General features: G+C 29.8%; 17 protein-coding genes, 5 long non-coding RNA genes and 1 pseudogene across 63 annotated transcripts in view; 13 read left to right on the forward strand and 10 right to left on the reverse strand.

Moving 5' to 3' along the window:
* Positions 1-5,779, forward strand: part of LOC145186027 (MFS-type transporter SLC18B1-like) — an 18,641-nt gene extending 12,862 nt beyond the window's left edge. For 2 of the 4 annotated variants that reach the window (XR_016455822.1, XR_016455821.1), the window contains 12 exons: positions 940-1,008; positions 1,297-1,387; positions 1,499-1,585; positions 2,572-2,651; positions 2,743-2,841; positions 4,520-4,617; positions 4,732-4,827; positions 4,916-4,990; positions 5,097-5,173; positions 5,346-5,372; positions 5,489-5,532; positions 5,698-5,779. Coding sequence is in view for 2 of the 4 variants with exons in the window: in XM_090098352.1 (XP_089954478.1) it covers positions 940-1,008; positions 1,297-1,387; positions 1,499-1,585; positions 2,572-2,651; positions 2,743-2,841; positions 4,520-4,617; positions 4,732-4,827; positions 4,916-4,990; positions 5,107-5,173; positions 5,346-5,372; positions 5,489-5,532; positions 5,698-5,752 (888 nt within the window). In the remaining 2 variants the exon portion in view is untranslated. The remainder of the gene's footprint in view (positions 1-939; positions 1,009-1,296; positions 1,388-1,498; positions 1,586-2,571; positions 2,652-2,742; positions 2,842-4,519; positions 4,618-4,731; positions 4,828-4,915; positions 4,991-5,096; positions 5,174-5,345; positions 5,373-5,488; positions 5,533-5,697) is intronic. The other 2 variants (XM_090098352.1, XM_090098353.1) reach the window with 1 other exon arrangement.
* Positions 5,780-27,873: 22,094 nt separating this feature from the next.
* Positions 27,874-29,842, forward strand: LOC149883802 (uncharacterized). The gene is made up of 3 exons (XR_016455732.1): positions 27,874-27,955; positions 28,752-28,844; positions 28,936-29,842. It is a non-coding gene; the product is annotated as an uncharacterized LOC149883802 (long non-coding RNA).
* Positions 29,843-30,592: 750 nt separating this feature from the next.
* Positions 30,593-33,973, reverse strand: LOC149883803 (uncharacterized). The gene is made up of 2 exons (XM_090098094.1): positions 32,891-33,973; positions 30,593-32,820 (listed from the first exon to the last, which is right to left on the reverse strand). The coding sequence occupies exons 1-2, from the start codon at positions 33,971-33,973 to the stop codon at positions 32,794-32,796; spliced, it is 1,110 nt and encodes a 369-aa protein (XP_089954220.1). The 3' UTR covers positions 30,593-32,793.
* On the reverse strand, positions 30,800-32,782 carry LOC149883804 (uncharacterized). Its single transcript, XM_090098641.1, has one exon. The coding sequence runs from the start codon at positions 32,780-32,782 to the stop codon at positions 30,800-30,802; it is 1,983 nt and encodes a 660-aa protein (XP_089954767.1).
* Positions 33,974-38,842: 4,869 nt separating the features above from the next.
* Positions 38,843-42,027, reverse strand: LOC145181388 (uncharacterized). The gene is made up of 2 exons (XM_090099121.1): positions 40,998-42,027; positions 38,843-40,619 (listed from the first exon to the last, which is right to left on the reverse strand). The coding sequence occupies exons 1-2, from the start codon at positions 41,168-41,170 to the stop codon at positions 39,113-39,115; spliced, it is 1,680 nt and encodes a 559-aa protein (XP_089955247.1). The 5' UTR covers positions 41,171-42,027; the 3' UTR covers positions 38,843-39,112.
* A 7,043-nt stretch (positions 42,028-49,070) lies between these two features.
* On the forward strand, positions 49,071-61,604 carry LOC149883805 (MFS-type transporter SLC18B1-like). 10 transcript variants are annotated; one of them, XM_090098358.1, is made up of 16 exons: positions 49,071-49,199; positions 50,204-50,299; positions 50,432-50,527; positions 50,780-50,927; positions 56,307-56,375; positions 56,652-56,742; positions 56,852-56,938; positions 58,088-58,167; positions 58,261-58,359; positions 60,076-60,173; positions 60,287-60,382; positions 60,472-60,546; positions 60,663-60,729; positions 60,911-60,937; positions 61,043-61,086; positions 61,237-61,318. In XM_090098358.1, the coding sequence occupies exons 3-16, from the start codon at positions 50,454-50,456 to the stop codon at positions 61,289-61,291; spliced, it is 1,110 nt and encodes a 369-aa protein (XP_089954484.1). In that variant the 5' UTR covers positions 49,071-49,199; positions 50,204-50,299; positions 50,432-50,453; the 3' UTR covers positions 61,292-61,318. The 10 variants fall into 10 exon arrangements, 9 of the variants coding, with proteins under 9 accessions (XP_089954484.1, XP_089954481.1, XP_089954486.1 ...); XM_090098355.1 differs by having other exon boundaries at positions 50,454-50,527; XM_090098360.1 differs by lacking the exon at positions 49,071-49,199 and adding an exon at positions 49,689-49,981 and having other exon boundaries at positions 50,454-50,527.
* On the reverse strand, positions 50,028-50,864 carry LOC149883806 (uncharacterized). The gene is made up of 2 exons (XR_016455826.1): positions 50,750-50,864; positions 50,028-50,636 (listed from the first exon to the last, which is right to left on the reverse strand). It is a non-coding gene; the product is annotated as an uncharacterized LOC149883806 (long non-coding RNA).
* Positions 61,605-75,599: 13,995 nt separating the features above from the next.
* Positions 75,600-80,908, reverse strand: LOC149883807 (uncharacterized). Its single transcript, XM_090098374.1, has 2 exons — positions 77,898-80,908; positions 75,600-77,827 (listed from the first exon to the last, which is right to left on the reverse strand). Exons 1-2 carry the CDS (start codon positions 78,978-78,980, stop codon positions 77,801-77,803), a joined length of 1,110 nt encoding a protein of 369 aa, XP_089954500.1. The 5' UTR covers positions 78,981-80,908; the 3' UTR covers positions 75,600-77,800.
* LOC149883808 (uncharacterized) lies at positions 75,807-77,789 on the reverse strand. Its single transcript, XM_090098642.1, has one exon. It carries the CDS (start codon positions 77,787-77,789, stop codon positions 75,807-75,809), a length of 1,983 nt encoding a protein of 660 aa, XP_089954768.1.
* A 2,941-nt stretch (positions 80,909-83,849) lies between the features above and the next one.
* LOC145186338 (uncharacterized) lies at positions 83,850-87,034 on the reverse strand. Its single transcript, XM_090099122.1, has 2 exons — positions 86,005-87,034; positions 83,850-85,626 (listed from the first exon to the last, which is right to left on the reverse strand). Exons 1-2 carry the CDS (start codon positions 86,175-86,177, stop codon positions 84,120-84,122), a joined length of 1,680 nt encoding a protein of 559 aa, XP_089955248.1. The 5' UTR covers positions 86,178-87,034; the 3' UTR covers positions 83,850-84,119.
* Positions 87,035-94,077: 7,043 nt separating this feature from the next.
* Positions 94,078-106,619, forward strand: LOC149883809 (MFS-type transporter SLC18B1-like). Of its 10 annotated transcripts, none has more exons than XM_090098368.1 (16): positions 94,078-94,206; positions 95,211-95,306; positions 95,439-95,534; positions 95,787-95,934; positions 101,314-101,382; positions 101,659-101,749; positions 101,859-101,945; positions 103,103-103,182; positions 103,276-103,374; positions 105,091-105,188; positions 105,302-105,397; positions 105,487-105,561; positions 105,678-105,744; positions 105,926-105,952; positions 106,058-106,101; positions 106,252-106,333. In XM_090098368.1, the coding sequence occupies exons 3-16, from the start codon at positions 95,461-95,463 to the stop codon at positions 106,304-106,306; spliced, it is 1,110 nt and encodes a 369-aa protein (XP_089954494.1). In that variant the 5' UTR covers positions 94,078-94,206; positions 95,211-95,306; positions 95,439-95,460; the 3' UTR covers positions 106,307-106,333. The 10 variants fall into 10 exon arrangements, 9 of the variants coding, with proteins under 9 accessions (XP_089954494.1, XP_089954491.1, XP_089954496.1 ...); XM_090098365.1 differs by having other exon boundaries at positions 95,461-95,534; XM_090098370.1 differs by lacking the exon at positions 94,078-94,206 and adding an exon at positions 94,696-94,988 and having other exon boundaries at positions 95,461-95,534.
* LOC149883810 (uncharacterized) lies at positions 95,035-95,871 on the reverse strand. The gene is made up of 2 exons (XR_016455827.1): positions 95,757-95,871; positions 95,035-95,643 (listed from the first exon to the last, which is right to left on the reverse strand). It is a non-coding gene; the product is annotated as an uncharacterized LOC149883810 (long non-coding RNA).
* Positions 106,620-123,474: 16,855 nt separating the features above from the next.
* Positions 123,475-135,761, reverse strand: LOC149883811 (uncharacterized). 4 transcript variants are annotated; one of them, XR_016455690.1, is made up of 3 exons: positions 133,884-135,761; positions 129,751-130,600; positions 123,475-125,024 (listed from the first exon to the last, which is right to left on the reverse strand). It is a non-coding gene; the product is annotated as an uncharacterized LOC149883811 (long non-coding RNA). The 4 variants fall into 4 exon arrangements; XR_016455689.1 differs by having other exon boundaries at positions 131,951-135,761; XR_016455691.1 differs by having other exon boundaries at positions 129,751-129,987; positions 133,884-135,760.
* Positions 135,762-140,987: 5,226 nt separating this feature from the next.
* LOC145185935 (voltage-dependent calcium channel type A subunit alpha-1-like) lies at positions 140,988-166,707 on the forward strand (annotated as a pseudogene). The gene is made up of 38 exons (XR_016455587.1): positions 140,988-141,323; positions 141,429-141,568; positions 141,957-142,054; positions 142,141-142,296; positions 142,703-142,893; positions 143,159-143,268; positions 143,576-143,718; positions 143,995-144,040; positions 144,490-144,671; positions 144,910-145,022; positions 145,292-145,401; positions 145,485-145,616; positions 145,710-145,782; positions 146,669-146,792; positions 147,740-147,884; positions 148,057-148,078; positions 148,210-148,267; positions 149,465-149,591; positions 153,002-153,131; positions 153,350-153,409; positions 153,504-153,610; positions 153,854-153,953; positions 154,176-154,283; positions 154,987-155,057; positions 155,197-155,242; positions 155,312-155,412; positions 158,943-159,141; positions 159,380-159,544; positions 159,668-159,775; positions 164,375-164,442; positions 164,572-164,697; positions 164,786-164,851; positions 164,935-165,038; positions 165,137-165,296; positions 165,440-165,567; positions 165,910-166,006; positions 166,198-166,303; positions 166,420-166,707. The product of XR_016455587.1 is annotated as a voltage-dependent calcium channel type A subunit alpha-1-like (transcript).
* Positions 166,708-168,519: 1,812 nt separating this feature from the next.
* LOC149883812 (uncharacterized) lies at positions 168,520-170,916 on the forward strand. The gene is made up of 2 exons (XR_016455588.1): positions 168,520-170,413; positions 170,505-170,916. It is a non-coding gene; the product is annotated as an uncharacterized LOC149883812 (long non-coding RNA).
* Positions 170,917-179,342: 8,426 nt separating this feature from the next.
* On the forward strand, positions 179,343-182,203 carry LOC149883813 (uncharacterized). Its single transcript, XM_090098341.1, has 7 exons — positions 179,343-179,501; positions 179,595-179,783; positions 179,970-180,202; positions 180,377-180,692; positions 180,768-181,054; positions 181,174-181,354; positions 181,635-182,203. Exons 1-7 carry the CDS (start codon positions 179,444-179,446, stop codon positions 181,856-181,858), a joined length of 1,488 nt encoding a protein of 495 aa, XP_089954467.1. The 5' UTR covers positions 179,343-179,443; the 3' UTR covers positions 181,859-182,203.
* Positions 182,204-183,915: 1,712 nt separating this feature from the next.
* On the reverse strand, positions 183,916-187,017 carry LOC145185577 (uncharacterized). Its single transcript, XM_090097775.1, has 7 exons — positions 186,844-187,017; positions 186,533-186,760; positions 185,856-186,088; positions 185,430-185,745; positions 184,804-185,099; positions 184,531-184,717; positions 183,916-184,339 (listed from the first exon to the last, which is right to left on the reverse strand). The coding sequence occupies exons 1-7, from the start codon at positions 186,902-186,904 to the stop codon at positions 184,122-184,124; spliced, it is 1,539 nt and encodes a 512-aa protein (XP_089953901.1). The 5' UTR covers positions 186,905-187,017; the 3' UTR covers positions 183,916-184,121.
* A 2,381-nt stretch (positions 187,018-189,398) lies between these two features.
* On the forward strand, positions 189,399-196,014 carry LOC145186086 (spermatogenesis-associated protein 17-like). Of its 10 annotated transcripts, XM_090097776.1 has the most exons (14): positions 189,399-189,421; positions 189,567-189,745; positions 190,787-190,876; positions 191,528-191,609; positions 192,058-192,108; positions 192,508-192,526; positions 193,996-194,080; positions 194,188-194,257; positions 194,437-194,715; positions 194,940-195,040; positions 195,231-195,278; positions 195,383-195,451; positions 195,643-195,703; positions 195,888-196,014. In XM_090097776.1, the coding sequence occupies exons 2-14, from the start codon at positions 189,678-189,680 to the stop codon at positions 195,945-195,947; spliced, it is 1,083 nt and encodes a 360-aa protein (XP_089953902.1). In that variant the 5' UTR covers positions 189,399-189,421; positions 189,567-189,677; the 3' UTR covers positions 195,948-196,014. The 10 variants fall into 10 exon arrangements, 7 of the variants coding, with proteins under 7 accessions (XP_089953902.1, XP_089953908.1, XP_089953904.1 ...); XR_016455656.1 differs by lacking the exons at positions 189,399-189,421; positions 195,643-195,703; positions 195,888-196,014 and having other exon boundaries at positions 189,532-189,745; positions 194,940-195,125; positions 195,383-195,445; XM_090097778.1 differs by lacking the exons at positions 189,399-189,421; positions 189,567-189,745; positions 193,996-194,080.
* A 1,727-nt stretch (positions 196,015-197,741) lies between these two features.
* Positions 197,742-204,732, forward strand: LOC145185828 (uncharacterized). 5 transcript variants are annotated; one of them, XM_090097473.1, is made up of 6 exons: positions 197,742-197,780; positions 198,041-198,118; positions 203,058-203,250; positions 203,641-203,694; positions 204,012-204,078; positions 204,261-204,732. In XM_090097473.1, the coding sequence occupies exons 1-6, from the start codon at positions 197,757-197,759 to the stop codon at positions 204,373-204,375; spliced, it is 531 nt and encodes a 176-aa protein (XP_089953599.1). In that variant the 5' UTR covers positions 197,742-197,756; the 3' UTR covers positions 204,376-204,732. The 5 variants fall into 5 exon arrangements, with proteins under 5 accessions (XP_089953599.1, XP_089953600.1, XP_079917978.2 ...); XM_090097474.1 differs by lacking the exons at positions 197,742-197,780; positions 198,041-198,118 and adding an exon at positions 198,596-198,910; XM_080061852.2 differs by lacking the exons at positions 197,742-197,780; positions 198,041-198,118 and adding an exon at positions 201,075-201,573.
* A 1,742-nt stretch (positions 204,733-206,474) lies between these two features.
* LOC145185656 (IST1 homolog) lies at positions 206,475-213,719 on the forward strand. 2 transcript variants are annotated; one of them, XM_090097477.1, is made up of 10 exons: positions 206,475-206,618; positions 208,383-208,459; positions 208,542-208,645; positions 208,795-208,882; positions 209,439-209,522; positions 209,783-209,896; positions 211,539-211,721; positions 212,178-212,243; positions 212,415-212,463; positions 213,292-213,719. In XM_090097477.1, exons 1-10 carry the CDS (start codon positions 206,531-206,533, stop codon positions 213,444-213,446), a joined length of 1,008 nt encoding a protein of 335 aa, XP_089953603.1. In that variant the 5' UTR covers positions 206,475-206,530; the 3' UTR covers positions 213,447-213,719. The 2 variants fall into 2 exon arrangements, 1 of the variants encoding a protein (XP_089953603.1); XR_016455532.1 differs by lacking the exons at positions 211,539-211,721; positions 212,178-212,243; positions 212,415-212,463; positions 213,292-213,719 and adding an exon at positions 211,209-211,306 and having other exon boundaries at positions 209,783-211,130.
* Positions 213,720-214,900: 1,181 nt separating this feature from the next.
* Positions 214,901-217,601, forward strand: LOC145185483 (uncharacterized). The gene is made up of 2 exons (XM_080061401.2): positions 214,901-215,319; positions 215,873-217,601. Exons 1-2 carry the CDS (start codon positions 215,262-215,264, stop codon positions 216,364-216,366), a joined length of 552 nt encoding a protein of 183 aa, XP_079917527.2. The 5' UTR covers positions 214,901-215,261; the 3' UTR covers positions 216,367-217,601.
* A 4,954-nt stretch (positions 217,602-222,555) lies between these two features.
* On the forward strand, positions 222,556-232,067 carry LOC145185614 (schlafen-like protein 1). Of its 2 annotated transcripts, XM_090097829.1 has the most exons (8): positions 222,556-222,704; positions 222,859-222,929; positions 223,205-223,307; positions 223,557-223,629; positions 223,836-223,944; positions 226,843-226,975; positions 227,050-227,133; positions 231,717-232,067. In XM_090097829.1, the coding sequence occupies exons 1-8, from the start codon at positions 222,612-222,614 to the stop codon at positions 231,777-231,779; spliced, it is 729 nt and encodes a 242-aa protein (XP_089953955.1). In that variant the 5' UTR covers positions 222,556-222,611; the 3' UTR covers positions 231,780-232,067. The 2 variants fall into 2 exon arrangements, with proteins under 2 accessions (XP_089953955.1, XP_089953956.1); XM_090097830.1 differs by lacking the exon at positions 227,050-227,133.
* Positions 232,068-234,375: 2,308 nt separating this feature from the next.
* LOC145185934 (nuclear receptor subfamily 2 group E member 1-like) lies at positions 234,376-238,378 on the forward strand. Of its 2 annotated transcripts, none has more exons than XM_090097827.1 (5): positions 234,376-234,509; positions 234,909-235,335; positions 235,681-235,917; positions 236,120-236,689; positions 236,805-238,378. In XM_090097827.1, exons 2-5 carry the CDS (start codon positions 235,176-235,178, stop codon positions 237,566-237,568), a joined length of 1,731 nt encoding a protein of 576 aa, XP_089953953.1. In that variant the 5' UTR covers positions 234,376-234,509; positions 234,909-235,175; the 3' UTR covers positions 237,569-238,378. The 2 variants fall into 2 exon arrangements, with proteins under 2 accessions (XP_089953953.1, XP_089953954.1); XM_090097828.1 differs by lacking the exon at positions 234,376-234,509 and adding an exon at positions 234,587-234,772.
* Positions 238,379-243,820: the final 5,442 nt, after the last annotated feature.

Raw genomic sequence — 243,820 nt, forward strand, 5'->3', positions numbered from 1 at the left:
TAATTCTGTTCTCCAATGAAAATTTTTTTACAGTGGATTCTTTATTAACATCTAACATCCTGAAAATGTTTTAGTGTCCATTGGGACAGTATATACGCATATGTTAAGTCTAAGATCTCCCCATAATAGTATTGAAGCTCTAATGCCCTCTGTCATCAAGCAACTTTTCAAAGCAATTTACTCTACAGTTTGTGACTGGAAAAGTATAGATATCACTCTTGGAATTATGTTAGATTGTAATCTATCACATAAAATGTATGTTGTGTTAGCATTTAAAACTATGACAATTACCTTATGAAACATTTTCTGAGAGAGAAGCTTCAATTTATGTTGCATAGGAACTTTTTCTAAGTGTTATACTTAAAAAAGAAATTCTTTTCAAATCTTCTGGTATGCACATTTCTAAGAATGCAACAATATTCCCACTATTGGTCTTTCCAATATTGGCTGGTCTACATGATTAAAATTTATAAAGCATTTGTTTAGTCTAACATTCTCTGCTTCAGGAGATGATGAAAATAAACCTTATAAAAACTAAAAACTGTTTAATGAAACAGGTTTAAACATTTTTCTTTTTTTATACTAATTAAACATGTTATTCCATTACCAAGTTATGTCATTTTACTACCATTACCACATTTAAAGTTTCAACAAACAAAAAAAGGAATATTTTTTTTCCCATTCATTTTGAAGCCTACTAATAACTATTTAGAAGAAAATTAAATCTTCAAGCTTTATGGTCAACTTTGGCTCTATTTTGTTTTTTGCATTATGTCTGCTTTTAATTGTGTCAAGAAACATAATTTTCATGCTTTAGGTTTTAAACAGATAATTCTCCAGTTTCTAATTTGTCACTATGTGTTTTTAATAGAAACAGTTATGGATGTACGCAGTGAATTTTTAATAACGTGTATTTTTATACTCATTTTATCACAATAGGGAATAACTGAATTGTTTTATGGAATTGGCCAAATGATTGGACCAGTCATTGGTGGAGGATTATTTGAGGTTTGACTATGTCTATTTGTCATTGCCAACAACTCATAAATTACTCATAATTCACTATCCTGAGACCAGTGGTAATGGTTTTCTATTTAGGACATTTTGCACAGCATTTTGCACAGCATTTTGTACAAATATTGAATTTACATATTAGTTTTTACTAATGTAGTTTTTAATGTTCCATGACAACCCATAAACTACTACAAAAATTAATTTATATTTTAAAATTTGATAGATATGTTTGAACTTTATATTATACAGTTGTTTTTTTCATTATATTTTTGATTCTTTAAGGTTGGAAACTTTCGCTTACCATTTTTTGTAATTGGTTCTGCAACTTTAGCAACATTGCCTTGTATTTTTTTTTTTATACCAGAAAAAATTGGTAAGTTAGTTATACTTTTTATAATGGTGTTTATGATTTTGTAATAATTGGTGTTTTTAGTGCTTGCTAAAAGTATTATATTGCATAAAAGGTTCTTTTTTTTTTTTTTAGTCTACAAAAACGAAACTGTTCCAGTTTTAAATCAAAAGTCTGTTTCTCTTCTACAGCTAATGCTTGTACCTGGTGTATTAGTAATTGGTATTAAGAAAAAATTTTTACAATGATAGTTTAAGTTATTTGTGTATGTGTGTCTTGTGGTGTGATATATATTTATAAAATTTACATATGTAAGTTTATGTTATACCAAAAATTACCTTCTCATTTTTCCCTGTATTTTCAAAAATCTGATTTATTACATTGTAAAAAACACTGCTTGAAAAGAGATGTCTTGAGTAAAAATAATTGTTCCTAATCTTGATCAGTTCACTGCCTTTTTACTTGGTACAAATTGGCTAAAGAATAAGTTTTATATACTATATAAGACATAAATCAGTGTTTATAGTTATGCTTGAAATCTGGCAGTAAGACATCATTCTCCTTATGCAAACACTTATGGTATCTAACTAAGCAATAAAGATTTTATGGAGATTATAAAGAAGTTGTTGCTTTACATCAAATAGATGCCCCATCAACTTAAAATCTGGTACACCACAATTCCCCAAAACTGTTTTAAGAAATGATTTATGAACATTGTGTTTACTAACATATTAGAAACAATACACTGGCTATTCATCAGAAATGTCTGGTTTCCTCAAGATAATTTAATGGCTCATTTTTCACTTGAGTACTTGAAACCAATATCATGAATTTTGTCAGTTGAAATTTTTTGTACAAGCTACGGTATTTATTTATGCCCTAGAAGTAGGGATTAAACATGCTTAGCACTTTTTTGAGTTTTTTAAGTATTAAAATCAAGTAAATACTGTATGTATGTATGTATGTATGTATGTATGTATGTATGTATGTATGTATGTATGTATGTATGTATGTATGTATGTATGTATGTATGTATGTATGTATGTATGTATGTATGTATGTATGTATGTATGTATGTATGTATGTATGTATGTATGTATGTATGTATGTATGTATGTATGTGTTTATGCATGCATGCATGTGTAATTGCATCTTTATGTCATCTTCATCACTTATAGTTGAGTTTTTAGTTTAATTTATATTTTTAGCCCTTGTTGCAATTTGTACACAGATAGGATATGCATTTGTAGATCCAACTTTACCTAAACATCTTGAAGATGTAACTAATGTGTGTAGAGTTTTTTTTTTTTTAATTTATTAATCTCAGTATTAACTGATAGATCTATTGTGAATTCTGCTTTGTTTTTAAAATTTTTTAGAACACATTATCAAGCTCTCAAATTGGTTTATGTTTTTTACTGTGGTCAGTTTTGTACACTGGGCTTACTCCAATCTTAGGCCTTTATTCAGATAAAAAGGTACTTACTAGTTGATCAGGTTAAAAATATACCAAATATAGCCAGGTATACAGTCATTAAAGTTTGTTCAAAAACACTTTTCCAGGACTCCAGCTTCTGAAGGAAACAATTATCATTCGCTATACTAAGTTTAATGTAAAATGAAGTTTATGTGTTTGTTACATTGATTAGTTTAAAGACACAGGGCAGACCCCTGACTGTCATTGTTCAGGAAAACTACCAATTGCAAGTGCAGTTTTGTGCCAATTAAAAATAAAATAAGATGAAAAGAACCTTCAAACATCATTATGCTAGTCCTTAAAATATTTTTAAATTCCACTAACTCATGTGGCAGGCAGCACCCTAAAAAGCATTATTGAATGTTAGATGGAAATGCATATTATACATATACAAGTTGATCAGACCAAGTAAATATAATTTTTTAAAGTTGGTTATTTAACTTTTATAGAGTTTCTATCAATATTTTTGTGTTTAAATAAATCTTCATACGCGTTTAATATTTTTAAACTGTTTGCAGATCTAATTCATAAAAAACAATTCACCATGGAAAGATAAGTTTGACAGTTTCTGAGCTGTTTCAAACTGGAAAAATGTCTATTGAGATTTTTGAAGATTTTGAAGCCTTGTGTTAGCCAGTCTGGTGTCTATAAAATCTTAAAATGTCTCAGAGAAACTGGATCTGCTCTTCCAAAGGTAAAAACCACCTTAGATTGAAAAAATAGAACACCCAACCTTATCCAGAACACTAAAAGAAATCAGGAGAAATCCAAAGAGAAGCATAAGAAAGTTGGCTTCAACAGCAATTGTTATTTATGGCACAATACAAACCATATTACAAATTGGTCTAAACCATACCGCATTCAAAAAGAGCAATGCTCAACTGCTGTCACAAACTACCAAAGCAAAATGGTTGAGTAGAGTGAAGCTTCTTTGGATAAGCTTAAGTATGGCATGCAACATCAGTGCCAAGGACTGATAAGAAATTATTGCACTTACAGTGCAAGCAATACACAATAGTCGGAATGGCTGGATTTATGCACAGCAAAAAGATGACATCCCAGTGAATGAGTGAGTAGCTTATCAGAGCCTAAAACCTGTTGAGGTTACACCTGCCCAAACCATCTGTAATGCTTTGGGCAGGTGTAACCTCAACAGGTGAAAAAACACCTCTTATCTTAATTTAAGAGGGGGTAAAAAAAAAAACAGCATGCTTACTTGGAATTGTTAAAGGAGCAATTGATTCCTTGAATCAAAAGGACATTTAAAAAGACACCACTCTCATTATTGGCATCACTCTCCAAAAAGATGGAGCCTTATCTTATACCAAAAACATTGTAAAGATTGGTATTAGGACAATATGGTAGGATCCTGGGAAAAGGTTTTATGGCCTCCCTTTACATCCAATTTAAATCCAATAGATTTTATTTATTATAGTATTTTGGAAAGCAATCCATAATCATCATCTCACCTAAGTGTAATATTGCTGAAAGCTAAATTAAGACATTGCTGAACAAAATTTCACCAGAAACCATCCATGCTTCATGTAATCAGGTTTCTGAGAGATTTAGGCATTTACTTAACAATATTGTAAAATATGCGCAATTTTGGTTTGATATTACTGTGTTTTTACTTTAATTTTTGTTTTGAATATGTTAGTAATCTCTAAAAAATTTTTCAGTTTCGTGGTCGTTATGCAATAATAGCTGGAAATGTCTTAATGGTTATTGGGTACTTATTGATTGGTCCAGCTGAGTTTTTAACTGGTATAATACCAAGGTATGATACTTTTTATTTTCTTATTGCATGTGCCCACTTGTCATACAATCTTACAGGAACACAATAATATTACTTTTTTGTGATCTTTTTACACCAAAATGATTTAACTTTTAGAAAACTGTACGTTGTTTTAATTGGCTTATCAATAACAGGAGCAGCTGGTGCTCCGATGCTCATACCTTGTTTAGCTGATATGCACACCTCAGTCAAGTAAGAATTTTTTAATTTTTTTTTTATATATTCTTTCTTTGAGTTAATCATAATGAGTTTCTTTCTTTTCTTTTTTCTTTTTTATAAGAAATGCTGGAATATGTGAATCTGTATTAACAGCCAGTCTAATATCTGGAATTTTCAATTGCTGTCATAGTATTGGGTAAATTAAAACATAAATATTGCTACTTTTTTAATTGAACTTTGTTTTGATCTTAAGTTATTAATGAAGTAGACATTTTTAAAATGAACTTTGAAATTGTTTGAAGTCTTGTTTAGGAGTGTTATTGGACCAATACTTGGAGGGTTTCTTGCAAGTCGTTACTCTTTTTCAACTTCCTCTGTGGTTAGTTTTTGACAATCTTTCCATAAGCTGTATCTTTTAACCTCTGTTTCGCTATGTACTTTTTGCATGTCACTCTCCAACTTTATGTCTGCATTATCAATACTCTTATTAAAATATTAGAACAGATTTTTTTATATAAATTATTTTTTTCTCTTTTTTAAAAAAAAATCAGATCATGGCGTTAATGTTGGCTGTTTTGGTAAGTGTGAACATTTTTTGGATATTCATCTGTCTTACACCTGCCAATTTGTGTAATCTTAATTCTCATCCAGTTTAAGTAAGACCTGTTTTGAAAAATGTTTATTTCATTTTTAGTGCCTTATTGTTTCGCTTTTTACTTTTTGGGAAAATTCAAAGAGGTATATTGTTATTTAAACCTTTTTTGATGTTTGCTGCTGTGTTTTGTTTATTTACCTAATATTGATAACAGTTGACATTTGTTTAAATAATCAAGTTTTTTCCCCCATAATGTACCTCTTAAAATGTTCTCTTTTGAGTTGAATCTTTTTTTTTTTTTTATATAGGAAACCCAAGAAAGAACAATCTAATGTCGTGGCTGAAATAGAAACTCCTGTATAATATTTATATGTAAATAAAAGTTTTATGTAATTTAAAGCTTCCTTCGTTTTGTTATAAAGGTTTGACAGCGGCGTTAAAGAGTTAGCAATGGTGAAACTCTGATCGAAGATCCAATTAATTTACGAGGCCCTCTTAGAAATTCATTTAATATAAAATTAAGCCTGCTGCTTTAAAACATCATAAAAACAGAAAATTGTTTTACTTTTTTGGCAATATGCGGATGAGCCCCGTTCTGCTGAAACACAATCTTTGTATCTGGACTGAAGTCAGACCTCACCCAGGGCAAAACCTTCTTTTTCAATGCATCTATGTTGTTTGCTGAAATTTTTAAACTACTAGAAAAAAACACTGGAAGCATTTATTTTCCTATTAAGATAATTAAGTCAAAAACTTTAACTGCTGCAGAGTATTTTATTTGAAAAGTATGCCAGATTTTTTTGAGAATTCTTCAGTCTTTTCAGGATTTATATAACAAATAGAATCGAGGCTATATAACAAATAGAATCGAGGCTTCTCATCAGAAAATAAAATCTTTGTTAATGTTGAGTAGCCTTTTTGATCTTTGTAGTCTTGAAGATTTCATTAGGCCTGATCAGGTGAAGTCTTAATTTTAACCTTGAATTTGCTGGAATGTTATCTTTGACGATTACTCTTCCATTTTTTCTCAATGATCTTATCTTGCTTTTCATTTTTTGGCTTAACACTTATATTCAAAGCAAGGGTTTTAGCATTCGTGGGCGTCCTGGAGGCTGCTTCATTTGTCATCAAACTCGTTTTTCAGTCTGTAAATAGACGCTTAGCTGCAGCTTAAAACATTTGCAACATCTGCAGGCTTCTCAGCTTTTTGACAGCTTTTTTATTAATCATTTTTTACACATTAAGAGAAGTTATATGAAAAACTTTAAGAACGAAAAATAGAGACCGGTGATCAAAGCCACTGCTCTCCAATTTTCGTAAGCTTAGCTCTAAGATGTAGTATGACAGATTTTATGCGCCCTAAACAAATTATAAAAGATATTTTAACATTTTCAATATAACTCAAGTTTTAAAATATAATAAAAGCACTGCATATGAGGATGTTGTTGTTGGTCGAAAATTTTAAATTATAACATCTGTGAATTTACAAGTGATTTTTGAATCGGCTTGTAAATTCACAGATGTTATAAAGAAATGTTGAACGAAGTCTAAAGATATAAAGTTCTTCATCCTTTAGAAAATATGGAACTTTCAACTGACGTGTCACTATTTCTAACATACCAGTAACTGTTTGATGACTAACATCAGTTTTTTGCAATAATACAATAATTTTATTCGTACGGTACAATTGACAAACGCTAAACTCATTATAAAGTTAAAGCATTCAAGACTTTTTAAAAGATTTTAGTTAAGTTTAATTTCGTCTTTAGACTCGTTTTTGTGAAAGCTTTCAAATCGTTGAAATTGCTTGTTTACATGAATCGGTGGACGACACTAAAACGAAGACTTTTTGGAGTTGGCTTAGCATCGAGCAGTATTTCACAACACTTTCTAACGCTTTCAACTCAAGGCAAAAGAAACAGTTTATGGACTTTACAAACTGTAAAAAATGTTGAATTTGATTTGAAGGAAATCAAGTTATTCTTAAAACTAAGTTTAGAATATGAGCAATTCAATGTACATATTCTGCGAGAAGGTAATGATTTTTGTTTTTACGTCATTGTACACACCACTCGTTAATCCTGTCTGCGAATTTTTTTATTCAATCTACATTTTTTTAATACTTCCCAATATTCAATCTTCATATTCTGATGCTAAAGGATCATTTTAAAAAAAGAAGTTCAAGAAATTTTTTTTCTATTTTAAGTTTGATTGGTTTAATTTCTTTCTCTTTTGCATTATCATACAGTGGCGAGCAAAATAATAGGTGCGAACCAAAAAACTAACAAATACGAGAATATCTTTGAAACAAATAAAATAAAAATTTGAATTTTTATTAGAACTTTTATTTTATTACATAAATAAACAGAAATTAATAAATATTAAGTTATTAAATATATATAATATATTTTAATTTAAAAGAAATAAATTCCACACCGAGCAAAATAATAGGTGTAAAATAAAAAATGAAGATGGAGGTCAATAGGGTTGCAAATTATTAATATTTTGTTGCATACCCTTTATTTTTTAATACTTCCGTGCATCTTGACGGCATTGAATCCACTAGTTTTCTGCAAACTTCTACAGGAATGCTGTACCAAGCCTCCTGGAGCATCATCCACAGTTCATTTCTATTTTTTGGATTTTGTCCTGAAATTTTAAGTTTTAACTGGCTCCATAAATTTTCAATAGTATTTAGATCCGGTGACTGAGGTGGCCATTCTAAAACTTTTACATTATTGGTCGTAAACCACTCTTTCGCAACTTTGGATGTATGTTTTGGGTCGCAGTCCTGTTGGAAATGCCAAATTATCGGCATATTTTCTTCGGCAAATGGCAACATGACATTATTTAGTATGTCTACGTATGTATATTGGGCCATAATATCTTTGATCCAAAAAAGTGGCCCCACACCGTACCAGGAAAAGCAACCCCACACCATTATATTTCCTCCGCCGTGTTTCACTGTTTTCGCAGTGAAGCGAGGTGAAAGTTCTTGCTTTGATGGTCTTCTTACATACTGTTTTCCATCAGAATTAAATAAATTAATCTTAGTTTCATCACTCCACAAAATATTACGCCATTTTTTGGTCATATCTGGTCCCCGCCAAGCAATATGAATTTTTGCAAAAATTTTTCTTTTCATAATGTTCTTTCTACCAAGTAATGGTACTTTCCTCGGAGTTCGAGCTGGCAACTTACTTTCTAAAAGCCTTCTTCTAACTGTCCAAACACTAATATTTTCATTAATTTCATTTAAAATTTTTGTTGCTGGCTTGAATGGGTCTTTTTTTGAAATAATTGTAATGTGATCATCCGTACGCTGACACGTTTTGCGTGGTCTTCCTCTATTCTCACGTGATTTTTCTGGTTTTAAGGCATTTGTAACTTTATTTTGAGAACATCCCATCGTAACTGAAATTTCCTTGTAAGTTTTTCCTTGTTTTCTTAAATTTCTAATAAGTTTTCTTTCTATCGCTGTGCAATGTTTTCCTCGTCCCATTTTATATCTAATTCTAATTCAATACAAATATGAAATGTTATTATTTTATATAAGTTGCATAAATATTGACCTTACCTTTATATCAACAACAAATAAAAATAATAAAATGTTTTTAATCTTACAGCAAACAGGTTAAAATAAGCACACACCTATTATTTTGCTCCACCAAATTTGTAGGTTAAATATATAAATAGGGTATTCCCCTCATAAATTTGTAAGAAATTGGAAATATACTGCTCTCTGTTATAATAAAATAAGCATAGTTTGTGTAGCAATCAGTTCCTAGATGTCACTTTATAAAATATACTGTAAAATGTCAATTTAAGTGAAATTTATTATTCACACCTATTATTTTGCTCGCCACTGTATACTTAACCTTTTCTGCTCATTTAATCTTGCATTCTTATATCCATACATGAAAAGTTGAACTTTCTGATGTTACAAAAGTGGTATCTCACGTAAAAAAAAAATTTTATCATAAAAAGTAATTTTTTTTCAACTTGTTTTAATTTTCGCTTTAATTATATATGAACTCGCTCGGACATGATGAAGAAAATTTAAAAAAAAACAAAGTAGTATAAGATTGCAGCGAGTTCATGTTACTACTACAATATGCGGATTCTGGCTCATTGATACTTTTCCATACTTAAGGAATTCAAGATGGTGTTGTGTTTTTAAAATGTAAAAATGTTATTAGATTTCCATCTCATTGTTAATATCATGCCGGAACCTGCAAAGAAGTATAAAACTGTATCTTTTTCGTAATTTATTCTAGACCAAAGAGTTGATCATAGTCCATAAATGTAAAGCACGGTTTTAGTTTGTAGTGTCCAATGGCTAGGGTATGAATACCGTCTTGTAAGATGTGTCTTTTGTCGTCGTTAGCGCTGAGAGCGACTTTGTTAATTTCTTCGGTGTAAATGTTATGTTCATGTGATCGGAAGACGTTCATGGTTGCAAGCTTTTCCATCTTATTCATTAAGCAGTCACCACAAGGTATTGATAACTTCTTGAAAGTCATCCCCTTCCTGTAATTTTTTCAAGACGTAAAGACACAAGTGACCACAATAAGACGTATCACCAAACTGAACTCTCTCGCTGTTATAATAAACCGGACTTTTCAAATAATCGACAAGTTCGACAAGAGGAGGCTGAGCGTAAGAATCAAAGCTGTATTTTTTATCTCTGTCTTTATACCAGCACACCCAATGAAACCCAACAGTGCTTGAATCTCCTGTATTCACAATACCACATTCTTTTTTTCTTGGCTTTTTTGGTAACTCATCCCTGACAAACACGCCTTGAAAGTTTTTTAATTTTAACTGTTTAGCAGCCTTTATCAATTGAAAGTTAGTTAAAGCTTCATTAGGTAAAACAATTCCTTCTACGTCAATCCATTGAAAGTCGATCATTTTTTTAATTTTCTTAAAAAGTTTATCCGAATTTTTTAACAAGCGATTTTCATAGAATAGCACCTAAAAAGGGTATACTATTAAAGGGTGAGTTAGGTCCGAGTAATAAACCAGCTCCAACAGATTGATAACCTTTTCCAGTTTTAATGAAGAGTCCATCACCGTGAACATTTTTAGTCCATGGGGTGATAAACAATCCTTCTCCACCTAAAGTTTTTATCTTCATTCCATTTCCATTCTTTTTCAAGTAAACGATACCTCTTCCTGCAATTTTGTCAACCATAGCAGAGCCGGCAGAAGAACCTACACCTGCTAACAATCCGGTGGCTAGAGCAGGAACTACTCTTGTTGCAAGAGTGCTGCCTATCATACCTAATAATGGTAAAAGAGCTCCGATAAATCCTCCTTCAATGGTTGAGTTGTATGATAATTGTCTTTTACTCAATTTAAGAGTGACTCCTTTACCAGTTTCATACGCTTTTTTAATTTTGTTCAATTGCACATTAGTGATAGCGAGAACATGTTTACCGTTCAAGTCTTGATGAGAAAGCTTAATGCTAGTATCGGTTTTGTCTTGAATGGCTTTTTTAATTTTATCAGATTGGCTCTGCGAGATATTAATTTTGATATTTTGATAATTGCTCATTTTTTATGTATTAAAAATTATTTATTTCACTTCTCGAATATGATATCGTATTGTAATATCCTCTCCACGAAAATCAACCAAATCTCCATTCTGATCAATGATGCGAGTAACCATTGTTGAAATTTCAAACAGTTTAACAGGAAGATAAATCAAATGCATTGGTCTCTCGATGATTTTATAGCCTGGACTAACATTTGGATAAAACGAGTAAATGCAATTTAATTGGGTTCCATTAATATAGGATGATCCGATAACGTTGTTAACGATTCTGATGGTGTTAATGCTTGAAATTCTAACGATATGATCCGACTCGTATTCGGAATTGGAATTTAATTTTCTTTTAGTAAACCCTAAAACTGAAGAGATGCTATTCTCCACATTAAAGTCAATCAAATAATTCAAGCCAAGTTTAATGGTTGATTTTAAAGTATTAAGATTGATTCCAATTTGAAGGTTGCTTGGTGAGTAATTAATTTTATTTGCAATAATATAACTTCCACGTTGAGCTGATTTTATTGTGCTTAAAATAGACCTTTGCAAATACTCATTGATGTCTTTAATGTCATAGCTTCCTGATGGAATGATAATGTTCTCCCAATGAGCTCCATTGTTCATGCTGTATTTGAAAGAATTGTTTTTACTGTTTACATTTGGAATGCTGTTGTAAGTCTCAAGACCGAGAAAAGCCATTTCATAACTTTTTCCTTCGTCAAAAACGATTTTATCCAAAAAATCAGTGGTGATAACACTTGATTTTCCATCTACATCGATGATTATACCTGTCATTTTTAAAATAAGAATTATTTTTTAAATTGTTTTAGAAAAATAAAAAATCGTCAAATCCGCTTCTGTACTTTCCCTCGTTCTTTTTAGAAGAGAGATCGATGGCAGCAAATCCGTGAGGTTCATTCCAGCAATGATTGCAAAAAGCTTTAAAATCTTCTATTTTCATATCGCAGGAAACGTGGTCTTGATAAATGTGATTAACGCTTTTTTGGTCTTGTTTAAAGAGGCAAATAAAGTTGGCATTTTCTCTGATGGTATGTCTTGGAATCTCGAAATAGTTTTGAGCGAGATAAAAGCAGTCGACGTTAGAATGTCTTCCTCGGATATAATATTTTTCACATTTGTTTTGATTGGTCAATTGCAAATCATCATAGATCATTAAATTGTTTTTAGATGAATCAAGATCTTCTGGTTCTGGAACATCGTCTGCTGTTTCGAAAAATTGACATTCCATATCATAATTGTCAGAATATTTTTTTGAAAGATCGTTAATAACATCTTCATGGATTAAATTCAATTTTTCCATTTCATCTTGTACATCATCCGTTAACAAATCAACAATATCCTTTTTAGGAAGTTTCTTTTCGAAAGACCTTTTGAGTATTTTGTATTCGGGTTGGAAAAGAGATTTTCCAAACACTTGTAAATGATTGTAGTCTAGCCATCCAGGTCTTAAAAGTAAATTTAAGAGCAGCGTTGTTTTACCATATCCAGACTTTCCAACGATGATTCCTCGAATGCTTCTCGGTAAAAGCTTGCTGTTGTTTCTTTTGGTTCTCCCAATTTTACACGACAGTTTCATCACTTCCATATTTTTTATATTAAAAAAGTTTTTATATATGTTAAAATGTACTGCGTTAAGTGTAGAAGAGAGACTGAAACCATTCACTTGAAAAAGGAAATGACAAAAAACAATAGGTCTATGTTGAAAGGGAATTGCGACTCTTGTGGGATAACCAAATGCAAGTTTGTTTCGGCTGCAAAAGGAGGAGACTTGGTGGAATCGATCAACAATTTTTCGAAAAAAATAAAGCTTCCATGGGCAAAGTTTCCAGGAGAAATGCACGTTCCAGGTATGAACTTTGCAGGGCCTGGAACCAATTTAGATAAAAGGCTCACTTCCACGGATATGTATCAAGAGTGGAGCAAACCGGTGGATAGAGTGGACAATGCCGCATATCACCACGATTTAGCTTACAAGTATTTTAACGACAAGCAAAACAGAAATTTAGCAGATCGAATGATGCTTGAAGAAATGGATTCTATACAAAATCCTACTCAGAGAGAAATAAGCGAGCGAAAAATCATTGAACCCATCATCAAAGCTAAAGCTAAATTTGGATTGGGTGTGAGTGATTTGAAATGGACGGATCAGCTTGCAGAGGAGCTTCATAAACCGGTGATTCATCATTTTAAAAAAAGAAAAGTGATTGTAAACGACATTGATGAAATATGGGCTGCTGATTTGGTTGATATGAAATCGTTTTCAAAATTCAACAACGGAGTAAAATATTTACTCATGGTGATCGACGTGTTTTCAAAGTATGGATGGATCGTTCCGTTAAAAAGCAAAACAGGTCTTGATGTAGCTATCGCTCTAAGCAAAATATTTGAGGAGAGAAAGTGTGTCAAATTGTGGGTAGATAAAGGAAAAGAGTTTTACAACAAGCACGTGAGAGCGTTGGGTGTGCAATTATACTCCACTGAAAACGAGGAAAAAAGTTCTGTTGTCGAGCGATGGAACAGAACGATGAAAGAGAGAATGTTTAAATATTTTTCAGCCAACAATACCAATAAATATATTGACGTATTAGATGAGATGGTGAAAAATTACAACAACACAAAGTACTCTTCTATCAAAATGACACCAGTTGAAGCTAGCGATGAAAAGAATAAAGGTAGGGTATGGTGGAATCTGTATGGAAAGGATCAAACATTACCAGCAAAACCAAAATTCTTAATGGGTGATCAAGTGCGGATTGTAAAAAAGAAGTCTCATTTTGAAAAGGGGTATACACCGAGATGGACAGAGGAGGTTTTTACAGTGTCAAAAGTTCAGTATACGAATCCACCCACGTATAAAATCTCTGACGCTAACGGTGAAGAAATTCATGGCACCTTTTACGAGCAGGAGATGCAAAAGACACATCAAGACATATTCAGAATTGAAAAAATCATTCGCAAAACCAAAAGCAAGTCGTTAGTCAAATGGTTAGGATATCCAGACTCCTTTAATTCATGGGTAGATAATAATGAATTGTTAAGTTTGCAAAAATGATCTAAAAATTTAATTTTAATATGTAAAATGCATGCTCCTCACAAGTTTTTTAGAAATGTTGCCTCAGCAGAAGTTCACAGTTTGGATTTGCAATTAAAAATTTTGGAAGAGAGGGTTAGAGAGTTGGAGGAAAGAAGACCGAACAACATTATTGTGTCTACGAAAACGTTAGATCATCCACCTTATTTCAACGTTAATGAACAATATGAGATTTTTGCTCAGAAAGACATTAAATTTGCTGCTCTCTCACATACAATGATAGCTTTATCCATTGGGTTGAATTTGGAGAAAGGTGTTGCAGTGATAACATTAATGAATAAAATTACTGATCAATTGAATTATAGAAAAAACGAAGTTATTATTTCAGAGTCTGTAGATGATGTTATTATGGACGTGAATAGTAACAGCAAACAGGACGTGATTGTTAAAAAAGGAGAAAAACTTTGCAAGATTAACTATATTGATTTAAAATAGTTTTTTTATTGATAAAAAAATGGAAATATTGAATGAAAAACTTTATCCAGTTCTTCCAACAGCTCCTGCAGATGAAGGACATAGTTACCGGCTTCAAAAAATAAGCGAGATACAAAAAGAGGTAGAGAGTGAAAAAGCAAAAATTGTTCATCTAAGCAAAAAGTATCATCGCGTGTTTAGGATCATTTCTAATGTAGATAATACAATGCAAACCTTATGCATTGCTTTGGGTGTGACTGGAATTGGTCTTTTATCAACCATCGCTGCTGCCCCTGTTGCAATTGCGTGTGAAGGTGTGGCTATTGGAATGGGGTTTTTATCCATTGTGGGAGGACAAGTCAACAAAAAACTAGCATTAAAAGCGGAGAAGCATGAAAAGATCAAAGTGTTGGCAGAGTCGAAATTGAATACGATTAGCGAGCACATTTCCAAAGCGTTGATGGATGGAAAAATAAACGATTCAGAGTTTCAATTGATTCTTGATGAGCTTCAAAAATTTAAATCCTTGATGGAGGAAATACGAACCAAAACCAAAAAGGGAATAGATGAAGTTACTAAAGAAAACTTGATCCAAAAAGGACGAGAAGACGCGATTCAAACGTTTAACAATTTGTTTAAGAAAGGATCAACGTAGTCGTAAAAACCAATTTATGTATTTTTCCACGTATTTTAAGAAAGGATCAACGCAGTCGTAAAAACCAATTTATGTATTTTTTTCAACGTATTTTAAAAAGATGTTTTTCTTTAAAATACAAGACCTGAATAAAAGGGATGAAATTGTGAAAGAAATTAATGACAGACGAAAGAGGATTTATCAGAACAGCGTGAATGACAACATTTCAGATACGAATTTTCAAGCTGATGTGAGCAAGCTATTTAAACCCATCATCGAGAGCAATGAAAAGATGATCAAAAGCCTGTCAGTCGATCAAAAAAAGAAAAGACCTTTCGAAGTGAACAAAGTTGAAGATAAAATGTACATTGGAAAAATGGAGGTTGAAATAGATGGAAATGATATCATTGTCGGTGAAGAAAAGTATAATGGAACAAAAGGTCTTTGGGAACTGATGACTGAATTAACAATACCAAAGAGCTATACGGATGAAGATTTGCAAAATTATGAAAAAATTTTAATGGATAGTGATGCTATAAGATCTGATTCGCAACCGCATAAACCGAAATCATCAAGAAGACCAAAGTATCAGCAACTTATTGCTCCTATTTGGGAAAAAATGATGCGTATTGAAAAAGGTAAAAAAGGTCGTGGTGTTATTATTCTTCCAGGTGATCCTAATGCGTTGGTGGAAAAGCTTGAATTGAGTATTGCTGCTTGGCATGCTGGGAATAAAGAGTCGAGAAATGTGGCTGTTGCTATTTGCGATGAGCTGTTGAGACAAGGAGAGATTAATAAAGAGGAATATAAATCGTTAATGAAGACTATTGATAAAATTATTTAAAAAATTGTTTTATTTAAAAAAATGCTCATTGTGAACAAAAGAAGATATGTGAAAAAGAACGTTGTTGGTGGAGGTGGTATTGTAGACATGATTAAAAATTTCATAAAAAGAGCAGCTGCGTCAAGTGTGTCAAAAGCAACAGTGAATTTGCTTAAAAATGCTGCAACAAGCAAAATTGGACAAGAAGCGATTACAGCTGCAAAATCTGCTGGGACAGAGTTAGCCCTTTCAGCCATCTCTGCTGCTAAAGACGTGGCTATTGACAAAGGTAAAAAGACCATTGAGAAATTAAAGACTGGTTCATCTATTCAAAGTAATAAAATGTCTAAAAAGAACGCGATTCGAATTCAAGACCTGGTGAAAATGGGACAGGGCATGAAAATAGTATGAAGATTTCTGTTGCGATGGCTTGTTATAAAATTGCAATGTCTTGCGATGAGAGACATTTAAATGAATTAAATAATTTTTTTATTATATAAAAAATGATAAGTACTGAGCGATTAAGAGTTACTGAGAACCCAGAGTATGATATTGGTATTGAAAAAGTTGATTTTTTTGAGTATCTTCCAACCAATCTCGATTTAAATTCTTCAGGCACGATTACTTTTGAGATTGACTGTCAATCGATTCAAACAGTACCATCAGAGGCTTACATTCTTATTGAAGGAGTGTTGAAAAAGAGCGATGGAACCTTTTACGATGCTAAAGACAACATTGCACTGGTGAACAACGCTTTGATGTATTTGTTTAATGATGTGACTTATGACTTGTCGGGAGAGCAAGTGGAAAGAGTGATGTATCCAGGTCCAGCCACCACCATACTTGGATTGATGAAATATCCTTATGGATTTCAGTTTGCTGATGGATTAAAACAGATGTGGTATATGGATACGTCAAATCTTGTTGAAAATGAAGGATTTAAAGTTAGACGAGACCATTTGTTTGCAGACACTACATCCGTTGGCGCTTTTTCGTTTAAAATTCCGTTGAAGCACATTTTTGGATTTTGCGAAACCTATGACAAAGTTGTTTATGGGTTTAGGCATACCATCACCTTTACAAAGAAAGAATGTGATGATGCGATTTATAGATCGGAGAGCGTTAGTGCAGGAATGATCAACCTTAAAAAATTCAGACTTTATATGCCTCGCGTTGAATTGGATATTTCGAAAAAGACTGATTTCATGAATTTAATGGCTCAAAAAATTCCCATTCAAGTGGCTTATAAATCAAACAAATGTGAAAGGCAACTTATTCCAGCTGGTCAGACAGAATTTACCTGGTCGCTTGGAAGAGTCACTGACAAAAGCATTCCAAGATTTATCCTGTTCGGACTTCAGACAAACAGAAATTCCAGTCAAACAGTTAATCCATCACTATTCGACCATTGTGATGTTAGCAATTTTTACGTTACTGTTAATGGAATAAAGTATCCAAATTACAATTACGACTTGAATTTTGGAGAAAAGAGAGTGGTTATGGCTTATTTAGATGCGTTCTCTTTTGATGAAAAATATTATGGTACAAATGAACTTGTTTGTCAATCTGGGTTAAGCTTGCTTGAATATATAAAATTATATCCGTTGTTCTTTGTAGATATCAGCAAGCAAAAAGAAAGAATGACGTCGGAAACAGCTGAATTAGTGGTAAACCTTAAATTTCGAACTTCAACTATTGCAAATACCGTTATTTTTGCAGTGGTGATCTCTGACAAACTGCTTAAATTTGTTTCAGACGGAACCAACATGACTGCTGTTTATTAAGATATCTTTTCGGGAAAAAATTGAATTGACTTAAAAAAAAATCTTGGTATAATAAAATGAGATATACAACATCGTATTTGAAAAATTTGTTGAATGAAAACGGCGTTAGTAAAACAGCAGATGATTTAATAACGTTGATGATGCTTGCGGTTGAAAATAATTTGATCAGTAAAGATGAGATATTAGAAAGAGCAAAAGAAAAAAAAGTAAAGCTTCCTCCAAAAGAAAAAAAACCTGTTGATCCAAAATGGGAATGGCTTAGTTTAGTTAAGAAAAAGCCCATCACTGTGAGAATAACCGACATAGAAACGGGTGAGGTGACTGAATACAAGTCTCTTTACAAAGCGATGGCAGGAACTGGACGTGGATGGAGATATTTAGAGCGTCGAGATGGAAAGGTTGATAATGGAATCAAGATTGAATTTTTAAATTCTGAAAAGCTTGAAAAACGTAAAAAGCAGCAAAATTGATTTTTTAACTTTTAACATGTTAAAAAATTGACTTAAATAAAATTCTTGGCATAAATAAAAAGATGGAGAGGAAGTATGTGATTGAATTTGATACCATAGGTCGTGCGCATCTGTTTGATGAAGAAAAAGAAATTCATGCGACTGGATGCGAATTTACTGCACATGACGAGTGGGGAAGAAAGTATACGATTAGATTTGATGAAATGGGTCAAGCACATGTATACGACTCAATAAGCGAAATTTTTGCCAATTATCTTGTTTCATAAGTTTTTAATTCTCCCGCGAAAAGAATTAAAAAACGGTAAAAACTTTTCGAAGAAGAAAATATGCTGAAAGTGTGCCAAGATTTAAAAAAAATTGAATTGACTTAAAGAAAATCACGGCAGAGATAAAATGAGTCTCCATTCTTCAAAAAAATTAATTGCTAAAGAGCGAAAAATTGAATGCATCGAAAAAAATTTTATTTCCCTTAATAAAATGGGTGATAAAACTGATGCTAAAAAGCAAAAAGCAAAAACTACCGCCAAAGAGCGAAAAATTGAAAGTGACATAAAGAAAAATCTTTCCGTAATAAAAATGGAAAACAAAACGGTGAAAGAATTAAAAGAAATTGCTAAAGGGCAAAAAATAAAAGGGTACTCTAAAATGAGAAAGGGAGAACTTATAATGGCTTTACAGCCTCCTAGAGTTGTCTCTGCTCCTGCTGCTTTTCGTAGACGAACGACTGAGGCAAGACCGTTGTCTGTTAATGTAAGACCTGCCGTGGTGAGGTTTGTTCGACCAACTGTAAAAGTTTCTGTAAAGCCGGTAAAAGTTTCAATAAAACCGACAAAAGTAAGGCTTGCTGTTGGTTCTGAAAGGCCTGTGCCTGTCCCAAGACCAAGGTCTGACGACTTGATTTCATTCGAACCTTCTACTCTCTTGCAAAATCGGGTGACTGGAGATGAACCCTCTATTCTTAACACACCGGTTATAGATTCAACAAACGTTATTACACCTAGACCGGTTCCAGCACCAAGACCTTTATTTTCAAATCTGACGGCAGCTACAAAAAGTGTGGCATCCTATGTTAAAACTAAGTTTAATGATATTAAAGAATGGGTAGAACCCTACGTTCCTGAAGTAGTCAAGAATCAGGTAAGCAAATCAGTAGAACAAATCGATAAAAAAATAAAGTCTATCAAATCACTTGTATTAAGAACAGAGTATAAACAACCCGTGCCAATTATAGTACAGCCTGTGCCAAAGCCAATTATAGTAAAGTTTAAAATGACTGAACATTCAGCGGAGAGTTCTGTGAGACAATTTTCTTACACACCTTCTTCTCGATACCAAGACATTGCATCCTTTTTTAATTTGGTAAGAGAGTCTAGCATTCAAACCATGGAAGGGGAAAGAAACACCAGAGTAAGAATTATTTTAACGTGTAAAATGAAATCTGTAAGCATCATGACTGGTGAAGAAGTGACTCGGGAAGCAAGCTTTTCATCAAGATCAGAGATTATTCTAGCAGCTACAAATGTAAGAGAGTTAATGAGCGAAATGGAAGAGAAAGTCTTGGAAAGTAGTGTTAAATACAATGCTTTAGGATCTAATTGCACTATATCTAAGATTTTAAGGATGGATATTAACTTTACTGATTATGAACCTCTTAGCGGTTCCTCCTATATTGAACTGTCTAAAGAGCTGAAAGACAAAAAGGCGATCATCAACATGGAAAACGAGGACGATCAATGCTTTAAATGGTCAGTCGCTCGAGCGTTGAATCTGAAAAATAAAAACAACGAAAGAATCGATGAAGACTTGATTAAAAAATCAGAAGAGCTGAATTGGGATGGAATAAAATTTCCCGTCAAGCTTAATAAAATCAACAAGTTTGAAAAGAATAATCCAACTATTAGCATTAACGTCTTTGGGTATGAAAATAAAAAACCTTACCCTTTGCGAGTATCTGAATTTGCTGATCGAAATAACTGTGTTGATTTGTTGTTTATTTCAAACGAAGACACTGACCATTATTGTGTGATTAAAAGTTTGAGTCGGTTATTATCTACACAAACATCAAAAGGTAAAAGAAAACAACATTATTGCAGAAATTGCTTGCAAGGCTATGACCAGGAAGAAAAGCTTCAACATCATCAACCTTATTGTTATGATAACACCTCAGTAAGAATTGAACTTCCTAAAGAAGGGACGACCGTTCAGTTTAAAAACTATCAAAAGGGTATGAAAGTTCCATACGTTGTATATGCAGACTTTGAAAGTTTTATCCAACCCTTCGATGACATTAAGCAACATGGTGAGTCTCATACTAAAAAATACCAAAAGCACATTCCAAGCTCCTTCTGCTATTACATCAAATGCTTCGACGATAGCCTTTACAAAGGAAAACCAGTCATGTACACAGCTGAAAGCGATGACGATGACGTAGCTCAAAAGTTTATAACCATGCTTGAATCAGATCTTATAAAGATTTTCGACAAGATTGATTTAATAAAAAAGAAAGTCATGACTGATGAGGATGAAAAGAATTTTAAGGTTGCAACTCTATGTCATATTTGCGAAAAAGACCTTAACGGTGATAAAGTCTTAGACCACTGTCATTTGACTGGAAAGTATCGAGGAGCTGCTCATAACAAATGCAACTTGGATTATAAACTTCCAAAATTCATACCTATCATTTTACATAATTTGTCTGGCTATGACAGCCATTTGTTCATCAAGAAATTAGGTGGAAAGCTCAATTGCATACCCAACAATGAAGAAAAATATATCAGCTTCTCTAAACAAATCAAAGTGAGAGAATTTATTAATAAGAAGGGTAAACTTCAGGAAATATGGAAAGAGCTAAGGTTTATTGACAGCTACAGGTTCATGGGTTTCAAGTTAGAAGATCTAGCTAAAAATCTAAACAACGACCAATGCAAAAACGTTGCTCAATATTACTCTGGAGAAAAGTTTGATTTATTAAGAAAAAAAGGCGTTTACCCTTACGAATGGGTGGACTCGATTGAAAAGTTCTCCGAAACGCAATTACCTCCTATTGAAGCATTCTATTCCAAACTGAATGATGAGGAAATAAGCTGTGAAGACTATGCGCATGCAAAAAACGTTTGGAATGTATTTGAATGTGAAACGTTTAAAAACTATCACGAGCTGTACAACATGTCTGACGTCTTGATACTTGCCGATATCTTTGAAAATTTCAGAGACGTGTGTCGTAACTATTACAAGCTTGACCCTGCTTGGTATTACACCTCTCCTGGTTTGGCTTGGGATGCCATGTTGAAACTAACTGGAATTCAGTTAGAGCTTCTGTCTGATATTGATATGCTTCTCATGGTTCAAAGAGGGATACGCGGTGGAATTTGCATGATCTCAAACCGATATGGAACTGCCAATAACAAATACATGAGTGATTATGATCCTTCACAACCTTCGAAATTCATTCAGTACTTAGACGCTAATAATTTATATGGATGGGCTATGTGTAAGCCTCTTCCTGTTAGAGGATTCAGATGGATGGCTGAGGATGAACTTTTAAATTGGAAATCCATGCCTTGTATTCTCGAAGTCGATTTAACCTATCCTGAAGAGCTTCACGATTTACACAACGACTATCCTTTGGCTCCTGAAAGAATGACTATTGGAAAAGTAGACAAGCTCGTTCCTAATTTAAACAACAAGGAAAAATATACTATTCACAATGAAAGCCTAAAACTATATGAACGACTTGGATTGATTGTTACCAAAATTCATCGTGGTATCACCTTTGAAGAAGAACCTTTTATGAAACAATACATCGATCTCAACACCGCATTAAGAGCAAAAGCTAAAAACGAGTTTGAAAAAGAATTCTTCAAGCTTATGAACAACTCTGTCTTTGGAAAAACCATGGAGAATATTCTAAAACATGTTGATATTAAACTTGTCACCACAAGAAAAGAAGTTCTAAAATTGTCAAGAAAACCTAATTATGATAGAAGTACCATTTTTGATGAAAACCTTGCTGCGGTTCACATGAAAAGAACAAAACTCTTTTACAACAAGCCTGTTTACTTAGGATTGTGTGTTCTAGACATAAGCAAAATTCTCATGTTTGAACATCATTACAACTATATCAAACCTAAATACGGAGATCGCGCGAAATTACTCATGACCGATACTGACTCACTCTTTTACGAAATCGAAACGGATGATTTTTATCAAGACATTGCCAACGATATTGAAGCTAAATTTGACACGAGCGAATTCGCGAAAGATCATCCTGCCGTTCAAAACTTTGGATTTGATATTGGGTTTAAAAATAAAAAGGTTATAGGCAAGTTCAAGGATGAAGCTGCTGGTAAACAAATTAAAGAGTTTGTTGGACTTCGTCCTAAGCTATACTCCTATAAGCTCTTTAATGAAAAAGAAGAGAAAAGATGCAAAGGGGTTAAAAAGAAAGTTGTTGATAAACACATCACTCATCAAGATTATAAAGACTGCTTAATGAATAAGATGGAAAAGCTTGCAACCATGAACGTCTTCCGATCACATGAACATAACATTTACACCGAAGAAATTAACAAAGTCGCTCTCAGCGCTAACGACGACAAAAGACACATCTTACAAGACGGTATTCATACCCTAGCCATTGGACACTACAAACTAAAACCGTGCTTTACATTTATGGACTATGATCAACTCTTTGGTCTAGAATAAATTACGAAAAAGATACAGTTTTATACTTCTTTGCAGGTTCCGGCATGATATTAACAATGAGATGGAAATCTAATAACATTTTTACATTTTAAAAACACAACACCATCTTGAATTCCTTAAGTATGGAAAAGTATCAATGAGCCAGAATCCGCATATTGTAGTAGTCATGTTCCTTTCTCTTTGTTTATCAAACGAAAAGCTTTCCTTTTAAATACTGATCTTTCAAATCTGTTACTCTCTAAGTTTCCATCGCAATTCCGTGAAATGTGCAGAAGAAACTCTAAAATGTTATCAATGCACGTTGTGGTTGCCATAGTAAAATGGCTGCTAAATTTTTACATGAATATTTGTATCAAGCAAGTTCCTGTTTTACCATTACGACAGTAAAAAAAAGTATAATGCGTTATAATGAGCGTTATAATGCAGTAAAAATACGTAAAACTCATTTTTACCTTTCGCCAATTCACACAAACAGTAGTAAATAATTTTTATTTTCGCTTTTTAATAGCAGAATGCGTGGAGTCGTTTCTACACCAACCGTGAATTGACACTTATCTTAGGATTTCAACATTTAATAGAAATTTTCCAAAAAGCTGTTATTTGTTATTTGTTTTTTTACATTTACATTCTATGTATGAACAAAATGGCCATGCACTTCCATTTGAAAACAATAAAACCGCAATACAATCTTACTTTAATGAGCGCAGCAGTTTTACTACGTCCGCACTTAAAAATACTTTTTTTTTTAAGTAGTAGCAATTAGAGAGTTCTCAAGCAAGCTTAGCAAATGTGAAAGAACGGCATAAAAGTTTATTTATAAATTGAAACTATTTAGGTAAAAAAAAACATGAGTAATTTTTAGTATTAATAAAGCTGCTCATTATTATAGTATTAATTGTGAGATGGGAGAATTAAGAAAAAAACAACGATCATGAAAGATATACACAAGATGACTCGTCAACCCTTCATATAAATAAATGGTAAAGCAAAAAGAATTAAGTAAAAACAACAACTATGAAAAGACGTAGACACGGAGACATGTTCAACCTGCCATGTAAATAAATGACAAAGCGAAAAAAAGGAAAGTTAAAAACAACGACTAGAGAAGACGTACACACGATGATTCATCAACCTGTCACGTAAGTAAATAATAAAATGGAAAAAAGAAATGAAACTTGAATTTGTCATGAATTTCCAACGTTTATTTATTTCTAAAAACGAGTAAATGCAATTTTGAATCAGGAAGGTGTGTTTTATAATCCCTCCAGAGGGTTTCTTCGAAAGTTGATATATTTTTTTCATTTCGACCAAATGTGAAAAAGACGGAGTTTTAAAGAGAAGTAAAAGAGAGTTTTAAGAAAGTTTTTAAGAAGAATTTTAAAGAGAGAATTTTTGTGATTGAAAAATATTTGAATAAACAAGAAGTCTTATGAATGAATAAAAGAAAAAAAAATGTAAGGAATTAAACAGATGTCAAAAGAAATATTAACCAAAGAAGAATAACCAGGAGATTTTGGTCTTTCAAATAAAGAAGAGATATTTGTATAAAAAAACAAAAACAGAAAGAGGAATAATTAATAAAAAGAGTATCGAACACTGCAAGTAGAGTCAGAGAGCATTATTTGTATTTCTTTAAACGTAATGAACAAAAGTGAGCTAACCATTACGCTCTTATAGATCGTTTATTGAGCTATATTGTATAATACAATATACTGAGGACGGCAAACACAACCCTTTACACATAACACTAGACCCATACCTCCCTAAATCATAAACCTTACTAGAGCTACATACTACAAACAGATTAACAGTTAAACCAACCAACCAAACATTAAACCATCTAAATGATAAAAACGCTACCCTCACAAAATGTTTTATTTTTAAATGTACGTTAAGTATGAACTAAAAATATGGGATTCCATCCTCATCATATGTCCAAATGAATGATCCATTTTATGGCTTTTTACCGAAAAAATTAAAATGAGTATTGTATCTACAATGGCACGACAAAAAAATAAGAAGAAAACTGTTAGCTGAATTGTGTACGCAACAAGTAGGATATTTGGAAAATTTTTCTAATGAACTAAGAGAGTTTTGCTCTAAAAATGGAATAACCTTTGTTGCTTTGTTCCCAATTCAACACATATTTTGCAGCCACTCGATGTAGCTCTTTTTGGGCTAATAAAAGCAAAATGGAAATCTTTTTACTTTTATTAGCCCAAATATCGATATTTGGCTAATAAAAGGAAAAGGATTTCCATTTTGCTTTTATTAGCCCAAAAAGAGCTACATCGAAGGGTAGGAAACAAACAAGGAAAATGAACGAGTAGCTTTAAATTCATTCATAACTGATCCTTCTATAGTAAATTACATCAAAAATGGTTTTCAAAAGAAGGGAATTTTTCCATTCGATATTAATAGCGTTTACTACACAAAAATTGTTCAAAGATTCGCTGTGCCAACTGCAATTAACGCTCCAACTACTTATTTAGAACAAAACCTTTCAAATAAGACTTTATTAGCTGTTTCTCACATAACCTTCATTGAATCTTGCATTGACCCAAGTATTTTAGAGCAGTTCAAAAAAGCTGAATATCATTTATTTAGGAAAGATGATCTTGAATACCTGCAGCTTTTTCATTTTTTGAAAAAGAGCCTTATCTAAGACATAAAATCTATAGCTTTTAATGAAAATTAATCAACAAGCTGGAATTTAAAAATTGTACCATTTATAGCCGATTTGGAAATATTTATTATAATATTAAAGTGCTAACAGGACCAAAAGCAACTTGTTTCAGTTTAAAAACAGCAACAGCAATTGTGAATCCAGTTTAAAACTTTTTAAAACGGCCAAAACAACCATTCAAAAACTAAGGAAAAAATAAGAGTAAGGTTTGTTCTAACACATCTTTTCCATTTGTTTTTTAATGCGACAATAGACAAACTTTAAGCAAATAGAGAACCTATTTCTGAACTTTTCGTTAAGCTTTGGTTGTCATGCGTGATTTTTAGTGCAAAAGCGGCGAATATTGGCAGGGGGCGGTTACAAAATTATAGAAGGCATGTGATGTTGATATCACAAATATTTTTATGGAACGTTAAAAATTTTTTTAGCTCAGTATATAAATATTTAAATTTCGTTTTATTTCAAGAAACTAATATAGATGTTTTTAGTATATAACTTACTATTTGTCACAAAAAAACCGATGCTTACTGCATTTGAAGAAACACATTTTTCGCTAAAGTTTCTCCAAGGCTCACACTAACTTACCCTCGGATTAGTTCTTAATTGACAAAACATTCGACTGATATTTATTTAACTTTTTCAATTACTTTTTTTATTCGGAAATATATTGACCAAGAATGGCTTTGGATGCGCCTATCTTGTAATAAGTTTTTTATCTTTTTAGTGTTATTTAATCAAAACAGCCCCTCGGTTTTAGGTTAATTAACTTGAAGTAATGTTTTAGAGAAGGAGAGAAAACCACAAAAATGGCCCTAAAAATTCAGGGACTTATATCTAATTTAGTTATGACACCAATACATTAGTTCAAAGTCGCGCGATGTCTTGATTCATGACAAACCCTTCAAATTTAAGATATTTTAAAACGCAACTGAAAACCTAACAAAAACGTCAAAAATGGGCTTTGGTATATAACACTTTCCCCTATAAGCACTACCTTGCATAAAATTGCAACTGCGTCGCATAATATGCAACACAAATCTCATGATATATAACAGTCTTTATTCATACTGTAAGTTAGAATCCAGAAGAATTTCAAAAGATAGAAAATTGTTTGTGATAAGTTATAAGAATAAGAATTTATTTCATTAAATATTTTCTTGAATATTTTCTTAATTATTTTAGATAAAAAATAATTGTTGTCAAAATTCATTCAACTCACCGCAAAAAAAAACAAAAAAAGAAACATTAAGATATATATTTACATATTACAAATTTATACGCTAAGTTAATACATTAAATATATAATTTTTTGAAATATAAGGTTTCTTTAAAACGTATCTTAATTACTTAAATTATAAATGGTTTGTGTAAAAGACTTTTGTAAGTGCAGTGTAGAGTATAGCTATATATTTATTTTGTGTCAGTAACAAGCTGCAATAAAATTATTACAAAAAGGATAAAACAATAATTAAACGTACTCAGGTCAATTTATTAAAAGATTCTTCTCAGTCTTAAAAGAAGATACAAACAAATGAAAAGTCAAGCAAAGAAAGAAAAAAAAGCAAAAAATACCATCAACAACTAAAAAATAAAATTAAATAAGATTTACAAAAAAAAGAGAAAATTAAAGTTGAAACTTCCAATTTTCTCTGTAACTTTTCTTAGTTTATTGATGAACTCGAAACTTTGAGAGCCACACTGCTTATAGAAAAAGGTTCTTTTAAGATTCGTTCTAGCCGACAGAATCTTAGATCTAGCCAGCCCATTGGTCAAAAACAAATTAAAAAAGAAAATCTCACATTTTAAACTTCTTACAACTTTTCATTTTCTTAACTAACGTCAAAACGTAGACGTAAATACTCGACTAAGCGTGAAAAATTGAGTAGAAATGATTTGCTTATGTAAAAGTAACTCCTTTATGAGATTTTCTTAAAATGTTCTTCAATGTTGATTTTAATGACTAGTTGTTGATCCCTTTGTCATCAACAAGGTGCATTACGTAAATATGCTTAGTTAACTTTTTCGATCTTTAAGACAACTTTTATAAATTATCATTAATATAGTTATTAATAATAATTAATTATCAGTAATAAAAGTTGTTAAGACGACGGTTCTTTATCAATTTGTTTTAAATAGACCAAACACGAAACCAATTGAAGTTGGTAATTGAACAAAAAAGCCAATTGAAGTTGGTAGTTGAACTAAAAAATATTAAAACTATAAAGCTGTTTTCAAAAAAACGTGTTAAAGACTTTGTAAACATTTGCACAATTAGTGTTTATTTATCTATTAAACAAACTAAATCCGTTTTGGTTTAACACTGCTCAGCAACACTGCTCCAAATTTATTCAAAATGAAACTTGATAATAATTTGTTTATAAATCATGAGTGAGTCATATATATATATATATATATATATATATATATATATATATATATATATATATATATATATATATATATATATATATATATATATATAATTATTACTAAATGAATATAAGATGGATTAAATTTGAAAATATATGCAAGAAATAACAGCTTCAAGATTAAAAAAGAAAAACGAAAAGAGAGACGATGACAGGTGGAAAAGAGAGACAAAATTGATTAATTTCAAGCTTAAATAGTTGAGATTTAAAATCTTAACGAGTTCTTATTGACGTGTCCAACACGCTTCATTTACGAGCACAATTAGTTTAGAAAAATGTATCAAACTGATCTTCAATTCATTGTGATGATCTTTTATATTGAATTAAGGGATCTTCGCACTAAATTGAAGATCACTTTATCGCAACAATTTCCTTGTCGCATCATCAGAATATTTTAAAAAGTCTTCTTATCTTTACTGGATCGTAGACTTTTAAAATTTATTTTTGTAACCAGTTCCATTATTCTGACTAATATTTCTTTACTACTTCTAAATTATTCTTTTGTATAGTAAAAGAAAATCTTTTGTATAGTAAATACAACCTTTTATAAATCAAAATATATATTTTTCCATAGTAAATAACTTGTTTTTATTTTAAATATGTAAATTCCTGCTAATCTGTTCGTTGCTGAGACTCAAGTTTAAATAAATCCTCATCTGTTTAACATAATACTTTTTGCTGCTGTTTTTTATTTGTTATTGTTGTCTTTTTTTATTTAATAAAGTCTCTAACTTTATCCTGCTTTGTTTTTGTAGCGAGACTTGATTCCGCCTCCAAAAACCAAAGCACGAGAGGTTTTCTCAGTTCTATCCGGTTTTTTAAACTTTCGATAAACATTATTCGCCAAGGTGCAAGTTTTTATCCGAAACTTTGAATGTTTGTACACAAGTTTATTAAAGTTTAAGTAACAAAATTTCAAATTTTATGTTTCTTTTCCAGGTAATTTGTACTTGGAAAGTTTAGAATACTTGAATCAGAGCTACGTAAACGAGAAAGATGTGCGAAAAAGACATTCCAATATGTTTCCCTGATACTGAAAAGCACCAACAGAACTTTCCGCACTAAAAAAAGGAAGGGTTTGCGTAAAAAAGTTGCGGTTTGTTTCTATGTGACGGATGTTATTAAATGGTCATCATCCCATGTTCGTGCAAATAAAATCTGGGTTTATTGTGGTTAAGATAATTTTGAAAAAAAATTGTTATATGAGGTTTGGTTATGGAATAATGAAAGCTCACAAATTAATGAAGAGGAGAAGAAAGACAATTATTTAAAAGTTTTATTTCTGAAGAAAAAACAGTGTGACGCAAATAAAATGTAAAGATAGCTTCGTGGTTCATAAGGAATGTTAAATAAATTCTAAAAGAAATATGTCGAGTCCCAGTCTGAGGAAGAATTTAAGTTCAGTTTTGATAAACACCACATAAGAAAAACTTATTATGTATTTTTTCATTACGTTGCTTTTAACACTGCCGCTGACTTTGTTCCAATTGTTGGCGTCTGAAATGACAACGTCTGTCTGAATGACAACGTCTCAGTGGATTACTTTTTTTTTTTTTTCATATTTCAAGTCTTCAGAACTGAACGTTGTGAAGAAAAAATCTAATTTTTCAGGTCTTCACAACTAAATAAAGTGAAAGCTTAAAAACAGAACTTTTAGAGAATGCCAAATTTAGTTGTTAGCTGAAAGAATATTAGGATATCTTCCGACGTAGGGGGCTCTTAGGTTACCAACAAGTTAACAACGTCGTACAATGATCATATGCTTTCTGGAATCACAGTTTTTCTATTGTCTTTAGTTTTTTAAAAATTTAATAGTTTTACTTTTAAGGTTAATCCTGAGTTATCCAGCGCCAAATTTAAGACAGAGCCATAGCAATTATAGCCATAGCCATAGTAGCCATAGCAATATTAGCATCAAGGTCGCTTTGTTCATGAAAGCATTTTTTTGATTTTAAACTGGTCTCAATTTTTTAAAATTGACGTTATTGGAATTTGATAACTGGTTTCGGTTGTCGAATAATGACGTAATGAAACAAATGAACCTCTTTGCGCTTTAAGTGAATTAGCGTTTAATCAGTTTGTCGTTGTCTTCCTTTTGTAACTACTTTGATTATCGTTTTCAGCGTTTACTTGACAACAAACGCTGATAAATTTAGTATAATTTAGTAGTAATTTTAATTAAATTGCAGTTCTTATATTAATCTTCCTTGACTACTCACTTATGAAGATTTAGCTAACGATATTATCTCATTCATTCATTACAATGATGAAGTAAAGAGAAATTACACTTCGTAGATGGTCCCAGAAAAATGATGAAAATTAAACATTAAATGATTCTGTAAGAGGTTTTGAAAACGTTAGATTTCGAGGAAACAAAATCGAAAAGCCAATAGTAAGTGTGAAAACGTCATAAAGAATTTCTTCGTTTTTATGGACAAAATTGTTACTAGGTTTTGGTTAAGAGTAGTCCCAAATGAAAACTTTCGGAAAGATTTATTGGTATTGCTTTCAAATGTCTATTTTCCACTTTCTATTTACTGTACTGTTGTGAATATTTCTTTGTTTTTAACTGACTAAGGAAGATCGACTCAACGCCTTTTTTGTAACTTGTTTATATATATATTCTTATTAAGAAAACAGCGTTATTTATACTAAATCTGACATAGTTGACAATTATTCGTAACTAAAAATAAGATAATAATTACCAACTTCATACCATATATTAATTACTGTAAAAATACTTGACGTCATCGCGTGGTTTAATAAATGTTTATGACACACTCCCCCAATTTGTAGAGAATATCTACAAATTCTCATCAAAATGTTCATCAAGGGCTGTTATTTTAATAAGTTCCTTAGCCTTTGATTTCGCCATTCGTGAAGGTCTTTGTTTCAGAGTTTTTGTTTGCTCTGCTGATATGTTTTCGCAAGGTTTAGAATTGTTTAAGAATTCCTTGATCTCAGTAGGATCTTGGCAAATTTCCATCGGATAAAGCATCTGAATCGGTCTTTCCACTACTTGATTATTTCCCGTTCTTAATTTAGCACCGCTGATTATATTATCTTCTCCGCGTACAAGTTTCGTTACCATACCAATTTTCCACTCACCTCTATTCTTTTCTTCTCCTTTAAGCAAGAAAATCTCTCCCACTGCTATGTCCTTTTGATTATACCCTTTGCGCTGATAATTTTCTCGTAATGATCTTAAGTACTCGTTTGTCCACCTTTTCCACGCTAAGTTCTTGCATTTCGTGATACACCGCATTGCTCGTGTAGTCGATTTGTTGTTAAAATCTTCATCATCGTCATCTTCTTCATTTTCGGAAGGGATCGTAATACCTTTCCCATGTAAAATCATGTTTGGTGTTAATATCGGAAGTTGAATATCGTTCTCGATATATCCTAATGGTCGGTTATTCAAAGTATTTTCAATATCAATCAAAACTTCTTTAAGTCGTTCGAAAGTCAGACGAATCCTTCCAGTTGCTTTGTGTAATGATCTTTTTACCAAACCCACCATTCTTTCAAAGAAACCTCCCCACCATGGGCTTCTTGCTAAATTAAACTTCCATTTTATGTTCATTTCACCTAAGTAATCGTTTATCAGCGGGTCTTTCTGCAATCGTCGGATCCACCTTGCAGTACTTACAAATGTTTTGGCATTGTCGCTTATTATGAGTGCAGGTGTGCCCCTTCTTGCAATCATTTCTTTTATACTTCGACGGAATTCTTCATTTTCCATTGTTTTTAGAAGATCCAAATGGATTGCTCTTGAAGTTGCACAAGTATAAAGTACAATGTGTGACTTTTTGTAACACTCTTTGCTTACTTTATATTTGATTGGGCCAGCGAAATCCAAACCAATAGTTGCAAAGGGGTATTTGCTTTTAGTTCGATACTTTGGCAAATCAGCTGTTAATGGAGCTAGTAATGGTTTGCACCTGAATCTTTTACACCAATTGCAATCGTATATAACTGTTTTGACTTGGCTACGTAATGTATCTGTCCAATAATGTTCACGAAACTTGGACATTGTCAGACCAACCATCCCATGGTGAGTCTGTGCATGTGCTCTTTGAATAACCAAGTTTGTAAAGGGATGCTTGCGAGGTAAAAATATTGGGTGCTCACCTTGTATACGACCAATGCAAACTAAAAGCCCATCGTGATTTCTATGTAATCGTAATCTTTCTGAAGTTTCTTTAAATTGTTCGGATTTTTCAAATTCGTATTGAGCAATTTTGATCAGCTTTTGTATTGCGTTGTTCCTTTCAGTAGCTGATTGCACACCTCGACATTTTCTTTTACTTTTGAGATTGATAATGATTCTTAAGATCCATACCATTATTCTTATAACTTTTGGTAGTTGATACTTGTTCATAAGTTCATCAAAGTAGTTAAACGTCTCTGCTGTGGCAAGGTTATGTATTTTTGTTGGATTAACTTCTTTCATTACTTCATCCATTTGTGTATGAACTATATTAGTTGGCCACTCATTCCTTTTGGTAAGCCATGTTGGACCGTTGAACCATATTTGTGGAATTTTTCCATTTTTAATTCCTCTACTTCCAATATCAGCTGGGTTCTGATTGGTTGGACAGTGACGCCAGATAATCCAACTTCGTTTATTGATTTCTTTGACACGATTTGATAAAAACTGCTTCCATTTACGATTGTCATTAAGGATCCAATGCAGTGCTACTGAACTATCAAGCCAGCCGTATATTTCCATAACTGGATATCCTTCAAGTGCCAATTTAACGTTTGTAAGAGCATTAGCTACCATGTGTCCAGAAATCAAATCAAGTCTGGGAATAGAACAACCTCGTTTTGATATGCGTGATTTGGCTGTAAACAATCCTTGAGTTACTTTGTTTCCTTGATGTACTACTACGTATATTGCACTGCAGCAGCCATCTTTGCTTGCATCACCAAATCCATGGATTTCAATCTTTTTTATTATATGATTCAAAACAGTTATACTTCTTGGTATTGGTGTAAGGTCTGGTAACGTATATTTCCAAAGCATCCATTCCTTTGATAATTCAGGTGAAAGTTTTTTATCCCAAGCAAAGTTTAAATCACAAATTTGTCGATATATAAGTTTTGCTGTTAGTGCTATTGGGGAAATCACACCAAGTGGATCAAAAACTCTAGCCAAACTTTCTAAAATTCCTCTTTTGGTTGTGATATTTGTTTGGCGAGTTGGTCTGCAATCCATTAATAAAGTGTCATCATTTTTGTCCCACAACAAACCAAAAATTTTTGAATAACGTTTATTTTGTTCATTGATGGTAACTTCATGATTGTTCTCTTTTGAATCATTGGTTTCTAATGCAGGAAAATTCGAGTGCCATTTGTGAAGCTGGAATCCTCCCATTTCGAACAGATGAATTGCTGTTTGTTTCAATTTTTCGACACATTCCAGGTCAACTCCCCCAGTGATTATATCATCAACATATATGCCCCTGTTGATTATCTGAATTTCATTCTTTTTATGCGGATAATGTTTTTCATACGTCATTAAATGTTGCTTGATTACTCCCCCAAGAGTAAAGGGACTAGATGCACAGCCAAACGGGATTCGAGTAAATCTTAGAGTTATTACTTCTTTACTTTTCAAGTCCGATATCCAATAGAAACGGAAAACATCACGATCTTTAGTATCAACTCTTATTTGTAGGAACGCTTGTTTAATGTCTCCAGTAAGACAAACAGGTTGCAATCTGTTTTTTAAAATAACATTGAGTAGTAAGGGTTGTAATGGAGGACCAATATGTAAACAGTCGTTAAGTGAGGGTGATCCGTCAAAAACAATCCTTAGCTTGGTTGTTTCGGAGTCCTCTTTTATCACTGCTCGATGAGGCATGTAGAATATTCTCTTGCCAGTTGGTTTGTTTGGTGCATACTCAATTATCCCATCCTTGAGTTGTTCTTGAATAATAGCGTTATATTTTATGAGATCATTTGGTTTCATTTCCAGTTTTCTAAGTACACTATGCAACCTTGAGATACTACCATCTGAATAAGATGCTAATTTTGAATGTTCTACTTTCCATGGTAATCCAGTGTGATAAGAACCAGTGGAGTCTTGTTGTAGCTGTTCTTTAAATTCTTCATATACTTCATTTTGATTCCCTTCGCTTTGATCTTCTAGACCAAGAACATCCAAGCTATATAGTTCTTTATAACAGTCGTTGGTTGACTTTGTAAAATATAAACAGTCCGAGGTGCTTTGTCATGGTCCCATAACCGTCCATCCAAATATGGTTTCTTCTGCAATAGCTTCTCCATCATTTCCAGTCCTGAAAACTTTCAATCTTATTCTTGCAATCTCACCAGCACCAATTATAAGATGAATTTTATGATCATCGTAGTCATCTTCATTATGAAAATGCAATCCCTCTAAGTGTTTGAATTTCTTTTTTAGGACGGATATCCTCGGATTTTGTAGCACTGTAAGCACTTTCCTTTCTAGCTTGTTGAGTTTAATATCAAGGCTGTTGCGTCCGTTTATTGAATATAGAGTTGTGTAGAACAACGGAAGGTTTTGATGTACTGATCCAGTCAATGTTTCAATATTTTTCGATTCCAAATTATTTGGCTCTAACTTTAGGTACTTGGTTAGCGTAGATGAAGCATAAGAACTACCAGCTACCGTATCCAAGAGTGCTCTCACTTTATATTTGCCAATGTTCACAACGACTGTGGGATGAATAGTTTGCCCTTCGTATCCAGCCATAAGGATACCCTTTTTTGATTCGTCTTTATTAACCCCAGTGCATATAGAGGAATGATGCCTTCCTTGACAATGGTAGCAAGAACGTTTGCTACGACAGTTGGATACTGTGTGGTTTGTTGACGAGCAGTTGAAGCAGCGATGGTTTTCTTTAAGATATTGTTTCCTTTGCTGTGTTGAATGAAGTTTCGTACATTCGTGACTACGATGATTTTGCGAACTGCAGTAGACAGCCAATGTTTTTAGTTTCGTTATGTTGGAAGTGTTTTTCCATTTGATTTTTGTGCTCCCAATTATTGTGAGGTTTTGATTTTTCTTTTCTGATATTATTTCTTGTTCATCCAATAGATGATTCTGGGTTTCGTAAGGTATATTCACGTAGAGCTTCAATTAGCTGTTCAAAGCCCCATTCCTGCCATTTTGGATCTGTTCGAGTAATATCAGCTTTAACAGGACCCAGTTTGTCGAGAGTTTCACGTGCCAGTATTTCTGCTGTTTCCAATTTGTTTAAAGTTTTCAACGAGTTTATGCTTATATTTAATTTTCTGTAAAAATTATGTATTTGATCTACGTCGGTATTTTTTATGTAGGGAAGATCCATGATATTACAACCATGCTGGCGTATAATTTCAGAAGTGATTCCATATTTTTGATTTAGAATCATTTTCGCTTTTTCATAACCATTTGCATTAAAAGGGAGTCCAGCAATTTCCTCTTTTGGCGTGTTTGATAGTAGTTCACGTAAGTACGATAATTTAGTTACTAGAGGATAGCTTCTGTTGTCAATTTCTGTGCTGAATTGTTCCCAGAACCGCACCCAATCCAGAAAAGTCCCATCAAATTTTGAAATTTGTAGTCTGGGAAGTTTTGCTTTACAATCATTTGTGTGTGCACTGTGCATGCTTTGAGTTGTTTCTTGTTTTTGTTCATTTAGTTCTTCTTTTACACGAGCAATTTCTTCGTGAATTTTCTTCTTTTTCGTAATTTCTCTTTCTATGCGGTATTCTTCCAGCGAGGTTAGAAGTTCGCTTTGCTGTTTAATTAAGTTGTTCTGTTGTTCGTACCAGTTGTCGATTTCTTGATTGTCGGCGTTTTCTACGTCTCTTTTTAATTCTTCTATGTTTTGGATTAAGTTAAAAGTCTCCGACAGTTTTGCTTTGATGGTTGGTTCTAATCTATCTAGTGTGTGTATACCGTTATTGTTCAATGATATGCGTACTTCCAGACCAAGTCGCTCAACTTTTGTTAATGTTAGTTCCAATTTCCTTGATAGTGTAGCGATTGGATCTTCGCGCTGCTTCGGAGGCATTTTAAATTCTATTGTAATCTTTGATTTCTTACGTCAGTTGATAGCTTGAAGAGTGTTCCGTAGATTCCAGTGTCCTGGCAGGGTCGCCACTTTGTGTTGTGAATATTTCTTTGTTTTTAACTGACTAAGGAAGATCGACTCAACGCCTTTTTTGTAACTTGTTTATATATATATTCTTATTAAGAAAACAGCGTTATTTATACTAAATCTGACATAGTTGACAATTATTCGTAACTAAAAATAAGATAATAATTACCAACTTCATACCATATATTAATTACTGTAAAAATACTTGACGTCATCGCGTGGTTTAATAAATGTTTATGAGAGTACGAGTTAATGACTAACAAGCTGTATTTTATTTTAAATTTTATAAGAAAACTGTCGATCAACTTCACTTCATTAGGTTTCAAGTTCTGTTGTTGTTTTTTTTGATTATTTTAATTACAGGCATTGTTGATGAAAAAATTAAATTCAGCATATATTTATTTTTCAAAGCGAACTTGATTGGAGAATGATTGAACTGTTTCTCCAATCAAGCTGCTTTGTTTTATTGTCCATCTTTCCATCTGCAAACCGCACCTGGTTAGGTGGACATTGAAACAAAGCGGCAATTTAAAGTCGAACAACATCTTAAACACATTTAACAAGTTAAGATTAATGATGAAGATAATGTGCTAACGTTTGGAGCAGACACTATGCAAATAGTCATAAATGAAACATAATTTTCTGACCTAACTAAAAATTAACGTCATAATAGATGAGTGTAACTAGCACTCAAAAGCAAATTTAACTGTTGTCATTTAAAATAAACTATTCCTTTCCTAAGAAGTACTTCTTACTAATGCAGTGTCTTCATATGTCTGACATATGCACAGTGGGTCGGAATGCCCATTTTTGTGCCAAAATTATTTTTTTATTAAATATTTTTAAATTTGATATAAATAACATACTTAGAGCTTCTAAATATATTTGTGACTTAAAAAATGATTTTATTAATTTTTTTTTTCTTAATAACTATAAATACAGCAAAAAAAAATTAAAAAAATGCATTTTTTCACATCTTATCAACTCAATTCAAACATAATCCACAGAATAAACATTAAAAAATTACATTTTACTGTTTTTAATAGGTACACAATCTTATGAAAAATTACTTTCATGCCTTATCAACTCATTCAAACACAATTTACAACTTTAAGGCAACAATCTATGTCTGCATATATTTAAATGAAGTATTTACAAATTTACAATGTTATCTCCTGATAATAATAACTCCAAAACCTCAATAGGAAAGTCTTTCTTTTTTGAAGTGCAGGTTTGCCTCAAAGATGCTATGACAGGATCAGATGAGCATAGAAATCTTTTCAAAATGTCCTCATTTGCCATACATCTTGAAGCTTTTCGAGCATGACGTTCACGAAACCGTTTGAAAAATTTGTTTGTTGCCTCCTGTGCTTCTTCACTCATCATTCCAATTGGCAGTGAGATTCTATTAATGATGGCTGGGCCGTGGATTAGCAGTTTGTGGAGGCTTTGTGGCATGTAGTACCATGGGTACAGTTTCACAAACAACTTTTCAGTTTCTGTACACATCATGGTAAACTTTTCAGTATTTATTTCATAGACACTTGATATGCTTGACAAAATAATGTGCAATTTTAAAATTAGTTCCTTATTGACACCTGTTATATTTGCAAAAGAAATGGCATCAGTAAATGCTCGTCCTGAAGTGTTGCCATCATTAGATGTACCAGATCCTCCAGACTTTGGTTGATCAACAACAAGGCCCATCTGTTGAATTAAAAAGCTTGTTGGATGTGAGACTTTGTTTCAGCAACTTGTGCTTTGTCTTCTGCTGTTCTTGCTTGCCACTTTTTGATAGGCAACTTGTAACCAATATGCAGAAAACATTCAAAACATCGAACAACATTTTGGTGAGCATCCACAGATAGAGCAACACTGACTTGAGTTAGTGGGCTCAGATAAAGCTGTGTGTACTTTTCCATCAATCATTGTTATTTCAATCACATGCTTTACTTGAAGTACTTCTCCATTGTTTAACATAATTTTTGTACAATTTAAGTTCCTTATTTCTTCTTTTAGTTGAGCTTCTTCAGAGATTATAATATCTTTAGACTCTTTTTCAAACTGAAAACGCAAACGGCGACAATACAGAGTTGATGATGGTTTTAGGTTTCGCCACAAAGTTGTCTTTTTTCCACCAGCAAATGAGCTCAAGTCAAGTGGTACTATGCAAGTTAAAAACAATGACTCTTCTATTTGTACAATACGGATACCATCTTTAGACACTGTTTGCTTATAGACACTTTGTCCTGTTGAGCCATCAAATCCTGCCTTGTGTCTTAAAGTAGCAAATATGGTTGCATCACCAGCAACTGTTTTAATAACTTCATTCTGTACTTGACATAGTCTTTGTGCAGTGTGGTCGACCAAGCTCTGCATTGAGATTTTAGCAAAAAAATCATCTATCTCTATTTCATTTGGATAGCAAGATAATTTCGCTGTCTTTATTATGTGAATCGCTAACCGCAGAATAGCAACAAGTCCACAAATCCTAATTTTACAGGAAAGACAAAAAACTGTTTCGACCCTTTATTTTTAAACTTTGGGTTTTCAATTTTTACCTAGTTATTCAACAGTTAGTAGGGGTTTGAAAGATATATATATAATTTTTTTAATGTATTTTGTTATGAGTGTAGGACACATTTTCAAACATGGACATGATCCCTTTTTGCAGTAAACGAGGTTTAAAAATAAAAAATAAACTACTAAAATCTTAAAAAGTGATTTATTTAGGCTGCACTAATTAAATAATGCTATTTTATTGTTTTATTATCATAATAAAATGCACACTACAACTTAAGAACGTTATTTATTCAGTTGGTTGATCTTCTTGAATGGGCACAGTAGTTACAGGCCATAACGTTATTTCATTCCAAAATCGGAGCTTTTCAACCGGAATATAAACCAAAGTTTTCTTTATATCTACAATTTTTAAGTGTTTGATGGATAATACAGCTGAATAAGCTTTATTAGTTGGTAGTTCAGTCTCCTATAGTGTTTCGTAAGCGAAAAATGTCACTTATCAATCCAGCAATATGCATACTGCATTCAATCTCCGCAGGTTCATCAGAAGAAACTGATATCTCACGATATTTTGAGATTGAAAATGTTATTTTGTTAGATTTTAGTACCTTTTTTCCATAAGAGTCATTGCTTAAGCATGTTCTCTTGTAAAACTTGGGCCACCAGGCACCGTAGTCAATAAAATCTTCAAATGACATTTTTTTCACATTAAACTTTCCAGGAATGTTTGAAGAACTGTTAATCAGATTAATTACTTCATCAGTTTCATAATATCTCTCTACTTTTTTTAGTTTTCTCCTTATAATTCCAAAATCACGGTCATTAGGCATAAAAGAATGTCCCCTAACAGGAAACACCAAATTTATTTTATCAAATCTCTTAATTTCACAAAGAGCCATCATAAGTCTAACAAGGGTGTGGTTCTTGTTTTGACCAGCACAGTTGTCACCAAAAAGGTGTAAAGTTTTAACTTCATCTGAAATTTTGTTTTTTACATACCACATAAGCATAGAGCATACTTCGTTTGAACCTTTACCTCCTTCGCCTTCATGATAAATAAAAACAGACATTTTTTGGGAAGCAATGTCGTGAATTCCAAAAACGTTTACTATGAGTTTCCTGAAATAATAAGTATCTTGTACTGGTATGCACGGTAATGTAACATTAGACATGTAATCTATACATAATCCAACTTGTTTAGCGTCTTTTATGCATTTCTCTGTGGTATCTTTTATTTTGTTGTAAAACTTTTTAGCCCTCCTATTGTGGACCATAAGCTCTGCTATTGCATGTCTTTTTTCATTGTTATTAAGAAAAGGACTTTTTATTTTCAACTTAAGTTCCTCACAAGCAATACATGCGCCTTTTGCAGGTTGACCAAAACGTAATGAGTAATTTTCTTTGAAATAATGCCAGAAAAATTTATATGACAGCCTTTTCTCACCGCCAAGTGTAGCTAAAAGGAAATATTTATGTTTGTTTATAAACATCTCATACATAGTTTTTACGTTTAAATTAGCTGGTAAGTATTCTTTATCTCTTCCAGTATAGTGTTCAGTTTCTCTAGGATATTGTTCAATATGAGCTCTCAAACAAGTGATTACAGTGCCAGGAATGCCATTACCAGAAACATTTCTACCTCTTTTATCTATTGGAGTTTTGCTTAGCTGTAACAGATGTGAGAGTCTGTAACACTGTTTGGAAGTACATCCGTATGATTTCATAAATCCATTTTTACATATCTTAGTACGAACCCCATTGTGCATAATATGGTACTTCACTTCAACAGATTTAGGTTTTGTAGAAGAAGAACCTGGTCTAGATCTTGGACGGTTAACTGGGGAAACCTCCATTAGTGACTGCAAGTAGACGTCTTGTTGTGTTTTAGTTTCCATATCATGTAGCTTGGTAAATATTGCCACCATGTCATCCGCCATGTAACTCTTCAAACAGTTTTTCTTGCAACTGAAATAAAAATGAAAAGGTTAGGTCTATCTACGTTTTAATATCTATGTTTGAAAACACATAAGCTAGGTTTCTACCAAAAACCCTAGGCATTTCCTAATTAATCAGAAAATTAGACTACTACTAGTAGTACTAGTTGTTGCATGGCTTTATTTATGTAGTTTTAATGTAACCTAGCTTTGTTCAAATATCATAAATGCAAAATGTTATGACACATAATCAAACACAGCGGCCAGAAACCTACAAATGTTGTGCATTTCCTTCAGCCAATTTATCTTATGCAAAAGACACGAAAGATAACAGTATTTAAAAAACTTTCTAGATGAATATTACTGAAATATTATAATAATTAATACAAATAAATCGATAACAGTTTACCTGCAAACATTAGATGCTGGTTTCTTGGCAGGTATTGTTTTTCCAACCATGTTTATATGTTCTTTTCCTGCCACTTTAGCCTTCTTAATTACATTCCTTTTATATCTTTCGGAATTAACAACTCCTTTCTTTCTTCTCTTTAAAGAATTGTCATCTTCATCTGAATAACTCATTATTAACAAAGAAATTTGTAAGTCACAAGCAAAATGTTATTATTTTATGTTACTAATGTTTACCGCAGAAAAGGAACAAGTCCCGGACGTGTTTCCTTTCTGCGGTAAACGCAAAATTCAAACTGGTGCCATGCCTATAAAAATTATAGCAGGTTTATCCCTTTTAGCAGTAAATAGTGTGTCTACCTTTTCAAAACTGATTTATGTTAAAAAGTCATTTTTGAATTTTTTGGACTTGTTTCCTTTCTGCAGTTAGCAGTTCATGTGATATGAAGGATAAAGTTCACAGTTTTATTCTTAAAGCAGCATTTCGATGTTGTTGATATCCATCTTTGGTCATATTTGTATCTAAAAGTAAAGCTAGAGCCTCATTGCCAGAGAGTTGTTGAGATATTTTGTTACTATTGTCAAAAATTCTCTTTACTGCATGTACCTCATCAAGTTTATTTTCTTTTTTAAGAGAAACTTTTGCTGGAAAAAGTAGTTCATTCCATGAATGCCCATGTTGTAGAGAGTTGATGCGCCTGTACTTTGTTAGAAGTGAACAGTCATCAAAATTCTCAATTGAAGGCCTGCCACGTGTATCTTGTTTCACAGGATTATCAGTAAAAACATCAATCTCTGTCTGTAGCCACTCTTTATGCTTTTTTTTGAAACAAATGCGGCTACCTTTTAAGTCTTGCCATCTCTTTCTTATATGAATTAGCAATGTTTCCAGCTTAGGGTTAGGGTTTACCAGATTCATACCATTGATAACATCCTTTAAAACACCATGGTCAGAGATTTTTAATTTATTTTCTAGCATGTAGGTATATATCCCAATGTATTTCATTTTAACCTATAAATTCTAAAATACATTCATTAGAAATCATTTAAATGACAGTATATTTATGCCTAAAAGTTTACTGATGATGTGTTTTATTTTTAATTAAAAAACCAAGTGATTAATTAAAAATAAACTAATTAAAAAAACTCGTGATTTGTTTGTCGCGGGCAAAATTTTAGTTATAACCTGCTATCTAAAAGTTAATTTGTGGGCAATGTGGTACTTTGTTGAAGCTAAAACTAACTTTAAATTATAATATATATACTTAGTAAAGATTTTAATGCATTTTCAAACTGGAGGATATTGGAGGTTTTTTTAATTAAATAAAGTAAGCAAAAATTTACACAAAAAAAAACCTGTAAAAACACATCATCTTAAAAATTAAATAAAATTTCTTACTTACAAGCAAAAAATTTGCAAGGAAGTTATTTTGTTTCAAAGATTATCAATCTATCAATATATAAAAAAATTATAGCGCAAATAATTTTAGTTAAAAAATAGTTGACAGTTTCTGTGTAGCAACACATATATTTTATTAATTTTCATTTTAAAACTTACAAATCTGGCAAAAAAAATTAACTTCAACAGACCATATAAAATTTAATGTAAAAGCTAGTGACTAAAAACATCTTTTTTTTAAAGCTTGATAAGTATGGAAAACAACTATTACCATTAAACCTACGTTGAACAAAAATTTTTTTTTTTTATTTTGGCACACCTTGAACCACTGTGAGACATTTTGTTAAGATTTCTTACGAACGTCTTAAACTGGCTGTACCGATAGACGTCTTGTTAAGATAAGTTAAAGACGTCTTAAACTGGTTATTCTGAAAGATATCTTAAGCTAGTTATTCGGACAGACGTCTTTAACTGGTTGTTCCGACAACCGTCTCGTTAAGATGTCTTACGGACGTCTTAAACTGGTCATTCTAACAGATTTCTTGTTAAGATAATTTAAAGACGTCTTAAACTGGTTATTCCAAAAGACATCATAAACTGGTTGTTGCAACAGACGTCTTGTTCAGATTGTTAAAGACGTCTTAAAATGGTTATTCCGAAAGACGTCTTGTTAAAGTATCTTACGGAGGTCTTAAACTAGTTGTTCCGACAGACGTCTTGTTCAGATATCTTGCGGACGTCTTAAACTGGTTGTCGGAAGACGTCTTAATGAGGTGTGGATAAGCCGTCATAAGCCGTCTAAACGAGTTAAAGATAAGTTACATACGTCTTAAAGTCGTCTCATGTTGGGTGGGAATAGCCAGAGTGCTTCAAACGGAACTATTCTTTTAGAGAGGTGATAGTGTCTTATTCCTTCAGATATAAAGCAGTACAACTTATCAAAGTGTTTGAATTTCTTTATGTTTGAGGCAATAGAAAGTTTTATTATTTACACAGTAGTGCAAAAAAATTATTTTCTTTCTAGTGCGCCATGGTAATATAAGCCTAAATAATCATTTTTTTAAACTAAAGAACAGACGACAATGAACCAGGACTTACGCATTAACTTTAGTTCTTTCAATTCTATTTTGATCAATAATTTACTTGAATTTATCTCATCCTTTTTCTTCTCTGACTAGACATTAGATTGAAAAACTCATAGCCACTGCATTACTAGTTTCGATTTACCAGGTAAATTACAACAAAGTGTAAATTTTGGTGTCGAATGTTTTTAAAAATAAATAAATAAAAATGCTTGCCATTATTATATCTTTTACAACTATAACTAAATTAGATTTAGACAATGCTGTATGTTTTCTTTCAGTAAAAACAACCCCACTTTTCAGCATTTGGATATATGCTCTTAGTATAGCAAACCGTGATTGTAAAATCTTTACTAACAGTTTTTTTAATATGTGGTGATTTTTATAATTAAAAAACATGGTGTTTTAAGTTAAATAAGTATCAGCTAGGTTTGTTGTTTTTTTTTTTTTATTATTCAACCTTAGTTGTCCTATTTTTAAATACAGTTTAGATCATTGTAATAAAAATATAGCCAGATACGGTACAAAAAAGCTGATGCCAGATACGGTTTTAAGCACCAAAGTAATTTAAAATTTTTTCTACGTATTTTTTGATAGTAGAACTTATTAAAATTGTTGCATTCTTTATTAGCTTCCTGCAAATACAATAAAATATAACATGGTTTTTTCTATTCTAACAAAGTTTTTGCAAAACAAATTGATGTTTTTTTAAGGTGAGTTTTGCTTTGATTTTAGGGGACATCTTATTACCTTTACATAAGAGAATTAGTTTAAATTTAAGTATTTACGAGGTTTTTAAAAATATAATTATAATAAAAGATTCCAAAGTTCTAAATTATGTATTTCTAAAGTGTGTTTAAGAGTAGGGAGAAAAATAAAGAAAGAAAGAAAACGAACAACTATAAATGAAGGAGTTATGTATAGGTGATAGTCTTGAGAAAATATTCCTGATTTAAAGACAATTTCAAAGATAGGCGTTGTTTTTTTTTATCTATTTTTTATATATTACCTTTAAAAAATAAATTTGGCTCCTTTTAAAACATTTAAGCATATCTCCAATTTCCCTAAAAGTGTACAATTATATGATTTTAATTAGTAAAGTTCTAGAAAGTTCTGTAACCACTCTGATATAAAGACTTATAAAAAGAAAGCTAGTAAAACTTGTTTTAAAGAATACCATGACTCAGAAAAGAAAAGGTTGAGAAAATCTTTTAGATTTTTTTAGATTTTTTTTGAGATTTTTCTAGATTTTTTTTTGGGAGATTTTTGGAGCCCTCTCTTTGGAGAGATGTTTTCGGGAAGATTTTGATGAAGTGTTTTAAAGAGAGTTTTTGAAGATGTATTAAGAAAGAGTTATGAAAGATTTTTAAAGAGAATTTTAAGAGAAAGAAAAAAGTTTTAAGAGATTTTAAGAGATTATATGAGAAAAGAATTTAAAAGAATTTTAAGAGATTTTGGAAGAGGATTTTATGAGAAAAGAATTGTAAGAAATTTTAAAAGAAGATTTTATGAGAAAAGGATTTTTGAAGATTTAAAGAGAATTTAATGAAAAGAATTTATGAACAATTTAAAGAGGAACTTATGAGAAGGATTTGGTAAGGAAATGTATTTGAGTAACTTTCAATTTGCATTATTATAAGTATTAATGTATTGTTATTTGTATGAGCTAATATTAAGAGAATATATATATTGATGAGAAATAATTGAGAATATTTATTTAGAAAATAAGTAAGAGAAGAAAAATCAATCGTAAGTATTTTTATTTTTGTTTTCATTTTAAGTAAGGCCATATTATTATCATTAATATTTTTATTATTGTTTTTTTTGAGTTAACAATTGTTATTAAAAAGTCTGATGCTCCTATCGCGCTTTTACCACATCTGCGTTACACAATTACAGTCCTTCCTTACATTCTATCACTCTCTATATTTGCACTACCATTACACTAACATAGAACCAACCACCACAGTCACATTTAATCATCACATCTTTAAAAACAAAAATAAATAAAAATATAAAATTAAACAAAATCCCCGCCCTCACAATATGCAAAAAAGGCTCCTGAAACTACTTTTAGAACAAGAGCCATTCGATTTAATTGAAAACAATAATGAAGAGTCAAAGGCTTTCAATGAAATTTTAAATTTCTCTTTCTTTTTTTGAAAATATTTCCTTCGATTCCGCTAAATATTGAATTTTTTTAACTTTCCGTTCATTTATTTTATTTCCTTTGTAGAATTAAAGCCCTGCGTAGATATTAAACAGATTACTTGTATGACAATTAAAATTTTAAGTGTTATTTCCTCTACCAAAGTTATCCCCTGAGATAATTAGGCAATACCCTAGACCACCTACGAGAAATAGGAAAAACGGAAAAAAATAGATTTAAACATTAGAAAAAAAGAAAGAAATTGAAGCAGCAAGTTGCGAACGACAAAAAATAGTATTAGAAAATCTACAAAAAAGAAAACAAAACAAAACAAAGCAAAACAATTCAGCATGGAAAGAAATAAAAATTACTTTCATGAACATTAGTATAATTATACAATTTATGTAAATTCGAATAATTCAAGTATTCATAAATGTTTCATATTTGAATTTACACGAACGAGAAAAGAGATGTTATAATACTAAAATGACTAACATCAATAAACAAATAAACACAAATTCTTAAGGTGGCACATCATAAGAACGAAAATAATGCTCTTTAATATTTCCTTGTCTAATTTTGTAAGAAAGGAAAACGAAGGAAATTGACTCAAACATATTGCCCATTGAATAATGGAAAGTGCAAGACAGTCGAAACACAAAGTGGATAAACTTACAACTGCATGAAAGATAAAACAACATACAGTTGAAGAAAAAACCATATTGCAATGACATGGATCAAGAAAGTTGTTTTCACAATACAAAATTTTATATTTCCATGAAAAAAAGACAAAAGACCAGTCGGCCGTCATAAATGTCAAGACATTTATGATGGCCAACTGGGCTTTATATTTTTATTTATTTTAATTTCGATTAAGAAAGTGAAATTTTTCTTCAGTTTATCTTCCTATATTTTACATATACAATACGTGTTTAGTTATAAAAAACAATGTGAACTATTCTTTATATCGTATTTGTAAAGGCTCAGTCTTCTAATTGCTTTAAAAAATAAATTACAAATAAATAGTCATTGCTATATCTTTTTATCTCTTCGATTTACTTTTATCTCAGAAACTTGTGCGGTGCGCAGTTTTCGCGGATTTAGCGGTTAGTTCGATCCGCGAAAAATTCTTTTTAAAAAAATTTCTTACTTCAAAGTATTAAAAAGATGTAAAATAAGATTGATTAATTGCTGGCTTTAAGCTTTGGTATTAATAAAACAAATTAAACTTAAACGAGTGTTAAAAAATATTTACTTTCTCTATTTTTTTAAAAAAGCATTTTTTATAACAGCAACTTGAGTTTGTTATTTAAAAAAAAGATTTTGATGAATAAGTTTATTAAAATAAGTTGTATCTGTTCGGCTATGTACTTAAGTTAGTAATGAAAATAACTTTTTGTACTGTGGTTTTCATAAATTTAGACGCACTCATTTTTTTTTTTACATATATGTAAAAAAATACTTAAAGTAAAAATAAAATAAAAGTGCTACCGCTATGTTTGATATATAATTAAATAGAGGAAGTGAAACTTTATTATAAAGTACCTTAATTTTTTTTACAGGATGTTTATTACTTATTCTATACCAATTAACACAAAAAAGTTAATTGATAAGCTTGATTTTATTTTATTCATAAATTTAGACGCACAATCAAAAAAGTCTTATATCTTGTTAGTTGATAGTTAAATATTAGTTTTTTTTTCCATATTTCTCATTAATAGGCCTAAATTAATTAATTTTGTCATAAAACCTTATATAAATATAACTTACCATGAATTAGTTAATCATTATTTAATAAATAAACAAAAGTTAAGTTAGTTTTGCACTAAAAAGACGCGAAAAATAGGCAAATGACGTATCACTCAAGCTGAAAGATGGCAAATTATTGCTCACATCAAAGAAGGAACCAAAAGTAATAAAGAAATCGCCAGGTTAATTGGAGTCTCTGAGAAATGCGTTCGGACAACGAAGCAAAACTTTCTTCACACTGGTGGTGCCAGCGAGAAAGCGAGGCCAGGTAGACCCATGTCAACCACCAGTAAGGACGATAGTGCCCTTTTTAGAGCTGTCAGAGCTAATCCAAGAATTAGTTACAAAAATTGAACATAGAATTCAATACAACGCGAAATACATCTATTTCTAAAAGCACAGTCCGTCGAATACTTATCAAATACAAGATTGGAGTCTACTCTGCTTTGAAGAAACCGCTCTTGCGTCCATATGATAAACAAAGGAGACTAAAATGGTGTCGTGAAAGAAGGTATTGGACAATAGAACAATGGAAAAACATTACGTGGAGTAATGAGAGTAACTTTGAGCTGATCAATCGCAAATTTAACATAACAGTCAAAAGAATGGCTCACGAAAAGTATTACGCCAGGTACATTAGACCGACTATGCAAAGTGGAGGAGGCTCGATAGGAATCTGGTCATGCTTCAATTACAAAGGTGTTGGTATGTGCCCAACATACACCGGAAGAATCAACTCCAGAATATACGTAGAAGTACTGGAAAACAAACTAATTCCATCAGTTGACCTGCATATGCTCAATGATAAACCATGGAAACTTCAACAAGATGGCGCTACTGCACACACTGCATACTATACAAAGGAGTGGTTCAACGATAATAATATCAAGACAACACCGTGGCCTCCATACTCACCTGATTTGAACCCAATTGAAAACATTTGGGCTTGGATTGACGGTGAATTGGCAAAGGTTCAAACTTCCACACTTGGCCAGCTGAAGGACGTCCTTAAAGAGACCTGGTATAAGGTCCCAGAAGCGATGAGCAAAAATCTTGTTGAGTCTATGCCTAGAAGAGTTCTTAGTTGTATTAAAGCAAAAGGCGGATATACAAAATAGCGATTGGTTCATAAATTACGCCTCCTAATGTATCGTGCGTCTAAATTTATGAACAATTTTTTTTGTCTTATTTTTTTAATACCATGTAGTTTTACCTAATTATTACTTAGTGTTTGCATTTTTTTGTAAATTTTTTAAAAATTTTGTATTCTGTATGTATTTATCTAATAAATAGAAAAAAAACTAAACCGAAATCTTTTTTCGTTATTGTTTTATTGTTAAAAAACTAAAAATTTAAATTCTCAAATATGAGTGCGTCTAAATTTATGAAAACCACTGTACAATAACAATCACTTTTTCTCAAACTATACGTAAGTTGTAGCAGCTTTTTAAGAGTTGCTGTAACTATTTTATTCGCTTTACATATATTATAGTTTTGACAGATTTTTAAAAGCTGCTAAAACTGTTAATTTTTGAGAAAAAATTATATATTCTTAAAAGTCTTTATCATAAAAGAATAATAATTCTATTAGATCTTTTCAACTGTTAAATTGATTTTTAAAAACAATATTTAACTAGATTTCTGAAGTTAGATGTATTTACATTTATATAAGAGGAATATCTTTTTATCATAAACATTTTTTACTTTTTTATGTCGTAATAAATTCCTTCAATTCCCGCTATACGCTGATTTTTCTCATGGTGTTCGTTTATCTAATTTCCTTTGCAGAACTAAAGGCTCGCATAGGTGTTAAACAGATTACTTGTATGACAATTAATAAATTCAAACTACTTCTTATTACTTTATTTAACTTTTTCTTTATTTTTTCTTTTTTTTTTTTAATTTTAATAGAAGGAAACGGAATTAAGTTGTACACAAAAGACAAGTTAAGTTTTAAAACTACCTTGGAGTTTCTTCATTGATATATAGTTTTCATTACGCTGGGAGCTTTGAAATGTACATGCAAATTAATGCTTTTATTTAGAGACATTTTTTAAGATAGGAAATTATGCTGCTAATAACTTTTAAAAAAATTTAAACAATTTTTCTTTTACTTAATAAAAAAATATAAACATTTTTGATTTCAGATTTTTGAACAAAAAAATTTAAATTGCATTTTGTTTTACAAAATCTGCTTTAAGTAAAGCAAATACTTTGACTCAACAACTTTTCAGTATTCTTTCCTTAAATATGATTGAGAGAACGGTTTTCTGTTTTCCGATTCATAGATAAGTATTTATTTTATCGCTTTTAATTCCCATTTCGAACCGTTAAAGGTGAGCAAGCAAATAAAGATTAGTGTTTCAAAACACACATTGGTGGCAAAAAAACAAACTTGTTATTTTAGACACGAAATTTTCCTTTTGAAAATTTTTTTTTTGGGGGTTAACGAACCTTTACGGTTTTTTACATTTGAAATGAACGAAATTAAGAAAAAGAAATGGAAGCTAAATAAGATGGAATGGAAGGTCGCAATATCAATCTCGTTGTTTTACTTTGTTTCGTCCATAAGCTCTTCGCACATGTCATCATTTTTCCCTCTTGTGGTGCGTTTAACAGTTATTACCTAGAGTTTACATTATATAACTTTCATAAATCCATTTTAATGCTTTTTTTCAATACGATAATACCTTTTATATGAATATATTTACTTAATTACAAGGGATATAATTACCACTATTAAAATATCAAATAAATATATTCAGCTAAACAAAACACACCTTCAATAAATAAATTCAATAGATTTTAATGCACTTTTGTTTTTTTAGGCCATGAAAAAGAACATGGATGCAACTGTTACAGGTTTAGTTCTCGCTTCATATCCTCTTGTCACGATTCTTGCTAGCCCTTTAATCGGATTATGGGTAGGTGAAATAGATACTGAGACGTTTTTTTTTGTGATCATCCGAAGAATTAAAATCTCTTTCATTTCCATTTCCCTCATTTTGCAGAGTACAAACCAATAAAACTATTTCACATTAACATTTTTTTTGTAGATAATTTTTGCAATTTTAACAGATGCCAACAGTTGGAGTACGTTTCACTTTGATTGCTGGTTCATTCTTGGAAGGAGGAACACAGATATTGTTTGGGTATGTTCTATACAAGAAAGTGTAAAAAGTCGGTTTAATTTTAATACCACTTTGCTTATTCTTCTTCTTCATCTTTTTTTTTTTAATCATTTAATGACCAAATCGTTTCCTACAAATAACAGATATATGAATAAATTTTTTTTCAGTTTTTCATTGAACCTTTTAACACTTTATCATTGACAAGAAAATTATTTTTAAAAAGTGACTGAATAAACTACTAACTAATAAATAACAACTTTTTTTTTTCGACAGTTTTGTTGCGGAAATGCCAAACTACAACACCTTCGTGGTTTTTTGCTTTGTTATACGATGCATTGGCTCGTTAGGAAGCTCCATGTCACAAACAGCTGCCATAGCAATTATTAGCGTCACATTTAAAGACAATTTAACTAAAATCATTGTAAGTTAAATATACTGTTTCATTTATATTTTTAGCATTATTGCCAGATTTGTTGTAACTAATAAAATTTTTGGCGATCATTTACATCCGCATATGTCCTTCCATTTTGTTTTTACCTCATAATAAGTGAGTGCTGTTTAACATTAAAGGTCTGAATCCATTAAAAACACATTCTCTTCATTAATATTTATTTAGTATTAACTGCTTTTCATAAGTAGTTACTGTGGTGTGATGTCTGAAAGTTCTAGTTTTCGATATCTCAATAAGTAAAAAAGAGAGTTTTAATAACCAGTATTGTATATTTATTGAATATCAAAATGACTAATGTACTTAATACATTATTTTTCTGAAATTTGTTAATTCTACAGATAATATAAAGTTAAAAATTTCTGACCATTTATTCTGGGTATAATTTTACTTAGTTTTAGATTTTTTTAGCAGCTTTTTTCCTCTCTTGTTTTTTCTCTTTCTTTCTAATTCTTTTTTAGCTCTCTTTTTCTCCTTTAAACTTGCAATAAGTTCGTCGGATGTGATGACTGATGAAACTTTTGTTGTTTGTTTTGTTACTTTTTCACTCTGAAATTCTTCTGGACTAACGAATATTGGCTAGAAAATACTGTCATTCGTTCGCAATGGTCCTTGAACTTGTGTAAAATCTCATCAATTTCAATTATACATTCCGGTTGTTTAAAGCTCTAAATACTGTTCTCGAGTTGTGGGATCAAAGCCCTCTATTTTGTCCATTTTCTTCTGCCAGTAGTACAGTAAATCCTCTTGTTCTATTGGACCTATCCAATACATAAGATTATGAATAAAATTATTATAAACTCTAGAGATTGTAATTGCTCGTGTGTCATATCAGTTTCTACATCACTTTTGGCCTTGTTAATTGGACTTTAAAGCTCAGCCATCACCAGAATTTTGGCGGATTCTTTATAATTTGTTTGAGTGTAATATTCTTGTACGCTTAACGGGACTTTCGTTAGACTCAAAGTAGTAAAAAAGTACAAAAACCGCAGCATTTAAATCCATTTGCTGTTAAAGTTGGATTTTCCTGTATTCTAACAATTACAGGAGGGAGCAGAGGCGCAAATGTACTTTTTAGTAGGAAAGTTCCAAGGTTTTGCATTCTCCATTTTGTGACTACGTCGGTCAAAATGTCTTTTGTAACATAAAAGTAAACTCGGTCTAATGGTTGTGCAAAATGGTTGCAATCAGACGACAAACAAATGATGACCATATCATTTTCTCGACAAAATTCTCAAGGTTCTAAATTCCATTGGGATCCTCAAATACAGACGATAAATCTTTTTTATCCATATTTTCCGTTATTTTTGGAACCACTTTTTAATATCTTGTTTGGAAACAAGTGTTCTGTATTCTGTAAGAGTCTGAGCCTTCCGAATCGAAAGTGTCAAATGCCTCTTGAAAAAATTACGTGTCTAACGAGTGCTAATTACTTTTTGGTCAAGATTCATCTTATGTGCTAAAACAGATACCACCTTAAGAAGACGTTTCTTTGTGACCGGTATACCAACTTCGGCCATATCAAGTAGCCAATTTTTAATTTTAGCATCTACGGATATATCAAAAATTGTTGAACACCCAATTAGACTCTTAGGTCGACCTTGTGTTTGCTGAACAATGGTTTTCTTTAGTATTTTATAAAATTTAGATGCTGTATAAATGGTCATGGTCTCCTTTTTTATTTTACCTAATGCTTCGTCCATATCTTGTGAATATGATTTGTAAGATTTTTTTAGGCCTAAAACAAATTATTTTTTTTTGTTTACGGTAAAAAAGAAGAAAAAAGAATGTTACATCTGCTTTTCGTTAAAATATTCGTCTTTTCGTGTAAATCGACTTTATTATTCTTGACAATAAGATTTTCACAATAAAAAACCTAATTTTTCACCTAACAAGTTTTGACGATATATTCAATATGGCACCAGCATGTATTGATTAGTTACATCTCAATAGAACAAATACTCTGACTGACCGAATTCTCCGCAGAACTGGTCAATTTTTTTTTGGAAGTGTTACTACAAAAATGTCTTGTTAAAATAAAAAAAATTATTTTTTCAAATTTTGTTTTACAATGTACAAAATTTATCATTTGTTATATTAGGACTTTGTTTGGTCACACCGCGGTATTCGTTTTCAAATTGAACTTTAAACAAAAGTTAACGCTTCAACGATACAGATCCATAAAGCAAGGCCCGTACACATATTAACCAAAAAGATATTTTATAAGATAATTTTGAACAATTTAAAAAGTTTTTCTTCGAAGAAATTTGTTTTAACTAAGGCTCATTCTAAATTATGATTTTTTTTTATTGAGGGAAATTTTTAAATTGGGACCTATGCTTTGTAAATACAACTTTTTTTTTTATTGATAGCCATGAGTACAATGGTCAATAGAATACAAGTACAAAAATCTGTTCAAACTTCAGGCTCGCGAAAGTTAAAACCTCGTTTGAAACTTAGAATAGCGTTATATTTTTAATTCCAAAAATTTTTGTAATAAAAAACATGTTAATCGTAAACATCAAATTTTTAAAGCAGTTGAAGATAGAGGAAATGATAATAGCAAATGAGGAAATAAATGTTTCTAAATGACAAAGTTAACCCCAAGAGGTCAGACATCTGTGCTTGCTGAAAACAAGTTCTCAGCGCTTTTCAATAGTCAAAAAGAGTCACAAACGATCTAAAACATCTCTGCAATATAATATAGTAAATAACCATTGCGTGATGGAACGGTTCGACTTAGTAATCCAAATGGGATCATCTTTCGGTTTTTCCAGATAATAAATATTTTAAAACATTGCAACAAATTTTAAGGGCTTTCAAAACTTAACAACTAGTTAAATTAAAATTGCTCAGATTTCTTAAAAACAAAAGAGCTTGTAGTATAATATAGTAGGCAGTTTTTAAACATTAACAGAAGAGCTATTTTCTAAAGGTTTTGAGTTCGTTTTTATTTCTTTTTTTAATCAGAATTGCGCAGAGAATTTTTCCCCCCGTAATTTAAAACAAACGTGTTTAGAATGATCTCCCTAGACGATAATTTCGAGCTGCTTACCGAAATGCCTTCTTACTTTTATCTGTGGAAAAAAGCAAATTTAATTTAAAAAATAGCAACTTTTATAAGGGACTCAAACTTTGCCACAGCTTTCAATCTCAAAGATTTTATGAAGTTTTTGTAATAGAAAAAGTCATTAATTATGGGATTTATGAATAAAAAGAAGAATAAACAAAGAAAACCTCTTATTTCATCTCAGGATCAGTTTATAAGTTTACTGAAGAAACTTAAATGCTACCAATTGAACAAACTCTTTTACACATGAGTGGGTGGCTGGTTCAAAAGTTTAAACGATATGATAGATGTGAAGTTCAACTGACAATCCATTAGATTTTATGTCGCTAATTTAATAAATCGAAACCACTTTTATTAAATTTGTTAACAAGTATCTTGAAGGAAATGAACTGGCCATGATTCTCATCAATAAAGTTAAAGAATCCTGACACTTTAAGTTTTTGCTTGATTAAAATAACAGTAGGCACATAAAAAAACATTATTTGGGTTTTTGTTATTGCAAGAATTTTTTATGTCATAAGAAAATTTTATTTCGTTGAACCCAAATAGTAAGTGAAAAAATTGTACGTAATTAATAAACTGTAGTAATATTTTTTCAATATATTTTTTTGTAATTATGTATATGAAAAAAACTTTATTTGTTTTTGGAGTACATGTTACACCAAAGATAATTTAAATATGTTATTGTTTTTCCCCATTATTTCACTCTAATTGAAATACCTTAGTAAATAAAAAATTGAAATATCTAACGTTTATCTACAGCATGCGCCCTTAAAATCCGCACTAACTTTGTTGCCCTTTTTTCTTTCTTTTTTTTTTTTTTTTTTGCAGTAATAATTGTTTTAATTATGGTTTTGTAATCTTTATTTTGTCCGTAAACAAGTGATAAAATGAAAAGTTTGATTTTTTTACAAGACTGTTAAAAAAAAGATCGCCATTGACCTTCATCTCTTGGGTATTACACCCAAAGATATTATAGCTAGACTTGAGATGGCTAAACAAACTGAATGATATTTTAAGTCAATTTAAAATGGTTTGTTGCATAGAGAGGAAACCAAGTGGTAAGACAAAGACAAGGAGGACTGTATGGCTTATTAGAGCAGTCAAAGGCCGAGCTAAGTGTAATCCAGTCTGATCAATCAGAAAAGTGTCCCATGAACTCTCTGAGTGAGCACACTCAGAAATATTGTTAAATATGACCTAAAGGTCAAGTCTAGAGCAAGTACCAAAAGGAACCTTATTGTTGAAGAAGTCAAGAGAAAATGAGTTGAGAAAATTAGGAAAATTTTGAGCATCCTTAAGAAAAGTCAACCAATAATTCTGTTTTCTAATGAAAATATTTTTACAGTGGATTCTTTATCAAGTATCAGGACTGATCGCTGCACTAACATCTCACAGCCTGAAAATGTTTCAGTGTCCATTGGGACAGTATATACGCATATGCTGAGTCACAAGGCCTGTGGATCTCCCTATATTGGAGCTCTAATGCTCTCTGTTATCAACCAACTTTTCAAAGCATATTACTCTACAGTTTGTGTACTGGAAAAGTATAGATATCACTCTTGGAATTATGTTAGATTGTAATCTATCACATAAAATGTATGTTGTTTTAGCATTTAAAACTATGATAATTACCTTATGAAACATTTTCTGAAAGAGAAGCCTCAATTTATGTTGCATAGGAATTTTTTCTAAGTGTCATACTTAAAAAAGAAATGCTTTTCAAATCTTCTGGTATGCACATTTCTAAGAATGCAACAATATTCCCACTATTGGTCTTTCCAATATTGGCTGGTCTACATGATTAAAATTTATAAAGCATTTGTTTAGTCTAACATTCTCTGCTTCAGGAGATGATGAAAATAAACCTTATAAAAACTAAAAACTGTTTAATGAAACAGGTTTAAACATTTTTCTTTTTTTATACTAATTAAACATGTTATTCCATTACCAAGTTATGTCATTTTACTACCATTACCACATTTAAAGTTTCAACAAACAAAAAAAGGAATATTTTTTTTCCCATTCATTTTGAAGCCTACTAATAACTATTTAGAAGAAAATTAAATCTTCAAGCTTTATGGTCAACTTTGGCTCTATTTTTTTTTTTGCATTATGTTTGTTTTTAATTGTGTCAAGAAACATAATTTTCATGCTTTAGGTTTAAGACAGATAATTCTCCAGTTCATATTTGTCACTATGAATTTTTAATAGAAATAGTTATTCATGTATGCAGTGAATTTTTAATGACTCTTATTTTTATACTCATTTTATCACAATAGGGAATAACTGAATTGTTTTATGGAGTTGGCTTAATGATTGGACCAGTCATTGGTGGAGGATTATTTGAGGTTTGATTATGTTTATTTGTCAATGTTAACGACTCATAAATTACTCATAATTCACTATCCTGAGATCAGAGGTGATGGTTTTCTATTTAGGACATTTTGCATAGCATTTTGTACAAATATTGAATTTACATATTAGTTTTTACTAATGTAGATTTTATTGCTCCATGACAACCCATAAACTATTACAAAAATTAATTTATATTTTAAAATTTGATAGATATGTTTGAACTTTATAATATGCAATTGTATTTTTCATTATATTTTTGATTCTTTAAGGTTGGAAACTTTCGCCTACCATTTTTTGTAATTGGTTCTGCAACTTTAGCAACATTGCCTTGTTTTTTTTTTTTAATACCAGAAAAAATTGGTAAGTTAGTTATACTTTTTATAATGGTGTGTATGATTTTGTAATAATTTGTGTTTTTAGTGTTTGCTAAAATTAACATATTGTATAAAAGGTTCTTTTTTTTTTTTAGTCTACAAAAGTGAAATTGTTCTAGTTTTAAATCAAAAGTCTGTTTCTCTTCTACAGCTAATGCTTGTACCTGGTGTATTAGTAATTGGTATTAAAAAAAAATCTTTGCAATGATAGTTTAAGTTATTTGTGTCTTGTGTCTGTGTTTATATGGTGTGTGTATATATGTATTTATAAAATTTACATATGTAAGTTTATCTTATACCAAAAATTACCTTCTCAGGCAGATGTTTTGATTCTTCCCTGTTTTTTCAGAAATCTGATTTATTACATTGTGAAACCTGCTTGAAAAGAGATGCCTTGAATGAAAATGTTTGTTCATTATCTAGATCAGTTCATTGCGTTTTTAGATTTATATTCAAATTGGCTAAAGATTAAGTTTTAGGAATTGTATTTTGAGTCCGCTCGTGTATGCCTTATGGACTGCCCAAACCTCTCCAGGGAAGACCCAGAAGCTTTTCAACCCTGAGTTTACCTTCCCTTTGAGAAATGGGTGGAAAAAAAAGAAAAGTATCAGTTTAATACAAGCATGCGGGCCTAGCCAGCTCGCTACACTTGATCTTAGCCATTAGGCCGAGAAGCGATTAAGTTTTATAGACTATATAAGACATAAATCAGTTTACATAATTATGCTTGAAATCTTGGAGTGAGACATCACTCTCCTTATGCAAACACTTATGGTATCTAACTAAAAAATAAAGATTTTATGGAGATCATTAAGATATTGTTGCTTTACATCAAACAGATGCCCCATCAACTTAAAACCTGGTGCACCACAATTCCCAAAAACTGTTTTAGGAAATGATTTATAAGCATTATGTCTACTAACATTTTGGAAACAATAAATTGGCTATTCATCAGAAATGTCTGGTTTCCTTATGATAATTTAATGGCTCAGTTGTCACTTGAATATTTGGCACGAATATGAATTTTGTCAGTTGAAATTTTTTGTACAAGCTATAGTATTTATTAATGTCCTAGAAGTAGGGATCAAATATGCTTAGAACTTTTTTGAGTTTATTTAAGTATTAAAATCAAGTAAATACTCTCTGTATGTATGTATATATGTGTGTATGTATGTATGTATGTATGTATGTATGTATGTATGTATGTATGTATGTATGTATGTATGTATGTATGTATGTGTGTGCATGCATGCATGAATGCATGTTTAAATGCATCTTTATGTCATCTTCATCACTTATAGTTGAGTTTTTAGTTTAATTTATATTTTTAGCCCTTGTTGCAATTTGTACACAGATAGGATATGCATTTGTAGATCCAACTTTACCTAAACATCTTGAAGATGTAACTAATGTGTGTAGAGTTTTTTTTTTTTTTTAATTTATTAATCTCAGTATTAACTGATAGATCTATTGTGAATTCTGCTTTGTTTTTAAAATTTTTTAGAACACATTATCAAGCTCTCAAATTGGTTTATGTTTTTTACTGTGGTCAGTTTTGTACACTGGGCTTACTCCAATCTTAGGCCTTTATTCAGATAAAAAGGTACTTACTAGTTGATCATGTTAAAAATATACCAAATATCGTCATATACACAGTCATTTAAATTTATTCAAAAACACTTTTCCAGGGCTCCATCTTCTGAAGGAAACAGTTATCATTCACTACATTAAGTTTATTGTAAACTGAAGTTTATGCGTTTGTTACATTGATTAGTTTAAAGACACAGGGCAGGCCTCTGATTGTCATTGTTCAGGAAAACTACCAGTTGCAAGTGCAGTTTTGTGCCAATTAAAAATAAAATAAGATGAAAAGAACCTTCAAACATCATTATGCTAGTCCTTAATATATTTTTAAATTCCACCATTTCAAGTAAAAGGCAACACCCAAAAAGCCATTAATGAATGTTAGATGGAAATGTATGTTATACATATACAAGGCAATTAGACTTTTTTAAATATAGATATACAAGGCAATTAGAATTTTGTAAAGTTGTTTATTTAACTCTCATAGAGTTTCTATCTATGTTTTTGTGTTTAAACAAATCTTCATACGGGTTTAATATTTTTAAACTGTTTGCAGATCTAGTTCATAAAAAACAATTCAACATGGAAAGATAAGTTTGACAGTTTCTGAGCTGTTTCAAACTGGAAAAATGTCTATTGAGATTTTTGAAGATTTTGAAGCCTTGTGTTAGCCAGTCTGGTGTCTATAAAATCTTAAAATGTCTCAGAGAAACTGGATCTGCTCCTCTGAAGGTAAAAACCACCTTAGATTGAAAAAATAGAACACCCAACCTTATCCGGAACATTAAAAAAATCAGGAGAAATCCAAAGAGAAGCATAAGAAAATTGACTTCAGCAGCAATTGTTATTTATGGTACAATGCAAACCATATTACAAATTGATCTAAACCATACCGCATTCAAAAAGAGCAATGCTCAACTGCTGTCACAAACTACCAAAGCAAAATGGTTGAGTAGAGCGAAGCTTCTTTGGATAAGCTTAAGCATGGCATGCAACATCAGTGCCGAGGACAGATAAGAAATTATTACATTTACAGTGCAAGCAATACACAATAGTCAGAATAGCTGGATTTATGCACAGCAAAAAGATGACATCCCAGTGAATGAGTGAGTAGCTTATCAGAGCCTAAAATCTGTTGAGGTTACATCTGCCCAAACCATCTGTAATGCTTTGGGCAGGTGTAACCTCAACAGGTGAAAAAACACCTCTTATCTTAATTTAAGAGGGGGTAAAAAAAAAACAGCATGCTTACTTGGAATTGTTAAAGGATCAATTGATTCCTTGAATCAAAAGGACATTTAAAAAGACAACACTCATTCTGGCATCACTCTCAAAAAAGATGGAGCCATATCTTATACCAAAAACATTGTAAAGATTGGTATAAGGACAATATGGCAGGATTCTGGGAAAAGGTTTTATAGTTTCCCTCTACACCAGATTTAAATCTAACGGATTTTGTTATTTATAGTATTACCAAAAGCAATCCATAATTATCATCTCACCAAACTGTAATATTGCTGAAAGCTAAATTAAGATATTGCTGAAAGCTAAATTAAGGCATTGCTGAACAAAATTTTACCAGAAACCATCCATGCTTCATGTAATCAGGTTTCTGAGAGATTTAGGCATTTACTTAACAATATTGTAAAATATGCGCAATTTTGGTTTGATATTACTGTTTTTTAACTTTAATTTTTGTTTTGAATATGTTAGTAATCTCTAAAAATTTTTTAAGTTTCGTGGTCGTTATGCAATAATAGCTGGAAATGTCCTAATGATTATTGGGTACTTATTAATTGGTCCAGCTGAGTTTTTAACTGATATAATACCAAGGTATGATACTTTTTATTTTCTTATTGCATGTGCTCACTTGTCATACAATCTTACATGAACACAATAATATTATTTTTTGTGATCTTTTTACACCAGAATGATTTAACTTTTAGAAAACTGTACGTTGTTTTAATTGGCTTATCAATAACAGGAGCAGCTGGTGCTCCAATGTATGTACCTTGTTTAGCTGATATGCACACCTCAGTCAAGTAAGAATTTTTAAATTTTTTTTTTAATATATTCTTTCTTTGAGTTAATCGTAGCAAGTGTCTTTCTTTTTGTTTTTTTTCTTAATTAGGAATGCTGGAATATGTGAATCTCTATTAACAGCCAGTCTATTATCTGGAATTTTCAATTGCTGTTATAGTATTGGGTAAATAAAAACATAATTATTGCTACTTTTTTAATTGAACTTTGTTTTGATTTTAAGTTATTAATGAAGTAGACATTTTTAAAATGAACTTTGAAATTGTTTGAAGTCTTGTTTAGGAGTGTTATTGGACCAATACTTGGAGGGTTTCTTACAAGTCGTTACTCTTTTTCAACTTCCTCTGTGGTTAGTTTTTGACAATCTTTCCATAAGCTGTATCTTTTAACCTCTGTTTCGCTATGTACTTTTTGCATGTCACTCTCCAACTTTATCTGTCTGTGTTTTTAATACTCTTATTAAAATATTAGAACAGATTTTTTTTATATAAATTTTTTTTTTCCACTTTTCTCTTTTTTTAAAAAATCAGATCATGGCGTTAATGTTGGCTGTTTTGGTAAGTGTGAACATTTTTTTTATATACACCTGCTAATTTGTGTAATCTCAATTCTCATCCACTTTAAGTAAGACCTGTTTTGAAAAATGTTTATTTCATTTTTAGTGCCTTATTGTTTCGCTTTTTACTTTTTGGGAAAATTCAAAGAGGTATATTTTTATTTAAACCTTTTTTGATGTTTGCTGTTGTTTTTTGTTTATTTACCTAATATTGATAACAGTTGAGAAATTTGTTTTCCCATAGTATACCTCTGAAAATGTTCCCTTTTGAGTTAAACCTTTTTTTTTTTTTTTCTATAGCAAACCTAAGAAAGAACAATCTATTGTTGTGGCTGAAATAGAAACTCTTGTATAATATTTATATGTAAATAAAAGTTTTATGTAATTTAAAGCTTCCTTCGATTTTTTATAAAGATTTGACAGCGGCGTAAGAGTTAGCAAGTGGTGAAAATCTGATCTTAGGTCCAATTAATTTACGAGGCCCTCTTAGAAATTCGGTTTTCTTAGAAACTCAAAACAAAAAAAAGTTTGACTTAATATAAAATCAAGCCTACTGCTTTAAAACATCATAAAAACTGAAAATTGTATTTAAAAAAATATTTTATTTATCCTTTAGCAAGATCATTCAATATGTTCTGCTTCGGCAAAAATGATTGTCTTCAGGTGAGTTCTAAAATCTTAAGTAAACTTTCTTGGTGTAGGGCTCTTTCATTTAAGACCACTGCTTCTTTGTAGCAACATCTAGAGATTTCAAATTTGGATGAGAGGTGGCACAAACCTTGTACACAATTTCGCCACATATAGGGGGCGGAATTGGGTACAAGATTTGTGCCACCTCTCATCCAAATTTGAGGCAGTGTAAAGATTTCAATTTAGGGCTGCTTGTAGGCCACTTTTTCTTTGACCTGAACCTAGGCATATTAATTGTTAGTAATTTTTGAACTATTTTGGCAGTATGCGGATGAGCCCTGTCCTGCTGAAACACAATCTGTGTATCTGGAATGAAGTCAGACCTCACCCAGGGCAAAACTTTTTTTATCAATACATCTAGGTTGACAGCTGTAATTTTTAAACTACTAGAAAAAAACACTGGAAGCATTTATTTTCCTTTTGAGATAAAGTCAAAAACTATAACTGCTGCAGTGTATTTTATTTGAAAAGTATGGCAGATTTCTTTTGAGACATCTTCAGTCTTTTTAGGGTTTATATAACAAAGAGAATCGAGGCTTCTCATCAGAAAATAAAATCTTTGTGAATGTTGAGTAGCCTTTTTGATCTTTGTAGTCTTGAAGATTTCAATAATCCTGATCAGGTGACGTCTTATTTTTACTCTTGAATTTGCTTCAATGTTATCTTTGATGATTACTCTTCCCTGGCCATTTGTTCTCACTGATCTTATAAAATTGCTTTTTATTTTTGGCTTAACATTTTTATTCATAACAAGGGTTAAGAAATGGTGAACGAAGTCTGAAGATGTAAAGTTCTTCATCCTTTAGAAAGTATGGAACTTTCAACTGACGTGTCACTATTTCTAACATACCAGTAACTGTTTGATGACTAACATCAGTTTTTTGCAATATTACAATAATTTTATTAGAACGGCACAGCTGACAAACGCTAAACTCATTATAAAGTTAAAGCATTCAAGACTTTTTAAAAGATTTTAGTTAAGCTTAACTTCGTGTTTAGACTCATTTTTGTCAAAGCTTTCAAATCGTTGAAATCACTTGTTGACATAAAACGGTGGGCCGCACTAGAACGAAGATTTCTTGGTGTTGGCTCAGCATCTAGCAGTATTTCACAACACTTTCTAACGCTTTCAACACAAGGCAAAAGAAACAATTTATGGACTTTAAAACTGTAAAAAATGTTGAATTTGATTTGAAGGAAATCAAGGTATTCTTAAAAGTAAGTTTAGATTATAAGCAATTCAAATACATACTCTGCGAGAAGGTAATGATTTTTGTTTTTACGTCATTGTACACACCACTCGTTAATCCTGTCTGCGAATTTTTTTATTCAATCTACATTTTTTTAATACTTCCCAATATTCAATCTTCATATTCTGATGCTAAAGGATCATTTTAAAAAAAGAAGTTCAAGAAATTTTTTTCCGTATTAAGTTTGATTGGTTTAATCTCATTATTTTTTCCATTATCACATATTTAACATTTTCTGCTCATTTAATCTTGCATTCTTATATCCATACATGAAAAGTTGAACTTTCTGATGTTACAATTGGGTCTCACGTAAAAAAACAAAAAACATTTGTCATAGAAAATAATTTTTTACTCGTTTTAATTTTCCTTTAATTATATATGAACTCGCTCGGACATGATGAAGGAAATGACTGCAACAAGTTCAAATTGAGGTTTTAATTCTATGTTTCAAAGGCTTGTGATTTATTTTAATAGGTCTTTTAAAAAATATATAAGAATAATCATAATCGAACAAATGTTTTTTTTTGGTTTTCCATTTAAAGTTAAACTAATTTTTACTTAAATTAAGAATTTAATTTTAGCGCTTATTATTCTTTTTACTGTAATTAAAGATTTTAATTACACAGCAACATGTACTAATAAATGGATATAGCTTATTTTTCCATTTGATACGATTTCATTTCACAGTTAAATTCATAAAATTCATAAAATTCGAAATCCTATAATTCGAAAGATCATTTATTTCGAACAAAATCTACAGTCCTGTCAGGATTTATAGTAAACACCGAACCCCTATAATTCGAAAACTCATGTAATTCGAATCTATTTTGATACCACTAAAGGAATCGAATTACATGAGTTTAACTGTACCTTCTTTACAATCGAAGAGTCATGAAGTACAACCTGACGATGATGATGATGATGATGATGATAGTAGATGAAAAATGCGGGTCCTGGGACATTGATACCGTTATATATTGGGTGTGTTGATTATCGAAGATGGTATCTTTTTTAAAAAATTCTTATGATAAGAAGTATAAAAAATCATGTTATTTGTGTACCTTTTAAGATGCCTAAAAATTCGAAGAATTTGTTTCAAATTAAATTTTTAAGATGTGTGCTTTATTTTTCTAAGTTGACTTACCTTTTTATTCAATTTTCTTACCTTGTTTTGTAGTGCCCGATGGCTAAGGTGTGAATTCCGTCTTCTAAGATGAATCTTTTGTCGTCGTTAGCGCTGAGTGCGACTTTGTTAATTTCTTCGGTGTAAACATCATGGAGATGAGATCGTATGACGTTCATGGTTGCAAGTTTTTCTTTCTTATCCATTAAGCAGTCTTTATAATGTTGATGCTTGATGTGATTTTTAACAACGTTCTTTTGGACGCCTTTGCATTTTTTGTGTTCTTCATTTTCTTTGGGTATGTAGTAAGAGTAGAGCTTGGGTCGAAGTCCAACAAACTCTTTAATTTGTTTACCAGCAGCCTCATCTTTGAACATGCCGATAACCTTTTTATTTTCGCCCACTTTGAAGCCAACGTTTTGAATGGCAGGATGGTCTTTAGGAAAGTCGCTCGTGTCAAATTTTTCAAGCACATCATCGGCAATATCTTTGTAAAAATCTTCTGTTTCGATTTCGTAAAAGAGCGAGTCGGTGTCTGTCATGAGTAATTTTGCGCGATCACCGTATTTAGGTTTCATGTAGTCATAGTGGTGTTCAAACATTAAAATTTTGCTGATGTCTAGGATGCACATTCCCAAGTAGACAGGTTTGTTGTAAACCAGCTTTTTTCTCTTCATGTGAACCGCGATTAAATTTTCATCAAAAGTGGTGAAGCTTTCGAATTGAGGTTTTTTGGATAATTTTAAGGCTTCTTTTTTAGTGGTGACAAGTCTAACGTCAACATGATTTTCGATGTTTTCCATGGTTTTTCCAAAGACAGAGTTGTTCATGAGTTTGAAAAATTCCTTATCAGATTCGAAGGATGTTTCTGTTCTTTTTTCGGTATTGAAATCGATGTATGGTTTCATCCAAGGTTCTTCTTTAAAGGTGAAACCTCGATGAATTTTGGTGATGACTAATCCCATTCGTTCATAGAGTTTTAAGTTTTCATGGTGAACGACGTATTTTACTTTGTTGTTTAAATTGGGAACCAGCTTTTCTACTTTTCCAATGGTTAATCTTTCAGGAGCCAAAGGGTAGTCATTGTGTTAATCGTGAAGCTCTTCAGGATAGCTCAAATCGACTTCGAGAATGCACGGCATGCTGCGCCAATTTTCAAGATCAGTTATCCATTTGAATCCTCCAACGGGAAGAGGTTTGCTCATGGCCCATCCATAAAGATTGTTAGCGTCTAAATACTGGAGGAATTTCGATGGTTGTGAAGGATCATAGTCTTGCATGTATTTGTTATTGGCAGTTCCAAGACGGTTGGAGATCATGCTGATTCCACCGCGTATTCCTTTTTGTGTCATGCGAAGCATATCAGGATCGCTAAAAAGTTCTATTTTAGCTTCAGTCTTTTTATAACAAGCTTGCATACCGAGCCCAGGGCAGGTGTAATACCAGGCGGGATCTTGTTCGTAACTTTCCATGCACACGTTTCTAAAATTTTCAATAACGTCTGTTTGAATGAGCACGTCTGAGATGTTGTACAGCTCGTGGTAATCTTTAAAGGTTTTGCATCCAAATACGTTCCAAACGTTATGCGCATGCTCGTATTCTTCATCAGTGATGTGTTTATCGTTTAGTCTGGAATAAAAGACTTCTTTGGGTGACAATTGTGTTTCGGAAAACTTTTCAATGGAGTCTACCCAATCATAGGGGTAAATACCTTTTTTTCTAATCAAGTTGAACTGTTTTTCTTCAGGATAATATTCTCTAACGTTTTTGCATTGATCATTGGTTAGATTTTTAGTTAGTTTGTCCAAACCGAAGGGTAAGAACCTGTAGCTGTCAAGAAACCTCATTTCTTTCAATACTTTTTTTGGTTTACCTTTCTCATCAATATAGTCTCTCACTTTGATTTTTTTCGAGAAGCTGATGTAATTTTCTTCATTGTTGGGTATGCAAGTTAGCTTTCCGTCTTTTCCAGCTAATTTCTTGATAAACAAATGACTGTCGTAACCGGATAAATTGTGCAAAAAAATGGGTATGAAACTAGGGATTTGATAATCTATGTTGCATTGTTTGTGAGCAGCACCGCGGTACTTTCCAGTCAAATGACAGTGATCCCACACTTTGTCACCGTTAAGATCCTTTTTGCAAATGTGACATTCTGTTGCAGCTTCATACTTCTTCTTGTCCTCATCAGTTTCTATTCTATTTTCCTTCCATTGTTGTTGAAGTAAATCGCTGTCGTTCCAAATCTTTTTAAGGTCTTCTTCAATCCTGGTGACAAACTTTTGAGCCACGTCATCGTCATCGCTTTCAGCTGTGTACATGACTGGCTTTCCCTTGTAAATGGTTTCGTCGAAGCATTTGATGAAGTAGCTAAACGAGCTTGGAGCATGCTTTTGGTATTTTTTGGTGTATGACTCTTTATTATTATATTCAGTGTTGTTCTCGATGGGTTTGGTGAAACATTCAAAGTCGGCATTGACCACAAACGGAATTCTCATGGACATGTTGTAGTTTTTAAACTGAACAGTTGTTCCTTCTTTAGGAAGTTCAATTCGAACCGAGATGTGTTTATAGCAGTCTTCTTGATGTTTTTGAAGCTTTTCTTCTTGGTCATAAGCTTGCATGCAATTTCTGCAAATGTGTTGTTTTCTTTTTCCTTTTGTTACTGAAGAACCAACCAGTTTTCCTAAGCTTTTAATGAGACAGTAATGGTTAGTGTCTTTGTTTGAAATGAGCAGCAAATCGATATTATGCTTTCGATCTAAAATTTTAGATATTCGTAAAGGATGGATTATTTTTTCTTCGTACCCAAAGACGTTGATGCTAATATCTGGATTATTCGCTTCAAACTTGTTGATACCTTGAGTAAGGGAAACAGGAAATTCCATTCCATTCCAATTGAGCTCTTCAGATTTTAGAATCAAGTCTTCATCAATTCTTTCGTCATGCGTATTTTTCATGTTAATAGCTCTGGTGACACTCCACATAAAGCATTGATTGTCATCGTTTTTCATGTTGATGATGGTCTTTTTACTTTTCAGCTCTGGAGGAAGATCGATGTAGGACGAACCGCTGAAAGGTATCCAATCAATCATGTTAACTTCTACTCTTAAAATTTTGTTGACTCTCCAATTGGATCCTTCCTTGTTGTAGTTGGACATGTTTTCAAGAATTCTTTCTTTCCATGTTTTAAAGCTTTCTCCTTTGTCTGTTGATTCGAGAATAATTTCATATATAGACGGGAAGACCACAGTGCGAAGATTTTCTTCTCCAGTAGCAATATTAACACGCATCATTTCGCAGACTAAAACAAGGTTTGTTTTTGTGTTTTTTTTAATGACTTTGATGGCAGCCTCTTTGGTCATGTTTAAAAAGGCTTCAGGGTCTTCATATCGAACAGAGGGGGTGTAAGTAAATTGCTCAGTGACGTGTTTTAGCGCATGATTAGTCAATACAAACTTAACAGGAGCACCAAATACGACACCTTTGAGAGACTTGATCGTTTCTTCAACACCATTTTTTACGCTGTTTACTGCATTTTTCACCGCAGTTGGAACGTATGGATCAACGAGAGCATTTATTTTGTTGAAACCGTTGTAAACAGTCGTTGCAATTTTTGAAAGCCAACCAGGTCTAAGAGCAGGAACAGGTTTTGGAGTAATGACGTTTGTTGAATCGACAACAGGTGTGTCAAGGATGGATGGTTCAGTTCTTGTCACTCGATTTTGCAAGCGAGCAGGACCAAACGAAATCAAGTCATTGGAAACAGGTCTCGGTGCAGGCAACGGTCTCGCCTCAGTCGTGCGTCTACGAGCTACAAGTTGAGGAGCAGGACCATACCCAATGATGGGCTTTGTTGCTCTTATAGCTGCAATGAGCTCAGCTTTTCTCATTCTTGAGATGCCTTTGACACCTCGGTCATTAGCCATCTCTTTTAACGCTTTCATATTAAGTTTATCCATTTTATATAGGGAAAAAAATTCTTTAACCCATTTCAATTTTTTGTCGTGATCAAAAAATTTTAATTTTCAACAAATTAAAATTTCTTACAACCTAATGACTTGATAACCGTTTTTATTGTCAAAGTACTTCCAGTAGTGACCCGTTTTTTTTCTTAATTGGTAATGAGACTTGTATTCAGTCACCTCACCTGTCTCCACATGGGTGATTTTGTAAGCGAAAGGATTTTTTCTATTTTCAACAAGTTTTTCCCATTTAGGATCGACAGGCTTTTTCTCTTTTGGCTTACGCGTTCTTGGTCTACCCACAGGTTTTCTTTCTTTCACCTCTGTCATCAATTCGTCTTTATTGAGCAAATTGTTTTCGAGCGCGATCATGGTCAAAGCCAACAAATTGTTTTGTTGATTCTAATAGCGTTGACTGCACAAAAATTGTTCAAAGATTTCCTGTGCTAATTACAATTAACACTCCAACTACTTATTTAGAGCAAAACCTTTTAAATGTGACTTTATTAGCTGTTTCTCACATAACCTTTATTGAATCTTGCATTGATCCAAGTATTTTAGAGCAGTTCAAAAAAGCTGACTATCACTTAGGTAGGAAAGGTGATCTTAAATACCTGCAGCTATTTCATTTTTGAAAAAGAGCCTTATCTAAGACGAGTAAATCTATAGCTTTTAATGAAAATTAATCAACAAGCTGTAAATTAGAAAATGTACAACCATAGCCGATGTGGAAATGTTTATTACAATATTGAAGTACTAACTGGACCAAAGCAACTTGTGTCAGTTTAAAAACAGCAATAGCAATCGTCAATCTAGTTGAAAACGTTTGAAGATGGCCCAAAAAACTATTCAAGAATTAATGAAAAAATAAGAGTTTGATAAATAAGGTTTGTTCTAACACATCTTGCGCATGTGTTTTTAATGCGACAAAAGACAAACTTTTGGCAGATAGAGAACCTTTTTCTGCACTTTTCGTTCAGTTTTGGTCGTCATGCGTGTTTTTTAGTGCAAAAACAGCGAATATTGGCCGGGGGCGGTTACTGGGTGTTTTGTCCCATCTCCAGAAAACAAAAAATAACAAAACTAAAAAGTTTTAATCCGCCTTTTTTAAACCGAACTTTCTGAAGTCTTTTAAAAAATAAAGCTTAATAAATTTATACAAGGGATTTATAAATTTATACAAGGATATATAAACTTATACAAAGATATACGAATTTATTTATTATTAGAGCAATATTTTCAAGGGTTGAAACAAAATTATAGAAGGCATGTGATGTTGGTATTGTGAGGAGGGAGAACTGAAATAAAAACAACGATCAAAAAAATTGTACTCAAGATGATTCATCAATTCTTCTCATAAATAAGTAATAAAGCGTTAGATGAAAAGTTAAATACAACTGGGGAAAAACGTAAACAGAGACACATGAACGATAAAGCGTAAGAAGAAAAGTTAAATACGACTGGGAAAAGACGTAAACACGGAGATGCATAAACGATAAAGCGTAAGAAATTTTAAATACAATTGGGAAAAGACGTAAACGCGAAGACTCATCAACCTGTCACATAAATAAAAGATGAATAAATATCGCAACCGAAAATACAACTATAAAACTATAAAGACTCAAAAAAATAAAGTCAGAAGGATAGAGAGAGATTAGAGCGACTGATGAGTACGGTCGTCTCTTTAGAAGAAAAGTTTTAAGAAGAATTTTTTTATAAAAAAGAGAAAGAATTTTCTGATATGAAAAGTACTTTGATGAACAAGCAGTTTTATAATAAGCAGTTGAATAAATAAAGAAAAGAAGAAGATTTTAATATTGATTGTTGGAGAATTAAAACCAAAGGATTTAATTAAAGAAAGATATTTGTAATAAAAAAAGATGTAAAAGAAAGAGGAGTAATTGATAAAAACAGTATTGAACACTGCAAGAAGCGTAAGCGAATATTATTTGTATTATATAAAAGTTATAAATATAAGAGTGCTAACCATTACACATTAATAGAACATTTCTTGAGTTTTATAATATAACAGAATATATAGAGGACAGCAAGTAGAACTCTAGCCCTTTAACGATTAAACCTTGCCCATTCCTAACCAAACTATCCCCAAGCCTCGCCCATTTCTAACCAAGTACTCCCCAGACCATGAACCTCGATCCCAGCCTCCACATACCTTTCCTTACAACCTTAAACCCTCCCTTTCCCCTTCCCCTTACCCTTCATACACTAACAAGAAAAACATTAAACAAATAAATTATTAGTAGCAAAAAGAAACGCCACCCTCACAGTATCGCAAATATTTTTATGAAACGTTAAAACTTTTTTAACTTAGTATATAAATATTAAAATTTCGTTTTATTTCAAGAAGCTAATAAAGATGTTTTTAATATATTATTTGTTACGAAAGACCGATGCTTGATGCATTTAAAAAAACACATTTTTCGCTAAAGTTTCTCCAAGGTTCACATTAACTTACCCTCGGATTGGTTCTTACTTGACAAAACATACGACCGATATTTATTTTTTAACTTTTTCAATAACTTTTCATTATTCGAAAATATATTGACCGAGAATGGCTTTTTTAATGCCTATGTTGTAGTAAGTTTTTTTATCTTTTTAGTGTTATTTGATTAAAAAAAACCCCTCGGTTTTAAGTTGATTAACTTGAAGTTATGTTTTAGAAAAGGAGAGATAACACACCTTTAAATTCAGGGACTTATATCTAATTTAGTTATGGTACCAATACATTAGTTCAAAGTCGCGCGATGTTTTGATTCATGACAAACCCTTGATGTTTAAAATATTTTAAAACGTAACTGAAAACCTAACAAAAGGCGTCAAAAATAGGCTTTGGCATATAACACTTTCCCCTATAAGCACTACCTTGCATAAAATTGCAATGGCGTCACATAGTATGCAACACAAATCTCATGATATATAACAGTCTTTATTCATACTGTAAGTTAGAATCCAGAAGGATTTCAAAAGATAGAAAATAATTTGTGATAAGTTATATGTATAAGAATTTATTTCCTTAAATATTTTCTTGAATATTTTCTTAAACATTTTAGAGATAAAATAATTATTGTCAAAAATCATTCAATTAACCACAAAAAGAAATAAAACACTGAGATATATATTTATATATTATAAATTTAAAGGCTAAGTTAACACATTAGATATAATTTTTTCAAATATAAGGTTTTTTTAAAACTAATTTCAATTACTTAAATTATAAATGATTTGTGCAAAAGACTTTTGTAAGTGCAGTGTAGTGTATAGCTATATATTTATTTTGTGTCAATAAGAAGCTACAATAAAAATACTACAAAAAAAGGATAAAACAACGTGCTCAGGTTAATCAAGATACAAAATAGAAGATACAAACAAATGAAAAGTCAAGCAAAGAAAGAAAAAAAAGCAAAAAATAACATCAACAACTAAAAAATAAAATTAAATAAGATTTACAAAAAAAAGAGAAAATTAAAGTTGAATCTTCCAATTTTCTGTGTAACTTTTCTTAGTTTATTGATGAATTCAAAACTTTGAGAGCAACAGTGCTTATAGAAAAAGGTTCTTTTAGGATTCCTTCTAGTGGACAGAATCTTAGATCTAGCCAACCCATTGGTCATTTTCTTAACTAACGTCAAAACATAGACGTAAATACTCGACAAAGCTTGAAAAATCGAGTAGAAATGGTTTCTTTCTGTAAAAGTACCTCCTTTATGAGATTTTCTTAAAATGTTCTTCAAGGTTGATTTTAATGACTAGTTGTTGATCCCTTTGTCATCAACAAGGTGCATTACGTAAATGTGCTTAGTTAACTTTTTCGATCTTTAAGACAACTTTTATTTATTATCATTAATATAACTAATGATAATTATAATAATTATAAAAATTATAATAATAATAATAATGAATTATCATTAACAAAGGTTGTTGAAACGACGGTTTTTTATCAATTTGTTTTAAATATAACAAACATGAAACCAATTGAAGTTGGTAACTGAACAAAAAAAACAATTTAAGTTGGCAATTGAACTAAAAATATTAAAACTTTAAAATTGTTTTTTAAAAAAAAGTATTAAAGACTCAGTAAACATTTGCACAATTAGTTTTTGTTTATTTATGTATTAGACAAATTAACTCCGTTCTGGTTTAAATTTTTACGTTCACGACACAACACAAACTAAATGCAAATAAAAAAGTTAGTAAAAACTCGCCTCAGACCAACTATGACTTTTTTTTGAATTATTTATCCGTTTTATTATACTTTTTTATTGTCGTTTTACAAAATTGAAATTTTTTTCGGTTTTTATATTTCAATTTAAGATGCTCTTTATTTAATCTGTTAGTTATCGAAAAGTCTGAAGGATTGTTTTCTTAAACAGCATAAACTGAGATAAACACTTCTAAGGAAATGAGATAACTGTTTTAATACATAATAACGAAAAGAGATGCGAAGCAACCAGATTTATGTATGTGAACTACTATCGGTTACCGGATTAAACATTTAGTTAAGGCACACTTTTCTTTATAAAATGAAGAACACATCTTTTTTAAGAGGGAAAATTCAGGCAACATTTGCGTAATCCCGTCAATAAAACTTGATGATTTCGATTGCGAAGTATTTTCTGACAAATAAATCTTTAGGGTATGTGCCATAGATAAAATATCTTCACTAAATTTCATCGTCTCAAATTGATGAAATCAAAGTGATAAAAATTTTTTCTTTTAAATTTAAAACCTTGTTTTTTTTTTCTTCTACAACTTATCATTAAGTTGCAGAAAATAAAAAGATAAAAAAAAAAAAAATACTAATCGTCACGATTTGAAGAAAAAACATTAGTTCAGACACAAATCAACACTTTCGTTAGGACCATTGTTGGTGATAAAATCTTAAAAAAATTTAAATAAACGAAACTCTGCAACACTGCTCCAAAATTATACTAAATTTATTCAAAATGAAACTTGATAATAATTTATTTACCAATCATGAGTAAGCTTCAGATACACATATATATGTATGTTAAATTATTAAATGCTATCGAATATAAGATGGATTAAATTAGAAAATATATGCAAAAAAAGATTAAAAGATGCAAAGAGAAAAGTAAAGCAACAAATAAAGAAATAATCGAAATAAAATAGCCTAAAGATTAAAAAAGAAAAACGAAAAGAGAGACGATGACAGGTGGAAAAGAGAGACAAAATTGATTAATTTCAAGCTTAAATAGTTGAGATTTAAAATCTTAACGAGTTCTTATTGACGTGTCCAACACGCTTCATTTACGAGCACAATTAGTTTAGAAAAATGTATCAAACTGATCTTCAATTCATTGTGATGATCTTTTATATTGAATTAAGGGATCTTCGCACTAAATTGAAGATCACTTTATCGCAACAATTTCCTTGTCGCATCATCAGAATATTTTAAAAAGTCTTCTTATCTTTACTGGATCGTAGACTTTTAAAATTTATTTTTGTAACCAGTTCCATTATTCTGACTAATATTTCTTTACTACTTCTAAATTATTCTTTTGTATAGTAAAAGAAAATCTTTTGTATAGTAAATACAACCTTTTATAAATCAAAATATATATTTTTCCATAGTAAATAACTTGTTTTTATTTTAAATATGTAAATTCCTGCTAATCTGTTCGTTGCTGAGACTCAAGTTTAAATAAATCCTCATCTGTTTAACATAATACTTTTTGCTGCTGTTTTTTATTTGTTATTGTTGTCTTTTTTTATTTAATAAAGTCTCTAACTTTATCCTGCTTTGTTTTTGTAGCGAGACTTGATTCCGCCTCCAAAAACCAAAGCACGAGAGGTTTTCTCAGTTCTATCCGGTTTTTTAAACTTTCGATAAACATTATTCGCCAAGGTGCAAGTTTTTATCCGAAACTTTGAATGTTTGTACACAAGTTTATTAAAGTTTAAGTAACAAAATTTCAAATTTTATGTTTCTTTTCCAGGTAATTTGTACTTGGAAAGTTTAGAATACTTGAATCAGAGCTACGTAAACGAGAAAGATGTGCGAAAAAGACATTCCAATATGTTTCCCTGATACTGAAAAGCACCAACAGAACTTTCCGCACTAAAAAAAGGAAGGGTTTGCGTAAAAAAGTTGCGGTTTGTTTCTATGTGACGGATGTTATTAAATGGTCATCATCCCATGTTCGTGCAAATAAAATCTGGGTTTATTGTGGTTAAGATAATTTTGAAAAAAAATTGTTATATGAGGTTTGGTTATGGAATAATGAAAGCTCACAAATTAATGAAGAGGAGAAGAAAGACAATTATTTAAAAGTTTTATTTCTGAAGAAAAAACAGTGTGACGCAAATAAAATGTAAAGATAGCTTCGTGGTTCATAAGGAATGTTAAATAAATTCTAAAAGAAATATGTCGAGTCCCAGTCTGAGGAAGAATTTAAGTTCAGTTTTGATAAACACCACATAAGAAAAACTTATTATGTATTTTTTCATTACGTTGCTTTTAACACTGCCGCTGACTTTGTTCCAATTGTTGGCGTCTGAAATGACAACGTCTGTCTGAATGACAACGTCTCAGTGGATTACTTTTTTTTTTTTTTCATATTTCAAGTCTTCAGAACTGAACGTTGTGAAGAAAAAATCTAATTTTTCAGGTCTTCACAACTAAATAAAGTGAAAGCTTAAAAACAGAACTTTTAGAGAATGCCAAATTTAGTTGTTAGCTGAAAGAATATTAGGATATCTTCCGACGTAGGGGGCTCTTAGGTTACCAACAAGTTAACAACGTCGTACAATGATCATATGCTTTCTGGAATCACAGTTTTTCTATTGTCTTTAGTTTTTTAAAAATTTAATAGTTTTACTTTTAAGGTTAATCCTGAGTTATCCAGCGCCAAATTTAAGACAGAGCCATAGCAATTATAGCCATAGCCATAGTAGCCATAGCAATATTAGCATCAAGGTCGCTTTGTTCATGAAAGCATTTTTTTGATTTTAAACTGGTCTCAATTTTTTAAAATTGACGTTATTGGAATTTGATAACTGGTTTCGGTTGTCGAATAATGACGTAATGAAACAAATGAACCTCTTTGCGCTTTAAGTGAATTAGCGTTTAATCAGTTTGTCGTTGTCTTCCTTTTGTAACTACTTTGATTATCGTTTTCAGCGTTTACTTGACAACAAACGCTGATAAATTTAGTATAATTTAGTAGTAATTTTAATTAAATTGCAGTTCTTATATTAATCTTCCTTGACTACTCACTTATGAAGATTTAGCTAACGATATTATCTCATTCATTCATTACAATGATGAAGTAAAGAGAAATTACACTTCGTAGATGGTCCCAGAAAAATGATGAAAATTAAACATTAAATGATTCTGTAAGAGGTTTTGAAAACGTTAGATTTCGAGGAAACAAAATCGAAAAGCCAATAGTAAGTGTGAAAACGTCATAAAGAATTTCTTCGTTTTTATGGACAAAATTGTTACTAGGTTTTGGTTAAGAGTAGTCCCAAATGAAAACTTTCGGAAAGATTTATTGGTATTGCTTTCAAATGTCTATTTTCCACTTTCTATTTACTGTACTGTTGTGAATATTTCTTTGTTTTTAACTGACTAAGGAAGATCGACTCAACGCCTTTTTTGTAACTTGTTTATATATATATTCTTATTAAGAAAACAGCGTTATTTATACTAAATCTGACATAGTTGACAATTATTCGTAACTAAAAATAAGATAATAATTACCAACTTCATACCATATATTAATTACTGTAAAAATACTTGACGTCATCGCGTGGTTTAATAAATGTTTATGACACACTCCCCCAATTTGTAGAGAATATCTACAAATTCTCATCAAAATGTTCATCAAGGGCTGTTATTTTAATAAGTTCCTTAGCCTTTGATTTCGCCATTCGTGAAGGTCTTTGTTTCAGAGTTTTTGTTTGCTCTGCTGATATGTTTTCGCAAGGTTTAGAATTGTTTAAGAATTCCTTGATCTCAGTAGGATCTTGGCAAATTTCCATCGGATAAAGCATCTGAATCGGTCTTTCCACTACTTGATTATTTCCCGTTCTTAATTTAGCACCGCTGATTATATTATCTTCTCCGCGTACAAGTTTCGTTACCATACCAATTTTCCACTCACCTCTATTCTTTTCTTCTCCTTTAAGCAAGAAAATCTCTCCCACTGCTATGTCCTTTTGATTATACCCTTTGCGCTGATAATTTTCTCGTAATGATCTTAAGTACTCGTTTGTCCACCTTTTCCACGCTAAGTTCTTGCATTTCGTGATACACCGCATTGCTCGTGTAGTCGATTTGTTGTTAAAATCTTCATCATCGTCATCTTCTTCATTTTCGGAAGGGATCGTAATACCTTTCCCATGTAAAATCATGTTTGGTGTTAATATCGGAAGTTGAATATCGTTCTCGATATATCCTAATGGTCGGTTATTCAAAGTATTTTCAATATCAATCAAAACTTCTTTAAGTCGTTCGAAAGTCAGACGAATCCTTCCAGTTGCTTTGTGTAATGATCTTTTTACCAAACCCACCATTCTTTCAAAGAAACCTCCCCACCATGGGCTTCTTGCTAAATTAAACTTCCATTTTATGTTCATTTCACCTAAGTAATCGTTTATCAGCGGGTCTTTCTGCAATCGTCGGATCCACCTTGCAGTACTTACAAATGTTTTGGCATTGTCGCTTATTATGAGTGCAGGTGTGCCCCTTCTTGCAATCATTTCTTTTATACTTCGACGGAATTCTTCATTTTCCATTGTTTTTAGAAGATCCAAATGGATTGCTCTTGAAGTTGCACAAGTATAAAGTACAATGTGTGACTTTTTGTAACACTCTTTGCTTACTTTATATTTGATTGGGCCAGCGAAATCCAAACCAATAGTTGCAAAGGGGTATTTGCTTTTAGTTCGATACTTTGGCAAATCAGCTGTTAATGGAGCTAGTAATGGTTTGCACCTGAATCTTTTACACCAATTGCAATCGTATATAACTGTTTTGACTTGGCTACGTAATGTATCTGTCCAATAATGTTCACGAAACTTGGACATTGTCAGACCAACCATCCCATGGTGAGTCTGTGCATGTGCTCTTTGAATAACCAAGTTTGTAAAGGGATGCTTGCGAGGTAAAAATATTGGGTGCTCACCTTGTATACGACCAATGCAAACTAAAAGCCCATCGTGATTTCTATGTAATCGTAATCTTTCTGAAGTTTCTTTAAATTGTTCGGATTTTTCAAATTCGTATTGAGCAATTTTGATCAGCTTTTGTATTGCGTTGTTCCTTTCAGTAGCTGATTGCACACCTCGACATTTTCTTTTACTTTTGAGATTGATAATGATTCTTAAGATCCATACCATTATTCTTATAACTTTTGGTAGTTGATACTTGTTCATAAGTTCATCAAAGTAGTTAAACGTCTCTGCTGTGGCAAGGTTATGTATTTTTGTTGGATTAACTTCTTTCATTACTTCATCCATTTGTGTATGAACTATATTAGTTGGCCACTCATTCCTTTTGGTAAGCCATGTTGGACCGTTGAACCATATTTGTGGAATTTTTCCATTTTTAATTCCTCTACTTCCAATATCAGCTGGGTTCTGATTGGTTGGACAGTGACGCCAGATAATCCAACTTCGTTTATTGATTTCTTTGACACGATTTGATAAAAACTGCTTCCATTTACGATTGTCATTAAGGATCCAATGCAGTGCTACTGAACTATCAAGCCAGCCGTATATTTCCATAACTGGATATCCTTCAAGTGCCAATTTAACGTTTGTAAGAGCATTAGCTACCATGTGTCCAGAAATCAAATCAAGTCTGGGAATAGAACAACCTCGTTTTGATATGCGTGATTTGGCTGTAAACAATCCTTGAGTTACTTTGTTTCCTTGATGTACTACTACGTATATTGCACTGCAGCAGCCATCTTTGCTTGCATCACCAAATCCATGGATTTCAATCTTTTTTATTATATGATTCAAAACAGTTATACTTCTTGGTATTGGTGTAAGGTCTGGTAACGTATATTTCCAAAGCATCCATTCCTTTGATAATTCAGGTGAAAGTTTTTTATCCCAAGCAAAGTTTAAATCACAAATTTGTCGATATATAAGTTTTGCTGTTAGTGCTATTGGGGAAATCACACCAAGTGGATCAAAAACTCTAGCCAAACTTTCTAAAATTCCTCTTTTGGTTGTGATATTTGTTTGGCGAGTTGGTCTGCAATCCATTAATAAAGTGTCATCATTTTTGTCCCACAACAAACCAAAAATTTTTGAATAACGTTTATTTTGTTCATTGATGGTAACTTCATGATTGTTCTCTTTTGAATCATTGGTTTCTAATGCAGGAAAATTCGAGTGCCATTTGTGAAGCTGGAATCCTCCCATTTCGAACAGATGAATTGCTGTTTGTTTCAATTTTTCGACACATTCCAGGTCAACTCCCCCAGTGATTATATCATCAACATATATGCCCCTGTTGATTATCTGAATTTCATTCTTTTTATGCGGATAATGTTTTTCATACGTCATTAAATGTTGCTTGATTACTCCCCCAAGAGTAAAGGGACTAGATGCACAGCCAAACGGGATTCGAGTAAATCTTAGAGTTATTACTTCTTTACTTTTCAAGTCCGATATCCAATAGAAACGGAAAACATCACGATCTTTAGTATCAACTCTTATTTGTAGGAACGCTTGTTTAATGTCTCCAGTAAGACAAACAGGTTGCAATCTGTTTTTTAAAATAACATTGAGTAGTAAGGGTTGTAATGGAGGACCAATATGTAAACAGTCGTTAAGTGAGGGTGATCCGTCAAAAACAATCCTTAGCTTGGTTGTTTCGGAGTCCTCTTTTATCACTGCTCGATGAGGCATGTAGAATATTCTCTTGCCAGTTGGTTTGTTTGGTGCATACTCAATTATCCCATCCTTGAGTTGTTCTTGAATAATAGCGTTATATTTTATGAGATCATTTGGTTTCATTTCCAGTTTTCTAAGTACACTATGCAACCTTGAGATACTACCATCTGAATAAGATGCTAATTTTGAATGTTCTACTTTCCATGGTAATCCAGTGTGATAAGAACCAGTGGAGTCTTGTTGTAGCTGTTCTTTAAATTCTTCATATACTTCATTTTGATTCCCTTCGCTTTGATCTTCTAGACCAAGAACATCCAAGCTATATAGTTCTTTATAACAGTCGTTGGTTGACTTTGTAAAATATAAACAGTCCGAGGTGCTTTGTCATGGTCCCATAACCGTCCATCCAAATATGGTTTCTTCTGCAATAGCTTCTCCATCATTTCCAGTCCTGAAAACTTTCAATCTTATTCTTGCAATCTCACCAGCACCAATTATAAGATGAATTTTATGATCATCGTAGTCATCTTCATTATGAAAATGCAATCCCTCTAAGTGTTTGAATTTCTTTTTTAGGACGGATATCCTCGGATTTTGTAGCACTGTAAGCACTTTCCTTTCTAGCTTGTTGAGTTTAATATCAAGGCTGTTGCGTCCGTTTATTGAATATAGAGTTGTGTAGAACAACGGAAGGTTTTGATGTACTGATCCAGTCAATGTTTCAATATTTTTCGATTCCAAATTATTTGGCTCTAACTTTAGGTACTTGGTTAGCGTAGATGAAGCATAAGAACTACCAGCTACCGTATCCAAGAGTGCTCTCACTTTATATTTGCCAATGTTCACAACGACTGTGGGATGAATAGTTTGCCCTTCGTATCCAGCCATAAGGATACCCTTTTTTGATTCGTCTTTATTAACCCCAGTGCATATAGAGGAATGATGCCTTCCTTGACAATGGTAGCAAGAACGTTTGCTACGACAGTTGGATACTGTGTGGTTTGTTGACGAGCAGTTGAAGCAGCGATGGTTTTCTTTAAGATATTGTTTCCTTTGCTGTGTTGAATGAAGTTTCGTACATTCGTGACTACGATGATTTTGCGAACTGCAGTAGACAGCCAATGTTTTTAGTTTCGTTATGTTGGAAGTGTTTTTCCATTTGATTTTTGTGCTCCCAATTATTGTGAGGTTTTGATTTTTCTTTTCTGATATTATTTCTTGTTCATCCAATAGATGATTCTGGGTTTCGTAAGGTATATTCACGTAGAGCTTCAATTAGCTGTTCAAAGCCCCATTCCTGCCATTTTGGATCTGTTCGAGTAATATCAGCTTTAACAGGACCCAGTTTGTCGAGAGTTTCACGTGCCAGTATTTCTGCTGTTTCCAATTTGTTTAAAGTTTTCAACGAGTTTATGCTTATATTTAATTTTCTGTAAAAATTATGTATTTGATCTACGTCGGTATTTTTTATGTAGGGAAGATCCATGATATTACAACCATGCTGGCGTATAATTTCAGAAGTGATTCCATATTTTTGATTTAGAATCATTTTCGCTTTTTCATAACCATTTGCATTAAAAGGGAGTCCAGCAATTTCCTCTTTTGGCGTGTTTGATAGTAGTTCACGTAAGTACGATAATTTAGTTACTAGAGGATAGCTTCTGTTGTCAATTTCTGTGCTGAATTGTTCCCAGAACCGCACCCAATCCAGAAAAGTCCCATCAAATTTTGAAATTTGTAGTCTGGGAAGTTTTGCTTTACAATCATTTGTGTGTGCACTGTGCATGCTTTGAGTTGTTTCTTGTTTTTGTTCATTTAGTTCTTCTTTTACACGAGCAATTTCTTCGTGAATTTTCTTCTTTTTCGTAATTTCTCTTTCTATGCGGTATTCTTCCAGCGAGGTTAGAAGTTCGCTTTGCTGTTTAATTAAGTTGTTCTGTTGTTCGTACCAGTTGTCGATTTCTTGATTGTCGGCGTTTTCTACGTCTCTTTTTAATTCTTCTATGTTTTGGATTAAGTTAAAAGTCTCCGACAGTTTTGCTTTGATGGTTGGTTCTAATCTATCTAGTGTGTGTATACCGTTATTGTTCAATGATATGCGTACTTCCAGACCAAGTCGCTCAACTTTTGTTAATGTTAGTTCCAATTTCCTTGATAGTGTAGCGATTGGATCTTCGCGCTGCTTCGGAGGCATTTTAAATTCTATTGTAATCTTTGATTTCTTACGTCAGTTGATAGCTTGAAGAGTGTTCCGTAGATTCCAGTGTCCTGGCAGGGTCGCCACTTTGTGTTGTGAATATTTCTTTGTTTTTAACTGACTAAGGAAGATCGACTCAACGCCTTTTTTGTAACTTGTTTATATATATATTCTTATTAAGAAAACAGCGTTATTTATACTAAATCTGACATAGTTGACAATTATTCGTAACTAAAAATAAGATAATAATTACCAACTTCATACCATATATTAATTACTGTAAAAATACTTGACGTCATCGCGTGGTTTAATAAATGTTTATGAGAGTACGAGTTAATGACTAACAAGCTGTATTTTATTTTAAATTTTATAAGAAAACTGTCGATCAACTTCACTTCATTAGGTTTCAAGTTCTGTTGTTGTTTTTTTTGATTATTTTAATTACAGGCATTGTTGATGAAAAAATTAAATTCAGCATATATTTATTTTTCAAAGCGAACTTGATTGGAGAATGATTGAACTGTTTCTCCAATCAAGCTGCTTTGTTTTATTGTCCATCTTTCCATCTGCAAACCGCACCTGGTTAGGTGGACATTGAAACAAAGCGGCAATTTAAAGTCGAACAACATCTTAAACACATTTAACAAGTTAAGATTAATGATGAAGATAATGTGCTAACGTTTGGAGCAGACACTATGCAAATAGTCATAAATGAAACATAATTTTCTGACCTAACTAAAAATTAACGTCATAATAGATGAGTGTAACTAGCACTCAAAAGCAAATTTAACTGTTGTCATTTAAAATAAACTATTCCTTTCCTAAGAAGTACTTCTTACTAATGCAGTGTCTTCATATGTCTGACATATGCACAGTGGGTCGGAATGCCCATTTTTGTGCCAAAATTATTTTTTTATTAAATATTTTTAAATTTGATATAAATAACATACTTAGAGCTTCTAAATATATTTGTGACTTAAAAAATGATTTTATTAATTTTTTTTTTCTTAATAACTATAAATACAGCAAAAAAAAATTAAAAAAATGCATTTTTTCACATCTTATCAACTCAATTCAAACATAATCCACAGAATAAACATTAAAAAATTACATTTTACTGTTTTTAATAGGTACACAATCTTATGAAAAATTACTTTCATGCCTTATCAACTCATTCAAACACAATTTACAACTTTAAGGCAACAATCTATGTCTGCATATATTTAAATGAAGTATTTACAAATTTACAATGTTATCTCCTGATAATAATAACTCCAAAACCTCAATAGGAAAGTCTTTCTTTTTTGAAGTGCAGGTTTGCCTCAAAGATGCTATGACAGGATCAGATGAGCATAGAAATCTTTTCAAAATGTCCTCATTTGCCATACATCTTGAAGCTTTTCGAGCATGACGTTCACGAAACCGTTTGAAAAATTTGTTTGTTGCCTCCTGTGCTTCTTCACTCATCATTCCAATTGGCAGTGAGATTCTATTAATGATGGCTGGGCCGTGGATTAGCAGTTTGTGGAGGCTTTGTGGCATGTAGTACCATGGGTACAGTTTCACAAACAACTTTTCAGTTTCTGTACACATCATGGTAAACTTTTCAGTATTTATTTCATAGACACTTGATATGCTTGACAAAATAATGTGCAATTTTAAAATTAGTTCCTTATTGACACCTGTTATATTTGCAAAAGAAATGGCATCAGTAAATGCTCGTCCTGAAGTGTTGCCATCATTAGATGTACCAGATCCTCCAGACTTTGGTTGATCAACAACAAGGCCCATCTGTTGAATTAAAAAGCTTGTTGGATGTGAGACTTTGTTTCAGCAACTTGTGCTTTGTCTTCTGCTGTTCTTGCTTGCCACTTTTTGATAGGCAACTTGTAACCAATATGCAGAAAACATTCAAAACATCGAACAACATTTTGGTGAGCATCCACAGATAGAGCAACACTGACTTGAGTTAGTGGGCTCAGATAAAGCTGTGTGTACTTTTCCATCAATCATTGTTATTTCAATCACATGCTTTACTTGAAGTACTTCTCCATTGTTTAACATAATTTTTGTACAATTTAAGTTCCTTATTTCTTCTTTTAGTTGAGCTTCTTCAGAGATTATAATATCTTTAGACTCTTTTTCAAACTGAAAACGCAAACGGCGACAATACAGAGTTGATGATGGTTTTAGGTTTCGCCACAAAGTTGTCTTTTTTCCACCAGCAAATGAGCTCAAGTCAAGTGGTACTATGCAAGTTAAAAACAATGACTCTTCTATTTGTACAATACGGATACCATCTTTAGACACTGTTTGCTTATAGACACTTTGTCCTGTTGAGCCATCAAATCCTGCCTTGTGTCTTAAAGTAGCAAATATGGTTGCATCACCAGCAACTGTTTTAATAACTTCATTCTGTACTTGACATAGTCTTTGTGCAGTGTGGTCGACCAAGCTCTGCATTGAGATTTTAGCAAAAAAATCATCTATCTCTATTTCATTTGGATAGCAAGATAATTTCGCTGTCTTTATTATGTGAATCGCTAACCGCAGAATAGCAACAAGTCCACAAATCCTAATTTTACAGGAAAGACAAAAAACTGTTTCGACCCTTTATTTTTAAACTTTGGGTTTTCAATTTTTACCTAGTTATTCAACAGTTAGTAGGGGTTTGAAAGATATATATATAATTTTTTTAATGTATTTTGTTATGAGTGTAGGACACATTTTCAAACATGGACATGATCCCTTTTTGCAGTAAACGAGGTTTAAAAATAAAAAATAAACTACTAAAATCTTAAAAAGTGATTTATTTAGGCTGCACTAATTAAATAATGCTATTTTATTGTTTTATTATCATAATAAAATGCACACTACAACTTAAGAACGTTATTTATTCAGTTGGTTGATCTTCTTGAATGGGCACAGTAGTTACAGGCCATAACGTTATTTCATTCCAAAATCGGAGCTTTTCAACCGGAATATAAACCAAAGTTTTCTTTATATCTACAATTTTTAAGTGTTTGATGGATAATACAGCTGAATAAGCTTTATTAGTTGGTAGTTCAGTCTCCTATAGTGTTTCGTAAGCGAAAAATGTCACTTATCAATCCAGCAATATGCATACTGCATTCAATCTCCGCAGGTTCATCAGAAGAAACTGATATCTCACGATATTTTGAGATTGAAAATGTTATTTTGTTAGATTTTAGTACCTTTTTTCCATAAGAGTCATTGCTTAAGCATGTTCTCTTGTAAAACTTGGGCCACCAGGCACCGTAGTCAATAAAATCTTCAAATGACATTTTTTTCACATTAAACTTTCCAGGAATGTTTGAAGAACTGTTAATCAGATTAATTACTTCATCAGTTTCATAATATCTCTCTACTTTTTTTAGTTTTCTCCTTATAATTCCAAAATCACGGTCATTAGGCATAAAAGAATGTCCCCTAACAGGAAACACCAAATTTATTTTATCAAATCTCTTAATTTCACAAAGAGCCATCATAAGTCTAACAAGGGTGTGGTTCTTGTTTTGACCAGCACAGTTGTCACCAAAAAGGTGTAAAGTTTTAACTTCATCTGAAATTTTGTTTTTTACATACCACATAAGCATAGAGCATACTTCGTTTGAACCTTTACCTCCTTCGCCTTCATGATAAATAAAAACAGACATTTTTTGGGAAGCAATGTCGTGAATTCCAAAAACGTTTACTATGAGTTTCCTGAAATAATAAGTATCTTGTACTGGTATGCACGGTAATGTAACATTAGACATGTAATCTATACATAATCCAACTTGTTTAGCGTCTTTTATGCATTTCTCTGTGGTATCTTTTATTTTGTTGTAAAACTTTTTAGCCCTCCTATTGTGGACCATAAGCTCTGCTATTGCATGTCTTTTTTCATTGTTATTAAGAAAAGGACTTTTTATTTTCAACTTAAGTTCCTCACAAGCAATACATGCGCCTTTTGCAGGTTGACCAAAACGTAATGAGTAATTTTCTTTGAAATAATGCCAGAAAAATTTATATGACAGCCTTTTCTCACCGCCAAGTGTAGCTAAAAGGAAATATTTATGTTTGTTTATAAACATCTCATACATAGTTTTTACGTTTAAATTAGCTGGTAAGTATTCTTTATCTCTTCCAGTATAGTGTTCAGTTTCTCTAGGATATTGTTCAATATGAGCTCTCAAACAAGTGATTACAGTGCCAGGAATGCCATTACCAGAAACATTTCTACCTCTTTTATCTATTGGAGTTTTGCTTAGCTGTAACAGATGTGAGAGTCTGTAACACTGTTTGGAAGTACATCCGTATGATTTCATAAATCCATTTTTACATATCTTAGTACGAACCCCATTGTGCATAATATGGTACTTCACTTCAACAGATTTAGGTTTTGTAGAAGAAGAACCTGGTCTAGATCTTGGACGGTTAACTGGGGAAACCTCCATTAGTGACTGCAAGTAGACGTCTTGTTGTGTTTTAGTTTCCATATCATGTAGCTTGGTAAATATTGCCACCATGTCATCCGCCATGTAACTCTTCAAACAGTTTTTCTTGCAACTGAAATAAAAATGAAAAGGTTAGGTCTATCTACGTTTTAATATCTATGTTTGAAAACACATAAGCTAGGTTTCTACCAAAAACCCTAGGCATTTCCTAATTAATCAGAAAATTAGACTACTACTAGTAGTACTAGTTGTTGCATGGCTTTATTTATGTAGTTTTAATGTAACCTAGCTTTGTTCAAATATCATAAATGCAAAATGTTATGACACATAATCAAACACAGCGGCCAGAAACCTACAAATGTTGTGCATTTCCTTCAGCCAATTTATCTTATGCAAAAGACACGAAAGATAACAGTATTTAAAAAACTTTCTAGATGAATATTACTGAAATATTATAATAATTAATACAAATAAATCGATAACAGTTTACCTGCAAACATTAGATGCTGGTTTCTTGGCAGGTATTGTTTTTCCAACCATGTTTATATGTTCTTTTCCTGCCACTTTAGCCTTCTTAATTACATTCCTTTTATATCTTTCGGAATTAACAACTCCTTTCTTTCTTCTCTTTAAAGAATTGTCATCTTCATCTGAATAACTCATTATTAACAAAGAAATTTGTAAGTCACAAGCAAAATGTTATTATTTTATGTTACTAATGTTTACCGCAGAAAAGGAACAAGTCCCGGACGTGTTTCCTTTCTGCGGTAAACGCAAAATTCAAACTGGTGCCATGCCTATAAAAATTATAGCAGGTTTATCCCTTTTAGCAGTAAATAGTGTGTCTACCTTTTCAAAACTGATTTATGTTAAAAAGTCATTTTTGAATTTTTTGGACTTGTTTCCTTTCTGCAGTTAGCAGTTCATGTGATATGAAGGATAAAGTTCACAGTTTTATTCTTAAAGCAGCATTTCGATGTTGTTGATATCCATCTTTGGTCATATTTGTATCTAAAAGTAAAGCTAGAGCCTCATTGCCAGAGAGTTGTTGAGATATTTTGTTACTATTGTCAAAAATTCTCTTTACTGCATGTACCTCATCAAGTTTATTTTCTTTTTTAAGAGAAACTTTTGCTGGAAAAAGTAGTTCATTCCATGAATGCCCATGTTGTAGAGAGTTGATGCGCCTGTACTTTGTTAGAAGTGAACAGTCATCAAAATTCTCAATTGAAGGCCTGCCACGTGTATCTTGTTTCACAGGATTATCAGTAAAAACATCAATCTCTGTCTGTAGCCACTCTTTATGCTTTTTTTTGAAACAAATGCGGCTACCTTTTAAGTCTTGCCATCTCTTTCTTATATGAATTAGCAATGTTTCCAGCTTAGGGTTAGGGTTTACCAGATTCATACCATTGATAACATCCTTTAAAACACCATGGTCAGAGATTTTTAATTTATTTTCTAGCATGTAGGTATATATCCCAATGTATTTCATTTTAACCTATAAATTCTAAAATACATTCATTAGAAATCATTTAAATGACAGTATATTTATGCCTAAAAGTTTACTGATGATGTGTTTTATTTTTAATTAAAAAACCAAGTGATTAATTAAAAATAAACTAATTAAAAAAACTCGTGATTTGTTTGTCGCGGGCAAAATTTTAGTTATAACCTGCTATCTAAAAGTTAATTTGTGGGCAATGTGGTACTTTGTTGAAGCTAAAACTAACTTTAAATTATAATATATATACTTAGTAAAGATTTTAATGCATTTTCAAACTGGAGGATATTGGAGGTTTTTTTAATTAAATAAAGTAAGCAAAAATTTACACAAAAAAAAACCTGTAAAAACACATCATCTTAAAAATTAAATAAAATTTCTTACTTACAAGCAAAAAATTTGCAAGGAAGTTATTTTGTTTCAAAGATTATCAATCTATCAATATATAAAAAAATTATAGCGCAAATAATTTTAGTTAAAAAATAGTTGACAGTTTCTGTGTAGCAACACATATATTTTATTAATTTTCATTTTAAAACTTACAAATCTGGCAAAAAAAATTAACTTCAACAGACCATATAAAATTTAATGTAAAAGCTAGTGACTAAAAACATCTTTTTTTTAAAGCTTGATAAGTATGGAAAACAACTATTACCATTAAACCTACGTTGAACAAAAATTTTTTTTTTTTATTTTGGCACACCTTGAACCACTGTGAGACATTTTGTTAAGATTTCTTACGAACGTCTTAAACTGGCTGTACCGATAGACGTCTTGTTAAGATAAGTTAAAGACGTCTTAAACTGGTTATTCTGAAAGATATCTTAAGCTAGTTATTCGGACAGACGTCTTTAACTGGTTGTTCCGACAACCGTCTCGTTAAGATGTCTTACGGACGTCTTAAACTGGTCATTCTAACAGATTTCTTGTTAAGATAATTTAAAGACGTCTTAAACTGGTTATTCCAAAAGACATCATAAACTGGTTGTTGCAACAGACGTCTTGTTCAGATTGTTAAAGACGTCTTAAAATGGTTATTCCGAAAGACGTCTTGTTAAAGTATCTTACGGAGGTCTTAAACTAGTTGTTCCGACAGACGTCTTGTTCAGATATCTTGCGGACGTCTTAAACTGGTTGTCGGAAGACGTCTTAATGAGGTGTGGATAAGCCGTCATAAGCCGTCTAAACGAGTTAAAGATAAGTTACATACGTCTTAAAGTCGTCTCATGTTGGGTGGGAATAGCCAGAGTGCTTCAAACGGAACTATTCTTTTAGAGAGGTGATAGTGTCTTATTCCTTCAGATATAAAGCAGTACAACTTATCAAAGTGTTTGAATTTCTTTATGTTTGAGGCAATAGAAAGTTTTATTATTTACACAGTAGTGCAAAAAAATTATTTTCTTTCTAGTGCGCCATGGTAATATAAGCCTAAATAATCATTTTTTTAAACTAAAGAACAGACGACAATGAACCAGGACTTACGCATTAACTTTAGTTCTTTCAATTCTATTTTGATCAATAATTTACTTGAATTTATCTCATCCTTTTTCTTCTCTGACTAGACATTAGATTGAAAAACTCATAGCCACTGCATTACTAGTTTCGATTTACCAGGTAAATTACAACAAAGTGTAAATTTTGGTGTCGAATGTTTTTAAAAATAAATAAATAAAAATGCTTGCCATTATTATATCTTTTACAACTATAACTAAATTAGATTTAGACAATGCTGTATGTTTTCTTTCAGTAAAAACAACCCCACTTTTCAGCATTTGGATATATGCTCTTAGTATAGCAAACCGTGATTGTAAAATCTTTACTAACAGTTTTTTTAATATGTGGTGATTTTTATAATTAAAAAACATGGTGTTTTAAGTTAAATAAGTATCAGCTAGGTTTGTTGTTTTTTTTTTTTTATTATTCAACCTTAGTTGTCCTATTTTTAAATACAGTTTAGATCATTGTAATAAAAATATAGCCAGATACGGTACAAAAAAGCTGATGCCAGATACGGTTTTAAGCACCAAAGTAATTTAAAATTTTTTCTACGTATTTTTTGATAGTAGAACTTATTAAAATTGTTGCATTCTTTATTAGCTTCCTGCAAATACAATAAAATATAACATGGTTTTTTCTATTCTAACAAAGTTTTTGCAAAACAAATTGATGTTTTTTTAAGGTGAGTTTTGCTTTGATTTTAGGGGACATCTTATTACCTTTACATAAGAGAATTAGTTTAAATTTAAGTATTTACGAGGTTTTTAAAAATATAATTATAATAAAAGATTCCAAAGTTCTAAATTATGTATTTCTAAAGTGTGTTTAAGAGTAGGGAGAAAAATAAAGAAAGAAAGAAAACGAACAACTATAAATGAAGGAGTTATGTATAGGTGATAGTCTTGAGAAAATATTCCTGATTTAAAGACAATTTCAAAGATAGGCGTTGTTTTTTTTTATCTATTTTTTATATATTACCTTTAAAAAATAAATTTGGCTCCTTTTAAAACATTTAAGCATATCTCCAATTTCCCTAAAAGTGTACAATTATATGATTTTAATTAGTAAAGTTCTAGAAAGTTCTGTAACCACTCTGATATAAAGACTTATAAAAAGAAAGCTAGTAAAACTTGTTTTAAAGAATACCATGACTCAGAAAAGAAAAGGTTGAGAAAATCTTTTAGATTTTTTTAGATTTTTTTTGAGATTTTTCTAGATTTTTTTTTGGGAGATTTTTGGAGCCCTCTCTTTGGAGAGATGTTTTCGGGAAGATTTTGATGAAGTGTTTTAAAGAGAGTTTTTGAAGATGTATTAAGAAAGAGTTATGAAAGATTTTTAAAGAGAATTTTAAGAGAAAGAAAAAAGTTTTAAGAGATTTTAAGAGATTATATGAGAAAAGAATTTAAAAGAATTTTAAGAGATTTTGGAAGAGGATTTTATGAGAAAAGAATTGTAAGAAATTTTAAAAGAAGATTTTATGAGAAAAGGATTTTTGAAGATTTAAAGAGAATTTAATGAAAAGAATTTATGAACAATTTAAAGAGGAACTTATGAGAAGGATTTGGTAAGGAAATGTATTTGAGTAACTTTCAATTTGCATTATTATAAGTATTAATGTATTGTTATTTGTATGAGCTAATATTAAGAGAATATATATATTGATGAGAAATAATTGAGAATATTTATTTAGAAAATAAGTAAGAGAAGAAAAATCAATCGTAAGTATTTTTATTTTTGTTTTCATTTTAAGTAAGGCCATATTATTATCATTAATATTTTTATTATTGTTTTTTTTGAGTTAACAATTGTTATTAAAAAGTCTGATGCTCCTATCGCGCTTTTACCACATCTGCGTTACACAATTACAGTCCTTCCTTACATTCTATCACTCTCTATATTTGCACTACCATTACACTAACATAGAACCAACCACCACAGTCACATTTAATCATCACATCTTTAAAAACAAAAATAAATAAAAATATAAAATTAAACAAAATCCCCGCCCTCACAATATGCAAAAAAGGCTCCTGAAACTACTTTTAGAACAAGAGCCATTCGATTTAATTGAAAACAATAATGAAGAGTCAAAGGCTTTCAATGAAATTTTAAATTTCTCTTTCTTTTTTTGAAAATATTTCCTTCGATTCCGCTAAATATTGAATTTTTTTAACTTTCCGTTCATTTATTTTATTTCCTTTGTAGAATTAAAGCCCTGCGTAGATATTAAACAGATTACTTGTATGACAATTAAAATTTTAAGTGTTATTTCCTCTACCAAAGTTATCCCCTGAGATAATTAGGCAATACCCTAGACCACCTACGAGAAATAGGAAAAACGGAAAAAAATAGATTTAAACATTAGAAAAAAAGAAAGAAATTGAAGCAGCAAGTTGCGAACGACAAAAAATAGTATTAGAAAATCTACAAAAAAGAAAACAAAACAAAACAAAGCAAAACAATTCAGCATGGAAAGAAATAAAAATTACTTTCATGAACATTAGTATAATTATACAATTTATGTAAATTCGAATAATTCAAGTATTCATAAATGTTTCATATTTGAATTTACACGAACGAGAAAAGAGATGTTATAATACTAAAATGACTAACATCAATAAACAAATAAACACAAATTCTTAAGGTGGCACATCATAAGAACGAAAATAATGCTCTTTAATATTTCCTTGTCTAATTTTGTAAGAAAGGAAAACGAAGGAAATTGACTCAAACATATTGCCCATTGAATAATGGAAAGTGCAAGACAGTCGAAACACAAAGTGGATAAACTTACAACTGCATGAAAGATAAAACAACATACAGTTGAAGAAAAAACCATATTGCAATGACATGGATCAAGAAAGTTGTTTTCACAATACAAAATTTTATATTTCCATGAAAAAAAGACAAAAGACCAGTCGGCCGTCATAAATGTCAAGACATTTATGATGGCCAACTGGGCTTTATATTTTTATTTATTTTAATTTCGATTAAGAAAGTGAAATTTTTCTTCAGTTTATCTTCCTATATTTTACATATACAATACGTGTTTAGTTATAAAAAACAATGTGAACTATTCTTTATATCGTATTTGTAAAGGCTCAGTCTTCTAATTGCTTTAAAAAATAAATTACAAATAAATAGTCATTGCTATATCTTTTTATCTCTTCGATTTACTTTTATCTCAGAAACTTGTGCGGTGCGCAGTTTTCGCGGATTTAGCGGTTAGTTCGATCCGCGAAAAATTCTTTTTAAAAAAATTTCTTACTTCAAAGTATTAAAAAGATGTAAAATAAGATTGATTAATTGCTGGCTTTAAGCTTTGGTATTAATAAAACAAATTAAACTTAAACGAGTGTTAAAAAATATTTACTTTCTCTATTTTTTTAAAAAAGCATTTTTTATAACAGCAACTTGAGTTTGTTATTTAAAAAAAAGATTTTGATGAATAAGTTTATTAAAATAAGTTGTATCTGTTCGGCTATGTACTTAAGTTAGTAATGAAAATAACTTTTTGTACTGTGGTTTTCATAAATTTAGACGCACTCATTTTTTTTTTTACATATATGTAAAAAAATACTTAAAGTAAAAATAAAATAAAAGTGCTACCGCTATGTTTGATATATAATTAAATAGAGGAAGTGAAACTTTATTATAAAGTACCTTAATTTTTTTTACAGGATGTTTATTACTTATTCTATACCAATTAACACAAAAAAGTTAATTGATAAGCTTGATTTTATTTTATTCATAAATTTAGACGCACAATCAAAAAAGTCTTATATCTTGTTAGTTGATAGTTAAATATTAGTTTTTTTTTCCATATTTCTCATTAATAGGCCTAAATTAATTAATTTTGTCATAAAACCTTATATAAATATAACTTACCATGAATTAGTTAATCATTATTTAATAAATAAACAAAAGTTAAGTTAGTTTTGCACTAAAAAGACGCGAAAAATAGGCAAATGACGTATCACTCAAGCTGAAAGATGGCAAATTATTGCTCACATCAAAGAAGGAACCAAAAGTAATAAAGAAATCGCCAGGTTAATTGGAGTCTCTGAGAAATGCGTTCGGACAACGAAGCAAAACTTTCTTCACACTGGTGGTGCCAGCGAGAAAGCGAGGCCAGGTAGACCCATGTCAACCACCAGTAAGGACGATAGTGCCCTTTTTAGAGCTGTCAGAGCTAATCCAAGAATTAGTTACAAAAATTGAACATAGAATTCAATACAACGCGAAATACATCTATTTCTAAAAGCACAGTCCGTCGAATACTTATCAAATACAAGATTGGAGTCTACTCTGCTTTGAAGAAACCGCTCTTGCGTCCATATGATAAACAAAGGAGACTAAAATGGTGTCGTGAAAGAAGGTATTGGACAATAGAACAATGGAAAAACATTACGTGGAGTAATGAGAGTAACTTTGAGCTGATCAATCGCAAATTTAACATAACAGTCAAAAGAATGGCTCACGAAAAGTATTACGCCAGGTACATTAGACCGACTATGCAAAGTGGAGGAGGCTCGATAGGAATCTGGTCATGCTTCAATTACAAAGGTGTTGGTATGTGCCCAACATACACCGGAAGAATCAACTCCAGAATATACGTAGAAGTACTGGAAAACAAACTAATTCCATCAGTTGACCTGCATATGCTCAATGATAAACCATGGAAACTTCAACAAGATGGCGCTACTGCACACACTGCATACTATACAAAGGAGTGGTTCAACGATAATAATATCAAGACAACACCGTGGCCTCCATACTCACCTGATTTGAACCCAATTGAAAACATTTGGGCTTGGATTGACGGTGAATTGGCAAAGGTTCAAACTTCCACACTTGGCCAGCTGAAGGACGTCCTTAAAGAGACCTGGTATAAGGTCCCAGAAGCGATGAGCAAAAATCTTGTTGAGTCTATGCCTAGAAGAGTTCTTAGTTGTATTAAAGCAAAAGGCGGATATACAAAATAGCGATTGGTTCATAAATTACGCCTCCTAATGTATCGTGCGTCTAAATTTATGAACAATTTTTTTTGTCTTATTTTTTTAATACCATGTAGTTTTACCTAATTATTACTTAGTGTTTGCATTTTTTTGTAAATTTTTTAAAAATTTTGTATTCTGTATGTATTTATCTAATAAATAGAAAAAAAACTAAACCGAAATCTTTTTTCGTTATTGTTTTATTGTTAAAAAACTAAAAATTTAAATTCTCAAATATGAGTGCGTCTAAATTTATGAAAACCACTGTACAATAACAATCACTTTTTCTCAAACTATACGTAAGTTGTAGCAGCTTTTTAAGAGTTGCTGTAACTATTTTATTCGCTTTACATATATTATAGTTTTGACAGATTTTTAAAAGCTGCTAAAACTGTTAATTTTTGAGAAAAAATTATATATTCTTAAAAGTCTTTATCATAAAAGAATAATAATTCTATTAGATCTTTTCAACTGTTAAATTGATTTTTAAAAACAATATTTAACTAGATTTCTGAAGTTAGATGTATTTACATTTATATAAGAGGAATATCTTTTTATCATAAACATTTTTTACTTTTTTATGTCGTAATAAATTCCTTCAATTCCCGCTATACGCTGATTTTTCTCATGGTGTTCGTTTATCTAATTTCCTTTGCAGAACTAAAGGCTCGCATAGGTGTTAAACAGATTACTTGTATGACAATTAATAAATTCAAACTACTTCTTATTACTTTATTTAACTTTTTCTTTATTTTTTCTTTTTTTTTTTTAATTTTAATAGAAGGAAACGGAATTAAGTTGTACACAAAAGACAAGTTAAGTTTTAAAACTACCTTGGAGTTTCTTCATTGATATATAGTTTTCATTACGCTGGGAGCTTTGAAATGTACATGCAAATTAATGCTTTTATTTAGAGACATTTTTTAAGATAGGAAATTATGCTGCTAATAACTTTTAAAAAAATTTAAACAATTTTTCTTTTACTTAATAAAAAAATATAAACATTTTTGATTTCAGATTTTTGAACAAAAAAATTTAAATTGCATTTTGTTTTACAAAATCTGCTTTAAGTAAAGCAAATACTTTGACTCAACAACTTTTCAGTATTCTTTCCTTAAATATGATTGAGAGAACGGTTTTCTGTTTTCCGATTCATAGATAAGTATTTATTTTATCGCTTTTAATTCCCATTTCGAACCGTTAAAGGTGAGCAAGCAAATAAAGATTAGTGTTTCAAAACACACATTGGTGGCAAAAAAACAAACTTGTTATTTTAGACACGAAATTTTCCTTTTGAAAATTTTTTTTTTGGGGGTTAACGAACCTTTACGGTTTTTTACATTTGAAATGAACGAAATTAAGAAAAAGAAATGGAAGCTAAATAAGATGGAATGGAAGGTCGCAATATCAATCTCGTTGTTTTACTTTGTTTCGTCCATAAGCTCTTCGCACATGTCATCATTTTTCCCTCTTGTGGTGCGTTTAACAGTTATTACCTAGAGTTTACATTATATAACTTTCATAAATCCATTTTAATGCTTTTTTTCAATACGATAATACCTTTTATATGAATATATTTACTTAATTACAAGGGATATAATTACCACTATTAAAATATCAAATAAATATATTCAGCTAAACAAAACACACCTTCAATAAATAAATTCAATAGATTTTAATGCACTTTTGTTTTTTTAGGCCATGAAAAAGAACATGGATGCAACTGTTACAGGTTTAGTTCTCGCTTCATATCCTCTTGTCACGATTCTTGCTAGCCCTTTAATCGGATTATGGGTAGGTGAAATAGATACTGAGACGTTTTTTTTTGTGATCATCCGAAGAATTAAAATCTCTTTCATTTCCATTTCCCTCATTTTGCAGAGTACAAACCAATAAAACTATTTCACATTAACATTTTTTTTGTAGATAATTTTTGCAATTTTAACAGATGCCAACAGTTGGAGTACGTTTCACTTTGATTGCTGGTTCATTCTTGGAAGGAGGAACACAGATATTGTTTGGGTATGTTCTATACAAGAAAGTGTAAAAAGTCGGTTTAATTTTAATACCACTTTGCTTATTCTTCTTCTTCATCTTTTTTTTTTTAATCATTTAATGACCAAATCGTTTCCTACAAATAACAGATATATGAATAAATTTTTTTTCAGTTTTTCATTGAACCTTTTAACACTTTATCATTGACAAGAAAATTATTTTTAAAAAGTGACTGAATAAACTACTAACTAATAAATAACAACTTTTTTTTTTCGACAGTTTTGTTGCGGAAATGCCAAACTACAACACCTTCGTGGTTTTTTGCTTTGTTATACGATGCATTGGCTCGTTAGGAAGCTCCATGTCACAAACAGCTGCCATAGCAATTATTAGCGTCACATTTAAAGACAATTTAACTAAAATCATTGTAAGTTAAATATACTGTTTCATTTATATTTTTAGCATTATTGCCAGATTTGTTGTAACTAATAAAATTTTTGGCGATCATTTACATCCGCATATGTCCTTCCATTTTGTTTTTACCTCATAATAAGTGAGTGCTGTTTAACATTAAAGGTCTGAATCCATTAAAAACACATTCTCTTCATTAATATTTATTTAGTATTAACTGCTTTTCATAAGTAGTTACTGTGGTGTGATGTCTGAAAGTTCTAGTTTTCGATATCTCAATAAGTAAAAAAGAGAGTTTTAATAACCAGTATTGTATATTTATTGAATATCAAAATGACTAATGTACTTAATACATTATTTTTCTGAAATTTGTTAATTCTACAGATAATATAAAGTTAAAAATTTCTGACCATTTATTCTGGGTATAATTTTACTTAGTTTTAGATTTTTTTAGCAGCTTTTTTCCTCTCTTGTTTTTTCTCTTTCTTTCTAATTCTTTTTTAGCTCTCTTTTTCTCCTTTAAACTTGCAATAAGTTCGTCGGATGTGATGACTGATGAAACTTTTGTTGTTTGTTTTGTTACTTTTTCACTCTGAAATTCTTCTGGACTAACGAATATTGGCTAGAAAATACTGTCATTCGTTCGCAATGGTCCTTGAACTTGTGTAAAATCTCATCAATTTCAATTATACATTCCGGTTGTTTAAAGCTCTAAATACTGTTCTCGAGTTGTGGGATCAAAGCCCTCTATTTTGTCCATTTTCTTCTGCCAGTAGTACAGTAAATCCTCTTGTTCTATTGGACCTATCCAATACATAAGATTATGAATAAAATTATTATAAACTCTAGAGATTGTAATTGCTCGTGTGTCATATCAGTTTCTACATCACTTTTGGCCTTGTTAATTGGACTTTAAAGCTCAGCCATCACCAGAATTTTGGCGGATTCTTTATAATTTGTTTGAGTGTAATATTCTTGTACGCTTAACGGGACTTTCGTTAGACTCAAAGTAGTAAAAAAGTACAAAAACCGCAGCATTTAAATCCATTTGCTGTTAAAGTTGGATTTTCCTGTATTCTAACAATTACAGGAGGGAGCAGAGGCGCAAATGTACTTTTTAGTAGGAAAGTTCCAAGGTTTTGCATTCTCCATTTTGTGACTACGTCGGTCAAAATGTCTTTTGTAACATAAAAGTAAACTCGGTCTAATGGTTGTGCAAAATGGTTGCAATCAGACGACAAACAAATGATGACCATATCATTTTCTCGACAAAATTCTCAAGGTTCTAAATTCCATTGGGATCCTCAAATACAGACGATAAATCTTTTTTATCCATATTTTCCGTTATTTTTGGAACCACTTTTTAATATCTTGTTTGGAAACAAGTGTTCTGTATTCTGTAAGAGTCTGAGCCTTCCGAATCGAAAGTGTCAAATGCCTCTTGAAAAAATTACGTGTCTAACGAGTGCTAATTACTTTTTGGTCAAGATTCATCTTATGTGCTAAAACAGATACCACCTTAAGAAGACGTTTCTTTGTGACCGGTATACCAACTTCGGCCATATCAAGTAGCCAATTTTTAATTTTAGCATCTACGGATATATCAAAAATTGTTGAACACCCAATTAGACTCTTAGGTCGACCTTGTGTTTGCTGAACAATGGTTTTCTTTAGTATTTTATAAAATTTAGATGCTGTATAAATGGTCATGGTCTCCTTTTTTATTTTACCTAATGCTTCGTCCATATCTTGTGAATATGATTTGTAAGATTTTTTTAGGCCTAAAACAAATTATTTTTTTTTGTTTACGGTAAAAAAGAAGAAAAAAGAATGTTACATCTGCTTTTCGTTAAAATATTCGTCTTTTCGTGTAAATCGACTTTATTATTCTTGACAATAAGATTTTCACAATAAAAAACCTAATTTTTCACCTAACAAGTTTTGACGATATATTCAATATGGCACCAGCATGTATTGATTAGTTACATCTCAATAGAACAAATACTCTGACTGACCGAATTCTCCGCAGAACTGGTCAATTTTTTTTTGGAAGTGTTACTACAAAAATGTCTTGTTAAAATAAAAAAAATTATTTTTTCAAATTTTGTTTTACAATGTACAAAATTTATCATTTGTTATATTAGGACTTTGTTTGGTCACACCGCGGTATTCGTTTTCAAATTGAACTTTAAACAAAAGTTAACGCTTCAACGATACAGATCCATAAAGCAAGGCCCGTACACATATTAACCAAAAAGATATTTTATAAGATAATTTTGAACAATTTAAAAAGTTTTTCTTCGAAGAAATTTGTTTTAACTAAGGCTCATTCTAAATTATGATTTTTTTTTATTGAGGGAAATTTTTAAATTGGGACCTATGCTTTGTAAATACAACTTTTTTTTTTATTGATAGCCATGAGTACAATGGTCAATAGAATACAAGTACAAAAATCTGTTCAAACTTCAGGCTCGCGAAAGTTAAAACCTCGTTTGAAACTTAGAATAGCGTTATATTTTTAATTCCAAAAATTTTTGTAATAAAAAACATGTTAATCGTAAACATCAAATTTTTAAAGCAGTTGAAGATAGAGGAAATGATAATAGCAAATGAGGAAATAAATGTTTCTAAATGACAAAGTTAACCCCAAGAGGTCAGACATCTGTGCTTGCTGAAAACAAGTTCTCAGCGCTTTTCAATAGTCAAAAAGAGTCACAAACGATCTAAAACATCTCTGCAATATAATATAGTAAATAACCATTGCGTGATGGAACGGTTCGACTTAGTAATCCAAATGGGATCATCTTTCGGTTTTTCCAGATAATAAATATTTTAAAACATTGCAACAAATTTTAAGGGCTTTCAAAACTTAACAACTAGTTAAATTAAAATTGCTCAGATTTCTTAAAAACAAAAGAGCTTGTAGTATAATATAGTAGGCAGTTTTTAAACATTAACAGAAGAGCTATTTTCTAAAGGTTTTGAGTTCGTTTTTATTTCTTTTTTTAATCAGAATTGCGCAGAGAATTTTTCCCCCCGTAATTTAAAACAAACGTGTTTAGAATGATCTCCCTAGACGATAATTTCGAGCTGCTTACCGAAATGCCTTCTTACTTTTATCTGTGGAAAAAAGCAAATTTAATTTAAAAAATAGCAACTTTTATAAGGGACTCAAACTTTGCCACAGCTTTCAATCTCAAAGATTTTATGAAGTTTTTGTAATAGAAAAAGTCATTAATTATGGGATTTATGAATAAAAAGAAGAATAAACAAAGAAAACCTCTTATTTCATCTCAGGATCAGTTTATAAGTTTACTGAAGAAACTTAAATGCTACCAATTGAACAAACTCTTTTACACATGAGTGGGTGGCTGGTTCAAAAGTTTAAACGATATGATAGATGTGAAGTTCAACTGACAATCCATTAGATTTTATGTCGCTAATTTAATAAATCGAAACCACTTTTATTAAATTTGTTAACAAGTATCTTGAAGGAAATGAACTGGCCATGATTCTCATCAATAAAGTTAAAGAATCCTGACACTTTAAGTTTTTGCTTGATTAAAATAACAGTAGGCACATAAAAAAACATTATTTGGGTTTTTGTTATTGCAAGAATTTTTTATGTCATAAGAAAATTTTATTTCGTTGAACCCAAATAGTAAGTGAAAAAATTGTACGTAATTAATAAACTGTAGTAATATTTTTTCAATATATTTTTTTGTAATTATGTATATGAAAAAAACTTTATTTGTTTTTGGAGTACATGTTACACCAAAGATAATTTAAATATGTTATTGTTTTTCCCCATTATTTCACTCTAATTGAAATACCTTAGTAAATAAAAAATTGAAATATCTAACGTTTATCTACAGCATGCGCCCTTAAAATCCGCACTAACTTTGTTGCCCTTTTTTCTTTCTTTTTTTTTTTTTTTTTTGCAGTAATAATTGTTTTAATTATGGTTTTGTAATCTTTATTTTGTCCGTAAACAAGTGATAAAATGAAAAGTTTGATTTTTTTACAAGACTGTTAAAAAAAAGATCGCCATTGACCTTCATCTCTTGGGTATTACACCCAAAGATATTATAGCTAGACTTGAGATGGCTAAACAAACTGAATGATATTTTAAGTCAATTTAAAATGGTTTGTTGCATAGAGAGGAAACCAAGTGGTAAGACAAAGACAAGGAGGACTGTATGGCTTATTAGAGCAGTCAAAGGCCGAGCTAAGTGTAATCCAGTCTGATCAATCAGAAAAGTGTCCCATGAACTCTCTGAGTGAGCACACTCAGAAATATTGTTAAATATGACCTAAAGGTCAAGTCTAGAGCAAGTACCAAAAGGAACCTTATTGTTGAAGAAGTCAAGAGAAAATGAGTTGAGAAAATTAGGAAAATTTTGAGCATCCTTAAGAAAAGTCAACCAATAATTCTGTTTTCTAATGAAAATATTTTTACAGTGGATTCTTTATCAAGTATCAGGACTGATCGCTGCACTAACATCTCACAGCCTGAAAATGTTTCAGTGTCCATTGGGACAGTATATACGCATATGCTGAGTCACAAGGCCTGTGGATCTCCCTATATTGGAGCTCTAATGCTCTCTGTTATCAACCAACTTTTCAAAGCATATTACTCTACAGTTTGTGTACTGGAAAAGTATAGATATCACTCTTGGAATTATGTTAGATTGTAATCTATCACATAAAATGTATGTTGTTTTAGCATTTAAAACTATGATAATTACCTTATGAAACATTTTCTGAAAGAGAAGCCTCAATTTATGTTGCATAGGAATTTTTTCTAAGTGTCATACTTAAAAAAGAAATGCTTTTCAAATCTTCTGGTATGCACATTTCTAAGAATGCAACAATATTCCCACTATTGGTCTTTCCAATATTGGCTGGTCTACATGATTAAAATTTATAAAGCATTTGTTTAGTCTAACATTCTCTGCTTCAGGAGATGATGAAAATAAACCTTATAAAAACTAAAAACTGTTTAATGAAACAGGTTTAAACATTTTTCTTTTTTTATACTAATTAAACATGTTATTCCATTACCAAGTTATGTCATTTTACTACCATTACCACATTTAAAGTTTCAACAAACAAAAAAAGGAATATTTTTTTTCCCATTCATTTTGAAGCCTACTAATAACTATTTAGAAGAAAATTAAATCTTCAAGCTTTATGGTCAACTTTGGCTCTATTTTTTTTTTTGCATTATGTTTGTTTTTAATTGTGTCAAGAAACATAATTTTCATGCTTTAGGTTTAAGACAGATAATTCTCCAGTTCATATTTGTCACTATGAATTTTTAATAGAAATAGTTATTCATGTATGCAGTGAATTTTTAATGACTCTTATTTTTATACTCATTTTATCACAATAGGGAATAACTGAATTGTTTTATGGAGTTGGCTTAATGATTGGACCAGTCATTGGTGGAGGATTATTTGAGGTTTGATTATGTTTATTTGTCAATGTTAACGACTCATAAATTACTCATAATTCACTATCCTGAGATCAGAGGTGATGGTTTTCTATTTAGGACATTTTGCATAGCATTTTGTACAAATATTGAATTTACATATTAGTTTTTACTAATGTAGATTTTATTGCTCCATGACAACCCATAAACTATTACAAAAATTAATTTATATTTTAAAATTTGATAGATATGTTTGAACTTTATAATATGCAATTGTATTTTTCATTATATTTTTGATTCTTTAAGGTTGGAAACTTTCGCCTACCATTTTTTGTAATTGGTTCTGCAACTTTAGCAACATTGCCTTGTTTTTTTTTTTTAATACCAGAAAAAATTGGTAAGTTAGTTATACTTTTTATAATGGTGTGTATGATTTTGTAATAATTTGTGTTTTTAGTGTTTGCTAAAATTAACATATTGTATAAAAGGTTCTTTTTTTTTTTTAGTCTACAAAAGTGAAATTGTTCTAGTTTTAAATCAAAAGTCTGTTTCTCTTCTACAGCTAATGCTTGTACCTGGTGTATTAGTAATTGGTATTAAAAAAAAATCTTTGCAATGATAGTTTAAGTTATTTGTGTCTTGTGTCTGTGTTTATATGGTGTGTGTATATATGTATTTATAAAATTTACATATGTAAGTTTATCTTATACCAAAAATTACCTTCTCAGGCAGATGTTTTGATTCTTCCCTGTTTTTTCAGAAATCTGATTTATTACATTGTGAAACCTGCTTGAAAAGAGATGCCTTGAATGAAAATGTTTGTTCATTATCTAGATCAGTTCATTGCGTTTTTAGATTTATATTCAAATTGGCTAAAGATTAAGTTTTAGGAATTGTATTTTGAGTCCGCTCGTGTATGCCTTATGGACTGCCCAAACCTCTCCAGGGAAGACCCAGAAGCTTTTCAACCCTGAGTTTACCTTCCCTTTGAGAAATGGGTGGAAAAAAAAGAAAAGTATCAGTTTAATACAAGCATGCGGGCCTAGCCAGCTCGCTACACTTGATCTTAGCCATTAGGCCGAGAAGCGATTAAGTTTTATAGACTATATAAGACATAAATCAGTTTACATAATTATGCTTGAAATCTTGGAGTGAGACATCACTCTCCTTATGCAAACACTTATGGTATCTAACTAAAAAATAAAGATTTTATGGAGATCATTAAGATATTGTTGCTTTACATCAAACAGATGCCCCATCAACTTAAAACCTGGTGCACCACAATTCCCAAAAACTGTTTTAGGAAATGATTTATAAGCATTATGTCTACTAACATTTTGGAAACAATAAATTGGCTATTCATCAGAAATGTCTGGTTTCCTTATGATAATTTAATGGCTCAGTTGTCACTTGAATATTTGGCACGAATATGAATTTTGTCAGTTGAAATTTTTTGTACAAGCTATAGTATTTATTAATGTCCTAGAAGTAGGGATCAAATATGCTTAGAACTTTTTTGAGTTTATTTAAGTATTAAAATCAAGTAAATACTCTCTGTATGTATGTATATATGTGTGTATGTATGTATGTATGTATGTATGTATGTATGTATGTATGTATGTATGTATGTATGTATGTATGTATGTATGTATGTATGTGTGTGCATGCATGCATGAATGCATGTTTAAATGCATCTTTATGTCATCTTCATCACTTATAGTTGAGTTTTTAGTTTAATTTATATTTTTAGCCCTTGTTGCAATTTGTACACAGATAGGATATGCATTTGTAGATCCAACTTTACCTAAACATCTTGAAGATGTAACTAATGTGTGTAGAGTTTTTTTTTTTTTTTAATTTATTAATCTCAGTATTAACTGATAGATCTATTGTGAATTCTGCTTTGTTTTTAAAATTTTTTAGAACACATTATCAAGCTCTCAAATTGGTTTATGTTTTTTACTGTGGTCAGTTTTGTACACTGGGCTTACTCCAATCTTAGGCCTTTATTCAGATAAAAAGGTACTTACTAGTTGATCATGTTAAAAATATACCAAATATCGTCATATACACAGTCATTTAAATTTATTCAAAAACACTTTTCCAGGGCTCCATCTTCTGAAGGAAACAGTTATCATTCACTACATTAAGTTTATTGTAAACTGAAGTTTATGCGTTTGTTACATTGATTAGTTTAAAGACACAGGGCAGGCCTCTGATTGTCATTGTTCAGGAAAACTACCAGTTGCAAGTGCAGTTTTGTGCCAATTAAAAATAAAATAAGATGAAAAGAACCTTCAAACATCATTATGCTAGTCCTTAATATATTTTTAAATTCCACCATTTCAAGTAAAAGGCAACACCCAAAAAGCCATTAATGAATGTTAGATGGAAATGTATGTTATACATATACAAGGCAATTAGACTTTTTTAAATATAGATATACAAGGCAATTAGAATTTTGTAAAGTTGTTTATTTAACTCTCATAGAGTTTCTATCTATGTTTTTGTGTTTAAACAAATCTTCATACGGGTTTAATATTTTTAAACTGTTTGCAGATCTAGTTCATAAAAAACAATTCAACATGGAAAGATAAGTTTGACAGTTTCTGAGCTGTTTCAAACTGGAAAAATGTCTATTGAGATTTTTGAAGATTTTGAAGCCTTGTGTTAGCCAGTCTGGTGTCTATAAAATCTTAAAATGTCTCAGAGAAACTGGATCTGCTCCTCTGAAGGTAAAAACCACCTTAGATTGAAAAAATAGAACACCCAACCTTATCCGGAACATTAAAAAAATCAGGAGAAATCCAAAGAGAAGCATAAGAAAATTGACTTCAGCAGCAATTGTTATTTATGGTACAATGCAAACCATATTACAAATTGATCTAAACCATACCGCATTCAAAAAGAGCAATGCTCAACTGCTGTCACAAACTACCAAAGCAAAATGGTTGAGTAGAGCGAAGCTTCTTTGGATAAGCTTAAGCATGGCATGCAACATCAGTGCCGAGGACAGATAAGAAATTATTACATTTACAGTGCAAGCAATACACAATAGTCAGAATAGCTGGATTTATGCACAGCAAAAAGATGACATCCCAGTGAATGAGTGAGTAGCTTATCAGAGCCTAAAATCTGTTGAGGTTACATCTGCCCAAACCATCTGTAATGCTTTGGGCAGGTGTAACCTCAACAGGTGAAAAAACACCTCTTATCTTAATTTAAGAGGGGGTAAAAAAAAAACAGCATGCTTACTTGGAATTGTTAAAGGATCAATTGATTCCTTGAATCAAAAGGACATTTAAAAAGACAACACTCATTCTGGCATCACTCTCAAAAAAGATGGAGCCATATCTTATACCAAAAACATTGTAAAGATTGGTATAAGGACAATATGGCAGGATTCTGGGAAAAGGTTTTATAGTTTCCCTCTACACCAGATTTAAATCTAACGGATTTTGTTATTTATAGTATTACCAAAAGCAATCCATAATTATCATCTCACCAAACTGTAATATTGCTGAAAGCTAAATTAAGATATTGCTGAAAGCTAAATTAAGGCATTGCTGAACAAAATTTTACCAGAAACCATCCATGCTTCATGTAATCAGGTTTCTGAGAGATTTAGGCATTTACTTAACAATATTGTAAAATATGCGCAATTTTGGTTTGATATTACTGTTTTTTAACTTTAATTTTTGTTTTGAATATGTTAGTAATCTCTAAAAATTTTTTAAGTTTCGTGGTCGTTATGCAATAATAGCTGGAAATGTCCTAATGATTATTGGGTACTTATTAATTGGTCCAGCTGAGTTTTTAACTGATATAATACCAAGGTATGATACTTTTTATTTTCTTATTGCATGTGCTCACTTGTCATACAATCTTACATGAACACAATAATATTATTTTTTGTGATCTTTTTACACCAGAATGATTTAACTTTTAGAAAACTGTACGTTGTTTTAATTGGCTTATCAATAACAGGAGCAGCTGGTGCTCCAATGTATGTACCTTGTTTAGCTGATATGCACACCTCAGTCAAGTAAGAATTTTTAAATTTTTTTTTTAATATATTCTTTCTTTGAGTTAATCGTAGCAAGTGTCTTTCTTTTTGTTTTTTTTCTTAATTAGGAATGCTGGAATATGTGAATCTCTATTAACAGCCAGTCTATTATCTGGAATTTTCAATTGCTGTTATAGTATTGGGTAAATAAAAACATAATTATTGCTACTTTTTTAATTGAACTTTGTTTTGATTTTAAGTTATTAATGAAGTAGACATTTTTAAAATGAACTTTGAAATTGTTTGAAGTCTTGTTTAGGAGTGTTATTGGACCAATACTTGGAGGGTTTCTTACAAGTCGTTACTCTTTTTCAACTTCCTCTGTGGTTAGTTTTTGACAATCTTTCCATAAGCTGTATCTTTTAACCTCTGTTTCGCTATGTACTTTTTGCATGTCACTCTCCAACTTTATCTGTCTGTGTTTTTAATACTCTTATTAAAATATTAGAACAGATTTTTTTTATATAAATTTTTTTTTTCCACTTTTCTCTTTTTTTAAAAAATCAGATCATGGCGTTAATGTTGGCTGTTTTGGTAAGTGTGAACATTTTTTTTATATACACCTGCTAATTTGTGTAATCTCAATTCTCATCCACTTTAAGTAAGACCTGTTTTGAAAAATGTTTATTTCATTTTTAGTGCCTTATTGTTTCGCTTTTTACTTTTTGGGAAAATTCAAAGAGGTATATTTTTATTTAAACCTTTTTTGATGTTTGCTGTTGTTTTTTGTTTATTTACCTAATATTGATAACAGTTGAGAAATTTGTTTTCCCATAGTATACCTCTGAAAATGTTCCCTTTTGAGTTAAACCTTTTTTTTTTTTTTTCTATAGCAAACCTAAGAAAGAACAATCTATTGTTGTGGCTGAAATAGAAACTCTTGTATAATATTTATATGTAAATAAAAGTTTTATGTAATTTAAAGCTTCCTTCGATTTTTTATAAAGATTTGACAGCGGCGTAAGAGTTAGCAAGTGGTGAAAATCTGATCTTAGGTCCAATTAATTTACGAGGCCCTCTTAGAAATTCGGTTTTCTTAGAAACTCAAAACAAAAAAAAGTTTGACTTAATATAAAATCAAGCCTACTGCTTTAAAACATCATAAAAACTGAAAATTGTATTTAAAAAAATATTTTATTTATCCTTTAGCAAGATCATTCAATATGTTCTGCTTCGGCAAAAATGATTGTCTTCAGGTGAGTTCTAAAATCTTAAGTAAACTTTCTTGGTGTAGGGCTCTTTCATTTAAGACCACTGCTTCTTTGTAGCAACATCTAGAGATTTCAAATTTGGATGAGAGGTGGCACAAACCTTGTACACAATTTCGCCACATATAGGGGGCGGAATTGGGTACAAGATTTGTGCCACCTCTCATCCAAATTTGAGGCAGTGTAAAGATTTCAATTTAGGGCTGCTTGTAGGCCACTTTTTCTTTGACCTGAACCTAGGCATATTAATTGTTAGTAATTTTTGAACTATTTTGGCAGTATGCGGATGAGCCCTGTCCTGCTGAAACACAATCTGTGTATCTGGAATGAAGTCAGACCTCACCCAGGGCAAAACTTTTTTTATCAATACATCTAGGTTGACAGCTGTAATTTTTAAACTACTAGAAAAAAACACTGGAAGCATTTATTTTCCTTTTGAGATAAAGTCAAAAACTATAACTGCTGCAGTGTATTTTATTTGAAAAGTATGGCAGATTTCTTTTGAGACATCTTCAGTCTTTTTAGGGTTTATATAACAAAGAGAATCGAGGCTTCTCATCAGAAAATAAAATCTTTGTGAATGTTGAGTAGCCTTTTTGATCTTTGTAGTCTTGAAGATTTCAATAATCCTGATCAGGTGACGTCTTATTTTTACTCTTGAATTTGCTTCAATGTTATCTTTGATGATTACTCTTCCCTGGCCATTTGTTCTCACTGATCTTATAAAATTGCTTTTTATTTTTGGCTTAACATTTTTATTCATAACAAGGGTTAAGAAATGGTGAACGAAGTCTGAAGATGTAAAGTTCTTCATCCTTTAGAAAGTATGGAACTTTCAACTGACGTGTCACTATTTCTAACATACCAGTAACTGTTTGATGACTAACATCAGTTTTTTGCAATATTACAATAATTTTATTAGAACGGCACAGCTGACAAACGCTAAACTCATTATAAAGTTAAAGCATTCAAGACTTTTTAAAAGATTTTAGTTAAGCTTAACTTCGTGTTTAGACTCATTTTTGTCAAAGCTTTCAAATCGTTGAAATCACTTGTTGACATAAAACGGTGGGCCGCACTAGAACGAAGATTTCTTGGTGTTGGCTCAGCATCTAGCAGTATTTCACAACACTTTCTAACGCTTTCAACACAAGGCAAAAGAAACAATTTATGGACTTTAAAACTGTAAAAAATGTTGAATTTGATTTGAAGGAAATCAAGGTATTCTTAAAAGTAAGTTTAGATTATAAGCAATTCAAATACATACTCTGCGAGAAGGTAATGATTTTTGTTTTTACGTCATTGTACACACCACTCGTTAATCCTGTCTGCGAATTTTTTTATTCAATCTACATTTTTTTAATACTTCCCAATATTCAATCTTCATATTCTGATGCTAAAGGATCATTTTAAAAAAAGAAGTTCAAGAAATTTTTTTCCGTATTAAGTTTGATTGGTTTAATCTCATTATTTTTTCCATTATCACATATTTAACATTTTCTGCTCATTTAATCTTGCATTCTTATATCCATACATGAAAAGTTGAACTTTCTGATGTTACAATTGGGTCTCACGTAAAAAAACAAAAAACATTTGTCATAGAAAATAATTTTTTACTCGTTTTAATTTTCCTTTAATTATATATGAACTCGCTCGGACATGATGAAGGAAATGACTGCAACAAGTTCAAATTGAGGTTTTAATTCTATGTTTCAAAGGCTTGTGATTTATTTTAATAGGTCTTTTAAAAAATATATAAGAATAATCATAATCGAACAAATGTTTTTTTTTGGTTTTCCATTTAAAGTTAAACTAATTTTTACTTAAATTAAGAATTTAATTTTAGCGCTTATTATTCTTTTTACTGTAATTAAAGATTTTAATTACACAGCAACATGTACTAATAAATGGATATAGCTTATTTTTCCATTTGATACGATTTCATTTCACAGTTAAATTCATAAAATTCATAAAATTCGAAATCCTATAATTCGAAAGATCATTTATTTCGAACAAAATCTACAGTCCTGTCAGGATTTATAGTAAACACCGAACCCCTATAATTCGAAAACTCATGTAATTCGAATCTATTTTGATACCACTAAAGGAATCGAATTACATGAGTTTAACTGTACCTTCTTTACAATCGAAGAGTCATGAAGTACAACCTGACGATGATGATGATGATGATGATGATAGTAGATGAAAAATGCGGGTCCTGGGACATTGATACCGTTATATATTGGGTGTGTTGATTATCGAAGATGGTATCTTTTTTAAAAAATTCTTATGATAAGAAGTATAAAAAATCATGTTATTTGTGTACCTTTTAAGATGCCTAAAAATTCGAAGAATTTGTTTCAAATTAAATTTTTAAGATGTGTGCTTTATTTTTCTAAGTTGACTTACCTTTTTATTCAATTTTCTTACCTTGTTTTGTAGTGCCCGATGGCTAAGGTGTGAATTCCGTCTTCTAAGATGAATCTTTTGTCGTCGTTAGCGCTGAGTGCGACTTTGTTAATTTCTTCGGTGTAAACATCATGGAGATGAGATCGTATGACGTTCATGGTTGCAAGTTTTTCTTTCTTATCCATTAAGCAGTCTTTATAATGTTGATGCTTGATGTGATTTTTAACAACGTTCTTTTGGACGCCTTTGCATTTTTTGTGTTCTTCATTTTCTTTGGGTATGTAGTAAGAGTAGAGCTTGGGTCGAAGTCCAACAAACTCTTTAATTTGTTTACCAGCAGCCTCATCTTTGAACATGCCGATAACCTTTTTATTTTCGCCCACTTTGAAGCCAACGTTTTGAATGGCAGGATGGTCTTTAGGAAAGTCGCTCGTGTCAAATTTTTCAAGCACATCATCGGCAATATCTTTGTAAAAATCTTCTGTTTCGATTTCGTAAAAGAGCGAGTCGGTGTCTGTCATGAGTAATTTTGCGCGATCACCGTATTTAGGTTTCATGTAGTCATAGTGGTGTTCAAACATTAAAATTTTGCTGATGTCTAGGATGCACATTCCCAAGTAGACAGGTTTGTTGTAAACCAGCTTTTTTCTCTTCATGTGAACCGCGATTAAATTTTCATCAAAAGTGGTGAAGCTTTCGAATTGAGGTTTTTTGGATAATTTTAAGGCTTCTTTTTTAGTGGTGACAAGTCTAACGTCAACATGATTTTCGATGTTTTCCATGGTTTTTCCAAAGACAGAGTTGTTCATGAGTTTGAAAAATTCCTTATCAGATTCGAAGGATGTTTCTGTTCTTTTTTCGGTATTGAAATCGATGTATGGTTTCATCCAAGGTTCTTCTTTAAAGGTGAAACCTCGATGAATTTTGGTGATGACTAATCCCATTCGTTCATAGAGTTTTAAGTTTTCATGGTGAACGACGTATTTTACTTTGTTGTTTAAATTGGGAACCAGCTTTTCTACTTTTCCAATGGTTAATCTTTCAGGAGCCAAAGGGTAGTCATTGTGTTAATCGTGAAGCTCTTCAGGATAGCTCAAATCGACTTCGAGAATGCACGGCATGCTGCGCCAATTTTCAAGATCAGTTATCCATTTGAATCCTCCAACGGGAAGAGGTTTGCTCATGGCCCATCCATAAAGATTGTTAGCGTCTAAATACTGGAGGAATTTCGATGGTTGTGAAGGATCATAGTCTTGCATGTATTTGTTATTGGCAGTTCCAAGACGGTTGGAGATCATGCTGATTCCACCGCGTATTCCTTTTTGTGTCATGCGAAGCATATCAGGATCGCTAAAAAGTTCTATTTTAGCTTCAGTCTTTTTATAACAAGCTTGCATACCGAGCCCAGGGCAGGTGTAATACCAGGCGGGATCTTGTTCGTAACTTTCCATGCACACGTTTCTAAAATTTTCAATAACGTCTGTTTGAATGAGCACGTCTGAGATGTTGTACAGCTCGTGGTAATCTTTAAAGGTTTTGCATCCAAATACGTTCCAAACGTTATGCGCATGCTCGTATTCTTCATCAGTGATGTGTTTATCGTTTAGTCTGGAATAAAAGACTTCTTTGGGTGACAATTGTGTTTCGGAAAACTTTTCAATGGAGTCTACCCAATCATAGGGGTAAATACCTTTTTTTCTAATCAAGTTGAACTGTTTTTCTTCAGGATAATATTCTCTAACGTTTTTGCATTGATCATTGGTTAGATTTTTAGTTAGTTTGTCCAAACCGAAGGGTAAGAACCTGTAGCTGTCAAGAAACCTCATTTCTTTCAATACTTTTTTTGGTTTACCTTTCTCATCAATATAGTCTCTCACTTTGATTTTTTTCGAGAAGCTGATGTAATTTTCTTCATTGTTGGGTATGCAAGTTAGCTTTCCGTCTTTTCCAGCTAATTTCTTGATAAACAAATGACTGTCGTAACCGGATAAATTGTGCAAAAAAATGGGTATGAAACTAGGGATTTGATAATCTATGTTGCATTGTTTGTGAGCAGCACCGCGGTACTTTCCAGTCAAATGACAGTGATCCCACACTTTGTCACCGTTAAGATCCTTTTTGCAAATGTGACATTCTGTTGCAGCTTCATACTTCTTCTTGTCCTCATCAGTTTCTATTCTATTTTCCTTCCATTGTTGTTGAAGTAAATCGCTGTCGTTCCAAATCTTTTTAAGGTCTTCTTCAATCCTGGTGACAAACTTTTGAGCCACGTCATCGTCATCGCTTTCAGCTGTGTACATGACTGGCTTTCCCTTGTAAATGGTTTCGTCGAAGCATTTGATGAAGTAGCTAAACGAGCTTGGAGCATGCTTTTGGTATTTTTTGGTGTATGACTCTTTATTATTATATTCAGTGTTGTTCTCGATGGGTTTGGTGAAACATTCAAAGTCGGCATTGACCACAAACGGAATTCTCATGGACATGTTGTAGTTTTTAAACTGAACAGTTGTTCCTTCTTTAGGAAGTTCAATTCGAACCGAGATGTGTTTATAGCAGTCTTCTTGATGTTTTTGAAGCTTTTCTTCTTGGTCATAAGCTTGCATGCAATTTCTGCAAATGTGTTGTTTTCTTTTTCCTTTTGTTACTGAAGAACCAACCAGTTTTCCTAAGCTTTTAATGAGACAGTAATGGTTAGTGTCTTTGTTTGAAATGAGCAGCAAATCGATATTATGCTTTCGATCTAAAATTTTAGATATTCGTAAAGGATGGATTATTTTTTCTTCGTACCCAAAGACGTTGATGCTAATATCTGGATTATTCGCTTCAAACTTGTTGATACCTTGAGTAAGGGAAACAGGAAATTCCATTCCATTCCAATTGAGCTCTTCAGATTTTAGAATCAAGTCTTCATCAATTCTTTCGTCATGCGTATTTTTCATGTTAATAGCTCTGGTGACACTCCACATAAAGCATTGATTGTCATCGTTTTTCATGTTGATGATGGTCTTTTTACTTTTCAGCTCTGGAGGAAGATCGATGTAGGACGAACCGCTGAAAGGTATCCAATCAATCATGTTAACTTCTACTCTTAAAATTTTGTTGACTCTCCAATTGGATCCTTCCTTGTTGTAGTTGGACATGTTTTCAAGAATTCTTTCTTTCCATGTTTTAAAGCTTTCTCCTTTGTCTGTTGATTCGAGAATAATTTCATATATAGACGGGAAGACCACAGTGCGAAGATTTTCTTCTCCAGTAGCAATATTAACACGCATCATTTCGCAGACTAAAACAAGGTTTGTTTTTGTGTTTTTTTTAATGACTTTGATGGCAGCCTCTTTGGTCATGTTTAAAAAGGCTTCAGGGTCTTCATATCGAACAGAGGGGGTGTAAGTAAATTGCTCAGTGACGTGTTTTAGCGCATGATTAGTCAATACAAACTTAACAGGAGCACCAAATACGACACCTTTGAGAGACTTGATCGTTTCTTCAACACCATTTTTTACGCTGTTTACTGCATTTTTCACCGCAGTTGGAACGTATGGATCAACGAGAGCATTTATTTTGTTGAAACCGTTGTAAACAGTCGTTGCAATTTTTGAAAGCCAACCAGGTCTAAGAGCAGGAACAGGTTTTGGAGTAATGACGTTTGTTGAATCGACAACAGGTGTGTCAAGGATGGATGGTTCAGTTCTTGTCACTCGATTTTGCAAGCGAGCAGGACCAAACGAAATCAAGTCATTGGAAACAGGTCTCGGTGCAGGCAACGGTCTCGCCTCAGTCGTGCGTCTACGAGCTACAAGTTGAGGAGCAGGACCATACCCAATGATGGGCTTTGTTGCTCTTATAGCTGCAATGAGCTCAGCTTTTCTCATTCTTGAGATGCCTTTGACACCTCGGTCATTAGCCATCTCTTTTAACGCTTTCATATTAAGTTTATCCATTTTATATAGGGAAAAAAATTCTTTAACCCATTTCAATTTTTTGTCGTGATCAAAAAATTTTAATTTTCAACAAATTAAAATTTCTTACAACCTAATGACTTGATAACCGTTTTTATTGTCAAAGTACTTCCAGTAGTGACCCGTTTTTTTTCTTAATTGGTAATGAGACTTGTATTCAGTCACCTCACCTGTCTCCACATGGGTGATTTTGTAAGCGAAAGGATTTTTTCTATTTTCAACAAGTTTTTCCCATTTAGGATCGACAGGCTTTTTCTCTTTTGGCTTACGCGTTCTTGGTCTACCCACAGGTTTTCTTTCTTTCACCTCTGTCATCAATTCGTCTTTATTGAGCAAATTGTTTTCGAGCGCGATCATGGTCAAAGCCAACAAATTGTTTTGTTGATTCTAATAGCGTTGACTGCACAAAAATTGTTCAAAGATTTCCTGTGCTAATTACAATTAACACTCCAACTACTTATTTAGAGCAAAACCTTTTAAATGTGACTTTATTAGCTGTTTCTCACATAACCTTTATTGAATCTTGCATTGATCCAAGTATTTTAGAGCAGTTCAAAAAAGCTGACTATCACTTAGGTAGGAAAGGTGATCTTAAATACCTGCAGCTATTTCATTTTTGAAAAAGAGCCTTATCTAAGACGAGTAAATCTATAGCTTTTAATGAAAATTAATCAACAAGCTGTAAATTAGAAAATGTACAACCATAGCCGATGTGGAAATGTTTATTACAATATTGAAGTACTAACTGGACCAAAGCAACTTGTGTCAGTTTAAAAACAGCAATAGCAATCGTCAATCTAGTTGAAAACGTTTGAAGATGGCCCAAAAAACTATTCAAGAATTAATGAAAAAATAAGAGTTTGATAAATAAGGTTTGTTCTAACACATCTTGCGCATGTGTTTTTAATGCGACAAAAGACAAACTTTTGGCAGATAGAGAACCTTTTTCTGCACTTTTCGTTCAGTTTTGGTCGTCATGCGTGTTTTTTAGTGCAAAAACAGCGAATATTGGCCGGGGGCGGTTACTGGGTGTTTTGTCCCATCTCCAGAAAACAAAAAATAACAAAACTAAAAAGTTTTAATCCGCCTTTTTTAAACCGAACTTTCTGAAGTCTTTTAAAAAATAAAGCTTAATAAATTTATACAAGGGATTTATAAATTTATACAAGGATATATAAACTTATACAAAGATATACGAATTTATTTATTATTAGAGCAATATTTTCAAGGGTTGAAACAAAATTATAGAAGGCATGTGATGTTGGTATTGTGAGGAGGGAGAACTGAAATAAAAACAACGATCAAAAAAATTGTACTCAAGATGATTCATCAATTCTTCTCATAAATAAGTAATAAAGCGTTAGATGAAAAGTTAAATACAACTGGGGAAAAACGTAAACAGAGACACATGAACGATAAAGCGTAAGAAGAAAAGTTAAATACGACTGGGAAAAGACGTAAACACGGAGATGCATAAACGATAAAGCGTAAGAAATTTTAAATACAATTGGGAAAAGACGTAAACGCGAAGACTCATCAACCTGTCACATAAATAAAAGATGAATAAATATCGCAACCGAAAATACAACTATAAAACTATAAAGACTCAAAAAAATAAAGTCAGAAGGATAGAGAGAGATTAGAGCGACTGATGAGTACGGTCGTCTCTTTAGAAGAAAAGTTTTAAGAAGAATTTTTTTATAAAAAAGAGAAAGAATTTTCTGATATGAAAAGTACTTTGATGAACAAGCAGTTTTATAATAAGCAGTTGAATAAATAAAGAAAAGAAGAAGATTTTAATATTGATTGTTGGAGAATTAAAACCAAAGGATTTAATTAAAGAAAGATATTTGTAATAAAAAAAGATGTAAAAGAAAGAGGAGTAATTGATAAAAACAGTATTGAACACTGCAAGAAGCGTAAGCGAATATTATTTGTATTATATAAAAGTTATAAATATAAGAGTGCTAACCATTACACATTAATAGAACATTTCTTGAGTTTTATAATATAACAGAATATATAGAGGACAGCAAGTAGAACTCTAGCCCTTTAACGATTAAACCTTGCCCATTCCTAACCAAACTATCCCCAAGCCTCGCCCATTTCTAACCAAGTACTCCCCAGACCATGAACCTCGATCCCAGCCTCCACATACCTTTCCTTACAACCTTAAACCCTCCCTTTCCCCTTCCCCTTACCCTTCATACACTAACAAGAAAAACATTAAACAAATAAATTATTAGTAGCAAAAAGAAACGCCACCCTCACAGTATCGCAAATATTTTTATGAAACGTTAAAACTTTTTTAACTTAGTATATAAATATTAAAATTTCGTTTTATTTCAAGAAGCTAATAAAGATGTTTTTAATATATTATTTGTTACGAAAGACCGATGCTTGATGCATTTAAAAAAACACATTTTTCGCTAAAGTTTCTCCAAGGTTCACATTAACTTACCCTCGGATTGGTTCTTACTTGACAAAACATACGACCGATATTTATTTTTTAACTTTTTCAATAACTTTTCATTATTCGAAAATATATTGACCGAGAATGGCTTTTTTAATGCCTATGTTGTAGTAAGTTTTTTTATCTTTTTAGTGTTATTTGATTAAAAAAAACCCCTCGGTTTTAAGTTGATTAACTTGAAGTTATGTTTTAGAAAAGGAGAGATAACACACCTTTAAATTCAGGGACTTATATCTAATTTAGTTATGGTACCAATACATTAGTTCAAAGTCGCGCGATGTTTTGATTCATGACAAACCCTTGATGTTTAAAATATTTTAAAACGTAACTGAAAACCTAACAAAAGGCGTCAAAAATAGGCTTTGGCATATAACACTTTCCCCTATAAGCACTACCTTGCATAAAATTGCAATGGCGTCACATAGTATGCAACACAAATCTCATGATATATAACAGTCTTTATTCATACTGTAAGTTAGAATCCAGAAGGATTTCAAAAGATAGAAAATAATTTGTGATAAGTTATATGTATAAGAATTTATTTCCTTAAATATTTTCTTGAATATTTTCTTAAACATTTTAGAGATAAAATAATTATTGTCAAAAATCATTCAATTAACCACAAAAAGAAATAAAACACTGAGATATATATTTATATATTATAAATTTAAAGGCTAAGTTAACACATTAGATATAATTTTTTCAAATATAAGGTTTTTTTAAAACTAATTTCAATTACTTAAATTATAAATGATTTGTGCAAAAGACTTTTGTAAGTGCAGTGTAGTGTATAGCTATATATTTATTTTGTGTCAATAAGAAGCTACAATAAAAATACTACAAAAAAAGGATAAAACAACGTGCTCAGGTTAATCAAGATACAAAATAGAAGATACAAACAAATGAAAAGTCAAGCAAAGAAAGAAAAAAAAGCAAAAAATAACATCAACAACTAAAAAATAAAATTAAATAAGATTTACAAAAAAAAGAGAAAATTAAAGTTGAATCTTCCAATTTTCTGTGTAACTTTTCTTAGTTTATTGATGAATTCAAAACTTTGAGAGCAACAGTGCTTATAGAAAAAGGTTCTTTTAGGATTCCTTCTAGTGGACAGAATCTTAGATCTAGCCAACCCATTGGTCATTTTCTTAACTAACGTCAAAACATAGACGTAAATACTCGACAAAGCTTGAAAAATCGAGTAGAAATGGTTTCTTTCTGTAAAAGTACCTCCTTTATGAGATTTTCTTAAAATGTTCTTCAAGGTTGATTTTAATGACTAGTTGTTGATCCCTTTGTCATCAACAAGGTGCATTACGTAAATGTGCTTAGTTAACTTTTTCGATCTTTAAGACAACTTTTATTTATTATCATTAATATAACTAATGATAATTATAATAATTATAAAAATTATAATAATAATAATAATGAATTATCATTAACAAAGGTTGTTGAAACGACGGTTTTTTATCAATTTGTTTTAAATATAACAAACATGAAACCAATTGAAGTTGGTAACTGAACAAAAAAAACAATTTAAGTTGGCAATTGAACTAAAAATATTAAAACTTTAAAATTGTTTTTTAAAAAAAAGTATTAAAGACTCAGTAAACATTTGCACAATTAGTTTTTGTTTATTTATGTATTAGACAAATTAACTCCGTTCTGGTTTAAATTTTTACGTTCACGACACAACACAAACTAAATGCAAATAAAAAAGTTAGTAAAAACTCGCCTCAGACCAACTATGACTTTTTTTTGAATTATTTATCCGTTTTATTATACTTTTTTATTGTCGTTTTACAAAATTGAAATTTTTTTCGGTTTTTATATTTCAATTTAAGATGCTCTTTATTTAATCTGTTAGTTATCGAAAAGTCTGAAGGATTGTTTTCTTAAACAGCATAAACTGAGATAAACACTTCTAAGGAAATGAGATAACTGTTTTAATACATAATAACGAAAAGAGATGCGAAGCAACCAGATTTATGTATGTGAACTACTATCGGTTACCGGATTAAACATTTAGTTAAGGCACACTTTTCTTTATAAAATGAAGAACACATCTTTTTTAAGAGGGAAAATTCAGGCAACATTTGCGTAATCCCGTCAATAAAACTTGATGATTTCGATTGCGAAGTATTTTCTGACAAATAAATCTTTAGGGTATGTGCCATAGATAAAATATCTTCACTAAATTTCATCGTCTCAAATTGATGAAATCAAAGTGATAAAAATTTTTTCTTTTAAATTTAAAACCTTGTTTTTTTTTTCTTCTACAACTTATCATTAAGTTGCAGAAAATAAAAAGATAAAAAAAAAAAAAATACTAATCGTCACGATTTGAAGAAAAAACATTAGTTCAGACACAAATCAACACTTTCGTTAGGACCATTGTTGGTGATAAAATCTTAAAAAAATTTAAATAAACGAAACTCTGCAACACTGCTCCAAAATTATACTAAATTTATTCAAAATGAAACTTGATAATAATTTATTTACCAATCATGAGTAAGCTTCAGATACACATATATATGTATGTTAAATTATTAAATGCTATCGAATATAAGATGGATTAAATTAGAAAATATATGCAAAAAAAGATTAAAAGATGCAAAGAGAAAAGTAAAGCAACAAATAAAGAAATAATCGAAATAAAATAGCCTAAAGATTAAAAAAGAAAAACGAAAAGAGAGACGATGACAGGTGGAAAAGAGAGACAAAATTGATTAATTTCAAGCTTAAATAGTTGAGATTTAAAATCTTAACGAGTTCTTATTGACGTGTCCAACACGCTTCATTTACGAGCACAATTAGTTTAGAAAAATGTATCAAACTGATCTTCAATTCATTGTGATGATCTTTTATATTGAATTAAGGGATCTTCGCACTAAATTGAAGATCACTTTATCGCAACAATTTCCTTGTCGCATCATCAGAATATTTTAAAAAGTCTTCTTATCTTTACTGGATCGTAGACTTTTAAAATTTATTTTTGTAACCAGTTCCATTATTCTGACTAATATTTCTTTACTACTTCTAAATTATTCTTTTGTATAGTAAAAGAAAATCTTTTGTATAGTAAATACAACCTTTTATAAATCAAAATATATATTTTTCCATAGTAAATAACTTGTTTTTATTTTAAATATGTAAATTCCTGCTAATCTGTTCGTTGCTGAGACTCAAGTTTAAATAAATCCTCATCTGTTTAACATAATACTTTTTGCTGCTGTTTTTTATTTGTTATTGTTGTCTTTTTTTATTTAATAAAGTCTCTAACTTTATCCTGCTTTGTTTTTGTAGCGAGACTTGATTCCGCCTCCAAAAACCAAAGCACGAGAGGTTTTCTCAGTTCTATCCGGTTTTTTAAACTTTCGATAAACATTATTCGCCAAGGTGCAAGTTTTTATCCGAAACTTTGAATGTTTGTACACAAGTTTATTAAAGTTTAAGTAACAAAATTTCAAATTTTATGTTTCTTTTCCAGGTAATTTGTACTTGGAAAGTTTAGAATACTTGAATCAGAGCTACGTAAACGAGAAAGATGTGCGAAAAAGACATTCCAATATGTTTCCCTGATACTGAAAAGCACCAACAGAACTTTCCGCACTAAAAAAAGGAAGGGTTTGCGTAAAAAAGTTGCGGTTTGTTTCTATGTGACGGATGGTATTAAATGGTCATCATCCCATGTTCGTGCAAAAGAAATCTGGGTTTATTGTGGTTAAGATAATTTTGAAAAAAAATTGTTATATAAGGTTTGGTTATGGAATAATGAAAGCTCACAAATTAATGAAGAGGAGAAGAAAGACAATTATTTAAAAGTTTTATTTCTGAAGAAAAAACAGTGTGACGCAAATAAAATGTAAAGATAGCTTCGTGGTTCATAAGGAATGTTAAATAAATTCTAAAAGAAATATGTCGAGTCCCAGTCTGAGGAAGAATTTAAGTTCAGTTTTGATAAACACCACATAAGAAAAACTTATTATGTATTTTTTCATTACGTTGCTTTTAACACTGCCGCTGACTTTGTTCCAATTGTTGGCGTCTGAAATGACAACGTCTGTCTGAATGACAACGTCTCAGTGGATTACTTTTTTTTTTTTTTCATATTTCAAGTCTTCAGAACTGAACGTTGTGAAGAAAAAATCTAATTTTTCAGGTCTTCACAACTAAATAAAGTGAAAGCTTAAAAACAGAACTTTTAGAGAATGCCAAATTTAGTTGTTAGCTGAAAGAATATTAGGATATCTTCCGACGTAGGGGGCTCTTAGGTTACCAACAAGTTAACAACGTCGTACAATGATCATATGCTTTCTGGAATCACAGTTTTTCTATTGTCTTTAGTTTTTTAAAAATTTAATAGTTTTACTTTTAAGGTTAATCCTGAGTTATCCAGCGCCAAATTTAAGACAGAGCCATAGCAATTATAGCCATAGCCATAGTAGCCATAGCAATATTAGCATCAAGGTCGCTTTGTTCATGAAAGCATTTTTTTGATTTTAAACTGGTCTCAATTTTTTAAAATTGACGTTATTGGAATTTGATAACTGGTTTCGGTTGTCGAATAATGACGTAATGAAACAAATGAACCTCTTTGCGCTTTAAGTGAATTAGCGTTTAATCAGTTTGTCGTTGTCTTCCTTTTGTAACTACTTTGATTATCGTTTTCAGCGTTTACTTGACAACAAACGCTGATAAATTTAGTATAATTTAGTAATAATTTTAATTAAATTGCAGTTCTAATATTAATCTTCCTTGACTACTCACTTATGAAGATTCAGCTAACGATATTATTTCATTCATTCATTACAATGATGAAGTAAAGAGAAATTATACTTCGTAGGTGGTCCCAATAAAATGAAGAGAATTAAACATTAAATGATTCTGTAAGAGGTTTTGAAAACGTTAGATTTCGAGGAAACAAAATCGAAAAACGAATAGTAAGTGTGAAAACGTCATAAAGAATTTCTTCGTTTTTATGGACAAAATTGTTACTAGGTTTTGGTTAAGAGTAGTCCCAAATGAAAACTTTCGGAAAGATTTATTGGCATTGCTTTCAAATGTCTATTTTCCTCTCTCTATTCACTGTACGAGTTATTGACTAACAAGCAGTTTTTTTATTTTAAAGTTTATAAGAAATCTATCAATCAACTTCACTTCATTGGGTTTCAACTTGTTTTTTTTTTTTTGTTTTTTTTTGATTATTTTAGTTACAGGCATTGTTGATGAAAAAATTAAATTCAGTAACCCAATGACTTGGCACACGGAATAAAAATTACTGCAAACAATGAAGAAGTAAATACATTTGTTTTTCAAAGCGAACTTGATTGGAGAATTATTGAATTGTTTCTCCAATCAACCTGCTTTGTTTTATTGTCCATCTTTGCAACTGCAAACCGCACCTGGTTAGGTGGACACTGAAACAAAGCGGTAATTTAAAGTCGAACAACATCTTAAACACATTTAACACGTGAAGATCAGTGATGAAGATAAACTTTCTAAGCAAACGTTTGGAGCAGACACTATGCAAATAGTCATAAATGAAACATAGTTTTCTTACCTAAATAAAAATTAACGTCATAATAGATAAGTGTAATAAGCATTAAAAAACAAATTTAACTGTTGTCATTTAAAATAAACTACTTCTTTCCTAAGAATTACGTCTTACAAATACAGTGTCTTCATATGTCTTCTATGTACGAAAATAGTGTAATAAACATAAGCACTAAACAAGAAGTAGTTCTGGAGCAATAAATATGGGAACTCCATACGTATACGTAATTACTCATCTTTTGGTTTTATGTTCATAATACTTTTTTGATGCCTTTGTAAAGTTGTTTTTAAGTTGTTTTTCCATAATGGTATTGATGTTGCGCCTAACACTGTTACAGTGTTCAGTTGATTAAGAATATTACTGTTAAAGCTTATTGTTGTCTTCATGTCAGCAGCAATTGAATTTCAAGTGAAATCTTTGTGTGTGTGTGTGTGTTTTTTTTACTTCAGTTTATCTTTAAATTTTATTTTTGTCTTCGTTACTGTAAATAATTTAGTTTACTTTTTTTTCGTTACAGCAAGTAACTTAGTTTCGGTTTCAAATTTTCTGATTTTTTGTTCAGTTTTCTAGTTCAGCTTTACAATAGCCAGACCAAAAGTGGAATATTCAGTGACCTTACATTTAGTTTAACCAATGTACGGCCAGCATGGTAAGGCATCATCATCATCATCATCATCATCATCATCATCATCATCATCATCATCATCATCATCATCATCATCTTCATCTTCATCATCATCATCTTCATCATCATCATCATCATCATCATCATCATCATCATCATCATCATCATCATCATCTTCACCTTCATCATCATCATCTTCATCATCATCATCATCATCATCATCATCATCATCATCTTCATCTTCATCATCACCATCTTCATCATCCTCATCATCATCATCATCATCATCATCATCATCATCATCATCATCATCTTCACCTTCATCATCATCATCTTCATCATCATCATCATCATCATCATCATCATCATCATCATCATCATCATCATCATTATAATCAAAAATTTGTCAAAAATTGTTTTAGTTTCTATTTTGTACTAAAAATACTGCAGAACAGTATTTTTTACTTTTAAGATGCAAAAGACATATTGAACTTACAAAGTAATCGAGCTATAGAGCAGTAATACCAAAGTAACTAAGTCTATTACAAAAACCAAATTTAATGATATTCTTATAAGTGCTTTCAGTAACGGTTTGTTTTATGTAATCACTAATTGAATTATAACTTACTGAACGTGATGCTGGGGAAACGAAACCCGTAAATTTATAACATTTTGTTTCAATTTTAACATATCTTTATTTTCCATTACGTTAACTTAAAAATTCCGTTTCATTTTCTATTATTCGATTCGTTTTTTTTTTCGGCTAACTTAAACTTTCGTTTTTGTAGCTTATTAGCGGAAATTCCATTCGCAAGAAGCCATAAATTGTGTTTAAATATGGGATCAGTTTTATAAAAAAATTCGATCAATTACAAGTTAAAGATAATTCTTGGTCTTCTGAGTTAACTTTGTAAAAAAAAGATATTTCGTAGCATCAGAATATTGGCAAAATTTATTTTCCCATCAACATGTCATTAATTAATTAGGCTCAACGTTTCTGCAAATTTTTATCAAAGCGTTAGACAAAAATAGCGAACATTTTTCAACATTACAGCAAAATTGTTACCGACTTGCTTTTCTGTCATATGACGTGGCAACATTCCAACAACTATACTATTTTTAAACGTCATGAGAAAATTGTGTGATCGTTTGAAATGATTTTCTCATAGGGGTGATCAAATTTTTCTTCAAATATTTTTACTGACTTCAAATATTTTTACTGATGATATTAGAATGAGCTTTCCATTCATAATCACTAAATAGTTTTAAACACATTTTCATCTTGCATATACTCTAGTTTTGATGAAGCTTCGTGTAGGATGTTATAAAGTGATTCCATTAATTTCTTCTTCAACAAAGTTTTTTGCTCTACTATTTCTTGTGTCTGATTGTGCTATAGGATTGTTTTGAAATATCTTCGTCAGGACTTGATTGTAAATAAAGTTTTGTATTTGTTTAGAGTTATGAACAAACATGAGTTAAAGAGAAACAATGTACGAGTCATATAGATTGTGTTTTGGACACTCTACTGAAATTTTATAAACGCTTAAGTTCTTCCATTAAGAGGAACAAGGCACGAGAATGAAAATTAGTTTCTTTACCCTGTTCTCTCAAAAATTGTGATAATCTCTAGAATCCTTTTCTTCTTTTAAATTTTTTCTTTCAAATCAATATATTTTTTTCTTTATTTACAAAAATATTTTATAAAATCAATCTAATTTCAAGTAAGAATACTTCTTCAGCTACAGCTTCTTACGGATTTCTGACATTTTAACGGATTAAAATAGAGTTGAGTCAGTTTGATCTGGTAGAAAAAAAACAGTTAAGTTTTCCAAATTTGTTTCCAAATACAAGGTGACAAATACAAGAGAGAAAAAACTAGAAATAATTCAACTCAAGGAAATAAAAGTTTAATAAAAAAATACTCTATCTGTTTTACTTTAGCCTTTATCAATATAAAACAAAGACATCAGGTGTTTAAATTATAGCTTTTCCCAGTAAAAACCTTACACGAAAAATTAATAAAATATAAAATCTACTTTTCTGAGAATATTATTATGGTTCAAGTGCTGTTTGAAGCTGGAATTTTGTTTTTTCACAGATATTCTAGGATCAGAGTATGAAATTAAAGCAAAACTTTACCAACGAAGAATAAATTTTTTATGACCGATTCGAATTAATACACTTTAACAGTGTTTTTCTGGTACTTACTTTGGAAGATCACAAAGCAACTTTTAAGATCTTTCAAAGTAACTGGCGAATTATTCATAAACAGCTCTTACTTTTCATGTATTCTATTTGACGAAACAAATAACCTTTATGATGTAATGTAATGACTTTTGAGAGCCTGACGTCATTTTCGTTTTTGTTTATCTAAAAAAGCATAATGTAAACAGAAATTTTATCAAGAATTAGCTTTCTAAAATAGTTTGCCGTATAATTTGAATACGATATAATCTAGTTAATTTTTATGACTATAAAGTCACAAGATATGTATTTTTCTTTTTAGAAAGAATAAGGAAAAATAATTATCATGTTTTGCATAAATGTCATATAATAATAAGGAAGCGTAATGAGGCTTGAATGGGTGCATGCTTGCGCGCAACAATCCTCGACTAACATTTGTAACTAAGAGTTTAACTTCATCGTGATTGTAAAACTTCACGTGAACAACTTTTCCGTTCAGCGTTTTGGAGGTTCTAGTAAATACAATTGTTAATGGGTCGTTTGATAACAATCTCTTTTCCATTGTTAATGTATCTGATGTAATTGATGCTGCTCGAACTCGCTTGTCATACAGTTACCTTTTGGTCCGGTTTTCCTCAATCCGCGTTTAAATTTGGATTATGATGCAATACTACATTGTTCAATGGTTTCCATCATTTATTTTTACTTGCTTATGATGTTCTCTATGTTTGCATTCTTCTCGCTGCCACTTCCTATAATGGTTTAAACATTTTCGATGCACGCACTACGTGTATTTAAATTACACTCTATTATGTCTTCCTTAACTGGTTTAAAGTTGATTGTTCTACTATATAAGATATGGTTCGATGTTATTGAGTGTCTCCAGGCATTTCGTATGCAAATTTTATCAGGCAATAACTGTTAACGGCTTCGACTTTGGCTAACATAGTTAGAAGTTCTTCGTATGTAAGGCGAGCATTTGGTATTACCACGTTGAGTTGACGTTTGGTCGAAGCAATAAGTCTTTCATAGAACGTCCCGCGTTGAAACACCATGGTATACTGTGAGATGATAAAGAAAACTCTTGAGTTACATTGGAGATGAATTGTAAGCCGTTATCGAAAACTGTTTCAGTAGGCGCACTTTGTTTAGCTATAAACTGTCGTAAACTTCGAAAACAGGATTAAGCTGAAAAAATTAGGAAAAAGATTTAAAAACAATGAGTGAGTAGTGAAGCAAGTGTGTAAAAAATCCAAAATTTATATCAACTACTGCCCTGATATAATTGTGTAAGTTTAGATTGTATAGACTCTTAAACGTATAAACAAAATAATACCATCGAGATTGTGATCATGTTGAAGTTTGTTTAGATCACATTTAAGTTGTTTACAATATTTGTATTCGTCACGGTTTGTTATTGATACTAATTCTAAATTTTCAACGCAGCATCAATTTTTATCAAATCTAAAGTAAATAACTTCAAATTTTCTTTTTTCTTTATCGTCCTCAGGTTCTTAATAAATCTTCCTCTGGCTCTTAATAAATTGTATACTAAAGCTGTAGTACGTAGTAGACATTTAAAGTTATTAAGTTTTTATGTCAATTATACTTAAATTAGTAGATATGTCATTTTTAATTGCATTAGTTAAATTTTCGTCTAATGTAAGCATAGCTTTTGGATAAGTAACTTAAAAATTGTAATGCTTCAATTCATTCGCACACAAAAAAGTTTAAAGGAAAACTATCAGTCGTATCATTAAATTGTGGATTGAAGTTAGCAGTTTGGAAAGAACGTTGAGAAACTGAGAAAGAGATCAACCAAGATCAACAAGTGATTAAGGGGATCGATGCAGATCCAGAGTACTCCTTTTGGGGTATCGAAAAAAAAAATTGTGTTCCAAAGTCGACAATCCGAAATGCCAAAAATGAGATTTGGGCACAAGAAGGAAGCATAAATTCCATTGAAGATCCCAACAAAAATTCAGCGAAGGCCAAAAATGTGATCAAAAACTACTTCAAGAAAAGCTTCAAAGAAATCGAAGACGTATTATAAGGGATAAAAAACCTACTAAAAACTCGACTTTTTGACGCTCCCCAGGCCAAAAATTCCATGCAATGTTAAAATAAACGAAGCCTGACGCATTGCTAAATACAATTAAAACCTAAAAAAGACAAATTTCCGGTAGATTTCAATCAATTCCGCTTAAGTTGGGGTGTGGCATCACAAAATTCTACAAAAGCTGTTGTCCAAAAGCTTATGCGAGGTGTCCGCGCCAAAGTGAGAAAATTTTGTAATCAGCTCCAAAGATGATGTTTTCTCTTTTTTATGCATTTGGAGATAATTTTGCTTTAAAACAATTAAAATATTATTGAAATCAATTACGTGGTCCTTAAAATAATACAAAAAACTCATTATTATTCTAGACAATTTTTATAAAGGGTCGATAAATTTTTTGTGTTATTAAACCAATTAACAACAATAGTAGAATCAGTCCAGCAAATACCTTCTTTAAAATTAAAGGTTTGAGAAAGTTCTTTTAAAAAACAGATATAGTTTCCGATAATAATAATACAGCTTTCAACTCTAAGCGAGGAACAGAAGTTTTCTTAATTTATTCTAGATTTTGGTGCATTAAGTAAACAATAGTGTTGCTTATCAATAAGAGACAACAAACGTAAGCATTGAGACTGTCGTCACTAAATCCATGAAATATTCAGAACTGCACCATCAAAATGACCAATTAACCTACCTCGGAATTTTGAGAGGAATGGAAATCATCAACAGTGGCTTACCATATTATTAAAAAAAATTACCAACAATCTTAATTTCCGATCCGAATTTATTCAAATAGCTCTTGAAAGAAGATTTACGCTATGTTGCTACCAGACTTATTATATCGAGTGGGTCGAAGATGTTTGGTATGAATAAAAGATGCTAACTATGAGTCTCCCGCTTTGTTGGGTTGGCCTTGATGTCAGTTAATAAGTTAAATAAACCGAATGTTTTGACGTCAGTTTCTTTGTTCAAGTACAAAACTTATAGTATGGTTGGGCTGAAATTTTTTTTTTTTTTACTAAATTCTCTAATTTTTTACAACTTGATTCAAACTTTCGTAAATCGTTACCTATATCTTGATGATAACATTTGCATTTTTGATAAAATTCAAGTGTTGTGTTTACACAATCAGCTCCTGTATCAAGATTGTCTACGTGTAATGAGTTCATAAGTTTGTAAATAAAATTCGGGTGATTGACATTGCTCTGCATGAGTGATTAGGTGTGCTGAACGAAATAATTTTTCTTAAGAATTTTACTCAAATTAATGTTGTTGAGATATGTGATCCATATAAATTAGACGTAATCACGATGAAGAGGGGATAATGCTATTTGTAGAAAAGCTTTTTCAATGTCTGCTATGTTGGCAATCTTTTGTGCACGGAAACGAAATAAGACACCATAGAGGGATGTTGTCAAAGATGGACCATCGTCTAAACTCCTTTTATCAAAAACAATTCTCATCTTGCTTACAACTTCATTGTCTTTTAAAAAGGGTTGGAGGGGCAAGTAGTTTCATTAAAATTCTCTATAAATGTTATCTTGCTTTCTGGTTCTACTATAGAAAGTTCTTTTATTTTATTTATAGAATTGCTTGTTAAACTTTATTAATCAATCTTGAGATCGTGATCTTAAAATGTTTTTTAATAGTTAAAAGCTCGTTCTTATTTAAGAGAGTATGTTCCATGGATGATTCTGCATCCTGTTGTGGTTTGTATCGTTTTTGATTAGCAAGGAAATTCTTTCATCTAATTGAATAACTTTAATGAACTTTTTAGCTACAGCATTAATGATACCATTTGAACTTTGATATTGATTTTTTTAATTGTTGTAAGATGGAATTTCGAATGATTTTCCAAAAAGTACTTTTAATAATTTTTTTATTAACGATTCTACGTTTGGATTGCAGGTTTGACATTCTGACAAAAACTAACAAACTTTTATAATCTGATAATAATAAAAATCTAATAATTAAAACTTATCAGAACCTGATATAATTTTTTTAACAACAAATCACGAGTAAAATTGCAAATCGAAATGGCTGTTTAAAATATGACTATGTATTGACAAACTATGTAATGGCAAATTAAACGGCTTCCAACAAATAATACTAAAAAGTAATACTAAATTAAGAGAAAATGTCTAATGTTTTTATGGAAAGAATAATCAAATTTTTTTTTAGTCTAAGTAAAATTTTTTAAAAAAAAGTATAACATTAAAATACCTAGCTAACACAAAACGTTCAAGTACGTTCGAAGAACGTTGGAAACGTTCTTAGAACGTTCTTAGAACGTCCCCGACCGTTTATAACGTTCTACGAACGTTTCTTGAACGTTTTGTGTTAGCTGGTAACGCAACTTATCCTTGTCAATTTATCACATTAATCCTATTTTTTGCCATCCATTATTTTGTTCATATTTAATCCTTGGGCTCAATGTCGTATTTCTTGAATACGATATAACAGTAAGTTTATCCTTTTGACCATAAAGTCACTTGGTACAAACTGTTCTTTTTAATAAACATTAAAAAAAGAGGAAAAGTAATTATCACGTTCTACATAAACCTAAATAATATTTAAAAAGCCTAAGTGGCTTGAATAACTGTTCAACTGCTCGTAACAATATTAGATCAGACAATTTTGTTTTTGTTAAAAAATTCTTTACCCAATCGAGAACCACAGAGTGTCTCTTTATTGTTAAAAGTGAAGCAAATTACAGGGCGGTCCAATAATTTCTGATCCTCTTTGCTGAAGATAACAACACCTATTCATCACAGTAGCGACATTTTCTAAGCAACCGGTTCCTGTTTACAACGAGAAGTTCTGTGTAATTACTTATCAGACTCAACACCCAAGTCATAAAATATGTTGTATATAATAATTTGGGATTACAATGATAAAGCAAATTAGTTGGTGTATCAGTGTTCTTAGTGGCACCTGTCTATGATTGCAATAATTGGTATAGAAATGAAGGGGTGAAAATTTGTCAAAAGTTTCGACCGGTCAGGCACTTTCAGACCACCTGAAGATGATGTGTTTTCTTTTATTGTAGATTTTATATCTTTTACAAACTAAAAGCATTTGTGGTTTGTGATTTTCTTTTTAAAATGGTTTAAAGACTTTTTTAACACAAGTAATGACGGATCGATCAAAAGTGATAAAATCAAGTTTGTTGAATGTCCAACAACAAACTTAGCGATGATTTCTAAAGGCAACAGAAGTCACTTTCAGCATCTTCTATTAGACATTTTTTAAAAGCACTAAGTGGGAAAGACACCTTACAAAATTCTATTAAAACCCCCTGTTAAAAACATTACTGTTCGAGTTGTATTTTGAGGGCTAATGAAGCGTGAAGGATACTATAATTCCACTTTGCAAACCCGTTTTAAAAGTTACGACCTCAAATACGTTAGTTGATTAGTAATGTTTTGGAGAAATGGGACAGTATGACACAATAAAATATCACAACTCTTGTCAAAAGTTATGATGCAAAAATTGGAGATTTTCTCTTTACAAGTAGAGTACACACTAACTATTGGTATAACAACTGTTTTTTTGATATGCAAGTCTTCTCACTTATATTCATAAACAGTGATGCATCATGTGCATAATAATTGAGTAAATCAAAATAAATACGGAGTTAAAAACTTTGGATAACTGTGTACTTTTGTGTCAAATATGATAACAGTAAAAGTTTATTGCCTCAATTTCTTTTTTGATACATTTTAGACTTATAAAAGCATCCAGTTCTTTAAAATAATTTTCCATTTATTGGGTAGAGTTTTCAGAGAGGCTCTGTTAATTTAAAATAACAAATCCGGGGACGTTTTGTTAACATAAATCAAACTAAAAAAAACTTACCTTTAGTAGCATCTTTTTTGCTGTTTATATGTTGCTTTTCATTCTTGTTTATTGTTGGTTAAGCCTATGATATTCGTTTACTTTGTTAACACTCCAGGAAATTCCCCGTTTGTTTTAACTTGAAGTAGAGTATTGCATGATTAGCATATCCTTATCCATTTTGTAAAATTTTTAATATCACCAACTTAGTATTTTCTTTGCACCTGATTTCTCCAGTGTCTAAGCTTCATAATTACACTAAATGAAAGTCAAAAAAGCTGGTAGTTAACAAGACTATATTTATTCAAAAAGCTGAAAAGAAACCGTAAATGGCATTTAAAACTACCACTTAAAGGTTTACTTATTTTGATTGACAGCGGGCAGCAGTCAGTTTGTAATCTCGCGGACATTTAAGGTGAAAAAATTTTTAAGATTTCCTACAAATATATTTCTGCAAATAAATTTGTTTACAGCACAACATCATAATTGTTAAAAATAGGCTATTAACCAAGTCAATTAAAAAAAAAAAAAAAAACGTAACATTCAAGAAAAAAAGAACAGTTTTTGGTTTTTAATTATAGATTTTCTGTTAAAAAGTTCAAAAGATTGGTCTCCTAGATTAACTACTCTTTTACAAAGGAATAAAAACTTTGAAACAATTTCCAAGCAAACAGCTTTTTAATTAAAAATAAAGGTTTAAGTTATTAAACTTTTATGTTGAATATTATCTATTTATTTAATAGTAATAGATGAATGTAGATATCTCTCGACGAATCCTCTTTAACCACATATATTGGAGAGCAACTCGAACCAATAACGTTTTCGTAAATTGATTTTTTGAAATCTGTTTTTGTAAATTGATTGAATAAACCTGTTAATTGAAGAAAAGAAAAAACTAAAAACTTTTTTTCATTGATTTTTTCCATTACAGAACTTTTCCAATTTTAGCTAAAGATAAACAAATGAAAAAACATCCTTAATTACTCTCATTTTAATGTGAATGATGCGAATGTATTAATGTAAATTACACAGATAAACACTTATGCATCTGATAAAACCAAAACAAAGTTCTTCCACCAGCGTTGTTAATTTCATCCAGAAAATCATTAAAAGACAATACTTATAAACACGGCAGGATCATTATATGAACCGTAAAATTAAAACTTGAGAAATGCGATGAAATAATGTACGCTGTTTTTAAAAATTCCCCATCATGACATAAAAATTTTTGTCATTTAATGGTGTTAATTTTTTTTATTCAGGGAAGTTATTACAAAATAAAAGTTGTGACTTTACCAAGGGCTATGACACTTAAATTCAAGAACTTTCAAAAAGTGGAGTAAATTGAGGTGTGCTCTGAACGGCTCATATGAATCACTTTTATTGCTTACATGAATTGCACGAACTAAAATATTGATCATGTGAAAGGCAACGCATGTGTAAAAATCTCAGGTATGTTAAATCAATTTTTTAGGCTTCATTTTTGTTAAATATATAAGGATTTTAACATAAAACATCTGATATAATCAAATTAGATATTTAAGGTTAAATATTTTATATAATATATCCTGATATATTTAATAAGTATAAAACCCAAAATATAAAGTTGTAATATATTATACTTATATTTATGAAAAATATCAACTTCAATACTTATTAGATATATTAAGGGAGATTAGAACTATGACCTTTATTAGAAATACCATGTTCCTTATTTACTTTCATTTATCAAAATTTTCGACGTTTTTTTAAAGTAATTATATTCTTGACCTGGAGTTATTCCAAAATTTGGGTAATAGAGCAAAATATGGGTAATAGGGCAAATTAGGAATAAAAAAACTGAATTTTTAAATTCAATCACATACTCACTTTGAATAAATTTTTAAAAATTCCAAATCTTCTTTAAAGCTTCAATTTTCGAAACCAATTTTCTTAAAAATCTTTTTCTTCTAGGTTTCAAACTTATTACATAAATTTTAAAATTTTAAATCATTTTTAGATTTAATATTTAGCTACGTTGATTTTTCTATAAAATCAAATCGTCGTAGTTAAGTATTAAATTGAAAAAAAACTTTGATTTGAAACAAGTTTTTGGCATTTTATTAACAATTTTAATAACGGGAGAGATTTGAATAATCCATTTATGCTTTCCAACAGCTTTAGAAGTTGTAAAAATCACTTAAGAAAACACATGAAGAGTTTTATTCTCCAACCATCTTACCATGAAAATTTATATTCCCCATCGGACAAAATCAGCATATGACGTTTATTTTTGTTAAAAAGCATCTAGCATTTAAACAAATTTTGTAGTAGATTTTTAGATTGCAGCAGATAGATCGTTAATTATAAAAGTAATCATTATTCCATGCTTGTACACGCAAAAGCTAAAAAATTTGCAATATTTCGGAAACTTTTCGAACTAGCTTCTTGTAAGGTAAGTTGCATTCTGAATCTTGACCAATAATTACGAACGATGATGTTGTATTTCAAATTATAAATGGCAAATGTGGGAATGTAAACCAACAAAATATTTATCTTTAAGCAAATCATTTATATAGTGCAAGAGAAACAACACTCACATTGCGCATGTTCAAGAAAAAGTTATTTACGTAAATATTAGTCCTGATAAGTGCGTCATTGCAGTCTAAGTCACAATTTTTTAGGTAAGGAAATTTAAAAAATACGAAAGTGAATAAAACTTGCACGGTTATCAAATGCTAAGAGAATTTATCAAAGAAGAGTATTTTCCTAGGGTGCTTATAGATAATAAGAGCTTGAGTTTATTAAAAAGCGTTTGAAAACTGTTAAAAATACCTAAAATACAATCGCTTTCGCCCGAAATATAATTTTAGTAAAGAAGCTAGTAAAGTAAATAGATGTGCTAGTTAGAATATCAAATGAAATAAAAGGTATACGGTTAACCAACATACTGTATTCTTTTATACGTCCAGAAACAATAAAAATGATGACTAATGTAATTTAAAGTCAGACAAGAACAAAAGTTTTTTACCCTAAAAACGCGTATGGCCACGATCGTAGCTTAGAGTAAACAAAAATTATTTGGTGCATGACCACGATTGCGGCTTCGTGTTTTGGTTTACTAGTATATGATATACGCTTTAGCCTTTAAAAGCTAAATCAGTAAGATGGTATCAAATGTTTGTAAAGAAAAAAATTTAATTCTACTTTTTAATGCAATCAGTATAAAATAACTGAGTGCTTCAAGGGTTATGAACTTTGCTGTAGATTTAGAAAAGTAAACTGATCATTTAAGTTGCTGTAGAATAAGTTTTCTAACATTAGTAATGGTACGGAAAACAAAAGTCATGTGATACAACGGGAGCTGATCAGTTTTCTGAATAAAGATGCTAATGGTGTATCTTTTTCATGCCACAACGACTGATTTTTTTTCTTTCGTTTTCCATCAAGCTCATCTTGAATTATTTAAAAAAACCTAAATTTAAGCACTTATTAAATTTATGCGCTTATTAAATTTATGCACTTATTAAATTTATGCACTTTATTAAGGTAAAAACATATTTTTATTCGTCTGGCTGTTTTTTTTCTTTTTTTTTTTTTTTTACTTAATTTTTAGAAGTTTAATTTTCCATTTCGAAGGAAAATCGAAAAACTTCAGAAAAGTTGCCGCTAAAACACTTTCTACTTACCGGTTTTCCAAACAAAAGTTTTTTTTTGTTTTTTGCTTTTTTTTGTTGAAGTATCTCAACTTAAGCAATCAAAGGAATTAAGTATGAAATTTTGTAGTTTACTAAAAAAACAAGATTTAATCAAATTCAATCCAAAAAAAATCAAACAAAGTTGACAAATTCACTTTAAATTTCTTCCACACAAAATAAAAACAATCTTAAAAGATTGTCAACGTAATTCGAATATGCAAAATATATTAGCTAACTTTACTTACCATAAGTTGCCTCGTAAGAATTGTTCGGTGAAAATAATACTACTCTGTATGACGTATTTTATATATTAACCCAATAGTTAATATATAAAATACGTCATACAGAGTAGTATATATGTTTCATTTGGCAATTAGATATATGCTATTCTGAGCAGATTTAGCTCATGATGAACAAGAAAACAGTAATTAAAGAATTTCTGTCACGTTAAACAACAAAAAATTCACTTAATGTTACCGTGCTCTTAGGAAGAACGAGTGGACAGCTGGAGTATCTCCCTGAACATCACCGGATTAAACAAAAAGTAGGTTTTTGAACAAGGAACATATTCTCAGGGTTACCAGACCATTCTGGATGATTTTCTTATATGAGATTTCCTTTCCCGTTTTAAATCCAAGGTCTTTTGTGAATAATTATTTCTGCTTTAAATTTAAAAGGGTAATTTTTGTATAAAAGTAATTATCGAACTATTTAGAAAAATAAAGATTAAAGAGATTAAATTTTGCTATAAACGTTCTTTTTGAAGACTTCAAGAATCAACATGATATGTTTTTACAACCACACTCTAATTTGAATACTTTAAGGCTGTCTTGAAAAGAGACACCCTCTTTTGTACAATTCAGAATTACTTCGTGTTCAACCTCTTTGCTTTCAATGGCGAAACAAGCTCGACATATGTTTGGTTCAGCATCAGTTGAATCGTATCTAAATAAACTGAAACAAACTCCGTGACAAAAGGGGATCATGACTTGAACTTCGTCGCAATTTGGTCTTGCCAGAGAAACTAACCTGCGAGAAAATCTGCATGATTCCGTCTTGTTAAAATCGTTATAACTATATGGCATCCCTTCAATTCCGACAAGAACCAGCATTACCAAACAGAATGCTATCATGGTTACAGCTGAACAGAGACTTTCGTACCTTCATAGATTATATGAAATTGTTATGCGAAAAAACGTAAAGATACAAAATGACGTAATTCAAAAATATTATTGGTAGATAGTTAAAAGCAAAACAGTGTTTTTGGAAGTTAAAAAGTAATCATGCAGTGTATGACGTCAGTTAATATGTTTTCGTTTAATGTCTGAGGAAAACCCAGCAGAGTAAATATAACCACTTTTTTATTTAAAAAAAAATATTTGTTTTTTTTTTATTGTATTTATTGTCCGCTCTCACCAAAAAAATGAATGTTTCTTTTAGAAGGTTTGTCAAACAAACCTTGCGTCCGGCTTGGCATCTTATTGTTGCAACATATGATACTTTTTAATGTTTGCAACAACATATTTCAACATAAGTTACACAAAACATTGCAGCATTTTATCCGCATTTTTATAAAATAAAGTTGCTTGAGCAGTTTTATTGGATAATTTTTTTATTAAGCAAAATTTTGCCTGCTCATAAAGTTTCTTTATCACGCCGAATACTTTACACATTCATATATATAAGGGGAAGTCCGAGAGAGGTTGTCATATTTTAGAAGAACCAATTTTTTTATATTAAAAAATGACTCTAATCTTATGTTTCAATGTGTCGCACGTATGTTATTTTTATTAATACGTTCATTTCAAAAAATTAACTCGGTTATATTTTCATTTATTTCAATTAACAAGAGATTGCCGCATTCAGAATGAGAGATTACCACACCTTTAAATTCAAAAGTAAGACATTCAATGCCACAGTGTTAACAAATAAACAACTTAAGTGCAGCAATAGTCAAACAAAAATCTAGTAATCGAGCAAAGTTGTAAAAAGATAAGCAAGTTGAATCGTAATTACATTTTACTTTAACATGATTAATGGTTGAAAAAGTTACAAATCCGTTATCTTCCCTGTTCTTCCTTAAGAGCATTTTTTTAATCTAAGCATCGGCACTTTATTTTTCTGTTAATCTAAGCATCGGCATTTTATTTTTCTGTTTTTAACAAATGATAACGAATAAAGTACGAACTTCTGTATCGGGCAATTGAAAAAATCCTATTTAAAATAATTTATAAATCTAATTTTATTTATTTAATTCATCTATTTAATTTTATAATTTATTTAAGATATATATTTAGTTTAACTTAAATATTTATCTATTTATTTACAAATTTATCAAGTTTGGGAAAAAAGTCGGCAATACCTCACTTGATTATACTACCTCCGTTCCACAATAGTTGTCACATTTGATGCATAAATTTTATTCCATAACACTTGTCCCATTTGATCAAACTTTTATAGCTTTAGCTTCGCTTGTGTTAGACCCTTAAAAAATACGAGTAAGAGGGAGCTGATATCAACAGTTCACACGAATTTATTGTCAAAAACTTCACAGCTGACAGATCACACTCAGTGTTCCTTCTAGCATGGTTGTGTGCGCGCGTACAAATTTTTAACAGGGCAGGTTCACACTGTAATACAACTAGTATTGTGCTGTGAGTGCTACTTTTTTTTTCTCTTAAATTTGCACTTTTAGAAAATAATTAGAACAGTACAAATGTAGCAAATCTTTAAAAAAATTACTCAAATAGTATATTTTCAATATTCGGACCAAAAGTATCCAAACGTGACAACTATTGTGGAACGGAGGTAGTATTATTTTGTTTCCACCCTTCAAGAAATTGCACAGAATCGCTATTCGATTAAATTCGTTCAACTTATTTTTCAAAAATAACAAATTATGTATGAATGTAAACTTGTCAGACCAAGAATCTTTATTTTTTTAAACGCATAAAAAGTTCTATACTAACAAATTTCAGGAAATTTATTTTTTTAAAAGTTTGATAAATTTTTACTTTTATTCTTTGTTAACAGAAATACCATATCCTTACACAGGCAATCTATTCTTGATTTCAACACGAGGCTAAAAAACCCATCAAATATAGGTTATCGCTTTATTCTTGCTTTTAGGAATAATTTGGTATTTAAATGTTGCAAAGAAAAATGTTCAAAAACTCTTTATTTATCGTAAAGTGTTCGATTGCAAAATAAACTTAATAGCACAAGGACAGAAAACAATACTGTGACGTTGGTCTCATTTGGTTGGATGAGCACAAAGTTCTAAGGCATAAGAAGCTCACACAGATTGCAATCTATCCCGGACTTACCATAAATATATGTAATGCAATTATGATAATATTGATAAATTAAATGTTTTTAGGAAAAAAATTTGATGTCTGTCAAAACAGATTATATTTGTGTTATATAGGCATGAATTTTTTATTTATTTAATAATCTGTTAAAACGACAACGATTTTGTTTTTATAAGCTTTGTAGTTGCTTCATGGAGACGTTTGCAATATTTTTAATTAAGAGCTCTCACAGCAGTAATTTCAACAAGATTTGTCTATTATTTGTTTATTATTTTCAACTTGTTGATTTGTCTTTTATTAACTGTTCATATTTGATCAGAAACCGCGATTTTTGACATTTTTTTTTTTGAAAATATAAAGTTCATAATTATGTACTTGTTTTGAAGCCAATTTATTAAAAAAGGGGTAAATGGGGATGAGAATCAGCTGTTACTAAAACGGGGTAGGGTGGGCGGAAATCACCTGATACTTATTCAAGCAAAGTTTTTAGTGGTAAAATAAAGTTAATTATAGTTATCGCCTTTTTTTTTACAACCCTGGATAAACCAAAACAACCCTGGATTAATCAAAACATACCTACCTTCGTTTTCGACTATATCAGAATCAAATTAACCTTTAAATCATTTTCCTGTTTACAGTGCCAGTTGTTGATTTCTGGGTCCGTTAAGTTTCAAACATTTTAGTTTTTCAATTTTCCAATTTTTAAGGTAAACTTATGTCGCTTACATAACATGATGAAAACTTAATATTTGTTTTTTATCAATTCTCAATACCATTTACATTTATTTCCAAAAATACCATTTATAGTTATATAATATATAATATATATATTTCCAAAAATGTGTATTAAATAAAATAATCATTATGTCTTCAACCGATATTAATAACTTAGAGATAAAAAAAAAATGTCTTAAAAATAAAATCACTTTTATTGAGATAAAACTGCTTATATCTAAATGCTGCCATTTTATCGTTTGGTTCCCTTCTTCTTAGCAATGACTGGCAGTCACTTTGTTTGTACCTGCTGAGCCAACTCAAGAATGAATCATTTACGAATATCCCAAAGACATCCCAAAAATTATCTATAACTGATTCTTTTAAATCCCGACATCATACTTATGGAATACAATCAATTTTAAATAGTTTAGCGTGATATTATGCCAGCGTAACAAGTTGAAATTAAATTATTGAAAAATATTTAAATTGCTTACTTGGCTTATATATATATATATATATATATATATATATATATATATATATATATATATATATATATATATATATATATATATATATATATATATATATATATATATTATAGTAACTAGATTGGGTTTAAATGGACCCAATTTTTTTTTCATTGCCAACCATACCTTATTTTTTTTTATCAAAAAGAATTCATTTTTTACAATTAAAATGGATATTGTACAAAGATTTTAATGATAAGATAAATTAGTAATTATATAAGTAGATATTTTGTTTTAAAATGGTAATATTCGTTGTTTCTCATGCTAATCTTCTATTTTCTGTAACTAAATTGTCACATTTTTAGTATGGATTTATAAACAGAAAAATATTAATATACCTTAGAGTTACATAATGATCGAATGTTTATATTAAGCTTTTAGGAACTTATTTCTCTCTTTGGTGTGCATCAAACTTCTGTATCCTCACTTAAGCTTTTGTTGTACTGATTGAATTGATTCGTTGGTTATTTGCGTTTTAGTCAAAAAATTTTCATCACGAATAATTTAATTTTTGCGAACACATTTCACTCACATTTTTGTGAGAACTTTAATTTTGTTATAAAAATATATTTTTATTATTGCTTTCTAACAACCTACTTTAAAAGGAACAAAACGAACGTACCTCGTAACTTGTTGTTAGATAGAACTTCGTGCAATTTGAAGAATAACACTAAAAAGTCACGAGCCTTAAAGTTAAACGGCCGGAAACTTAGAAATCACGATATTGCGTGATATTTATCAGAACAAGAGGGTCAAAGAGCACACAATTCATTCAATTTAAAAAGAAACGAAACAATAAAGAAAAAAATATAGAAGCGACACTCAAAGAAAAACTAAAGAGAAGAAGTAAAAATGCTATCCTATTTCAAAAATAACCTCCAACATAAGACGCTTATCGGCGTATTATTGCTTTGTGGTAAGCTTTTAAAGCTTGAGTAATCGAGATAAAACGTGTAAATTTAAGCAATAGTATTGGTCAACGCATCCAATGTCTAGAAGAGCCTTGTGTAAAAGTACAGCTCATTGTCGGGGAAGTTTATAAGTTTTTAGCCAATAAAAAAAAAAAAAAAAGCAGTTTGAGTGGAGGTAAAACACTGGTTAAAAACAAGTTTTTAGTACGTATATCTAACAATTTTTCTAATATATTTTAAAACCCTCAGCCTCTCATTGGACTTCCTCCAACTTAAAAATACAGATCTCTCGTTCCTGTTAGACATGACATTGCTCTATATTCCCATTCTTTACGAGTGGAACAACAATAATCAAAACTTCGTTATAAACAGTATAGAGATCTTTATTATTATGAATATGTAAATTACTAATTCACCTATTTGCAACTAAGTAATGTTTAGAAATATATTTGAAATAAAAACCTATAAGATATAAAATTGGTTTGCTAAAAGCAATTCAATTTTTTTCTCTGTTAAAAAATTTTTCTCTTAGATAAGTTTCAGGACTAAATCTCTGTTTAAGGCACAAGGCAGATGTTTTTTACAACGTAGATGTCTTCATGATATTATCAAAATTGAAAATAATCTCATGTATACTCCACAACTTAAACTTTTAAAAGTCATATTTAGCCTGAGAAACACTTTTTGATTGACAATAGTAAACTCTAGTAGAAAAAATGAAAGAACGCTCTATTTTGAACAGTGCTTCAATCAAACGAGGGTCTTTCTTATTGCTGATTGTTTTTCATTATGGCGTGTTTTGGAGGAGCAAATACTTTTTACAATTAGTTCTTTATACTCGCTAATAATTACTAACAGTAATAAAAATGATTGGCCAGTGAGAAATATTTGACGGTTGGAGGAAGGAACTAATGAGTTTTCTTTGGTACCAAGAAGAATTATATTAAACATATAAAGTCTTCCTTCCTCTGCATATTAAACTAAGATTAATGCAACAGCTTGTGAAAGAATTGGACAAGTTAAGCGCTTGTTTCGAACATATACATATATCAATCTTTTCTTTGTCAAGCTACGCAAACGTTAAGTTAAAATTTCAAATCTCATGAATAACGATTACTTATTTACATGATCTAAATTTGTTGAGGCTGTTAAAATTGCTCAGAGAAAGTACAGAGCATTAACTCAAAATAAAAATCTTTTTTTTTTTGTGAGATTGAGCTTATTATTCTTGTGCCCATTTCTTTTTGTTGACAAAAATCCGCAAGTTCAAACGAATCACTATTACAAAGTAAATCTTTTCCCCGGATTTTAGCTTGTTGTTCTTTTTTTACAACTATTTTTTTGGCAGCGCCAAATATAATTTAAGTAAAGACCTAGCTACCATTAATCCGCCACTTTATTAAAATTCTAATATTTTCAAATTTTTTCTCAAAAATATAATTATTTTTGGAATTTCAAATAAGGTGTTATTTCTAGTATTCCTTTGCCACAATACAAATGCAAAATTCCTATTGTTCAAAAGCATCAAACTGCTCTTTTAATGCTCTTGTCAAGCTCTTCTCTTTCTCATCATTAATTTCTAAATTAATCCTGAAGTATGACCACCATACCATCAAATCTTCCTGAAGAAACTGACTAATTAAGATCCTGGGAACAAGGTTGTAATCCATTTCTCGGTAAGGCATTTAAAATTGAAATTGCCCAATGTAAACGAAACTGAAACCTATGTTTCTCTCAAATTAAAGCTAAAAATAAGTATGCGAATAAGTTTGAATTAATCTTGTTGACCCGCAAAATGGGAAAAAATCTCCTTTTTCCCATTATCTATTTTCAGTTAGGCAGCGAACTATTTTTTTAAAATACTCTTTATATAATTATTTTTTTTGAATTTTTTTTTGTGAACTGTAAGTTAAAGATTAATAATAATAATGATAATAATAAAATTGATAACTATACTCTTAAATTATATATGACGGTCTTCATACATTTTTGACATCTTATCAATACTATATTAAGATTAGTGCTCTTAATTGAGTTTTTTTGCCTAAAAATTCAATTGAATATTAAATTAAGTAGCTTTTATCTATAGACTTAACTTAATATTCTGACTTAGGTTTCATATAACTAACTAGGTTGCATTGGATTAACACAATCTGAAAAGTGTGCCTTTGGATATTTTACAATTTTAAAAAGGTTATTGCCAGTTTAAGATGGTTGGAAGAAATGCTTACATTGCTGAGTTGTTTTTGGCATATGAAAATTTATATCCAACAAATCATTTGTTTATATTTTCAACAAAAAAATCTATTTCGTAAAGCTTGTGTTGTATTAACTTCTTCAAAAGTCTTTGATTGGTTTATAATGCTTGCTATTGCAGCTAACTGTGTTATGATGGCAACAAATACTCCTTTTATAAATGATGATGAATTAAGTATAAATTATCAAATAGTAAGCAATCGAATTACTTTTTTAAAATTTTAATATTTTTTAGAAGTAACATTTATTTCAATAATGAGCAGATAGAAAATATAAAAATTATATAATTTCTTTTAGGAGGCAATTGAAGTTTACTTTCTAGCAGTTTTTTGCATTGAAGCATTTCTAAAGATAATATCTCAAGGATTTTTACTGCACAAATATGCTTACTTACGTAACATTGGAAATATACTAGATTTTGTTGTGGTTATCACAGGGTAAATTCTAAAAGTTCTTTTTCTCATATTAATTATATGTATAATATTATCATATATAGTATAGTATGATATTTAGTTGTTATTACAATATTTGATGCTTGATTTTATTTTAGAGTAATTTTTTAAATTTTTGTTTAAAAAAGAGACAATAAAAAACATCTTTTAAAATTTTTGGAAGTTTTTTTACTATTTATTTTTCAAATAATTGTTTGAGCATTATGTTCAAATAGTTAAATAGTCAGTTTTATGTTTAAAGTTTCATTATTTTTAAATTTTTTGTACCTTTGAATAATTTCTTTTTTTTACAGTGTTATTTAATCGCTAAAATCTACCATTAAAATGAAAAACATATAAGTAATAGCTTATTTATTTGTTTGTTTTTTTCTAGAGTTCTTCCATATCTTGGAATGTCTTCAGCAGAACAAATGAAAGCTTTACAAGCTGCTAGAGTTTTAAGACCCTTGAAGTTTATCTCAAGAGTTCCTAGTAAGTTATAACAAGATGTAACTTTAGATAATAGATGTATAAACATAGATAAGTACAAATATTTTTTATCTTTTTTTTTTTTTTTGGTCTTCAAATTGTTATGAGCGCTATTTCAAAATCTGCTGCATCATTGCTTCAGATTTGGATCCTTATTGGTATTGTGATTGTTTTTTATGCTATTGTTGGTCTCTCATTTTTTATGGGTCTTTTCCATCAGACATGTTTTAACATGACAACTAATAGTAAGTATTTGTGCTTCTTTGGTAATTGTTAGTCAGCAAAAATTTCTTCTTTTTTGATATACTTAATTAAAGAATCATTTGAAAGGTGAAAAAATGAAAAAAATAATTGTTACATAAATAAAGTATAAAATTGGCAAATAATTTCTAAATTTGAGTTTATTGTATTTAGAAATTTTTTGATCTATTTTTTTCCTCCTTGAATAATATTTCTTTTTACAATAAAAAATAAACATAATTAAATAATAATAATTATGATAAGATTTAAAAGAACTATAGAGGAAAACAGGAAATATTTCTTTTATACAAATTTCTAATTTGAGTGAGATGAAAGTAACTTTATTGCTAAATTTCAAAAAATATATAATAGCTTTTTTTTAATCTTTTTAATTTATTACATTAATTTTAGATATTTGGAAACCTAATTACTTATGTTTGAAGATGGATAGTGGTGGAAGGCAGTGTCCAAGTGGCACTGTGTGTAAAGAATATTGGTCTGGTCCTAACTATGGAATAACTAGTTTTGATAACATTTTCCTTGGATGTGTAACTGTATTTGTATGTATGACTTGTGAAGGTTGGACAGACACAATGTATTGGGTAAAAAAGCTTATAAGTAATTTTAAATAATAATAATAATAATAATAATAATAAAAATAATAATAATAATAATAATAATAATAATAATAATAATAATAATAATAATAATAATATTAATGATATATTATAAAATAATTCAGTTGGTCACAAGTAAATAGATGAATAATGAGGAATTTTATGAGGTATTCTTTATTGTTTGTTAGTGTTCTCAATATCAATAATATTTATATTTATTTTAATTTATTTATGACTCTTTAACAAATAGACATTTCATGTATATGATGCAAAATCTCGCTTTATATGGGTGTATTTTTATACACTAAATGTAATTGGTGCCCAATTTATGTTAAATTTGGTTCGTGGTGTTTTAAGTAGGTACATGTTTTCAAATTATGCTTAAGTCTTATTTACTTTTGTTATTATTTTGATTAGAAACCTTGAAACTTTAAAAATTTAAGCCAAAATTAATGCATGTAAAATACCTAAAATGTAAAAGTTTTGGCTTCTAATTCTTTTTTTTTTTTTTTTTACACAACTTTATACATGTTTAAAATTTTCTTTCCAAGAGTATGCAATTTAGGATTTTAAAAAGTTCAGAAAAGATAATCTAATTGGTGTGATGTTTTATTTGGATTATTTTTTGCAGACTATAAATATTACCAGTGCTGTTCTAATTTTACAGTGAGTTCAGTAAAGAAAAGAAGCGTTTCAAAAATCAAATGAAATTCAAACAGCATTCAGAAGCTGCAGTTTTAAGAGCAACAAAAAATTATGAGACTTGGGTTGATGTATGTGAAACAGCATTTGCTTTGTTAGAGCAAAGATGTAAGTATAGATTTTCTTTTGTTACTACCTGTAATGATACAGCATTGTTTAACAGTTAATAGAAAATACTACGTTTTTAATAAAATGATCTTCTCAATTTAGAATTAATCAAAAGGTTAACCTTATAAGAACTTAATTTTAGATTAAATTTAAGCTTGTGTGAAATTAAAGATTTGAAACTTTTTTTTGAGTTGTAATCTGTAAGAAGTTTTGAAAATATTTTTAAAAAAATTTGTGAATTTTTTATGAACTTTTGTAAATTCATTTTTATCTCAGTGGAAAGGTGGAAGGATTTAGGAAATGAAGTTGCTGTGGAATCTCAGTAAGTTTCTTGCTTTTGTAATTTTAGCTATTGAAATTTCCGAGAACAAAATTCAAGATAAAACTTTATTTAAACATTTTTTCATACTTATACAAATTTTCATACTTTAGTAGCATATTAATTGACCTTATGCACAAACAGTTTTTTGATATACAACATTGTATTTAGCCTAGATGCTAACTTATTTTCAGATCTTTTTTTTATTTCCAGATCTTTTTAATCAAAAAAGAAATAAAAGTAAAATCTAATCAGTTAAAATTTAATTAGTAATTATAAGTTTTTAGCATGTATTAGTCTCTAGCATATTAGTTTTTATAAGTAGTTGTAAAAAATTTTGAATTCTGATTTATTAAAAAGATCTTAGTTGTTTTTTTTTTACGCAAATTCTAAATTTGCTCGAATAAGAAATTATAACTTCAGGCTGCTTTTTGAATATTCTTTAAATATAGGCTTGTTGCATTTAAGAAATTATTGGTAAAAAGAAATTTGTTTATCCGAACAAAGATAAAGTTAGTTATGTTGTCAACATTTATGTATTGGTTGGTAGCTTTTTTGGTATTTTTAAACAGTTTATTTGGAATCATACAGCATTATAAACAACCCCATTGGATTGACGATGTTGCTGGTAATAGTAAATGAAAAAATTTTAGTAATACTATGTTTAGATTTCTAATATTGTTTGGTAAATATTGCAACATATATATTTAAAATGAGTTTATTACTAAATCATTTTTTTCCTATTATTTCATTATAATTTATTCTTGTAAGTCTTTTGCTTGAGGAGAATCTACTTTATTTAACAACTTTTCTTGTGAAGTTACTATCTTTGTAATTATTTTTGGCTTTTTTTGTAATTTTCTTTTTTACAGCAATATCTGACAACTTTTTTTTGGCTTTCTTTTTCTCTGAAATGTGCTTAAAGCTCTATGCACTGGGGCCTACAAAGTACTTCAAAATGAATCTCTATAGGTTTGAGTTTGGGGTAAGTGAAGTTTGTTGATTAATTAACAGTTATAGTTTGTAATTTTTGTTAAAAATATGAACTGTTCTAATAATTAAGAATTATGTAAATATAAATAATCTTAGTTGTTACAAATTTATAAAGAGGTGAATTAGTATTTAATAGTAATAGTTAATGAAAAAAGTATAAATAACACATCAACATTTTCTTAAAGTAAATTCAAATGAAAAATAGAATTGAAAAATGAACAAAGCAGGATATTAAATGATTTTTTTCTCCTCAATAAAAAGGTTGTTGTTGCAGATTTTATTAATTTGATTTTATCCAAATTTGCTGGTTTAAATCTTGGAATATCTGTATTACGTCAGCTAAGATTAATGAGACTTTTCAAACTAACCAGGTATTTTTTTTATCTAATGGCTTTAAATATTTATAAAATTTTATCTAATGGCTTAAAATATTTATGAAATTTTGTTTTTTAAGGTACTGGTCGTTTTTAAAGAACTTAGTTTCATCAATCTTAGCAAGCATGTCTTCTACAATAAGTTTGTTACTTCTACTCTTCCTATTTATATTGACTTTTGCATTACTGGGTATGGAGTTGTTTGGAGGGCAGTAAGTAAATATTTAATGATGTTGCTGGTTAGTTCAAAATAGAAATGTAACTATGTTTCATTTTGTACTTAAATTTTATTCACATTTCAATAGATTTAAAAAAGCTGTTGGTGAACCACAAACAAATTTTGATGACTTTTTTAATGCATTTCTAGCTGTTTTCCAGGTATTGTTTATATCCATATTAGTTTGTTTGTAAATATTTGGTAATGATAAAAGAATTTTTTTGAAATGTTTTTGACTTAATTATTGTATATATTTATTTCCTGATTAATTAAAATGTTCGTAAAAACCACAATCACACCATCATTTTTTTTTTTTGCAGTTAGTTCAGCAAACACAATTTAAGTATATTTTAAGTTATATGCTGGTTATAGATATTTTTATGATGTCATAAAACTGAATTTCTGATAATATAAATGAAAAAAAAAGGACAGTTCTATTTTTTTATATCAGCTTAAGACACTGTTCTTAAATATATTGGTGGATTAACTGTATTGGTCATTTTAAATTTAAAGCAAGTTGTCGCTTAACTAAAAAATAAATATGTATTTAGTATGTCACATAGTAGTTGTCAGTTTTAATATGGAACAATTAAAATGACATATTTGTTATGGAACAATTATAATGACATATTATTTTAACATAAAAAATTAATGATTATTGCTCAGATTGTTTTAGATATGTAACATTTAATAAACATAAAATAATATAATATTTAATAATATAAATAGTGAAAGACTCAGTTATTTTTTGATAATTATATCTGTATTTGATGTGCTCTAAAATATGTTTTCAAGGAATAGATTTTAGAAATTCTCTTTTTTATTGATTGATTTATTAGCTTTACAGTAATTTTTAAATTGAATTTAATAAGTTTATTAAGTATTTTGTTAACTTGTTAATATTGAAAGAAGAGGCATATTACAAGTGATTCAACATAGAATAGCATTACTTTTTCTATCAGATCATGTTACTCTATGTTCAATCTTCTTTTTGTTAATATAGGTAAAAAACACAGGTGGATTGATAGTCATTACTTAATATTTTAGATTATTACTGGGGAAGATTGGAACTATGCTATGTATGAAGGAATAAGATCTTATGGAGGTCCGAAAAATGTGAAAGGCCTTTTATCATCATTATACTATATTACAGTGACTGTTCTTGGAAATTGTATCTTTTTTTTGGCTATTAGTTATACTAATTGATGTCATTGCATTTAAAAAGTCTGATTTTTTTTATTTGTTTACTCAGTAAGATGTTTTAAAATCAGCTTTGATGATCACTGTTGGTTAAATCATTTTTGTTAAATGCCAGTATGGGGGTAAAACAAATGTGGATTAACATTTTATGCAGGAGAAGACAGTGTAGTTTGAGAATAATTCAAAACATTTTATTTTTTTTAAAATAGTTTATCCAAAAAAGTACTTGCTTAACTCTTAAAAATCAATTAGTGGGTTAACTGCATTTTTGCATAACACCATCCATGCAATAGTTGGCATCATTAAGTTTGCCTTGATATCATATATAGGTATTTGCACACAAAACTTGATCAATGTTCTATTACGATATTAAATGAGTATAGTAAACAAGTGAAAACAAGCACACAAGACAAATCAATTTACCACCTTGTATTAAAAATAAAAAGATACATTCACATACAAAAAACTGTAGGAGAATTTATTGGCTGATATTCCTAATAGCCAATTGAGTTCTATGTATAAAAAAATTTAGAGGACTTTTTTTTTAGGGTGAAGAGTTTTGATGACCAAATGAGATATTCTTTAATTTTTTTCTAAAAAAACTTCTTAAAATATTATTGGAAAATATTAATAAGAAGAAGTTGTACTTCCAAATTAAACTCCTCCTCTAGCATATTAAATTTGTTAGCTAGGTATTTAAAGAAAGGGTGATTTATGAAACAGCAAAAATTAGTAACTTACTGGTAAAAAAATATAAATATTTCTGTAGAAATTTTAACTTTCTGTTCAGAAATACTCTGAAAATTGCTAGAAGAGTATTTCTGAACAGAAAGTTAAAAGTCGCTAGAAGTCAACTTTTAAAATACCAAGTAAAAAATCTCCCATTTTTGATCATTATCTTTAATTGAAAATAATTAGACATATTACTAAATGTCTTTTTGGCAATTGCTGTGGGAAATATTTCATGGGAGGCAGATGATAAAGAGCAAGTTACTGATGAAAAAGCTGCTCGGGAAGAACATATGAAAGAAATCCATGAAAAATATCATCCTGAAGTCCTCAAGTATCTTGATGTTTAAGATTTATTTAAATATATAAAGTGTTTTTTACTTTTTCATTGCAAAAGAAAACATTTTATAACTTTTCTATTTTATAATATTTATGCAAAAAAAAAGATTTTTTTATGCTAATTTTTTAAATAATTGTTGTTTTTTTTGTTTTTTTGTTTTTTTTAGGGTGAAAAGTTTTGATAACCAAGTGAGATATTCTTTAGATTTTTTTCTAAAAAAACTTCTTAAAGTATGAGTGGAAAATATTAATAAGAAGAAGTTGTACTTCCAAATTATACAATGGATTATAGTTAAAGATAAAAAGTTTTTAAATTGTAGGATGTAGAAACAGAAAATAAAAATATTGAAGGAGAGTTTGACTCTTATCCTGTTAAAGGTACTTTATAACATTTGTCAGAAAAAATGATAATTTTTTTTTTCTTATTTACTTATTGGAACTTCAGGTTTCTCAAGTTTTGTTTTTATACTGCTATCATGAAAAATTTCTCTTCATATCAGCAAAATTGGATGCACATCAAGTTTTTTTTTTAATACAACATGTATTATGAAATATGCAGAGTAATATCTTCAACATAAGACAAGGAAAGTCTTTCTTTTGTGTCCCTAAAAAAAAGAACCCTTCAAAACACTTTGTTAGCACGGAATTAGTTTGATTTTAGAGTCAAAAATCAATTCAAATGTTTAGCTAAAAATTAGAAGAAGTGCAACCAGTATTATTTCATATGTAATCAAACAAACTAGAATATTTTCACAACAATCAAATAACCAATATAATGATAGCAAGGCTACATAGTAAAGAGTTAAAAACTTTATAGAATATTAGATATAATTTTATGGTATAGAGAGTTCTGGATAACATTACAAAATGGTATTAAGTTCTCTTAAGAAACTGGCTTTAGGGTCTCACTGCCATAGTTGCAGTTTCATTAAAGTTAAAATCAATGACTTAATTCTTGATTGTAGCTTTTTATTCACTGACAATTTTAAGTTGTATCTGGTCTCTTATGGTTAGTATCTTGTCTCTTAAGGTTAATATCTTGATTAAAAAATATAAAAATGCTAACAAAAAAAATGATTAAAACCAAGATGATTAAATAATTTTATAGGGTTTTCAGAAGAAAATAACAAATTCAAACACTTTATTTTTAAGTTTCCATTAATAAAAACAACAAGTATTTTAAATTTTTTTGTGTCTTATGTTTGTTAAGTTTTCAAAAGAAGCAACTTCCTGATCACATATATGTAAACATGTATGAATGCTTAAAAACAATTCAAAGTAGGTTGCACCAAATTTTAGAAGATATTGTCTTTTTATATTATAAACAAACCCGCAAGTTCAAAAGTTAAATAGCTCATCAAATTTGTAACAATCAATCCAAGTACTTTTCTTTTGTATCAAGTTATGGTCCAAAATTTTTTTTTTTCAACTGTATAAAGTAACCTATTTACTTAATGATAAAAGTTTCAATGAGTAATAATATTTGGACTTTTTATTGTTTAGTTGTTATTATTTTCATTTTCTATTAGTTACTATTATTAGTTATAATGCTAAAGTTTTGTTTGATTTATTTAGGAGGAGTAGCTAAGCCTGGCCAAAATTTCTTAGAGAATCTGAAAAATCCAAATCGAATGATTGGTAATTTACAACAGACACAATTGCTTGAGGTGAAAACCTTGTTCATTTTTCAACCAACTAATCTGTAAGTTTAATTTTTTTTTAATTTATTCTTGGTAAAAAATTATATATGTTTTTTTAATTTTCTTTATTTTTTTATTTTTATTCTTTACTTCTAATATGCTATAACAAAACTTTTACTAGTATAAATATTACTACAAAACTGGGTAATAAAATGCAACTTTAGCTGCTCACAAATTGTTGCACTTGTTGTCCAAAAACCTCAAGGTCAGCACATCATCATAAATGATAAAAATGATTAAGGTTATCACCTACATGAGCTCAGTCTGCTAACTTTTCTTTCTTTTATAAAATTCCTGTGTATATTACTAGGTTTCTTTTGCTTTGAGTTTCTCCACTTTTGTATCATTCCACACTTATGGTGGGCTAATGAAAACTTTTTCATTTTATAGCTTCAATATTTAAATGTTATGTTATGCATATGATTTATGTTTAAAAATATTGTATCAATATCACACTTTCAACTCAGTATACTTTTATCATATTGAAAGGAGACAAAATTCGTTATGCTACAAAAATGTGTTACTATGAATTATAGTTTGTATCTTATGCTATAATGAATGGCGCTTTGTTGACCATTAAGCCATCAACTGTGAAATTTTTAACTGTAGGATTGTCAGCCATCAACTATGAAATCATTTGAGGATATCAACTGTGAAATCATTTTTTAGGTTTTTTACACTTAATTCATGAGTTCACAAATGTTACATGTTTGAAATCTTTTTGTGAATTTTTAAATTTTGAATTTATCATGTTTGTTACTTCACATAAAACTTAAGAATAACATTAATCTCTTTAATAGTACTTGTTGCAAACTCTATTTATGTGTAAATGTATATTTATAATATATATATATATATATATATATATATATATATATATATATATATATATATATATATATATATATATATATATATATATATATATTATATATATATTATATATATATATATATATATATATATATATATATATATATATATATATATATATATATATATATATATATATATATGTAATATATTCGTAAATATCAATGCATACTTAGATGGCAATCCTGGGATCCTGAAATCCCAGGATTCCATGCAAATTTTTGATCCCGAAATCCTGGGAATTTTCACAAAAATTTCCTGAGATTTCAGGAATGTAATAAAAAAAAGTAAAGATAAATAGGGATTAAGTAATTAACTTATTTGTACATCATAAAGTGTCTAGTAAATATAGTCTTTGGTAAAATATTTGTTTCATATCAGTTTACTCTCTTTGCAATGATTTAGTTTAATTTCAAATTTTTGGCTTCATTTTAATTCCAAATTGTGCAGAGTTAAAGTGTTCTATCTGCTTTTTTCATATTATAAGAATTTATTAATAAAAGTTTTAATTAACAATTTATAATAATAAAAAGCAAAAAACTTAAAATATTTATAATTAATATTATTGGCTTCATTAATAAAGAGGCTCTAAGTTTTCCTTAACACTTGATGAGTGGACTTCTTTTGGAAACTGCAGATATGAATGTGAATGTACATGAGTTGAAAAGCTATTGGAACTTAGGTTTGATGCACATTTTAGGGTCTATGCCAGCAGAAAAGTACGTTTCACTTCTAAAAGAAAGACTCCACAACTTTAAAATAAACCTTGAGGATGATATCATGGGTATTACAACTGATGGTGCAAGAGTTATGAAGTAATTTGGAAAAATTCTAGAGATTGATCAACAATTATGCTTTGCCCACGCTTTACAACTGGCAGTTATATCAGTTCTTTACAAAAAAGATGCCAGTCACTCAGAAATTGATGAAAGTTTAGATGATGAGAATACTGTTTTTGAAAATTTAGATAACAACGATGATGAAGACGAAGATGATGATTATAAAAGTGAACATGTTTATGAAGAGGAAGATTGTACTTGAGATTCAAATGATTCATTGTTAATTAATGAAACATCTGAGGTTACAATTAAACATCAAATTATTGGACCTATTATAACCAAAGTCAGGAAAATTGTGTAAATGTTTAAAAGGTCCCCAACAAAAAATGAAAATTATTTACTAAAGTACGTAAAAATTGAGTTTGGAAAAGTCATCCATTTAATCATGGGTTGCAAAACCCGATGGAGCAGTTTGTTGCTTATGCTTGAAAGATTTGACAAGTTAAAATATTGTGTTAAAAAGGCATTTCTAGATTTAGAATTGGATTACAATTTTGATGATTCAATTACGGTGAACAAAAACGATTATCGAACCATATCAGACTAAGTAGTACTTTTGACTCCCATTAAAGCAACTGTGGAAGCACTTTGTTGATGAGACAAAACTTTAATTACAGCTGATATTGCATTAGAGTTTATGTTGTCCAAAGTAAAACAACAATAATCCGAAATTGGAAAACAATTGTATGCCACTTTCAGTCACCAAATAAAAGAGAGGAGAACACCATTAAGTAGCACAGTTTATTATCTTAATAATGGCCAGGTTACTTCATCGAAAATTCCAGATGTTTTTGTACCAAATACAAGTGCCCAAAATAAAAAAATTATAATAAAGCTTCTAAGCTCCTCAGATATAATTACATCAACAGATGCAAATAGTGATAGTGATGCTCAACTGAGCAAGGCTTTATCAAGCAAGGAGTGTGAAAATAAAATCAAAACTGTTAGTGAAGAATTAAATGAAGTTATGGAAAAATGACTGGCAGCAACTCAAACACTACCTATAAGGGTAGAAAGTATAACTTCTAAAGTTCAAAAAGAAATGTTTTTATTTGAAAGTGGTGCTACAAGAGGTAATCACCTTCAAAAAGCATATGATTATATACTATCTATATGGCCAACAAGTGTGGAGTCTGAATGAGCATTCTCAGCGGCTGTGTTTTTATGCTCAAAAAATCAAATGCAATTAAACGACGAAATGATTGACGCTTTAATTTTTTTAAGGTGGTACTTTCAAAAATAAATATAGTTCATGTATACTCATATATATTCATATTCTTTTTACTTATATTATGTTATCTTTTTAAATCATTATTTTATAATTTGAATTACTTAGGTTAATTAGTAAATGAACTATTTTACTTAACTAAAAAATGAAAAATGAATAATTTATTGATAATATAATTGTGTTATCAATAAGTTAATCATTTTTCATTGTTTAATGAGTGCTTAAAAATTTGTTCTTCACATGCTTCACCGCCAATAATTTTTTCTGCTTCCTAATTACTCCTGGGATTTACCTGGAATAAATATCTCAAATCGGATTTTGCTATCCCTATGCATACTAATCTATGTAAAAATTAAAGTATATTACTTTGATGAAGAATAAAACAATCGACTAACAAAAATAAAGTGATGGATTAATGCTTCTGTTTTGCATTGTAATTTTTCACTGACTGAAGTTGTCATTTTTCGTTTAGAGTACGCAAAGTTATACATTTGATAATATCTTCTCCATATTTTGAAACTGCCATTCTTGTACTGATCTTAGCCAGTAGTTCCATTTTGATGTTTGAAGATGTCACAGATCCAAATGCTCCAATAAATATTGTGAGTTAAAAAACTTTTCTATTATTACAAAATGTATTTTTCATTTTTATTGTATTTTTATATTGGAGTTTTATTTAAAGGTATAAGATTTTTGAAGGCAGTTATTCTAAAAATATAATTGAAAATGATGTTGAAAATGTTATCTGGTAATTTTTTTTAAAAAAAGGAATAGATATTAAAAAGAAATAGAATGATTTTACTTAAAATTTATTTTTGAGGTTCTTACATATGCTGATTATAGTATTACATCCATATTTATATTGGAGTTTTATTTAAATGTATGAGATTTTTGTAGGCACTTTTTTAGCTATTGTAACAATACAATTGAAAATGACGTTGAAAATGTTATCTGATAAATTTTTTTTTCATTAGATTATTAATTATGGCATTTTTTTACATACTGGTTCATATTGCCGTGATGTTTGGAATTGCATCGATTTGTTTGTTGTTGGTTGTGCTCTTGTTTCAATCATTTTATGGTATATTACCTTGTGTTAAGTTTAAGCTTAATACTGTATTCCATTTTTATCAATTTTATTTAAATTTCATTTTGGTTTATAATACGTTTTGTAGTTATTTTAAAATTATTTTTACATTTTTTTACATACAAAATGTTACATTTCATATTTACTTTTTTTTTGTTTTTTTTTTCATTTTTAAATAGCAAGTTTTCTCAAGGTTTTAAGCAAAAAAAATAATTTAAAATGTTTACTATTGTTTAGCAAAAACAGATCAAAATCAGTGAATCAAGTTATTAAAATTTTTCGTATATTACGTGTCATTAGACCCTTCAGATCTATAAACAAACTACCAAAACTGAAAGTATGCATTTTTTTTCTTTGAGTTTTTTTGTATATAAATAATAAACAGAATTGAAGAAGTATTAGTTATATAAGACTGCATATGGTACAAATGTTAAAACCTTATAAAAACCTATCATTTTATTCTTATCATGTTTGCTCAAGTATGTCAAGCTTCGAAATTTAAAAATTTTGTGTTATTTTTTGTTAGTAGCCCCTTAACATACTTTTGTTTTTTTGACAGGCGGTGTTTGTTTGCATGATATTCTCATTAAAGAATGTTACCATGGTGCTTATAATAATCTTTCAGTTCTTAGTTATTTTTTCCATCATGGGAGTGCAGTTATTTGCAGTAAGTGCATTTTAATAAGAATATATCTGTTAAATTATTTGCATTAAATTTTATCCTTTTTTTCACCTCTATTGTTGGTTCCATCAACCAAAATAAATTATTTAATCAAATAATTTATTTATTTGGTTATTTTTATCATGTATAAAAAAAAATGAACTTGTTAAATTGAAAATATAGAAATTGTTACACATGTTTGCTTTATTCTTAAAAAACCAACTTAATTTTACTTCAATTTTTTTCTGAGATACATTTAAAACAAAGTAAGCTTAATGTAAAACAAGTTTATTTATTAGAAATATATGTATTTTATTCCAAACTGGCTTTGAAAAAAAAATTAAATTTTTTTCAGAATCAATATTATCTGTCATCTAATTTTTTTGGTTGATATTTATAAATATCATCAAATGAGTCTCTTAGTGTTTTTGTAATTTTTGTTTGGATTTGCAAATAGTCAACTTTTATGGGGAAAAATAAGTCTTTGTACAGAAACTTGACATTTACAAAAATATTTCTTAGTAAGTTTTGAAAATCTATCTTTCTTGTTAATCATTTTTTTACTAACAAGTAAATTTCACATAATTGCTAGTTGCTTAAGAGTTAATAATTGTAAAAGTTTTTTTTAATTGCGGTTTATTTTAATGGAGGTTGTAGTGGTTTTTCTTGATATATACTGTAGCTAGTTTTTAAATCATTTTTTTCTTAGGGCTCATTTTGGTACTGCACTGATCCATCTATTCATTTTGAAGATGATTGTTGGTTGGTGTTCAAAAATTTGTTAATAGTTTAAAGTTTATTCATTTTTTATTCTTTTCTTTTTTTTTTTTTAGATTTTTTTTTGCATAAGTAATGCCAACTATTATTTCCTATGACAAGTATCAGTAGGAAATTTATATTTATCATTTTTTATTTTTAGTGGAAGCTTCATAACATATGAGCGCAACAGTTATAATTCTCCAATTGTGAGTTATTTTTTAAAAAAAAGAAAACACTTCTTTAGAGCTCTTTTAATGTTATTGATTTGCATTCAGGAAATTCAGCGTGAATGGAAGTTGTACTCCTATAACTTTGAAAATGTATTAGAATCGCTTATTACTTTGTTTACCTCATCAACTGGTGATGGCTGGTATATGTAAGTTGTTTGTTACTTTTTTTTTCTACCCAATGTAAGTAACATACCATCTGGTTCTTGTTATCAAATATTTTATGACAGTACCAAATATTTATCTTTAAATTAGATTAGAGCTTCTTACCTAAATTTTAAAATAAAGCTACAAAATGAGTATGATTTTATGCATTAATATATTTTTTCCTAATATTCCAACATATTTTAATTTTAAAGAATTTGTTAAGTTCTGAAAAATGTCTTAGTTTATTATTAGGATTTTGCAAAATTTTCCCAAACTTTTTAAATTTTACACCAATTGACATTTACATAGTATGTATGGTTAAGTTAGCCATATACACTCTCGCTCAAAAGTAAATGCCTACCAAAAAAGTTCATATTCATATAAATATTTGTTCCCTAGACATTAGGCATACTTTTCTCATTTATCTGCCTTATTCATCCTATTATATTTTGATTGGGTTCAAGGTTGGTGAGTAGGGTGGCCAATTTTCTTTTGAGTATTTCCTGGTATTACTCTTCATTGTTTTAATCTATGAACATAGGCAATTGATTCGCCACCAAAGCAGGCCTATACCATTTCAGAAACACTACCATATTTCAATCTTGGTTTGGCCCTTGCATATCTTCAGAGAAACATTTTTTAAACATTTTAAATATTTTAATGCAGTAAAACTATTGTTTTATAAGCTGTTTTAAAATAAAAAGTATCATTATAAAAGTAGTATTTGAAGTCAATTTTTAAATGAATTATACTAGTAGTAAGATTCCTAAGAAAAAATACACACTCATTTTCTAAGTTTTAGTTAATTTCTAAAAATTGCATTGAAATAAATATTTTTACATAACATGCACTCTTATCTAATAGACATTATGCAGTCTAAAAAACAGCTAACAGAAGCAAATGTTATATCTAACACTTCATCCTGATCTTCAATTCACAATGGGTTAAAATGCTACTGTAGTTCAGATATTTTAAGCAAAAGTTTGAGTCATTTTTTTTTTTAAACTTGTGATACAATGCCAATGAAATTCTAAGTTTACACATTTTTTGCTGGATCTTTGTAGCAGTTCTGAAAAGTTTTAGTTTATGTTTATGATTCTTTATGAAATTTTTATTATGTATTTAAATTTAAAAAAATACCTTTATGTTATACCATTATTACATGCAGATTAAAATTAGGTTATTTTGTTTTTTGATTATCTATTTGTTCAGATTCTGCTTTTCCTTTTCGTAAAAATCCTCTTTATTTAATCTTCTTTTTTAATTTAAAAGATTAAGAAGTTTTATTCAGTATGAAAAAGGTTTGGCATCACATGCTTAAGTTGTTTTTATGAAAATTAATTTTAAATTTTCTATTTAAAAATACTACAAACAAAATGAATTTTAATATACACGATTTTTTTTGTATAAGCAACTCGTTTATAAGCAACTGAACTCGATGTGAAAAAATATTAAGCAACTTCAGTTCTGAACAAATGTTAACATAAGCAACTCATAAATTGCACATAAAAATCAAAGCACTCAAAAAGTTCCTTTATTTACTGTCAAATACTATTTTTATGTTGGATATAAAACATAGCTTTATGTAGTTAATAGGAAAATTTCTTATTTTTGACTACCTGATGATGAAATAAAACCTAACTTTTCTAAATCAGATGATTTAATCTGTTGTAATAACATTTCTCTTATGATGAGTTTATTAAATTTTGAATGTGATCCAAGTCACTGGTAATTGTTCATAGTCTTCTCAAAAACTAGTTTGAAAGCAGTGTTGCCACTTAATAGAAACAAAACTCCTTCAATGTTGGTTACTCATGATTATGATATGAAAGAGACCTACAAAGAATTTTTCTTGAAAAAACTAATTACAGTGAACACACCTAGGAAATTTGTGGAAATTTTAAATTCATTAGACTTTTGTTTGGATTACAGCTTGGTTATACAAAATTTTCATGTTTTATTTGTGAATGTCACCATATAAAGAAGATCCAAGCGTGAATCTCTTACTCCACGTCATAAAAATGTTAAAAATGATCTTTTAGTGAACCCTAATGACAAACTTTTACCACATTTTCACATAAACCTCAGTCTGATAAAAAATTTTTGTAAATGTTATGCTTAAATATGGCAGGGATTTTTATATTTGAAAAAGAAATTCCCCAAAGTTAGTGAGGCTAAAATTCCCAAAAGATAAAGAGGGAATATTTGTAGGTCCACAAGTACAGGAACTGATAAAGGATAAGCTTTGAAGAAAAACTGAATGATCAGGAAAAACTTGCCAGGAAATGTTTTGTGATTGTTGTCCAAAGTTTTTTAGGAAACTATAAAGTGGAAAATTTCAAATATTTAATAAATTAATTTATGTGCTTTTGGGGTGTAATATGTTCTTAAAAATACACATGCTGGATTCTCATCTGGATGTGAGTGATATACAAAGCAAGACGTCCCATTAGGAAATTTCTTTAATGGAGAAAAACTATCAAGGGAAATGAAGTTCAGGATTTAGAAGGGACCTACCAGAAGCCAAATATTCACAAAAGCCATTTATTGTTACAAAAATATGTTTTTAAATAAATTTACAAAGTATTTATTGTACATTTAGCAATAATTTCTCTAAGTGTTGCTGATTTTTGTAATTTTTACAAAAATATATGTTTTGATATCATAAGGAAACCTGATGTGTCAAGTTTTTTTCATTGATATATTATTGCTTGGCTGTCCTAGGAGATTGAAAATTTGACATTTGTTTTCATGTGACTAAAAAAGTTAAATTTTTGTTCACCAGTGTTATCTTTAAAAAATTGAAAAAGTTTATTTTTAAAAGTAATCAGTTGTTCATGCTAGAAAAGGTCAACTAAAGAGTATTTTGATAGGACTAAGCAGTAAAGTACAGGCAACCAGAAGGGTTCATGTGGCCATGTCAATATGCATGTGGGATAGCAGGCCTGTCCAAATAAAATTAAATGTTTTCAAAAATCATAGTTTGTTTTTTTTGTCTAAAAAGGTTTAAGTACCTTAGAAAGGTACTTTAGCTTTTAAATAAATTCATTCAGAAAAATAAATGAATATTATCTAGAGAGCTTTTTATAAAAAAAACCTTAGTCAATATAGTAGTAATACGATTAATAAGAAAATAGATATGATAACTAAAAAAATTAGTATGATTAATAACAAAATGAATAAAATTGATAAGAAAATAAATATGATTAGTATGAAAATAAGTATGATTAATAACAAAATAGATATGGTTAATAAAAAAGTAAATATGATAATTAAGAAAATAATTATAACTAATAAGAATATATTTTAAAAACATTTGAAACTCTTCTTCAAATATTCTCATAAAATTTTTAGCATTAATCAAAAGTATTTTTATAGGAATAGTTTTTGTCATTTCTTTGTATATGAATAGTTTTATATAATTAATATTTATTTTGAAATCTTTTCTGATGTAAATTGCTTTTTATTTTGTTCACAAATATAACTTCAGTTTGAACATTTGGATGCCTTTTTTTTTGTTTTGTTTAAACAGAAATATGCAGAGAGGAATGGACAGTAGAGGACCACAACAAAGTCCATTAAAAGATAACAAAGTTTGGGTTTCCATATACTTTGTGATTTTCATTATTTTATTTACATTTTTCTTCATCAATATTTTTATTGGTATAATCATCCTGACATTTCAAGAAAAAGGTGGCACAAATGCTCAACAAGAACTTGATAGAAATGCAGTAAAAGATAGTTTTTACGCTTTTTGTTATTTTTCTAGCTATGTGTTCTTTGTTAATAGTTCTCAAAATTATTTTATTAAACATTTTTAAATTTGTTGCTTATTTTTATGTAAGAAAACTACTTTATGGTCATGTTATTAAATTTATATTTTAATTTAATATATTTTTTATGTTTGATTGATTACTTTAAATATGGAACATTTGAACTTTCCACATTTATATACCTTTCACAAATTAGAGAAGCAGTCTTGTTTTTGCCATGAGTTCAAAGCCATTAAAACGTTTCATGCCTAAGGATTTGAGGAGTTTACAATATAAAGCATGGAAGCTGATTGAGTCTGACTTTTGGGAAATTGTTATTATATCTATGGCGTTCTTAAATAGCATTGCCATGTTGATTGAGGTATCTAAATCTTTTTACAGAGTTATTTTAATCTTTTTATGTTTTATAAAGTTCTTAGGAATCTCAAAGAAGTTATGTGTCTGCAAAATTAATTCCTGTTTTTTTTTTGTTTTATTTTTTCAGTTCTATGATCAACCAGCTGCTTACAATTATGTCTTACAAATGATTCATTCTCTATTTACTATTGTTTTCGCTCTTGAGTTTGCTGTAAAGATCTTCGCTCTGCATTTTGTAAGTAAAATACTTTGTGTTTTAATAAAACCTAAAGTAATGGTTCTGCAGCCAAAATTCTAATAAAATGCAGGCCAACAAAAAATTTTCTTTTAAAAATGTTTTAAACAAAGGCAGTTGAATCTTATGTATTTTTGGATGATGAAACTAGATCTGGCATCAGTTTTTTTTTATCATCTACAGTTCTATAGGCTATGTAAAGAATTAAACAACTTAGCCAATACTGAACTTTTGCTTAGTTACAGATTTATTTAAGACACCGCCTACCTTAAAATATATTTACCTATTCAGTAAATTTAATTTAGATGTTTTTTTAATTATTATTTCCTTTCTCTCTTCTCTTTGAAGCTTCTTATGTAGCTTTTTCTCCAGTGTGATGCTTTATTGTTGCTCTCAGTGAAGTGACCAGCAGTAATCACCCATAATGTGGACATTCCCCTGGCCCTAGTATAGTTTCTCTATCATTTGATGTCCTTTTGAAATCAGACAACTACCTTGGATTTCTTTATTTTTAGTGAACCTTTTTTTAAATATGTTTTCCCAATCATCTTATGTATAGATGATTAATGTTTCATTGATGTTTTTTAACAACAATCTCTTCATATATATCAAAAAAACCGTTAGGAAAGTTTTTACAACTTCAGAAAGGCATTTTTTGAACACATTCAGATAGACATTCAGATAAGCATCACTTTGAACACAAAAAGCTGGAATGTTAGATTATATTGACAGAAAGTTAGCAAAGTAAGTGAAAAAGAGCAAGCCAGGAAAAAAAAGAACAATATTGAAGGTGCTATTTACTACCACTGCAAACCTAATTTCATTTTGAAATACTTTATAAATAAGTGTATAAAAATGATGTTAGGTAAAAAAATATACTCACATGTGAAAATCAAGTTTGAAAAAATGTCTGGTGATAAAACTTTTTTATTAGTTTTAAACTTAGCACAGGCAAAAATGTTTCAAAAATTTTTTTCTCACTTTTTGACTGCATACAGCACTTACTATTGATGTCTCTATAAAATAACTCATACTAAAATAAAATAAAATAAATTCTGAATAATTCACTAAACAATCTCTAAATATAATCACTAAATAATTCTTCAACAATTACGTAAAAAAAAAATAATAGTCAGCAATCATTTAAAATTGAAAAAAAAAATTGTTTTTTTTTTCAAGGCAAAAAAAATGGGAAAAGTTTTTCTTATGTAAAAAAAGTAAAAAAAGCATTTACTGATGCAAAATAACAACTTGAGTCTTATTGTTGAAAATTATCTCAGTGTAGTATTCATCTCAGAATAGCATTCCTTTGAATAAAATAAATTTGTGTAAATACGAATTTTTTTACTTTAATAACTTTTATTACACTATCTTAAAAATATTTAAAAAATCATTTATATACTTTAAATAACAGATTTACAGTAAATTTTTAATTTTATTTGTATGTCATTTTCTCCAAAATAGGTTTACATTGTTCGTTCAAAGAAAATTGAAAAACTAAAATTAAAACTGAAATTTTTTCATTACCTTTTCACTTTATGAAATGATTTAAATCTGTTTTATGTCTTAAATGACTTTTAATTATGTCACTTTTTAATTACAGTATGCTCCCTTAAAATCAGCACTTTGGCAACCTTCTTTAAATTTTTTTTATAAGAATAATTGTTTTGATTTATGGTTTTGGAATGTTTGATTTGTTTGTAAACAACTAATAAAATGAAAAGCTAAATATGATGTAGTAATGAAATGTAAAGCTAAGTAATAAAATGCAAAGCTAAACAAGTTGTATATGTTTTAAGTCGATTTAATAAGTTTGGTCACATATAGAGGAAACCAGAAAGTGGTAATACAGGGACTGTGAGAACTTTAAGGTAGATTAGAGTACTCACCAGCCAAATTCAGCCCAGTTTAGTCCAATCCATTTGGAAGATGGCTAAGGAACTCTCTGTGAGTGAGCATGGCCTTAAAAATGCCCCTATTTTTACTAATTCAGTAGTTAAAATCAATGCAGATGTGTAAATAAAAATATTGAACCATGGATCACATCTAAATTTGATCTTGATGCCAAAATTGTGTACCAGTAGGATGGGGTTCCACCCAATACAGTTAGAAAGACCCAGGAGTGGCTCAGAAAAACATGCTTTTTTTTTTGGGAGAAAATTTTGCTGCCACCAAGCTCCCCAGATTTAAATCCTCAGGACTACAGTATATGGGCATATGTTGAGTCAAAGGCCGGTGCATATCTCTACAACAATATTGTAGCACTGAAAGCCTCTGTCATCAAGCAGTAATATGCAACCCCCTAGGAGTATGTCCTAAAAATATGTAAGAGATTCAGGCCCAGAGTTGAGGCTGTGATCAAGGCCAATGGTTAACACATTAAGTAACTTATTTGAAACTCATGGAAGTGTTTTCTTGTTTAGTTGTTTTTATGACCTACCATTTTCAAAAGTTAGTGTGAATTTTAAGGGTGCATACTGTAAAACAAATAGTTCTATTAAACATTTGATGTTTCATAGTTACCATCAGTTTTACAAATAAAGTTTGAACTTGAAATTTTAAAAAAGGCAAACCATAGTTTTAGCATGGCTTTTTCTTAAAATATTTTTGTATTAATTTTAGGAACCTCTACAAAGTTAGTGAAGTTTCATAAAAAATATTTTTGTTGCAATTCAAAAATATTTTTTATGAAATTTCACTAACTGTGTAGAGGTTCCTAAAACCCCTAGATAATTACATACTTAAAGTTCTGAGTGTATTACCAATTCATTTTATGTTTTGATAAGATTTAAAACAATCCTTTCAGTTCTATATATTTTAAGTAATTTCTCTTGATTTAAGTGATTTCTGTTGTTTTTCTTTAGCTAAAAAAAAGGCTTTAAAGTCTTAACTAAAGGTCGAAAGATTGTGTAAAATTGAGCCTCTATCTTTTTTTTTCAGTGTAGGTCTCAGCTTAGCCATTGTATTCAACTGTAAACAAAAAATCAAACTTTAATTGACTTTTGGTTCATTGCACAGCTATTTACATTAATAAAATTTGCCATAATCAGGATTTTTGTTTTCCTCAAATAAAAGTTTTTAATTAGAATAAAGTTTAATACAGTTAAAAAGTGTTAATTGGCACTCCATATCCTATTATTGATGGAACATAATAAAATTCAGTACCCTTTAATTGCTAATTACTCAAAAACTACTTAACAGATTTTTCTAATTTTTTTTGTAGAAGGAAACTAATGCGTTGTTATTTGATTATATTGGTTATAAGTATCGGTTATCATTGTTACCAGGTTAAAATGAAGCAAATATTAAATTGAGAAAAAGTTTAAGAAATTTTTCTTCAAAATCATTTGTTGTCAGAAATTGACATTTCAAAATTGACCAGTGTTACTAGATCTTTAATTGGATTTGTTTGCAGCAAAATAAAGAGACTCAATCTATTGAAAGAAAAACATGAAGTGTAAAAAAGAAAGGATTTAAAGTTAAATCAATCATTTGCTCCATAAAATCAAATCCATGTTAGTTGCAGAGAGATTTTGTGAGAAAATTTAAATGCAAACAAGCTTTGATAGGAAAAGTGCTTAAATCTGAAAAATATAAAGCATATCATAAAAAGAAAATTCCAAATTCCTGGTGCATAATTATAGACAAGGAAACCTATTGCAAAAAGGGCTTTTTCATAATTCCCAGGCCAGCAATATTCATCAGTCAAAAGCTAAGTAAGTTGCCAAAAATTCATGTATATTTGAACTGAAAAATTTGCTCCCAAGTTCCTTTTACGGCAAGCAACCTGCTCCTGTGGTTTAAAAAGTGCACCATAAAAAAGATTTTGAGCTTGGATTTGATATAGAAGAATGCTTAAATAAACACTTTTTGCCATTTTTTAAAAAGCATGATATGCCCATGATATTTCAGCCCAACTTGGCTATAATTCACAACTCCAACAAGTCTCTGAAGTGGTATGATCAAATTGGTACCAAAACAAGTAAATCCTCCAAATTGTCCTGAGCAGCGATTTATTGAAAGTTATTGTTTAATTGAAGAATGAATTCTATTAAAAAGAAAGAAATTAGCTTCAAATGAAGGTTTTAAGAATAAGTAAATAACAGCTTCAAAAAAGTAACTCAAAACAAGATCCAGGAGATGATATCAATTACTCTCAAAAATATTTTGTTTCTAAGCGTCCAATTAAAAATGTAAAAAACGATTGAAATAAATAAATTTCGTTAGCTTCATTGTGTAAAAAAATTTACAAAAATCTGTTAAGTAGTTTTTGAGTAATTAATGATGAAAGAGTGCTGAATTTCATCATGCTCAACTGATAATCTTTTAAAAAACAAAACGTTTTGAACTATGTAATGGCAATAGAAATTGGAAAAAACTTCAATTTGCCATGTTCTGAACTAAGTTAGCATATAGGACAATCCTAACAGCCTTAGTAGTAATTGTATAACTATAAAATGCCAAATCAAGTCTAATAGCTTTATTAATAATGGTATACTATAAAATTCCTGTAACCATATTTTAACCATCTTTTAGAAACTTAAAGCTGATTTTCGTCAAACTAAGAGTTTTGATAGAATTATTTTCTCTCAATTTCAGAACTATTTTAGAGACATCTGGAATATTTGTTGATCTTGGTGGGAGGAGTTATGGATTTCTTTGTAAAAGAATGTGTTTTATGATTTTTTTTTACTTCATCTTTTCTTATTGCACTTCATATTTATTTATTTGATTATTTTATTGGTTAGTATTTTTTTAAAGGCTTTTTTGGTTTTTATATCCTTTTTTTAAATCAGTTACAAAAGTACATTAAGTTTAATGCAAGTATCTTTCGGTTGTTTCGTGTTTTGAGATTAGTAAAGCTATTTAGAAGAAATCGTTCATTGCGCATCTTGCTGTGGACATTTATAAAATCATTCCAAGTAAGCTATTGTATTAAACATGAAATCTGAAATTTACATTTAATTTTCTTATTTGAGTATTAAGCTTCAGATGTGTTTTTTCTTTAAGGCATTGCCTTATGTTGGTATACTGATTCTTCTGCTGTTTTTTGTCTACGCTGTAATTGGAATGCAGGTTTTTGTTATTTTTTTAAAAACTTTTACTTAGGCTTGATGTTAATATAACAAGCAAAAAAAAAAAAAGTAAATATTTTTCAGATATTCTCTCAAATCACAATTGACTCGTTAGAAGAACCATATAGGCAAATAAATGAAAATAATCATTTTTGATCATTCTTCAGTTCAGTTCAAGTGCTGTTTAGGTAGGCATACTATTGCTTTTTGAAACATAAAAGTTTATCTGGGCTGGGAAATGTTGAAGTTAAATCGAAATAAATTCAAACATTTTTTATTTGCTTAGGATTGCAACAGGGGAGAATTGGTCAGGTATAATGCTTGCTTGTACATCAAAAGCAAAATGCGATAAGAATATGAAGTCTGTTCATCCTGATGAATATTATTGCGGAACCTCATTTTCATACATATACTTTATGACATTTATTTTCTTTTGTTCTTTTCTGGTAAAGATTTTTTATGACTTTTTATTTCAGTGCTTTTCCAATTTAATTAATTTTAGTATTTGTAACTTTTAACTGAATTAAAATAATTTATAAACTATGATTTGAAAAACAACTGATCCTTATTTTTTTAAATTTTTTTTCAGATGTTAAATTTGTTTATTGCTGTCATTATGGATAGTTTTTCATTCCTAATAAAAGACAAGAGCATGCTTGGCCCTCATCTTTTGGATGAAATGGTCAATGCATGGTCTATTTTTGACCCAAGTGCTTGGTACTTTTTTTATAACTTGCTATTCATGTTGGTATATATATGTGTATGTATATATATATATATATATATATATATATATATATATATATATATATATATATATATATATATATATATATATATATATATATATATATATATATATATATATATATATATATACAAATGTCATGTAAAATGCCTAATGACCTGTCATGTGGTATGCATTTCATGTAGCATGATGGAAAAGAGTAAAAAAGCGCTCATATATGTCAACTGTTTTTAGATCTTTTATATTGTAATTTTAAAAACCTAATTCTTTTTTATTTCTTGTTTTCTTATTGTAATTTAAAAATTTTTTAGTGGTCGTATCAAGCATACCGAACTCTGCAGTTTACTCTGTCAAATGACTCCACCAGTTGGGTTGGGTAGAAATTGTCCTAAATTTATTGTTTACAAGGTGAAAGTTACTTTTATATTTATGTTGAAAATTAAATATGGACGTAAAAATCAATAATTTTTTTTGTTTTTGTTTAACTATTTGGTTGTAAAAAAAGAAATGAGTTTGTAAGACAATTTAAAATCTTTTCTTTCCAATATTTAATAAGATTTTTTTGACATTTTTAAAGAAATGCAATTTTCTTGTTGCAGCGTTTAATTCAGATGAATATGACTTTGTATAAAGATGGAACTGTTGATTATACTGGAACATTTTTTGCTCTTGTACGAACTGCTTTGGAGATATATACAAAGGATTGTAAGGCTTTTTTTTTATAAATTCATTCTAACGTTATTTTTGTTTGTTTAGGTTGGTTTTGAAATAATCAGTAATTTGTTGTTAAACTTTTTGTAACCCCAAATTTTATAATTTAGCAAATTTAAAAAGTAACGATCAAGCCTTGCGCAAAATGTTAAAAGAGACATTCCCAAATATTTCAAAACGCACTTTGGATTTAATCATCCCAAGAACACCAAGAAGCTGATAGAAGAAAACGTCGGGTTTTTTTTAACAGTATCAAAGTCAAAAAATGACTTATATATGCATGTATGTATGTATGTATTTGTGGGTGTCAGCGTCTGTGTTTGTGTGTATATATGCACAATCCACCAAAACTAAGTGAAAAAGTTTTAAAATTCGTAAAAAATATGGTACACCACCTACTTTTTTGATTTCAATTCAAAAAAATAAATAAAAATATTGATTTAAGTAAAGCATTGATGTAGATAAAATATAGCATCTATTCTATGCAAGATATATATTGACACAGCAATATAACAAAAAAAAAATACAGAAAGAAAATTATATTATTATTTTCAACTCCAAAACTATCAGAATAATTGAAAGCACATCCATTGAAAACAGAATAATTGAGAGCACATCCATTGATCAAAATAAGTTTGTCAATTTGAATTTGTTTTATTTGTGCTTGGTCACAAATAAAAGCTTGAATTTCCTGACATCATTCTTCAGCATTTCTGAGCCTACCATGTAAACGTACTTTATCATCCAGTTGTTTTTAAAAATTCTCAATAGGATTTAGGTTAAACTTATTTTCCGACCATAATATTTGCCTCCACTGTTCTACCGTTCAATTTCTGCGAGCCTCTGTGTACATCTAACGTGCTTTTCGCTTCTTTGCAACATGAGTTTGTTTTTTTTTGCTGCACGATATATCAACAACCCTGCATCATCCAAATGACGCCGTACAGTATTTTCTGAAATATCGAGTTCCAGTTTGCGAATTGTATCTCCAACACTAGCAAATGGATTCTTTTTCACGTACCTAATTATTTTGCGATCAGTATGAGTACTTTTCTTCGGGAGTCCATCTGAATACAACAGTTCCTTCAGCTTTATATTTATGTAATCGACTTATAGTAGCTTTTGGTAATTTATAGTTTTTGCATAGACACTTTGTGTTGTTTCAGAATTATAATCATCGACGATTTTTTATTTGAAAACTTATTACGTACCATTTTGTCATCTTTCAGCTATAGTTTTACTCTAAGTTTCTACTAAACATTTGTAGTTTTTTATGTAACGTAAGTCTATCACGTCTTCCTTGACTAAAAGCCAGATTCGAAATGAACAATTTATGATTAAACTGCAGCGCTGTTCCACAAATTAACGGTATTAAGATAAAATTTGCTTTTGCTTCGAATACTGTTTTGTATTCATACAAAAAAACATTTAAAAGAGAACAAAACGCGAATTTCACTTATTCAATTCAATTTATTTATTTCAATTATATCAATTTATTTCACAATTTTTAGCAATTAGTAGTAAAGGGTTTTTAAGCTAAAACTGTTTTAAACGTTTTTGCTTTTTATTCTAGAGTTCCCTTAACTTTAGATGACTGAGTGCGTGCGTGCGTGCCTGTGCGTTTATTAGGGTGGTTCAAAAATAGGTCATTGTGAAATTTCAACTAGAGTGGAAGTTTATAAGGTGCCCAGATATTGGTTTTATATATTAATTTTTTTTTTTTCGTTCATGTTCAAGGTTGGCCCACGGGCCCTAAACTTTTTAATTTTGATGATTTTTATCGATTTTTCAGAAATTTCAACGCCCGTGGGCCACCCTAAAACTAATGGGGAAAAAAAAAAATCATCAGTAAACTCAGAATGAGTAATAGAAACAAATAAAAATGCACTCTTAATAAAATTTTCTATGTAAAATTTCTGAATGAACCTGATAAAAATTAGGAAAACCGAATATTTTGCTTTTTTAATCATTTTCTTTTGTAATTTCAATCATTTTCTTATGATGACATTTTTATCATTTTTTACAGTTAAACCATCAAAAGTTTTAAATATCATACCACAATATTGCATTTTATATGTAAATATAAGAAAATATTTCCTACATAAATATGTAAAACTTATCAACATATATGACAAACGGGCGCTACTCACACCTTCTCTCCTCTCCCCTCCCCCCCCCCCCCCCCCCCTATTGATTCAGGGACTGGAGAACAGCAGTTCATTGCTATTTATGATCTTCTAGAGAATTATGGTCTCACTAACCAAGTATAATGTATTTGTTTCGATGCCACTGCATCAAATACTGGAAGGCTCCAAGGTGTAAATACCAGAATGTCAGAAAAGTTAGGATGGCCACTTCTTCTCCTTGCCTGCCGACACCATGTTCTGGAGCGTCATATTACTCACTTCTGTAAGATGTACCCAAGTAGTAAATCTACAGGACCAGATAACCAGCTGTTCAAAAAAATCAAGTCAGTCTGGAATGATTTAGAGAAAGATATACTGCTCCTGAAGAGGATTGAAACTCCACCTGAAACCTGGATAAACCAACAGCAACAGGAATCTGAACAGTTCTACAGAGATTTAATTAACAATAAGACATACAAGAAGGTAAAATGAATCATTCATTCTAGTACATTATTTTTCTGTTAACTATTTTTGCATGTATTTTAATGTTTAAAAACAATAATTAATAAAACACAGGATGGGAAATCAAGAGAAGATTACCAGGAGTTAGTTGAGCTCTCTTTGATGATTGTTACTAAGGAGGAGAGGTTGAGGTTTTATATGCCTGGACCTGTACGCCATGCCAGGTTCATGGCTAAAGCCTTGTACTATCTGAAAATGTACCTTCTACTCGATCACATTCCTGGTCTAACTAAAGAGAACAAAGAGGAAATGTCTGATATGGCTATGTTTGTCAGTATATTTTATGCTAAATGGTTCCTTAGAGCTGAGTTGCCAGCTGCTTCTCCATATCAGGTAAAAGTAATAAAGGTTTAGTATAAAAATAAAAACAAAAACATGTAAACTACAATGATAGAATATTGCGTTAAATTTTCTATATGATATAAAAGCCCTATGGGAAATGAAGAGGTTTATGGAAACAAATCTTCCTGGAGCTACTGAAGTAGTCCAATCAATGTCAAAGCATGACTGCTACTTAAGTCCAGTTCTAGTTGTGTTTGCTTTAGCTGATAAGAATTACCCTGATAGAGACGAGTTAGCTCAGAAACTCTATAGTACTCATTTGGACAGACCCAATGTCTTCAAACTGGAGCGTTTTGAAGTAGATAAGAAGGCTCTTCACTCACTAGACTACTCCTAAGATCAGCCTCCATCCCTAGCATCTCTTGTTACTGAGCAATCTTGGCTAATCTTTGATAAGATTGACCATGGGAAGGGGGAAGTGCAGTGACTTAAAACCCTTTCACAGTTCTGGGAGCTGAATGATTTTTATCTAGAGTTTGAGACTACCATCAAATTTCTAGATTTAGTCAATGATTCTTCTGAGAGAGCTATCAAATTGGTTTAGGAGCTTATTATGAAATCCAATAAGGAGGAAAAGAGGCAAAATATGTTCTTGTTTAACCATGTCTACAAGAGAAGTAAACAAGGATCCAAGAAGAGCGATCTTGCAGCAAATGCTTCTTCCAGCATTATTTGACTTTTTAGTCAACAAAACTGTATTATAATCAACAAAAAAAAGGATTTTTTTTTAATATTTTCTCAAATTTATATATAAAATGCAATATTGTGGTATGATATTTAAAACTTTTGATGGTTTAACTGTAAAAAATGATAAAAATGTCTGAAAAATCGATAAAAATCATCAAAACTAAAAAGTTTAGGGCCCGTGGGCCGCCCTTGAACATGAACGAAGAAAAGAAAAAATTTTATATATAAAACCAATCTGGGCACCTTATAAGCTTCCACTCTAGATGAAATTTTGCAATAACTTATTTTTGAACCACCCTAGTGTTTATATACAAATACACACATGTTGTTAAATAAATTTTATTTATAGTTATTAAATTTACCATTGTTTAAAAACTGTTAATTTTTTTTTCAGCTTCGTTTACCTCAGGATGCCTTTTTGAATTTAGTGAGTTTCGATTGGGAATTTTCGCAATAACAAAATTATCTTTTCTCGTTACTTAAATTTAAAGAGTATATTACAATGGTGTTTTTTTTAGGCTAGCTCTACACTATAACAAATGTGAAGATTAAACCAATGGAACATTTTCTACGTTTAGCATGAAGTTTGCATGAAGTTAGTTTTTCTGCGAAACTTGAATAAGCTTTAGCCATGAATGTTTAGAATAAAGTTTGTTAAGTTTCTCTGCGAAGCTTGAACAAGGAATGTTTTGTTTGATGTGAAGAAAAAAATGGTTTAACTTTTACAGTTCTAAAACCTAATTATTATTATTTATTTGTTTTGTATTTATGTATATTTACTTTTATTCAAATCACTAATTATTATAGTTATGTTTGCTAGCATTCATCCAGTTCGTTGCTTGTTTTATAACTTAATGTGATTCCAAAATAAATGAGAATTCAATATTTTCTTTGCACTTTATTGTTATCGCAAAAATTTGCATACAAAAATAATGTGTTTTCTATTGTTATTTTATGCTACTTTTTTTGCTACATTTTATGCTACATTTTAATGCTACATTTTTATGCTACATTTTATGCTAAATTTTTTAAAAATCTGGGCTCGTTTCAGATGTTCACAGCGTTCTGAAAAATTAAGAACTTTATTTTAGCCCTTTTGACAAGTTTGGTCCCTGTTGTTGTTACTGGGACTCCCTGGTTGTTAAAGAAATAGTGGTTATATTGCTTTTTATGCAGATTTCAACATTTCAAAAAAATCATTTTGTTACTTTTGAAGAACCAACCGTTAAGAAAATGTCTAAAAAGATGTTCGGTTCAACCTCCTGTGGAGTTAAATACAAGCTGTAACTTTTTTTCAAATGTGATTCCATCTAATAATATTCTTCGTTCTGCGAAGTGTTAAGCATTTCATTAGTTTTTTTTTTTTTTTTCTACAATTTAAAAACTGACACTGTGTGATTTTGCTTTGCACTCTTTATTTTTTTTGCATTCTTTATTTCTTTTGCATAAAAATTGAAGGATTTGTAAAACAGATTGGGTGAAACGACTGTTTGATGTTTTTTTTGTTTGTTTTTGTTTTTTTTCATTCTACATTAGTTTCACATTTAGGTCTTTAATGATCAGGTCAATCAGCCTTTGAGGCGCACCTAACTACCTGTAAATAGGTGTTCAACTATTGCGTGAACCTTTAGTTTCACAGTAAGTTCTGTTTGCTGATAAAATTCCTTGTGGCCAGAAGTATACTAATTACATTTTTTAAAGTTGTTGAAGTGAGATTGAATGGTAAATTGTTACGTTAATGAAAGTTTTAAATCGTTACGTTATTTAAACGTAAGTTTTTTAAAAAAAAAAAAAAAGAATAGCCCAAAATGCATTGTTATACTAATTATTCAAGGAGTTTTCCGTTTTCGGTTCTTCTTTAATTTTCATTTAATTTCTGAATGTATTGCTACTTACTATCAAAATATGCTGAGTTGTTGTTTGTAAATTTTCCTCCTATTTGCTTTTAAACGATTCCCTGCTTTTATTATACTGCTGTTGATGATATTTTTGGAGAATTCAATTGTTAACACCTGCTGTTTGTAGATCATGATTGCTACCTCAGTCTCCGACCGTTTTCTTGCTACCAGTGCTTATATTTGAATTATTGTTACTGTGAATCGTTTCCAACAAGCGATAAGTTGGAAAAAGACATTTTATTCTACAATTTGGTTGTTATGGATGTAATATCATTTTAGTGTTTTATCGATTAATCGCGTATTTTTTAGCCATTTTATCGATTAATCGCGTATTTTTTAATCATTTTAAGTTTGGGGAGTTTTTTATCAAAAGACTTAAAAATGTGGATTAAAAAATGCTTTAAAAGGATTTTTTATATATATATATATAACTAAGATAATGCATTTAAAAAAATGCATAAAAAATAAAAAATTACTTAGCACATAGACAATCAAATAAAGTTTTCCATTACATTGGAAAATTAAAGAATATATACAACTATAATTTGGATGATAATGCAAAAATAGCATATATTATATATTGTGAGGGCAGCGATTTTTAATGAAAATTTTTAATGTTTGTTAATTGTTTTGATAAAGGTAAGGGTAAGGGATTAGGAAGGTTTGGTATGTAGAGTTGTGTGGAAAGGTATACGGAGGTTGGGAACAAGGTTGAGAGTCTGGGGATTACTTGCTTAGGAATGGCGAAGTTTAATCGTTAAAGGGCTAAGGTTCTATTTGCCGTCCTCAATATATTCTGTTATATAATAAAACTCAGCAAGCGATCTATTAGTGTGTAATGGTTAGCACTCATATATTCATTACGCTTATAATTATTAAACTTCTGGTTATTCTCCTTTAATCAATATTAAAATCTTCTTTTGATTATCAAAATCTTTTCTTTTTTCTCTTTTATTCACAGCATTTTTTCAATCACAAAAATTATCTCTTTAAATTTCTTCTTAAAAACTTTAATTTACTTCTCTTTAAAACTGCGTCTTCCTCCTCCTTTTAAAACTCTTCTCCTAACCGTAAGACTCTTTTTTTTTTTTGAGCTTTTATAGTTTTTGTTTGTTTTCCTGTTGCGATACCTTTTCATTTATTTATATGGTAGGTTGATGAGTCTTCGTATTTACGTCTTTTCTCAGTTGTTTTTAACTTTTCTTTTTTCCGTTTTATCGTTTACTTACGTGATAGATTGATAAATCATTGTGGATAAGTCTTTTTCCGGTCGCTGTTTTTAACTTTTCTTCCTTCCGTTTTATCGTTTATTTATATGATAGGTTGAATAAGTCTCTGTGTGTACTTCTTTTCTCAATTGTTGATTTTAACTTAATTCTTTTTGCTTTAACATTTATTTATATGAAGAGTGGACGAGTCATCTTGCGTGCGTCTTTTCCAACAATTGTTTTTAATTTAATTCTCCTTCCTCGCAATATTCAACAATTATCATCGGATGAATCGTTGTCATATTTACGATCCAACGGAACGGATCCGAAGTAATCTTCATCGTAACAATGACTTTTACTTCTTATATGATAAGGTGGCATTAAAAGCGGGACAACTTAATTCAGACTTCGAACGGTGATTTCCCGGTTTCCTTACTCGGCACTTCTCTGTGTGAGTTGATGACAGGAACGGATGTTAAGCAAATCTATATTTGTTAAAAAACCTTGTTTCTTTTATTATGCGGCTCGCAAAATATACGAAAATGTTTAATTTCAGGATTCTTGAGACTCTTTTGAGAGTTAACTTTAATGTCTTGTCACAATTCGGCTGCCTGCCACCACAAGAACAATGATTTCATTTTACTGATAATTCTGGATTTTTTCTAATCAAAGTAGCTAGGCTTTTGCGACCCACACACAGTTTGCTAATCCAGCAGTTGTGGTCAACACAGGGCACTTCGCCACTTTACAAGTCTTTAACCTAACGTTCTTTAGTTACAAATCTTTAAAGTCTTTGGGTCGTCCTTGAGACCAATTTCCTTCGGATGACGAGAAACACAGGGTTGATACTTATTTTAAATTTTGCGCCCCTCTAGCGAATTTAAGTTTCATTTAAAAAACGCTTCATAATCAAACACTTCATCATATGGGCTGCAAACCACTTTATGGAGAAGTTTCGTAACACACATAAAATTTTTAATTGAAAAGACCTCCCTGAATCTTGAATTACATCAGTAACACAAAATTTTTTCAAAAAGAAATTCAATAAACGAAAATTTCTTTCTTCTTTCTTAGGATTCCGTTCATTCTTCAACAAAATTCATTTTTGAAAAAGTATACAATCTGAAAAAAATCAAATTATAAGAAAATCCGGATTGATGTGGTAATGAATTATACATAATTGTACGCCTAAGGACTTTTGTAATACAATATCAAAAAATTAGCTTGGATACAAGTGGATACAAAAAAAATTAAAAACGAAATTACGGGCGATGTAGAGAAAGAAATGTTGATATTGCCAGTCAAAAGCTCAACATTTAAATCAATTTTTTAAGTTTTTACTTGTTGACTTTTATTTTGTACTAAGTATATACTTGTTGACTTTTATTTTGTACTAAGTATATACTTGTTGACTTTTATTTTGTACTAAGTACAATAGATGGAAAAGACCTCAGCTATATTACTGGAAAGTGTCCTGCATATTTCATATAAGACTCCTATTACAAAAAACGTTTAGTGATTTCCTAGAGCCTAAAAGTAATTCGCTTTTTATAGATAATTTATATTCTGACTTATCTTTTGATGAGTTTGAGAGAGCTTACAAATCTTTCAAAAGAAACAAAGTTACGGGTGCGGACGAAATATATGGTAACAGTCATAGATTGCTTTGAAAATTTAAAATGTATTCTTTATAAAGTCTTCAGGACATCTATACAGTTAGGTGTTTTCCCCGACCAATTAAAATTAGCTAAAGTTACTTCAAATTACAAAAACGGAAAAAAATCAAATATTAGTCATTATCGCCCTATCTCAGTTCTTTCAACCTTCTCGAAAATTTTAGAAAGAATTATATACAATAGAACATACAATTATCTTAATTTAAATAAACTTCTATATCAAAATCAATTCGTTTTTAAAAAAAATTTTTTAAAAACGAATGGATTTTGATAGGTCTATGAAAATACCTTGTGTATATTCTAGATCAAAATATACACTAGGTATTTTCATTGACTTATCAAAAGCATTCGACACGGTCGATCACAAAATTCTTCTTAAAAAACTCAAATTCTACGGAATTAATGGCAAATTAATAAAATGGTATAAAAGTTACTTGACAAATAGAAAACAATTTGTTTCTATTTGTCAAGTATTTGTCACAGGGTTCTATTCTAGGTCCACTTTTGTTTTTAGTCTATATAAATGATTTAAATAAAGCTTCTAACGAGTCTATGAGTATCATGTTTGCCGACGATACTAATTTACTTCTGTCAAACAGTGACATTTATGAACTTTTTTCAAACATGAATAAAGAACTCAATCACATCTCCAACTGGTTTAAGTGCAACAAGTTAACTTTAAACATTGACTAAACAAAATGGATCCTTTTCCACTCTCTCCCCAAAAAGCGTTTTTTACAAAATAATTTTCCTAAACTTTTTATCGATAAAATTGAAATAAAAAAGGAGTCGGTCACAAGATTTTAGGCATTTACATTGATGAAAATATTACATGGAAGTATCATATCGACTTGATTTCTACTAAATTGGCCAAAAGTATTGGAATTCTATATAAATGCAGATACTATCTAAGTAAACAAAATTTAATTCAACTCTACTACTCATTTATTCATAGCTATTTAAATTATGCAAATATTGTTTGGGGAAGTACCTCTAAAAGTAAGTTGCGAAATCTTTACCATCGTCAGAAACACGCAATGCGTTTAATATGTTTTGAAAATCGTTTTTCTCATTCAAATATTTTATTTAAAAACGTTTAAGCACTTAACGTTTACGAATTTAATGTCTATAACATTTTATGTTTTATGTTTCGTTGTAAAAGTGAACAATCATTGTTGATTTTTAAAGATCTTTTTACCCATAAAGCTATAATCAAATATACTTTACGAAATAATAATTTATTACTTGAACCCTTTTGTCAAACAAAGTTTAATCAATTCCGCATAGCGTATTTATGGAACAAAATTGTTGTTCCAAATTTTGATTTGTCAATTTCGTTTACAGTTTTTTAAAACTAAATTAAAGAAATATATTCTTTCTACTGGCAATATATATAAATATTTATGAAATAAAAAATTGTTTTCACTCTGGATAATTTGTAAAATTATTTTCAGTTTTTGTTAATTCTACATTGTTACTAGTTATTAAATCAATTGTATTTTTATTTTATTATATATACTTGTTTGATATATTTTATATGATTCTGGCGACAAGATCTTTTGGATATTCTTTCAGATATCAAGTTTATATATTGTTATATTGTTATATTACAATTCCCGCTGTAATTATTTTTAAGACCGTTTCTTCTCAACAAGAAGCAAAATCTTTTTGGAAAGTTGGTCGTGAAATGTTGCTAATGTTCATAAACAGCATATTTTGGTCAAATCAATCGCAAAAAAGAAATCGCAAAAAAATTAGAAAAATATTTTGTCCGCCTGATTATATGAAAATTGTCCGTAGTGTAATTGCCGTACAAAAAAGTTATTTTAGAATAACTTCCCGTGAAAAGATTGGACCGAGTATTTCATGAAACTTGAGAAACATTATTTTACCTAAATGGTATCGAAATGTAAAATGACTCAGAGCTGCAGAAAGCCATGAAATTATTTCCGATGAACTGAATGAATGACTTCAAGGTGTAGGACCAAGAGCAATAGTAAATTATGATGAAACCGAAGTTAACTGATCTAATTGTGGACAAAATTTTATGCCGTCGAGATTCTAAGCTTCGGGTTGGATGTTTGCAACCTTGACGACATAAAATATAATTGATACTTGAAAAACTAACTTCTTGGATAGGTTTAAAGGGTTTAAAGAGATAGAATAGTAAGTTTAAAGAGACAGATAAAAGGTTTTGATGAATCATCAAACGAAACTCTCTTTAATTTATGTCAATAATTTAGAAAAAAATCTTGTGGTATGACTAAATATTAGTACATCCTAAGCAGGTTCAGCAGGTTCAGCAGGTTCAGCAGGTTCAGCAGGTTCAGCAGGTTCAGCAGGTTCAGCAGGTTCAGCAGGTTCAGCAGGTTCAGCAGGTTCATGGGTAATTGTTTCTTTTGTGTTTACCACGTAAATCTTTAGCAGCTCCATTATTCTTGCTTTTTTTGAAAAAAGACAATTTATTCGACAATTTATTCCTGAACGCTGTTAGGAAGACTTTTTACAGAGCTCAGAGCTTTAAAACATTCGTAATTTTGTAGCCGTGTTTATCATGGAACCCTGTTTCTAGACTGCAGTCTTACAAGCTTTAACCATGGCTCTATTGCAATTTAACAGGGTTAATTTTAGTCAATGTCAGTGTTTTTATAAGAGCACGCTTCAGGGTTTTTATAAGATCACACTTTTATAAGAGCACACTTCTGCCAGTTTTGGCCGCAATTTGAACTTTACATGGAACACAAGCCTTTAGCCGTGAAAGCTCATGATTTTTCATGGTCATATGAAGAACTACCAGTTGAGGAACTAGTAGTTGAGTTCAAAACAAAACAATTCGGAGGGCAAGATCGTCACTCCATAAAGTGGAACTGTCCTATCCCAGAAAATAGTGTAAAATCTGGCTTTTGGTGACTTGCTAGGCATCCACTAAAGTGAGAATAAAGTATCGCGAACAAGATATAAGAAAACAGCGGGATCCAGGATGATTTGTACAAATTAAATTTTGTCAAATTTACAAATTGCATGGTTAGTGCGTAAGAACTTATTTAGTTTCTTGTTTTAATAACATAAAGTTATAAAAACAATAAATTAAATGGTTCTCACATACCAACTGTCTGTGCATTTTTCTGTAGAACCATTTAATTAACAAACATAAAACAAATCATCAGGAAATTTCTTGTTTTAATTTGTTGTTGTACAATCTGCTCTACGAAAAGCGCGTGATTTTTTGGGTTCTTCAGTTTAAGTAACCTGCTTTAAAACCTTTTTTTTTTATGGTACTTATACAAAAGTTTATTTTATGTTCGAGAAGGGTGTATATAGAGATTTTTTTTCCCTTAACCCTAATATTCACACACGATGTTTGCGCCTGATATGCATATTTAAAATGTTTATTGTTTCGATAAAAAAAGTTATAGCCTGATGCAATTTAGGTAAGCTCTGAGTAAAACTAAAGTTCATTAATGGAGTCATCTTAGAAAGTTCTCATTATAATAATGAAAAAGTTTTTCCTATTTTTTCCTATTTTTCATGCTTTCAAGTTTGATGAATGTTCTTAAATCACATAAATTGCAATGACCTACACTGACCTCTACACAAGCCTACTCTGGTCTACACCTATTTACACTGACTTTTTCTTACCTACGCTGACCTACACCGACCAATGGAAAAACTAGTCAAGTACTCAGTCCATTCGCACTTCTAAATTACTTCCACTTTCGCTTTCTATTATCTTTTCCTCTGTTTCTGGAATAGGCGAATTACTTTGTGCTGTGTATTGTTTTTCTTTTTTTTTTTTTTTTTAGTAAGATGTCAGTTTTGTTAAAAAAGTTAAAATATTTATGAATTTATATTTACAAAGTTAAAATATTTATGAGTTTATATTTACAAAATTAAAAAAAAGTATGAGTGAGCTTATATTTATAAAACTAAAAATACATTTCGCTTCGTTTAGGTAATTACTTTAAAGTAATCAATTTAATTTGATTACCCTCCAACTGATACAAAATAAAGAAAACTACAAAAATGGATACTGTGCAAAATTTGTTAAATTGTTAACCAACGGTGAAAAATATGGTTGGAAATGACGCTTTTCCGTGGTTAAATAGAAGTATCAGAATTTTCAGACTGCTACGTCTATATATTTCTAGAGATTAATTTGTTCGGGTTAGAATTGGCTGGCTGAAACAAATTATACATAGACTTCGATACATTTAAAAGGTTTGTAGATAAATACATGAGTACTTTGCTTCACATTGCAAGTTTTCTTAAAACCATGAATTTTGTAGCTAAGCATTTTTATGAATTAATCAGTTTACTATAAAATATTAAATATAAAAGAATTTATTTCTTTAGAAAAATCTTTTTTGGAGCAAAGTTTTGTACAAAGTCAATCTGTGTTCTCTGAAAAGTAAAGTAGATGACATTTAAAACAAGATCATTGAAAGGACATTAAAAGTTTGTTGTTTTTTTTCCAGAAAAAAAATTCTTTTTTATACGGTCAAGTTTTTTTTGCTTTTAACTCAGTTTTAATGAGCCCATAAAAAATTAATTTTTCGATAAAAAGCGCTCCATCACAAAAAGCGATCAATTCAATATATTCACAGTTATACTAATAGAAGTAAGAAATCAAAGACTTCGCTTTTCGCATAAGTTGTAATTTGAAAATACTTTAAAAATGAAAAAGTTGATAGTTCTCTTAGCTTTCTTCTTTAATACAAAAAGTTTGCTAGCAGGTATGTCCTTCAAGCCCTTTTTATCTTTTACGCTTTTCGACAGAAGTTTTGCTTTAACTTGGCTTGTTAGCAAGGCTTGAGCTTTCTTTCTAGATCAATGTGGAAATCCAGAAGTCAATTGCTCGTCAAAGATAAAGATCCTGTACTGGAATGTTCAACCTTACGAAAAGATTTTCAGAGAAATTTTTGATATTTCGATAAAGCAATGTTGTGGAAATTGCGTCAATCTCACGTACAACGATAAACCTGCGAACGATTCAGAGGAATTAAGGGAATCGATTGGTGGGTTTTGCGATTTTTTTAAAATGCCAGAAGTTTCTCAAGTCTTTTTTTAGATAAGAAATAAAAAAAAAATGACCTCGTTAAATCAAAAAAAAAAACTCTTACAATGTCATTATCATTGTCTTTTTTTTTAAGTGTCATATATTTTCATTTTGATAACATTTTCATAAATAAAATTTGTGATAGGGATAAATGGTTCAGATATTGCGTTCCCGATATACGGAGATATGACAACAACTGTTTTTCAAGACGTTCCCTACTTCCCGGTAGTAGAATCCCCCGGAGTTATTTACATACAAAAAATACAAGATACTGGAAGTTCTGCTAGCGCTGTTATAAGTGCAGTACTTCAAGGATGGCCCGTACTTGTGTTGACACTTATAATGGCTGCATTATCAGGCATTATAATGTGGGCTTTAGTAAGTTTTACTTAAACTTCATTTTAAAAAGTCAAATACGTCAAGTTAAAGCTAAATAATGAGAGTTTAACTGAGTTAAAAAATGAACTCCAATTTTCGACGATGAGCTCAGTAAATGTTATGTAAACAACTAAAAGTACTGAATTTAAAAATGTTTGTTTCTCAATTGCCTAGGACTCGTATTGGAACCCAGTAGAATTCCCAAGCTCTTTTTTCAAAGGGTCATGGGAAGGATTTTGGTGGGCTTTTGTTTCCATGACAACAGTGGGTTATGGAGATCGTGCACCGAAGTCTTTTGTTGCGAGAGTGTTTGCGTTTTTCTGGGTGCTGGTGGGATTGGTGATTATTTCGATATTTACAGCGACAGTTACAACGTCATTGACTGCTCTTTCACTTAGTAATGATGTTACTCTTTATGGTAGCAATGTGGTGGCTATGAAAAATACCGAAGAACAAAGATACGGCATACGGAATAACGCTAAAGTGAAAGGTGAGAATTGTGAATTACTATACAATATAATATCGTTTATATGATATTTTGACTTGATTTTTTTTGGTGATATAGCGGTGAATGATATTGAAGAGTTTGTCAATCAAATAAAAGAACCAACAAGCGGAGATGACGCAATTGTTGGTGGTTTAATTGACAGTTATGTTGCTGGTTATAGCCAATCTCATCTAAAAAAAACTGAAGTTTTTGTTTCCAAAGTGTTTGACTATCAGTACGCTTATGGTTTTGTGATAACAAACAAACTCAACGGGGCGCCAATGGAGAAATGTTTAAGAAAAGCTCTCAGCACGCATGAGAATGAAATCACTACCATAATTCAAAATAAAATGATAGCATTTCCTGTAAGATTAACTAAGTTGGATATTAATATCTAGCTGTAAAGATTTTATTTTTAACTAAAAATATTTAAAATTCATTGAATTGTTGTCATAAAGTCATCATCTAAACTATTTTCTATTAGAAACCAGACCAGTCTGCTGCAGAAAAGAAATCCTCGAGTTTATTTGACCCCAGCAGTACTATATTCCAACAGGCTGTATACATTTGCTTGGGTTTAATCTTCTTTTTAACTGTATGTGGTGTTGCTTGGGAGTATTGCTATTGGAGACCAAAGCAAAAGAAGGAAGAACCTCCGGCTAAAGGTTTGAAAAAATATTTTAATAACGATCAATGATTGGGACTTTATTGTCTTGAAAATTATAATACTATTTTTGATTGCAACTTTAATTCAGGTGATTGGTGGATTTTTAACTTTGATGTGGGTAATTGGTGCATTGAAGTTTTGTTAAAAAATGAGAATAATGTTTATTAAACTAATGTAATTGGTTATAGAAGAATTTTTTTTTCTCTCGTACAAACACTTATAAAGGAAGCATAAATTTAATTTCTTAAAGAAAATCAAACATTATTAAAATTTTTTAGAAGATGACCAAGTGGACACACCTCACACATCTTTTGAAGACCTGGTTGCATCGCAATGTCAAGAGCTTGAGGATGCAATGGTAACAGAAGTTATGGCGTTTTATAAGGCTTTTAACAGGAAATTAGATGAAATCCGTCAAAGAAATCTTCGCGATGAAGATATTGACAAAGAAAAAAACCCAAAATGGATGGAGGGATCAGCTATTGCTCTAAAAACATTTTAGTGATACCTTCGTAAATACATTTGACTTGGATACAAAAAACTTACTTTTCTGATAAAAAATCTTAATCGAAACAAAGCTTACAAACTTTCTTAGTATCCGTAGAATCCGCACTTTATATTTTATGTTTACAGGTTTAAAAAAAAAGTTACTGGCACAAGTATCAATTTATCGCACGATAAAACCGATTAAGATCTTTTTTAAGATTTTGCTAAAAATTGTAACCTATTTGTACCTTTGCTTTTTTTAACGATGTTTTAAATTTTATATGTATTACAATAAATTTTTCTTTTTTTTTTTTCAAACTTTTAAAAATATACTTTAAAAATATATCCATAAACGTCCAAATTTGAATTATTTTTGTTTTAATTTGCTGAAAAAAGAAATTTGGTATTTTTCATACAGGTTAAAAATTTTAAATAAAACTTTACTGGTCAAAGCTAAAGAAACCTGGTATTCTACGATCAACATTTTTGTAACCTGAATAACGTTAAGGGTACTAAATTTTACAGAAAAATATCTTTCGGGACATTTTTTCAATTGTTTTAATGTCAATAATTTCAAAAACTGTTCGCGAATGAAAGATTTTATTATCAGAGCTTTAAAAACCTATTATTATATAAACGTTTTACAAAAATGTATTTAATTTTTAAAAAGCACAAAATACTTAATAACTGAAGCCAGCAGTCTCATCGCCAATAGCTATTTAATGTGACTCCATTGGTTGTCCATCAAAATGTGACCGAAAATATTGTTAAATTTCATACTAATTAAACAATTAGCAATAGGCAATTTAAAGATTTATGCCTTCGTGAAACTTTTAAATTGCCTATTGCTATTGTAATTTTGTTCAAATTATATTCAGTGACAAAATCTGTCTGTTGTACTATTTTTTTCATGATAATAACAAATTAAGAATCCATAATATCATGATTTCAAGGATATTTTTTGTACCAATTGTCTTTAAATTGCTATTTCAGATGTGCTGTTCCAAACTCCTTCATGGAGCACTTTAATGGATATTTTTTAACAAAAAGCGAACTTTTAAGTCCCATTTTTAATGTTTTTGTTATGATGGATTTCTTATTAGGTCAAAAAATATCATTTTCATGTTCGAATTTTTAGGATCTGGCTGAGAACTTGGACATTGATGCCTGATGTTTTGTGCATTTTTCCTGAAAAAAGAAGAATGAATTTTCAGCGCAGATTATTAAAAACAATGCTCAAACCCTTCTTATCTTGAGTTTTTACTTAATTGCTTTGAGTTTTTACTTAATTGCTTTGAGCAGAAGTTGATATATTTAATGATAAATTAGACTAATTTTTTCAAGTTGCACCTTACCAACCTCTTCGAAAAACTTTTAAATTTATTACTAAATGAAAGGTTGAAAAATAATTTTAAACTTTTTTTTGCCACATTTCATGCTATAATTATTTTGTAAACTTTTTAATATGAAAAGTGGCTCAATAATAATAATAAAATAACTGCTATCAAAAAAGTGTTAAAACTGTGATCAAAACATTTCAAAAATTTTGTTAATTTGACAGAAAACAGCGAAAGATTTTTGAAAAAGCAACAAGCTTTTACATTTTTCATTTATTTCAGAAAAAAGTTATTTTCATAACCTAACTGATTCATTAATTAAAAAATTATGGCTTGGTTGTAAAATATAATGGTTCTCTGTCGCATTATGTTACAATTCTACAATATGTAACACGTTAATGTACGGGAAACCTCTTCTACTGAGTAATTACAAATTTGGTCGCCAAGATTTAGAATGCCGGATCTTATTTTAGAAGAAATAAAATCACTAAGTGGTATAAATTTTTTGCTTGAATAATATATCTTTAAGACACAAAAACATTTTTGAGATTGACTTTCATTTAAACTCCTGATGACATAAACTATTTTTGAGTTTAGATTTTGTTCTTGCTTTTTTTTTTTTTTTTAATTCTTCTTCTTGATAATGAGCAATTTTTGTATGATTTACTGGGGAGAAAATGTGTATATAGTTTGATGATTTGCTAGGGAGAGAATGTAAGACAAAGAAACTACCGGGTTTTATTAAATAAGCTTGATAAATATAATAAATTATTCCTTTCTCTTTTTCTACTTTGATTTTTTTTTTTTTTTTTTTGAACGAATTGCATTAAAAACTGATGAGCCAAAGTTCATGGGTGAAGTTTGTGGAAAAGTATATGCTTGTCTTTCTTTTATCCTGAAACTTTTTTTTTTATTACATTTTATTTTTCTCTTCTTTTTTACTTACACGGTAGAGGCGTTGTTACCACCTTCCAGCTTGAACGTCTCTTTGTTTAACTTCGTTGAAAGAATGGAATGTCGACTTCGTATTTGGTTCAGCTTTTTATGAAACTCTTGGTAAAAAGTCATAACTTGAGTGACCATTTTTTCTTCTAAATCATGGCATTGAGCAGCCACAAGTTCCTCAAATGAGGTGTGTGGTGTTAAGACACGCTTAACTTCTAAAATGAAAACGTCCAAAGAAAAGAGTATTAGTATTTTCTTAACTTTGATTAGCCACTATAGAGAAGCGTTTTACTATTAATGTTAATTTTAGTCTAGTCAAATGAATATTAAATATTAGACTAAATATTGACTTCTTTCAAAAATCTTTTAGTGATAATATTTTTTAAAATGTTAAATAAAAAGAAACCTATGCTTTTCGATTTCGATTTCTCTTTTTTCATTTTTGGTTTCCAGTAACAATGCTCCCAAAGTAAACAACAAAACGATAAAAACGCAATCATTCCAAGGCATCCAAAAACAGCCTTCTGAAAAATGTCACTTTTTGCATCAAACAAATTACCAGATGTTTGCTGAGCTGCATTAAGTTCTGGAAGCTAATATAAAAAAACAAAAGCACAACGTAAAACTAAAAGTCTAAGAGCTGATTTACACCTTACAAGAAATAAAAAACTATTCTTACTGGGAAGGCTTTCAATTCATTCTGTATGACTTCAGTAATACGACCTTCATAAGTATTCAAGCTTCGCCTCAAACATTTTTCCATGTTTTGTGTATTTAAGTTGTTGCTAATAACAAATCCATAGGTGTACTGATAGTCAAAAACATCTCCAAAGCGTATTCCTTTTTCGGCGGATAATAAACCTCGGTTGTAACCAGCGACATAGCTGTCAATAAGACCGCCAGCAATTTCGTCTGAGCTATCCAAAGCTTTTTTTTGCTGCAGTGTTGTCGCGAACTGGCTAACAGTGTTCACTGCTATAAATTTGAAAAAATTACACAACTAATTATGTGTTCAGAATAATTCTCATATTTTACATAGCTTTACTGGCGGTAACCCCTTCATCTAACTTTCTATTTTTATTACTTAGTTTCTGTAAAAGGGTAACATATATTATAATATACTTACATATATTGTGATATACTTACTTATATTGTAGTAGGATTATTTAAGTCGGTATTAGAAAAATAAACAATCAAAATAAAAGTTTTAGTTTTATGTTCTAGACAGAAAACACGAGAAACACGTTTTCTTTTTAACATTAAACACGTTTTTAAAAAGTAGAAAAGTCTAAACAATATACTTACAAAACACCTTTGCGTTATTTCGTACACCGTATCTTTGTTCTTCAGTATTTCGTAAACCAACAACGTTGCTCCCGTATAAGCTAATTGTGTTACTAAGTGAGAGAGCAGTTAGAGAAGTTGTGACTGTTGCAGTAAAGATTGATATGATAACCAATCCTACCAAAACCCAGAAAAACGCAAACACTCTAGCAATAAATGATTTGGGAGCACGATCTCCATATCCGACAGTAGTCATTGAAACAAATGCCCACCAAAAGCCTTCCCATGATCCTCTTATAAATGAAGTTGGAAAATGTTGTGGGTTCCAATATGAATCCTAAAAGTTAATGTTTGAGCTTCTATATGAATTCTGAAAAACAATTCTTTTGAAAATCTAAACCCTTTTGAATTTAAGTTTAACCATCTTTATCAGTTTAAACAACTTACTAAAGCCCACATTATCATTCCTGAAAGACCTGCCATGACAAGCGTCAGAAGAAGAATCGGCCACCCTTGGAAAACTGCTTCTATCACAGCTCCTGATGTTTTCCCTTCTTCTTCTGGTCCCTGCAAGTAGATTATACCAGGAGCTTCGATTACTGAAAAGAATGGAACGCTCTTGAACTTTTGCGTACTTTGGTCGCCATACAACGGAAAACTCAACACGGAACCATTAGTGCCTGAAATATTGTTCTTAAATGTAAAAATTTGATAAATTTAAAAATGGACAGCATTCTTTATCTTATTGTCTTTGCAATTTATAAATAAAGCTTTCCAATCAAGTTTCTTGGTTTCATTTATTCGTTTTATTTTTACCAAGTAAAAAAATGAAAATAATTTAAAAACTTTTTTCATGTAATATTCAATTTTAAATCGCTCGTTCACTTCAGTGCTATCTTAACGCATAGGCAAGGTAGGCTTCAACTTAGGGCTCCCGAATTGTTATAAAAAGGTTGCAAAATCTGTTTAAACGAGTTTTCGTTCAAAAAACGCTGACAAAAACTCAAAATGTTAAAGCTTACATTCGATCTTTAGTTAAAGTTAATCAGTATAATAAAAATATTTTGTTTCGAAAAGATGTTTATAAGTACCTACTTTAATGCGCATTATAAATTTAAGAGTACCTATTTCGTTTTTTAAAGCTTCAGAGTCGTTGAGTGGGTTTGCGTACTGAAAGTTGACACATTCTCCGCAACAGTCTCTTATCAGCAATTCTACTAGATTCTTTAAGCTTCCTTTGACGTCAACTTCTTTTTTGTAAATATAAGGAGCGATAGGCCACCAGTTGACCAGCATGTTAATTGTACACCCAGGTATTTTTAGACTGCTGTCTGTTTTCCCAGTGCAATTCTCTACAAAGGATAATCGTTTGTAAATAAACTTTTGTAAATTTAATTTAATTATTTGTTTCATGAATTTTTATTTAATCATTTACCGGCACTGTGCACTTCACCGACATGAAGATATAAAATGAAAACAACGATTAGTATTCTCATTTTTCAATTATACTATAACAAACAAATATTTTGAAGCAATTTTTTTATTCGTCTTGTTTTTAGAAGCACAGAAAAGGAAAAAAATGGATTAAGTAATTATTGATTAGAAGCTATTCAGAAAGAAAAAAAAATCTCTAATTAATGCAATGCGTTGACACTTGAATTGATCTACGATTAATTATTAAATAATACGTTTTTTTCAATGAAGAAAAATCTTTGAAGCAGTAGGGTTCAAACCGTAAATATATGTTTGCAAAAAACACGAACGTAACTGAGTTACCCATTGCGAATTAGCTTTTTAAAATAAATTTAGTGAAAACTTTGGAACAATTTTTTAAAAGTTTTTACCTAATATCAGAACATAAGTTATTTTGTTAAGAGTTATCTTTATTATTTTTTTTTAACCGTGATTTCATTTTCCATATAATTTTCTTAATCATGCTCTTGACCTTCCTTTCCATCGTTACAGAACATTATTTTAACTTGTTCTACTGTTGATTCTTTTTTGACGAACTTTTTCAAGATGGGACTTTTTACTCATCACTGGACCAAAAAAAACTCAAGTAAAATTTTTTTTACCCTCTTTGATAAAAAAGAGAAATTGGCGTGTTAACCTGGGCTCTTTTAAGATTATCTCTAGAACAACGGGGTTGTTAAAATCTCTTATAAGATTTTAAAGACGGTTTACCGCTTATCTTTGGAAAATTGAATTTTATGAATTGATAAAAATTATAAATTTTAATCAAAAAAATTTTTTTTTTTTATAATACCTTTTCAAATTTTTATTTTAAACCGTATTACTTTAAGCCGACATAATATTCAATTTTAACTAAATTTTTAAAATGAAAGTGTATTATTTAAAAGTGTAATCTAGGGAATCCGAATAATATACATTGCAAAAAAAAACAAACTTGTGTAGTTTTTACTCATAATAACTGATTACTTTTTCAATCTTACTATTTCAACCGTTTTCCTTTTCTTTTTTTTTTTTTTTGGGGGGGGGGGGGGGAGGGAAGGGGCTCAAATATCATCCATATCGTGTCCAATGTCAGAACTGAATTTAAATAAAATAGAATGAGACGATCGAAGCTATTTAGAATCGAAATTGAACTTTCTTTGTCTGTCTTTGACAATCTTGACGCAGATCTCTTCTAGGTTCGGAACCATTTCGGATCTGGAGCATCTCAACTTCAATAGGATAGACAACCTATTTAAAATTGATATTTTAAGGATAGAATCTCAACTGCTCTATCAAAACTAAAGTACTATTATATAAAGTACTATTATATAAAGACTTACACTAAAGTACTATTATATAAAGACTTACATTTTGTTGAAGCTCGTCCAAGAAATGCCAAAACTCAGGGTGGCTGTCATTGAACGATTCATTTTGGAGTGTAAGGATTCAGACACATTGTTAGTACAATGACGCAGGTCATGAACAGAAAACATCTCAGGAGATTTTCTGAGCAACTACATTTTCTGATGATTGGGTCATTATTCCTTGTGTATTCCACCTGCAGACCAATGGCTTTAATCTTTTTGAGAATTGCCTGGGCATAATGAAATCTGCAACAAATTACTCTTATGTTTGGAAAAACAGCTTTGGCAGAGTTTCCCATGGCAGTTTCATAGTCAGCCATCACAGTCTGTGGCACTAAAGTTGGAGAAAATTCGCAAAGCTTTTTAAAAACACGTAGGTAGAGATCTTCTTTTCGTACAGTCATTAAGACATGCAGAACAGGCACAATCATTGTTCCTAACTCCAGTGAAATATTGAACAGCTGACCACCATGGAAGATGGCAGGAACCACATAAAATGTAGCATCAACAAACAGGATAGTGGTTAGTAGATTTCATGCAAAAGTAGCTGTGCAGTTGTAGCCATGTCTCGCATTTTCTCAAGAGCTGAAAGATGATCAAAATTTTGGGGCCTAGTTCCATAAGTGTGACTATGTATTTTCTCAAGTAAATAGTTAATAAAACTATTTTTGCACTTCCGTCACAAAGATGACGGTGCTTACACTTAAGATACACAAAAACATTGTTTTCCTTATTTTTGATGTAGCCAAAGTCCCCTGCAACATACACAAATGTTTTCCGTTTGTCACCTTCAATTTCTCTGTATTCCATTTTGCTATTTTAAATTTAAACAAAGCTTGATATATTTTCACATGCACTAGTTGGATTTTTCGATGTTTACATAAAATTTTGCAACAAAAAAAATATATTATTTGCGAAAATAATAAAAACCTTTTTTTTGAAGGATCATGTACACTTTAACCTTTAACACAAAAACCAGTTTGAAAAAATTATGCCGTCTTTGAACTGCATCACAAATGCATTAAAATTACAGTTGTAAAAAAATTCGCTTGTAAAAAAACTCGATGCTAAATTAATCGGCTTTGAAAAGTAATTAAGTTTTAAAATTACAGTTGTAAAAAATCGATTGTAAAAAAATCGATTGTACAAATTCGACCGTAAAAAATTCGATGCTAAATTATTCGGTTGTGAAAAGTAATTGGGTATTTTTAAAGTTTTTTTAGTTTTATTAAACTTTTAATGATATTCGATTATCTCATTCTATGTTCAATAAATTCGATTCTAGAAATTAGTTAAATCTTTTTCGATTCTAAGCTGTTTTTACACAATTCGGTTCTAGAACATTTTCACAAATTCGGTTCTGGCATTTTGACGCCAACCATACGATTAAGGCGTAAAACGAAACTATAATTGCTAGTTGCGATGGAGACGGCGTATATTGATTTCAAAAATGGCATTGTTATATTGTTATCTTACTGAAAATCCAATTTTACCTTTGGACCTCATGAGCTTGTTCAGGTAAACTCTTGTAATAAAGCTCTAAATAGAGGGATGTTTGAAGTAAATAACTAGTAAATTTAAGAACATTTAGGCCTCTTATAAAAATAAATTTTGACTCCTTTCCCTAATTTTTTTAGAAAAATCTGCATTGTTAACTATTTAGGGTTTAATAGATATTTCAGAGTTTCTCAAAAAGCTTGCAGACCACCTAAAAAGTCAATTTAATTGAACTGATTTGATATATAAAAAAAACAATTTTTGAAACGTTTTAAAATATTTCGTAAATACTTTAACACATTAAATAATAATAATAATAATAATAATAATAATAATAATAATAATAATAATAATAATAATAATAATAATAATAATAATAATAATAATAATAATAATAATAATAATAATAATAATAATAATAATAATAATAATAATAATAATAGTAATAATAATAATAATAAAATAATAATAATAATAATAATAATAATAATAATAATAATAATAATAATAAATCTTTGCTTTAACTTAAACTAACAAAAAGTAATAAATTTTTAACAAATAAAAAGGAGAATATTTTGATTGAATTTAAAATGGAGCTATCACATGTTCTGTTCAAATATTAACAGAATGTTTGAAATTTGGATTTACATTTTTAACTTATGATATTTTTTAATTAGGTGAATAATTCCAGACCTATTTGCATAAAAACCTTTTATAAATTGTTAACTAGCCATTCACTAATGATTTTAAAATTTGAGATTTAAATCATTTCACTAACATATTTTTAAAAAAATGGAATTTTCATGTCAAAATTTAATTTAAATTTATCATTTATAAAACATAAAAGTAATTAAAGTTTGAGAACAATTTCTTGAGAAATAAGATTTTCTATCATATTTTTTTCAAGATTTTTTGTAGATATTAAAACTTTTCTAGTTGTTTAATTAGAAACTAAGAACTATTTTTAGGTAAAGCTAAATATAAACAAAGCTTACTACAAGTTAATTAGTGAAGTACAGTAATAAAAGCAGGTTATAATTTTATCATACTTTTTTAATATAGTGGAGATGAAGAAACAAGAAAAAAGGAAAGATCTGCTGCTGTAAAAATACAAACATGGTTTCGATCACTTCAAGTGCAGCATTACATGAGGTTAAAAATGTTATTTTTTGCAAAACCTTAAGCAAAATATTACAATTATGTGATAAGCAGCTTAAAAGATAGATAACATTATTCAACAATTAAATATAAAAACATAATTTGTAGCATCAATATTTTGAATAAACTTTTTACTTTTTAAAATCAAAGTTTTTATTTACCATTACTAAATAAATCACTGTCTACTACACCAAGCATAATTTATGGGAATTTAGTTTGGTAGCCCTTGTAAAAAGAATTTTTCAAAATTCCAGTGTAAAAGTTGTTAGCATAGCATTTTATATTTTTCTTTATTATTTATTGTTTGTGAATAATAAAAATAGTATTCACCAATAAAGTAATATTAATCTGGAGCATGCAATGCTCTTTGTTTTTACTCCTGTTGCATTATCTTATGAGTAAATTTCTTATAAGATAAAGCTTTTAAACTTACATTTTGTCTTTCAACTTTTATATTGAAATTGATTTCTAAGTAGCTTTATTAAGACCAATATTTCCTTACAAATAAATTAATGTTCTTATTTCTTTAATTTAATGTTCTTATTTCTTTAATTTAATGTTCTCATTTCTTTAATTTAATCTCTAACTAGTTATAAGTGCATTGAATAATTGAAAAATTAAATGTGATAATGATTTGAATTTTAGACATTTGCACCAGTGCGCAATAAAAATCCAAAGAGTTTACAGGGGGTTTGTTGGGAGAAGAGTATTTGAGCAACATGTGCAGGTCTATTAACTGTTCTTATTGTATGCATCCTTGTTTGCTACTTACTAGACATGCTACAATAACCACAAGCAGGCATGCAGATAAAATGGTTAAATTAACAAAAAGTGTAAAGAAGTTTATGTTATAGTCCTTTATTATGCATAGGTTATGCTTGAAAGTCCAATTATGGCAATATTTTTTTCAGCATATAATGTTTTTATTATTTAGTTTATATTAGTTAATTACAAAAGTAGTTCATTTAGTTGTTGTTTTTTTCTCTAAAAACTTTAAAAAAGAATTTCAGTAAACATTTTTTAAGGCATCAAAAAAAAGTTAAATGATTTTTCTTTATTTTTCTAATATATTAGATTCTCCTGACTTTTATCACTGTTAGGTAACTTAAATAAAATATGCAGTTTGTAATAATCTTTTAACAATACTTATTTTTAGTTTTAAAAATTTTATTTAGAATAAAGCAAAACAGTTAAGACAAAATTTCTATAACAAAATGGCAACTTTGGTGAGATTTTTTGGTATTTCATTATGAATTTATTGAAGTTCTAAAATGAAAATAATAAAAAAATCTTTAGAAGCAGTTTTTTACAATTATAACTTTCAGTCAGTGGATTATAAATAATATTCTAAAAAGAAGTATTACATAAAAATGTATACATAACAAAGTTATACTATTATTAATCAATTAATTACAAGAACTCTGATCAATTTGAAAATATTTTTTGTTCTAGTCTAGGGCCTTTATATCTATACTTACTTTTAAAGTATGTTTTTCTGAATGTCAAGTTTCTCTTTTTTTTTATTTTTCTCTTGTTAGTTTATCAAGTTTTCAAAAATATGGCTTTATCATGCTAAACTTTGGCATAACTTTATCAGTCATATATAAAAGTTCTCTTATTTTTAGATTCAATCCCAATGGAGAGGTACGTTAGTTTTCTATAATCATTATGCTAATTTTTAATCAAAATTCTTTTAGCTCCAAAAATTGGTTGATTATTCCTCCTTTCAGTCTCTTCCTCCCTCTTTTACCCTCTGGTAAACCCCATAAATCAACATCTACAATTCCTACATACAGTAAAAGCTATAAATCATATGAACTTATTTTAGTACCCAAGACTTCTAAAATGTTTTTTTTGAGAAAACACAAGTGGTTAACAAAACTGGGCATTTAAAAGTCCTTAAAACTTAAGAATGATCAATTTTAAGTGAACTTGTAAACCTTTTAATCTATGTGAATGTATCCATTCTAAAACTGGACTAAATTTGATTGCCATGTTTCTATCAATGTTTTCACACATTAGTTAAGTATTTTTAACAACTTTTTATCATTTTCAAATGAAAAAAGTGAATAAAAGAAATTTTGTTGCAATGTTGAAAGTCTATGTGCTGGCAACCTCTAGTAACAGTAAATGTAACAGTAAGTTACACTTGCAGTCACTAGAGGATGCTTCATTTATTTTATTTTATATCTAAGTCTACTTGGAAAGCAAAAATTAATAAAAAGTTGCTATGTGAACTCAACACTTGAGAAATAGCAAATTCACACAATAATTCTAATTTGGTTTAAAAAAAAACGGTAGGAAATGTAAATTTGTTGGGGATGTTCCATTACAATTTTTTAACTATTTTGTAAATTTGTCAAGAAGTCTGGTAGTATGGTAATATTTTAAGTTGGAAGAGGCAGAAGACCAAAAAACAGGGAGCTGACACCAGCTAAGTTTTATAAAACCTTATATGCAGAGAGGATGGTGCAGGTTTTCAATCTAAACTAGAGCATAAATAGCAGCTAAGAACATTAAATAAGTAATATAAAATGAAATTATAACTTTTGTATTGATTTAGCAAAAGATTAGTTTTTAAAATGCAATTTGTTATTTTTCTTATTTTATAGCAAAATAAGTTTTGAAAATGTATAGGTGCTAATTAAAGACAGGAGCTAAATAAAAATGGGACTGAATAGAAAAAATGTACATATTTATCTGTATAAGTATGTCTCATGTATTAATAGTTTTTCAAATTATCATAGTTGCTTTATGAACATTTTTTGCATGAGTTTAAACTGATGTACTAAATATTTGAGTTTAAAATATCAATAAAAGTAAAGATTACTTTTCTACTCTGAAATAAAAGTTTTTTTAAAAATTGTTGAAATTGAAATACTGCTTTAAATAATTGCTGAATATCCCTCACAAATGATTAAAAAATATAGCTGCATGCTTTGAAAGAAATATATCTGCATCATAGAAATATCATTCCATAAAACAAAAAAAATATGAAAAGGAAGAATTTCTTTTCATGTTTCTACAGAACTTTGTTATGAATTTTATATCAAAGTTTGTAATATGGTAATTGTTACGAATAAAAGCATTTTGGGTTGTGTGCAATATTTCAGGCTTTTATGTACGGAAGTACAAGTTGAACTTTTATGCTCGAAGAGACTATTTAATGGCATTGAAAGCAAAAAATGAAATATTCAGGTAAGTCAAGCATATGAAGATTCACCTTTAAATGAAATAGAGTTAAAAGTAGAAAAGGAATTCTAAATTTTTTTTAAACATTATTAGTCTAAATAAATTTTTTTCAGGGAAAAATTGCAAGAGTTTTCAAGGTATGTTGCTCTGGAAAAAGAGCATGAAAGAAAAAGAAATGAAATGGTTTATAATAATTAAATAATTAAAATAGTTTTTTTTATTTTTGATAAAACTTTTGCAACAAAAGAACAATGAAAGATTTAATGTATAGCTAATATGTAATAACAAGCTAATAATGTATAGTATAACAATATATAATATACAGCTAATATGTAAATTCTATTTTTAAATAGTTTTTATAGGAAGAAGATAAGTTGATGAATCGAAAGATGCACTATCTTTTAAGCACAGAAGTTTGTAGAGGTATCTACAACTCCCCAAAAGCATTCCTTGGAAAAAAAGAGCTCTTGCTTCGTCAATCAAAACCATTAAGTAGCTTTGAGCGCAATGAATTGTATACAAAACAAAGAGAAAGGTTTTTAAATACTGTTACTGGTATACCAAGATATTCAGATCAAGATGACTTAAAGGATAGCATTATGAAACTGAAAAGTCCTAACATAAAGACAGTCTGGCCACAGGTCATTATTTGTCTTTCATTAAATGCACATAAGCAAGTTGATATTACTATCTTTTGCTAGCTCAATATAAGGCGTCTTTTTAACTATTATTTTTTTGTGATGTTTAACTAATTAATGTCACAAATATTGTAATTTATTAATCAGGAGAAGCATTTCTTTTAACTTCTTTTTATATAAAAATTAATTAAAATTTATACACACATGCTCTTATGCTTAATTCTTAGGGTCCCTTTCGTAGTCCTAAAGAAGTACGCAAGCAACGCTTAAAAAAGCTGCAACCAACTCTCAGGGTCACGACAGAATACAAATCTGAAGAATCTTCTAGGTGTATGATTTGTATTTTGATTTCGAATATGTTAATGAAATGGTTATAAATACGTTTTTCACCTGCAGCTAAGTTTATTAATCAAGTAAATATACTTGAAATTATTGTGTTTGGAATGTCACATCTGCTGTCTTTAGTAATCTTGTTGGTTTTACAAGATAGACTTTGTGTTATGTGTTTTTTTTTTTAGAATATTATGGCGAAATGATGATTCAACCTTATTTATTGCGGATGAAAAGTAAGTTTTCAAATTTATGATAGGCTTCGCATTCTTTTGTTCTTTATTTCTTTGTTGCTCTCCCATGTAAAAGATTATTTACTCAATGACCTTTATTTGTGCAGGTTCTTTTCAGCTGCTAAACCAAAATATACTTACAGCCCATCTTTGATAGCGTCGACACGCTATGGAAGGTTCCATAAGTCATATTATAATGTTAAAATTTCATTGTGAATTTTTTTGTAACTGTAATTATTCTTCTAAATCTTACTAAAAAGGTTGTGAAAGATTAAATCTTTGCAAAACATCTGATGTATTATAAGTATTGTATTAAATTTCTACGGTTCTAAGTAACTTTCTTATTGTTGAATTTATGTTATTTTAGTTTAAGTTATGGAACACAGAATTTTCGTAGCTATTCACCAGACAAAATATTCCATAAAAAGGTATTAATGTTTTGCATTAAGCATTGAGTATTTCGTTATTGGCATTTTCACACATGGTTAAATTATTTTATAAACAAATTTAAATAACTTCATTATTAATGCAGTTTAAAGTCAATTGAGTGAAGATAAAAGAGCATGTTCATACTTGATGCTATGAAATAAATTCTTTTTATTTTGCTTCTAGCCTTTTCAATGCGTCGTTTCTCCTATTCCGATCTTTGACGATATTGGAAAAAAATATTGAGGGAAGTCGAAGTCTTCTTTTATGTTTGTAGAAATATGTGTGAATATTTTCAGATAAAATTACTTGTTAACTTATTGTTTTTATGTACATTAATATAATTATATTAGCGTTTAGCAAGAAATGCATGGTGTCCACAGTCCTGGAATGCAAAAGCATATAAAGCACATTTGTTTAAAAGCAATTGAATAGACACTGATTTAATTTTTGAAAAAGGACCTCCGAAACGGAAAATTCAACTTTTATCAATTACTCTGTAGTTTTTTTACAACGTCTGTAAAAAGGAGACACTTCTGTTGAATTTTATTTTGTCTAAAAAAAAATTTTAATTGTAAATTATCCTTTAAATAATGGTAAATAATCCATAATTTTTTTACGATATGAAATGGGGATGGTCAAACTGTGGAATATCTCTGCGAAGAATTTTTTTATTTTTAGTTTTTAATCATTAAGCAAAGAAGCAGATAGCAACAAGCTTTGGAAACTTTTGATAAATTTAATAGAAAATTGCCTTCCAACATTGGAAAATTTATAAAGCAGAATATTTCTGATATCCTCTAACTAAGAGCCAGAAACTTCAATACTTCTCGCCATTCAACTGAAAGAAGGGGGTGTCAGTTTAATGCTAAAGATGAAGGCCAATTGCTTTAGTACTTAAAAAACTCTCAAGCATTCAGTCAAGCTCTAGATGAATTTATATTCATTAAAGATTATTTACGAGCTTGTTAAAAGGTTAATCGGCTTTGACCTTTATGGTCAATACCGGTTAACCTCGTGAGTAGCCTTGAATGTCTTGATACTTTTCTGATAAAGGGGTATTGAAGACAAAATTAGTGGTCTGGCATCAACTGGGATAGTGGTATTCTTAAAAGTGCTAAGTTATTAAACAATTTAGCTTTTTTTTAGTGAAAAGTAAAGAAGGCATTTTTAACCTATGATTAGAAGGATTTCTGTCGCTTAAGGAATTAGACAAACAGCCCAGCGTAAATTTAACTTTCAGAAAAAAGTTATCCAACTTCAATAAGACATCAAAAAACGTTAACCGTTTTCTTCAAATGAAGATGACAGTTTACATTTTTTGATATGTCTAACCCTAATATTTAGTTAGATGATCAAAGGATAATTCATACAGGAAAAAATTACAGAAAAATTTGAAAACAAGTTTAAATATTTGCATACAGTTTAGTGTGATAATAGCATTTGAAATTTGTGGTTTCATTTTGAGCGAGAGTTAGATTTCAAATTACATACATTAGGTTATTATCTTTGATTTGAAATGTAAGCTTGTAATTTTAAATTTAATTTTATGAATCTTAAGTGTTCCTTTTAAATGTCGCTCAAGCAAAACCAAGTTCAGATTGGCTTAAAATGTAAAACACATGTTAGAGACATTGAACTTCTACAGCTTAAGCAAAATATGACTGGCTCTCTAATGTGAATTATTTTGGATTTAACTAGTGTGCGTTTAAATCCAAAATAACTTAGAGTGGATTAGATTTTTTATCTAAGTTGACAACCATTTCAAAAAATACTATACGAATATTAGCACTGGAAGCATAATATATTTTTGTTTTTATGTTTTCTTAGTTGTTGGAAAGTAAAAGAAAACGAAAAACTTGATTTGATAGCTGAAAAGTGTTTACTTTACATAACGTTGATATTATGTAAATTTATTCTAGACAAATATCATCTTATTTAAGTCTTCTAAACATTCTGCAGTCTTAGCTCGATTTTTTAAATGCAAATAAAAATACAACTCAAATAAATTTTTAAAGTTTTGATTGCATATAAAAAAAAATTTGTGTTCCATAAATGAAAATCGATGAGTGGAAGCAGGTAAAATATAAAACTTTTACAAACTTAAGAAAAATCTGCTTACTATTATTATATAAATATATTTGTATTACTTAATAAAAACTTATTGAAATCTTTTTTAAAAACGACTTTTCGGCTCACGTAAGTATTAAGATTCAGTTCTTGAGGTTAATCAGTCTGGCCACCTCCTCTTATATAGCTAATCGTCTACCTACATAATCTAAAATAGTGCAAAGCTTTAGGACAATTTTTGCATATATACAATTATTTTTTTTTTTTAGATTAAGGCTGAGATTTCTCATTCTTTTCACAGACGCCATAAAAATCTTGCCATTGAAGGCACTTGCCATAAATTTCAAGTAATGTCTTTTTAAATACTTTTAATAGACACAGACAAATTAAAAATTACGGATGACATGTTGCAATCTCTGCACACCTACACTAATCCTCGTCTAAAAATATTTGCTTTGTAATATGAAAGCAGTATCTCATCCGCAGAGGATTCTTCTGATTTTAAACCTGATCATTTTCATAAAAGGAAGACATTCTCCTTAAGCTTTTTCTGATTGAGACTGTTAACTGCTAAATCATATCATTAGTGCAAAAACAAATTATCGGAATGAGCTTAAACGCCGAATGAAAACCATATCCAAGTTGATGTTTTGAACGATGTTTTTAAGAAAAACTTATTGAAAATGTTCAATTACTTAAGCTAAATTCTATAACTTTATTGTTAAAAAAATTTATCTTACTGACAACACAATAAAATTATTCTTTTATCGAAAAAGTCCTACGGAATTACCAGTTTTTGAGATTGACACTTGAAATGTTACTTTTATGTAAGTTTTTGTATTAACCGGAGTGATCTTTTGTTTTTGTATTAAAGCAAACCAATCAAAATCGCTGTTATTATTTGATTGACATGTCTGCCAAATTTTTTTTTGATGAACTTGCATCTAAAAGAAGCTTCAGCCGCTGTTCTAAATGAAGAATTCACTGTAAATTTTTTTTGTTGAATAAGCAATTGTGTAGTTTACGATTAAGTTCAGTAGTTATTTGAAACATAAAGCGTAATCAACACACAGTTGATATGAAGGCAACCAGATGAACACCATAACTTTAGGATCGAATCAGTATTTCAAAACATCTGGGTATGTTCCGATAAAACTTTTTCTATTAAAAAGCGTGCACTTTGATTTAAAATCTCTGATTTGCGGACCATTAGGATCCTGGAATTTTCTTTTTATTATTTCTCTGTAACATTTTTAAATATATTTTTATTATTTTTTATTTTAAACATTTTTCCTTTTTTAGTTTTATTTTAATCTTATTTGTTATGAGAATTCAACTTAAAATATTCAATTATATATATCAACATATGAACCTTTAAGAAGTACATTTAAATTTGAAAGCCTATAAAATGTTTGTTATTGTGAACCAGTTTACTTAATAATCCTTTTAAATTTTCCGACCAATTTTTTTGTGTCAAAGTTCACTGCAACTCCAACGTTTTGGTACGCAAGTAAGATTTATCAAAATTGAGCTGCGATTAGTTAGATTATAAACATGATTATTTCTTGGCGCAAACTTTAAATAACACACAATTATGTGCAAAATATATTTTATGAGAATAAATAGTAACAGTTATACATCACTTGTCTCTGCACCTGAAAATTGTTGTAAATTGTAATTGCATGCTGAAGGTAACCTCAAAAGCTTCTCTTTTTTTTAAATTGCTTTTAAGCTGTTATTAGAATGACCTGAATTCTTGTAATAAACAAATAAAGACTAATTATTCTAACGGGGAAAAAAAGTTTAAATTTAGTAAGCGCTAAAAAAAAAAGTGACTAATACTACAGCAGTATATTTTGATTATGAGGCGCATAAGGTGGTATATTAGTATACAAGGCAAATATTGCAAATATCAAAAAACTCAAAAATGCTTCAATATCCTTTTAGCATATTTGAATAGTTGACGTCGATCGCAAAGAAACTTAAAGTTCTAATGCAATCGCAATTAAATGATATGTTAAACCGGTCTCAATAAAAACACATGAAGTAGGTAATAATATATAAATATACACGCCATAAAATAAAAAGCCTTCATAGAGTGATTTATAGTGGAACAATTTGTAAAAAAAAAAACTTTTATCAGCTTTTAATTACAAAAATGTTTTAAATCTTAGTTTTTGATATTTCACCTCGATCCAATAAAATGTTTTATGCTATTTAAATAATTAGGCCATAATCAGATGAAAATTAAGAAAAATGTGACAGCAAATATTATAAATAATATCTAAACGTTGGTGATAAGCTTCTTTCATTTATGGCTTCTTGATTTTTAATTGCGGTCATAAGAATTTAAATAGTTGCTGTTAATGGTCCGGATTTTTGTAATGTAAGTTAGAAATAACGCAAAATTTCATAAAAATCTTTGTTTCTTTAGGTCCTCAAGGATATCGCAGTAAAATGTGATATTTAATGTTTCCACAACGATTTAAATGTAGCTTTTACTTCCTAAAATGTTTTGTGTCGGCTCCGTGTAACAAAAAACTATGCAATATCATGTTACCAACATCTCATTTAACTTTTTAGCCATCTAATTCTTTAATTGCAGGTTCTTCTCAGATTTATTGCAATTGCGATGCGCATTAAAATTTTTCCGAAAAATTTACAGTCATACCACGTGTATATAGAAATAGGTTTTTCCAAATAGCAAAATTAATGCAAAAAAGTTCTCATAAAAATTTTAATAATTTCTTATTTTAGCATGCTACTATTTCTAGTGAAACATCCAAAGTTTTGTTTTTGTGCATTTCGTTTTCGATTTCGTTCATAACTTTAACAATGTTTTTAAAAAAATATTTTCCTTAAAGAAAATAAGAAAAGGAGAAATGTTTGAATGACATCGATGTTGGTAATTGTTACTGGCAAAACAAATCTCTTAAGTATATTAAGTCGTGTCCCTGTATCGAAATATAGTTTTACGATTTTTCATAATTTAAACGACACGCTCATAAATTCTTCTGCCTGAAAATTTGAGAGAAATATCCTATAGCGTTTTTTTTTTTTTTTTTTTTTTTGTTTAGTTTTTTTTTTTTTATTTTTTTTTCCTTGTGAAATATTATCAACATCTTTTTAAAAAACGTGGATAAGAATTTTTGTTTTAAAATAACACCTCGAACTATTTTGTGATAATAAGAAATGGTTTTCACATAAAACAAAAGCGTATTATTTAAACAAATAAAATCCAACTTAAATAAATATAGCGTTCCTTACGCGACCCTAAAAACAACCATAAATGTAAATTGACACTCACTAAATCTCTGTCATATCTTCATATCGTAGTAAAACAAAACTCATTGCAAGCTCTTTTGTCACAAAAAAACATCATTTCTGGAAGCATAATAAGTACACATTTTTAATAGAATTAAAGATTCATGCTGTTTAACTTGACTTGCTTGGATATATTTTATCGTCCACCCTCCCTTGGCACTACTAACAATAAAGTTGATCGAAGGAGAGTTATTCAGTAGCCTTTATGCCAATTAAAGCAACGTAAAACAAATAAAAATACTATCAGTGAGTTAAGACGCGATACGGTAGAGCTGCAATACGAAACGAACTTAGGTCTGTATAGCACGTGTGCCGTATGAAACCATTAAAATTCAAACTTTTCAAATCGAAGCAAGGAATTTTTTTTGGTAAAGACTTAATAAAAATGGATACGTTATATTTTTGCCGCTTTTGTGTAGTTGTTCTTGTTCTGGAGATTTGCAAGAATGACGCTCGGGGGATACCAAGCTCGAGTAAGGTACGTTAACTTCTTAAGAAACCAAATTGCTAAATCCGTTAGATAAATATTTTGTGAAAAAAACTAAGAAAAAGAGAAATTGAGGAAGATGTACAAAATGAACGGTGTACAGAATATTATGGCTTTAATTTTTTTTTTTTTTTTTTCTTCATTTGGAAGTAAAGCCTTTATTTCTCAAATAATATTTATAAAAAACTTTACGCAAAGTTACATGTTTAGGTTTTCAAATTTAAAAATTTGAAATTAAAAAATAAGGAAATACGGAAAACCAAAAGAAGATAGTAAGGTTGTTGTAAAGTATTTCTATCGACCACCCTCGGGTATTGGCCGCCCTTGGGTATAAAATTGTTTGAAGTTTATTATTGCCGCTTTGGAATAGATTTAACACAGTTACTCCATAGTATTTTAGCTTAAAATACTATGATAAACCCGTGTTGTATCTTTAGTATGAACAGGGTAATATTTCTCATAGGTTGAATTTACGGGAAAATCAAGCATTAGCTCCAGTGTTTTTATAAAGACAAATTTGAATTTCTTTCGCGCCGCATTGAAACGCATTCAATTTCAAAGTATTGCAAGGGTTTAATAAGAGGAGTGTTTATACTTCTACCATATTCAAAGTTCATTGATTGAGAAGTGACAGCGGGCACCATATTTCTACGTCCAATTGCGCACTCGCACAACACGTTGTACATTTTGTTTGTTATTTGCCAAAATAACATTGTTTTTTAAAAGCAAAAGAAAAGGACTTAGCAACTAATTTCCTTTCTGATTTTTATCGAGTTTTATTTTTAAGCCTGAACAGACGCACGCCAATGTTAAAACGCGATTAGAAGAACAGCTTTAGAATAACATCTATTACTTATTAGTTTAGCTATGCTAAACTAATAAGTAATAGATGTTATTCTAAAGCTGTTCTTCTAATCGCGTTTTAAATTTACAAAACGCACGACATTTAAATATCGTTTAGAGAGCTTGCGTTTGTAACGTAATTACATAAAGTTTAAAATAATGTCAGGTTATTTGTTTTTGTGAAGAGCCTATCGCAAGAGAAACAACAACTCTTACGCCGTATTTGTAAGCTGGTTCCGTAGTGTCTTTCTCTTTCATAACCTATGTAAAACAAAATTATTGGTGGTAAATATATGGTTTGTTCCTATCAGAAATCATAGAGAGCTTTCTAACGAATGATTCCTGATACCATCATCACCACATTCATCAAAACAATTAAAGTTAAATTAAAACGATAAAGAAATCTTTAGGGCTGATTGACCGGAGGGGGTATTTAATTATAAGTTTAAACTAATATCGTTTATTTCTCGAACTAATTTCTCTACTAAAGTTATTGATTAAGTAAACAATATATAAAACAAATTTAAAGCAAATCACTCGAAGTTTGCATTTGATTAAAATTGAGTAAATATTTGCGAAATAAAAGCCTCACAAACATTAACGTCAAAAACTGAATTTTTTGTTCTTTTTAGATTGGATTTAAAGAGTCAAGGGGCTTTTGTCCAAGTTATATTGACAACGAAGTTCATTCCACTCACTCACAAGTTGTATGCTCTTCGTCGTTATCGGATTGTAATAACGATCAGGATTGTATGATTGGTTTAAAATGTTGTTCAGACGGATGTGTTAAAAAATGCACTCCTGTAATAACGGAAACTGAAAAATGTTAGAATTGCTTGATTTTCATTATAATGTTACTATTTTTTCTGATTATTATAGGCCACTGTATCTGCATATATAAAATGTAACAAAGCGGAGAGTGATTGCAAATGTTGCAAATAAGCTATTAACAAACACCAAATTAAACTAATCGAAAGAATTTGGAAAAGGAATTTTGAAACTATTAAACAAACGTATTTAAATATTTTTGTTTGTAATTTTTGGTAGCCCGCATGCTGTGTGTTTCAATTTTTTTTTTTTTTTTTTTTTTTTTTTTTTGTATGCGCGTGCTTTAAAGGAAGCGCCACAGAAGAAAAAATTCTTTAAAATTTATATTTTAAGAAAAGAAATAGAAAGCATCGTTTTGCCTAAATTTGGATTTTTTTTATACTTTAGTGGCGATTGCTCACGAGCCGAAGATATTTAATTACAACGATTCACAAACGCAAGGTATCAATTTATTATTTTAAACAAACTTTTTCATTTTGTTTGCCACTTAGTTTGAAATTTAATTACAGCATTTTCCTATTACCACTATTTCTTTTTAAAAATATTTATCTATTAGTATAAAGTTCTATGGGTAAAAAGACTCTCTATAAAAAAAAATTATATTTAGAAATTATATTAAAAAAAATTATATTTAAAAATTATATATAGATTCCTTTAAAATACAAAAAGGTTTTCAGATAACGTGACAGTCTTAGGTGTGGCTTTGTTCTTATTAGCATTATTCTCTATTTCTTAATTGTTTTGATTTCTTATTTTAGAATGTGCTTACAAAGGAACTATATACAAGCACAACGATACTTTCACCAATGGAGATTGTAGAATATGGTAAGTTAATTATGAAACTACGTACGTCATTAAAGCGATGTTTTTTTTGTTATTTTGTTCACTGAATTGAAGATTTCTTTTCGTTTCTATTTTTCTTTTGTTTTTTAAAAACGAATATTTCCTCTATGCATAAGCATAACAGTTTGAATATTTGTTAGGATGTAAAAATGTTATTTCTCTAGTCACTGTCTTAATGCTATTATCAATTGCGGACCTAAAAGAGGTGATTGTACCAGCGGGAATTTGTTTCGACTTAACGCAGTCTCTATGAAGCAGTTTATTAAAGGAAAACGATGATTTAAATTAAAGAAGAGGAACCTCCTAAATTTTAAACTAAAATTTAGTAGTTCCCCTTGTGTTTCCATGTGACATTCACACATGTCACAAAATCATCGCAATCATAATGAAAGAGAAAGTGCAGAGCAAGTCTGTAACGATCATCCGAAGATTTATAAGTAGCCAATACCAAAGAGCGCAAGATTTCTTAGCTTAATGAAAATCTAACTTAAAATATCCGCTTAAACATGCAAATATGCAATAATGCATTGTATGGAAGTGAGAGAAACCTTCGAAAACAAAAAACAAAAACTGGTCTTTGAAATGCACAAGTGTAAATATTGTTTAAAATGTAGAATAAAATGAAGTATTTATTTCTTTTTAAATTTTCACTTGCACAGAAAACGAAAATGGTTTAATTCTTTTTATAACAAAAAAAGAAAGAAAGAAAAAAAAAAAAAAAAAAAAATTAAGAACTGATTAAACAAAATAAAAATATTTTATTGAAAAAAAATAACATTTGAAATATAGGAGATGGTCTATTCTAGTAAAGAGTCGAGAATTACTAAATAAATATTCCTTGTTCAAAATAATTATTCAAATCCTATTTGAAAATGTAATTCCGTATAACCTTTTATACTATTATGTTTATTACGTAACACTTCATACTTTTGTCATTCTTAGTTTGAAAGGACAAAATGTTTTTAGTGAGTTTTAGACAACAAGCGACATTTTAAAAACATTCGTTAGAGACAGTAAAATACAAGAAAAAGCATCGTCGTTTCACTTTCTTTTTTCTATTTGATTTATATTATTCCAAAAAAGGCAACAATATAACTGAGCGAAAAAAATCTTTTAAAAAATGGCCGTTACCATTTATTCATATCAAAAATATATTTCAATTAAAAAAAATCTAAACCTAGACTTTTTTCACAAAGTCTCCATATACGATGGTCTTTAAGAGGGTATCAAACTTGTTAACAATGAAGAAGATTGTAAACAGGTCGCATGTAAAACTAATCGTACTTAACAAAATCTTGCGGAATCATGTCAGCGGTGAACACAAAACAAGTCGAAGTAAAACTTTATTCCCAGAAGAGGAATTAACAACAGCACCACACATGCAGTTTTTGGTGATTTTTACTCTGCATTTGTAAGAGAAGACCTTAAATTGTTAGTACAAAGTTTTCTGAACAAAGCTGATAAAAACAGCCAAAACTTTAACAACTTGCCTGATGATGAGTTGTTGAGGTCTTTCTAGACCATCACAAAAAAATGCTACCCCGTTTAGCATGCTAAAACATTTTTAGAAAACGTGCTGCAATGTCATGTGAAAGGTTTCATCTCTATATATGATAAACTACGACGAGTAGTATTAAGTAAGAAATTTTAAAAAAGTTTTGTTTTTTAAATTTCCTAATTATTATAAAGAAACCTTCGAAAAATGTGCCAAACTACATTATGGTAGATATTTAACTTACATTTTTAAAGACACATTGTTGAAATGCATGGTACCTTATCCCCGGTACCTAATCTAGGAGAAACTTTAGTTTGGTTTTCCATTACGTAATTTCAAGTGAGCGCAAGCGCAAATTAAATTTTTTTTTGATTTACAGACTATTTTCTGAGGATATATAACTGATGGGGCAACGCTTTACCTATACAAGTGTCTAACATTATTTTAAATCTCCCATTTTAACTGCTTTTTTTTATCGTTCTCTTTTCCAATTTATATGTGTGTGTATGTATGTATGTATGTATGTATGTATGTATGTATGTATGTATGTATGTATGTATGTATGTATGTATGTATGTATGTATGTATGTATGTATGTATGTATGTATGTATGTATGTATGTATGTATGTATGTATGTATGTATGTATGTATGTATGTATGTATGTATGTATGTATGTATGTATGTATGTATGTATGTATGTATGTATATGTCTATATATATGTATGTATCAATGTATGTTTATATATATATATATATATATATATATATATATATATATATATATATATATATATATATATATATATATATAAATTTCTATGCATATTTAAGATATTTTTAAAACATCTATCTGTTGATATTTTACTTTCATATGTTATTTTTTTAGTTAAAGAATAAGATTTTAGAAACCTGATATTTTGCTCATGTTGACAACAAAATGTTTGCAGCAGGTTTTAATACACAGAAACTGAAGACAAGTCTAAGGCTTTCCATCAACAGATTAAAGCTTATGGAAAAGAAAAAAAGTAATGTGATAAAGTTTTTTAAATTGTAGAGTGCAGATCATATATTTTTCATGATCTGCACTCTACAATTAATAACTTTTACTCTTTAACTTAATTGTCCTCAAATTAAGAGTAATTATAAAAACTACTGCAATAGATTTGAGATTTGAGAAGCCTTCCAGAATAAAAAATGCTTTTTTTATTGTAAGAACACTGAAGTCAATCTATATGTATTACGTTCATTTAAGAAACCACCATCATCTTGATATCTGATTTTTTTAAATGTTCTTACTTAGGAATAAAAAAAAAGTTTGAGTCTTAAAAGAACTATTTTTAAGTTTAATAACAGCCGAACTTTTTAAAAATAGGTAATTTTACTCATACTAAGTTTGTTATACTGTTACTTATACTGATATTAGACATTGATTGAGAATTGTATATCTAAGAGATATATAATTTGGTTAGAACTTTATATTATATCATGTTATATTGCATTTTATTACATAGAATATATTCCTGTAAGTATTGAACCACAAGTTTCATAATAATAATGCTATCTTGCTATTCTTGAATATTTTGTATTTTACTAAGAGTTATGTCAGTTGTTTTGTTCTAAAGAAAATGAGGCAGTTTCATTAAATATCAATGCTGTACTTTTTAAACCTCCCTCCCTCCTCCCACATGTTTGTATTTAGATTTTTAAGAATGAACTAGAATTTTTTCAGATATTATATATACAAAGATTTAAACAGTTATAGCTCAATTTAAAGATAATAGCATGGCTTTAAGAAACTGTACTTTAAAGTTTTTAATATAAGCTATTTGTAATAACAGACTACCAGTGTATATAAGTGTATGAAATAAAGCTAAAGATTTTCACCAGAAACTTAAAATAAAAGGATTAATTCCCTTATAAATAATTTGACATGGAGCTTAGTTTCATTGGTTATTAGAAGACTGTACTGATTTTTCTGAAGCTCAGTGTCTAAGTTCATGGTATGCAAGTATGACAATCATTAATGTTTAGGTAATTTTTATAAGGTAGACCTAATAAAAAAAAAACAAAAAAAGACATTGATATATGTAATAGTAGAGTATAAAAATCTGCTCCATTGAAATTTTTTATTAACATCAAGTAAAGCATAGTGAAGGGTTTAAACTAGAAAGGGTTTCTTTTTTAAGATTAGGTTTATCACTTCTTCCATAGGAGTCTTCATGTATTTCTCTTTTTTTCAAGTATTACTCAGGTACAATGATAGACAATTTATAAACATGAAATTAAAATGTTTTTTGATGTCTATTTTAATATTGTTTCTAATAAATCATTTGGATTTTTCTCACTGTTCCAGTCATGGTTGCTTTTTGTATATTTCTAACAAGATTTTTTTACTAAAACTTTGTGAAAGCAATGTTGGAAAAATCTTATCAAAATTATCTTTAATCAAGAAAGAGTATAAGGTCTTGCTGTTATTTCATTTGTAAATATTTTGATAAATTTGTTTCTGCAAATTATCTTGCTTTTAAAATAATCTTGCTTTAAAAATAATCTTGCATTAAAAAGAACTTCTTGAATTTATTTTAAACAATTATTTTTTTGGGATGGTTGTTTCAATTCTTAATGAGTTTTTAACTTGCTACTGTTATCTTTTTAAAAACAAAAGTGATTTAACTTAGTTAGGGTTTTATAGAAAGGATGCCATTGTTTAAAAAATAATAAATCAGTAAAAATTGTAAAAAAATTTAGTATTAACAAATTTTATCACTAAATAACTTTTATTTATTTAGCTGAAATGGCAATGAAGGCAAGAAAGGAAATTTCTGATTTTTTGCAGATGAATAAATATGACAGAGCTCGAATAAGAGTAAGAGAAATTTTGGGTTTTTATTTCTCTCATTTTTTTGTTTGTTTTTGTTTTGCTTTTTACAAAAACACTTTTTCTTCAGGTTGAGCATATTATTCGTGAGGATTACTTAGTTGAAGCAATGGAGCTTATTGAGATGTACTGTGATTTATTGTTGGCAAGATTTGGGCTTATTGAAACAATGAAGTGAATAGTATTTGTTTTTCTGATTTATTTTCATAAATCAATGAGTATGAATTTTTTTTTATCTGGGGAAAAATAAAGCTATTTATCTATTTTTGTACCAAATCAAAATTCATATTGAAACTTTTGAAAGTTTTTTGAATTTGTTTCAGATTCTGTGATGAAGGTTTAGTGGAAGCTGTATCAACAATTATGTGGGCAGCACCTCGTCTTACTGCTGATTGTCAAGAGCTTAAGACAGTACATATTCTGTTACTTAAACTACACATTTTATTAATTATGTGTATAGCATTAAACATCTTTGTTAAACAATTTCAATAAACCCATAAGAAAACTTCTTTTAGAATAGTTGGGACTGATAATCTAACATCCAATCAATATCATTAAATATAGTTAGTTATTTTAAGTAACTTTATGCAACAATACATTCAACATAATAAAATTTACCAGAGAATGATTTGTTATAAAGTATTAGCATTTAGTGATTAAGAATCTTATGGGTATTTTGTATTGTTGCTTTATGTTGTCTGAATTTTTCTTTTTAGTTATTCACTTCAGTTCAAAATATTCTACATAAAAAAGTTTAATAAGAATATGATAAGAATATAAAGCTTGTGAAACGATATTCTGTGTTGTAGTTTTTGTTATTATTTAAATCACATAATATAGATATGATGGGGTTTTACAGCATTACCATTTATTTCATGAGGAAGTTTTAGAACAGTGACATTTTTAACAAAAAATTATCAACAATTTAATTGAAATATGTAAAGCTTTTAAAAATAACTTTGTTCAGGTTTCTGAACAACTGGCACTGAAATATGGTAAAGAATTTGGTCAGCAAGCACGATCCAATACAAACAATACAGTTAATGAAAGAGTAAGATTTGAATAATGTAATATGATTTAATTAACATTTTGATGTTACGCAAAATTGCAGTTTTTTAATTAGAATAAAATTGTACTTTTTTAATTAGCATAAAATTACATTATTTAAACTAGAATAAAATTGTAGTTTAATTTGACACTTCATGAAAAATATATTTTTCATGCAAGGCTGTGTAAAAAAAGATTTTTTTCTGAAAATTTTTTTTTTCTCAAAAACTATATTGTTCTAGACATTTTGGTTGCTTATTTTAGCTCATACACAAATTGAGTCCTGATCCACCACATAAAATTTTAGTTGAAAGATATCTTATTGAAATTGCAAGAAACTATAATGTTAGTTTTGAACCAGATCCGGATATTATGTCGGTATGTTTGTTGAAATATTTTGTATTTCTCATATTTCAACTACTTATTTATTGTTGGCATTTCAGATATTACCTCTTGAACCTCAAATAATATTTTTATTAATTATTAATTCAATTTTGTGAGCCAACTTATTTTAAATTCATATTTTAAACAAGGTTTTTTTTTATTTTTAATTTTTTTAAAATTAAACTATGTATTGTTTTTTGAGTGCTAAGGCAAGAGCAAGAGGACCTTACACTGTTCACAAGTTTTTTCTGCAATAAAATGAGGAAATTTTGACCCCTAAACCCTCCCTCCCCCACTTACATATAGCACTGAATGTTTTATAAAGTGATTGGAAGGTCAACTTTTTTTGATAAACTGATTGCTCAATCTTAGCTAAGGTATATTTTTTGACAACAATTTTTTTAAAAGCTGTTTGATTTTAGTTAAAATTGCAATGATGGAATAGGTAAAATTCAAAACATCACTATCCAGCTCATAATAACAAAGTTTGTTGCAAATAAATAATCCAGCTCATAATTACAAGTGATCAAGTTTATTGCAAATAATGACCATTTTTTATGCTTTTGAGGTATAACTGATTATCAAGTAACACTTATTACTCAGAAATTAAAACTGTTATAAATGTGTTATCAAACATGAAAAACTTTCTTTTATGTCTGATACCACATTTATCAGAGTTTTAATTTCTGAGGAAAGAAAACTTTTAAAAATGTTTAGCAAACTAGTTATAATGAATTCTAGTTTGATGGTGAAGCTGGCTAAGGCATTAAATTTTTTTTTGTCTATCCATGGTTTGGCTGTGAGAGCTGTACAGGTAGGATTTGCTCAAAGTCTTGCTACCTGCTTAAGTCAACTAATATGTCTGCTGATGCAATTATGCAGTTCTGTAGCATCTCTATGTTAGTGTATTTTAATTGATTTGTCTTCATATTGCACAAAGCTACTCCTACTAACTCAGCCCTACTAACTCAGCCTGTTAATTGAAGTTACTGCACTTAAGTTTTTAAAAGTTGGCCCTATACATTTTTAATGATGAAATCTTCTAGCCTTGATATTTTAATTTTTAGATTTAATTAGATTAGGTATATTCTTTTAACCATAGAAACAGTTTTCCTTAATTCGTAAAACATTTGCTTTAATTGTTAATAAGAAATATGATCTAGACAGATATCTCTCCCTTTTAATTTAATATTACGATTTAAATTATTTTATTGACAATATGGTAATGGTAAATTTTCATTTTAACAATTTTAAATTGTTAAAAACAATTTAAAATTGTTAAAATGAAAATTTAATTGGATATAAGGAATAAAAACAAAATTAAATTTTCATTTAAACATTTCCTGAAAAAATAGTTTACACCAAACTTTTAAAATGTTAATATGCAAAAGGAAAAAGAAGAAATTTTATTGTGCCAGTAATATTAACATTATTCAAGACTATTTGTCATAGTAGAAGTTTTCATTGATGGATTTAATAGATTTTGTTTGCTTTTGTAAGCAAAACTTTAAAATTTATTGTTAGATATTAAAATGTCAATAAATTTGTATGCTTAGCCATAAAAGATATTTTAAAATTCTACTACTCCTCAAAAGTTATAACTGAAGTTTAATATATTACAATATATCTTTTTTAGAGTGAGAGCATTCCATCTATAAATTCAAAAGAGTTTGAAGCAATTGGTGCTGGGGTTGTTGAAATTGGATTTAATCATTACAATCCGCCTCCACCTGCAGACTTCACAATTCCTCCAGGAGGTGGGTCAAATATTGGGCGAGGAAGTGTCACTCCAGGAACAGTTCCTTATCCACCAAATCCAGTAAGTTTTGAACTTTAAATAAAAAGTTTTTAAATCTTTTGTAACTTTATAATAGTTTTTTCTCCTTATTTACATGCTTTCTGATAGTTTACTGCTATTACAGTTTTTATCCAGAAGTCTATTTTTACTTAAGCACTTACTATTTTTACATTTAAACCAAGTTGTTTTCCCTATAATAATTTTGTATTTTACAATTTAAAAATCTCTAAGGTTTATTTATGATTTATGGAAGTGGTATTGGTTTATATAATGGTAAAGCTTAATAAAAATAATTCATAAAATTTAATTAAAATTCATATTAATCTAATCATGTCAGCTAAGCATTCTTATATATAAAAAAAAAAAAACCATTAAAGATAAGTTGATTTCCAGATAACTCTGGCTTTTCCAGGTAATTGCTCTGCTGGTTTTTTGAGTTAAGTTCTTGGCACTTGACTTTAAATTTGTTTATTTTAGATATCCTCTTACCCTCCTGATATCCCTCCATATACAGAGAGAAATCCTTATCCACCAGCTGGCAATGTATGTATCTTTTTTTAAAGTGATAATGATATTATAATGATGTTAATTTTTATATTCAAAACCTACTTTTCTCAATATTGTTCACCCGAGATTCGAATCTTACTCTGGTTCATCAAAGATTTCTTTGTCTTTTTTAAAGTTGTTAGTATAAATCTCTTTCTATTATTTAAGGTACCTGGTTATGCTCCTCCTTATACTGGTCCTGGCACAGCATCTAATAGTAAGTTGTTTTTTTTTTTAGTTAGAATAAGCCTCTTAGAGAACCTTCTCTATATGTTTATACATTTCTTTTTTCTTTGAATGGAATAGTAAATGAATCATTTATTCCTCTAACATTTCTTGATTCATTTTAATTTTTCAGAAGTGAGAAGCATTCATTATCATGGTTATTACTGTTGTTGGTGAAATAATATTTAAATGTATTAGCAATAATGTTATTTTAAAATATTAGCAATCATAATATTTTAAAATATTAGCCGTAATAATAATTTGCTGTACTTTCTTTTTTCTAGTTTGCTTAATACGTCATTTAATGAAAATTATTTTACGATTGAGAATATTAGAAATATTTTGGGATTAAGACTATTAGAAATATTTATTATCATGCCTTGAAATCCTCGAATGTTTGAGATCAAAACAATGATAAATTATTAATACTACGTTTCTTGTTCAAAGAATTTTGATTTTGCAATTTAATCATAAATATTTGCTAGAGTTAAACATGATTCAAACAGGCGCTCAAACATTTAAGTGTTTTTAAAATTTACAAATAAAGCATCCTCCACTGTTTTCATTAACACTTCATAATGTGCATAACGGTATTATGTTATAACAGGGTCGTTAACGAGATGAATGACTTTATCTTGTTATCAGCCCTGTTATATAACATCAGATAAATGAACTTATGTTTGTCAACCCTGTTATAATGCTCACAAATTTCTACTTAATATTGACGCTGCCAACCAAATGATTTTATTGCAATGCGAGGTAAAGCTTTTTTTTTAAGCATAAAACAGAGTTATGCTCTAACCTTGTGTGATTTGTTTAGAAAGTTCTGGTCTATCGTCAGTTGGCTATAGTAGCATACCGAATCTTCCAGATATACCTCGCGGAAATCTTCCTGGTAACCAAAGCTTTAATAGCGATGACGTAGATTATGATGATTTATCAAAAAGATTTGAAGAATTAAGGAAGAAGAAATAAAGAAAAAAAAAAAAAACTAAATATCAGCTGTTTTTTTTTGCTTAACGTATATTTACTTGAGCTGCCAGCTAAAATTAGTATTTGCATATATGCTTTATATGTTTTTACTATAATTGTTTAAGTATAAAGTATACGATTAAGGATGTCCTTTTTTTTAAATTCGTGTAAATAAATCTTCGAAGTTTTGTTCATCTATCGTCACTGTAAATAAAGCAAAATATATTTTCGGCTTTTATACGTTTTTGATGTGTGAATTTTATATTTAAATTTATGTATCTGCAGCTGTCTATTTCTTTGAGTTGAGACGTCCTTTTTTTTATTAATACATTCCCATTTCATTATTTCAAAGCGTCTGGTAACAGTAAATAACTCATTATTTGGATTTGTTTTTTAAACTTATGGTATATTCTTTACAAAAAATTAAGCTTTAAGTTATCAGTCTTGGGTATTAATCGTTAAAAGGATTTTTATCTTGTAGAGAAGAAGTTGTTTATTACTTTGTTTATCTTATTTACAGCAAATTGGTCAAAAAGACTCCGAAAGATAAAAAAACCCGCTCGCCGGTCCCTCTGAGCTTTATTGCGTTGCATTACGTTGCACTTCCGAAGCTGTCTACTCAAAATAACAAATCATTTTCGGCATACAGTTGATTTTTCGTATAAATTTGGAGAGACTAAATATTTTCTATTTTTAAATGGCGACTGATATGTTCTATATACCAAATATATGAAACATTTGTTCTCCTATCATCTGCGCCTTTTCTATAATTAATTTTCATGTGAAAGTTTTTTATGTAGTGACATCTGGACTTAATGGTGTAGTATTATTAAATTTTATATAAATCGAATCAACATGATATTTAGTGATTTATTCAGTTTTTTTTAATGCTTAATTCAAAGTAAAAATAAAGGGGAATAAAGATAATGATTTTCGTTTCTAGACGAAATTTGTAGCTACCACCCCTTACTACTTAAGCACGGATCTTATTACTTAAGCACGGATCTTATTAGTTAAGCAGGGATCTTATTACTTAAGCACGGATCTGATTTTGAAATTGGCATTTTTCATTTGTTTCAAAATTTGTTTTGGTTAAAGCAGCCTTTAATTACAAAGAGAACATAGCAGCATTTAATTATGCATAGAACTTTGATGTAAATATTTTTAAAAATCGATACTGTGAAAAGGAGTGTTTTTCTTCTTCAGTTTTTCTTCAGCTTCCATCTTCATAACAAAAGATAAAACAATCAAAACGCCTAAACAACTCGCTTTACACATTTTTATAAATGTGGGAAGAGTTTATTGTAAAAAAAAAAAAAAAAAACTAGAAGATTAATTAATTTTGAGCACAAACCTAAATAGACAAAACCATGAGATAGCCAATCACAATTGTTTTCTTTTCATAATAATTCTTACCAGGTCTCTAGCTAGTAACAGGTTGAGCCCACGTGCTTTTTATAACACAAAAGGTAATCTCAGCAAAAGCCGAAATGCATATGAAATACGTTTATGGTGTTTTATTAGTGCTGTTTATTATTTTTTAAAAAGCTATTGTCTTTTGAGGCATCAAAATTAAAGCAAATTTAATTGAGCGGAACTAATCGAGTAAACCGTTTAATAAAAGTTCTGGAGGTGACGTTGTTAAAAAACAAAAGATATTTTAAAGTCACGTTTATACAAAAAAATCGCTTAATTTGAAGATATTAGGCTCAAACAATTTTCAGTTTTACTCTAACAAATCATCGATTTTACTACAAAGAAACGTTATAAGTAAATAAGTAACTTATTTTTCTAAATATTGCACGTAGAAATATTGGTATGGCAGATGACGATCGGATTGTCGCTGATGCGACAAATTTTTTATACTTCGTAAAAGGTAAACTTCATATTTATGCTGAATTTTTCTCTTTTGCGTTTGTTGACCTGTTCTTGACTCTTCGTTGTACAAACGTGTGCTTTTAGCGTTCTCTTAGTATTTTTAAAAATTATTTTTTAAAAACGAAAGTTTTAACTGAATTTTTTTCAACATATTTATTAGTCAGTATATTTATGAAACAAAAATATCTAAAAACATAATTAATGTCCTAAAGCTTTTTGTCAAGTTAATCGAGTTCAATCCGGAGTGAAATTCGCTTTTAACAGCTTATCTGATTTCTCTTATGTTATTCTTGTTATGTTGCGATTTCCCTTTAAACATTATTTGCTGATGCGATTTCTCATTCACTATTTTCCTGTGTTTTTTTTGTTTTGTGTTTTTTTTTTTTAATTATTATTATCGTATTCTCTTTTCTAATCAATGAGTTTTGTAAAGAGAGGTTTTATTGTTTTTATTTCAAAAGCTTTAAATTTCCATCAAAAAGGAATAAATAATTAAACGAAACGATTGCGGAATATTATGAAGATCTTAACTAATGTGGTTTAATTTTTAGAACTCTCAGTTAATCTCCCGCCTGATGTTCGTCACGTGAAACCACAACCTTATTATGATAGCGACACCGAAAGTTCTGACTCAGGCATAATTCTTAATAAAGGTGCGGGAAACTCAGGAGAAGCGCGTCGCTTTGAATGTCCAACATGTGGAAAGTTTTTTAAAAGAAGATCCAGTTTGTCAACACATAAACTGATTCATTTAAATGTGAAACCCTTTACGTGTACAGTATGTTCAAAAGATTTTTTACGACGTTCGGACCTGAAAAAACACTCCCTTATGCACAGTGGTAAAAAACCACACGAATGCCCAGAATGCAAAAAAGTATTCTCCCAATCTTCTAATATGCTCACTCATATGCGTCGTCATTCTGGTGTACGGCCTTTTTCTTGTAGCATTTGTGGTAATGCCTTTTATAGAAAAGTTGATGTCAGACGTCATCAAATCCGCCATCAAAAAGACAATACCTTTGGCATTGGGGATAACATAGCCTAGTTTCCAGCGGAGAGTTGTATATGAAATTTACTCAATATCTTGAACTATTTCCGTCCTGTGAAATATATTCACATTTAGAAGTTACAAATTTAAATTTATATTAAAAAAAAGAGAACAATTATTCATTGCGAATAAGTTGAAAAACCTTTTTACATGTTGGCGGTTTTCATGCATTGATCCTCTACGCAAAATTAAATTTAAGAAATAGAGATTGCTAGCATTTAAATAATGGTAAAAGAAATTATAATTTGATGAATACTGGTGCTTAATTCCAAACTGAAAAAACTTATGAGTGAATGCAATGGCTCAAAATTGAATTGATCGTTTCAATGAAATTGATGTAACTTATCTTTTATTCTTCTCACTCCAAAACTCTTAAGTACATTAGACCAAAGAGAGACTTATTTTCTCACAGTTGAAAAAGAAAAAAACAGTTCAAAGATTGATATCAAGCTAGCAGGGTTTCTTAACTAAAATCTTGATTCCTTCAACCAGGCTTTCGTTGCAAAAAAAAATTAAGAGCGTATTATATGATCAGATGAAAACACTTTAAAATCAAGTTGATTTAAATTCCCAGTATATTTAAAACAAAATGGAAAAAATCTGGAATAAGTTTAATTTTTCTGTACATATAAAAGTGGCGATAAAAATCTCATAAACTAAAATAAAACGCGATTAAAAGAAAACGCAAGTCTCCTCTTTTGCAAAAAAAAAAAATCGCGTTCGCCAAGTAGAAATATCTTTTTTTTTTTCTTTTTTTCTTTGTCATATCAGGAAGCTTTTTCATCCCGGATATCATTAATTCATACAAATTTTGTTTTGTAAAGAGTTGATCTGATTTACGTTGTTGTTTTCTTTTGTAGCATATGTTAATAAATATACGAAATGTGTTACTGAAAAAAAAAGCTAGCTCAATTTTCAGTCAGTAATTCTCAAAAATTAATTCAATCGAAAGCACAAACAATATCGGACCATTATCTTCATACAGCTTTTAGTCATTAAAATTTGTTATGAGTGTAACAACTCAAACAGTGTAAAGTTTTGGTTGCAATGTAGACTAACTTAAATTTCAAACCGATGTGAGTTTTTTCTATAAAGTACAAAATATAGGGTTCCATTAAAATCCTGCTCAGTTTTATACAAGCTTTAACGATTGTCATCAGCTGTTTAACTGTTTGAGATGAACTTTGTAACTGTTTATTTAATATTACACTACAATTATATTTTAGTTTTTATATTGAGCTTTTTCTTCAAAGTGTTCATATTTACCCAACGTATTTTACTATTATTAACCATATAAAGACTTAGAAAAAATGTGTAACGGTCATTTAGTGATTTATAGTAAAGATTATCAGATTGATATCAGGCGGACACAATTCAACTTTAAAATACAACCTAGATACTTTTTTCTCTTTAATAACTATCTAAAATGTCAAGTCCAGGTAGGAGTTATAAAACTACAGTAGTTAGGTTGACATTCTGCTTATAAAAACCTTTTAAAACTACTTATTAAACAATTTATTTGTTTTGAAAGTAATGTCGTTGAAAGAAAGTGTTCAAGAGCCAAATGATGTCATTTTTAATAAAAAAAAATTTATTTAAAATATGCATAATTTCCTCTAAAAGATGTTTGCCCTCTTAATCTCTCCTCCGCCCCGCCCCCCCACCATCTCAAAAATCAAAACAGCTGCTAAAGGTTTTAAAACAACATAAGCCCTACTCTTCTGGAAATAACCACGCGATTATCTGTTTATGAATTATCCTAACTCTTTCAGTATTACCGCGAAATACAAAATCTCTATTTTCATATAGATAACATGAGAACTATACCACCACAAACTTCCCAAATCAATACAAGCTAGTTTAGCATAAATCGATGTGTATGCTTACAACTTCATACTAGCTTGACATAATACAATGTTTATGTTAAGAAATTTATCATTCTGAAATATACAAAAATGACAATGACGTACCTTCCAACATGTAGTATCAACCTATGAAAATCTTTATAAACATTCAACCAATCACAAGTATTCCCTTTTATTTGAATATTAACAACAAGTTTGGCTAAAAGTGAATTTACTAATATCTTTTATTTTTCATTTTTGTGTTTAAATTTATTATGCAGGTATGTTATACTTATACTATAGATATAATGTATATACTGGTGGTCTAAAAAAAGTCCAATATCATGCTTGCAATATTTTGCCAAACATTCTTTTAGTTTATATTTAGTTTGTGTGTGTGTATTTGGTAAACTTTTATCTTAAACACTTAAAAGGAATTCCAAAATATATACTACAATAACTGTAGTTTTCTTATTATGTAAATACACATGAAATTTTTACTTTTATGTCTTAATTCTAAAATCTAAAAGTTAACAAGAATGTTTAAAATGGAAAGAAAAATTTATTCTTTAAAAACCAAGTAAAATTAAGTTAAGAAATTAAAAACCAAATAAAATTAACCAAATAAAATTAAGTTAAGAAGAAATTTTTTGTATACAAGTAAGTGTATTTCAAGGGAAGATTGTACATTAAATTTGCATATTGGACTTAACAAATCAGTTATTCATGATTAATTCCCACTGAAAAAAAATTATTTTTTTCTAAAAGTATAATCTAATCTTAAAGTTTTTTTCTTTCAATTGATTTCATTTTGATGCAAAAAATGTTGATGTAAAGTTAAGCTGTCCTTCAAAACTATTTTCTTATTTGAAATGATTAAATATATCTTGAATTTGATTTGTGATGTATGTGTTAGTATATTGTCATAATGGTGGTATCTTATTATGTCTACTGATGCAAAAAAAAAAAAATGAAAAATTGAAACAAAATTGCTTTTTCTGAAGAATTCATTTTTTCCCTATTGATTTAAATATTTATTACATGAAATTGATAGGAAATTGAAACTGGTTTATAAACTTTTTTTTTTTTACTGGGCTGTAAAGTATAAATGAGATGCATAAAATTTTAATGGCTATGTTAGAACTTTTTAAAAAAAAATAGGTTTGTACATTTGGTAATTCTGGCTCTTAGTCTGAATCTGACAACATATGTTCTTTACCAAAATCAGATTTAATTTATTTAACTGATGAGTGGTGGTCCTATCTCTTTCTCCCTAGAAGTTGATTCTTATCTACTATCTAATGTCTTTTACATTAAAATATATGTATCTCAGATTTCAAGACAAAAAATTTTTAGTAATCCAATATAATTTCGAAAGAGTTTTGGGATTCTATACTAGTCTTACAGAGCTTCTTAAAGATTCATGTAGAACTTGAAAACACTTTTGAAACTGAACTTTTTTGTCCTGGAGTAGTTCATAGACAACTCTTACTAGATAACTCATTATCACCACACCAAATTATTTTGTATTTGTTCTCAGCTTTGAATGACTTAAGTATTTAAATACTTAAATTTAATGCATATATCTTACTTGAAACAACTTAAAATCTGTTTGTTCTAATTCCTTTTTTAACCAATTCTGTGGAACAGAAAATACAATTGTTTTTCATTTTGCAACTCCACTAATGTCACAATTTTTTTTTTTCCAATTTGATATTTTCAAATGTTTATTTAACTTCATATGATATGCTTCAGATGCAGGGTGTTTCTTGTTTTTTTTTTAACTACATTTTTAATTAATTTTCATAACTTGACATTCTTAAATTCATAAAATACTTAGGATGTCATTGTTTTGAAAAATGGTAAAGTATAAGTAATAAAATTTAAATTATCCAAATTGTGAAAAATAAAATAAAAATCAATCTAAATTATTTTTACAATACCAATAGATTATTCCCTTACTCTTTTTAAAAAAAGGTTACCTGAACCATTAAAAAAATATTCAGAATTAAAATATTATTAAATCTAAATTTCTTAAAAATTAAAAAAGATGATAGCATCAGCATTTTTTATTTTGAATGCATTTCATTAATTTTATGTGAGATATCAAAACTCTACTTGTTTATGTTAATTTTGAAATATTCTTAAAGTATTTGTTTTAATTTATTAGTTCTTGTCTCCAAAATGTATGCAAATACCTGTCCTAATTTTCTAGTATAAACAGAGAATTAGAGAAAGATAAAGTTAAAAAAAAAATTTTTTTCTTCTGAAATTGCTTGTAGTCAGGGATTGAAATGTTTTGGTATTTTATAATTTTTGTAAAGTTAAAAAATCATCAAGGCTTGTTTTTGAGATTTTAATACCTTTTTTTTTGGGGGGGGGGGGGATGTGGGGTGTGTGTGCTGATATTTGACAGGAAATGTTTCTTCGCCTGAATATTTTGCATTTTAATTATTGATACTGGTACAGATTTTGGTATAAATATGCTGCAACATTAAAGTTAAGCAAACATCTTAATCTGATTTTTCAAGAGACTGTTATTGTGTTAAAGTGGCCTTGAGAACTAACCAACCAATTTCTTTGGATTGGTTAAAGGTGTAGGTTTTTCATACTCTAAAAAGGACAAACTTTATTACTTTATCTTTAAAATGTTGAACAGTTCTTACCAATTAGATGTAGAAGTATAAAGTTTTTGAAAATTAGTTTTATATTTTTGATAAGTACCTAGGAGTATAAAGATTCTAGTTTGCAGTTTCTAGGTTCAGTTTGTTTATCTGTTTGCATTATTTTGCATTTATTTTGTAGAGTATGGCATTATTTTGTAGAGTATGGCATTATTTTGTAGAGTATGGCATTTATTTGTAGAGTATGGCATTAGGCAAAGTGTTTCTTTTGGAACAATTCACAATTTCATTTGTAAGTGAGTCAGTTGTCATAAAGTAACTTGTAATACATGTTCTTCCATGCTTCTATTAAAAATAGGCAAAATTATATTTGTCTTCTTTTTTAAACTATATCTAAGTAAAATTCTGAATTCAATCATTTTTTATTGTGATTTAAGTCTGAGATTTGTTCCTTTATCATACAAAAATATAAAAATCTCTAATTTAACTCAGAGTAATTTGAGTGTTGGTTGTGGAAATAATGTTTAAGAAAGGAATTACAGGTCATGTTTATGAAACAGCAAACCATGAGGTTAATTTCATTGCTCAAAATTTTGGTTAATTAGTTTGTGAAATATCAATCTTACACTCCTGAATAATATCCTGTCCTTAAATACCATCCAATCTCATTGCTCCTACCCTATCCCAATCTAAAATGTTAGTAAATATCATCTATCAGTTTATATGACTAATATAAAATATATTTATCAGTTTATATGACTAATATAAAATATATCTATCAGTTTATATGGCTAATGAATAATAGTGCAAATTTTAAGGGTTATGATTTTCTAAATAGTAATGCAGTAATTTTTTTAAGTGCTTTTTATATTAAGATTGTATGTATAGTTTTAATTTATTTATGATTTTTTATGTACGTTAGATAAACATTTATTAAGAACAATCTGTTTATGGTTCCTTTAAACCACTAGAGTTAAAGCGTTTGTAAAATGACAAGATATAAAAAGGTTCTTGTTTTATTCTTGATCTAATAATATATTATCCATAGTTATGTTTAAAATAGTTTTCCTACTTCACAAGTAATAAATATCATTTTAACATAATTGTCAATTGGCTGTTTTAAACATTTTCAGAAAAATAATACAAAAACTTGTTAGTTACAAGCAAGTCCAAAAAAAAAAAAATAGATTGTTTGTATTGTAAAAAGAAATAGCGCTAAGAATTTACTTAATTTATTTTCATCTATTTTTTATTCGGATTTTGTATATTTTGACTCTTAAAAGACTTTTTAAAGCGTCAAGTAATATTTGATTATTCTGATTTTAACTACCAGTTCTCAAATACTTTTTTTTATATTCAGTTTCACAAATGTTAAAATTTTTTTCAAACTGTATGTTTTTTAAATAAAATTTGTTTGGAAGTAAATTTCTTTCATTAATTTATATTTCAAAAACAAAACAACAAGTCAAATGAAACTAATTTAAAAGACTGCAATAATAGTGTTGTACTGTAAATTCAAATAAAATAATAAAACTGTTATCACTTTGATGTAAATTTTAACATTTTGAAAGAAAGTTTGCTCTAAATGCAACTTTAATACTCCTAATGATATATAAATTTATGACAGGAACTGAGTTTTGTGAAATGATTTTTATGTGTTCTAAGTGAAAGAAATGAATATTTGTATGAAAACAAATAAATGAGTTTTTATGCTGATTTAGTTTGACAAAATTAATAAGACAATTTTGAAATATCTTTTGACTGAAACTTTGTTATGGGGTTGTTGGATAGCTTACTAAATAAATGGCGAAGCCGTAAAAGAACTGCTGATGATTCTAAAGACTCAAATGAAGAAAAAGAAAGAAAGGTTTACAATTATTTTTTCAATTATTTTTAATTCAGTATAACCCTTTAATTTGATTAGTTAAGTGTTTTTATATTTTTAAGAATTTTTATTTAACCTGTTTAAAAACACAGTTTGCTACTGTTAAATATTTTAAAAAGAAAATATGTTTTTGTAGAGACCTCGAACTGAAAATTATATTTTAACACCAGATTCTAAAACTGGAATTGTTGTTGACGTGAAAAAGAAGTGAGACTATAATAATCTGTTTATATTCTAATAGTTTTATCATATTTTATTTTTTTTGTAATTGTATTTTTTTTGTTATTGTAAAAATGTTTATTTGACCAGGAGAAATAGAATGTTTATTTGAGTGGTTGTACTTTCTGATTTTAATTCAGATTCATAAAAGACCATTCAAAATTGCTAATCAAGTGATGCTTACAAAATTGCCAATTAAGTGGTGTAATTTTCATTTGCTAAAATTTTATCCATGTATTTTGTTACTTGTTTACTTCTTTTAGAGAGTCAGAGTTTTACTACTATGGTCATCAAGTAAATCAAACAGAATCAAGAACATATGAATTTAAAGCTGGTGGTATTCTGTTCAGTCGTGATATTAGCCAAGTAAATTATGCTATTGTGTTGTCAGCAATAAATATCAAAAAATTAGCTTTCTAGAAAATTCACCATTTAACAATCAGTTTTATTATATATTGAATTATTATTCCAGTGATGGTTTCTTAATTTAAAAAATCTCATTTATGAACAAAATGAAATTCAAAGAAAATATGTTCACTTTGTCATGTTAACATACACAAATGATCAAGTTTTTACAAATAATGTGCATGATTATTTTTTTGCTTTATATTTTAGTTTATTCAGAGGTATGCATCAGCGTTCTTCAATTCTGGTGGAGGAGTGATATTAGCAGGAGTAACAGATGATGGTGATTTTTTTTAATTATAAATAGTATTTGTTAGATATTAACACTAAAAATTCTTGTTGCTTTTGTTGTTATACTTGATAAACTAACAGAGTTAATCTGTTATACCACCAAAAAATTTAACCTCAAAATTAAACTACTTTGAAAAATAAGAAAGAAGTAATTTTTACGGTTTCTCGTTGTTTTTTTTACTTATTTATTTTTTGTAGGATTGATAAAAGGAGTAAATTGCTCGTCCTCTGTTAAAGAGAAACTGCATGCTGCCTTTTCTGATGAAATGAAAAAGTTTCGACCAAATGTTCCTGATGACATGTGGAGGTAAATTGCATTTCAATCAAAGTTTGTGGTGTAATTCAGATAGCTATCTTGCTGATAGATGTAAGTGAGATTTTATTCTTAACATGTGGAATTATCTCATGACAAAGAATTCTTAGGAATTTTTATAGACTTTTGAAATTCTGTAAGAGTTTTTTTATAGAAATTCTTTAAGAATGATTTAGAATCTGTGATTTTTGAATTATAAAACTTTTTATCCTGGGATCAATTTGCTTTGGTTACTGTTCCTAATCATGACATTCATCAGTGAAGTTTGGTGTTTTACAAATTTGACTTGGTTAATGTTGATTCCTAGAAGAGTTTTAATAAAATTCAATAGATTCTTTGTAACGCGCCATCTAAATAGTCCTAAAGCACAAGGCATTTGTTTAAGCTTTTCAACACAGTTCTATTTTTATGCAGTTCTGTGTTCAATTGAGCTGCTGGCTTTTTTAAGAGTTTTGTAATGATCTTGTCTCTTATTTCTCACATGAAGTCCTCCTCTTGGATTACAATACCGCTCTTTGTATCGTTTAAGAACATCAAAAACTTCTCTCATGAAAAATGTAAATCGACCTGCAACTTAATGCTGAGACAACCTAATGCTTTTTGAATTATTAGTTTCTGTTTTCTCTATTGAGATTTCTTAGGTTTTGTTTGCTGAAATATTGTTTAAATATTAGTTTAAAATTATTTAAATGAAATAAAATCATGAAGTAAAAAGTAAAATGTAAAAGTAGTTAAAAACAAAAAAAACCTACAATTATCTGCTATAAAAGCAAATTTTAAAGTTACAAAACAAAATGTATAAAAAAAACGAGGTGGTCTTTTAGACGATAATTCGTCTGACTATTTTTTCCCGTGAACTTTGGGAAGTCAGACGAGAAAACTTTGGTTTTTACGCTAATACCATGTTCACACGGCTTGACGGTACATAAAAGGAATATCGCTTAATAAACGTTAACTTATGTAAATAGAATTCAATCGTTATGATATAGCAATTTTACGAGAAGTAAAATTTTTTAAACTGTTTTTGCATAGTGAGATGATGCCAAATAGAATTCAATCGTTATGATATAGCAATTTTACGAGAAATAAAATTTTTTAAACTGTTTTTGCATAGTGAGATGATGCCAAATCAGGCCAGAATACATCTGAATACATTTGAATGATACTTATCTGTGAATGGAACAAGTCTCTTCTTAATGCATTTGTTTAAGTAGATTTTTGGATTAACAGCCAGTCCATTAGGCACAAAATAGGGCTGAGAAATGCTATTTTCAGAAAAGGCAATCCATAGGAGAAATTTTTTTTGAACTCTTTGGTAACCAGATTCACATTCAGCACATTTAACTATCTTGTAGATAGTACTATTAGGTACATTCTCAGTTTTAAAGTGGTCAGAAGAGAACTTTTTACAAGTATTTCTGTATTTTAAATAAAATTCACACAAACATTTTCTTATCTTCTAGTCTTGAACTTTGTTTTTTATTTATTTTTCTATAAAAAATAAAAACACATTATTTAAAAACTAGAATAAAAATACTAAAACATTTTTCCTTTTGTTTTACCTTAAAAGAAATGTCTTTAAATCCAGTCTCATTTTTTAGTTGTCACCCATTGTTATTATTTATTATCATCATCATCAGTATTATTATTATTTTTATTATTATTATTATTCCATAAATCTAATATACCCTTTGTTTTAGCTATATTCCATACAAATTTATTTATAGGAGATGCAACAAGAGCAGTATAAGCTATGCTATCATTAATAATGTCTTGATCTGTATGCTGAGACATTGTGGAAAATTTAAGCTTATTGTGTATTAGTCTATCACCTGCTAAAAAGAATAAGTAAATTGAATCTGGCAAAAAAAAAAAATTAAAAAAAGAAACAAATAAGTGCTTGACAATTAAATTAAAGATTAAACTTTACAATTGGTATAAATTTTTTATGTATCTAAATAATTTTGCATGCAATATAATTAATTATGTCATGCATATTCTAAAAGAGATATAGGCCAAACCTCTAGACTATTCACTACAAACTTGTTATTTCACTTTAAGACTGCTTTAAGCCTACTACATTTTGAAAGTGTCACACACATCTTCTTTTTAATAATAGTAAAAGGATAACACAATGTGAATCATATTTCAGTTTAAGCTAACATCCTAACATCAACTTTATAAAAAGCCTAGTTTGAGTTGCTTTAACATTAAATATAAATCTTGCAGTCAACCATTTAACAATAAATCAAGCAATTGATTTTGCACTCTTGACACTTTCATCTGTTACATTTTTTTGTGTAATAACATATACGTACACGCTTTCTCTGGATAAACATTTAAGATAGTTAAAATTGGCACCATGTTTTTATACGAAAACAAAGAAATATTCCGGAACATTTACTTGTTCTGGCTTTTCAGGGCGGTACAAAAGTTCCTCAAATGTTCCGTGAATTTTTGTTCAAATTGCGTTAACACCATGAATTTTTGTTCAAATTGCGTAATAACAAAAGAAAAAGATAATTTAAAGTATACTTTTAAAAAAGTTTGTAAATTATTTTTTATTAAATTTTTGAAGGATTACGAAAAAGAAGCTTTAAGAGCTCTCGGCAATGGCATATTACCCCCGTCCTTAAACCTGCAAAACGTAATTATATTTCGCCATTATTCATTTTTTTAAATAACCAAAGTTTTCTCGTCTGACTTCCCAAAGTTCACGGGAAAAAAAAGTCAGACGAACTATCGTCTAGGTGGTCTTTTTGACTGCTATTTTTTTCTGATATTCTGCGGCCGCATCACAAAACTATCTGTATTACATTTACTTAAAACTATTTGACATGTTGTTTTTTTTTTGTTTATAAAAAAGAGTCTAAAAACTTTTTTTCTCTTCAGTATCAGATACAAGCCTGTATTATTTGATAATCATCGATCTCGGCCATTTTTTGGTGCAAATCAACTGTATGTAGTGGAGATAAAATTTTTAAAAGGAAAAGCTGACGAAGTTTATGAAACTAGAAACCATGAGGTAAAAAATTGAGTTTATTTTAAAACATGTAAATACTTTTCTCCTAATCTCAATGAAGATCTTTTAACATTTAGGTATACCTACGTCAGGAGGGATCAGTTTACGGTCCCCTAAAACCACTTGAGTTAAAACACATTGTTATTACTAAGTACAAGGAGGTCAGTAATTTTATGTATACAAATATGTATTTGCAAATAGCTTAAGTTTGTGAATTCATTTTTTTATCAACATATATATTTACAAAATATAAATAAACATAAAAGCTATATATTTAGGAAAATAAAATGGTTACTCTGCTAAAGAGATTGAAAACATTTTAATCTAACCATTTATTTACAATTCATTTGATTAAAATGGTTTGATTAAGTGGTTTGTTAAAGAATGGTTTCAAAAATATTTGTTAAATTATGTTAAGTAAATGACAAAATTAAAACACATTAAATTAATCGAAGTTCAAAAATTTAATTTTTTCAAAAGTCATTTTTTAAATAAGTTCCTTTCAAAATATGAACTCAAATTTGAAGAAATACAAGCTTCAAAACCAAATTTGAAAGCAAAATGATTTTTTTGATTTACAAAACCGTCACCTGAATATTTTTTTTTTTTTTTTCTTTTTTGAAGCTTAAAAAAAAAAGGGTTTATTTTTTTAAATCAATTCAATTTTTCGATTTTTTTTAAAAACCCGTTTTAAAAAAATTCTGATTTTAAAGCAAAGTCAGAGCAATTCATATCAGCATTTAAGTTAACGCTGAAACAATTGCTATTAGTAGTTTTTCTTAAATTCAAAAACAAACTAAGTATAAAAAAAGCTATAAGCTTCATATTGACTACAAAGAATGGAAAAAAGAGGAATATCAATAAAATTTAATCAAATGATTTAATTACAAGATAAGCGATGATAATCAAAGTCAAATGATGAAATATTAGAAAATATTGATTTATACAGAAGTAAATATAATTCGTGAAAACTTTGAAAAATGTCGAGGAAATAAATTGTCGAGGAAGAGTACGAATATCATGATCATTTTAAAGATGGTAATAAATACTTGGGTTATAAGAAACGAGTCAATGAAATTTACTACTAGAATAAACATCAAAAGAAAAAAAATTAAAAAATAACGTGAATATTTTTTCATATTACGATAAATATTTCTTATTGAGAGTCTGAGGAGTTATTTGATTTTTGATTTTTTAAACAAATATCACAAAAACTCGAAGCATAACAGTTTCCTAATTACATGATATTTTTTTCTAATGGTCAAATAACTTTAAAATTACTCCATTTTCCATCCCTAAAATACTTTATATTAAGTTGAAAAAATATATTTTTTAAACGTCTTTTATCCAGAACAACTTAATAATGAACAGTGACAACAAAATTCAACTGAAAAGTTTTAATGAATTTGTGGCTTGAAGTGTAGTAACAAAACATTTTCAAAGTGACTTGGAACAATCTGGATGTTTTGAATGATTTGGATGCTCATCATGTTGCTAGTATCCATACCCTTCCCATAATTGAAGGTCGTTATTAGAAACTCAAACATTAAAATAGTGTCTTTATAGTCGAAACTAAGTTTCTGGCTGAACATTTTTTGTAATTCAATAGATTTTACCATTATTACCGTTGAATTCATCTCTATGCAACTTAACACTCTTATTAGACCACAAGGTTTTGACCAATCAGTTGGTTTAACTGTATCTCCTAGAATTATGCCTAGAATTTGGTATTAACCAAATCTGCTCAATTCATCAATCTTTTCTAGGGATCTAAGTTGTTTCTAGGGATCTAGAGTTGTGGTATTTAGATATGGGAATTTGATCGAGAGTATTTTAAAAGTGATACGAGGATAAGAAAAAATATTACCATGAAAGTTCTTCTGATGATTTCTTCAAAACTAAATATCTCAAGAAAGAAAATTTTTAAGGAGATACCAAAAAAAAAAAAAAAAAGATGTCGCTTTTCGCTTTTTTCACAATTGCCATTACATACTCAATAAAAAGAACAGCAGTATTGTTTATTTCCAGAAAGAGCCTTTTAAAGAGGCAATATTAAGGGAAAAAATATAATAGAGCTCCTGCTTTGGAAAATAAATTTTCCAATTCATTTAAAGGATACAATTCATGAATTAAATCTTACTGAAGTTGATTTGATTACATATTCAAAGTTTATCAAATAATTTAAAGCTTGCATTTGAAATGACAATAAAGTTGCAAGGAGCATAACTTACAATAATTGAAGTTTACCTTGAACCATGTCCCTATATTCGTCTCTGATAATTTAATGATTACAGGGAAACTTTAGAATCTAATACCCCAGAAAGGGTTTCTACTAAGCTTTGCATTACCCGATTAATTTACTTAGGTAAGTTACCAAATAAATTTTGGAATGCAGGTAAATTCCAATTTTATAAAAAATATTTATTACTGGAATTTACCTGAACAAAATTACCAATGCAAATTTACCTGCCATCGAGCTCTATTTTTGATTTTTATTGCACAATTTTAAACGATGCAAAGTGTAAATAAAAATTCAGTACTAAAATAAATTTTTCTGGCACAGGCGAAAAAGACAATTCAGCAACAGGAATTTTCTATTGTTAAATTATCTTGTGGCAGTTTTTTTTAAAAAAGATTACTGTTTCATCTTTTGGTGAAAAATTATTTCAAAAAATAAATAACAGTTAAATAATCCGAAAAAAATTTTTGCTGGTTGCAAAAATGTTTTACAAAATTAGATTTTACTGAAAACATCATTTACCTAATTACACAGGCAAACTATTCGGTTAATTGAGTTGATAGAACTGGCTATAATTATGAAAATTGTGAGCTATCGATTTTTATTTATTTCAATAATTTGTCATATCGGATGGAAGGTTTAGATTTATGAGAGGATTTAATAGTATCATCTTCATCAACCATATGATATCACTCCTTTGATCTGATTTGCGTATGAGTGTCACCATCCTAATCAGTCATTCTTATTGTTTATTCTTTATCAATTTTTTAAATCTTATTAATGTTTTACCTAAACGTTAAGGGATAGGGCTGGGAGAAAAAATCACCAATAAAAAGATGTCGATTTTCTAGTCAACAGTTCGTTTAAAAAGTCATCAAATTTAATTTTCTCTATAAGCCTAATCAGGAACTAAAATCAAGCCAATCAGAAACATAAATCAAACCAATAAGGAACTCCAATTAGGGATAGTAATACCGGGATTCCGTACGAGTTGTTGATCTTGTAATCCCGGGATTTTTCACAAAAATTTCGGGAATGTAATAATAAAAAAAAAAGTAAAGATAAATAGGGATTAAGCTATTAACTTGATTGTACATCATAAAGTGTCTATTAAATATAGTCTTTGGTAAAATATTTGTTTCATAGCTGTTTATTCTCTTTACAATGTTTTAATTTAATTTCGAATTTTTGGCTTCAATCTAATTCCAAATAGTCGCATGAGAATTAGAGGGTTCTATCCTCTAATTCTCATGCGACTCTATAGCTGGCAATTATATTAGTTCTTTACAAAAAAAGACGCCAGTCACTTTGAAGTTGATGAAAATTTAGATAATGAGAACACTGTTTTTGCAAGTTTAAATAACAACGGTGATGATTATAATAGTGAATACGTTTATGAAGAGGAAGATTGTACTCGAGATTCGAACGATTCATTGTTAATTAATGAAATATCTGAGGTTGCAATTAAGCATCAAATTATTGGACTTATTATAACAAAAGTCAGGAAAATTGTAAAAGTATTTAGGAAGGTCCGAAACAAAAAATGAAAGTTATTTACAAAAATACGTAAAAATTGAGTTTGGAAAGGTCATCCATTTAATCAGCAGACGTGAATAGTGATAGTGTTGTTCAATTGAATGAGGCTTTATCAAGCAAGGAGTGTGATAATAAGATCAAATCTAATAGTGAAGGATTGAATGAAGTTATGGAAAAATGATTGGAAGCAACACAAACACTACCTATAAGGGTAGAAAGTATAACTTCTAAAGTTCAAAAAGAAATGTCGTATTTGAAAGTGGTGCCACAAGAGGTAACCACCTTCAAAAAGCATAGATTGTATACTATCTATACGGCCAACAAGTGTGGAGCCCGAACAAGTATTCTCAGCGGCTGGGTTTTTATGCTAAAAAAATCCAACGCAATTAAACGACGAAATGATTGACGCTTTCAGTTTTTTAAGGTGGTACATTCAAAAATAAATATAATTCATGTATACTCATTTACATTCATATTATTTTTAATTGTTATTTTTATTTATACTGTTTTATAATTTAAATTACTTAGGTTCATTAGTAAATGCACTATTTTAATTAACTAAAAAATTGAAAATGATTAGTTTATTGTTAATATAATTATATTATCAATAATTTAATCATTTTGCAGTGTTTAATGAGTACTTAAAAATTTGTTCTTCACATGCTTTACATGCTTCACCGCCAATGTTTGTAACTGTTTTATATTTAATCCCGGGATTGAAAATGTCCGGGATTTTGCCATCTCTAACCTCAATCAAGCCAATCAGAAACCAAAATCAAACCAATTAGAAACAAAAATGCAATTTAAAAAAGATTATACGAAATTATGAAGTTTTTCTGCTTAAAAAATTTGAAACAAAACCACTTCTGATTTTTCAATGCTTTTTTAAAGATCTTGTGTTAAAATAAAAATTCAATTTTTTTTAACTCGATTGTCATCGGGTTGATTTAACCGTTTAACGTTTTCTAGACGAAAATCTCTCAAACAAAAGAAAACAGTTCCAAAGTTATACCAGTTTTGGTAATCGATTGAGTTTCAATTCAATGAAATGCACATGGAGTCAACTTAATAGATGATGGTTCAGCCGCTTCTTTCACAGCTGATCTGAAAATTTTGGAAAACGAAAAAATCACCAACAAGAAAAACTTATTCTGTTTAATATGCTTAACATCCAATCGACCTTAACGATAAAAACATGGTTTAATTAGTCTTATGGTTTAAAACCCTTTGATTAAACCATGTTTTATCCTTAATATGAACGGGGTAATGTACATATTTATATGTAAATCTTTTGTTTAAGATTGTGCGACATTTATGCGACTGGGTATTTTTATTTACTCTTGTTCACATGGTTTTTTTTAATTTTATCCTATATTCTTTTAAAAGAACGATCAGCGACTAATTGAACTTGTTTGGGATTTTAATAATACTTAGCTAAGTTTCTATCGCATTCCGATTGAAATGACAGAAGTAATGCTAATAAAAGCATTTAATTGTTGAATCGTGTCAGATACGTCTAAAAACTTAATCAAATAATTCTTTCAATTCTCTGATCGCTATAATTAGCAATGACCAGTGTCGCTTCTGCTCTTAACTTTTCTTAGTCGATTATCTAATATGGATAAGTAACCGCAAACAAATACGATTAATCCTGATCGCTCCTAACTGCCAACGATCAATTAATAATTCCTGCTAGGTGATTTTTGGTCAAGTCACTTATTATGTCACTAGAAATAACCGTAAGAAGGCGATTATGCGATTTATTGCTAAACGTCTCTAACTGATTATCTAATAATGCAAGCACTTAACTGACTTTTGTTGATTAACTTGTCACTAAAAATAACTGCAAGTACTTATGATCTGGTAATAATCGATTCTACTCGTTGCTGATTGTTACCTGACTACAAGTAACCAACATTATTACTTACAGGATGTTTTTACTGAACGCAATGTTACATTGAAAGTTTACAACAAGAATTGAACATTTTTTGACAAAACGTTAGTTGACTTATTTTTGACTGGTTTTTTAGTTGACATATTTTTGACTGGTGTTTTGTGTGAAAATGTTCCTTTTGCTGAAAAGGTATTATGAACTAAAGCATTCGTGTTTTGTATTTCTGTTAGCAACGAATGCAGTACCAACTTCTATACCAGTCATTTGAAATGAATCTTATTTATAATAATTTATTTCGAAATTATAAGGTTCCAGAAAAAAAATTATGATACCTCGCATACCTTATTATTTTTGTATCAACCCTTGAGGATACTGTATCAATTCTTGAGGATACTGTATCAACTCTTGAGTATACTGTATCAACCCTTGAAGGCACTGTATCAACCCTTGAGGATACTGTGCAGAACCGCTACTCGATTAAATTCGTTAAACTTGCTTTTCAAAAAAAAAAAAACTTGCACGAGTGTGAACTTGTCTTAGCAAAAATTTCTTTTCTGTTTTAAACGCATAAAGATTTATATTTTGATAAACTTCAGAAAACTTTATCTCAAAAGACAGAAAATTTTTCTTAATTCGTTATTAACGGAAAAATCAAACGCCGATGCTTATTATGCAAAGTTTACAGTTTTATTTTTAAAAAGAAAACGACAAGAAAAAAATTTTTTTTTGTTTATTTGTTTTGTGAAGTGTCTATGTATTAAGTCCTTTATTCATATCTTTTAAAAAAATTTCTCTCTTATCAAGACCGTTATTTCGGTTTTTTACTTAAAGTGAAATGATTCTTTCTCAATTGAAATACATCAATCTTTTTTCTGCTAAATACACCCGGTCACCAACACCCATTTTTGCGGTTGATTTGACGCCACCATATTTACCGTTCTTTTACCTCATATCTATCACCAAATTAAATGACACTAAAAGCACAAGTTTATTTAATTTGTTTGAAACAATAAATTTTACTGTTAAGACATATAGTATAATTTAGAAAATAAGAAAATAACTCCGCTTAAAAATGTTGCTTTGTAAAATGTAATCCAGTTAATAATTCGGCGCCGCAAGGTTTCGACTTAGAGTTGTTAAAGTTAAGTAATGAAAAAATGAAAATACAACAAGTATATAATAAGTTCTTCGTATTATAAATGCAAACGGTTAAAAACGATATCTCCTACGCTTTACGTAAAACAACGTCTTTTAATCAACGGCATTTGTTTGAAAGGTATGACTGCAAATCCTGTCAGCTTTGGCGCGATCAGTAAGCTTTAACTGACAGCTACGACAGTGGAAAAGTGAAACGTGCCAATAAATTCCAAATAAACTTCATCCCCTTTCTAAGAGAGTGCGCTTGATATGGGCGATAGTTTCATCAGTGTGCTGTGCGTTTCTAACGCAGATTGGTGGAACTAACGTTCAATATGACGAACTAATGCTTAGTAAGACGATTTTCTGACGATTTATATGTTCTACATACCACGTGTACTTACCAACTCGAAAAAGGTATAGAAACTTAATAGTTATAGCTGATGTTGTTATTTCAGCTTTGTTTTATTTGGTTTTGATTGTTTATTTGTTAAAAAAACACCACGAAGGAAAACGGAATTACGTATATTTTAATCGCTCGTATCAAAAGATCAATTCGTTATGATTTCATTGGTTACCTGATTATAAAAAAAAAACGGTTAAATCCCAAACTATTTTAGTATTTAAATGTTAGTTTTTTTTTATTATTGATTTCACCTTCTTCTTTTCATTTATGTGCCATTTTTGTAAAACATCTGGAAAGTCCTAAGTTAATCAAGTTGTGTGAACTGGTGAGTGCTCAAAAATTATTTAAATTCCGTTAAAAAGAAGCGTGGTATTGAATTATTAAACAATCTTAAAAACTTGCAAACATCTGCGGTAGAAAGATCGAATGAGCGAAGATCAGAGGTCTATTTATTTTAATCTTTAACAAAGCGATTGAAAAGAGATAAAATGTGGGAAAACAAACAGCCTATTTAAAATAAAATAAAAATAATAATAAAATAAAAAAATAAAAAAGACCACATGTTAACAAAACTCTTCCATTTTAGTCGTAAGCTTATTAAGACTTTCTCTCTTTTTTTTTTAGTTATTTTTTATATAGATTCTAATATTTTGAAAATCTTTTTTTTATCTCAAGACGAAAATAAACATGAAAATATTCGAGTTTTATAACTTTTATTTATAAGGAACTGATGCGCATCTCTAATGTTAAATGAAGCGTTTTATGAATTAAAAAACAAGAAGCTTAACAAAAATAGAAATGGAACGTTTTTACACCTGACAAATTAAACTGGAGCAAACATTTCACTGGAGTGCTGATCAGACAATCGTTTTTTTATCTTTGCTTTATAGCAGGTATATCCGAAAGAAATTTATAAACAGTTGAGGTTATATTTCAAAGAACAAAAGGTGGATCAGTAGAAATAATCGACTAAATTAAATATTAATTGAACATGGAAGGAGTAAAAGACACTGAAGTAGGACAGATAAACTTGGCAAACAACCCTGAAATTGAAAATAATTGCTTTGTAAGTCAGTCCAGCAATAGCAACCGTCGACATTCTCTGACAACCGATGAAATTGAATGCGGATTAAATATGTCACCCATCGAAGGTTTTTATTTTTGACAGTTTTTTTTTATAACATAAAAGCATTTATGAATGTGGTGTGTTGAGAAAAAAAACGCATTAATGTGTGTGAGAGTTCTCCCTATATGTATGTATGTATGTATGTATGTATGTATGTATGTATGTATGTATGTATGTATGTATGTATGTATGTATGTATGTATGTATGTATGTATGTATGTATGTATGTATGTATGTATGTATGTATGTATGTATGTATGTATGTATGTATGTATGTATGTATGTATGTAAACGCATATAAAAGAAATATTGAAATTATTGCTTCAAGTATAAGATTTTGTGTTTCGTAAGGATTTGCCAAAATTTTTAGAAACACAAAAGCCAGAAGATTTTCATCCCTGTATGGTGTGCGGAGACCGCTCTTCAGGTCGCCACTATGGTATACTTGCTTGTGATGGATGTCGTGGGTTCTTCAAACGGAGTGTCAGGCGAAACAGTAAATATGTATGTCGAGAAAGCATGAAATGCGTTGTAGACTTAAAACGTCGCAATCAATGCCAGTTTTGTCGTTTGAGAAAGTGTTATCAAGTAGGGATGCGAAGCGAAGGTAAGTTTGATTAAGGACCAAATTATAAACAATTCTCAAATGGTGTTTCCATTTCGTTTATTGTAAGGACGGTATAAATATGAAACGATGAAACGAGGAAATTTTGTTTCTGAAATCAGAAAACTTTGTTTTGTTTTAAGAAACATAAGGGTATTATGATTGTGATAAAATTAGTATTAAAAAAAATACCTTCTTTCTGCAGCTGTTCAAAATCAAAGAGCTCCTCGTGGTCCTGGTGGTAAATCTATTTCAAATAAAATCGCAGCAGCAAAGTTTGCGAATCATTCTCCTGTTACTTTCTCGCCCCAACGCTCACCATTAAATCGATTAACAAACTTAAAAGAAATAGTAAAACGAAGAATGCCTTCATTGACACCTCCGCACACTCCCAAACAAAAGGACAATAAGATTAGTATTTCTTCATCGGCAGAACTCTACGACGTATCAGTTCGAATACTTTATGAGTCGATTGCATGGGCACGAAATATTCCGACATTTAACGAGCTTCCTTTGAGCGACCAAGCACTTCTGTTAGAAAACTGCTGGAATGAGCTGTTATTGTTAAGTATTGCGCAATGGAACGTCCCAATTCATTTAGATCACCTCATTGAAATTGGTAAGTCAGCAGAATGTGGTTACGTTAGCAACCGACCAGAGCCAAAGACGATAAAGTATTTGCAACGCTTGCTTAACATCATTCAAAAGTTTCACGAAATCAAGTTGGATACGATGGAATATTCATGTGTTAAAGCCATCATCGTATTTAAACCAGGTAGATATACGGAATGAGAATTGTGTTGTTTAAAACTACAACCCAATTTTCGGGCAACTTGAGTCAAATGATTTTCTAAAAAAACGTTTTTACTTTTTAGTTCTTTTATGTTTAGATTTGGAGGACTTGAAATCTCGTTCACATATCGAGCACCTGCAAGAACAAGCTCATTTGACCTTACAAGATTACTGCCCTTCTCGAACAAGAACTCGATTCGGTAAAATACTTCTCAAATTACCGTTGCTCAGAGAATTATCAGCTACATTTGTTAAAAAACACTTGTTAAAAGGAAGACTCGAGATTCTTAGTCAAGAAAATTCAACAGGTGTCTGTTACGAAAATTTAATCGACATTTTTAAAAATAAAAATTACCATAGCGTGAAAAGTCAAGAAAAGTGTTACAATAATCTAAAACTAAATTATTTTCTTCGCCCTGAGAGTCCAAACGAGTCTTCTCGATGCCTTTATAAACCTGCGAATCTGCAGAAAACAACTTTAAATGAAGATATAGCGACGCGGAAATATCCTTATATCTTCAGAAGTGACGAAAATAACAATTTTCGATACCAGAGTCTTGATAAACCACTCCAATATGTTGGAGAAGGGGATCACAAGATATCGGTGGAAGAGTTTCTTAAAAAAAACATCAATGATTCGCAAAACATTAAAGTCCGAAGTGCCCTTTATCAGAACAGTAATAACGGGTCAAGCGTTGTTCATTTTCCTAAGGAATCTCGAAAAAGAAAAAAAAGTAGTCCAATTCAGTACAAGCAATCAAATTTTGACATAGTTGAGATAAAGAGAGAAGCACTTTCTCCAAGTTTAAAAGAGGGAACTGAAAACAAAGAGGGTTTTAGCAACCTAGACTCAATAATTTGAGAAAGATTTTCATTTTGCCTTCGTGGGGATTCCTTAATGCTTTTGACTTAACTCAAATAGGTGCATGACCCGATTAGCCCAAGAATCATTATTATCACAAGTTTAAGCTCTTTTATTGAGTAAATCTCCATTTACAAATATTCAGTACTTGTACCATATGGAGATCAGTGAATCCTTGAAAGTTTGTCTCCTTGAAAGTTTATTGCAGGTTTTAAAGGTTTTTTTGAGCATTTCTCTAATAGGAAAAGGAATTAAAAGATAAAAAGAATTCGTAAGTTTTACTTAACTTTTGGTGTCAACGTTGCGGTACTCAGCGTTTAAAATTACTGAACGCGTTAATTGTAAATTATTAATTATCTTCGTCGTAATTATTTAAATTAATGTAGTCTGTTCTTTTACAGAAGCAAAGGAAATTGTGAGTTACAATCAATTCCTGTCTGCGAAGTTTTTTCCTTTTAATATGGCTTTTTTCTTTTATTATGGCTTCTTTATTATCTGTTATTATGGCTTCTTTATTATCTGTTATTATGGCTTCTTTTTTCCTGTTTTTATGGCTTGTTTTTTACTGTTATTATGGCTTCTTTTTTACTGTTATTATGGCTTCTGACTTTCCTTGGTATAAGCCTAATATTTTGAAAATGTATCAAAGAGAATAATTTTTACACAGAACCGATCTTAGTATTACATTAGTTGAATCGTTTTTAACATTACTTTGGGAACTATGAAAACAACGTTATTTAAAGTTTATCATTAAAGCTTTTGAATTATTCAAAGTGAAATTAGATAATTGAACTCAATATTTTTGATCAAGTCACTCTATTTTTTTTTTCAACATTCTGACGTTATTAATGGTTATGATATTCTGCGACTTTTCATACCATGTTTGTTTTAAGCTGCGTGAGGAACTGATTTTTTACCATAACTATTTTGCATCATTTATTTCATTTGTAGTGAGAAAATTGTCATAATCAATACTAATCTATATACAACGAAATAAGGGGGATTGTTGCAGCCAAATTAAAGCCATTAAGTTTTCATAAATGTGCTTGTGAGGATTTTGTCACAAACTTGAGTTTTACATTGGAATGTAATATTATTACCTTTTACCTTTTTTTTCTTTTGCATTTAATGGAAAAAACAACACCAAAAAAAAATTACAACGCTTTACGATGTTTAAAACACAAGTTGTTAAAAAAAAAAAAAAAAACCTATAACGGGTTAACGCTGCTAAATCGTCGTTCAAGTTCCATAATGCGGACAATTTAAAAAATGAACTTTTACAAGAGCTGTTGACACGGCAAAACTTTTATTCTATAAAATCAGAATTTTAAGTTGTTACATTGGGGTTAAAAAGAAAAATGTAATCTGCAAAAGGAAATTAAGTGCAGTATGAACTCATCTTCATTTATAAAGTAAGAAAAAACTATTACCACTCAATACATTAAATGAGCATGTGATATGGGAGAGCTGCGAGCATCTTTCGAATTTTGAATTCAGCAAAATTTCCATAGTTTCACTAATCATTTTTAAAAATGAATTCATGAAATATTCCCATTTTTTGACTGATTATTGCAGAAATTACTAACATATTTAATAATAAATATGTTATTATTATGAATTATAAATATGTTATATATTATGAAAGAGGAAAGATTTACAAAGTTTTTGCGAAATTACGTGCCTTCGTAAAGTTAACCGAACGTAACAATTAACGGTATCAATTAAATTGTAAAATTGAAATTCCGGCGAGTAATTTATTCAGTCGTAACTTCAAGTAATTTGCTCGAAAGGTTCATTATAGCTTACGCAAATCAATTAATTTGCTCGAAATTTCAGTCAAAAATTACAAAAACTATCAATTAAATTGCGATCCTTTCTCGTTAAGTTGTCATAAAATTTCGAAACTGACTATTTTCACGATAACTACTATTGAAGATTTTCCACAACTTGTCATTTGAGCTGCCTCTTCTCAGTTGTTTCCTGGCTGGTGTTCTGACATGCTCCTCTGTTGCCCCACTGTTGCTGAGTACTGAGAATGAAAGGTGCTTTGAGCAGCAGTTGTTATTTTACTGCTTTCATTACCTATCTCTTCCTCTGAATCCGAGACCTCAGTGTTTCCTTTCTCTTACGAGCCATCCATTGGAATCTGATCACCCATGTTGACCTTACCAAACACTAGTAAGGGTCTGCGTCTCGGAATCGTTTTCTCGAAATGAACCGGGAAAAGCGTAACGAGACGAGAAATTTCCCGGAAAAAAATAACGAGACAAAGGAAACGATTATCCCGGAATAAAGTTATAAATCGGGACATAAACTTTTTCTCGGAATTTAAAAACTGTGTCCCGGTTAATTACGAAACATTACGAGACAGAGCAATTGTATTAACTAGATATCTAACTCGCGCTTTCGCAGTGAAGAAAACTTTTTGCCAACCAAGTCTGTTTTGCCAGCCAGAAATGACGCAATCATAAAAGCAAAGCTAAAAAAGGACTTATTAATTGTCCAGTTTAAATAAAGCGGGTTTAAAAACTTTAAAAACTTGCTTCCCTTTTTCTTACGGAATTTTTTTGAAGTTAGACATCTAGTTAATATATATCATTGAGACATAGATGTTTATTTGCCTCAATGATATATATTAATGCCATAGCCATTCCATAACGATTCAAGACGTGGCATAACGATACGAGATATTCTATTAAGATACGTGACAAAACAAGACATGCTACAACGATTCGAGACAAACGAGACATTCCGAACGCGTGGATTGACAGGATGAACAAGTTAAACCCTTGATTATTAATGGGCAGTTGGGCAGATTTGGTAACATTTGGCTGCCAAGACAACTTGGCAGTAACATTAAGGGCCAGACTTTTCATAAGAGTTTTCTCTACAGGAGGAAACATCACGCACAAAAAGACCAAGCTTCAGCCGGAAAATGTTGAAAAATTGCTCTATATCCAACAGAAATATGACTTTGTTCAAATCAAGTCCTGGAAACTGACCTCAGAAGATGACAAAGATCCTGGTAGGGCATTCACAAAAATTCTAAAGAGAGATCTTAACTTTATCTTTACCTTTAGTAAAATCTTAAGTTTTGCCACTTCCATTTATTGTTTCTATGTTTTTTGTTTTAACTTTAAACTTTTAAATTCTTTTCAAACTTAAATTTTGCTCAGTTTAAAAAAATTTTGTAAATTTCCTTCCAGATTTGTTGTCTCAAGAGAGTGATCAAGCCAATGTTGTTGAATCTGATGATGTGGTTGAGATTCAGTTTAATCTAAGACTGCCAAGTCAGCCGATGTCACGAGCAAGTACGGCCTCCTCTAGAATCTCTACTACTACAACATCTCATGTACCAGGTATTACACCACTGATCACCAGTTCAAGGGGTTCTGCTCCAGCTCTTTTTGCTGGACCATCCAAAGCTCCAACTGATGCACCTACAACTAGTGACACAAGCAAATGAATTGTTTGACAAAGTTTGTAATTAAAAACTTTTATTTATTTCCAATAAAATTTAGTTAATGTGCATTAAAGTACAACAATCACAAATAAAATAAATGAAACACATGCAAATTTTCATTTCAATTTTTATTTGTCTTGTAAGTCTCGGTAAATAACTTAATTACGATAAAGTAACCAAAACAATTGTAATGGCCGAGCCCCCCAGCAGAATACTAAATTTCACATTAAGGATTAACTAGTATGTCTCGTTATGTCTCGTTATGTCTCGTTATGTCCCGTTAAAAAGATGTAAATTCCGGGAAAATGTAAAGCTCCTATTTTGTCCGGGACATCTCGTCTCGTCTCGGTATCGTCCCAGATTTCGAGTGAAAATTGAAAATTGTCTCGATTTTTATCGCTAATCGGGACAAAGCTTTTAGGATCGTCTCGTCTCGTCTCGATTAAAAAAAATAACGAGACGCAGACCCTTAAACACTAGAAATGTAGAAATGTCTTTGAAAAAAATGTGGCAAAACTTCGTAAATGACGAATATTTATGTTTAAAAATCGTAAATAAAGATTAAAATTAAATAAGAAAAAATTAATTTCATTATTAATATCTTAATAAATTCAGTAAACTTAGCAATACTAATAAAAATACCAATAAAAATAAGACTTTAAAAACTCTTTTTTTAAAATGAGAACTGATCTAGTATGTGGAGCACAATTTTGTAAACAAACAAAATTATATAGAAAACACCATTTATCGAAAAAAACACCATTTATCGAAAAATTATTAACGGATGTTTTGTAACTGACGTAAGATACAAATTATTACGATAATATTACGAATGTTTTGTAACTGAGGTAAGATACAAATTATTACGATAATATTACGAAACGATATCATTACGAGATTATATTACGAAATTATTACAATTATTTGGATCTTTCAATTAACTCCGTAAATTAGAATATGATCGTAAATTACGAATCAAATAGTGAAGTTTTTTACGAAAAATGCAATTAATTTAATCGATTTTCAGAAGTTCAAAATTTTCCTCATTCACGATTAAACCGACGCAACTTCGTTTAATCGCAATTGTCTCTTCTCTATTACGAATAAAATGGTAAACATGATATAATTGAAAAAAAGTCATTTCCTATAACATAATAGTTACAAACAGGTCCAAAAAACACGCGAAATTTCTATAGTTTCATCAAAAACAAACCAGTATAATTTTTGTTTTAAACAAAAATTTCTTGATGTAGTTTATTATATGTACAACCACCTTTTATACTAATTAATTTAAAGATTCAGTTTTCATACTTTTTCAAGACTTTCCAAATAAACTTTTCAAAAACCATTCCATGCTTGCTGGATAGAAGTTTGAAGTTCTTGTATCGTGTAATATTGTCTCGAACCTCCATATAGAATTCGTGCCAATATACCCTATAAATTTTCAATAGGGTTCAAGTCAGGTGAACATTCTGGCCAATACAAAACACGCACATTTTTTTTTGGAAACATGGGTTTTAACTTTGTGTTGTGTGAATTGTCGAATAATTTTGTTGGAGAGTACATATTTAAGTGGGTAAACTCACTAAAAAAAAACCTTCACTAAACTCGATTAGAATAGGGACCCGAGACCCGAACTCGGATCCGGGTAGTTGTTTCGGGTATTACCCGAATTTAAATATTCGGGTAATTACCCGAAAATTATAAAATGTCCGTTTCTTTTTAAATCGGATAATACCCGATTAATTTTGATACCCGATACTTGATACCCGTAGAATACCCGTAGAGAATACCCGTATAATACCCGATACTTGACACCCGTAGAATACCCGTAGAAAATACCCGCTGAATACCAATAGAAATACTCGTAGAATACCCCGTAGAAATACCAGAAGAAGTAAAAATAGCCAAAACAATTCAACTCAATTCATTTATTACATTGAATTACAAATAACAACAACAAAAAAAATGATTGAAAATATTAGATCGCGCGAAAATTTCGGTTTGAGGATCGGGTAATTTTTAAAATTACCTGAATTATCGGGTAATTTTATTATCCGATTTTCGGGTAAAAAAATTGGATAATAAAATTACCCGTTAATCGGGTACTTCTACGGGTAATATTCGGGTAGCTTAAATATCGGGTAATTACAGTTATTAAAATTACCCGTCTACGGGTACCCGCGGGTATTCGGGTCGGGGTACCCGCGGGCATTCGCTCCCTAGATTAGAATATACTCTAAAGGATCGTTGAAGTTTCTTGCATTCATTTTTTTTTTTTTTCAACTTTTTTTTAAATTAACAAGTTGGTATTTTTCTATGGAAACACAATTTTTTCATGCTATAAATATCATGCTCAGTAATTACGATTTGTATTGGCATAATTTGAGAAAATAAAGATACCAGTAATGGTATCTTTATTTTCTCAAATTATGCCAACAATACTTAAAATCATTAGAACCCAATAAAATTAGACTCTTTGCGTCTGAAAAAATGACACTTTACCGTTCTGCATCCCATATCATGTGGACCTTAATTAACTTGAATCTTGCATCTTTATATTTTTTTTGTAAATTATATTTTTTGATAACAATTTTCCAATGGAATTGCCTTGATTTTGAACAAATTAAATACGTTTTTTGGTCATAGGTAATTCCTGTTCAGTCGATAAAATGGAAAAATATTTAATAATTTATTTTTTTCTTTTCACCTTTAGGATGATTTCTGTTATAATTTTCACTTAAAATCATTAAATTATTCACTAGGTGAGGACCTTTTGATTTTCTTTG

This window comes from Hydra viridissima, unplaced genomic scaffold (genome assembly GCF_058129835.1).
Source record: "Hydra viridissima isolate aposymbiotic clone 2 unplaced genomic scaffold, HvirCarnegie_v1 scaffold_9, whole genome shotgun sequence".
Lineage (NCBI taxonomy): Eukaryota > Metazoa > Cnidaria > Hydrozoa > Anthoathecata > Hydridae > Hydra > Hydra viridissima.

Excerpts from the sequence above, each read along its gene's own strand:
- LOC149883804 (XM_090098641.1), bottom strand. The coding sequence starts at position 32,782 with ATGGTAGCTAATGCTCTTACAAACGTTAAATTGGCACTTGAAGGATAT.
- LOC149883803 (XM_090098094.1), bottom strand. The coding sequence starts at position 33,973 with ATGAAACCAAATGATCTCATAAAATATAACGCTATTATTCAAGAACAA. Across the intron at positions 32,821-32,890 it reads GCTGCTGCAGTGCAATATAC|GTTGTTCTATTCCCAGACTT; the intron begins GTAGTAGTACAT and ends TATCAAAACGAG.
- LOC145181388 (XM_090099121.1), bottom strand. The coding sequence starts at position 41,170 with ATGAGTTATTCAGATGAAGATGACAATTCTTTAAAGAGAAGAAAGAAA. Across the intron at positions 40,620-40,997 it reads CCAGCATCTAATGTTTGCAG|TTGCAAGAAAAACTGTTTGA; the intron begins GTAAACTGTTAT and ends TTTTTATTTCAG.
- LOC149883805 (XM_090098360.1), top strand. The coding sequence starts at position 49,853 with ATGAACGAAATTAAGAAAAAGAAATGGAAGCTAAATAAGATGGAATGG. Across the intron at positions 56,939-58,087 it reads ACCTGGTGTATTAGTAATTG|CCCTTGTTGCAATTTGTACA; the intron begins GTATTAAAAAAA and ends TTATATTTTTAG. Across the intron at positions 60,383-60,471 it reads GATATGCACACCTCAGTCAA|GAATGCTGGAATATGTGAAT; the intron begins GTAAGAATTTTT and ends TTTCTTAATTAG.
- LOC149883808 (XM_090098642.1), bottom strand. The coding sequence starts at position 77,789 with ATGGTAGCTAATGCTCTTACAAACGTTAAATTGGCACTTGAAGGATAT.
- LOC149883807 (XM_090098374.1), bottom strand. The coding sequence starts at position 78,980 with ATGAAACCAAATGATCTCATAAAATATAACGCTATTATTCAAGAACAA. Across the intron at positions 77,828-77,897 it reads GCTGCTGCAGTGCAATATAC|GTTGTTCTATTCCCAGACTT; the intron begins GTAGTAGTACAT and ends TATCAAAACGAG.
- LOC145186338 (XM_090099122.1), bottom strand. The coding sequence starts at position 86,177 with ATGAGTTATTCAGATGAAGATGACAATTCTTTAAAGAGAAGAAAGAAA. Across the intron at positions 85,627-86,004 it reads CCAGCATCTAATGTTTGCAG|TTGCAAGAAAAACTGTTTGA; the intron begins GTAAACTGTTAT and ends TTTTTATTTCAG.
- LOC149883809 (XM_090098370.1), top strand. The coding sequence starts at position 94,860 with ATGAACGAAATTAAGAAAAAGAAATGGAAGCTAAATAAGATGGAATGG. Across the intron at positions 101,946-103,102 it reads ACCTGGTGTATTAGTAATTG|CCCTTGTTGCAATTTGTACA; the intron begins GTATTAAAAAAA and ends TTATATTTTTAG. Across the intron at positions 103,183-103,275 it reads ATCTTGAAGATGTAACTAAT|AACACATTATCAAGCTCTCA; the intron begins GTGTGTAGAGTT and ends AAAATTTTTTAG.
- LOC149883813 (XM_090098341.1), top strand. The coding sequence starts at position 179,444 with ATGAAAAAGTTGATAGTTCTCTTAGCTTTCTTCTTTAATACAAAAAGT. Across the intron at positions 179,784-179,969 it reads GGAATTAAGGGAATCGATTG|GGATAAATGGTTCAGATATT; the intron begins GTGGGTTTTGCG and ends AATTTGTGATAG. Across the intron at positions 180,693-180,767 it reads GAATAACGCTAAAGTGAAAG|CGGTGAATGATATTGAAGAG; the intron begins GTGAGAATTGTG and ends TTGGTGATATAG.
- LOC145185577 (XM_090097775.1), bottom strand. The coding sequence starts at position 186,904 with ATGAGAATACTAATCGTTGTTTTCATTTTATATCTTCATGTCGGTGAA. Across the intron at positions 185,100-185,429 it reads AAATAACGCAAAGGTGTTTT|CAGTGAACACTGTTAGCCAG; the intron begins GTAAGTATATTG and ends TCAAATTTATAG. Across the intron at positions 184,718-184,803 it reads ATGAATTGAAAGCCTTCCCA|CTTCCAGAACTTAATGCAGC; the intron begins GTAAGAATAGTT and ends TTTTTATATTAG.
- LOC145186086 (XM_090097776.1), top strand. The coding sequence starts at position 189,678 with ATGGCATTGTTATATTGTTATCTTACTGAAAATCCAATTTTACCTTTG. Across the intron at positions 194,081-194,187 it reads GCAAAAAATGAAATATTCAG|GGAAAAATTGCAAGAGTTTT; the intron begins GTAAGTCAAGCA and ends AATTTTTTTCAG. Across the intron at positions 194,258-194,436 it reads AAAGAAAAAGAAATGAAATG|GAAGAAGATAAGTTGATGAA; the intron begins GTTTATAATAAT and ends TAGTTTTTATAG.
- LOC145185828 (XM_080061852.2), top strand. The coding sequence starts at position 201,412 with ATGAAACCATTAAAATTCAAACTTTTCAAATCGAAGCAAGGAATTTTT. Across the intron at positions 203,251-203,640 it reads AATAACGGAAACTGAAAAAT|TGGCGATTGCTCACGAGCCG; the intron begins GTTAGAATTGCT and ends TTTATACTTTAG. Across the intron at positions 203,695-204,011 it reads CAACGATTCACAAACGCAAG|AATGTGCTTACAAAGGAACT; the intron begins GTATCAATTTAT and ends TTCTTATTTTAG.
- LOC145185656 (XM_090097477.1), top strand. The coding sequence starts at position 206,531 with ATGTTTGCAGCAGGTTTTAATACACAGAAACTGAAGACAAGTCTAAGG. Across the intron at positions 209,523-209,782 it reads ACAATACAGTTAATGAAAGA|CTCATACACAAATTGAGTCC; the intron begins GTAAGATTTGAA and ends TGCTTATTTTAG. Across the intron at positions 211,722-212,177 it reads TTCCTTATCCACCAAATCCA|ATATCCTCTTACCCTCCTGA; the intron begins GTAAGTTTTGAA and ends TGTTTATTTTAG.
- LOC145185483 (XM_080061401.2), top strand. The coding sequence starts at position 215,262 with ATGGCAGATGACGATCGGATTGTCGCTGATGCGACAAATTTTTTATAC. Across the intron at positions 215,320-215,872 it reads TTTTTTATACTTCGTAAAAG|AACTCTCAGTTAATCTCCCG; the intron begins GTAAACTTCATA and ends TTTAATTTTTAG.
- LOC145185614 (XM_090097829.1), top strand. The coding sequence starts at position 222,612 with ATGGGGTTGTTGGATAGCTTACTAAATAAATGGCGAAGCCGTAAAAGA. Across the intron at positions 222,930-223,204 it reads GTTGTTGACGTGAAAAAGAA|AGAGTCAGAGTTTTACTACT; the intron begins GTGAGACTATAA and ends TACTTCTTTTAG. Across the intron at positions 223,945-226,842 it reads GTTCCTGATGACATGTGGAG|TATCAGATACAAGCCTGTAT; the intron begins GTAAATTGCATT and ends TTTTCTCTTCAG.
- LOC145185934 (XM_090097827.1), top strand. The coding sequence starts at position 235,176 with ATGGAAGGAGTAAAAGACACTGAAGTAGGACAGATAAACTTGGCAAAC. Across the intron at positions 235,918-236,119 it reads AGTAGGGATGCGAAGCGAAG|CTGTTCAAAATCAAAGAGCT; the intron begins GTAAGTTTGATT and ends TTCTTTCTGCAG. Across the intron at positions 236,690-236,804 it reads CATCATCGTATTTAAACCAG|ATTTGGAGGACTTGAAATCT; the intron begins GTAGATATACGG and ends TTTTATGTTTAG.